Source organism: Canis aureus, chromosome 6 (genome assembly GCF_053574225.1).
Source record: "Canis aureus isolate CA01 chromosome 6, VMU_Caureus_v.1.0, whole genome shotgun sequence".
In the NCBI taxonomy this organism is placed as follows: Eukaryota; Metazoa; Chordata; class Mammalia; order Carnivora; family Canidae; genus Canis; species Canis aureus.
In genome coordinates this window covers 60,749,951-61,038,308 of record NC_135616.1, presented here as the reverse complement: position 1 = coordinate 61,038,308, position 288,358 = coordinate 60,749,951, and the positions used below count along the sequence as shown (strand labels likewise).

At 41.3% G+C, this 288,358-nt stretch overlaps 3 protein-coding genes across 13 annotated transcripts; all 3 read right to left on the bottom strand.

Annotated features, from left to right (window-relative positions):
- Positions 1-632: 632 nt before the first annotated feature.
- LOC144316562 (complement factor H-like) lies at positions 633-21,598 on the bottom strand. The gene is made up of 6 exons (XM_077902571.1): positions 21,545-21,598; positions 11,047-11,242; positions 7,444-7,626; positions 6,762-6,971; positions 1,344-1,526; positions 633-895 (listed from the first exon to the last, which is right to left on the bottom strand). Exons 1-6 carry the CDS (start codon positions 21,596-21,598, stop codon positions 699-701), a joined length of 1,023 nt encoding a protein of 340 aa, XP_077758697.1. The 3' UTR covers positions 633-698.
- Positions 21,599-82,900: 61,302 nt separating this feature from the next.
- LOC144316217 (protein FAM163A) lies at positions 82,901-161,360 on the bottom strand. 8 transcript variants are annotated; one of them, XR_013382068.1, is made up of 6 exons: positions 161,082-161,358; positions 90,939-91,021; positions 87,741-87,762; positions 86,690-86,804; positions 84,655-86,118; positions 82,901-83,056 (listed from the first exon to the last, which is right to left on the bottom strand). XR_013382068.1 is itself a non-coding variant. In XM_077901886.1 (6 exons), exons 5-6 carry the CDS (start codon positions 86,780-86,782, stop codon positions 85,720-85,722), a joined length of 492 nt encoding a protein of 163 aa, XP_077758012.1. In that variant the 5' UTR covers positions 86,783-86,804; positions 87,741-87,762; positions 88,584-88,617; positions 90,939-91,021; positions 161,075-161,360; the 3' UTR covers positions 82,901-85,719. The 8 variants fall into 8 exon arrangements, 6 of the variants coding, with proteins under 6 accessions (XP_077758012.1, XP_077758011.1, XP_077758013.1 ...); XR_013382069.1 differs by having other exon boundaries at positions 85,265-86,118; XM_077901886.1 differs by adding an exon at positions 88,584-88,617 and having other exon boundaries at positions 82,901-86,118; positions 161,075-161,360.
- A 14,328-nt stretch (positions 161,361-175,688) lies between these two features.
- Positions 175,689-285,535, bottom strand: TDRD5 (tudor domain containing 5). Of its 4 annotated transcripts, none has more exons than XM_077901879.1 (18): positions 285,400-285,535; positions 279,484-279,721; positions 278,323-278,730; positions 275,384-275,580; positions 253,130-253,213; positions 250,523-250,579; positions 240,798-240,951; positions 234,414-234,622; positions 233,119-233,339; positions 228,792-229,004; positions 228,208-228,274; positions 223,838-224,038; positions 223,131-223,289; positions 221,111-221,272; positions 210,933-211,115; positions 210,079-210,222; positions 202,996-203,206; positions 175,689-176,330 (listed from the first exon to the last, which is right to left on the bottom strand). In XM_077901879.1, exons 2-18 carry the CDS (start codon positions 279,713-279,715, stop codon positions 176,194-176,196), a joined length of 3,039 nt encoding a protein of 1,012 aa, XP_077758005.1. In that variant the 5' UTR covers positions 279,716-279,721; positions 285,400-285,535; the 3' UTR covers positions 175,689-176,193. The 4 variants fall into 4 exon arrangements, with proteins under 4 accessions (XP_077758005.1, XP_077758003.1, XP_077758004.1 ...); XM_077901877.1 differs by lacking the exon at positions 175,689-176,330 and adding an exon at positions 198,094-198,694 and having other exon boundaries at positions 285,400-285,534; XM_077901878.1 differs by lacking the exons at positions 175,689-176,330; positions 285,400-285,535 and adding exons at positions 198,094-198,694; positions 280,149-280,218.
- Between the last annotated feature and the right edge of the window lie 2,823 nt (positions 285,536-288,358).

The following is a 288,358-nucleotide window of genomic DNA, read 5'->3' as shown; positions in this document are numbered from 1 at the left end:
AGAATACTGTTCAGTATTAAGGAGTTAAATACCAGCTCTGACCACTAATATTTCTAACTATACTATTGTAAATATTCTATAGTACGCCTGTTGACCCTTGTTTGGTAAACATTTATTCAGTGTTCAAAGCATGGTGTGTGTGTGTGTGTGTGCATTTACATTTGATATCAAATTTTTTGTCACTTTTCATGTCATGACAGTTATGCAAGCAATTAGATTCTACTTTCTCTTTATGATTTGTTTTAATTTTTATGTGTGCTAGATAGTCATCTTGCAGGAATTCATGCATTTCATCATTTTTTGGTAAGTATATCTATTGATAGATAAGCAAAAGTAAGTGATAACTACTTATAACTCTTTTTTATTTATTCATGAGGGACATACTGAGAGAGACAGAGACATAGGCAGAAGGAAAGGAGGCTTACTGCGGGGAGCCTGATGCAGGACTGGATCCCAGGACCCCAAAATCATGACCTGAGCCAAAGGCATATGCTCAACCAACTGAGCCACTCAGGTGCCCCTAATGTGACACTTTTAAGAAGTGATTCATTTGTCTCTTATATTATAATTATACCTTCCATATAATATTAATACATATTCTAACATGGATAAAAAATAAACTGAGAATTGGATTAATAGTGAAAACTTCTGAATAAATGTACATATTTTAATTTTAGGACTACATTTTAACCACTGTTTTATCCACAAACAGGATACACCAGGTTCCCTTCCTGACAGCTTGCTCGGAATGTATACGCTGGTGTCTTTCTACTATATCCATACATACACAGAAATTCAACAATGTCCCCTATTTTTAAATAAAGTCGTTTTTCGTCAGTCCATCGTAACTGTATTTTATGTGTTCTCATGATTTCTTCTGATGTCACACAGGGGCCTGAAAGTACAAAAATAAACATAAAACATTAAGTAGTAAATAAATGTTTTCCCCAGAATTTTGGACTTTCAGATGGGATCTTCCACACTGGTTGAGGGCTTCATTCTCAAAATCTTTTCTATGCCAACTGATGGAAAAATCCATCATGTAGATGTAAATCATTTTAAACAATTAAGAATGTAAAGATGATGTATGTGTTTAGTCTCTGATAATTAAATGTTATAATCAAAGATTCATTATGTCAATTATCACATAAAGAGCTTTCATTAAAGACTATTTTGCTTCTTGAACAAGAATTTTTCAAATTTTATTTCCTCACATATTAATATTTGGTAGTCAAGCATTCAATAGAATGTATGTTAACCCATGAAAATTCTATTATAAATAGCAAAACCTCATATTCATTACACTGATTTTCCCAGGATCCATAAGAACATTAAATATTTACCCAAGCATTTTGGTGCTTCCGACCACTGTCCATTACTACATATTATATTTCTGTTTCCCCGAAGTGTATACAAGGCCTGGCATTGATACTCGACTGATGATCCTGGAGCATATACTGGTAATGGCAATGAAATGATTTCTCCATTGGCAATAGGTGGAGGGGGCCCACATTTTCTTTCAGACTCTAAAAGACATGATTAGATTTATTGAAAAGTCAAAGAAAAACAGGTTAAAATGAAACAATAAAAACATAGTACAATACTTAATATCAACACTTGTAATTTCTGCTGACATAAATGACTCACTAATGAAATTTTAATCACTTAAACAGAATCACACTTTTAAGCCCTTTTTATCCTACATGAAAGCACACAGAAAGCATTAACAAATATATCTGCTTCGCAGCACTGTGATATTAAAAATGTTTTTCTTAGTAAATAAATGCTGGATAGATGGATAGTTATTTCAAACAAAGAAACTTTCTTGTTATATACAACATACTGCAGTGTCTATTGGATCCCTAGTCGTTGTTTATTGATTTTCATTTTTATTATAAAATAAACATCAACTTCTTTAATAAAAGTCAAAAAATTACACATCTGTATAATGTGAAAGGGAACTGCTGGCTTCCTGTTCTGGACAAGATGAGGTACAAACATTTCTGCTTATTCCTTCTGCTAAGTATAACTAAAAATCCTAAACATATTGTAAAATCCAACATAAGAGACTATGAAAGATATAGATAAGTCAATCTTTCAAGGACCTCAGAATTCAAGGAATCACACTGCAGTGAGTTATCTGGGTTTTCATTTTGCCTTCTATGGATCCTGGACTAGGCACTGAAGAAGACTGCAATCCAAAAATAATACCAAGTTCAGGCAAAAATATATATATATATATCCCAAGAATTCCCTTTGTCTCTATTTCTTTTTAAGATTTTATTTATTTGAGAGAAAGAGAGCACAAGCAGGGTGAGAAGCAGGGTAGAAGCAGACTCCCTGCTGAGCAGAGAGCCTGACATGGGGCTCAATCCCAGGACTCAAAGATCATGATCTGAGCCAAAGGCAGCCACTTAACAGACTGAGTCACCTAGGTGCCCCTCCTTTTTATCTCTTTAGACAAAGACTTGGGAAAGGAGTAACCTAGCAAAACAAACATTTTTTACAATATTTCAGTTACTTCAGAAAAACATCATAGGAGAAACCTAAAACCACTTCTCTCCCCACCTTGATCCACAGGGGCCAGATGATGAACATGGACTTGTACCCTGCATGGCAGTAATGGGGACCTGATAAATAAAAGACTTCAGTAAAATCCAAAGTCTTAAAACACAATACCCAAAATGTCCAGAATATAACTGAAAATCATTCATCATACCAAGGACCAGAAATACCTAAAAAGGGAAAGAAAATCAACAGAAGACCACACTGAGATGACATAGATCTTGGAATTATTTGACAATGGTTTTTTAAAATCCTGTAGGAAATACAGAATTGAGAAATATAACAATAAAAAAAATTTTAGGGGGACACCTGGGTAGCTCAGCCATTGATCATCTGCCTTTGGCTCAGGTGTGATCCGGGATCCAGGATTGAGTCCCACATCAGGATCCCTACAGGGAGCCTGCTTCTCCCTCTGCCTGTGTCTCTGCCCCTCTCTCTCTCTCACTCTGTGTGTGTGTGTGTGTGTGTGTGTGTGTGTGTGTGTTTCTCATGAATAAATAAATAAAATCCTTTAAAAATGTTAAAAAAAATGTTTAGGGATGCCTGGGTGGCTCAGTGGTTGAGAGTCTGCCTTTGATCAGGTCATGATCCTGAAATCCTGGGATCGAGTCCTACACCGGGTTCCCTCAGGGAACCTGCTTATCCCTCTGACTATGTCTCTGCCTCTCTGTCTGTGTCTCTCATGAATAAATAAATAAAATTTTCTTTTTAAAAAAAAGATTTAAGCTTCTATGAAAATAAGAGTTTTATGGATTTTCCCCATGAGTTTAGTAAAATCAATATTACAAATCATATCAATTTATAAACCACAAGCAAATCATAATAAAAATATATTTGACATCAAATTTTGGCTTATAGTCATATATTTATGAAGGTAATTTTAGGCTCTTAAAAAAATAAACAGAGTAGATACTTCCTTAGAGAATAAATCAAGAATTAACACACTTATACTGTATAGTTGAAGGATGAAGATGATTTGTTGAGGATCCAAACAGGAGATATGGAAAAATAACAGAAAAACAAATACGTAATTTATAAAAATACTCTCCAATGACTTTTTTTTTTTTTTGGCAAATGCTTAAGGACACTGTAATGAGTATTATGTAATTCATCACTGAGATTCAGGTAGATGTAAAGTGCAATTAGCTATAGCTGTGGCCCCTAGAGTGTACATCAAATCCCTTGGGAATTATTAAGTCATTTTTAGATTGCATGACCCAGGTTTTTTGCTCAATAGGTCTGAATGAACCTGAGAATTTGCATTTGCATTTCTATCAATTTCTCAAAAGATGCTGGTGCTGCCATTCCAGAGATCACTTTGAGAATCACTGGGTAATAAGATTAAGCAGTGAGTATACAATCTCATTCCTTTATGCTAAGGCATAAAACGTCTTTGTTCTGGCCTAAAAAAAATCATCTATGTCCATTTTTTAATGATGCTAGAGGTAATTCTACATTTTATTCTTAAATACTTTAATAAATAGATTTCATTAAAGTACCTCTGCATATTGGCCTTCCTATCCAGTGGTTCTTAATACACTGTACAATATTGGATCCAATCCAATTGGTAATATTGTGAAAAAAATTTTAAGATTTTATTTATTTATTTGAGAGAGACAGGGAGAGAGCACAAGCAGGGGGAGGGACAGAGAGAGAAGCAGACTCCTCACTGGGCAGAGAGTTCAATGTGGGCCTGGATTCCAGGACCTTGGGATCATCACTTGAGCTGAAGGCAGATGCTTAACCAACTGAGCCACCCAGACAGCCTATTTTGGACATTTATAAATCACTTTTTCTCCTGATCTGTATGATTCCTTCTTTGAGCCTATGAGTATAGCGTCCTACTCATAGGTAAACTAGAACAATAAATTTCTGAAAGAAAAATAATAGGTATTTGTTTAGTAAATCTTTAAAAATACAGACTGGGGATCCCTGGGTGGCACAGCGGTTTGGCGCCTGCCTTTGGCCCAGGGCGCGATCCTGGAGACCCGGGATCGAATCCCACATCAGGCTCCCGGTGCATGGAGCCTGCTCCTCCCTCTGCCTGTGTCTCTGCCTCTCTCTCTCTCTCTGTGTGACTATCATAAATAAATAAAAATTTAAAAAAAAAGATATAAAAAAATAAAAATAAAAATAAAAATACAGACTGGCCAATAACTATAATCTAAAATAACAGGTACATATCAAACCAATGAATACTGTACAAAGTTTTTCTTATAACTTGAAAAAAATATGTTAGAAGTCTTGACTTAATTAAATTAAATGGTTCTTCTTGTTTTGTTTCCTCTTTAAGTTTTTAATTTAAATTCTAGTTAACATAAAGTGTAATATTGGTTTCAGGAGTAGAGTTTAGTGAATGGTTCTATGTCTGCCTGAAGTATAACAGAGTGATGGTGATATAAAAAGCCTAAAGAAATACGGACACATGTAATACTTGAGATCATACTTCTTACATTTGAATTCTTTTTTGTCCATATGAGCCATCTGCCTAATGCATGTATTTCTCATTTTGCTTCAAATCTGCTTCCTTTAATTATGTCAAATATCTTAGAAAATCATATATAAATAAGGAAGTAACTAACAGTAAATTGAGCCATGATGTGATTGAGGAGCCTTGATACAGGAACATAGAAGACTGAGAATGTGTATCAGAAGTTATCCTAAGTGCACATAAGATGACATGAAAGTGAAATAATTTGGTTCATGTTGCTAACCTTTTATTATTAGGGCTAATTCTCTACCAGAATCTAAAACTTTCCAGAGATACCAGTTAAAGTCTAGTATTACTGCCTAGCTTCATACTTGTACCATTTAGGCTCTGAACTAAGGATATTCATCAGCCTAGGGTAAAACTAAAGGCACTATATTTATGCATTCTGGTGGATGGGACCATTTTTCTCCTAAGTATTTTACAAATGCATGTCCATTAATCCCAAAACCCTCAGCACAGTTGTGACTTCTTACTCCATACTGGTAACTACCTAATATGTGAGGTATACTATCATGCATAATCAAATATGGTAGCTAACAAGGATGTCCTTTAAAAAAAATGAAAAAAATTACTCCATGGTTAACAAACTCTGAAATTTAATTTTATGTATTGGTTGTTATATTTTGTAGTTTTATTTAAAAAGAAATTATTGGGGTGCCTGGGTGGCTCAGTTGGTTAAGCCTCTGCTTTTGACTCAGGTCACAATTCCAGGGTCCTAGGATCAAGCCCCATATCAGGCTCCCTGCTCAGCGGGGAGCCTCCTCCCTCTCCCTCTGCTGCTCCCCCTGTTTGTGTTCTCATGCTCTCTCTCTCTCTGTCAAATAAACAAAATCTTTTAAAAGATAAAATAAAGGGGATCCCTGGGTGGCTCAGCGGTTTAGCGCCTGCCTTTGGCCCAGGGCGCCGTCCTGGAGTCCCGGGATCAAATCCCCCGACAGGCTCCCGGCATGGAGCCTGCTTCTCCCTCCACCTGTGTCTCTGCCTCTCTCTCTCTCTCTCATGAATAAATAAATAAAATCTTTTAAAAAAGATAAAATAAAAAGAGATGATTACATAGAAGCTATGATCATGTCACAGAAAAGACATACAAATGCTTCCTAAAACCAGTACTCTGGTTGTGTCCAGCTGCCACCTGAGCAAGAACTTGAAACTAGAAATGTCAATATATTCATGAAAGAGACTTTCAATGCTTCCCAAACCCATGATGAGTAATAAAAGGAAAATCATTGAGAATTAATTATCTTAAGAAAAATACCATACATTGTAAGAAATCAGAGGAGATATTGTAGGAAAAACAAGAATTTTTTTTAAAAACCTCCTGGCAAACCAAGCAATACAACTCACAAGAAGAGAATGTGAAAGGTAAACTTCTATGAATAGGTAGACTTAGTATACTTAATCATGTAGATTTAGTGTCACTACATTTCTAGTTTTAATTTTTTAAATACCATAATTAAAAGTGATTCTATAATGAACAATAAAATTAACAAAAATAGGACTGATTTGATAATGCAAAAAGTGGGTGTGGTAAAATACATAAAAATGATTTTAAATATTTAGATATAAAAAATAAATAAATAAATATTTAGATATAAGTGATTTTATATATTTAGAAACTTAAAGGATTCAGTCTCATGACTTTTATGACAATTGATTACATTTAATTGTATTGAAATTAGGATTTTACTTTGCATACTGTCCTCACCTACACACTGAGGTGGAGAACTCCATTTTCCCATGTAGCATGTTATCCCATCTTCTCCAGATATCCTAAAACCATCTTTGCAAATATAACTTAATTTAGTGCCATGTACATAAAGGCTGGAATTAAAGGTTTCTTCCCTTTCTTCTGAAGAATTAGATGCTCTCATGATTCCATGTTCTATATGAGGTGGTTGAGAACATGGAATCTTTTCTATATGAAGAATAGAGATCAAAGAGTCAAGCACAAATACAATGCTTACATGGAAAAGTACAATCAAATATCACTTGAGATTTTAAAATAAGGACAATTTAAACAAATGAAATCATTTAAAACTGAAATATTTGAAACTTGCAAGGATATACATCTCCATAATATGGATGCTACTAACGTAATGTCTTGTTCAATATACCCCTCATTCTTGTCTTGCTCATCATTAGGAGCAAAATAGGCATAAAAGGAAATTTTATCTCATGTCTACATAGGAACTCAAAGTTCTTGTCTGTGTTCATTTCACAGAAGCAGTGAAAGAATGCTGATTGATATTTGTACCTAGATTGTAATTCACTGTTTCAAGATAAAGTGGAATATAGAGAAAGGCTTCCTCTTGTTCAATTACAGAAAGCACATGGGAGTGTTAACTTCATTTGAAAGGACATCATAAAGCAAACACTGCATTATTGACCAACACAGCGTGGTATTGACTGCCATCTTCCACCTTTACACACAACTTCTTCTGAATCCTGAATTACATAATCTTCTTGACAGAGAATGGATATTTTTCCTCCATCCTGGTAATTCACTGTGGTTGTCATATCTTGAGCATTGGGAATCTGAGGTGGTGGTGGACATGACTGTGTTTGTAGCTCTAAAAATATTCAAATTAGATTTCTTGATTAAAAACCATAAGTTAAAAATATCAAAGGGATAATTAAACAGAAAACTCAAAGTGATGTAATCATAAATGATAAAATAATAAGGGCATGTTCTGGATTTAAATATGTGATACTCGGGCAGCCCAAGTGGCTCAGTGGTTTATCGCCACCTTCAACCCAGGGCCTGATCCTGGAGACCTGGGATCAGGTCCCACATCGGGCTCCCTGCATGGAGCCTGCTTCTCCCTCTACCTCTCTCTCCCCCCTCATAAATAAATAAATAAATAAATAAATAAATAAATAAATAAATAGAAATATTTAAACAAATATGTCATATTCTTCAGCTTGTACAGTATATCATGTTTGGCTTATTCTCATGGGTTTCTTTGTACTTTCCTCTTTTTACTCTTTCTGTGATCAATCTTGAATAGTTTATATAAAATCTCTTTTAATTCTTTCTAACCATTGGGATGTTCTAGCTGAATTACTCAGTATCAGGCATTAAATAAAGATTGATATCAAGATCTTTTTTACAGATATCCAGATGGGTTGGGACTGTATTAAAGCCTGAGTGGCTCAGGGGTTAAGTGTCTGCCTTAGCTCAGGGCATGATCTTAGGACCCCGGATCAAGTCCCACATTGGGCTCCTTGCAGGGAGCCTGCTTCTCCCTCTGCCTATGTCTCTGTCTCTCTCTGTGTGTGTCTCTCATGAATAAATAAATGAAATCTTAAAAAAAAAAATCTCAACTATCATAAGATAGTCTACCAAAGGAGGATCATTAGGCTACAGGAAGAGTTACATTTAGTTAATGATCAATTGATTTGATACAAATTCTTGACCCAGATAAGAATGAAATATGTTCACTAGTGACTTAATGCATTGCTTAAAATCCAAAGCTCCCCTGGAGGTACCATTTACTAGCTTGCCCATGCTGTGTAAAGATATTTAGACTAATGAACAGTTTAATGGATTAGACAGCCTGCCCTTAGTTACACAACCAGTGGGATATGAGACACCTGTCTGAACTCCCATAAAACTGACACCCCAGATATATCTGGGCAGTCAATAATTAGAAGGCAAAGTGGGTCGTGTTCAACTGAGAGAAGACTCTTGATGACTAGACCTGGAAACTTTTGGATCTCTCTACGATTTCTTGATTTTGCTTTCTCCTGTAACACCGTATCTTTATTTCATTAAAAGCTTTCTGTGAGAGGGAACTGGGTGGCTCAGAGGTTAAGCATCTGTCTTTGGCTCAGGGTATGATCTCGGTCTGGGGATTGAGTCCCGCATCGGGCTCCCTATGAGGAGCCTGCTTCTCCCTCTGTCTCTCTGTCTCTCTCTCTCTTGTTTCTCATGAATAAATAAATAAAATCTTTTTTTAAAAAAAGTTTTCTGTGAGCGGTACCTGGGTGGCTCAGTTGTTGAGTGTTTGCCTTTGGCTCAGGTCATGATCCTGGGGTCCTGGGATCAAATCCCACATCAGGCTCCCTACAGGGAGCCTGCTTCTGCCTCTGCCTATGTCTCTGTCTCTCTGTGTGTCTCTCATAAATAAACAAAATCATAAAAATATTTTTTAAAAAGTTTTCTGTGAGTATACACTTGGAAATCTTTTAAATCCTTTCAGTAGTCTATATTTTATATTCAATTCAGGGAAATATTTGAGTAAACTTCATTCATGCTACTATATTGCATCAAAAATATGTTTCCTTGGGGTACCTGAGTGACTCAGTCAGTTAAGCATCTGTCTTCAGCTTAAGTCATGACCCCAGGGTCCTGGGATCGAGCCCCAAGTCAGGCTCCCTGCTCATCAGGGAGTCTGCTTCTCTCCTTCTACCCCTTCCCCTTTTTAGTCCCCACCCCCCCCCCGCCCATGCTTTCGCTCTCTCTCAAATAAATAAATAAAATATTTTTAAAATATTTTTTGTTATATTTAAGTATCTTGGCAGATTTTTTTCAATGTATTCTCTTCTGTGTCTGATATTTAACCATTTTTTTGTCCTAATAATATAAACTTGTACTTCCACTTGATAAGTCTTGCCAGAGGTTAATGTATTTACCAAATTTCTCTAAAAGTTTTATTATTCTGTAAACCAGATGTTTATGCTTTTTTTAGCTTGTTATAACAATTTATGCTTTAATTGTTCATTCCTTCCAAGTTCTTTGGGTGCATGTTCTTTTCTCAATTCTAGATGGTAATTCCTATTGCTTTTATTATGCTCCTTGTTTAATAATGCATGGTTTAAAGCTATAGATAACTTTGCTTTTGCTGTATCCCATAGATTTCAATGTATACTATCAGTCATTTTATGGAAAGTATTTTCTGTTATTTCTAATATTAACTACCCATTTCATTTCTCTGAAATTTTTATGGAAGTGAAAAGATCAGAATAAGTAAACAATTTTGAATAGCAAGAACATAATTGAAGAATACAAATCAGACTTCAAGACTTATTGTAAAGCTATGGTTACCAAGGTAATGTGGCAGGAATAGAGATAGATAAATGGATACATGGGCTGATAGTCTAGAAATAGATCAATACTTACATAGGTGACAGATTTTGATGTCAAAGTCTTTTCCACACATATTGCTAGAACTTGTATCTATAGATACATTTTTAAATCAAACCCTCTTTTACATCAAACTCAAAAATATAAGATGGATGATATACCTAAATATAAATGCTACATCTATAAAGCTTCTAGAGTTAATATAGAGCATGTATGTATGCTTCATTGCATGCAAATATTTATTTCCTTTTTTTAAAAAAAACTAAAAATATGTTGAATTGTTGATAGTAGATTGGGTTTTTGTACTGGTATGACACTACTTTCCATGTATTCTAGGCTTGAGAAAATTGGTTAAAATATTGAGGATAGTGATATAAGGTATCCTACAGAGAAAGAAGAGAGATACGAAATGTGAAAAGTGGAAAACTGGAATAATGCCTGTACTATTCAATTGGAATTGGTAGCGTTTAATAGGATGCAGAGCTTTCAATATAGACACATAAATATATAGATGATTAGAGAGATACATGCATACAAACACGTGTAGATACATAAGTGGATATATAGATAGATACATAGATACACACTAATCAAAGGCATAAGTATAGGCATAGGCACATTTGTGTATAATAAAAGGACTTAAAAGCAATGATGTTCCAATAGTAATGAGTACACCTACTGCTCAGATGTTAACTTAAAGCCAAGTTTCTAGGTGGTTTGTTACATAGCTAATATACATGATACAATCAATATTTGGAAACAGCGTTTTGGTTATTTTTAAATTGTCTTCCAGATTGAAAATTATTTGTAATAACAAATAGCTGATTTTTTAAGACACAAAGATCATTCTTTTATAAGGTAGAAAGAAATCAAATAAATTCTTGAACACATTATAAAAAATTACCTGTGCAGGCTACTTCAGGATCCCATCTTCCATTGATGCAGATTGAGTGTTTGTACTCTGATCTTCCACTACATTTGTAACTTATGTTGGTGTTATGATCAAATTCAACCACCTCATAGCCAGATAACTGTGATAATTTACACTTCCCACTGTCATTTGTTGCTGTAAAATTAAAACATTCCCTTGAAAAAACTAACTTTAAAAATCAAAACAGCTACTACATTAAAAATAGCTATAGAGAGGGAGGGGCAAGGTGGCGGAAGAGTAGGGTCTCCAAATCACCTGTCTCCACCAAATTACCTAGAAGACCTTCAAATTATCCTGAAAATCTATGAATTCGGCCTGAGAATTAAAGAGAGACCAGCTGGAATGCAACAGTGAGAAGAGTTCGCGCTTCTATCAAGGTAGGAAGACGGGGAAAAAGAAAGAAAGAAACAAAGGCCTCCAAGGGGGAGGGGCCCCGCCAGGAGCCGGGCTGAGGCCGGGGCGAGTGTCCCCAGGACAGGAGAGCCCCGTCCCGGAGGAGCAGGAGCTGCACCGACCTTCCCGGGCGGAAAGGGGCTCGCAGGGAGGTGGAGCAGGACCCAGGAGGGAGGGGATGCCCTCGGGCTCCCTGGGACACTAACAGGCACCTGCGCCCCGGGAGAGTGTGCCGAGCTCCCTAAGGGCTGCAGCGCGCACGGCGGGACCCGGAGCAGCTCGGAGGGGCTCGGGCGGCGGCTCCCCGGAGGGGGCTGCGCGGCTGGAAGCGCGAATCCAACAGCGCAGGCCCCGGAGCACAGGGCGCCGGGACAGCCCAGGATCCCGCCTCCCCCGGGACAGGCAGAGGCCGGGAGGGCCCAGGACAGCGAGGACGCTCCTGCCCCAGCTGAGCAGATCAGCGGCCCCGCCCCGGAGCCTCCAGGCCCTGCAGACCGAGAGCTCCGGAGTTCCTGCGGGGGCTGAATCCAGGGCTCCAGAGCTGGCCCCGCCACTGGGGTTGTTCCTCCTGCGGCCTCACGGGGTAAACAACCCCCACTGAGCCCTGCACCAGCTCCCCCAAGTGCTAACACCTGAAAATCAGCACAACAGGCCCCTCCCCCAGAAGACCAGCTAGACGGACAAGTTCCAGGGGAAGCCAAGGGACTTAAAGTACACAGAATCAGAAGATACTCCCCCGTGGTTCTTTTTTTTTTCTTTTCTTTTCTTTTTTTTTTTTTTTTTTGTTTTGCTTTTTGATTTGTTTCCTTCCCCCACGCCCCTTTTTTCTCCTTTCTTTCTTTTTCTTTCTCTTTTTCTTCTTTTTTTTTCGTTTTTTTTCTTCCTTTTTTTTTTCTCTTTCTCTTTTCTTTCCTTCTTTCTCTCCTCTTTTTCTCCTTTTCCCAGTACAACTTGCTTTTGGCCACTCTGCACTGAGCAAAATGACTAGAAGGAAAACCTCACCTCAAAAGAAAGAATCAGAAACAGTCCTCTCTCCCACAGAGTTACAAAATCTGGATTACAATTCAATGTCAGAAAGCCAATTCAGAAGCACTATTATACAGCTACTGGTGGCTCTAGAAAAAAGCATAAAGGACTCAAGAGACTTCATGACTGCAGAATTTAGATCCAATCAGGCAGAAATTAAAAGTCAATTGAATGAGATGCAATCCAAACTAGAAGTCCTAACGACGAGGGTTAACGAGGTGGAAGAACGAGTGAGTGACAAGTTGATAGCAAGAGGGAAACTGAGGAAAAAAGAGACAAACAATTAAAAGACCATGAAGATAGAATAAGGGAAATAAACGACAGCCTGAGGAAGAAAAACCTACGTTTAATTGGGGTTCCCGAGGGCGCCGAAAGGGCCAGAGGGCCAGAATATGTATTTGAACAAATTCTAGCTGAAAACTTTCCTAATCTGGGAAGGGAAACAGGCATTCAGATCCAGGAAATAGAGAGATCCCCCCCTAAAATCAATAAAAACCGTTCAACACCTCAACATTTAATAGTGAAGCTTGCAAATTCCAAAGATAAAGAGAAGATCCTTAAAGCAGCAAGAGACAAGAAATCCCTGACTTTTATGGGGAGGAGTATTAGGGTAACAGCAGACCTCTCCACAGAGACCTGGCAGGCCAGAAAGGGCTGGCAGGATATATTCAGGGTCCTAAATGAGAAGAACATGCAACCAAGAATACTTTATCCAGCAAGGCTCTCATTCAAAATGGAAGGAGAGATAAAGAGCTTCCAAGACAGGCAGCAACTAAAAGAATATGTGACCTCCAAACCAGCTCTGCAAGAAATTTTAAGGGGAACTCTTAAAATTCCCCTTTAAGAAGAAGTTCAGTGGAACATTCCACAAAAACAAGGACTGAATAGTTATCATGATGACACTAAATTCATATCTCTCAATAGTAACTCTGAATATGAACGGGCTTAATGACCCCATCAAAAGGCGCAGGGTTTCAGACTGGATAAAAAAGCAGGATCCATCTATTGCTGTCTACAAGAGATTCATTTTAGACAGAAGGACACCTACAGCCTGAAAATAAAAGGTTGGAGAACCATTTACCATTCGAATGGTCCTCAAAAGAAAGCAGGGGTAGCCATCCTTCTATCAGATAAACTAAAATTTACCCCAAAGACTGTAGTGAGAGATGAAGAGGGACACTATATCATACTTAAAGGATCTATTCAACAAGAGGACTTAACAATCCTCAATATATATGCCCCGAATGTGGGAGCTGCCAAATATATAAATCAATTATTAACCAAAGTGAAGAAATACTTAGATAATAATACACTTATACTTGGTGACTTCAATCTAGCTCTTTCTATACTCGATAGGTCTTCTAAGCACAACATCTCCAAAGAAACGAGAGCTTTAAATGATACACTGGACCAGATGGATTTCACAGATATCTACAGAACTTTACATCCAAACTCAACTGAATACACATTCTTCTCAAGTGCACATGGAACTTTCTCCAGAATAGACCACATATTGGGTCACAAATCAGGTCTGAACCAATACCAAAAGATTGGGATCGTCCCCTGTATATTCTCAGACCATAATGCCTTGAAATTAGAACTAAATCACAACAAGAAGTTTGGAAGGACCTCAAACACGTGGAGGTTAAGGACCATCCTGCTAAAAGATGAAAGGGTCAACCAGGAAATTAAGGAAGAATTAAAAACATTCATGGAAACTAATGAGAATGAAGATACAACCATCCAAAATCTTTGGGATGCAGCAAAAGCAGTCCTAAGGGGGAAATACATCGCAATACAAGCATCCATTCAAAAACTGGAAAGAACTCAAATACAAAAGCTAACCTTACACATAAAGGAGCTAGAGAAAAAACAGCAAATAGATCCTACACCCAAGAGAAGAAGGGAGTTAATAAAGATTCGAGCAGAACTCAACGAAATCGAGACCAGAAGAACTGTGGAACAGATCAACAGAACCAGGAGTTGGTTCTTTGAAAGAATTAATAAGATAGATAAACCATTAGCCAGCCTTATTAAAAAGAAGAGAGAGAAGACTCAAATTAATAAAATCATGAATGAGAAAGGAGAGATCACTACCAACACCAAGGAAATACAAACGATTTTAAAAACATATTATGAACAGCTATATACCAATAAATTAGGCAATCTAGGAGAAATGGACGCATTCCTGGAAAGCCACAAACTACCAAAACTGGAACAGGAAAAAATAGAAAACCTGAACAGGCCAATAACCAGGGAGGAAATTGAAGCAGTCATCAAAAACCTCCCAAGACACAAGAGTCCAGGGCCAGATGGCTTCCCAGGGGAATTCTATCAAACGTTTAAAGAAGAAACCATACCTATTCTCCTAAAGCTGTTTGGAAAGATAGAAAGAGATGGAGTACTTCCAAATTCGTTCTACGAGGCCAGCATCACCTTAATTCCAAAACCAGACAAAGACCCCACCAAAAAGGAGAATTACAGACCAATATCCCAGATGAACATGGATGCAAAAATTCTCAACAAGATACTGGCCAATAGGATCCAACAATACATTAAGAAAATTATTCACCATGACCAAGTAGGATTTATCCCTGGGACACAAGGCTGGTTCAACACCCGTAAAACAATCAATGTGATTCATCATATCAGCAAGAGAAAAACCAAGAACCATATGATCCTCTCATTAGATGCAGAGAAAGCATTTGACAAAATACAGCATCCATTCCTGATCAAAACTCTTCAGAGTGTAGGGATAGAGGGAACATTCCTCGACATCTTAAAAGCCATCTATGAAAAGCCCACAGCAAATATCATTCTCAATGGGGAAGCACTGGGAGCCTTTCCCCTAAGATCAGGAACAAGACAGGGATGTCCACTCTCACCACTGCTGTTCAACATAGTACTGGAAGTCCTAGCCTCAGCAATCAGACAACAAAAAGACATTAAAGGCATTCAAATTGGCAAAGAAGAAGTCAAACTCTCCCTCTTCGCCGATGACATGATACTCTACATAAGAAAACCCAAAAGCCTCCACCCCAAGATTGCTAGAACTCATACAGCAATTCGGTAGCGTGGCAGGATACAAAATCAATGCCCAGAAATCAGTGGCATTTCTATACACTAACAATGAGACTGAAGAAAGAGAAATTAAGGAGTCAATCCCATTTACAATTGCACCCAAAAGCATAAGATACCTAGGAATAAACCTAACCAAAGAGGTAAAGGATCTATACCCTCAAAACTATAGAACACTTCTGAAAGAAATTGAGGAAGACACAAAGAAATGGAAAAATATTCCATGCTCATGGATTGGAAGAATTAATATTGTGAAAATGTCAATGTTACCCAGGGCAATTTACACGTTTAATGCAATCCCTATCAAAATACCATGGACTTTCTTCAGAGAGTTAGAACAAATTATTTTAAAATTTGTGTGGAATCAGAAAAGACCCCGAATAGCCAGGGGAATTTTAAAAAAGAAAAACCATATCTGGGGGCATCACAATGCCAGATTTCAGGTTGTACTACAAAGCTGTGGTCATCAAGACAGTGTGGTACTGGCACAAAAACAGACACATAGATCAGTGGAACAGAATAGAGAATCCAGAAGTGGACCCTGAACTTTATGGTCAACTAATATTCGATAAAGGAGGAAAGACTATCCACTGGAAGAAAGACAGTCTCTTCAATAAATGGTGCTGGGAAAATTGGACATCCACATGCAGAAGAATGAAACTAGACCACTCTCTTGCACCATACACAAAGATAAACTCAAAATGGATGAAAGATCTAAATGTGAGACAAGATTCCATCAAAATCCTAGAGAAGAACACAGGCAACACCCTTTTTGAACTCGGCCATAGTAACTTCTTGCAAGATACATCCACGAAGGCAAAAGAAACAAAAAGCAAAAATGAACTATTGGGACTTCATCAAGATAAGAAGCTTTTGCACAGCAAAGGATACAGTCAACAAAACTCAAAGACAACCTACAGAATGGGAGAAGATATTTGCAAATGACATATCAGATAAAGGGCTAGTTTCCAAGATCTATAAAGAACTTAAACTCAACACCAAAGAAACAAACAATCCAATCATGAAATGGGCAAAAGACATGAACAGAAATCTCACAGAGGAAGACATAGACATGGCCAACATGCACATGAGAAAATGCTCTGCATCACTTGCCATGAGGGAAATACAAATCAAAACCACAATGAGATACCACCTCACACCAGTGAGAATGGGGAAAATTAACAAGGCAGGAAACAACAAATGTTGGAGAGGATGCGGAGAAAAGGGAACCCTCTTACACTGTTGGTGGGAATGTGAACTGGTGCAGCCACTCTGGAAAACTGTGTGGAGGTTCCTCAAAGAGGTAAAAATATACCTGCCCTACGACCCAGCAATTGCACTGCTGGGGATTTACCCCAAAGATACAGATGCAGTGAAACGCAGGGACACCTGCACCCCGATGTTGATAGCAGCAATGTCCACAATAGCCAAACTGTGGAAGGAGCCTCGGTGTCCAACGAAAGATGAATGGATAAAGAAGATGTGGTTTATGTATACAATGGAATATTACTCAGCTATTAGAAATGACAAATACCCACCATTTGCTTCAACGTGGATGGAACTGGAGGGTATTATGCTGAGTGAAGTAAGTCAGTCGGTGAAGGACAAACATTATATGTTCTCATTTATTTGGGGAATATAAATAATAGTGAAAGGGAATATAAGGGAAGGGAGAAGAAATGTGTGGGAAATATCAGAAAGGGAGACAGAACGTAAAGACTGCTAACTCTGGGAAACGAACTAGGGTGGTGGAAGGGGAGAAGGGCGGGGGGTGGGAGTGAATGGGTGACGGGCACTGGGGGTTATTCTGTATGTTAGTAAATTGAACACCAATAAAAAATAAATTAAAAAAATAAATAAATAAAAATAAAAATAAAAATAAAAATAGCTATAGAGAGCTGGAACAAATAATCCCAAAACTTACATGGAACCAGAAAAGTCCCCAAATAACTAAAGGAATGTTGGAAAAGAAAAGAAAGCTGGTGGCATCACAATTCCAGACTTCAAGCTCTGTTACAAGGCTGTAATCATCAAGACAGCATGGCACTAGCACAAAAACAGAAGACACATGCAGAAGAATGAAACTGGACCATTTCCTTACACCATACAAAAACTCAAAATGGATGCAAGACCTAATTGTGAGACAGGAATCCATCAAAATCCTAGAGGAGAACACAGGCAGCAACCTCTTTGACCTCAGCTGCAGCAACTTCTTGCTAGACACATCTCCAAAAGCAAGGGAAACAAATGCAAGAATGAATTACTGGGACTTGATCAAGATAAAAAACTTTTGCAAAGCAAACAGTTGACAAAACCAAAGACAATGGACAGAATGGGAGAAGATATTTACAAATGTCTTGTCAGATAAAGGGCTAATATCCAAAATCTATAAAGAATTTATCAAACTCAACACCCAAAGAACAAATAATCCAATCGAGAAATGGGCAGACGACACAAACAGGCATTTCTTCAAAGAACACATACAAATGGCCAACAGACACATCAGAAAAAAACTCCACATCACTCAGTATCAGGGAAATACAAATCAAAACCACAATGAGATACCTCCCTCACACCAGTCAGAATGGCTAAAATTAACAATTCAGGAAATGACAGATGTTGGTGAGGATGTGGAGAAAGGGGAACCCTTGTATACTGCTGGTGGGAATACAAACTTGTGCAGTCACTCTGGAAAACACTATGGAGGTTCCTCAAAAAGTTGAAAATAGAGCTACCCTATGACCCAGCAATTGCACTACTAGGGACTTACCCCAAAGATACAAATGTAATGATTCGAAGGGGCACCTGCACCCCAATGTTTATAGCAGCGATGTCCACAATAGTCAAACTATGGAAAGAGCCCAGATGCCCATCAACAGATCAATGGGTAAAGAACATGTGTTACACACACACACACACACACACACACACACACACACTGGAATACTACTCAGCCATCAAAAAAATGAAACCTTACCATTTGCAACAATGTGAATGGAACTAGAAGGTATAATGCTAAGCAAAGTAAGTCAATTAGAGAGAGACAATTATCATATGATCTCACTTATGTGGAATTTAAGAAACAAAACAGAGGACCATAGAGGAAAGGAGGAAAAATAAAACAAGATGAAATCAAAGAGAAAGACAACTGTAAGAGACTCTTAAACATAGGAAACAAACTGAAGTTTGCTGGAAGAGACAGGGCTGAGGGGATGGGGTAACTAGAGGATCCTAAGCAAGCTCCATGCCCAGCTAGTGGCCTGATGCTGGGCTCAATCTCACAACCCTGAGATCATGACCTGAACTGAAATCAAGAGTCAGATGCTTAACCAAATGAGGCACCCAGGAGCCCTGAAGAGGCATATCTCCAAAGAAGACATACAGACAGCCAACAGATACATAAAAAGATGTTCAACATCCCTAATCATCAGGGAAATGCAAATCAAAACCACACAATGAGATAATACCTCACATCTGTGACTATTTTTTTTAATTTTTTTTTATTTATTTATGATAGTCACAGAGAGAGAGAGAAAGAGAGAGAGGCAGAGACATAGGCAGAGGGAGAAGCAGGCTCCATGCACCTGGAGCCCGATGTGGGATTCGATCCCGGGTCGCCAGGATCGCGCCCTGGGCCAAAGGCAGGCGCCAAACCGCTGCGCCACCCAGGGATCCCACATCTGTGACTTATCAAAAAAAACAAGAAATAACAATGTTGATGAGGATGTGGAGAAAAGGAATCCCTTGTGCACTGCTGGTGGAAATACAAATTGGTACAGCCACTTTGGAAAACTGTATGGAGGTTCCTAAAAAATAAAAAAAAAGAACTACAGTATGGTCTAGCAATTCTAAGTATTTACCTGAAATAATGAAAACACTAACTTGATAAGATGTATGCACCCCCCCTATTTACTGCAGCATTATTTACAATAGCCAAGATATAGAAGCAATCTAGATGTCCATCAACTCACGAATGGATAAAGAAGAGGTGGTATATAAATACAGTGGAATATTATTTAGCCGTAAAAAAACGATAAAATCTTATAACAACATAGATAGACCTTAAGGCATTATGATAAGGAAAATAAGTCAGACAGATAAATACCATATCATTTACTTATATGTGAAATCTAAAAAAAAAAAAAAAAAACCAAAAGCTAATGGATACAAAGAATAAATAGGTAAATACCAGAGATGGGGGTGCAGGTGGGTGAAATGGGTAAAGGGAGTCAAGATACAAACTTCCAGTTATAAAATAAATACGTCATGGGGATGTAATATACAGCATAATGACTATAGTTAACAGTACTTTGCTCTATAATTTTAAGTTACTAAGAAAGTAGATCTTGAGGGGTGCTTGGGTAGCTCAGTTGGTTAAGTGTCTGACTCTTGATTTCTGCTCAGGTCATTATCTCAGGATCATGAGCTCTAGCTCTGCCTTGGGCTCCATGCTGGACATAGAGCCTGCTCAAGATTGTCTCTCGCCCTCTCCCTCAGTCCCTCCCCCATTCCTGCTTGCATGCATGCTTTCTCTCTCTCTTTCAAAAAAAAAAAAAAAGTAGATCTTGAAAGTTAAAAAAAAGTAGATCTTGAAAGTTATCATCACAAGAAAATGAAATTCTGTAACTATGTATGGTAATGGATGCTAACTAGACTTACCACGATCATTTCACAGTGTATACAAATATCAAATCCTTACCTTGTACACCTAAAACTAACATAATACTGTTATGTCAACTATAAATATATATATAAATTAAAATACACCCAAAAAAGAAATTGATTGTTTAAAGGCATGAACTGTTTTCTGTATATACTCTAAGAATCTTTGAGAAGCTATTTTTTACCTGATCATCTTATAATCCAATAATATTATGATGCCATAATAATAAATTTTTGCTTGTTTCAATATGTTATGCATGGACCATAGAAGCTTTTCATATAGCTACCTATTTTAATAATTCAATAAAAATGGAGCCCTTTTAGAAGTGGATAGAATCTCTTTGTAGGTCTTTGCCAGTATCTGTTAATGGTTTAAAAAGCAGAGTCCAGTGAGGATGAACAGAGTGAAGTCAAAACAAACTAGAGGTCCAAGGCTTGGTCCTATTTTTAGAATTGTTCCAAAGTTCTGAAGAAGATAAAACAAGGTATTCTTCAAGGGAAGGTCATGGAAGGAAGATCTACAGTCAAGAGGACTGGTGGTGGTGGTTGTCATGTCCAATCCTTGAAAGGATTTCTTTATCAGAAGAAAATAAACACATGGAGAAGAATGAAAGAAAGAGTGGAGGTCAAAGTAAACATTGAGAGGGAAAAATTGAATTAAACCTAAGATAGTTGAAAAGGTTCTATTAAATTTAGTATAGGTAGAGGATTCACATTAAGAAGGCAAACTCACAGCAGGGGAAAGCAGCCACCAAAGCAGATGTTTTGGCATAAGTTATAATGAAAAGCTAAGAGTTGTCATACCTAAGACTACCTTGGGTTTTTCCCTCCATATGAGAGAAATGAGGTGAGATCATTTGGAGGGATAGAAGAACACAAAACTGAGGATTGGTCCTGGCAATCCCTTTGACAGGAATGTGTTTAGCAAAAATGGGTTCCTAAGCAACAAAATGTATTGATCTATTTAACAAACTTCTATCAAATATCTCCTGTGTCAGCAAGTCTTCTGAGTATTGGGTAGAAATCCCTGCTCTCATGGAGAAACTGAGTCTAAGCTCTAGCTTCTCCTGGGATTAATAAATGTCTAGAAATCAGATGAACAAATAAGACTGGACATCCAGGGCTCTCTCTGAACATAGAACCCAGAAAAACTCTTGGAAAAAAACTCATTAAAGGGAAAAGTGAAAGAGAGTCCCCAAGGTTCTCCATGTTGGGCCTTGAAGGAAGGGATGATTTTAGAGAATCAGAATTTTTTTTTCCTGGGCCACCTTCAGCTGCCTCCCTCGACTACTACTGACTGCCACCCACCCACCCTCCAGCACATGGACTTCTTTTTTGCTGCATTTGAAACAGGCTGAGGAATCATCGTTAGAAGCTTTGAGAGAGGCAAGACTCATATGGGAGTGGAGCAAATGGGTATTTTCTCAACTTCATTTCTTTGTTTCCCGGAGCCTGAAAGAAGAAAGAGTGCCATATAAAAACAAAAATGGTATTTATGCAAAGATAGTTATATTTTCCCGGTAATTAGGACTCATGTGTTAATTTTATATATATATATAAAATTATATATATATATAAATAAATATAAATAAATATAAATAAATATATATAAAAATAATAAAAAATAAAAAAAATAAATATAAATAAATATATATATATAAGTATATATATACACACACACACACACACACACACACACCTGCAAGTAAAATTTAGCTTCACACTTTTTTTTTAAGATTTTATTTATTTATTCATGACAGACACAGAGAGAGAGAGAGAGGCAGAGACACAGGCAGAGGGAAAAGCAGGCTCCATGCAGGAAGCCCGGTGTGGGACTTGATTCCCGGGTCTCCAGGATCACACCCCGGGGGCTGAAGGCGGCGCCAAACCACTGGGCCATCCGGGCTGCCCTAGCTTCACACTTAATAAACGATGTTAACATCAGGGACAGAAAGATTCCTAAATTCAATTGCTAGTTTATATTTTTCCTCTGCAGATACATATTGAACTATAAACCACAAATGTTTGAATTCTTTATAAGACCTGACATCTCCACAATCTCTAAATTTCAAAAATATTGTTAGGCTTGGGTATATCAAGAAATGCTATTCTCACCAACACACTGAGGAAGTTGGGTCCACTTTCCTCCAACACATGTAACTGATCTGTATCCAGTCAATGTAAATGTTTCTTTGCAATTGAACTCCAGCGAATCTCCATGGTGATAGGGAGAGGCAGAAGACCCAAGAGCATAGCCATAAGCAAGTCCAGGTGTATTTCCACATGTCCTGGCCTCTGTAAAAATTTCACAAAAACATGTTTATCTTTAAAATACAATTTATGTGGTTATATGAATACAAACAAAAAGTATTGATTTAATCAAGTGTGAAGATTCATGATTTTTATACATTACCAATACATAGAGGCAAGGTTGTCCATATTCCATCCACACACTGAATTTTATTAGGACCCTTCATCAAAAATCCAGGGTTGCAAACATAGTCCACCACTTCGTCGTGTTCATATTTTTCTTTCTTTGTTTCATTAACTGCTCCATTGGTGAGTTGAGGAGGTGTACCACACGATTTTACTAGCTCTACAGTAGAAATACTGTGTAAATTGTGGTAACAGTGTCTATTTTATAACTTAAAATCCACCAAAATGGAGAGATTTTTTCTTTAATCAATTTATTATTCATTACATAATTTATTATAGCATTCTTAAGCAACAAAAAAAATGTTTACAACAAATTCATTTCCCAGTTCTATTACTTATATTGAACTAGCCTATTAGAAGTACAGTCCAACCTTGAAAATACATTTCAATACATAAATCTGGCTAAAGATGTGCAAAACTGATAAACTGAAAATTAGAAAACATTATAAACTAAAGGCCCAAATAAAAGAAGAAATATAGATCCAAAGATTTGATACTGTTAAGATATCAATTTTCCCCGATGATTTATAGACCCAGTATTACCCCAATCAAAATCGCTGCAGGTTTTTTTGTAGAAATTGACAAATTGATTCTAATAGTCACATGGACATGCAAAGAACCTAGAATAGCTTAAAAAATGAAAAAGAAGAAAAGTTTGAAGGACTAACATGATGTGATTTCAATACTTATTACACAGCCACAATAATTAAGAAGCTGGGTTTGGGCATTAAGATTAATGGAAAAAAAAAAACCAGAATGGAGTTCAGAAATAGAATCACATCTATTATCAACAATTGATTTTTGACAAAGCTACAAAAGGCAATTCAGGGGGAAATTATTGTTTTTTTCTACAAATGATGTAGAACAATTGGATATACATATACAAATCAAATCAGAGCTGTGTAATATCTCATACTTATATCGCAGTTACAAAAATTAACTAAAAACACACCTAAATGTAAAACCTAAAACTTTAGAAAACATAAGAGAACATCTTTGTGACCCAATATTAGCAAAATGTCTTAGATGTGACACATAAAAAAATTAAACACACAAAAAAATATTTTCTAACTACCTTACAATCCTACAAACATAAGAAACTTCAAGGGTGTATTAAAAACCTCAGTAAAACCCTGATTTTAGTTTTGAAAGTGTAGTTCAGACAAATGGGAAAAGTAGCAAAAAAAATATATCTAATGATCTAGATATTCTAAAGATGTATTAAAACCAATTAGTAAATATGGCTGTACAAGTGTATTAATATTCATATTGCAGGCAACATTTCATCAAAAAAAAATTTTAAGTATCATCATTTGAGACAAGAGACAAGCACTTGATCAACATATTTTAACTCTGATTAAGCCATACATGTGTTTGAATTGACCAAAAGTTGCTTAATATTGTTTAGACACAATCAATGAAATGAATTTAGGCCCATGCTATTAAAAATGTCCAATACTAATGGCAGAATTATAGGCAAAAAGAAAAGTAACAAATATCTCTCCAGTGTCAGACACCCTATAAACACCTGTGGATACTTCCACCACATATTTCAGTAAACAATTGGAGGTTAATTTCTTAAATAAGGAAACCTGAAGTATCTACTACCCAGCACACGTCCTTCATGAGGTATATCTCCGGCTTAATGCATTCGGTTATAGATACACTGGAAGCCAACAGAAAATTAAGAGGGGGGAAAAAGGTTGCTATCCAAAATTCTAATTCTTACTTCAGCAATTGTAGGATAAACATTCACCTTTACATGTTGGAAAATTAGGGGACCATCCAAAGTAGTAACACTGAACTGAATCTGGTCCAACTCTTGTTAATCCTACTCTGCAGGAGAATTTCAACACATCTCCAACTTTATATTTGTCTTTCTTGGGTTCAACAATTAAGTATTTTTCTATTTGGGGAATCCTGCAGTTGCTTTCTAAAAAAAAAAAAAAGTAAAATTTAATTAGAATACATAATTAATAATTGCCAAAATCAATTTTACATGTGTCATGTAGTAATGAGGGGCAAGGTATTGCATATACAGACAGGCTTCAGAATCTATCTGAAGAATTTTTCTTCTTTGAAAGCTGTTACATATTAGATTTTATATACCCTCTAAATCCATACAGGATTCTGAGGAATAAGTAAGGCATTTAACAGCAATAAATGTGTCCTAAAAATTTATTTGTAAAGTCAGTGTCCCTATACTGGATCTGATTTTATCACTTACATTGATAAAATTTAATGTTATATTTTTTTATTCTCTCAAAAAAGAAAACCATTGTCTTACATTAAAAAAAAACTAGTGCTATAGTTTTTAAACTAAACACTTAAGTAAAAATTTGGCATTTTTTGTTTAATATAATTGGGGACCTAGAACTCTAAAGAGAAACATTCCTAATGTATTTTAGCTAGAGAAAAACTTAAAAAGCTTACACGATACTTTATAAGTGAAGAAATCAAACTGAAACACAAAACAAAATGAAGAAATGTGTTCAAATCCAGTCATATTCTAGTGTTGTGAATATTTATGCAATATACAACTTTCTATTCTTATTATACTATAATTATAGTAACTATTAATAAATTGTTCTGATTCAAATTAGAAAGGTGTAAAACTATTCCTTAAAATTTGTGATATTTGTGACATTGCTAAGTACCATCAAAAACTGAATTTTTCTTATTAGGAATCCTCCTATCTTGCTAATTAATTTATAAGATTAAAAACTGAAATTTAAAAATTACAATCATACTAAAAAGAGTATTCATACTATCTAGAAGTATTAACACATAATCATAAAATTAGATGTAAGATAACCATTTTTAAAAGTAAGGCCACAAAAAACAACTTTGCAAATTTGCTTTTGTTTTAATGTTGAGTTTTGGAGCTTAGATTAGAAAGTCACACTTGAGAACTTCAGGGATTCTCTCCTAAAATTCTATTCCAATCTTCTATGTAGCAATTCTTTTGTTTGTATCTTCGTTTATATACTTTGTGCTTATTTCATCTCATCAGGTTGTGAAAAATGCTGCCCTAATAACACCAAATAATAATAATAAATACAAATCTTAGCTATTGGCTATTTTCCAACTATTCTATTTATATAAAGATAATGACTATTTTTTTTAAGATTTTACTTATTTATTTGAGCAAGAGAGAGCACAAGCATGGGGAACAGCAGGCAGAGGGAAAAGCAGGCTCCCTACTGAGGGTGAGCTGAATGCAGGGCTTGATCCCAGGACCTAGGTACCCTGACCTGAACTGAAGGCAGATGCTTAATCAGCTGAGCCACCCAGGTACCCCAGATAATGACTTTTAAAATGTAATATAAAGAAGAGTTTGAATGGGCATACCCTGAATTAGAGATATCTGTCTTTATTCAAAAGTCAAAATCATAAATCCAGGCACTGATACTTGGAAATGCTAGTTCAAATTTTTTTAAGTGTACATTTAAGATTGCTGGAAATATGTTTGCTGGAAACATAATTCTTTTTTGTATTTTATTTATTTATTTACTTATTTATTTGAGTGAGAGAGCAGGGGGAGAAGCAGAGGGAGAGGTACTCTGAGCATGGAGCCCAACACAAGGTCAATCCCTACCATCCTGAGATGAGGACTCGAGCAGAAGTCAGACACTTAACCGACTAAGCCACCCAGGCACCCAACAATAATTCTTTGGAAATCTCTCCCCAAAGGAGAGAATGCCCAGGACAATAAACTCAGATATGAGCCAAACTTTGTGCAATTTTCTGCTACATGGTCAAGAGAAGTTATTTGAAACTAAACTGTCATTTGTTCATTCAACTTTTGGAGACCTTATCAGGCAGGTCAATCCCTACCAATGCGTTCACAAAGTCATAAGTTTTATCAAATCTGCAACAAAAGTCTTATTGGCCACATCAGTTTTTACCACTATCCCTGTCACCTCAGCTCCTACTCCATCCCATTTTTCTGACATGCAATGACATTGGAAAGACTTTGGGAATTATATATTCACGATTTTGAATTCTTTTTTAAAGAAGGCCCCTCAAAATTGTAAAAGCTTCTGATTTCATAAAACCTGACTCAGAAAAGAAATTCATGATCATCTTAAGAGCCTTCCTTTTTTAATTTTTTTTTTTATTCATTTATGATAGTCACAGAGAGAGAGCGAGAGAGAGAGGCAGAGAGAGAAGCAGGCTCCATGCACCGGGAGCCCGACGTGGGATTCGATCCCGGATCTCCAGGATCGCACCCTGGGCCAAAGGCAGGCGCCAAACCGCTGCACCACCCAGGGATCCCCGAGCCTTCCTTTTTAATTAAAATAAAATCCAATCTCTTCATGATGCACTGCTTGCCTACACTTCCAAGATAACTTACATCTCTCTCCCCCTGACAATCTAGACTCCAGGCGTTTTGATCTTTGGATTTTTTTAAACAGCTCAAGTTTTTTTTTCAGCTGTTGCACAGCCCTCATCTCTATTGTGAAGGCTTTTCAGCTTTTCTTTGTGCATATGCCATCCTATTAAAATAGAGCCCTCCATCCCCACTCTGCCATTTCCTAAGTTCTTGGCTTCTTTTGTTTCCTTGAACACAGTTGTGTATAAAATAGACTTAAAATGTTTTTTTATCATACAATTCATTATTTGGCTTAACTCACTGGGTTTTTTTTCATACTGGAATGAGAGCTCCCAAAAGGTAGAGCCATGTCTGTGAGTTTCACCATTCTCTCCTGGCCTTTTTCTAGCTCGTAAATAGGTGTTCATTGACAGCCTGAATTGATCAACTTTAACTAGGACCAAGACACTTGTAAGCAAGTCTATCTCATCCCAATAATAAACTCACTGTGTGCCCCTTTCTCAAAGTCTCCATTGTACACCTTTTCTATTTGGCTCCTGCTTCTCTCCAGCATGAGATTTACACATCTGTTTTCCTTCCTTCTTCCTGTTACAAAGTCAGAAGTGGCTGTGTTGCCAAGGAAACCTCGTACTTCCACAGAGCTCTGGTTCCCTTTCCCTCCACCCCCATAGGGAAATGTCTACCTCGCACATTCAGTCTCTATCATATCCTATTTAGCATTTGCTTGGCTCTAATGTCCTCCATCTTTAAAAAAAAAAAAAAGAATCTTCCCTTTGGCATATGATTTCCTGTGGCAATATTATGCACCTTCTATCCCACATGTTCACATGAACATCTTGAAAGAGTTATGACCACATGCTGTACTGAAGTTCTTAGTGATCATTTTTCTTCAGGAAACTCTGTTTAAGTTCTGCACCATGTATTCCTTCCATTGTTGGCCTCTACATAGCCAAATTTGTCATATTCAGTCTTCTAGAAAGACATATTGATTTATTTTGTCTACAACCAAAGCAACCTTTTGAAATATTAGAACAATCGTATATTGTACATTTTAAAGCATTTTATGGATAAAGAGGAATCAACAAAGCTTCGACTAGGCTTGGTATGTTGCCCTAAGACATGCTTAGCAAGTAGTGGAATTAGAATGAGAGCCCATCCAGGCTGACCCACAGGCTCCACCCTTAATCATTCTGGCGTATTTTCTCTTCCTTTAGTCATTTTCTTCTCTCCATATCTATGACAACATTCATTCCTACATTCTTTCCTCCCAATTTCCACATCCTCCTTTTTTTCTGTGGACTTTGCTACCTATTGCTCTTCTGTCGAACACTTAAATGTTAGAATGCTTCAGGGCTCAGTCCTGAGCTCTCTGTTCTTGTCATTCCATATACTTTTCCAATTTAATATAATTATTTTTTTAAAGATTTTATTTATTTATTCATGAGAGACAGAGAGAGACAGAGAGAGAGAGAGAGAGGCAGAGACACAGGCAGAGGGAGAAGCAGGCTCCTCACAGGCAGCCTGATGGGGGACTTCATCTCTGGACCCCAACGTGACACCCTGAGCCAAAGGCAGATGCTCAACTGCTAAGCCATCGAGGTGTCCTTGATATCATTATTTATATGGTGATAATCCCAAATGTATATCTCCTGGCTAGACCCATCTTACCAACTCTGTAGGTTACATATTCAACTTGTATTGTCTGCAACAGCTCAGCCATAATGTGTCCAAGTCAGAACTTGTGATATTCCTCCCAAAGTCCCCTCCTCCTGCCAGCATCATTTCACAGAAAGGCCCTGACATTTACCTGATTACTTGAAAAAAAAAATCAAATAAAACATGAATCCTTGTCGTCTTACTCTTTCTCACACACACAGTTAGTAATATTTTCTGTCCTTTCTACCACCAAAGTATACCCCAAATCTGTCCTCTGCTCTGCATCCACTCAGCCATCACTCCCATGCAATCCCCACCTTTCTCATCCTACAAAGACTCCTGAATTTTTTTCTTGCCTACCACAAGTATAGTGTACAAGAAGGGGGGGGGGGGGCAGAATAAAACAACTTTCAGAAGTTCAAATTTCAAATCAAATTTCCTTAAAGACTCTTTCATGGTTCTTTATTAATGATAAAGTTAATCTACATGCTGATGCCCTGATATAAACTAAATAATCTTTCCTTTGCCTCTTATCTAGCCTTGGCTCATAAAGTTCTCCCACATCTTGACTAGAATCCATTTACCCAGATATTTCCCAAATACTATTTTGTTGTCAAAGCTTTGCACATTCGGCATCCACTCATTTTCCCATACATTCAAGCTCTCTTTCTGATCCTGGACAGCTGTTTGGCAAATACCAAAGAGATTCATGCAATAGTCCACAGAACTTGTCAAAGTCAGAAAATAAAGAGCTCCTCGTGAGACCTGCAAAAATGAACTCTCAAGGTAGGAGGGGGAAAGCAGAAACTTGAGAGGAAAATAGCTGAGGAAGTTGAAAGAAACTAAACTGTTGGGATGCCTGGGCAGCTCAGTAGTTGAGCCTCTTCCTTCCGTGGGTCTAGGGTTAGAGTCCCTCATTGGGCTCCCCACGGGGAGTCTGCTTCTCCCTCTGCCTATATCTCTGCCTCTCTCTCTGTGTGTGTGTGTCTCTCATGAATAAATAAATAAAATCTTTAAAAAAAAAAGAAACTAAACTGTTATTAAGGAGATCTAAGTTTAAAATAATTTAAAAGCATTCATTTAGTAAACCAAAAATAATTATACTTTAATCACAGATCTGTGATGTACATGGCCCATCGGAAACATCACATTAATGTACTAATTAATAACACTAATTAATGTGTTAGAGATAGAGTATTCTCTCTGGGCTTCAGAACACCTTTTCTTCTCAGTTTACATTAAATCAGAAGCATTCACCTTGATTTTAATTATTGTGCCTTAGTATCTCCAGATAATTCAAAAATTTTTAAAAAGGAACAGATAGCATTTTTTAACTCACTTTTTCTTTTACAAGCCTTATTTCCAGATAACCGATAACTGCTAGTTGGGGAAAAAAGGTGTTGTTTGTTTGTTTTCAATTTAAGCATAGTTGACAACGGAGGTGTACAACATAATCATTCAACAATTACAGATTTTGTTAATTCTAAAAAAAAAAAAAAGAAGAAGAATACCTGATAAAAAGAGTACTTACCATAGCACATGGGAATATCAGACCAACCACTGTTACTACAGACTATAGAGCCCATGCTTCGTCCATGTCTGTTTTCATATCCATCATAGCATTCAAAGTCCAGCTGGTCATTGAGCTGAAACCTAGTGCCACGGCTTTTGAGTCTGGCGTTCACAAATACTGGCATATCACAAGTTTCTAATTCACAACAGAATTGAAGATTTTATTCATCATTTTAGTTCATAAACAACCTACCATAGTAAACCCCATCCCTAGAACAAAAAGCCTGATCAGTGAATTAAACACCACACAAAATTAATCGAAAACGACCCCTGATAAATTGTTGTCTTAAAATAGTTAGTAAAATGAAAACAATGTTTCTAGACAGCTTTTTTTTCTCATCACTAAAACCCTCTGAAAATTTATTTTAGGAACATTTTTCTCAATTGAATTATACTTACACATTATAGTATGCTAGTAATAAAAGAGGCCATTACAGTTTATAGTTCTTTCTAGAACACTGGAATAGCATTTTGTGGATTAAGATCCCAGACTTCTTAGTAGTTATAATATATATACCAGAGAAAAAAAATTAAATTAAAAAGATTGATGTGTTTATTATGTAAGACATTTTCTCTTCCATAACAAGAAATCTTAAAATGTAAAATTAATTACAATGAAATTAAATCACTCTACTAATACCTTTCACAAAGTTCAAATTTCAGTTCTGGAAGGAGGTAGGAGAGTTGTCAAAGCCAGAAACATGCTTATACTTGAATATTTGTTAAAATTCAAGTGTTTCTTGAAAGCAATACCTATGTGTCATTAGTGCTGCCTCTTGCTTTTTCTATTCTATAAATGTCATTTTAAATGCACGGGGAAAAAAGAATATTCATGAGCAATTTGTACATAAGAAAACTTGACCCAGAATCAGGAAGATGAACGGTGTAAGGATAGGATTATTTTACAAGTGGAATGAAAATGCTCTATGGTTATTTCCAGATGTGCCTAGAATCCCAATGCTAACCCCTGGCCATCATAAGCATGGGAGGTGGTACCTAGTGATTTATAATTTGCTGTACAAAATTCCCTTGGAGATACCCTGTACAAGCTTGTCTACATTTTGTAGGAATATATAGATTTGTGGCTTACACCTGGTTTAACTGGTCACACAAACTAGTTTTAAATATATAAGGACATATGAGACTTTTGTAAATTTGTGTATTAGCCTTCAAGAAAATGAGATGCCTTTCATATATCTTGGTGGTTTGGAACCAAAGGTGAAGAACGTCCTGAGGAAAGATACTGGATATCTATACCTGTAAGTGGTCAAATTTCCCTACTCTCCTGCCATGTCCTTAACCTTTACAAAGCCTAATGTAAATCTGTTAATCTTCTTAATCATCAGAAACTCTATATAATTGATGTAATAACCTATAGAACCTACAAAAATACTACCAAACTAATAGTTTGTTACCAAACATTAAGCAAGATCATGATAAAATGTCAATACATTAAATAAAGTTGTATTTTCATACAATAACGGGAAGTGGAAAATCAAAAATTTAAATTTGTAATAGTAGTAATAGAAAAAGCCTGTGCCACAAAAGGAAAGATTTAACAAAACATGTACATGACCTGTAGTGTGAAAATTAGATAACCTTCCTGAGAAAAATTATACAAGACCTAAGTAAATGGAGAGCTAAAACAAGTTCTTAAATTAGAGGACAAAATATTTTTACAATCAACTATCGGTAAAGTGATACACAGATTCACTGAATTCCAGTGAAAACCCTGGCAGGCTTTCTGTAGAAATTAACAGGGTAATACTAAAACTCAAAGAAAATGGAGAACAGCTAGAAAAGCCAAAAATACTTAAAAAATTACTGTATGAATTTTCTACTGCAGTTACAAAAAAAAATCCACATACTTACAGGCTTAAACAACTCTAATCTGCTTCTTAAAATTTTGTCAGTTCAAAATCTGATAGATATGTCACTGAATTAAATCAAGGTGTTACAGGACTGTGTTCCTTTCTTGAGGCTCCAAGGAAGAATCTGTTTATCTTTTCCAGCTTCTAGAGGCTTCTTGCATTTATTGGCTCATGGTGTCTTTCTCCATCTTTAAAGTCAGCAACTTCCTCCCTGATCCTTCTTCTTCTACCTCATCTGTCTCTGTCTCTCTTGCTCTCTCTCTGATTCTCCCCATCCCCCTCCTCTTTTCCATATGGTATGACCCTGAGCCCATTTAGAAAGTCAAGAATAACTTCTCCATTTCAAGGCCTTTAACATTTATGATATCTGAAATGTTCCTTTCTCCATGTAAGATACCATAATCACAAGTACCAGGAATTGGACATGGGCATTGTTGGGGAGGCCATTATTCTACCTTCCACAATTAAGAACAAATTGGAGCACTCACACTACAGTAAACCAAGGCAGGGCATCATGATATATGGATAAATATATAAATTTGTGGGAAAGAATAAAAAGTCCAGAAGTAGACAGAAACACATACACATCTATATTCAGTGGATTTCTGACAAATATGAAAAGTCACCCAGTTAGTAGAAGGATACCATTTCCAACAAATTGTGCTAAACAACTGAAAATCCATATGAGAAAAAAGATGAACCCTATTCCATATACAAAATACCTGGAAATCAATCATAGACATGAATGTAAAAGTACATATGTAAACTTTCCAGAAAAAAAAAGTGTGAAAAAACTTTGCAAAAGCTGGGAAAAAATGTCCTATGTAGAGCACAAAATAAATAATTTTAAAAATCTGTCAATTTGAATTTCATTGAAAGCTAAGCCCTATGTTCCTGGAAATAAAACTGTTAGAAACTTAAAAGATAAGACACAAATGTGAAAAAATATTTGCAAATCACATACTTGATAAAGGAATTGTTTCTCAAATATCAAAGTGTCTATTACAACTGAATTATAAGACAAACTACCTACTTCATTTGGGAACAAATTAAGTTTCACAGAAGGAAATATAACAATGGCAAAAAGCAGGTGAAAAGGTGTTCACCAACATTAGTCACCCAGCAAAGTAAAATTAAAGCAAAATGATATACCATAATATGTACATGATAGTGGTTAAAATTTAAAACCTGACCATCTTGTTTGTTAATAAAGATGAGAGTCAAAAAAAAAAAATGAGAGTCAACTGGAATTCTCATACGCTGCTCATGGGAAAGTAAAATGTTAGTTAACTTGAAATTCAGCATGGCAGCTTCTTACAGATTTAATTATGCACATAACCCAGCAATTTTCCTTTTAGGTATTCAACTGTTTTTCCTTTAAGTACTTATCATTTGGGTAAATATATGGTCATTCAAAGACTTTAAATTGAATGTTCACAATAACTCAATCATGAGTGCCTAAACCTGGAAAAAAATTGCCCAAATCTGGAAATACTCCAAAAGTCCATCCATATTAGAATTGATAAACAAATTATATCCATATAATGCTTTAGGAGTCCATGATGGAAAGAAATGAGCTACTGATACAAGAAACAGCACAGAAGAATGTCACAGACATTATGCTAAAATAAAGCAGCCAGATTTTAGAATCCATTTCTATGAAACCATTGATACACAACTGCAGAAAAGAAACGCTAATCTATATTAACAAGAATATCAGCTGCCTGGTGTGGTGTTACTGGGAAGACTGAATGGCAAGAGAAGAATAGAATGGGTCAGAAGATGGAAACTGTCTCTTGCTTGACTGGGTTTCTGGTTACATAGAGGTATGCGTTTGACAAATCATTGGCCTACACGCCAATATGTGTGAGTTCTATTGTATGTAATTCATACTGGCATAAAGATGATTTTTTTAAATGGACATTTGAAAACTAAACATGTAGTTGTCAAAAAAAAAATTGTAAGTGATTAAGTCACTAGCAGGAAAAAAAAGCCAAAACACTCTGTCTGAATAAAAAATAAAACATGAAAATATATGGAATTATGAGGAAAATGTTTCCAAGAAAAATCAAGCCAAATAACAAGAAACTCCAAACAAAAAGAACAAAAAAATGTTAAGAAATAAAAACAAAAATAGTGAGACAGGGAACCTGAAGGCCTTCATAAAAATCTGGTTTTTGTTCCTTTTCCTGCTTCTATTCTTGCTAGGTCCTGCACCCCCATGCCAATTTATACATAACTTGTCAAGCAAATAGCATATGTCCTCTTTGTAAGGGACAAGAAATTGATGACTTCTCTAAAGTAGATGAATCTAAGAAAGGACCAAGTGAAAATGACCCGATTGTGTTATCATATGCATATTTGAGACCACTGGTGCTAGACCTCTTGACGCCAAGGCCTCCTGGTTCCAAGGAATCATACTTGGACTCTCGTTTTTGTTCTAACCAGTTCCTGGAAGCCTGAGGAGATGCACAGTCCAGACCACCATCCTCGATTAAAAAAAAAAAAAACACAACCCCAGACCCCAAAAAATACAAGACTCATCTCCCAGACAATGTAACTGCTCTCTCCATATCTTCAGTAAACTCTGCTTTCACCTCCTGCTGGCTCATGTTTGACTTTCAACCTACACAAAGCCAAGGATCTTAGCTGGTCCTGTGGGACTTCTTCTGGGTCCCTGGACCCAGCCTGCCAGCTTCAACAGCACAAGGAATGAGTGATGTCAGCAAGATGATAGATAAAATATGCCTCACCATATCCACCCCAACAAGTTGACATCTATTTATAGACAAAAGTACCTTTGTGGGAGATGTGGGATCCAAGTAGGAGATCGTGAAACTCTAGTGCAGTCCAAGAACAAAAAGAGTTGTTTTAAGATAGGCCTGAAGCCACCTGGGTAGCTCAGTGGTTGAGCGTCTGCCTTTGGCTCAGGGCGTGATCTCAGAGTCCTGGGATCGAGTCCCGCATTGGGCTCTCCTACAGGGAGCATGCTTCTCCCTCTGCCTATGTCTCTGCCTCTCTCTCATGAATTAAAAAAATAAAATCTTTAAAAAAAAGAAGAAGACGGGCCTGCCCATGCCTGGCCCTAGACAGCCAATTTGCCAACTGTGGTCCTGACTAGAGACACAGAGACAGCTCCATAATCTGGAGAATTGGGCTACAGCCCCATTTGGCTTTTACTCTGTAACTAGCACCATACACTAAAGGACTTGGGAATGAGTCTCACCCACCCACATATATAGTAAGGTACACAGACCTTGGCTCTGCTGTATAGATCCTGAAATAGCCCATGAACTAGCACCAGCTCCTCTCAATCACAGTCTAGGAGCCCCTGGAGAACACTAATTTAAACAATTACCAATGGATAAGAGAGATTTTGTAGGAGTTCATGGCTCCTACAGTTCATGAGTCCAGCAGAGAAGTTCCAGCACACCACTCCAGCAAAAGATCCAAGATTGGTTGCTTCGAAGAGAGTCAATTTGGCTTTACCACTAATATTTCTCCCACAAGGTGTCATAGCCCAATGCCAAGAGAGGGATTCTCAGCACATGAAAGTGAGGGTGTTTGTGTGAACACAAGGCTTCCCAGCTGCAAAGGAGGTCCATTACTCTTTCTGCATCCAGAGTACTGATTCATGAGTTGTGTAGTTGGGGAGCAGTGAGTGGTTGAGAGAATAGCACGAGTACTTCAAATGAAATATATCAAACAAACCAGGGACTTTTTCTACTCTTCTACTTAGAGTCAAACCATATCTTCAAGTTTGAAGTGAAATTCTTATAGATAGCCTATAGTTGGGTCTTGTTTATGTGCCCACCCTGCCATTGTCAGCCTTTTTTTTAACATGTATTTATTTATTTGAGGGAGAGAGAGCACACACAAGCAAAGGGAAAGGGAGATTCCACAGACTCCCCAGCTGAGTATGGAGCCCAACTCAGGGATCAATTCCAGGACCCTGAGATCATGACCCAAGCCAAAGCCAAGAGTCAGCTACCCAACTGACTGAGCCAACCAGGTGCCCCTGTCAGTCTTTTAATTAAAGTATTTATACCATTTACATTTAAAGTAATTATTGTTATATTAAAACCTATGTCAGCCATTTTATTATTTGTTGTGTGTGTGTTTTCTGTTTCTCATTCCCATTTCCTTTTCTTGCCTTCCCTGTGGGTTTCTCCAACATTTTAAAACAATTTTGACATATCTATATTGTTGACTATACTTCTTTGTATAGTTTTAGTAGTAGTAGCCTAAGTATTAATATAGACATATATAGTTTATCACTCCCTCCTGGTATTGACACGTTATCAAGTAAAATGTAGAAACCTTACTTCACTTCCATTTGGCTTTCCATACATCTTAAACTTGGCATACAATGAATATGTCTTTTCTGTTTTCACTTACTGCATTATCACATTCAGTCAGGGAACAGAAACCAATCTAGCTATCTTTACCATTGAGAATTAAATATAGGTAATTAGTTGTAAAGGTGAGAAAAGTCTGCAAGATCAAATGGGAGGGTGAAATAGTTGGAGAACATAAAGAATAATAAGTATAATATCAAAGCAAAAGATTCTATTGTTTTCAAGATGGCTCCTAAAGCTTGCACCTGTTGCTCTGTTGTTGGAAAGAGTTTTGTAGTTAGTTCTGGGTCTAGTGAAGAACAAGGACAAACTAGCAGGACTTCCAAAGGTAGTATTCTCTCTGGATCACTCAATCTCCACTTGAATATATTGATTTATAACTACTGTTGATTTATAACTACTGCCACACTGATAAAGCCAGAATGATTTTCCTTGCTTCTGATTTCCTACTACTGCTCCTATAGGCAAAATTCAATAAAAACCAACAAAAAAGGAATAATGAGAAATTTAGTTTATATGCTCTCAATCTTAAGAGTATACAGCAGTGTATAGAAGTTTGGGTGTGGTGCTTGATGACATCAATGAAATAACGTGATCCACCACTGTTCATCACAATAACAGGAATGATAGTTCCACCTAACAAGATCAAATTTTCCTCCTTATACTGAAGATGCTTTTGTTCTCTTCCTATAAATGGGAGTCAAAACTTCCAAGAGTACATCCTCTGGATATTTGGTGATGTTGTTACCTTACTTTAGTCACAGTCCCACAGAGGTATCCTGTATCTTAAAAGCTAAATCATTTCCTTTCACCAAAGCATAACATCAAGAAAGAAAAAAGTTGAAAATACACAAATATACCTATAAGAATCAAAACAAAAATATAATGCTCTAGTCCTCATTAATTTATTGATTAGGCTGTGATTGATATTATAATTTTTCTCTACATCCCATTGTATCTTTCCTTCCTCTTCAGCCAGCATCCAAACTAGCCCAAGTCCTCTACCTGATGGGGTTAACCAAACTTCATTTCCAAATTGTCAGAGTCCATAGCAACCTTTCATTTAGTAGGTTGCTGATATTTTCTATTAAACTTTATTGATACACAGAGAAATGGAAAAGAGAAACCCCAGAGAATTTTCTGCAATCAAATATAATTTCCCCATTCTCATAATCATGTAGTAGGAAACAATAACTCTTTGGCAATTCAGTTAATATCCCAGCATGGGTACATAATTCACTCCTATGCCTGTTAGTTTAACGATATGAGAGGCCCAAGATAACAGAGTTGCCATCAACTTCCAGTAAAGGGAAATACTGATTTGGTCCCAGTGAAAGCACTGTAAATTATGATCTACCTTCTAAACTAGCAAAGTACAAAGTTGTAAGCCTGGAGAAAGAATGTTATTAGTGACTAAACATCTTAACAGATGCAGATATGGTGATAATTCAATATATTCTAACACACATACTTGGTCAAAAAAGAAAATACGACAAACAGAATTCTTGCAAGCACAAATAGAAGGAAATTTCTTTAAGCAAACAGCACAAAGCTTTTAAGATACTATGTAGCCAATATACCACAATCCCAATTTACTTGTACAATATTAATAGTGAGGCTGTGATTTATAATAATACCATGTTTAGTCTTTGTCCCCACATTTGAGCTCCTAAAATGCTTGGAATTTCCTAAGTGACCAGTGTAATAAAGGTGTCTTTAGTTATGTTAATGCAGCAACCTTTAGAAGGTTCCTTTGGTTGCCAAAGGAACCAGCCCTATCTTTAGAGTTGGAACTTGCAGTCCTACCCAGCTGACATCCAGGTAGGGGAGAGAGATTAGAAATTGGATCTACTGCTAATGGCCAATGATTGAAGCCTTACAAGAAATGATGAAAGGAGTTTCTCAAGTTATAAGAGTATCTTTCACAATAACAAGAAAACATAAAAATAAACAACACACTGTAAGATAAGTATAGTCAGATTCAAAATACTCTAAATCTGTAATATAGTGGTGTGTTAACCACTTAATTCTAATATAAAGGCTGAAAGACAAAAGAAATAAAAATAGGTATAACCAAAGAATTTAATGGAAACAGAAAATAAAAAGAAGTAAATTGTGACATGAAAAACATAATATTGGAAGGAAGTAAAGGGTAGAATTTTTATATACAATAGAAACTAAATTGTCATTAGCATAAAAGGGTTATATCTATACGATATTTGAAACAGGCTTCATGGTAACCACAGAGCAAAACCTAAGTAGATATACAAAAGATAAAGAAAGGGGATTTAAAAGATACCAAGATGAAAAATCATCATTCACAAAAAGAAAGACAATAAGAGAGGAAAAAGGATTAAAGGAACTGCAAAATACCCCCAATTAATAAGATAACATCAGTAAGTCCTTACCTATAATTACTTTTGATTAGAAAATTAATCCATTTATAGTTAAAGCAATATATCTTATAATATAATGTATAATATAAAGTAATCCATTTATAGTTAAAGGCATGAAGTGGCTGAAAGAAAACAAAATCAAAACCATAACTATATACTGCCTACAGAAGACCCATTTGAATTTTAAGAATACACACAGAATCAAAATGGAAAAAGATATTCTATGCAACTGAAGTACAAAATAAGCAAGTGTATCTATACTTATATCAGATAATACAGACTTTAAGTCAAAGGTACTACAAGAACAAAGCACGTCATCATTTAACAAGAATGAGGTCAACTCATCAAGAAGATATAAAATAGTAAATATACATGCACTCAACATTGTAGACCTAAATATAATAAGCATTACAAACAAATCTGAAAGGAGGTATACTCAAAGTATTAATAGTAGAGAACATTAATAGTGCATTATCAATGATGGATAGATAATCCAGATTGAAAGTCAACAAGAAAATAATGGACTTAAACTACCTTTTAGACCAGATGGGATCTATAAACAAACACTGAGCATTTTATCCAACAGCAACAGATTACACATTCTTAGCTCATATGCACATTCCACAGGAAAGGTCACAGGATAGAATGTAGGCTGTCATTTATAAGTATAGAAAACTACTTATGGCCTTTCATCCAAATCTTTTTTCTTTATTTGTCTCTTGTGGAAGGGACTGGTGTAAGTCTTTGATCTTCCAACTTTGACCTTTTAAATCAGCTTATCAAGTTCCTTTTAATAACCTTATTTTTATTTGAAATTACCTTTAAACTTAATAATTTACTAAAACATTCATAGCTTTGTGATGTTGTGCCTTCCTATTCCAGAATGGTATAAAATATGAATGTATTTAGGTCTTTTCGAATGCCTATTAATTGTTCTTCAATTGTATACTTTGAGGAAGTTTTTAGTCTTTGTGAGCTCTGTTTCTTGTAGATAACATGGTTATTATTGAATGTTCTTTTTTACATTTGGTGATATGAAACTTCACAAAACAATATTATATATTAGCTTAAAATTTGGAATGAACTTTATTGATGGTCTTCGGCTTCCTTTGCACTATTTTTAAATAATTTAATATTAAGATTTATTTTTTGAGCTTATTGAAATATAGCAGACAAATAACATTGTGTAAGTTTTCTTCTGAGACATAGCTTTTCTATCAACTAACATTTCTTTTGGTTTTATAAGTTGATTGCTTTGTGTATGATATATAAACAACTCCCATAGTGCTGTTTTAAAATGTAGGTATGCCTGGGTAGCTCAGTTGGTTTAGCTTCCAACTCTTAGTCTCAGCACATGAGATCTTGAAATAGTGACCAGGTGTTACTGGGTGGTGGTTACTCCAAGTGCTGGGGGGAATAAGGTGATTCATAATAATTATAAATTAATAAATATAACAATTATATATATAATCACCATAATAATCAGCTATAGATTTTTTTGGTAGGGATTCTAACTTTCATTTTGGCTAGTTGGCTTAAGGGAGGTTTTTTTTTTGTTTGGTTGGTTGGGTTTTTTTTTAAGATTTTATTTATTTATTCATGAGACAGAGAAAGAGAAGAGGCAGAGACATAGGCAGAGGGAGAAACAGGCTCCTCAAGGGGAGCCCAATGTGGGACTCCATCCCAGGACTCCAGGACCACACCCTGAACCAAAGGCAGATGCTCAACCACTGAGCCACCCAGGTGTTTCAGTTTAAGGGAGTTGACACATTATTAAAAGTTATCCACTTCATATTTTTAAAAATTGGAAATCAGCCATACAAATGACACAAACATGAGGAAAATGGTCATGAACCATGGATGACTGTGCATTTTTAATTTAAAATTCTGAGTTTTCATTAAAAAAAGAAAAGATATGGTTTTCTATTGCTATCCGACGAAGAACTAGGTTTCCTAAGAAATCTGCAATCATGAAACACCTACCAACCTGGAAAAAATAGTACTCACATCACTTTAAATGTATAGCTAGCTAGCTAACTAGCTAGCTAGCTAAATGAATGAATGAATGAATGAATGAATGAATGAATAATAAATAAATAAATAAATAAATAAATAAATAAATAAATAAATAAATAAATGTATAGCTGTTCTCAGAAGACAGTGAGTGAAATCTCCAAACACCAAATATAAAAGGAATAGTGAAAACATTGGCCTCACATAGACTTCCTCCTCATTAAATGGTTTTCTTTTCTAAGTGAAGGGCTGTGTGAGGCATGCCTGTGGTATTCCTTCCCTTTCCAGCCTCTACTGCAACACGAATGACAATATATTGCACGATAAAACCATGCTATTGAATACACAAGGATTTTTCAATCTACACAGAAGAGTGCTTCTACTACATGGGTTGCTTTCTCCCTTGGCATCTAAACATAGGTATAGCATAAATGAGCAGGGCATTTAGTCCAAAGGCCACTTCTAGAAAGAGTTCACTAGTCCCTAGAAGATTCATTTTCAGCTGAAATATCAGGTCAAGGTTTGTCCATGTTTCACATTTCCCTTGCATATCTATCTGCATATCCTCTTTCCTCTGTTATTTCAGAAATAGCCTTTCAATGCTAATTCTAATACAGTGTAGGGAACTAGACCATTTAACATATATTTGGGAATTAGGAGAAAAAAACAATCAAATAACACATCCACCCAGCTCCTCCGCAAGTACACTGCCAATAGAGCCCTCCCCATTGGTGAACTGGGGTACTTTGCACATTTAGGACTGGACAGGAGGCTTTGTTGTGTTGCTGTTCATTGTTGTTGATAATGAAGGAGATTTCCCAGATATAGACTTAAATAACACACAAACCCAACATGTAACAAATTATGAAAGGAATAACACATAGTGATGCATATTGCATTCATACCTGGTATTTAGTGAGGTACCACAAAGTTCGTTAGAGGTTTCATTTACAGTAACTTGGAAACAGAGGACCAGAGAATAAAATAAAATGACAGATTTTTTAAAAAATTTTGAAGAATTTATAATTTTAATAATAGAAATGATTTTTTTTTAATAGAAATGATTTTAAACTTTCTTTTATTTTCAACATTTGCCAACGATCTCAGAAAAATGAATTAAACCTTGTTGGCATTCCACAAGGAATTAAGAATATATTCTACTTTTTATTAAAAGAGATGTGCCTATTACCCAAGCTCATTTTCTTAAAATATTAAATTGATGGTAACATTAATGATGGTTAGCAGCTGTATTGAGGTATAATTGCAATACCTAATATTTAAATATTTAAAATTACTATACATATTTTAAAATGTATGATTTGATGAGGTTTGACTATAAATCCGTAAAACCATCATCATACATGAGATAATGAGGATATTCATCACGCCCCAAAGTTTCCTTGCATTATATGAGAATCCTAGATACATTTTGGAGTTATAAGCTAGTTTTTTGTAACATATTTTCTAGTTAAGTTTTCATGAACATACTTACCTCCATAATCAAAATTAAGTGGCCTTTCATGCTGTAGAACCCAGAAAACAGAAAATATATTTTTTATTTTAGTCTTCAGTGAATATGTAATAATTTTTACAAAAATGCATTCTTTATTACTAACAACACAGTCTATTTCTACCAGTCAATTCAATCAAAAATATACACACATTAAAGTAGATATATTTAAGAGGGAAGTGTTCAGATCTGCTTCACCTTACCTTGTCCATGAGAACAAGAAGCCCACAAGATGAGAATGACATTGATTAGTAACCACATGTTAGATATTTTCAATGGCATATTAACGCAATCTTCCAGTTGTGTTGTTTGGGGTTGCAAATCTGCTTCATTGGCAGTTATGGGTGTAACCCTGAATTCATAGTGCATTACAATGAAGCTAGTTAATTGTTGTCATCCAGTAAATAACAAAGTTCAAAGAGTTTTGCAAAATCTCTAAATAATTCCCATCAGTAGTTTCACAATACCTTCTTGCACTCAATATTGGATATGTACATGCTCAACTTCCTGTAGAACGAGAAATAGGTTCTGAAAAATAATATAAAACACTAATTTTTGAGAAGATAGTTCTGAAAGGTAGGTGAGCTTCTTCCCAGTCAGCTGAGTCATTTCTATGGTCTTGGGCTTAAGAAAACAATGGGGTTTTTTTTAAAAGATTTTACTTATTCATGAGAGACACACAGAGAGAGAGAGAGAGAGGCAGAGACACAGGCAGAGGGAGAAGCAGGGCCCATGCAGGGAGCACAACGAAGGACTCAATCTCGGGACCCCAGGACCACACCCTGGGCTGAAGGCAGGCGCTAAACCATTGAGCCACCCAGGGATCCCCTGATTTTTTTTAAATCACATAATATCTTAATATCTAGTACAAAGGTTAAAACAAATTTTTAGTATTTACATATTCAGTATGCTTTGAGCCACCTTTTATTTAGGGCCCAGTTTACTCTGAAACATAATGATTTCTCCTCTTTGGAAAAATATATAAATTTCTGCCTGATTATAGTCAATTTTTAGGATATCATCCTATACTATAAAAAATTGTTTTCAAACAGATAATTATAATCTAAAATATAATATTACTACAAAAGAGAAAATAAATCAGAAAACAATTCCAAGCACTAACCTACCCAATATCTTCTATTCCCCTGACAACTGATCTAGAAGGAACTCAACTGACTTGCCAGGGCTGGGTAAGGTGGGCTGATCAGAATATCACCCAGTAAGAGACCACTGGAAGCCCTGGTTGCTGGAGAAGCCTGACTCTACATCAGGCAGTAGTCCAAATGGGGACAGACTGTCATCAATTTATAGCTGCACCTCACGGTGATTTTCAGGGGATGGGCCCTGCCATTCTGGAGACTCTGGAGAAAGCCCTGCTGCCTAAGGCAGGATAAAAGGTTATATGCTGTGTGGGTGCATGCCCTGCAGTTCAGGGAAGCTTAGGATCAGGAACAGGGCACTGATCAGTACAGGTTGGATCCTTCCTAAGATGGGGCCCCAAAGGCTGACCAGGATATTATCTAAAAAGAGATGCCAGGGAGCCCTGGTTTCTGGAGAAGACTGAGACTCTGTCAAGCTGCAAGTTCAAATGGGCACTGACTATAGCAACTTAGCAGAAGCTGCCTCAAGGTGATTTCTAAGGGATGGGGACCAGCTATTACAGTACAATTGCATTGTTGGCAGTTACATAGGTGGTTGTGAGCCACCCCAGGCCTGAAGAACTAGAGGGCTGCACTGCTTAACCCCAGCCAAAGGGGTGCATACTGCACATGGGTGTTCAGAGCAGATCAGTAATAGCTGGGGATCAGAAACAGGCAAAGGAACAGACCAGGGAAGGCCGGTCACAGGAGCAGGATTACAGGGACCCAAGGCATTTGTCTTGTTCAAAACCCTAACTTACAGAATGGGCATATGTCTTCCAAAGGCAGGGCTCAAGATTGGGGTAATGCCTTCACAGGGCTGTGTTGAGAGGGCTGGTGAGGGTACCATATAATCAGGGACACCTGGGTGACCTAATTTCTGGAGGAGACCAAAACTGACTTTTCAACTCCCACTTGAGAGACAGCCAGTCATGCAGGACAGAGTATCAGTCCATTAGGAGACATCTTGGAGTCCTGGTTGCCTGTTCAACCCGGGAGCCATCAGGCTGCAGATCCACATGGACTCTGACTGTCTTTAATCTGGAGCTGGCCTCTCAAAATGATTTGGGGAAAGAGGTCTCCCTCCACATCTTCAGATCTGCAGTTGATTGGGGCAGGGTCAGAGCTCCACAGGCTCGAAGGGATGGGACTGCAGTTTACTAGCTTTCCAGTATATTGCCTGTTACTGTGCCCGCACCAGCAGTGCAGATCAAGGTAGCCAAGGACCTGGCCAGGGAAAGGGTGTAGAGAGGCTGGGTCACAGGAATGGGTTCTTGACCCATGGGATCTGCTTGATCCCAAGCCTTAACTTACACAAAAGGGCATATTCCTACTGAGAATAGGGCATATTTCTCCTACTGAGGTCCAGATTGGAGTCCTCTAAGCTGCCTCTCCAGGGCTGGGTTAAGCAAGCTGACTGTGGCAGCCTCCGGCCAATAAGGGACATGCTGAAGCCTCACTAGCCTGCCCACTGATACCTGGGATCCTAGCCAATGGTAAGTGTACATGAGCACGGACAGCAGCCAGTTAAAGGTCGGCATTCTAGAAGGACTTTCCTAGGAAGGGTTCTCTCCACCCTGAGGTCAGTCAGGTGCTGAAGGAATTAAAGAGAACAAAAACATGCATCCCTAAGATAAGACAGCCTTGAATTCTGATGCTATAGCAGTCCAACACACGCTTGATAGTGCTATGCGATGTTCCCTTGCAGCTTTATAAAAACTATCTCTATTTAGAAATATATTTGTCAAGAAAGTTAAATTGAGAGGTTTAAGAAGGTTAAGTTTTGGTCATTTGGTGATTGGATATGGTACCATGTTAATGAGTTCTTTGTGATGCTTATATATAAGTAATATCAGGAACACAGTGCTTTAAACTAGACATCAAACTATGGTGTAAAAGAACCAAAGGGAAAACACTCCCCAAAATTGACCAAATGTTTATGATTAAAATTAAAAGCGATGTAGAATCAAGGAGTGGATTGCAATTTTTGTGAACTTAGATCTGTACTGGGCATTAGGTCTAAGGACCTAATAGCGTGGGAGTGATTTGAGATTACAGAGTTGATTGATTTATACTGATTTGACCTGATTTCAAATAACCTCAAAAACAAAAACAAAACTGTTGTTTTTAGAATTAAAAAATGTTTTAAATTAAGCAATTACAATTTTTTTAATTTTAAAAATAAAACAATTAAAAAGTTGTTTTAATAAAAGAATGAACAAAAATAAATAAATAAAAAGTAAAAACAAAAGAATGAACCAAGTTGAGTCAGGACATCATCAGGGTTTACCAACAAAACCATATGAAGAGGCATCTATAGCAAGGGGCCGTTTAGTCTATATAGAGTGACAGTGCTGAGACTACCCCTATGATCCAAGAGTGCTGGGTCTGGGTAAGGCGACATTTTGCTGATCTAAGCTCTCTGAGTCCCGGCAGCAATTAGCTCCTACAGTGCTAACAGGGACTCTTTTACAGCTAGTGGAGAAAGCTATCCAACCAGCCCTCTAATAACATCTTCTGGCATAAACACCAGCACCATCGTTCCCTCCCAGTGTGCTCTAGAACACAGGACTCTTACTTTTGCAGCCACACTTCAGTTCTCAGTTGGCTAAACCATGTCTCCCAAACACCAACTCCTATAGAAGTACACATCAATTACATTTGGGGTTTACTCCTTCTCTCTTCCCTTGCCTGGACAATAGTGTGACTAATCTAACATTGTTTTGGAAGTATGTTGTTTCTTTATTGGCTAATTAAAAGACATTATCCTGTATGCTATTGGCTTGTGAAATTCTCATAGTGAGCCACTGTCAATACATCGTTGGCAAAGACAAATCAGTCTATGAACATTATTTCCTTGCGAAACACAACAGCCTTCGGACAAATATGTGCACTTGTACAGGTTAGGATTGGAAGCTAAGAGGCAGATTTCAGGAACCCCCACTAGCCTGCTCCTGTGACCTGGCCTTGCCCAACATTTGCCCTGTGTTAGGTCCCTAAGCTGTACCACCTGACATGAACAATCCATACCCTGTCAGTCACCCTTAGCCAGAGGCTTATGAACCAAGGGCCCATCCCTAACCCCCGGCATTTGCTTCAAGGGTAGAGGGAGCCCACCCCTGAACATCACTGTAATGCAGCCAATAAATGGGTATTAGCCAGGGATGCCTGGATGGCTCAGGGGTTGAGTGTCTGCCTTCAGCTCAGGGTGTGATCCTGGGGTCCAGGGATCGAGTCCCACATCGGGCTCCCCGTGGGGAGCCTGCCTCTCCCTCTGCCTATGTCTCTGCCTCACTCTCTGTGTCTCTCATGAATAAATAAATCAAATCTTTTTTAAAAAAATGAGTATTAGCCAGTCCCCATGTGGATTCACCATTTGCTTGGGCTCCCAGGTGTCTCTTATTGGAGGGTACCAAAGCCAGCCTGCCCAATCCAAATCTGGTAAATTAGTCCAGACTTCTCCAGCTCTGCCTTCAAAGAGAATATGCATATTTGTATAGTCAGGCCTTGGAATCAGGCAGATGCCAGGCACCTCCAATGGCGCCCCACCATGACTGGCCTCCCTGGACATGACCCTGCTCCAGGTCCCTGGCCACCCTGACCTACAAGTCTCATGCATGTCTAGTCTGCACTTTGTCAGCTGGTCTTTGGCTGCAGGAGCCCCGCAGGCCTGTGGAGGTTAAGGCCATTCTCAACTACCTGCTGAACCTCCAGGTTAAAGAGACCACCACCACCCTCACCCCTGCCAAGTATCTTTGAGGCAGCCGCTTTCTTTTCTTTTCTTTTCTTTTCTTTTCTTTTCTTTTCTTTTCTTTTCTTTTCTTTTTTTTAAATATTTTATTTATTTGAGAGTGAGTGAAAGTAAGAGAGCACAGGCAGGGGAAGTGGCAGAGGGAGAGGGAGAAGGGAGCTCCCAGCTGAGCAGGGAGCTCGATGTGGGGCTTGATCCCAGGACCCTGAAGCACAGGAGATTATTTTGATACAAATTCCTTGTTTTCTAGGCAGGTAACATTGAAAGGTAAGATAGCTTTTACAATCTGTTATCAAAAGCAGACCAGCAGGGCAGCCCCAGTGGCTCAGTGGTTTAGCGCCACCTTCAGCTGAGGGCCAGGTCCTGGAGACCTGGGATGGAGTCCCACGTCGGGCTCCCTGCATGGAGCCTGCTTCTCCCTCTGCCTGTGTCTCTGCCTCTCTCTCTCTCTCTGTGTGTCTATCATGAATAAATAAATAAAATTTAAAAAATTTTAAAAAAAAAGGAGACCAGTAGTTCATGAAAACTTTGTCTTTTTACCAAAGAGAAAACCCAATTTTAATTTTGCAGTATACTTTTGTTAACAAAATTCATCTACTTAATTAACTTTATTCCAGTCTTAGCCAGTCCTGACCAAACATAAAATTCCTTTTCAAAGATTTCATTTCCCCTAAGTCTTTTACAACTTTCTTTTTTACTTTCAGACTTGCCCTATATTTCCTCTTTTTTCCAGCCTCTCTTTAGGACAAAATTATTTCCTTTTCCTTGAACAAAAACACACTTCTGTTCTTCATACCTTTTTTAACCAAAAGCATACTTCCTAATTTTCTTGCATACAGGAATGTTTCCCTTATTGTTTCTACTAGCTTTGTTTATTTTTTTTTTTTTTTTTTTTTTTTTTTTTTCTACTAGCTTTGTTTAAACACACACACACACACGAAACATAGGCCCAGAATGGTGTCACTTAGACAAAGTTTCCAAACCAGGGCTTAAGGACTTTTTAAAAATTTTTTATTTATTTATGATAGTCACACAGAGAGAGAGAGAGAGAGGCAGAGACATAGGCAGAGGGAGAAGCAGGCTCCATGCACCGGAAGCCCGTCGTGGGATTCGATCCCAGGTCTCCAGGATCGCGCCCTGGGCCAACAAAGGCAGGCGCTAAACTGCTGGCCACCCAGGGATCCCCAAACCAGGGCTTAATACATAATCTAATTGCAGAAGGAGCCTTCCCCAGAAATGTAGTCTTAACATGGCAGTCAGGAGTCTTTCAGTAAGAATGGGTCCACCACCTGAGTCCTCTCCATCCCCCAGAGAAAAAATGAGGTAATCTCCATAAGATACCTTGCTTCTCCCTTTGGAAAGCAGCCTTACCTGGAACAATCCTTTCCATATATAAATAATTTTCTTGCCCCCACCCTCACTCTATAAAAACTTTCCATTTTGTACAACACCTTGGGGTATCACTCTACCTACTGGATGGGCTGTTACCCAATTCATAAATCATTTAATAAAGCCAGGTATATCTTCAAATTACTTGATGGAATTATGTTATTGAACGGCTTTAACCACATAATTAGAATTCTTAAGCCACAGAAATTTTAATTTCTAGTGAAATCTAATAAGCAACGGTGGGCAGTCCCGGTGGCTCAGCAGTTTAGCACCGCCTTCTGCCCAAGGCATGATCCTGGAGTCCTGGGATCGAGTCCCACGTCGTGCTCCCTGCATGGAGCCTGCTTCTTCCTCTGCCTGTGTGTGTGTATATGTGTCTCTCTCTCTCATAAATAAAAAATTAAAAAAAAAAAAAAAGCAATGGTGAGCCACTACCATTGGCCTGTTACACCAGCATTTTTAAAATGAACTTAGGAATACGTTTTGTAATTTCTAAAAACGTATGCATCTTTGTTTTTGTTTTGTTTTTAAATATCTTATTTATTTGTTCATGAGAGACACAGAGAGAGGCAGAGACATAGGCAGAGGGAGAAGCAGGCTCCAGGCAGGGAGCCTGATGTGGGACTCAATCCCAGGACCATGCCCTGAGCCAAAGGCAGATGCTCAACCCCTCCCAGGCATTCTAACATACGCCTCTTTGAAACTAAAATGTTCAGTTAACAAATGCTGAACTATCTACCCTAAGAAAATCTGGTTAATTTGATTGATTTGTGAGATTATTTTGTAGAAGTTGACCAATCACCAATAAGCAGGGACTGGAGCAAACCAGCAAGAATTCTCACAATTGCACAGAAGGGATCAAGACTGAACAAAAGTAACAAAAGTTACAAAAGTAACCTCCACACATTCTGAGATCTCCTCTGACCTACTCATCATGCTTACACGGTCATTTAGTGAACATGTGTCCCATGAAGAGCCAGGACTCCCGAATGCGCATGCTTTGAAAGGAGGCCCCCTCCTTTTTCCCCTACATCCCATCAGCCTACTCCATTCAAATGGAGTCTCTTCTGACTTCCTGACCCATTATTCTTAAATACACCCAACACCAACGCTTCGAGGAAGCAGATTTGAGAAGTTTTGTTCCATCTCTTTGCTTGGTACCTGCAACAAAACTTTTCTCAGTCGCAAAACTGCAAAACTGGTGCTGCGATGGCAACAGACCCTGCTCCAGGGACAAAATTGGTGACCAGGAAGAGGCTTTAAGTCCTCTCTGGATGTTTGCCCATTGGCTTGTCACCCCTTCACTGGACCAGAGGAATTCCCGGATGGGTCCAGAGATCCCCTGCACCCCACTCCCTCTGGCGGTGCCAACCTTTGGCACTTCAGTTTCATTTTTGTGATGGAGAAACAGTACTGAACCTGACTAGGAGTAAATCTTTTGGTGAGCTGTGCTGTGTCTGTGATGGGTTTTCCCCCTCTTTATTTGTGCCCTTCCCTTGGGGGCCATGGTTAACTTCAAAAGGAAGTTTTGGTCAGAACCCAAGAATCAGGGAAGACTTAGGGTCTCTGCTCATAGAAGTTCTCTTGCTTCTTGGATTCTTGGTCATATGTATCTACTTCTGCTAATGTTGTATAGAGTAATATCTTGGTTAAGATAAAGGAAGTAAATTAAAGCCTAGGCACAGGGAATACTAATTTGATCCCTTCATGCAGCAACATGGGATGTATACCTAAAAACTGGGCAATTTTTAATTGTGACCCCATGAAAGAGAAGAAGATGATATTTTTCTGTAATACTGCTTGACCACAGTACTCTTTAGACTCAGGGAAAAAAATGGCGTATGAATGGATCCTTGAGTTATAATGTCATCTTGCAACTACATTTGTTTTGTAGAGAAAACAAGAAGAGAAATGGAATGAAATACTCTTGTTTTGTTTTTTGTGTGTTGCTATACTAAAATAAGGCTGTGCAAAAGAAATATGAAATTTCAGTTCATCAAGAAGTGACATTTTAGTTCAACAATTTAGTTCAACTGTTTTACTGACTCTAATGAAAAGGAGAATTTATTGTTGACACATGCACACACTCTTACTGCTCCTCCAACTCCATACAGGGGGTCCTGCTGCTCCTCCACTGCCTTAGCCCCAGCCTCCGTCTCAGGATCCAGCTCCTCACATTTTCTAGGGTCAAAAATAAGAATGGTCTCTCTCTCCCACACCCAGCAGTGTACTCAATAAACAAGGAAGTCATCCCATCTCAGGTAGGGCAATTTGCTTTAAGGCACGTCCTTATTGGAGGTGTGGACATTTTGGGGCAATCAACCAGGTTTGATTTGTATCTAATCTCTGTTTCATCCCTGGACTTGTTTAACTGGAAAAATATGAGATGACCCTATAAGAGCGGAGAATTTTTTGGCCTCTATTTTTACTATCCATAATCTCACTTGGGCAAATATTCAAACCCTCCCACCCTCCTCACATCGGAGGAAAGTGGGGTGATCTCAGAAAAGACTCATGCTGAAGCTGATACTTGAGGAAGCCCCTAACAATCCACTGAGAGCCATTGCCGCCTTGGCCATACCAACAACCGACTCTAGATGGAGCCCTAAAGACGTGGGAGATAGAACATAATAGACTGCATATTTAAATGACTAAAGGAGGGAATCCCAAAACAAAGAAGCAAGGTTCAAGAGGTAAAGTAAAAACCTAATGAAGGTCTTTCAAAATTTTTGGAAGTTGTTTTTAAGGCCTATAGACAATACATGGACGTAGACCTAGAGGTCCCCAAGGATTTAGAAATGATAAATATGATCTTTATTGGTCAAAGTGCTCCAGATATTCAAAAGAAATTGCAAAAAGTAGAGGGAGCCCTGGGCATGTCTGTGTCTCATTTGGTTGAAATTGCCTTAAAAGTTTTCAAGGGCAGGGGATCCCTGGGTGGCTCAGTGGTTTAGCACCTGCCTTCGGCCCAGGGCGTGATCCTGGAGTCCCTGGATTGAGTCCCACATTGGGCTCCCTGCATGGAGTCGGCTTCCCTCTGCCTGTGTCTCTGCCTGCCTCTCTCTCTCTCTCTCTCTCTCTCTTTCTCTGTGTGTCTCTCATGAATAAATAAATACAATCTAAAAAAAAAAAAAAAGTTTTCAAGGGCAGAGATCAAGTTCAAGAAAGAAAAGAACAGAAGATGAAACAACAGGCTACTTTGGCTGGCGGCTGCTCCAGCCTCAGGATCACCTCATTCTCAGCCACAAGGAAGAGTTCCATCTAACTCTTAGGGGACACCCCACAGTGGACCTCACCAATGTGCCTATTGCAAGCAGGACAGACACTGGAAGAAAAAGAACACCCTCGCCTAAACCAAGCCACAGAAAAAGGTGAGCAGCCAGCAGTTCAACAGATGCCAGAGATCACTGATAGTGACCAGGAGTGAGCCTTGGCGCTCCTTTGGAGCTCACTAACCAGTCAAGATTTCCCCCACATGGAGCCCCATGTGACCATGTCAGTGGGAATCAAACTTATGGATCTTTTTTTCTTTTCTTTTTTTAGAGAGAGGTAGAGAGGGGGGTAAAAGGGAAGAGAGGGAATCTTAAGCAGGCTCCATGCCCAGAGCAGAGCACAAAGCAGGGTTCAATCTCATAACCCTGAGATCATGACCTGAGCCAAAAATCAAGAGTCAGTTGCTTAACTGACTGAACCATCCAGGTGCCCCAAACTCCTGGACTTTTTGATTGATTGTGGGGCTAGCTATTTGGTACTAAACATTTGGCTTTCCAAATTGTCTAAACAGTGTTAGTGACTGGAGTTTGGGGGAAAACCTTGGAAAAGTCATTTTTCCAACCCCTATACTGTCAAATGGGAAAAATACATCTGAAACACAGCTTTTTCTGTATTTGTCTGAAAGTCCCGTTCCACTGCTGGTCTATGCTCATGGAGCCATCTGGAAATAAAGAGGACTATTTATTGACCAGATTAAATACTAGAGTAACTCTTGCACCCAGCCAAATGGTAATCTAAGTTTTACCTGATCAGATTTACCCCCTCCAAGCAGTACTGTTGCAACAGACTATGAAGACTCTGGCTGAGATCCCAGAAGAGATTGGGCAAATGGGAGGCTGAGATGAGCAAAGATGGCAGTACTTATACATATTAAAGTCTGTTCCCAGTCAAATGTCTCAGACTTAAAAGAGTACCCATTGAAGAAGCATCTAGACAAGGTCTTCAACCCTTGTTGGCTGTGTTCCTTGAATATTGACCTCTTCTGCCCTTGCTGTTCTCCATATAATACCTCCAGTTTTGCCAATATGAAAGCCAGACACACGAGAATACTGCTTTGTCCAAGACTTAAGGGCAAGTAAGCAGACTGTAGAAGACATCCATCTAGTAGTGCCCAGTCCCTGCTTACCACTCTGTCCAGAGATCTTAGTTGGTTCAGTTTCAGACCTTCAAGATACATTTTTTTTGCAATCCTATGAGCCCCGATCCCTAAGATTTGTTCACTTTTGAATGGGAAGATGCCAATACCAGAGTCAAGGAACAATATTGCTCAAGTGATCTTCCCCTGGGACTTCAAGAAGTCTCCTACTATCTTTGATAAAAGCTTGACCAAGAATTTGAGAGACCTTCAGTTGGAAGGAGCTTTTCTCCAATATGTAGATGATATTCTGATAGGTACTAAGCCTAAAGAAACTTCAGATCAAAACACAATCTTGACTCTAAACCTCCTAGCCAAGCAAGGCTACAGGTCTAAGGAAAAAAAAAGCCCAAATTTCCAGCCATCCATCAGATAGCTGGGTTTTGAACTGTCACAGGGACAAAGGAGACTTTCCTCACAAGAGGAAAACACTAGTGAAGGCAGCAGTGTCCACCACTAGAAGACAGTTACATAGATTCTTGGGCATCTGCCATATCCAGATCTCCAGCTCTGGATTAATAGCCGAACCCCTTCATGAGGCTCTCAAAGGAGGAGATGGGGAATCCCTCAACTGGATTGGTAAATGCCATAAGACTTTCCAAGTAATCAAAGAAAAGTTATTCATAGCTCCTGCTCCAGTTCTTCTAGATATTAGAAAAACATTTGATTTGTTTCTTCATGAGAGACAAGGAATTAGTTCTGGGGTTCTAACCCAGAATCTGGGCAACATCAGGAGACCAGCTACCTACTTCTCAAAACAATTGAATGCAGTGATTAAGGGATGGCTATCTACTTGAGAGCTGTGGCTGTCACCTGTGATCTACTGCAAGAAAAAAGAGAAGTTCACACTGGGGCAGTCTACCACAGTGTGCACACCCAACCATGGGCACCCTTCTGAGAACAGAAAAGGGGTTACCTGCTCACATCAAGAAGACTGGGCAAGTATCAGGCCATCCTCTTAGACAACCCAAATGTTACATTAAAGGCAGTTTCAACTTTAAATCATACCACACTGCTTCCAGCCAGTACAGAGGAACCTATACATGACTGTATACAAATAATTGAACACGTTTATTCCAGTTGCCCTGACCTGATGGATGTGCTATTAGAACAGCCAGACCTCAAGGGTGGTCATTGATGAGAGCAGCTTCATGGATCAAGGACAATGTAAGTCTGATTATGCCATAGTGACTCACCAAGAGATACTGGAAGCAGACACCCTTCCACCAGGTACCTCTGCAGAGAAAGCAAAACTTAACAAGTGCTCTTCATCTAAGTAAGAATAAAAGTGACTATTTTTACTGACTCCAAATATGCTTTTTCAGTGGTCCATGCTCATGGAGCCATCAGGAAATAAAGAGGACTATTAACCGCAGGGAAAAAGGAGATTAAACATGCCAACGAAATCCTAGATTTGTTAGAAGCTGTTATGGAACCAAAAGTGGCCATTGTCCATTGTTCCAGTCATCATTTTGCCTGACTGCCTGAGGAAACAATCGAATAGATCAAGCCACGAATTGGCAGCTAGAACAAAGTTGCCTAAATTTTCAATGATGGCTTTAATCTCACACATAAACTTGACAAAATGTCACCCAAAATATTTCCCTTGATGATTTAGGAAGAGCTAATGAATGGGAATTTTGTTAGAGTCCCGATTGTTCTCAAGATGTTAATTATAAATACACCCCAAAAGGGTGGATTTATAATAAGCAGGGGAAAGTCCTCATCCCTGAACATCTTATGGAAGATGTCAAAAGTCACATTTATCAGATGGCCTATTACAGGAGAGATGCTAAAACTCCAGTGGATTCAAAAATTCATCATAGGACCAAACACACAGAGAACTATTCAAAAATAATTAAAAATATATATGTGCTAAAAACAAACCAAAGATGGAACCACCTTAAATAATATAAGGGGTCTGATCTAAAGGCACTGGACCAGGAGAAGACTGGCAGATTGGCAGATTGAGTTCACTATGATGCCAAGAGCAGCTGGAAACTTCCGGTATTTATTAGTGTTTATAGACACTTTTACTGACTGGGTAGAAACCTTTCCTTGCTGATCTCAAAAAGCTTCTGAGGTTGTTAAAGCTCTCTTAAAGGAAATATTTCCCAGGTTTGGGCTACCCATATTTATTCAAAGTGACAATGGAAGAGGTTTTACAGCAAAAATAACCCAAAAATGTCAGATGCCTTGAATATTCATTGGAAACTACACACTCCTTGGTGACCACAACCTACTGGCAAGACAGAGAAAAATGAATCATTAAAAATACCTCAGGTAAAATTTGTCAGGAAACTAATTTAACTTGAGATAAGACCTTCCTAATTGCCCTGCTCTGAGTAAGGATGGCCCCTAGAAGGAGGCTCCAACGGAATCCCTATGAAATATTATATAAGAGACCCTTAAAAAAGAGAGAGACCCTTCCTGTAATTTGAGCATATGAGCTCACCAGAAGGAACTCACATTAAGCAACTGAACACCATAAGGTATATAATCTTTGAGAGCTCTCAAACTACTATTATATGAGTTTGCTTCTAGCAGGTTATTGTATCCTACAGATGTTTCTCTCTACCACTCATTACCTGGAAATTGGGTCCTATTAAAGTCCTAAAGAAACAAGCACCTGGGAGATTAACTCCATCCCCACCGGGTGGGACCATACAAAGTCTTAATGGTAATGAACTATTCTGTTAAAAGATGTCAAGCCATGGATCTATCACTCTCAAATAAAGGTAGGTCCCTGAGGGTCATCAGACCCACCGTATCCCATCTGTTGGTATGCCACAGGGAGTGGAAACAATGCCATAGAAAAACCTACAGGGATCCCTGGGTGGCGCAGTGGTTTGGCGCCTGCCTTTGGCCCAGGGCGCGATCCTGGAGGCCGGGGATTGAATCCCACGTTGGGCTCCTGGTGCATGGAGCCTGCTTCTCCCTCTGCCTATGTCTCTGCCCCTTTCTCTCTCTCTCTCTCTCTCTCTGACTATCATAAATAAATAAATAAATAAATAAGTAAATAAATGAATGAATGAATGAATGAATGAATGAAAAACCTACCAATCCAGATGATCCAAATCTTACCTGGTTTCATACCTCAGATACTAATTTCTCCAAGTAGATCACTGAGACTTTGATAGACCTCCAAGTACTGTTTAGAAGGCAGGTCCCAAAGGAACAGAAATATAAGTAATGAATAATTTGCATGCTATTCTCATTACTTTGATTTAATTACTTTGGGTGCTCACATTAAAGTACAAACACGGATCCCTGGGTGGCGCAGCGGTTTGGCGCCTGCCTTTGGCCCAGGGCGAGATCCTGGAGACTCGGGATCGAATCCCACGTTGGGCTCCCGGTGCATGGAGGCTGCTTCTCCCTCTGCCTGTGTCTCTGCCTCTCTCGCTCCCTCTGTGTGACTATCATAAATAAAAATTAAAAAAAATAAAGTACAAACATACAGCTCTTTTCCTTCTTTGTCATATTTCCCGGTTGATTCTGACCCTCCCCCCACCAAGGCTGGGAAGATAATTCTATGATTAGGATTGCCCAGATTTTAGCTAATTCAAGAAATCTCTAAAGATTTTGGGCTTGTCACCTAAAACCTTATTTGGTTCATTATCATAGAGACTTCATGTTAATGCCGGTGACCAAATTTTTTAATTTTCCCAACTTCACCTTGATATATGTCCGGAACACCCAACCCCCTCGACCAAAAAAAAAAAAAACACCTATGCTATATGCTGGGGAATAATGTAAAGGCAAAAAGAGTTATAATCTTATTAGTTAATTATAAATATATAATATAATATTAATATAATTTATATAATTAATTATAAATATATAATGAATTTATAAAATTAATTTGCAAATGGGCAAAAGAAATTCACTTGTTTACTAAGATTTGGGTTATCTATGCTTTGCATTTCATTAACTGGGGACCTAATAATCAAATGTGCCTTCTGATGTTGCTCCTAAACAATCAAACATAGAATATTTTGGTCATACAGAACATACAGGTTAAGGTAAGTACCAGAAAGTATTTCCAACAAAATGCAAAATTGTTTCATTCCTCAAGCTCCTTTCCAGCAAGAAGTAGCCAGAGCACTTGTCACCCCCATCCCTCAAAATTGAGAAATGATCAAATGATAGGGACTGAAACCACCATGCCGAGTTAACAAATGCTTAGTAGTTTTACCTAAGAAAACTCAGGCTAACCTAGTTGATTTATGAGATCGTTTTGTTGAAGTTGACTGACCACCAAGAGCAGAGACGAGAGCATTCCAGAAAGAATTCTTGTAGTTGTACAGAAGGGATCAAGAATGAAGGAAAGTGATCCCTGAGATCATCCCGAGATCTCCCCCCACCTTAGGGGGGATACACTCCCATTTTATGATCGTGTGTTCCATGAAGAGACAGGGCTCCTGAATGCGGAAGCTCAGAAAGGATGCCTTCCCTTTTCCCTACATCCAATCAGTGTATTCCATTCAACCTACATACCTTGTGATATCCCTGACCCTTTATGCTTAAATACACCCAACCCCAACCCTTTGAGGAGGTGGATTTGAGAAATTTCCTGCCATCTTCTTATTTGGTGCTCTTGAATTAAACCTTTTTACTGCCACAAAACTGGTATCAATGTTTGGCTTTCTGCACATCCAGCAATGGACTCTTAATCTAGTAATGTCTTCAGAATACAATCTTTCAATAAGGCACCAGCGTGTTTACCAACAGACACAAATTTTATCCTAAGTTTCTCTGTAATAGAGAAACCAAAAGTGGATAAAGCTATATGTTTAGTAATTAGTATTTCATTATTTTATTTGGAAATGATCTAGATAGTCAATGAATTTAACTTAAGTCATCACTTAGCAAAACTTTAAAGTTTAGGACATCAAAAAAATTTTTGGAGCTTTTAAGTACATATACTATAAAATATAACTGTTGCTCAAAAGGTTATCTACAAACTCTTATTCTACTTATATCTAAAACATTTGCTCCCAACAATTAAGTTTAAATCACCCACAAAAACTTCATGAGACATTAAACAAAATTAGTTACATTCTAAGTCAGTTTTGTTGACAAATTTTGTAAGAGGGTTAGCCTGAAGTTATTTAATTTTAGGAAAATAGTGTTATATTTAATGCCTATAACTCTAAAGATGTATTTTAAACAAATAACCTTAAATTAGCTAATAGATTATTTTTCCCAGATCCTGTGAACCTGAAATATGTTTGGATTAGGTTTCTTTTTTTATTTTGGAGAACTTTTATGAATATGTAATTATATAAGCACTTAATTTTCTTTAAGCCAATGAAATAGAGCTCCTTTTATAAATTAATTATGGCAATACCATTTGGAAGTACAAAAATACCATATCTCTAGTATACATAGATACAAATACATATAAATAATCACAGAGATCTTATAGTTTCTGTTTTAAAATAATATACGGGCAGCCCTGGTGGCTCAGCGGTTTAGCGCCGCCTTCAGCCCGGGCTGTGATCCTGGAGTCCCGGGATGGAGTCTCACGTCCGGCTCCCTGCAAGGAGCCTGCTTCTGCCTCTGCCTGTGTCTGTCTCTCTCTCTCTCTGTTTGTCATGAACAAATAAATAAAATCTTTAAAAAAATTAAAAAATAAAACAATATACAATACACTAGTCAATAAATAACAGTTGGAATAAATTAAGTTTACTGGCTCAGATGGCTAAAGTATTTTATTATTTCTAGAGAAGAGTTTTAAGAAATTTTATTTGTCTCTGGAAGTAATCTTAAGGAGGCTGTGCTAGAGTTTGGGCACAAGAGCTCTTTTAGCTGTTTTTATTTTAAAAAGCTGCTTTCCCTTTTTGTGTTCTTCAGTCACAGGTGGTTGTGGGCTGTGTTTACATCTCAAAGGTGTGATAAAATTTATAACTTTAAGAGACAGAGAGAGAATGAAAGGGTTGTCTTTAGTTTAGGTGTAATTATTATTTACCTTTTTAAAGTACAGGCAATTTGTTCTAATATCCTGCTGTTTCCTAATATCTACAAATATTTTGATTTTTTTTTAAGATTTTTTTTTTATTCATGAGATACAGAGAGAGAGAGAGAGAGAGACAGACGCAGAGGGCAAAGCAGGCTCCATGCAGGGAGCCTGACATGGGACTGGATCCCAGGTCTCCAGGATCACACCCTGGGCTGAAGGGGGCGCTAAACCGCTGAGCCACCCAGGCTGCCCTACAAACATTTTGAGAGGAATAGGCAAGGTTTGGGGAGTTGGTAAAGATAGATGGATTTTAACTTGTTTCTAGAGTTACATGTCTGGTTTTATAGAGATCTTTAAGACAGAACTGGTTGTTTCTAATTCCCCATAGAACTGGACTACAGCTTGAATATTAAGGGATTGCCCCCCTTTTTTTTTTAAGATTTGTTTTATTTATGAGAGAGAGAGAACTTTTGTTAGATTCATTTCTTGGCTTTCAATATTTACATGAGTAATACATATACTTTGAACCCAGAGACTGGGTCAGAGCGCTCTTTATAAGTCAGGATAGGGAAAGGGAAGTTAAAATAGGCAGACTTTTGAGAAGGGGATTTTGAGAAGGGGGACTTATATTGGATATGGACAATAATTTTTGTCTGAAGTCTAATTTCTGTTCTTTCATTTTGTCAAGGGAGTCCAAGGCCAGCTGTTACACTAATAAGACATTTGAGAATGCTCATAAAGAGTGAGATTTTTTTCTCTCAAATACAGCCAACCTAAAGGAGCCATCATCTGGCCGTGATGAGTAGGATCATATTGATCTCAATAGTGACTCAAGCCAATAAGCCTTTCTATGGAATGGCCCAGAGGCAACTTTCCAGGCTTAGCCTTTGGCTACAAGAGGCATCCCTCGAGAGGACCTAGATGAGACAGTCCCCATGGCCCACAAATGTACTCTCCAAAATAGCCTAAGAAAACAAAAGTCTTTGTTGTACAGGTAGTAAAAATGATGTAGTGAAAACCATGTCTCTAGTCTCTCACAAAATGTGAGATGCCTCCAGGCAGTCATGCTAATCTAGGACACCAGGCGGGCACTACTGCAGTGAGACTTTTCCAACACTAATGAGCAATAAAGGTTAAGATGACAAAGGTCCCTAATTGGCAGTGACTTCAAACTCCTCCGAGGGCTGGCAGGGCCAAAGAGAGTATTGCTTGTAACTGTGTGTCTCTGAACCCCCAGTCAATTCAACTGGCCACCAAGTTGTACCAGGAGGCCAGGGAAGCCACCCTCCATATGGCAGAGACCAGAGAGACTATTATCACTGGTCACGAAGTAAAGGTTTTAGGACATTAAGCAAGATGAAAGGAAAAACCTCTTCTGGCTTTTACATAGGGGCCCACTGCAAAGTTTGTCTAACCGGACACTGATGTGATGAGAACTGTGTACGTACCAGTCTGTGAGGCTGGTTCGAACAACAGGCTGATAAGGCCAATGCCTGTGTTCCTTCTCTACGATAATTCCTTTAATGGCAAATGACACAGAAGACAAAGGCAAACAGTGACCATCTCTTGGAGGAAATGGGTCAAAGAGAAATTTACCAAATTTACCAGAGATGCTAAGCCCAAGTAACTAGTTCCACAAATATTTTCTCCTGCTAATCTACCTTTAGAAAGAGATAAAAAGGACGCCCTTCATTCTCATTCCATTAGACCCTGCGGTTAGAGAGCCAGGTGTGGACTCTCAAATTATGTCAGCTCTTCACCATCTGTCCCAGGATCTCAGCCGCAGCAGTGTCCAGCCAGGGAAGTTCATCCTGCTGACTCTGCCAGCTGCTGGGGAGGAAAAATACTCTTCCATCCTTCACGATTCTTCCAGCTGATCTAAGAACTAAATTGACATGAGAGTAATGGGGGGAAAAAAAAGTTTAACTCTGCATAGAGGCCCAACATCAGAACTGAGACCCAAAAAGAATGACCAAGGCAGCCAGCTTTTATGCTTTTTAGGCAAAGAAACAATAAGCCAGTGGGTAATAGTAAAAAAGAAAACTTATGTTTGGTGGCTTCAGTCAGTAAGGAATCCTAAAAAGAATTTGATCTGAGGCAATAGATCATTAAAAGTAACAAAGTTTGTTTGCACAGCCTTGTCGGCTCTGAGTTCCCTATCTCTGGTGATAAGAGTGTTTCTTCATATCCTGGTGCCGGGAAAGGTATCCCAACCCTTCATATGGGCAATTTATTTCCTGTTTTCAGGAGATAACATGGGGGTCTGTGTGTTCTCCTTGCACTGGCTGTTTCTTAGGTAACTTTTTTTTTAAAGATTTTATTTATTTATTCATGAGAGACACAGAGAGAGAGAGGCAGAGACATAGACAGAGAAGCAGGCTCCATGCAGGGAGCCTGATATGGGACTTGATCCCAGGTCTCCAGGATCACATCCTGGGCCGAAGGCAGACACCCAACTGCTGAGCCACCCAGGGATCCCATTTTTTTTCCTTAGGTAACTTTAATTCAAAATACTGAATATGCCAAAATGACATATTTGGGGGCAGATTGCCATTGGCCCCCACATGCACATTTGTGTAGGTTAAGGCTTGGTAAAAGCAGATACCATGAACCCCCAAGAGATCACTGTGAGAACTGGATTCTCCAGATATGGCTCAGTTTGGGTTCCTGATTTTCGAGATCTTCAGAGACCCACAAGTGTGCAGTACCTATGCATCCCCAACCAAATGCACAGTCTCCAGCATGGAGGGAGCCCAACCCCCCAAAACCGTTGTGAGGTGGCAGCTTTAAACTGGCCACACTCAGTTCCCATTTGGACTCACTGCCTGATGAGGTATGGGGTTAACCAGTAATCAAGGTTCCCAGGGGTCTGTTAATGAAAGCTATATCAGCCAATCCACCAAAACCAGCCCTGGCAAGGCAGCCCAGATTCTTTCAGCTCTGCTTTCACGGGGAATATGTGCATTTGTGGAGGTTAATGCTTGGAATTAGATGCCAAATATTCCCAAGAGCCCCACATCCTGTGACCCAGCCGCACCCAACGTTGCCCTATTACAGGTTCCTGGCTACCCAGACTTACATGGTTTGCATGTGTCAGGTACAGACCCATAAGCCAGCCTTGGGAAGTCCCAGCCCTCCAAGCCTAAGGAACTCGAGTCACCCTCCAACATATGCCTAATCTCTGGCATGGAAGGTCATGGTTGGAACTAGTGTTGGGTCATGGTGGTAGTTCCTCTTGGTTCCAAACTTGGCTGAGGTTCAGGCCTTTATTTGGGGTCCTCTGTTGCTGGCTTCTGTCCTCACTCATTTCTGAGGCGGGAATTCCACCTTTACTCACTTCAAGTGGAAAATTCAAGTTTCAGATTCTTGGCGAGTGCTCAAGTGTCATAATTAGCACCCCCACGGGAACTCCTGCAGGATTTGTGCTTATGGAATAATACAGCCCTTCTTACTATAGATATTTGCCCCATTACTCCTATTATTTATATTACTCGCATTTCCTGAGATGATCTAAGACTTCATTGGCCCAAATGGGTCACTTCTGGTATCCCAACATTAATTTACTTACATGCATGTCTGGAAAAGGGTTGTAAAACCAAACAAAATGAGTGGGAAGCTTACTTTGGCATCGGAGGCCTCAAAAAGAAACACTGAAAGTTTATTTCTCTTCAGGAAATTAATTCCAAACTTTTGGATCTAATTTGGATCTTTCTGAGAAGCTCTCAAAATTAGAAAAATCAGCCTAGGGGATCCCTGGGTGGCGCAGCGGTTTAGCACTGCCTTTGGCCCAGGGTGCGATCCTGGAGACCTGGGATCGAGTCCCACGTTGGGCTCCTGGTGCATGGAGCCTGCTTCTCCCTCTGCCTGTGTCTCTGCCTCTCTCTCTGTGTGACTATCATAAATAAATAAATAAACAAACAAACAAACAAACAAATAAATAAAAATCAGCCTATGCCTCTTCTATCTCCATCCTCAGAGTACACAATTTGGGTCCTCTTTGTTCACTCGTTCCTTCTTGGTTTCTTCAGCTCCAATGCATGTATTGGGTCAAGATTTTCTTGAAGCCCATCAGGCACACATCTCTTTTTCCCAAAAGTGGGAAATATTTTAAAATCCAGAATCACCAAATACCAACCTTTACGAGAATCTAGACACCCTAATATCTATCCCTAACTAGAACTCATCTTGCATTCTATTCCCAGGATGATTTGGTCAAAAAATGCCACCCATGCATTTATTCTGTACTGCCCATTAAAATCCAGATTGGCAAAAGAAAGCTTCTGCCCAACATCAAAAGATTCCCCTTAAGTTCTGAGGCAATCCAAGGAATTTAACCTAAAATTGAAGATTATTCACACACGAAAAATTAATTGTTCCCTGTACTAGTCACTGTAATACTCTCATCCTCCCAGTCCACAGGTCACATGGAAGGAGATGGAGATTTGTTCTGGATCTCAGGTCAAGTAATACTATTGTATTTTCTAAACAGGGCAAAAGAGCAGAAAATTTATTACCAAATGTAGGTTTAGCCACTTCTGATTTCTTATTATAGAGAAAGTAAAGATATGTGGGTCTCTTAGTAAGCATGTTTTATGCCACATTGAGAAAACGTGTTTCTAGAAATTATGAAATGTATTTATAAATTTGCCAGTCCACAATTGTTTACTTCTTAGTTTTCACTGGAAATTAAGGATTCTAAAGACTTAGAATTCTAATTAATATAAGTAAACATAAAACTACTAAAAGCAATTAGGATGAGAGAAAACAACTGTATATGAAAAGTATGCAAAGAAATAGGATGTGTGCTTTCTGTTCTGTAGTAAATCTGGTTATTTCAGAAAGGGAAAGAACAAGGAACACACAAAAGTAGATACAGAATGTTGTAGAAAATTTGTAGAAAAGGAATTTTATGTTGCATGGTCAAGGTGGCTGAGATTGAATGTATTTATAGGTTTTTAAACATGAACTCAATAGGGCACCTAGGTGGTTCAACTGCTTAAGCATCTGCCTTTGGCTCAGGTCATGATCCCAGAGGTCCTGGGATCAAGCCCCATGTCAGGCTCCCTGCTCAGCCTTCAGTCTTCTCCTTCTCTCTTCTCCCTTTCTCTCTGCCCCTCATTCCTGCTCTTGCTCGCTCGCTCTCAAAAAAATAAATAAATAAATAAAATCTTTTTTAAAAACTGAGCTCAATAGTGTACTGATTCCCAACTAGAACCTGGTTTTCTCTCTGTTAAAATTTTCTTAGAAATTGGCCTGTTCTTGATTTTTAAAAAGTTGTAAACAGGAGCACCTGAGTGGCTCATTAAGTTAAGTGTCTGACTCTTGATTTGGGCTTAAGTCATGGTCTCAGGCTCAGGATATGGAGCCCCGTGTTGGGCTCTACGCTCATAAGGGAATCTGCTTTAGATTCTTTCCCCTTCCTTCTATCTCTGCCCCACTCCCCACTTCCTCTCTCTCTCTCTTAAAAAAATAAAAATTGCAAACAAAATTCCATTACCGTTAGTGTAATCTGCCTGGGAAACAATGACTGTGGGTTTTTGTCTTTTTGTCTTTATCATATCTTTTATTACTTAGCAAAACTGCATCTTCTCTATTCAATCTATGTAATCTTCTGTGTTTATACGTGAAATCGTTTTTGTCACTTTAAGTAGACAATTAGGTATTTTCATAATTTTCTGCAATCCTATTTAGCCAAGCGTTTGAAACATTGATTTTTTTTAACACACTTCCCCAAATCAAATTCTAAATAAAGTCTTTTTGACCTGAAAGAAATCATGGATTTTTTTTTCCCCAGAGGGTCCCTGAAACATTCCAAAGGATCTATAAAACTAATTAGGCTTACTTGATACGATAAATTACATGGGAAGAATTGTTAAATAAGAAGTAATACTAAACTTTATGTTGTATTTACATAGGCATAGGTTAATGTAGGTGTTCCAAAAATTGTAGGACATTCCTATAATTCTGATATAAGTTCAATGAAAATCTGTTCTCCTTGTAGCAGGATGCCCAATGCACCTGGCCGCTGCTTCCTTTGGTCCACTGCTGATAAACGGAGACATACTTCAAATTTTCAAGAGCCTAACTCACAACCACAGAGAATAATCATACTGTAGTAGAATAGCCATGTTCGTAGGAGACAAAGACATCAACCATTACAGCGTTCAACCCAGATACATGGTTTATTGGAAAAGATAGCTCCTCAAAGACTCCTTTCAGCTTCATTGGAAGGACCATACCAGATATTGCTAACTAATCTCTACACTGCTAACTTAGAAGCTCATGGATTCATTTCTTATTTTAGGAAGGCTCCAACATCCAACTGGACTATTAAACCAACCAGAGACTTCAAACTGACTATATCCCAGAAAAAAAGCAGATGAGTCTGCTTTCCCGGGAGTCAGGAGGAGGCCAATACAATAATTTTTACATAACTGCCAAACACTTAGTGAAAACTACAAAACTCAGATCTTTGGACTACTGTTCTTTTGTGTAGGAATCCTTATGGATTTTTTGCTGTTTTATACTCAGTAGGATTTCTTCACCGGCGGTAGCCAGATCTCAAAGGTTCCCCTATACCTACTATTGTTCCCTGTCTTTACATTTATCAACACTGAATTTTTTGATCCTAGTAGTTTTTCTCCCTGCTCTATCTTCTCCCACACATGGAAGGAAAATGTGATTGTTCAAATGTCTCAGTCCCTAGCTTTATATGGGGATCTATTCAACTGTTGGATCTGCCATCATAACCCAGTTTTTGTTAAAAAAAAATTTGCAATAAATGAACTAATAGTGATGCCAGTCTCTAACTTTTCCAATGTTCCCAACTTTACTGTAACTTTAGACACAAAGCTTTGTGCTCTAGCTACTGAGCCCAAGTTTTCAGTCCCAAACTCCCATTCTATGCTTTCCCTTGAAAAAAGTACTATACAACAAACTACCCCCTTTTTTTCCTCTAAAAAGACCATTCAACTCCTGGAAGGTGTGTTTTCAGGCTCTTACTTTTATCTGAAATACAAATGCAGAGATCTATCTTTCCTGAAAAGAACTTGCCACTTTGTGACACTTTCTCATCCAACCATCTTCCCTTGGCCAGCCCTCCCCAAGCTCGCCAACTTAATGAAACTTGTGGGGAACTTCCTACCACTGATCCCAAGCTTGAACTCACTCCTCTTCATTGCCTGTCATTGAATCCAGAAATGCTGGCTTGCTTTGTTCATAAAGCCTACATTTTTGTGGATATGATCACTAATCTTGGGCCTATGAATGTTCTAACATCTGGGGAGACCTTGGTGGCACATGTTTTTGGGGACCATTTAACATCCCCTTTTAACTACTCTTAAAATGATTTCCTTAATCTCACTCAAGAAGAAAAAAGGGTCTCATCTGTAATAGATGATTGTCCTGATAAGGGCCCTTCCAAATTAGAAGACAACAGGTGTGGCCACAGCCAAGGCTATGACCTTCTTGCCAGATATTTCAGATCAGAAACCTTAGAGTCATAGGTTCATGGCTTGGAGTAGGAAGAGCAGACTTGGAAGTTATGATGAAAAGTCTTACCAGAATTCTTACCAGAGTAGCTCAAACCACTGCCAGAGCCATCACAGCCCAGAAAAGATTCTTAGATTCCCTAGCTTGGGTAGTCCTTCACAATAGGATGGCTTTGGATTATTTATTTGCAGCCTGAGAAGGAGACTGCACCACACCTAATACCTCTTGCTGTACTTGGGTAAACACCTCACAATAAGTAGTATTAGAAACCATCAGTCACTCAAACTAGCCAAACTTTTAAAGGCCTTTGAGCTTCACCCCAGGAGGTTTAAGTTTTCTGATATTTTTAGCTGGATTATTTAAATTTGTGCCCTACAATTTTCAAATTGCTTATCCTGCATATTTCCTATTGCTGCACTGCTACTCAAAGTGTCAATGATAGTTGCTCAAAGACTCAAAACCATTCATCAGATCTACCCTTTGACTAAGAGAAATGAGAACCTAATTGATGTCTAGACCTCATTTCTTCAAAACTCCTCGTTACTCAAATGTGGCCATAAGACTCTTACCTAGCACCTTATTGAATACTAAATATCAGCCACCCGTGAAATGTGTCCCCTCCCAAGAGATATGATAGACCAAGAGCAGACTATCAACCACTTAAGCAATGAACGGGAACTCCACCATCATGAAATGGATCACTGATGCTTTCCTGCCAGAAAGATCTCGATCAAAAGGGGGAAATGTGGAAAAAGAAATCCAACATGAAGTAAGCATTAAGAGAGTCACTAAAAAGGAGAGCCTATGCCCATCTCCTATTCAATTCTAAGAACACCATGAACTTTTGACTTTTGTCAATTGCAACTGGACCACTTCCGGGAATGTGCCCTTCTACTTTGGGCTGAAACAGAGATAATGTAACATCTGCTAGCTCAATAGCTAATCCTGTATTAGTCAGTTTAACTCCACCAGCACCAATCATAATTCTTTCAAAACAAGTTATGAAACCTCATGGTTTCTGCCTTTATAAGCCTGCACTCCTGGGCTCACAGTTTATAATCCACATGTTGGTCAACTCTGTATCTCTCAAGACTGCAAACCGTAAGGCCCCAAATAAACACTTTGGGTTTTACAGCCTTCAGGGTAGAGATAGCCCACACACCCAAAATCTTCCAAGGCTTCTTAAATTGGCCATTTTCAGTTTCCATTTGGACTGACTGCCTGAGAGAATCCCAAGCTTTTCCAGTAGCCCATGCTCCCAAGGTTTGCTTAAGAGATGATAGCCCAGCAATCTCACCCAGCACTGCCCCGGCAAGGCAGATCAGATTCCTCTGGCTCTGCCCTCAGGGCGAATATGTGTGTATGTGTAAGGTTAAGGCTTAGAATTAAAAGGATGCCAGGTAGCCCCAGGAGCTCCCTCCTGTGACCAGCCTCAGCTGACATCATCCTTTCTCAGGATCCTGGCTGCCTTGACCTGCCTTTCCCCCACCCCAACCTGTGCATACACAGTCCAAATCCTGTTAGCAGGGTGTGGGCTGCCAGGAGCACTTCGGAACCATTGAAATGTGGAATGTGGCAGGACCCCAATCACCAGAACGGCCTCAGGGTGTTGAGAGCCCACACCATGAAAATATTTCTGCATCTCCACTTGAAACTGGGGATTGCCAATCCCTCATTGGATTGGGTGCCTGGTGGTGTCCCAGGCTTCGCCAGCAATCAAGGCTTCCAAATGTCTCTTATCAAAGGGTCCCCTGACCATCCTGTGTGGCCCACCCTGACTAGACAGTTCTGGGTTCCCTCCAGCTCTGCCCTGGGGGAGAACATGCACATTTGTGTAGGTTAGTGCTCAGAAATTAGCCAGGTGCCCTGTGCCACCAACAGCCCGCCCCCTGGGGCCCTGGCTTCTCTGGACGTGTGCCCTACTGCAGGTCCCTGACTATGCTGAGCTGTGCAGCTCATGCATGCAGAGTACGTACCATGTCTTCCACTAAGTATAGCTGGGGCCCGGACTGGACCTCCCACACAGCCTCCTGGGTGGAGGGATCCTACTCCTGAAAATCTTTCTGAGGTGGCAGCTTTAAACAGGTGACAGTCCACATGAGGACTGGCTGCCTGCTGGCCTTTGGCTTCTCTAGCCACTGAGGCTCCCAAGTGTCTCTGACTGAAGGACCCCTGGCCAGTCTGCCAGGCTGCATGGATGCTGGCAAGGCCCTGTAATTTCCTCCTACTCTGTCTTCGGGGTGAAGATGGGCATCTGTAGCACTTGAGACCCCAAAGCACCCACTCCTGTGACCGGGCCTCTCTCTACCCTGCCCTGTTCCCGGTCTCATGCACCTCCCTATGCACCTTGCGCGCGTGCAGCCCACACCTCGTCAGCCCCCCGTGGTTTGCGGGAGCACTCCAGGCCTGTGGAGCTATGGAAGGCCCCCACCCCCAGAAGGCCTCGGGGTGAAGGAAGCCCACACCTTGGCAAAATACTTCTGAGGTGGCAAATTTAACTGGTGATAGTCAGTCCCCATGTGGACAGGCTGCCCGAGGGGATCCCGAGGTTCTCCAGCCATCAGGGCTCCCGGGGCCTCATGCAGGTAGGTACCAAAGCAGTCCAGCACCCTCCAGCTCCGCCTTCGGGGAATATGGACATTTGTGTAGGTAAGGTCTTGGGCTAGGCAGACGCTCTGTACCGCAGAGCCCACTCCCCTGAGCCCGCCTATCCAGACACCTGTCCTGTCCCAGGTCCCCCGTGACCCTTACCTGCCGGCTTGGACACGTGCAGTATGCACACTGTCAGCCCACCCAGGGCTGCTGGGGTCCTCCAGGCCTGTGGAGCTGAAGTGGGTTCGGAACCACCTGCATAGCCTTCTGGCTGGAGGGATCAAATTTCCGAAAATCTTTCTGAGGTGGCAGCTTGAAACTGGCAACAGTCTACATTTGCACTGGTTACATTTTGGGGTGCTCAGCATCTCCAGAAATCAAGACTCCCAGGTGTGTCTTATTGGCTTGGCCCAGCCAGTCCTCCGGATCACACGTTGGTAAGGGGCCTCTGCAATTACTCCCAGCTCAGCCTTGGGAGAATATGCACATTTGCGTGGGATTGGGCTTGAAATGAGGCAGATGCGGGGCCTTCCAATCGCCTGTTTCTACAGCTGCCTTTTCCCAAGTTCCTGGCTCCTTTGACCTGCACTTGTTGGCACATGAGCAGTCTATACTCTGTCAGCCAGCCTTTGGCTGCTGATGCATTTCAGGACTTTGGGGCTCAGGCTGGTCCCCAAAACCTGCAGAGCCTCCAAGGTAGAGATTGCCCACTCCCCCCGAAAATCTTTCTGATTTCAATCCCCAGTGGACAGGCTCCCTGGTGAGACCCCAAGCTTCTCCAGCAAGCAAGACTCCCAGGTGTCTGTTACAAAGGGTACTTTTGAGACAGGGAAAAAGGGACCCCACGAAAGAAAAAACTGTTTTTCCTCCCTTTGCTTTTTTTCCCCCCCGCTTCTCTTCTTACTGGGACCTGCACCCCCACCCTACACATGCTTCAGTGCATGTCTTCCTTGTATGGCACTAAGAGTTAATCATATCTTTGGAGTCTTCCAGCACAACAGATAATTTCTAAACCACTGGCCCTAGACATCTTGACGCCAGGACCCCTGGCTTCAAGGGATAAGTGACTTACGATAGACACCTGGACTTTGTCCTGGTCCAAACCAGTTCCCGGATGCCTGAGAGGACATGCACAGCTGACCCCAAAGATGAAATTCATGCTTCTTTCCTTTCTGAGTCTCCTGGACTTTCTGTATTGGCTCTCTTCATATCTTCAGTAAACTCTGCTTTCACCCTCCACTGGCTCACATTTGACTTCCCTCCCATGGGACACCGCCCCCACCCCTTCCTTGCCACTCTGTGTCTTTGGACTCAGCCTGCTGGCATCATTTTGACCATGCCATGCATCCCACACTAGTAACGTAGCCAAGTTTTCTACAGCTCTATCTTCAGGCGAATAGTCTCATTTATATAGGAAAGGCCTGCAACTAGGCAGGTACCAGGTACCCCTGGAGTCCTGGCTTTTGTGAACTGACCTCGCCCAACATTGCCCTGTCCCAGGTCCGGATAGCCTGAGCTATACAGCCTGCTGATGTGCAATATGCACCAGTAAGCTGGCCTTGGGCAGACCCAGTCCTGCAAACCCACATGACAGGCTGGGCACCCTGTGTAGCCTTTGGCATCTAGGGATCCCACCTTCTGAAAACTGCTCTGAGACAGCAGCTGCAAAGAGTGGCAATCAGCCCCCATGAGAGAACACCTGCTGGACCTCTGCCACAGTCAAGGCTCTCAGGTGTGTCCTATGGAAGGCTACCCTGGCCAGCCCTTCCATTGAGCCCTGATGAGGCACTCCAGATTCTTCCTCTCTGCCTTCCACAGGAATATGCACATTTGTGTAGGTGAGGGCTTGGAATTCACTCCTGGGAGCTCACCTCCCCAGACACTTGCCCTGTTTCGGCCCCCTGGCTCCCCTGAGCTGCATGACAGTATGTACCCCATCACCTGCCTTTGAGCAGTTGGGGGCCCTCCAGGACTGTGGAGGTAGGGCCTAGCCCCACCACAGGCACTGCCTACAGAATGGGGGTGAGCCCATCCACTGATGATTGCTCTGAGTCATTAGAAATGGACAACAGGGGACACCTAGGTGGCTCAGTGGTTGAGCGTCTGCCTTTGGCTCCACAGGGAGCCTGCTTCTCCCTCTGCCTAGTCTGCAGAACACCTGCATTCTCTGCCTCTCTCTGTATCTCTCATGAATAAATAAATAAAATCTTAAATTAAAAAAAGAAATGGGCAACAGTCAGTCCCCAGTGGATCAGCTACCAGATGGGGTCCTCGGCTTCTGGTACAACCGAGGCTCCCAGGGGTTTCTTACTGGAGGATACCACAACCAGCTTGCCCAGTTTAGCCCAATCTGTAAACCAACCAGTATCCTCTAATCTTTAATCCATAAAAATATAAGCTCGTCAGTGCCCTTCCTCCCAGTATTACCTGCAGTGTCTATTTTAGCTTGTTTGGGTTTCTTTAAAAATCCATAGATCAGTTCCTGTGCTGGGAAATGATCTCCCACTTTTTCTCATCGTTGCTCAGAAACAAAATTTATCCACAGCTAAGGAACACTTAACTGAACTAAAAAGCACATTTTGCATTTAAGAAGCAGTGGCCTGAGTCACATCACAACAGGGCAGAGTTACCGAGAAGATGTAAGGCTTGCCGCCATTGGCCCACAGCACTTGCAGCCCTCCTTCTCCCTGCCCCCAAACTGCCCCAACACTATCAACACAAAGCTCCAGGCAGCTGCTCACAGTTGATCAGATTAGAAGCGATTTAAATTTATTTCCCATCCCCCTGTCATAAAAGAAAGAAGCAACACACTGACTTCCAAACACAAGTGCAGTTTGCGTTTTTTTCTGCTTAAAGTAGAAATGGACTTTGCCAATATTAATGTCAAATTTCTTGGCATTCCCCCTTCTGCCTTATGCAACCGTGATTGCTTTTGCATTTTTTTCTTTCTTTCTTTTTCTTTTTTTAGATTTTCTGGTGGTTTATTTTGCAGCATTATATTTACAGTATAAACTAACGATTTATAATAATGTCTGCTCCACATGAGCTTTGACTATCATTTAAATATTCTAATGACTTTTGACTATTATTTAAACTGACCTATGAAATAAACGAACACCTGCATTCACATACGCATACATATACTTTGGCTACTGCACCCAATTACCAGGACCACAGGACAGGTGGGCATTATTTAAGAAAACCGGTAAATCACATCTGTTTCTTATGGATGTTGAAGAAGGTGCCTTATTCCATGGGTTGTCTTGTTTTACCAAAAAGAAATCTTTTTTTCTCAGTCGACTGATTCTTGATTAGTTCCAAAAAGAGCAAGCTTTCTAGAAGTGGCACATGTCATTAATGGTAGGACAGGAAGGGGCGCCTGGGTGCCTCAGTGGTTGGGTGTCTGCCTTCAGCTCAGGGAGTGATCCCGGCCGGGGTCCTGGGATCAAGTCCCACATCAGGCTCCCCGCATGGATCCCACTTCTCCCTCTGCCTGTGTCTCTCTGCCTCTCTCTCTGTGTCTGTCATGAATAAATAAAATCTTGGAAGAAAATGATAGGACAGGAAAATGCCCTCCTTCAGCACTAAGTCCAGGAGTCAAAGAATCCTGTGAGGCTCAGGTGGCCCTTGTGGCCACCAGGGAGGTGCCACAGCACAGCCACATGCCTAGAATCTGCTGGGCTCCTCATCCATCATTCTTCGGGTACTACTCCTCATTCACGGGGCTTTCTTGGGTAGGAGAGACACAGAGGTTATAAATGGGGCCCCAGGGATTGCTCCTGACCTGGGGTGTGCTGGCTGGGAATGTGTTCATCTTAAGTGTGGATACCATTCAGTTGTGTGTCCAGAGGAGGAGAGGCCAGAGTGTGTTAAGAATGTCTGCCTTAAACGAACAAAGGGTAGTGGAAGGGGGGGATGGGGTGACTGGGTGATGGGCACTGAGGAGGGCACTTGATGGGATGAGCACTGGGTGTTACACTATACGTTGGCAAATTGAACCTCAATTTTAAAAAAAGAAGACTGCCTTAGAATGTTGTCAAACCAGAATTAGCGAGCAGAATAGCCATCTCTGCCCCTCACCCACCCTTCTCCCAGCTTTCTGGCCGCACCATCTCTACCCAACTAAAAACAACAGATCTGTTGACATAATTTGTAGAATAGTCTTCTACCAAATCTGAATTCAATTTCAAAAATCTCAAAGAATATAAAGAATAGTGACAGGGAATAAAGGGGAAAGGAGAAAAAATGAGTGGGAAATATCAGAAAGGGAGACAGAACATAAGAGACTCCTAACTCTGGGAGACGAACTAGGGGTGGTGGAAGGGGAGGAGGGCGGGGGGTGGGGGTGAATGGGTGACAGGCACTGAGGGGGACACTTGACGGGATGAGCACTGGGTGTTATGCTATATGTTGGCAAATTGAACACCAATAAAAAATAAATTTATTTAAAAAAAATTTTTAATCTCAAAGATTCACTCCTGCAGTTTAGAAAAACAGGAACTCTCAGGAGTCGACATGTCTTAAAACGGGAGCTTTCGTAGAAATGGGCTACGAAGGATGAGATGAACGAGCCCGGAGGCAGAGCACCTGGGACGTGCTGATGGTCGTTCCCAACCTCTGCGGTAGGTTTGCGGCAACGTGATTTTTATTTATTTATTTTTTATTTATTTTGTGTGTGTGTGTGATTTTTTAATACCTAAACTCACCACTAGAGGATGCCACATAACTTCTCCGAAAACACTGGAACAGAAGGAGGCCTCCATATTGTGAAAACTGAATGAGGAGGAAGAGAGGTGATGCACCTAAGGTGGAAATTGTAATTTTAAATAGTATATAATACAGATGATGTCAAGTCTGAAGTTGCAAATAAGGTCATGGAATGGGTGATACAGAAGCTGACAAAGACTTTTTTTTTTTTTTTTTTTGGACAAAGACTCTTGACCAAACCTCCAGCATCCCCCAGAGGATGTCCCATCACCTCAGCCTGTCTTCAGCAAAAATCCCAGTGAGTGGGTTCAACCAGAACCCCCTCATCCCCGATGTGTTTTGTATCCACTGCCCTCCACCCTGCACCTTTCTATAGAGTCCTCTCCACCCCATTTGTAGTCAGTTGAGGCCTACCTCCCTCCTGCGCTGTAAAATCCCACCGCAGTTGGTCCCTATGCCTAGCACGAGGGTCCTGAACAAGGTCTTCTTTAGCATCCTTAATGAGCCTCACTGAACATTTTATTCTTTTCCTTTTAAGATTTTATTTATTTATTCATGAGAGACACAGAGAGAGAGAGGCAGAGACACAGGCAGAGGGAGAGGCAGGCTTCCTGCGGGGATCCCAAAGCAGGACTCGATCCCAGGCCCCCGAGGTCACAACCTGAGCCAAAGGCAGGTGCTCAACCACTGAGCCACCCAGGTGCCCCAACATTTTATTCTTTAACAAAGGAGTTTCATCATACTATGCTAAAAAAAGGATATTAGCTACTGAGTGACCCTTAACTCCTTTGTGAAAAGGAAACAGTGGGCAGATCCTGTTTTGTATCGGTGGCGGACACTCCTTACCGAGAAATCCAGCCACACGTATACGATTTTAGGACCTGCTGAGGCCCCCATACCCACAAACACTAAAAACAAGACACTTGTACAGTGTCTTTTTTGACCGGTAACCCAACACTTCCTAGGATCCCTAGTTTTCTATATCAATGCAAATCAATATTTGGGATGAAGCATTCATGTAGTAATGTCTTTCATTACCATGCTACCTGAGGTGCCATTTTAGGTTCTCACTTTGAGTTCACATCCCTCTAACCCTCTGTCACTCTGAGCATGTAACAAAAACAGACAAAATATTTCAAGGGAACTTTAAAAACACGAGCCAGGGCCCCTGGATGGTTGAACATCTACCTTTGGCTCAGGTCATGATCCTGGGGTGCTGGGATCCAGTCCTGCATCAGGCTCCCTGCAGGGAATCTGCTTCTCCCTCTGCCTGCGTCTCTGTGTCTCTCATGAATAAATATATAAATACTTTTTAAAAAAAATTATGAACAAGTGAAAACACAGGGCCAGGCTCAAAAACAAAAGAAGCATCTTTGGGGCACCTGGGTGGCTCAGTTGGTTAAGCATCCCACCCTGGTTTTGCCTCAGGTCATGGTCTCAGGGTCATAACGTGGGGCTCTGTGCTCAACAGGGAGTTTGCTTGAGATTCTCTCCCTCTCCTCCTGCCCCTCCACACCCCCCTCATGCTCACTCTCTCTCTCAAATAAATAAATAAATCTTTTTTTTTTTTAAAGAAGCATCTTTGAGGATCAGAAACAGAATAAAAACAAAGCGGTGAGGGGGGCCAAAGCCACATGGATGCTGCATCCAGTCAGGCAGGGGCTGCTGGTGCTTGGAACAAGAGAGCCCCCAGTGAGGCAGGCGAGTGTGGTTACATAAGCAAGACAGCTTGTTGGCAAGCCCTGTCGAAGTGGTATTGCTACCTGCAAAAATATTCAGTTATTATTTTGTTTCCAGCAGCCTTTTTAAAAAAATCTGGTGTGAAAGCCTCCCGTAAGCATGCTACAAGCCAGTTTCATAATCTCTTATATGTCATGTAGCTTATCTTTGGATGAACAAGGTGATTGTGAACCTGCGCCACCATCTTTCTGCTTCTAGATCGTAATTTTGTTACATGATGTGGGACTGAAATGACTCACCAGACACATTACTCAACAGTGTGAACACACGTCATGTGCTTCTGGTTACTGAATCCCCATGGTGGTTCCATCATCAGGGATAATTGCATGCCACTTTATCACTTTTCCATTCTCTATTTTTCTTCAATCAGATTTTCACCATATTGCTTCCTGACTGAGATCCAGAGATTTCTCAGAAAGCAGGAAAGACAGAAGCATAGAAGAATTCATGAATCTACCACGCCGTGAAAACCATTAATGGTTGTTTTCAAATGCCCCTTTGTACATGATGCTGAATATTATTTGATCATGGAAGTTAGCATTTATATTGCACTTCTTTTCTTCAGACTGTGTTCTTTATTATATCTGATTCATAGATGTGCTTATACATAATTTTGGAATTATTGCCTTCCCACGAAATTTTGACATCCTATTTTTAATGCATCCTTGCAAGCTGTGAAGAATTTCTAATAGGACTTTTAAAAAATACATGGCCTAAATAGAAATAAATATCTAAAAATTAAATGTGGTTTTAAATAATAGTATCCCAAATAATCATAGGAAGATTAGAATTAGGATATCTAATCTCTTACCTGCTTTATTTATATTTCTTCAGCTTTGAGATAATTAAGAAAATTGTATATATTTTAGGTGCATAAGGTGATGATTTGATGTATGTATACCGTGAAATGATTACCACACCTAAGTTAATTAACATATTCATCACCTTTCCTAGTTACCTTCTTTTTATGAGAATGCTTAAGGTCTACTCTCAGCAAATTTCAAGTACACAATACAGTGTTATTAACTCCAGTCACCATGCTGTACATTAAATCCCCAGAACTTATTCATCTTATAACTGCAAGTGTGTGTCCTTTGACCAACATATCTTTATTATTATTTATATTTTAATAAGTGGTGTTCATCTCAAAAAGAAGATAATATTATTTTCACAAAAATTTAAGACTCGTATCAACTGTCAATTTATTTCCCTAATAAGTTTTTTCGAGTACATAGAAATTTTCTGTACATTAAATTAGCAGCTTTCATAATGACAAGTTATTGTAACATTTTACTCATGATACTAATTATTTACTAAATTAAATGATTAAATGATAGATTTTTAAATCTATCACATAAGATGATTTTTATTCCAAGTTACACTATAGAGTTTGGGGGGGGGATTTAGATTTTATTTATTGAGATGCCTAGGTGGCTCAGTGGTGGAGTGTCTGCCTTTGGCCTAGGACATGATCCTGGAGTCCCAAGATCGAGTCCCGCATCGGGCTCCCTGCATGGAGCCTGATTCTCCCTCTGCCTGTGTCTCTGCCTCTCTCTCTCTCTCTCTCTGTGTGTGTGTGTCTCTCATGAATAAATAAATAGAATCAAAAAAAAAAAGAAAGAAAGAAAGAAAGAAAGAAAGAAAGAAAGAAAGAAAGAAAGAAAGAGAAAGAAAGAAAGAAAGGAAGAAAAAGAAAGAAAGAAAAAGCTGGGCATTTTTGTTTCCTTTCAGGCAGTTTCTATGGAGTGCATTGAGGTGGGAATAGATGTGATGGCTTCTGACAGATTTCTAGGCCTAGGACTCCATGAGCCTAATAGCCAGATCAAGTCTGAGAGCCTCTCTTCTTTCTTTTCTTGTCTCTTTAATTATTATCTATGTCTGCTTTCTCAAGGCTCTAGCCTTTCACCTAGCACACCCTCTCATATCTGCCCCCATCTCTGGTTGAATTTCCATCTGTCTTCACTGCCTACAATTCACCTTTGTATTAATAGTTTCTTGCCCCTAGTAACCTAGAACTCATCTGGTATGGACCAAATGCCCAAGTCCCCCCGAAATCCATATGTTGAAATTCAAACCCCCTATGTGATGGTTTTAGAGCATGGGGCCTTTAGGACATAGGTCATAGGACATAGGTCTCATAGGTCATGAGAGTGGAGGCTTCGTAAATGGGATAGTTTCTTTATAAAGAGACTCTGGAGAGCCCTCTTGTTCCTTCCCACCATGTGAGGACACAGTGAGGGGATGGCTGTCTATGAATTGGGAAGCAGGCTTCTCGCCAGACACCAAATCTCCTGATGTATTGACCTTGGACTTCCCGGCCTCTAGAACTGTGAAAAATAAATGTTGTTATTGAAGCCACACGGCCTGTGGTAATTAGTTATAGCCGTCTGAATTGATTTAGACACCCTGCTTGGCCATCTCTTCCTCTCTCTAAGCCAAGGACCGAATCTGGCAGGAAGAAGCCCTGGGGCTAGAATCAACATCCTAATATAATTATGCCATACCTGGCAGGCTGACGAACCCAGTGTCTCTGCTCCTGCTGCTCTGAGGACACCAGACTCTCCTGCCATGTGTCTTGGTCCAAGGCAAGCAAATACCTGGAAGGATTCTATCTTTAGAAATGTGTGTCTATTATCTGTCCTAGGGTATAAACCCCTTGCGGGCAGTGGTGCACTTTTCATTTATAGTCCTCTAACACCTAGAACAATGTTTAGCACCCGGTGTAGTTTCCCAACAAATGTTAGTTGAATGAACAGTTCTGCCTACATTAGCCCTACCCACAGTTTTTTTTTTTTTTTCAAAATCTGTCCGCTTTTGGCCTTCCCACATATTTCAGCTCACAAGCACTTCAGTTCACCCCTGGAGTAGGAGTTGGGTTGCATGGTTGAAGCTCTGGGCTCAGCCACAGAGGGAACCACAGAAGGATGGGTTTGAGCCACTTAACTGGATATATGTAACTTAACACAATATACAGATCCCTGAAAGTCACACCTGAGTCAAATTTCTGGCAATCAAATTATTTTGTCTTTACTGAAATGTTCTGACTTCGTTGGGTTGGACTTGGTGTCAGTTCTCAAGCTCTTTGGGAGCTTTCCGAGTGTAATTGGAAACCAGCCCCTGGACTCAGAGGGCAGGGAGAGATGGAAGGAGGAGGCAGTCACTGCAGGTCAGCAGGTGGCAGGTGTAATAAGCAGAGAACTTACATTCAAGGCTTACCATGGGGTGGGGTGTAGGGTGTATAGAGAGCCCTTAACTGAGTCCAGTCACGCATACTATCCAGAGGGTCTCAACACCACATTGCCATCTCAAGGCTCTGTCCTTGGGGCAGCCTCTGAGAGCTGGAAAAGTGGTAACCCACATTCCAAGAACAGGGAAGGGGGTGAGGAGCCTCTGAGTGCCACGGTCAGCTCATGGGTCAACAGGCAGTCATAGTCTCTCAATGACCTCCTCAATGCTTGAATAACCACTAAGTTCTTTACACTTTGGCTTCAAATTTCTTTGCCTAGAAGCTGCTAAGTAAAGAAACTGCAGAGAAAAGACGACATGAAATACTAAAATAAAATGAAGTGGTCACATCGTCAAAACCCCTCATTTTACAGATGGGGGATCTAAGGCACTCAGTGACCATCCATCAAAGGCCATGTGGTTGTCACTGCAAAACTGAGGCCAGACCCAAGATCCAGACCACAACCTCCCTAAATCCCTGCCATCGCCATGTCCTTCCATATATATAAAGCCCAGTATTCCATCTTCTCAAATGTTGCAAGGAAGAAAGGGCCACTCTTTCCTCCCTGAGCTCAAATTTTTCTAAGTCCTCGTAGATTTATGGTATTGTTCTATTTCATTCTCTCCCCTTCTGAATACAACTGTCTTTTTAAAAAAATATATTAAGAATGGTCTAGGAAAGGGTGAAATGCATCCTCCTTCCATCAGCAGACTTTGGCTGGCCACCAGCCATGCGCCCAGCACCGTGCCGGGTGCCGAGGCTCACGCAGTGGTGAATCTAGCCCTCCACGAACATTCTGCTCCTGAGGAGATAAAGGGCATGCCAAATATCAGTGCTCCAGCCTGGAATGCCACGGAGGGGTAGAGACAGGCCGTTTTGGTTATCCAGAAAAAGGGACACATTCCTGCCAGGGTTGGCAGAGATCACTGCAAGGGTTCAAAAATGTTGTGGAAATATTTCGTGGAAAAGGTTTGAAGGGAAGGTGAAATTTGCACTGGTGGAGGTGCATGTGCGGGCAGAGGTTGTCACAGGCAGAGGGAGAAGCAGGCTCCATGCACTGGGAGCCCAACGTGGGACTCAATCCCGGTCTCCAGGACTGTGCCCTGGGCCAAAGGCAGGCGCTAAACCGCTGTGCCACCCAGGGATCCCATTCCTGGTGTTTTTGTTGTCGTTTTACCTTTCCTTGTGCTGGAGACAGAGAGCACCCGTGCTTGGGGAGGTGTGCACGCAGAGGGAGAGGGAGAGGATCCCAAGCAGGCTCCTCGCTGAGCGGGAGCCCGCCACCGAGCAGCTCCATCTCATGACCCTGAAATTACGACTTAAGCCAAAATCAAGAATTTGATGTTTAACCAACTGAGCCCCCCGGCACCCCCCGTGGGAACCCTTTTCCGATCCTGATGCACAGGCATTTATGTTGAATCCCAGGGAGCTCATAACCCCCATGTGCATTCAAACAGATCAGGCTGGCTGAGTCCCTAGGGGGAGTGTGGTGATGCTAGTGTGCACCGGGTTTGCCCTCCTTCCCTGCCCCCTTCCCTCCCCTCTCTCTGGCTCGCGGCGCCCCTGCTGTGGCCGTGTGAGAAGCACGGAGGGACAGGTGGCTGCTCAGCGGAGCAGGCCCTGCACAGCCAAGTCTGCTGCCCAGAGGGCTACCAGGGCTGCCCTAGTGCACGGCTTCCACCCAGGGAGCTGGGAGTCGTCTGCCCGAGGCCTCTGCCATCCATCCAGTTGGCTGGCACAGCCCAGGCCCTGAGCATGCTGGCAGCCAAGGAAGGAGGCCAGGCCTCCAATCTTCCCACGGCCACCGCGGGGCTCCACTCACCTAGCCCTGCACCTTCCGGCTGCTTCATTCTCTCCACTGTCCAAATCCTCTTCCTTTTCATCCTAAAATGTGCTCCCTGCACAGGCCTCCCCAACCATTCCCCCAAGACAGCCCACAAAGCTACACTCCAACACACTTATCTTTGGAGCTTCCTTGAAGATGAGTCTTGCTTAGAAGAGTCCATCGTGGAAGAAGGGGAGTGAGGATCCCTCATCACCCTGCCCAGCTACTGGTTTGCTCAGCCCCAAACTGTTGGCAGGACAAGCAGGGGCCCCTCCCTGAAAGCTTTGTTTTCGTTCAAAGATAAAACATAGCTGTTAGAAATAATTCAAACATGAGTGGTCACGGAGTTTCTGTTTGAGGAGACAGAAAGCTTTAGAGATAGTGGCACAAGCTTGTGAAGGTGATTAATGCCACTGAATGGTATACCTCAAAATGGTTAAAATTGTAAATGTTATGTCATATATATTTTACCACCACAAAAAAAAACTGCAAAAAAATTATATGATATGAACCTCTGCAGGCTGCCAATTGCTTGCGGTCTCGACGATGCCTGGAACAGAAGGGGGCCTGGCAAGGGAGGAGGGGCTTCAGAAAGGCTCAGGGGAGAGGAGAGATAAGATAAAGGAGCCCAGAGGAGCCTTGCACCCTGAGGCCTGAGCAATCCCAGCTCAGGGCCCTGCTGCCTCCGGAATTCAGATTTGGGTCCACCTACAGACCCAACTAATGACAATGGTGACCCTGTGTGCTCACTTAGTTTTCATAGCAAGGGAATAAGGTCAGTGTTATGATTTCAGCTTTATAGATGAAGACCAGAAACTTGCCTAAAGCCACACAGTTAGTGGCCAAGCTGGGGCTCAGCGTCAAGTCTGATACCAAACTCCCCCCTCTAACCACCATTATGTGATTGGCGCACCTGCTGGGATGATAGATCACAGGGAGAAAGGAGCTCTTCCTTCCTCATAGCTGCTTACCCAGAATGACACAGCCGTGACTGGGGGTGGTCTGGAGGGTGCTGTGGCATGGGTACCCTGAGACACCTGGGAAGGAAGGCCCAGAAGCCTGAGGTGCAGGAGCATGTATTAGAAGCTAGGGTGCTACTGGTTTCTCCACAGAGGGAGACAGTAGGCAGGGGAGGGAGGGCCAGTGGGGCTGGGGGACTCAGGTGGAGGTGGCCAAACAGGGAGGAGAGAGGAGCAGCCCGGACCAGGCTGGGGAAGGAGGAGGAGGTGCTGGCTGTCGTTGTCGCTGTCATCTGCGACATGCCTAGGCCGGTGCCCGAGGTTCAGGGGTACGGGCCATTTCCACTCTGAGTACAGGGCTGGGGGCAGCTCCTGGTTATGCTTTTTCTTGCTGCTGTGCCGCCAGCAGACCTCGGCCTTAGATACTTACGGTTTGGTCCTCTTTTCCTGGAAATGATCGGGACCTCTGAGCAGCACTTGTAAACTTGAGTACAGAAACTGGGGAGGACTTGGCTTGAAGCTGGGTGAGTGTGCTGATGACAGAGATTCGCCTCAGGGTTTCTTTCCCAGAGGACATCGAGGGACAGAGCTGTGGCCAGCGGCCACCAGGGCTAAGGGTGCAGTTGGGCCCTATGGTGCTACCAGAGGGCCTGCAGGGGCAGAGCGTCTGAGGTCCGGGGCGAAGGCTGCCCACCGCCCACCCAGTTGCAGTCAGGGCTCACCGAGGCCCTGAGATGGACCGAGGGGGGTCTCCCTCTCTCTCAGACACGCCCATGGCCCCCCCCCCAGATCCTCCCTCATCTTCATCCTCCCCAGATGCTCCCTTTCACACACATTCCATTCCTCTCCTGGTTTGGCAGTCTCTGCCAGGGTCCGAACTGTCTCCTCTTCTGTCCCCTCCCAGCATGTAAGTGCTGGTGGTGTCACACTCTGCTCGGGGCTCCCCAGGCTTCAGAGGATTGGTGAGTTAACCCAGAACTATAGGTGGGGACCCCACAGGCCTGGAAAGTGGGGGTTGGGAGCAGGGCTGACGCCTGGGCTGCTCTCCGGTGAGGCTCCCCGTGGTGGGCTGGGCCACTTCCAGCGGAGGCCGCAGCCACTACACTTCACATCCCCCTTCCCAACAAACAACACGTCCTCCCTGGGGGTGAGGCAACAGGTGGGGCAGCAGGCAACACGGCAGACGGACCTGTTAGTTGGAAGCAGGAGGGGAGAAGCTGGTAGGTGTTGGTGTTGAAAACAGACATTCTGGGAAATAAAAAGGAGCATTCGCTCCTCAATCCATGCCCCACTGCCCCCTCTTTGGGTGAATAACAGAGGATTCAGTGGGATTTCTATTTCAAATTCCTCATTTATTTTGACATTCACTTGGTTGTGACTCCCAGTTATCAAAGATGCAGGACAGGACATCGGTTAGCAGGAGCAGTGAAGTGGAGGTGGAGACGAATTGGCGGAGGACAGGGTGTTCCCAGCCTCTCCTCTTCCTCCTGTGAGGGTGCAATTTGAAAAGTGTCCAGGGTGTCCCACAGTACAGACTCCACAGCTAAAAAGTGCAGCGCAGTTGAATGGGTGAGCTCCCTCTTCCGTAGGTAAGGCCCTCACAGAGACAGGGAGGCGGACAGGCAATCTGGAGACTGTGCCCTACACACCATGGGGGTGTGTAGGGGAGAGCCATGGCCCATCATCTCTCCAGTGCCCCAAACCCAGATCTCGATGTGTAGATTGACAAGATCTAGGCTAGGAAAGCTACAGGAGAGGGGACTAAGATGCCTTTCGCTAAGGGACCCCAATAGATCAGAGCAAGAAAGAAGCAGGTGATAGTTGACTGGGCCGTCTTGATTTCTGCAAAGGCAGGAGGAACAAGGACATTATGTCTTGGTGAGGAACAACAGCCTTTGCTGTGGAATTCCCGGGCAGCAAGGCACTGGGGCTGTTCATCAGGAGGCCACCGTGGCTGCCAGACCCAGCAGCTTATGTCTAGGGGGTGTGCTTGGCCCAATAAGGACTGGTGATGGGATGGAGGATGTTAAAGTTGCTGTCCTAAACTGGCCTCCCTGGATCAGGAGACAGATCTCATTACCCCCTGCCTGGAGCTGCCTCCTGGTACGAGGAAATGCTACCATTTGAGATCACCCAGGAGGAGAACCAGTGTTTGCTTTTCACTGACAATAAAAATCATTTTGCCTGCTAACCCTGTATTTCACGGTGGTCATTCAGCCCTCAACACACATTCCTGCACGCTGGATCAGGCAATTGGCAAGTGCATCTAGCCCCTGCCAGGATCGGGGCAAGGGAAAGGAGCACGGCTGGCAAATATTTTCAGGAAGTCCTGGCTGTGTGGAGCACTAATGGTCTCCTAGGGTCTGTCTGGGCAGGTGGCAGGTCTCATTTGCCTGGAGAAAATGGGGTCTCAGAGAAGTTAAATGACCAGTCCTAGAGCTAATGAGTGACCTCAGTGTGACCAGAGCCCAGGTCCTCTGATTCTTAACCCGGTGTGCCCTGATCACAGATGAGATGCAAGGTGACAAGTGCCCAATGAAACAAGGTGTGGTGAATTCTCTCCCTCCTCCCCTCTCTGCCGGCTGCACCTGGCCCTTCTCCAACGCGAAGTCATGATTTCAGCGCAGGGGCTAGCTCTTTCCCTGCCCGCCATCTGCAGAGGCTGTGACCCAGAAGTGGTGGGGGTTGGGCATGCCGTCAGAAAGGGGAGCAGCCACCCCTTACTGTAGAAGCAACTGGAAAATTCATCAGGTGCATTCCCTCAAATGGCATCAGGCCACAGCGGAGTTCTAAGTGGGAAGTGAGGGCTGGGCTCGGGCAATTAACAGGCCCTCGCTGGAGCCTGGGGTTTTGGGGGGTGCAGCGGAGGGAGGGCAGCAAGCATGGAATCCAGGAGTGGGGGCTGCTGACCCTGGTGGAATGAAGTTGTCCAGCTCTGGGAGGACATGGCTGGCTGCCCGAGTGGGACGCCGGGCCTCTAAAGGGGCGTACATGGCTTCAGTGCTATAGCATCGACCCCTGGGAGACTCTGCAGGCTTTCCCGTACCAGCCGGCTGGTTGCCATGGGATGAGCCACCTTAATCACCTTTCACTCATGCTGTCTGAAGGTCGGGTTTTCCTTTCTAGTTGATACATCAGAGACTCTTCCACTCTGCAGCTCCCAAAGCTGGCAAAGCCCCTGGTGTGTGATGCGTGTGGGTGGTGACAGGTGTGTGCACCCCTGAGAACACACACCCCCTCACAGCACTGCTCCCACACGTGCTGCTCAGGGTGGCAGACCGGGGCCCCAGAGACCATCAGCAAGAAGATCTTGTTTGCTGAGCTGCTCAAACTCAGTAACATAACTTGAACCAGGTTCTCTAGCAGAGGCAGCTGGTCCCAGAAGCAGAGAAAGAGGATTTGGGGCGGGGGGGCGGGGGGAGACAAGGCTGGGCATCACTTTTCAGTGCATTCCCCACAAATAACCTTATGTCACTGCCTCCCAAGTCCACTCACTGTGTCCCACGAGGAAGGGGAATGTAGTGTGTTCCAGAATCAACATCCCCATGGGAGCAGCTACAGGGACTGCTGTCCCCGTGATAACCAAATACCAAGCTGGATTGTGAACTGGGATTCGTTCTAGCAAGCAGGTCCCGAAGAGGTCCCCTTGACACCTTCCTCTCCCTTCTCAGGCTCTGCAGTGCCTTGCTTCTCACCTCTCCCCTCGCCCTAGGTCTCTATCCTTCTTCCATCCCCCACGGAGTCTGGGGGCCTCCAGCGCCTTTGCTTAGCTTTCCCTGATGTCCCTCCTCTCACAGGCCGGCGACGCTGGGGCGCTGGGGTGGGGGGCAAGGAAACCAAGAGGACTTGCGGTGGCGGGGCTGGAGCCTGTGGAGGAACGAACGTCCCAGCCCAGAAACAGGTGCCGCTGCCCGGGCATCCTGCCAGCGCCCCCGCACTCGGGCCACGGGGCCGGGCCCTGCTCTGGTTCCCCACGCACTCGCACTCGGCAGCTTGAATTCCCCTGTGGGGCAAGAAAAGCCAAAACAAACAAACAAACGCAAAACCCCAAATCCTGGCAGTCCTCGTGGGCTGTTGGACGGGTCACCTGCTGCCCGCACTGCTCCTGTCGGGACAGCAGCATTGGTCTGTGGAGGGGCCGGGGAGGGGGTCACACGTCTGTACTAATAGCCCTTGGATTGGTGAAGGCCTCGCGCCCAGAGCCCGGCCACGTCACCGGGTAACTCTGGGGCGCTGCCAACTTGAAGGGTGGCGGTCCCCCTTCCTTGTAGTAGGCAGGAGCGAAGGGGAGCCTCTCGCCTCCACCCCCGTTGGGTACCATGTCAGCCGTCCGTATGTAAAAGGGGGAGCTGTACGGGGAGCAGGTGGTGCAGTGGGCGGCCGCCACCCCGCACGGCTGGCCGCAGGGCTCGCTGGTGAGAGGCGCCAGGCCAACGCGGCCGTCCGGGGCTCGGGAGCTGCAGGCATTACAGGTGGGGTGTGCGGGCAGGTCGTGCTCCTCCTCCTCCTCGTCTGCATCTTCGGCTCTGCTCTTCTTGCAGCAGTAATACTGAGGGGAGAGTGCGGAGGGATGCCTGAGGGCTGGATGCTCCCCTTTGAGTGCGCAAAGGCACCTGCGCCCCTGACCCGCTGCAGAGAGCTATTTCGGGTCGGGACTACACCTTCACACCAGACACCCATGTCCCACCACTATTCCACCGGTATTCCCAGCCCTCCCAGACCAATACCTTCCCCTTTCCCTCGCCTCACTTCCTAGTGCATCGTCTCCAGGCTGTGGTTGACAGCAGCAGGGCAGCAGAGAGGAGGGACACACAGTCCTATTGAGGACAGGTGTGGGGCCGCTGGGAGCAGCTTTCCTAGCCTCCCCAGAGGAGGTGCCCTTCCCACCACTCCTGAAATCTCAGATATGCCAGAGACACAACACGATGACCCGATGTCTTCCCAGCATACCCTCTTGGGGTACCCCAAAGTGTGCAGACTGTGGGAGATGCACAGCTCCTTTCTGGTCACCCCCAACTCCCTCACATTCCAAGGCTTCGAGTGTTGTCCCCCTCGAAGTGGGCCTCCAGGTTCTGCCCCTAGAAGGGAGGGTGGTTTGCTGGTGGCCTCTGGGGACTGACCTGGAGCCTACAGTAGCACAGGACCGCGATGATGCAGAGGAGGATGACCGTAGCTAGGATTCCGCCAGTGATGACAACTGTTCCCGCTGTCATCCGCCCGATGCCCCATCAAACTCTGCAAAGATGTGTGCAGAGAGGTGAGGGGCAGCCACACCGGGCAGGCCTGGGGCAGGGAGGCCTCCTGGAACTTTCTACATGCTCGGAGGCAGGGAGGACCTAAAGGCAGCTGGAAGAGCAGGGCCAGGGGCCCTGAGACACAGGGGCTTCCTGAAGACAGAGGGTGGCTGAGGCCTGGGCCAGCCTACCCCGGAGGGAAAAGAGGAAGCAGAGCCCTAACAGAAGGCGGAACTCTGTTCTAGGCTTCTGTTGGGTTTGGAAGGTTCTTGCTGTCTTTCTCGAACTCTCCTCTCGGCCCCCCCGCCCTCACCCCGAGGCTCCAAGACACAAAGACAGCAGCTTCTTTTCCCAGGGGCTTCGTCTGTGGCATAGCTCTAAGCTCTCCTGGCTTGTGGGTTACTCCTCAAAACACCTTTTGGGAGAGTCATTAATTATCTCTGTCTCACACATGATGAACTCAGGCTTTGATCGGCTGGGCTGAGATCCTACGAAGCCTGGTTCACCCCAAAGGCCATGCTCTTGGCTGCCCGCCAGGGCACAAACAGCCCTTGATCAGGGGGTGGGGACGGGGTTTGAATCTTAAAAGTTCCACCTGGTTCTATCCTGGCTTAAACCCACACTCCTACTGGGGGCATCCCTGCTCTCTTTCCAGCTCTTGTGGAAAACTAGAGCAAGGTGAGGCCGCAGGGAGTGGGTGACAGGCAGCGTCCTGGCTCCTGGAAGGTGGTGGCAAGACTGGAGGATGGGTCCTGCTCACGGGGGTAAGGTTCTGGACATGAGGCCGTGTGGCCCCGGGCAGGTTCCCTTCCAGGCACTGAATCGGGACTTCCCAGCCCCCCGGGCACATGGGGACCAAGGCTGGATGGGCCAGGGCAGCAGGGTGGGTGGGGGGACTTGGCTTCTTGAGGAAGGAAGCACGACCATAAGCACTTACGTTCAGGAAAGGGAACGGTGACCTGAAAGACAAAAAAGGGGACAAGGATGTGGGAAGAAGAGTGTTACCCCTGAGAAAGGGTTGGATTACTCCCTAAGCCCCACCTTACCACCCCCAGTTTGCCTTCCCCACTGTGAGCTCTGTAGCTGCCGCTGATAAGCCCACACATACCCTCGAGAGGGTCTCCAGCTGTGCCTTGTGCTGTGGCCGACAGACATTGCACCTGAGTGTCCCTCTGGGGTGTCAGACTCTGGTATGACAGTTTAAGGCATCACTCTCTTTCCAAATGGGCACCCCCCACCTCTCTGTAATTGCTTCCCCCAGAGCCGCTGAGAGGTCCAGCAGGCTATTCATTACTCGAAGGGCAAGTGTGACTGGACCACAGCCTCTGTCCACTTTGGAAGTTGTGCACCCTGTGTACCCGGTGGAAGGGGCACCTTCACCCACATACCATCTGCCCCTCACCATCATCGTGCCCCCACCCAGCATGCTTTGCCTTGCCCCACTTGCCTGCATGCTCCCCACCAATTTTTCTTCCCTCCTCACCTGGCACTGCCCCCCACATGAATCCTCTGTCCATCAGGCAGGCCCAGTTCTTTTTTTTTTTTTAATTTTATTTATGTATTTGACAGAGAGAGAGCACAAGCGAGGGCAGTGGCTTAAGGAGAGGGAGAGGCAGACTCCCCACTGAGCGGGGAGCCCGATGGAGGGCTCGATCCCCAGACCCCGGGATCATGACCTGAGCCAAAGGCAGACACTTAATCGACTGAGCCACCCAGGCACCCAGGCAGGACCAGTTCTTAAGAAGCTTAGAGTCTAGTGATGAAAAGACACTTAACATACCTTATGATATGGCGTAAGACACACAGACCAGGGGCTGTGGGGACACAGAGGAAGAAGTAACTAACTAGTTGGGGAAGGTTCCCTGGAAGATGTTATGCTTGAGCTGGGTCCTAGAAGCTGAGTGGGGGTGTGCCCTGTAGGCAAGTAGGCAAGTGGAGAGGCCAGATGTGTGAAAGACCATGAGGCATCCAGGAACTATAAGGAATCTGGAAAGGCCGGGTAGGGTAGGCACCAAGTGGGGAGGCTGTAAGCCAGGTAAGGACTGGCATTTAACTCTGAGGGGTTAATTCCTCAGAATTAACCTGAGGGGCTGCTGCTAGCAGAGTGCATGAGCCCGCTCTCTCCACCTGTTTAGATCCTGCTCACCCTCCAGTGCTCAGAGAGACCTCCCTGACTCCCCCGTCATGGAGCGCTCTCTCTCTGGATTCCCACTGCAAGGCCTTTCCGTGGGCCACTTTCCAGACCTTATCTTTGCAGGATGCTTGTCAACTTTGACGTGGGAACACCTTGACTCCTCCAGTACATGAGAAGTCCTCTGGGATCAGGCGTTGGGTCCTGCAGGGCTTCCTACCCTGCGGCGTCATACAGAGCGCTGCTAGCAAGGGGTGCTGGAGGACGGGGCAGTGCTCCCGCGGGGCCTTCGCGGGCCTCACGCTTAGGACTCGGACCTACCACCAGGGGGCAGCAAGCTGCATCGCTCAGCTCCCATCCGGTCGGGGCGACCAGAGAGCATCCCGGCTCAAGTCCAATTTGACGGACTTTGCACAGATGTAGGGCGGGCCTTGCTTCGAGATTCGCTGGGTCTGGCTGGGGAGGAGGGTGGAGCTGAACCTCAGCCTTGGGAGGGAGAATTTATGTGCCCTCATTACAACCTGACTCCACTCTCCCCTGCCTGCCTGGCCTGCTCACCACGGAGGGTTGTTTGAGAGACAGAGAGGCCTGTGGAGTGACCTCAAGTTGAAGGCAGCAGTGACTCACTACCTCCAAGTCTTGGCCTCGCCCCCTGAGATGTTAGCCTGTTTTAGGATACAGGGAATTATGAAGCTATATAGGAACAGAACCCTCCCTCCTCCTGACCTCCCTGCCTGGCCTCCCCTCTTTGAGTACTATGAAACCGTGCAGCAGAGGTGGCCTGGAAATGGGGGAGCAGGGCAGTGCAGGCAGAGGCACAGATCTGAAGGCCCAGCTGAGGCCCAACTGTGCCATTTAGCAGCCACCCCATCTTGGAAACTGACCTCCTTTTGCACTTGGAAAAGATTAACAAAAAACTCAGCTTACAAGTACACTTGTGAGGAAAAAGTGAGGCTCATATATGCAAGGGCCCCTTAGAAACTCCTAAAAGATCCTTTAAACACAGTCATTCGAGGGGAAAAGGAAGGCCCAGACATTCTGTTTGTGGGCTTCAGTCTGACCTTATAATCATAAACCGAGAAGGCACGTGTAAAGGGCGTGCAAGAGGCCAGCCAGGTCCTAGCTGCTTTCCCTAAAAGAGACCCCATACTAATGGTACAATTTAGCATTTAAACTATATCCAGCGGCTCTGATTATTGCAGGTGGGTTCATTTTTCTCTTTGCAACCAGATGCAAACGATCACAATGACTGCCTGAATCTAAACAGCACTCTACCTTCTACAACGTGCTTCCATTTACATCCCCTCCTGTGATGGGCAGGCTCAAAGATGGCCCCACGAGCCCCGCCTTGCATGCTCCCCTTCCCTCGAGGGTGGATGCCATCTGTGACTTACTTCTAATCAACAGAACACAGCAGAGATGATGGGATGTCACCTCTGTGAATAGATTAGATAACATTCTGACTACTTGCTGGCTAGCCAACTCCTTCCCTTGCTGGTTTGGATGCAGCAAGTTGCCATGTTGGAAAATCCATGTGGCAAGGAACAGGGGGGTGGCCCCTGCCCCCCAGTCCAATGATCTAAATGGAACTGGACAATCACAGAAGTGAAATTGGAAGTGAGTCCTCCCCCAGTTGAGCTTCGAGATGAAGAAGCCCCAATGCACCTTGAATGCAGCCTGATGACAGACTCTTATAGCAAGTGTCTGAGTCAGGACCCAAGGGCCAGTGCCATGGAGTTTCCATCATCCAACTGCCTTCTGATGAGCTTCCTAAGGACAGGAGAAAGAGGTTCCCTCCCAGGGCCTAGCAGATGGGTTCAGTGGCAGCCAAGTCAGGGATCAAGGGCAGCCAAAGAAGTCAAACCTATTGCCAACTAAAGACTCCCAGGCCTGCCCTCTGTGACCAGAACTTTTTGGACCTCACTCCCCACCAACACGCCTCCCCACCCAGGGACCAGACACCTTCTCCTGCGGGGAGAGGGTCAGCCTACACCTCACACTTACGTGAGATAGTGAAGGCTCGGTCACGCAGGCTGTGCCTGAGCAGACAGAGGTTGGGGGTGCGTCATGGCCAAGGGCATCAATTCCTGCCAGAGAAGAGAGGGGAAGGTTAGTGAGAGCTTGAAGGGGAGGCCAAGAGGCCAGACAGACCCCCAAGACTATGAGGGGATGTCCCCCACAGGGCCTGTTTGTTGACAGGAACCTGGGGACAGCCCTGTAAGGCCACATCCTATCCTGTCTTTGTTTCCTTCCCTTGGTGCCAGTGGCTAGAACCCGCTGCCCAACGTGGTAGCAGGACAGTGGGCAAGAGCCTCTGCCGATTCTGGGAAGTGGGGTTCAGTGTGGACACAGGAGCCCAGCTCCCTCTCTCCCACTCCTCTGGAGAGTTCTGGCCAGTTCCCTGGCAAACGTGTTCCTGTTGCCTGCCTGGTTGATCCTTTTTTCTATGGCATCACACACCTCCTCCCCATTCCCTTCCCCATTCTTCCCTGGGCCTGTCCATATTCCCAGTACCCAGAGCCCACATTCCTTTCCCTTATGCCAAAATCCCGACTTCCCTCAGGACAGTGTGCCCACAGGACAGTCATGTGAGCGAGTTCACACCCATGTGGTGAGGGAGGAGGGGGAGGCAGGATCTTCCTGGGATATTTAAGAATCCAGTGTACGCTAATTACTGAGGGCGAAAATGAAATTCATTAAATATCCACTCAGCATTATTCCCAGGAGAGTCTGGACTCTAAACTGGGAAGAAGAGAATGGGGAGAGGAAGGATGCTCTCTGGTGATGCTTAGTTCTGCTCATTGTCCTGAGGGGGGGAAGGCCCCACTGGGTGTCTTTGTATGGGGGAGGGAACGCAACCAATAACTGGATGCAAGGAGCCAGCTTCCACACGATGGCGCGGAGGCCTCTGGGCTCTCTGCACAGCCAGAAGCTAGAGGTCAAAGGGCAGACATTAGTGTACCTCAAGGCCTGATGCTCATCTGAGTTCAGCAGGTCTCAGGAGCAGACCTCTGAGACAAGTTGAGAAGGCAGATGTTCACCTACAGAGTCAGCACAGCCCCGCCTTCACCTCCCTCCAGATCTAGGCCTTCATGCCCAGGGTGTTCTGGGCACTCGGGCCTTCTTCTCTCAAAGATGCTCTCACTCTCATTAAAATGGAAGTCATACAGAACATGAGAGACTCCTAACTCTGGGAAACGAACAAGGAGTGGTAGAAAGGGGGGGCGGGCAGGGGGTTAGGGTGACTGGGTGACGGGCACTGAGGGGAGCACTTGATGGGATGAGCACTGGGTGTTATACTATATGTTGGCACATTGAACTCCAATAAAAAAAATATACAAAAAAAAATGGAAGTCATTAGTGGCTAGTGTCAGTGTGGGACTCTGCTCAAGTCTTGACTGAGATGCCAACTGATAGAAACCAGAGGAGCGAAGGGAGTTTGGGACAGATCCCTCTTCCCCAGCCCTGTGCAGGGGAATATACGGGGGAACGTCAAAAAGTCTGTTTCAGGATCTAGGGAACTTTCCTCCGCTTTGAAAAATACAGATGGGTCATAAACTTGGTGAAGGTTTGGTGCGGAGGATTTCCTTGGCAAGAGTCGTTGCTGAGCCATGAACCCCTTACTCCCGCCCCCAGGAGGAGGGCGGAGGGACTGGCAGGGGCCGGCTATCCTGTGTCCTGTCCAGTAGGCCTACCTGGAGGCATGAGAAGAGCCTCGTCCCCTAGGCTGGAGCTGGACATTCAGACACCCAAAGGCTGAGCAAGGAGTCATAAGAGCTGCCTGGGACAGAGCCAGTGTGTTTGCCTGGGGTCCAGGAGCTGGTGGAGAGAGGGGGCCAGCAGGGAACCTCAAAAGAGCTCACAAAATTACATCCACAAAAGCAAAAGCCCCTTTGAAGCTTCCCCTGCTCCCTAACCAGTAAGAATTCCCCAGTTCAATCTGGCAGCTAGTGAAACAGCAGCTCTTGGGGGTGGTGGGAGGAAGGTGAGAGTTGGGGAAGTACAGACAGCAAAGGGACTTGGCCCACTGCCAAAGGTGCTTCCAGGCCGAAGCAGATCCCAAACAGCGCAATAACACGGTCGATTATTCAATTATTCCAATTTCCAAATTGAGACTGCAGCTATAGGTGAGAGGTACCACAGACTATCACCTGAGAGTGGGTGACAGGAAATGGGACTGGCCCAAGTCTTTGTCTAGGGGCAGGGGAGATTTCTTCCACTGAATACACTTTAAAGGGATGCTCAAAAGAAAAAAAAAAAAAAAGAAACTTGTCTGTTGAGCACAAATCATGCAATATGCTTATTTGACCTACTGGTTACTTATTTAAAAAAATGATCCGTGGAAATGGAAGGACTCTAAGAGATCTGGCCCAGTATTTATTTTCTAGATAAAGAAACCAAGTTCAGAGAGGACAAGTGACTGGCTTAACCACACACACAGCAAGATAGAGACAGAGAGACAGAGGCACCGGGTGGGGAGCCTGCTGGCCTCGGGCCAGGCCCCTGCCATCAGGCTGCTGTCTCTCCCGCACAGGAGAGAGCCAAGGTGTCTCCTGAAGTAGAGCCTTTCAAATTATCTTGATAGTAACAATCACCTGAGTCCCATGTTTTTGTTTTTGTTTTTTTAAAAAAAAACAGACCCCAGGGGCGCCTGGGTGGCTCAGTCGGTTAAGTGTCTACCTTCAGCTCAGATCAAGATCCAGGGGTCCTGGGATCGAGCCCTAAGCAGGTAGCCTGTTTCTTCCTCTCCTCCCCATTTATACTCTCTTGCTATCTCTCTCTCTCTCTCAGATAAATACAGAAAATAAAAAATAATAATAATAAAAAAGAGACTCCAGACCCACCAAGGCAGCATCTCCAGAGGAGGGGCCCAGGAATCTGCGTTTCTAACAGGTTTGAGTCTTCCCATCTGGCCCCTTTTAGGAGATGACGTAGGAATGAAAGTCTTTGGGAGGATTTCAGGCTGCAGGCAGCAGGGGAGGTAGGTGACCTTGCAGAGCCGGTGGCATCATCCGCAGCCCATAAGACAGGCTCTGGATTCGGTGTCCTTGTGGCAAGTGGGCCAGGAGGCAGGGGGAAGAGGGGAGTGCAGGGGACCACAGGTTCGTGGCAACCCCGGAGCCAACAAAGGGTCAGTGAGGGGGGATCTCAAAGGCCATTGGGCCCGTGGAGGCTGGTGGGGGAATGAAAGGCCACCCTGATAGGATGTCTTGGGAAGTGAGGGTCCCGGCTCCGCACAAGGCCAGGGGTCTGTGCCGTCCCCGAGGGGCCCCTGACCTCAGTGACTTCAGCTCCTAGAGGTGGGGTCCCCTCCTGGCTGCCTGAGCCCCGGCGGCCACAGCAAGGCAGCCACAGCTGGCAGCAGTACATGTAATCAACGCCCGGCTGCCCCCTGCTCCCCGCTCGGCCCCTTAGGAGCACAGGTTAATTGAGTGGGGCCTAAGCACCGCTGATCTCAATTTCTTCCGAGGCAATTAAGCCTTCTCCAATCAGGGGAGCCCTGGGTGGCTCAGCTGTTTAGCTCCTCCTGCCTTCAGCCCAGGGCATGATCCTGGAGTCCCAGGATCGAGTCCCACATCAGGCTCCCTACATGGGGCCTGCTTCTGCCTCTCTCTCTCTAATGAATAAATAAATAAAATATTTTTTTAAAAAGCCTTCTCCAATCATTAACTCATGAAATTGACACAGCAGGTTGGTGGCCCCGGAGAAAGGGAACGGGTTCTCTTCCCCATTGCGGGTCTTCCTAGACTGAGTCCTAGGCTTCCATTGTGCTGGTGGCTGTCACCAGGCCCAGATCCCCAGGGGGAGGGTGGGAGGAAGGCGGCCAGATCGGCGCCTCTGTCCCCAGCAGACAAACACAGCACAGAGACGCATGTGCTGCTTGAGAAGAGGTCTCCTTGGGGTACGAGAAATCCTTGCAAATCGTCAAGGGAAAAAAGGGAAACTTGATGTCCTACCAGGAGAGTGAAGCGATCACCCAAAGTCGCGATTTAACTGAGGAATACGAACTGTCCCCGTGGCAAGCTCTTATTTCACCCTGGTGGCACCGGCAAGAATCGGAAAGCCGGCTCGTGCCCAGGGTCGGAGCAGCCACCAAGGGAGAGACCCAGGGCCACCACGTCATATCAAGTCCGCACACAGCCCACAAGGTCTGCTCCTGAGTCTACATCCCCCAAACTTCTCAACGCGTCCATAAGGGGTCATGCGTGAAAGATGTTCATTGCTGTTTGTTCACAGTGGCGGGGAACTGGAAGCGAGCCCAGTGATCATCACTGGGGACAGGAGAGGTCAAGTCAGCTAGATGCCACCTCACAGGGTAATGCAACTGTTGAAAGCACGGGACAGGAGAGACCAGAGAAACAGCGGGAAATCTTAGCACAGCGCTAAGTGAAAAACAAACAAAAAGGCAAAACAGAGCAAGCTGTATAATACTGCCTACATAGATTTAAAATGCAAGCATACAGATCACCAATTCACATTTTCAAGAATACATACCAGAAAAATGGGTCACATTGTAGGTTAGAATGGCTGCCCTATGGGAGGAGAACGGGATGGGGAGCAGCGCAGAGAAAAGCATAGAAAGCCAGAGAGAGGCTTAGCACAGACCCACGGTAAGCAATAATGGGCTACGATCTGCGGAGTATGATTAACTTCCCCTTCTGCACCCGAGGTCCAATTTGAACAAAGAGAAAATAAAGCAAGGGGCTTTCACCACCTCCAGGAAGCCTTCCATGATGCATCTGATGTTGCACATTTTTGTTTAGCCTTCCTTTCTGTCCCCAGGTAACTACTGTTCATACACTGCTGTCCCGTGGATGTACTCTGCCTCCTTCGTTAGATTACAGACCATCTGAGGGCACAGACTGGGACTCCTGTGTCTTCATAAAGCTCCACTCCAGCTGCCAGGTGTTCCGCGCGATCTAGACACAGGAATGACCAGCTCTCAGGGGGAAGTTGCTTTGTGTGCAGAATGCGATCCCACCACACAGCCTTGCACTCTGGGCTCATCTGCTGAGATAGAGGGAGGAGCACTAGGCTAGGAGTACCACTCTGGGCTTACGTTCTATCTTCTATGCTCCCTTGGGTGACTTTGGACAATTAATAATCTTCTTGAGGTTCATCTGCAAAATGAAGGTAAATGACACACCTTTCTTTACATGGTAAGGATTATGGGAAGGGGGATGTAATTTTGAATTATGCTGCCTTTTGGGGAGAATGGGTGTTGTTCCAAGGGCTCAGGGTCCCCACATCCTTCTGTGCCACCAGCAAAAGAAAATACTTTCTTCTCACTTGTCCCTTGATAATATGGTCATGCCAAGATTTGGGACTAGACCTGGTAAGAGCTGGACCACTCGACACAACAGAATGAGAAGAGTTTAATGAGGTGTATGGTAGCAGGTGGACCAGAGAAGGTGGGATGAGAAAGAAAGGGGATCTAGAAAAATTGGCTGAGGCTGGGGGGGTCTTGGCCAGTTAAAAATCCCAGAAGTTAGCAAAAAGGGCTTTTAAGACCTGGGAGGTCTCTAAATTTTTTGTGTGGTCCTCTCAAACTGTTGGTAATTCACAAATGTGATATTTTTCTCATTTGTGGCAAGCGGATGAAGGGGCTGAACTCAGGCCTGGGTTTCTATTGGTGGAACACAAATGACACAAGAACTAATTCTGCAGACGGGGGTTTGAGCAGGTCCTACCTAGATCCCTAGAACACAAGACCCCAGCTCAGATAGGAGTTACGCATCAGGTAACTCATGTGAAAATACTTTGTCATTCCTCTTCCATTCTGGCCCTGACCTGCCTCTCAGATAAAATGTGTCCTAAGGTTCCTGATCATGACCTCGACTAGCATTCTGGCTGAGACCTTTGTGTCTCAACATGATACTCATGGAAAAACCTATGTCATTCCCCTCATTTATTCTTCAGCTGATAGTTGTTGAGCACAGTGGCTGGCATTGAGCTCCACTTTGGGAATATAAAAGTGAGGCAGAGCACCTCATGAAGCTCACAGGGGGGGACGCCTGGGTGGCTCAGTGGTTGAGCATCTGCCTTCAGCTCAGGGGGTGATCCCAAGGTCCTGGGATAGAGTCCTGCTTCGGGTTCCCCTCTTCCTATGTCTCTGCCTGTGTCTCTCATGAATAAATAAACAAAATCTGCAGAAGAAGAGAAGAAGAAGAAGAAGAAGAAGAAGAAGAAGAAGAAGAAGAAGAAGAAGAAGAAGGAGGAGGAGGAGGAGGAGGAGGAGGAGGAGGAGGAGGAGGAGGAGGAGGAGGAGGAGGAGGAGGAGGGGAAGGAGAAGAAGAAGAAAGAAGAAGAAGAAGAAGAAGAAGAAGAAGAAGAAGAAGAAGAAGAAGAAGCAGCAGCAGCTCAGGGAGTGGGAGAGAAGCAGGTCCCAGGACCCTCAGAGGGGCTCACTCTGCAGTCCCTGTCAGACTACTACAGGCTTGAGCCTGCAAATCCCCCGGAGCAGGGAGCCCTGCTTGTTCAGGGTTTGGGGTTATCAGTAAATGTTTGTTGCAGATAAATAGCAAAGTTGGTGGGGCGGGGGAGGGGGGCTGCTCTGCAGGGAGATGCAGATTGGCCCATCCCTGTTCCACCCCAGCTCTTCTGGGACCCCCACATTCCACGCTCTTTCCCAGCCTGACCATTTGCAGGAGGGAAGGCAGCACCATGGCCTGTGTCGTGGGAAGGGACTGGCTTTTCCTTTCCATGAGGTGCGTCATTCTGCACCACGGGCTCGGATTTCTCTCCATCTGTATTTGATGTCTACTGTTGTTTGGAAGGTGTTCTGAGATCCCCAGGCAGCAGGCTTCCAGCCCGATGACTGCTAAGCAGGCTTGTTAGGGAAGGCAGAGGTGTCCGTGGGGCTTATTTCTCCTCTCTAGCAAGATGTCAGTGGGCTGGAAGAGAGCCACATGACAACCCAGGCCATGCAATGGAGGGAGAGCTGGTTTTTTGAGGCCAGATGGCAACAAGGAGGGCCCGGCCTTGGAGCTGAAAAGGCAGCCAGAGGGAGCTAGCCTGTGAAGGGACCTGGTCAGGGACCCAGGTGTCAAAGCCGGGGAAGAGGGCGGGAGGCTGGCTCGAGCTTTCCTAGGGTGCCAGGAGTTGAAGGAGGGATAAAATTATACTGAGGGAAATTTAGACCGAATCCAAGATAAAGCGCACAGGACGTAAGCAAGTGTAACAGTGAAACTGGCCTGGGAGCATTCCAGGGCTGCACCAGTGTAGTCCGACTGGGCCGGACTGAGGGCAGGAGGAGGCTGGGACATCCCGGGGGGGTGGGGGGTGGACAACAAGGCAGCCTGTGGGCTTGGAGACCTTAAGACATGCAGCAGAATTTATTCAGTATCTTTAATCATTTCTGAGAAAACATTCTAAAATGGGCAAGAGAGGCAGGAGGAGGACTGTCAGAGGCATCCAGGAGCAGCTGATCAGGTGCGGGAGGCGGCAGGCCTTTGCTGGGGTGCTGGGGGTACAGTGCCCCATGGAGGCCCCGGGAGCCGAAAACCGAGGGCTTCGGCAGGGGCAGGCCCAGCACAGACACGGCAGGGCCTGCGAGAGGGCGGCGGAACCCGCAAGGAAGGCCTGCGACTAGCTGGGAACAGAACCGTCCCCACCCTGACTCGGTGAGCAGGAATAAGCCGCTCTCATCCAGACGTGTCTCATCCTCAAGGCCACGGCACACCATGGCTCTATGTTCTGGGTCTAGCATTTCTGAACTAATTTGGGGGTGTCTTTGTGAAGGACCAAGTTAAGCTCTTCTAAAAACTGACCTGCTTAACTATGGGAGTCCACGTAAAAGGAGGTAAACGAAGGAAACAGCATCTGTATCTGGATGAATCATATTTCCATCTGATTGACATACTCTGATTTTTCTTGTGATGGTTCTTTCAGCTAAATCTTTATCCCTTTGCACCTTGTAGATGGGACTGGGGAGGCTTTTACAGATGCTCTACTGCAGCTTCTAACTCTTCCCCCAGAGGCAGAGATTAAGGACGTTTCATCCACTGGCACCCAAGGGCTGAGGCAGGGGTGGGGTGGGGACTGTACGTGGTCAGCTTACCCATCGGGGAAGCCTCTAGAACAGGCTGATCCAGAGAAGCCAGGAAACAGGTTAAGAAAATTAGGAAGAGCAACTTTACACTTCTTCTGTGTAATAGGAAAATATGTTAACGTAGGATGTTTATGGGCTCTCTCCTCCTCTGCTTGCTGCTAACCTGTCTACCAGCTCATCTCCTGGAGTGCGCAGATTTGGGGTAAAAGAGAGGCTGGGAGGTCCCATGCTGTTGGCATTTATGTGAGCTAGAAAGCTCAGAATACTGACTAAATACACTTGGACAATGAGAGGAGAGGAGGAGAAACCCAAGAGCCAGAATGAAAAGCATTTGAAAGGCATTCTGGAAGGATGGAGAGAAGAGGAGGCTCAAGGTGGCCGCCATGTGCTTGAGATACTGGGAGAGATGGAGATGGGGAAAGAAGATATTTTGAGGTTTTTTATATATTATGAATACAATTTCTCCCACTGGGATCTTCCCAAAATGTGCAATCAAGATTTAAATTGCTTTCCAAATATGCTTTTTTTTTTTTTTTTTCCATACTGGATTTGAATTTCCTGGAATGAGACTCCTTGAAGAGACTGATACAATGGGGTAACTTTTTCTTTTCTGTTGTGGGTTATCATCATAAAGGAATATAACTTGTCTAAACAAAAATAATCAGTAGCAATTTAGTTAAATGAGTGCCACTTTAGGTAAAGTCAGAAAGCATTTATAAACCCAAAATTATGGAGATCCCTGGGTGGCTCAGCAGTTTAGCACCTGCCTTCGGCCCAGGGCATGATCCTGGAGACCTGGATCGACTCCTGCATTGGGCTCCCTGCATGAAGCCTGCTTCTCCCTCCCTCTGCCTGTGTCTCTGCCTCTCTCTGTCTGTGTGTCTCTCAGGAAGAAATAAATAAAATCTTTTAAAAAAAATTGTAAGCTTGCACATGCACGTGTGTGCACATGCTTGTTTCTGTAGAGGCAGAATGTAGCCTTCCTCAGATATCAGAGAGCTCTGTGACTTCAGAGAGGTTAAGGACCACTGAGTGAGATGATGTATAGAAAGGATGTAAAAGAGGAACGGCATGGCTAAGAAGATGGCAGTTCTAAAAATAAAAACAAAAATAGAAAGGAAGGAAGGAAGGAAGGAAGGGAGGGAGGGAGAGAGGGAGGGAGGGAGGGAAGGGAAGAGAAGAGAGGGAGGGAAAGAGGGAGGTTGGAAGGGAAAGAGGGAGGAAGGGAGGGAGACTCGTGTCTGGGGACCTGCAGGTAGAGTAAGAAGAATCATTAAATTTAAATCAGCTATGTGCGGTCAAGACAGAAGTCCTTTCCACAAGCAAATATAAGCCAAATGGAGGAGAAAATAAAAAGACACAAAGAAGTCAGGAATTTGGTAGGAAACATGGATGACAAACAACTCCTCAAAATGTCCCCAGCAGGTAACCCCTCTGGGACAAGCCCACTGACCCATGGCCAAGGCAGCAGCACACATCTGGCTCTCTGACTCTCTTTAACCCCCAAAGGGGACATTTTAAAAAGACCTCCTCCTATGTGAATGATCACGCCTTAATTTCATACATTTTCCTACTTGTTATTTTGTGCTTTTTAAAATCAATTTCTTTGAAAATTACCTATTAGGCAAGTTAATACTGACAGTGTCATAAATACTATAAATGTTTTTCCTAGTATGGACTCCATCTCCATGCAAAAGTTTAAAATTTTTAGGGAGCTAAATCTTTTATCACTTTTTCTTTCCTACTTTGCTTAGAAAGTTTTCTTGCACACAAGTTTATGTAAGGGGTTTCTCATTTTTTAAATCTAATTCTTCATCCAGCATGGATCTGGTTTTATACTCAAACGGTTTCAGTTTCAGTATTTTTTTTTTAGATAGAGAATCAATTTGTTATTGAGCCTAATTTTCTTAGAATTAAATTATCATCTTTCCACACATATTATATACATATTAATTTCAGATTTATTTTTTTTAAATTTATTTATTTATTTATGATAGTCACAGAGAGAGAGAGAGAGAGAGAGGCAGAGACACAGGCAGAGGGAGAAGCAGGCTCCATGCACCGGGAGCCCGACGTGGGATTCGATCCCGGGTCTCCAGGATCCGGCCCTGAGCCAAAGGCAGGCGCTAAACCGCTGCGCCACCCAGGGATCCCAGATTTATTTATATATAGATCTGTGAATCTGCTTTTCAGTTCTACTTACCTATTTACCTACAATTATTAATAAACCCTACTGTCTTTATTAAGTTGTCTCATAATAAATTTTAATAGCTGGTAAGACTATATTTCAACTTTTTACTGAAATGCAATATACACAGGATGCCTGGGTGGCTCAGCAGTTGGGCATCTGCCTTTGGCTCAGGGTGTGATCCCGGGATCTGGGATCGAGTCCCACATCAGGCTTCCTGTGGGGAGCCTGCTTCTTCTGCCTATGTCTCTGCCTCTCTCTCTGTGTGTCTCTCATGAATAAATAAATAAATATTTTAAAAAATAATCTTAAAAAAAGGAATGCAATATACAGAAAGTATACTAATAATAAACAAGCATCTTGATGAATCTTCCCACGTTGAACACACCCATTGTACCCTGCATCCTAGAAGGCTCCCCTGGAGCTTTGGCTTATGGATCTGCTTAAACCCCAGCAGAGCTCTGCTGGATGGCACGTGAGTACAGACTTTTCCATGGCCATTAGCTCCTCTTCTGTTAGCTCTTGGGCTACAGCTTCTTACTTGATGACTCAAAGCCTCATAATAGGAAGCCAAGGTGGGGAAAATTGTTGTGGTGGGACTATGATGAGAAAAGAAATGTGGGCTCTAGTTCTGGGGCTTTTCCACCAGAAGGGCACTAAACCATGTCATCTGTAAGTGAGCAAAAGGGAAAAGCTCCTGGAACCTGTACCCTCACCATGTCTTATCAACAGCAGGAAGAGCTAGCCCATTCCCCTTTCAGACTCTGCTATCCAGACTAGTGCAATGGGGAGGATCTGGACACAGTCCCCTTGAGAGGGCTATGGGCCGCAGGCGAGGGCAGGGGCTGCTGCCCCCTTCGCCCTTACAGAGAGCTGCCAGGGGAACACAGCCAGCCCCAAAGCAGAGCTGCTCTGGGTAACAATGTAAAATGAGTTCTCTCTTGTGGACAAGGGAATCTTTATGGGTGATGCCATGTTTAGAAAAACATTTTTCCTTCTTAATTTGGAGTTTAGACTGAACCGTCTCTGAGAACGATTTGACGTCGGAAGGTATTTGCTATGAGTGTGTGTGTGCATCCCAGTTCGAATCAACACTAACCCTCCGGAGAACTGCAGTAGGCATCTCTACCCACCGCACCACCTGAAGAGAGACAGACAGAGAGTGGACAGACAGGGAGGGCCAAAGCCCAACTCTGACTGCCCCGCCCCAAGTGCCCAATGGAATTACACTGACTAGCTCAGACTCTGTGAAGCAAACTGCTGGAATACTGTGTCCTTGCATTGCCACGGAGGGACAGGGGGACAGACCCTAAGATCACAGCCTGTGAGTCATGGACTGAAGAATGGTCCTCTCTCAGAAAGAGAGACAGAAAAGGAAAAAGTGGGAAAGAACGTTCTTTCTGTCCATTTAGATAACAGTATCAGACTGGCCATTTCTATTTCCTCCTCCTTGCAGAAGCCTCACTGCTAATTATTCCCAACTTGCCAATCAAATCTGTTACACACTCAAGCCTTGGGGAAGTTCAGAGGGATGAGCCACTAACGGCGAGGGTGCCTTCTTCTCCACCGCAGTTTCACGGAAGCTAATGTAGCAGAGGCAGCACAGCGTGAGAAGGCCAGCGACCCCAGAGTCCTGGGGGAAGAGCCAGCAAAGTGGAGCAGCTGAGAATGGCAGCGAGAGGAAGAGAAGGAGCATCCCATGAGGAAATGCTGATGCTAGTGGCTGCCTTGTGGCTGAATGTGGCCAACTTTCTTATTTTCTTAAATTTTCTGGAGCAGTTGTGGGGGTGGGGGAAGAAGGGAGAGGGAGAAAGACAACATCTGGCTAACAGATAAAAGAAGATGAGCTGAAAGCTGCCTGTCTGTAACTGTCACCCGTTCAAGCTGGTTGGCCCCCAATGGTCATTTATGATAGATTTGTCTCTCTTCAAAAGACAGCTTTCTCAACATCTCAAGACAGCAATGGCATACAAGGCCCTTCATGCTCAGTTAGCTGCTGGGACAGAGAAATCTCCAAATCTGGGACCTGGCCTTCCACATGGTAACATAGGGACTAGGGGTCCTCCCATTTAGTGACTCTGCCTGTAGCCGTCCAGACAGAGGAAGAGTGGGGGATCACTGCAGGAAGGGTTTGGTGGGCCAGACGGGGAAGTGGTGCACATCACTCCTACTCACATCCCATCATCAGGCCATGCCAAACCACATGGTAGGCTGGGAGGCATAAAGGGGCTATGTGCCCAGGAGGAAGGAGGAGCACAGTCCCTAACTTCCAGTCCATCCTTATTTCTTGGCATTATCTCTTTGTATTTTTGCTCCAATAATGCTACGTGTCATTTCCTAGGTAAGACATTCTCTGCTCTATATGGCAAATTTCTATTACCCCTTTAGGGATCAGCTCAAGAAGCCCCTCCCACCCCTCTTAGGCATTCCTTGACTCCTCTAGGCAGATGTAAGCACTTCCTCTTCTCTACATTATAGAAAGCTCCTTTGTAGCACTGGCATGATTTATAATTCATAATTTATCATTGTTTTTAATTATGAAAAAACCTGCCTCCTTTGCTAAACTGCCAGCCCAGTGCAAGCTGGAATAATGTTTCTATCTCTGTACCTGCTTAGCAGAGTGCCTAGAACAAAGAGGACTCGGTAAACACCCAGTGATTGAATGAACAGAAGAATCTCTCTTCCTGCTTTTCTTTTTCTTCAGGCTAAATGTTCTCATTTCCTTCTACTTTTCCCCAAGCAGCATGGCTTCCAGTTTTTCATCATCCTTGTCTCCATCTTTAGAATGAGCTCCAATTTGTCTACATCCATCAGAAGATGTGGAGCCACAGATCTGAGCAGGGCACTCTGGGTTTGAACTGATTGGGGCTGATTCACTGAGCTGACTTTGCCCCTTTGCTTGATAGTAAAATCCACAGCAGATTGGGGGGTAGGGCCCCAGCTATGGTCATAGACACTTCTTTCCTCTTGGAATACTTCCCTGCAGCCACGCACATCTACTATTCACCCAGGAATCATCCATTCTAACAACATTTTCAAGACCTTAGAGGAGGGATGTTAAGTTTGGATGTGTAAGGTATTGCTGGGTTATATGGGACTCTGAAAATTATGCCAGATGCTTCTATGTCCACAGATAGGGACAATCACTTTGCAGCAGATTTTCTTTCTTAGTAGGGGAATCACTCGAGTAGACATTTTTTGTCACATAAATACAAATGACTGGTGTGATGGATGGAGCACAACATCTATTCCATCCTCCTTCTTGCTTGTCTCATTGAAAGCCCAAGGCTGGAATGCTAAAAGTGACACTTTCCAGACTCCCTTATATCTAGGGTTCTGGACATGATTTAAGTGTGGCCAGTCAGATGCACTGGCATGAGATCGGGAAGTGGACGTAAAGCAGAAGCTGCTTTTCTGCTGCTCTGCTGGCAAATGGGGTTTTTGACATGGAGTTTTCTGGAGCAGAGTTGTCAGAGGTCTCAGTGTCTCTCGACAGGCAGCGCTAGTGGCATCCATTCTTTGTAATGCTGGATCTGTGTGGCTCTGGAACCAACAGCTGTGGTGGCAGCTTCTGGATCTCTGGATTACAGCTAAGGCTGTGTGCAGCTATAGCCAGCAACTACAGTCTCAGCTTCATGATCCCTCAGCTTCCTGACATGGTGCTATTGTTTCAAGAGTCACCTGTAGGGGCTCAGCCTAGATCCTGCACCTGAGATCTTCCAATGACTTATAAGCATTTAATACCCTGAATTAAATACACCTGTCTTGAAATAGCTGAAATTAAATAAACAAAAATAAAGACAACTAGAAGAAGAAAAATAATTTAAAAAAACAGGTAGAGTTACTTCTGTTTTTTGCAACCCAAACAACGAGCAGACATCCACTGACCACCAGGAAAGGTAACCCAAACCATTTGTGGCTTGATGAAAACTGTACCTCTCTTCTTGAGATCAGAGCTGAAAACTTAGGGAATGAATTTGTATAAGGGTCCCAAGATTCTTCTGAAAGAGCAAAAGCCAAGACTTTAACTCCTTCTCCCCAAGATTTAAAGTTAGGGAATCCTGTAGAATGGCCCTGATCAAGATATGCTGGAAATAAAGAACTGCAGGGGTGGGGTGGGGAGATGGGGTGGCAGTAGGCATCTGTGGAGGATTCAGGCTTAACAGTTGGGGGGGATTGCTGGTTCTAACATGTCACCTGGCTCAGGCCAGAAGCCTTTCCTTATCCAGTTGCCTTAGCATAATATGGGGCCTTGAGGAACCATGGCTGGATGGGACCCAAGAAATACTTAACTTGGGACCATGGCCTGTTCAGGGACCACCAAGTAGTGGACACATATGTCCACTAGACAATCCAGAAGTAGCATTAAGTAGTACATTATGTAGCATCAATCAATGCAAGTAGACTCACCAGAATTTCTAGTTTCTTTCTTGGTCTTGTACCTACAAACAGGAGTAGCCTTCCTCTGGGTTGAGTAAGACCCTTAAGGTTTGGAGGAAGAAGGTAAGAGAGTACTCAAGAGGCAGATATGGAACTTTCAGCCAATAAGAACATTTAAGGGTTGAGCAATTAATTAGAGAAAAGGGTGGATCATTCACGTTATAGGCACAGAAGAAAAACCTAACTACATTCCAAATTCAAACTTATGTATGAAAGAACTCAGAATATTAATGGAAGGTAAATAATAAGTTGGAAAAGTAACTATGATAATGTGAAAGCATACTTTGATGATAAAGGAATATATTAAGATCAAATGGGTAAATGACCAAAGCACAGAAATGGACAGTTTACAAAGGATGAAGTGAATTAATAGGCATATGTAGTAAAAGGATGAAGTGAATTAGTCCAATCTCACTAATAGTCAAAGAGTGCAAATTGTGACTTATTTCTTCCTTTTACTAAATTGGGGGACATTTTAATACCTAGTGCTGATTAGATTGGAGTTTAATACTCTATATTGCTGGATGAAAATTTATAAAACTCCATGGGAAAATATGTGGCAGTATTTATTTTAGAAATGTACATAACAAAGGCTTCTAGCTCTAAACAGCTGAGCAAAATCTATATTTATCTTTCCTACCTCCTAACATCTCATTGAAATAATAGAAGGCATATGAAAAAATAACCTTGGGACACCTGGGTAGCTCAGCGGTTGGGCAGCTGCCTTTGGCTCAGGTTGTGATCCCAGGATCCGGGATCTAGTCCCGCAGTGGGCTCCTGTGAAGAGCCTGCTTCTCCCTCTGCCTATGTCTCTGCCTCTCTCTGTGTGTCTCATGAATAAATAAATCTTTTTTAAAAAATAAAATAACCTTAGCAGTAGCACTGGGAAACCAGGACGGTGTGCCTCCAATTGGGAATTTCTGGATGAGATAAAGCTGATGGGAGCAGATTGATAGTGAACCCCAATAACCCATGACCCCCTAACAGATGGCAAAAAGGACATCCAAACCAAGTGGTTTTCCTACCAAAGCTCTGGACATAATCCCAATATCAGAGGCATTGGACCTTGGGAAAGAAGATGGCCTTAGACCTCAAAGTTGAGTCTTCAGACAAACTAGCTGAGCCGACCTCTCCCCCTACTGCCTGAGCTGATGAACTCGGGCATTCACCTGTGGGATAAAGCTCAAGTTTAAGGCTTTCTGAAGGAGTTATTTCACCACAAGAAACTCCTAGAATGGACACTAAAGTTAAACAAAGCAGTACGTCAGTGATCAGGAGAGATGGACAGCTCCCAAACCCAAAAGTCAATGAACTTATTGTTCATCTTCCTAGTAATCAAGGAATGTAAGTTGAAACAATAATGAGGTAGCACTATTTGCCCATCTGATTGGCTAAAATGTGAAAGGCCCCATGTTGTTGAAGGGGTTGGAGGGTATTGGCCCTTACATGCTCTCGTTGGTAGGATATAAACCAGCAGAGCCAATTTGAGGGCAATTTGGGAATATGTGCCAAAATTTGAAAGCTACATACACTTTGTCCCAACCAATTCTACTTCTAAGGAGCCCATCCCATGAAAATGCATATGTGCACAAATACAGGTACAAGTACATTCCCTGTAGTATACTTTGTAACTGCAAAAATTTGATAAATAGCTATCAGTAGAGGAAAAGTGAAATGGATTAAAGTTTTCCCATGGAGTTGTTAAAGAGAATTAGGGAGAGTAAGATTCTATTTGCATTAAAAGTTGGTGTATGAGGGCATCTGGGTGGCTCAGTCGGTTAAGCATCTGCCTTTGGCTCAGGTCCTGATCCCAGGGTCCTGGGATGGAGCCCCATGTTGGGCTCTCTGCTCAATGGGGAGTCTGCTTCTCCCTCTGTCCTTCCTCCAGCTCGTGCTCTCTCTCTTGCTCACTCTCTTTCAAATAAAAAAACAAAATCCTTTTTAAAAAAAAGTTGGTGTTTAAGATTAACACCTAAAAATGTTCATATTGTTTGACACAACATTCCAATTTCTGGAAATATATCCAGAAGGAAATGATCCAAAATAAAAAAAAAAAGCTAGAATCAGAGAAAAAGTTAACTGTAGTGTAATTTATAATTGAGGAAAAAATTGGAAATATGCTAAATAGTGACAAGGAAGTTACTTATTTATGCATAACACTCAAGGAAACCTTGTGTAGTTAATTGAGTTATAATTATGAACACTTTATCCTAACATGGAAAAGCATTTAAGAGGACAAACTTGGACATAAATTCATGTAAAATATGATCACAACCAGGCAAAACATAGAACATAAATGAAGAAAAGAATGGACTATACAGTATTGGGCTGGGGGCAGAAGTGATGTGTAAGTATTGTAGATTATTTTTTCTGTTTATTTTTCATTACTTTCTGTAATGCCATTTTATAATAAAGCCTTATGAATTCTTTTTTTGTTCTATAAATCCTCTTTAGATTAATTCTTACTTGTTTCTCAGTAATTCTAGTCATTCTGATGACCCTCTTCCTTACCCCCTTCCTACCACTTCTCATGTGCATGCTTCTCTTGGAAATTGCAGGATGATGTGTTACACATTTCCATACTGGGTATGGGAGGAAGAAGCCCAGGCCTTGGAGCTAGAGGGCTCAGGTTAGGTTCCTGGTCAGTGGAACTTTAGATAAATTACTGAAGTTCTTGAATTCCCATTTTCCATTTCCTTAGGTAAAGCTTTTCCTACTTACATGGTTACACCATTTTGTAAATATCCCTCTTTGGCATTTCTTTGTTACCCTGAGTTCACCTTCATGTAATATCTGTCTGAATTCCTTTCCAGATATAAACTCCTTTGATGCAGGGACCTGTCTTATTTTTTTTTTAAAGATTTTATTTATTTATTCATGATAGTCACACAGAGAGAAAGAGGGGCAGAGACACAGGCAGAGGGAGAAGCAGGCTCCATGCACCGGGAGCCCGACGTGGGATTCGATTCCGGATCTCCAGGATCGCGCCCTGGGCCAAAGGCAGGCGCCAAACCGCTGCGCCACCCAGGGATCCCGGACCTGTCTTATTTATCTTGTTTCTCCCACAGCATCTCGCAAAGGGCTCTGTGCATCATGGGCACTCATAAATCAAAGTGTCACATATAAAAGAACCATGGATAAGCCCTTCACAAAAGCAAGGGATTACTGTTCTTTAATTAAAATTTTTGCAGAATATGCTTTTTATTACAAATTATTCAATTTAGGGATACCTGGGTGGCTCAGCGGTTTAGTGCCTGCATTTGGCCCAGGCCATGATCCTGGAGTCCCGGGATCGAGTCCCACATCGGGTCCCTGCATGGAGCCTGCTTCCCCCTCTGCTTATGTCTCTGCCTCTCTCTCTCTCTCTCTTTCTGTATCTCTCATGAATAAATAAAATCTTTTTTAAAAATTATTCAATTTATTTAAATTAAAAATTTTTTTCACCCATTTCTCCCACTCCTCATCACTCATCTCTGGCAACTATAATCTGTTTTCCATTATCTAAATGCTTGTTTTAGAGAGTTTGCTTGTTAAGGTTTCACATATGAGACAATATTTGTCTTTCTCTGTCTTGTTTCACTTAGCATCATACACTCAAGGTCCATGTTGTTGCAAATGACAAGATTTCATTCTTTATATGGCTAAATAATATTTCCTTAAATATATACATGATTTCTTCACACATTCATCCATAAATGGACATTTAGGTGGTTTCCATATCTTGGCTATTGTAAATAGGTGGAGTGTACATGGGGGTGCTGATATCTTTTCAAGTTAGTTGAAAATTAACTAACTTGAAATTTCATCAGATTAACACCTAGAAGTGGAATTGCTGGATCACACAAAAATAGAACATAATAGTTCTATTTTTAACCTTTTGAGGATCCACTGTACTCTCTTCATAGTGGCTGCACCAGTTTACATTCCCACCAACAGTGCACAAAGGTTCCCTTTTCTCTACATCTTCACCAACACTTGCTATTTCTTGTCTTATTTGTAACAGCCATTCTAATAAGTGTGAGATGATATCTCATTGTGTTTTTGATCTGCATTTCCCTGATGATTAATGGTATCGCGCATCTTTTCATATACCTATTGGCCATATGTATATATTTTTCTTTAGAAAAATGTCCTTTTGGATGCTCTGCCCATTGGATCGTCTTTTTGCTATTGAGTTGTATGAGTTCTTTATATATTTTGGATATTAGCCCCTGATCAGATATATGATTTTAAATGTTTTCTCCCATTCAGTAGATTGCCTTCTCATTTTGTTGATGGTTTTCTCTGCTGTCAATAAGCTTTTTAATTTGATATAGTCCCGTGTGTTTTGCTTTTGTTATTTGTGCTTTTGGTGTCATATTAAAAAAAAATCATTTCCAAGACCTACGTCAAAGATCTTACTGTCTATGCTTTCTTCTAGGAGTTTGATGGTTTCAGGTCTTAAGTTCAAGTCTTTAATCCCTTCTGCGTTAATTTTTGTGTATGGTATAAGATAGTGGTCCAGTTTCATACTTTTGTGTATGGCTATCCAGTTCTCCCAAAACCATTTATTGAAGAGTCCCTATTGTGTATTCTTGGCTGCTTTGTCATATATTAATTGGCCATATGAATGGGTTTATTTCTGTGATCTCTATTCTGTTCCATTAATCAGTGTGTCTGGTTTTATACCAATGGCATAGTGTTTTAATTACTATAGTTTTATAATCTAATTTGAAATCAGGGAGTATAATGCCTCCAGCTTTGTTTTCTTTCTCAAGATTGCTTTAATTGTTTAAGGCCTTTGTTTCATACAAGTTCTAGGATCATTTGTTCTATTTCTATGAAAAATGCCATTGATATTTTGATAGATATTGCATTGAATCTCTATTGTTTTGGGTAGTATGAATATTTTAACAATACTAATTCCTCCAATTCATGAGCATGAATTCATGGACTATCTTTCCATTTGTTTCTGTCTTCAATTTCTTTCATTAATGTCTGGTGATTTTAAATGTACCATCTCCTTGGTTAAACTTGTTCCTAGGTATTTTATTCTTTTTAATGCTATTGCAAGTGGGATTGTTTTCTTAAGTTCTCTAACAGTTCACTATTAGCATATTGATTTTTATGTATTGATTTTATATCAAATTCTGCAAATATAAATGTATGTATTGATTTTATATAAATTCTGCAAATTTGCTGAATTTATTTATTAGTTGTAACAGTTTTTTGATGAATTCCTTAGGGTTTTATATATATATAAAATATCATGTTATCTGCAAACGGGGACAGTTTTACTCCTTCCTTTCCAATTTGTAGGACTTTTATTTCTTTTTCGTGCCTAAATGCTCTGGCTAGGACTTCCAATACAATGTTGAACCAAAGTGGCAAGAGTGAACACCCGTGTCTTGTTCCTAATCTTTGAGAAACAGCCTTCAGCTTTTCACCATTGAGTATGAAGTTAGGTGTGTGCTTTTCATATATGGTCTTTATTATGTTGAGGTATATTCCCTCTATTCCTGCATCGTAGATGGTTTTTTATCACAAATAAATGTTGAATTTTGTCAAATGCTTTTCTGGCATTTATTGAGATGATCCTATGATTTTTATCCTTTATTTTGCTAATGGATGTAAAAAATTGACTGATATGCAGAAATTGTTGAACAATCCTTGCATCCCTAGAATAAATCCCACTCAATCATTGTATATGATCCTTTTAATGTTTTATTGAATTTGGTTGCTAATATTTTGTTGGGAATTTTTACAACTATGTTCATCAGGGGATACCAGCCTGTAATTTTCTTCTCATGGCATCTTTGTCTGGTTTTGTTATCAAGGTAGTCTGTCCCATAAAATGAGTTGGGAAGAGCTCCCTCCTCTCCTATTTTTTGGAAGGTTGAAAGGAATTGGTCTTAAGTCTTCGTTGAATGTTTTCATTCAAATAATGAATTGACCAGTGAATTCGTTGGTAAATTTATTCTACAATTGGTAGAATTTATCAATGAAGTTGTCTGGCCCTATACTTTTTTTGGGGGGGAGGGGACTTTTGATTACTGGTTCAATCTCCTTACTAGTAATCAGTCTGTCCAGATTTTCAATTCTATCATGATTTGGTCTTGGCAGATAATAGGTTTCCAGGAATTTACTGATTTCTTGTTGGTTGTCCAATTTGTTGGTATAGAATTGCTCATAGTAGTCTCTTATCATCCTTTGTATTTCTGTGGTATCAGTTGTAATCTTTCATTTCTGATTTTTAAATTTGAGTCTCCTTTTTTCTTGGTGCATCTAGCTAAAAGTTTGTCAGTTTCACTTATTTTCTCAAAGAATTAGTTCCTAATTTCATTGATCTTTTCTATGTCTTTTTAGTCTCTGTCTCATTTATTTCTCCTGTAATCTTTGTTCCTTCTACTAATTTTGAGCTTCATTTGTTCTTTTTCTAGATCCTTGTGGTATAAAGTTAGGTTGTTTATTTGAGACTTTTCTTGTTTCTTGAGGTAGGCATTTATCACTATGAATTTTTCCCTTACAACTGCTTTTGCTGCATACTAAAGATTTTGATACGTTTCAATTTTCATTTGTATCAAGGTATTTTTTATTTCTCTTTGATTTCTATTTTGATGTGTTGACCGTTCAATAGCATGTTGTTTAATCTCTAAATATTTGTGGATTTTCCAGTTTTATTTGTGCAATTAACTTCTAGTTTTATACCCTTATGATTGGAAAAGATGCTTGCTATGATTTCAATCCTCCTAAATTTATTAAGACTTGTTTTTTACCTAAAATATGACCTGAGAAAATGTTTCATTTGCACTAGAGAAAAATGTATATTCTATTGCTTTCAGATGGAATGTTCTGTATTTATGTACTAAGTCCATCTACTTTAATGTATCATTTAAGGCCAATGTTTCCTTATTGATTTTCTGTCCAGATAATCTATCCATGGATATAAGTGGGATATTAAAGTCCCCTACTATTATTGTATTGCTGCCTATTTCCCTCCTTTTTTTTAAAAGATGTATTTATTTGAGAGAGTGAGGGCACAAGACAGGGGAGGGGCAGCGGGAGAAGAGAAGCAGACTCCCTACTGAGCACGGAGCCTGATGCAGGGCTCGATCCCAGGACCTGGATCCCCAGACACTTAACTGACTGAGTCACCTAGGCACCCTTCTCTCTTTAGATCTGTTAATATTTCTTAATACATTTAGGTGCTTCTATGTTGGATCCAAATATATTTACAAATGTTACATTCTCTTACTGGTTGACATTTTATCATTATGTCATGCCCTTCTCTGTCTCTTATTACAATCTTTATTTTAAAGTCTAGTTTATTTGATATAAGTATAGCTATTCCTGCTTTCTTTTGGTTTCCAGTTACATGGAATATCTTTTTCCATCCTTTCAGTTTCATTGTGTGTGCCCTTATTTTAATCTAAACTAGGTCTTTTATATACAGCATATATATGGGTCTTGTTTTTAAAATATATTCAGCCTCTCTATGTCTTTTGATTGGAGAATTTAGTCCATTTACATGTAAAGTAATTATTGATAGATACGTATTTATTGGCATGCTGTTAATTGCCTTCTGCTGTTTTTGTAGTTCCTCTTCATTTTTTTAAAATTAGAATTATCATTAATGATTTTTGGTCTACTAGGTTTTACCTCACCATTAGAACTTCTTAAAGCATGCCTATCCACCATCTGCAACAGAAATGCCCAGTATGCTAGTTTAAAATCCAGATCCCTAAGAACCCCTAAAGCTAATAAACCAGACTCTGTGACTAGCTCCTGGTAATATAAATTTTAAGTAGGATAGTTATACAATTTATTGCCCAAGTTGTGACATTTTTTTAGTACATTGTTAATAATTATGTTGTAATAGTTGTCATAAACCAGGACAGTCACCTTCATTTCAAGTACTTTATTTTGCCATGAAGTGTGAGAACCACTGACCAAGGTTCTAATCCTTTCATGGTGGGAACTAGGTGTCTTTTTTAAAAAGATTTTATTTATTCATGAGAGACACAATGAGAGAGAGAGAGACAGAGACAGAGACACACACAGAGGGAGAAGCAGGCTCCATGCAGGGATCCCAATGTGGGACTAGATCCCAGGACTCCAGGATCATACCCTGGGCTGAAGGCAGGCACTTAACCGTTGAACCACCCAGGCATCCCATGGGAACTAGGTGTCTTCCCTCCTTCAATTCTCTCATAAGCCACAACAAGGAAAAGGTCCTGAGCTGATGGGATGGATCAGCAGCTAAGGTACTGCCATTAGGCTGAGCAGAAGCAGAAGGTGGCCATGAATGTGAGAGCAAGGACAGCTGATGTCCTAGGTACATCCTAGTCCACAATGGCCTCCTCCTACCTTGAAGAATGCTGACTGTGGTCACCACAAATGAAGCTGACAGGACTAGTCCTGCTCCCCTCTTAAAGCACCAGGCTCTTTTCACCAAGATGACTGCAGTCACACAAATTATGCCCCACATAAAACAGTGAGAAGAACACCTGTGTTAAGTCAGACAGCCCAGGGCCAATACTAGCCACCTAGTGTGATGGGACTCTGCTATTTGCCGGATGTCCAGTGTGGCATCTGGCCTCCAGCTCCTGTGGCTAGGCTGTTGTTTCTTTCCTGAGGAAATTTCCTTATGTTCATTTTGCCTTTCCTTTTAATTTACAATCATAGGAAAATACCCAGTTCCATCAAAGCCAGTTCTGAGGACCTTGAGCCAAAGAGAGCTATGAAATTGCACCCGAGATACTAGTCTCTGACCTAGCTCACCAGAATCCCTTGAGATTTAATAAGACATCATCCAGAGCTGATGTTTTCATTGTCTTCTAATAAAACTAAGCCAGGACCCCACAGAATCTCTGCATGAGGATGTACGTGTACTTCTTCTCTTTTCTATGCCCCACACTTTCTTCACACACATACTTCTGTGTCCATGAGACAAGCCCATACATTACTATGTGAGTGCATGATGAGCCTTCCAATTTGTAGTGTAGTTTATAGACTCTTGGAATTTTGCAAAGAAAGCATAAACAGCTTTAAAATAAGCTTTTAATTATGCTACCACTAACAAAGTGGTTATGGTAATGTACATGACATATGTAGACCTTTGAATATCTCCTATCATTGGGGTATATAGAGAATGGATCATGCCCAGAGAGAGGCTGGTGAGACTCACAGCCAATCAGGTGAGCAATGGTTGGAGAACTCAATCTTGTTGAGTTCTGCCCAGAGAAGATGTTAGATAAAGACTGGGAAGAGAGGCTATGATAGCTTCTGTCTAATATCTGAAGACCTGTCACTTGAAAGGATTTGTTTTATCCTATATTTCTGTTTCATAAAACTCTGTGACTCCATCTTTCTTTTTCATGATATTCCCTTCCCCACTGCCTCCACCTCTCTCAAATTCTACTTCCTCTATAAAACCTTCCCGAGGCACAGCCAGTTGTCCCCTCCTTCAGGCTGCCAGCACCTATCACATTGTATTCTTTTTAAAAAATAGTATTATTTGTTTCATCCACTAGAGTTTGAGGCCCTTGAGGGCAGGAGGTGGAATATATATTTTTTTAAATTTCAGAACCTAATACAGAGTAGATCTTTCATGCATGTTTACATGAATAAATTATAGGAATAAATGATTCTTGGGGAGAAGTTTTTTCACATAAGAGCTCTGTGAGGTGGTGAGGATCATCATCACCTCCATTTTACTGAGGAGGTAACTGAGGCTCCAAGAGAATAGGTGACTCATCTAAGGTCATACAACTTGGAAGTGGTGTTGCAGACTGGTTCTCAAGTCTTCCTGTGTGAAATGCTAACCTCTTTCTGCCATGAGAAAAAAGTGCGAAAGCATGCAAGAAACAATAGGCAAGCAATTTATTGGCACTAATTGCATCCCTCCTTACTGGGACTGGGCCTTCTATTTATGACATCAGTTATGAGCAACCTCTTCTCAGAGATACGAAGATTGGTGGTTGCCAGCAGAGTGATAGGGAATGGACAAAATGGGTAAAGGGGTCAAAAGGTTCAAACGTCCAGTTATATAATAAATAAGTCACAGGGGTATAATGTACAGCATGGTGACTATAGTTAATAATGTTATATTGCAGGTTTGAAAATTGCTAAGAGAGTAGATTTTAAAAGTCCTCATCACAAGAAAAAATTTTCCTGCAGGAATGTTTTCAGCAGAATCATGGCCAGGCCTTGATGGAATTCTATTTTAAAAACCCCACCTAGGGGTGCTTAGGTGGTTAACTGTCCAACTCTTAATTTTGGCTCAGGTCATGATCTCAGGGTTGTGAAATCAAGCCCCACATTGGGCTCTGTGCTAGGCATGGACCCTGCTTAAGATTCTCTCTCTCCTTTTCCCTTTGCACCCCCTCCCCCACAATACTCTCACTCTCCCTAAAAAAATAAGTAAAAAATTTAAAAACTTTAAACTCTAAACAATAACATTAAAGTCACTGTTATTTTTTAAAATTTTCTAACCATGTGTAGTGATAGGTGTTAACTAGGTTTGTTATGGTGACTGTATATATCATTTCATGATATTTACAAATATCAGATCATTATGTTGTATACCTGAAACTAATATAATGTTAGATGTTAATTATAGCTCAGTTAAAAAGAGAGTGAATATTGTCTGCCATCACTACTTTTTTATTTTTTAAAGATTTTATTTCTTCATTCATGAGAGAAACAGAGAGAGAGAGAAAGAGGCAGAGACACAGGCAGAGGGAGAAGCAGGCTCCATGCAGGAAGCCAACGTGGGACTCGATCCCAGGTCTCCAGAATCATGCCCTGGGCTGAAGGCGGCTCTAAACCACTGAGCCACCTGGGCTGCCCATAACTATCTATTACTCACAACAATGGTTTGAAGTGGAACTTATTATTTCCATTTTACAGGTGAAGAAACTGAAGGTCAGAGAGATTAAGAAACTTGGCCAAAGTCACACATCTAGTAAGTGGGAGAGTCAGGACTTGGATCTTGGTCTCCAGAAGGCCAAAGTGAATTAACCTCTCCATTCTATTGCTCAATTCAATATTCAATTATTACTTCTAAATATTGTTTTGGGAACAGGAAGACCAACTTTGACTCAAAATAAAAGAGGACATGTTAACAGTGAGAAACTGCAGAGAAAAAGGGGAGGATTGAAGAGGAGGCAGTGAGGCCAGTGCCCATCACAAATGGAGGTGTTTAAGCATTTGGTGGGATGGATGGAGATGACTTCCATATATCCAAAGTCTTGTTCCTAATGTTTGTGGGTCCCAGGGCAAGATGAAAAATGAAGGCTGAAGACCATATGTCTAAATATTTAAAAGTTAAAAATCAAGCTAGCATCTGTGAAATTTAAAAAATGTTCTACCTTCCTACCTTGATAAATATACTTTTACGACACCTAGATGGTCAGCCAGGTTCCATTTTAGAATTTCAAGACCCTTTGGAGCTCCACGTTGAAATGTGGCAGCATGGTGATGGCTGGCCCAGTTGCCAGTCTGCTGCCCACCCTCCTCTTCTTTCTACCACAGACTTGGTCCTGTACCCATGAAGGGTCTCAAGTGCATGGAGTGTGGACACTCTGGTCTGAATGTCCAGGTTCCATCCACTGTCCCCAGATTTCTGCCTGTTGGCCACCCCACACAGAAATATGCATACTCACGGAAGAATAAATCAGGAAGAGGCCTACACAGGACCTGGGAGCAGCTCGGGGCTGTATAGTCTAGAAAGGTGGGCACAGGTGCATCCTCTTGACCCCACATACCTATCCTCACATATGGCCGGCATGGCCTGAGAAGAGCAGGGCAGGGGCCTCTCTTGCCTGGGTTGAAGAGCTACTTCCAACATGGAAGTTCTATGATGGTAAGTTCCTTGGGTTTTTCCTTCTTTTGAATGTTTCCATTATCTGAGTTTAAGAACAAAATCTTCCATGTGGGACAAAGATATCTAGGCTGGATGATTCCGAGCTGAGCTCCGGGCAGTTTTGCCAGGCTCTTAGACTTTGGGTGCAGTGGCCTAAAAAACAATATTGCTGCAGAAACCTAGACAAGATAACTGATGGAGACTCTAACCTATTTCCTTGTGTTTTCTGCTCATCTTCCTGGCCAGCTGCCTATACAATGTCGTTTATTTAAGAATGTTCTGGGATTTGGGGATTTTTTTTTTTTTTTTTGTCCTTTATCCCACAACCTTCTTCCCCTCTTGTCTCTCTTCATTCTCTGATGTTCCAAAGGCCACCATCCACTGTCCCCAGATTTCTGCCTGTTGGCCACCCCACACAGAAATATGCATACTCACGGAAGAATAAATCAGGAAGAGGCCTACACAGGACCTGGGAGCAGCTCGGGGCTGTATAGTCTAGAAAGGTGGGAGTTGCTTTCTCCCATCCCTGCAGTGGGCCTTCTCTGTAGCATATGTCTTAAACCAGAAATCCCAGTCTCAGTGAGGACTGACTGCTACCTGCCCAGATCACTGGAAGGATGAATTTGGTCTCTTACAGGTTACAAGAGCTACAGAGGCCAGGTCTGCCTTGCTCACCAAAGTAACTTCCTTTATCCCAGCTTACATCTGCAATTGGGTTGGAAGGGTTCTCAGTGCTGTGGTAAGAGTCTGAGCACCAGACCTCAGTTGAAATACTGGCTCCATTGCTTGTAACTTTTGTAATCATGAATAAATCATGTAAATCACTTTGGGCCTCAGTTTTCCATTTCTAAAATCTCCAAAAAGAAGATAATAATAGTAACTATGTTATAGGGCCATTAAGGAAAACTTAGAAAATTCACAAAATGCTCTTAATTTTGCAGTAGCCAGCACGTAACAGCTGCTCAAAAAAAAAAAAAAAGTCAGCTGTTATAATTCACACTTCCTACTTCTGTTGGCAGTATTCCTTCCACCCAAAGGATTGGAAACTTGGTATTCTTTCCTTGTCTCCTGCATTTTCTTAATCATTTGTCTCTTCCCTTCTATGCCTACTGCTACCAGTGAGTTAAGGGTCATATTTCAAATGGTTTGTTTCCTTCCTGCCAATCTCTTCTCCTTTCCATCTTTTCTGTCTGCTGCTGTATTTACCTTCCTAAATCATTCTTTGGACATGTTCCTTTTCTCTAAAATACTCTGGGATTCACTATCACTCACTGCATAAAACATAGTCTGGTCAGCTCAGCCCTCCAGAATGGAGTCCCAGTCCTATTGTTCTACCATTATTCTCCACCATCCAAACTATGAGTCTTCATTTCGAGCCAGATTGGTCTATGTGTGGATCCTAGCAGTCAGATGTGCTGGGTCCAGATCCAGTATGTGTCACTTATTAGTGTGTGATCCTGGACCCTTCACCACTTCTGAGCCTGTGTTTACACCTTGCAAAATGGGCATTATGATATGACTTTACTACTGAGGGACTTTACCTCTCTCCTAGGGTGGTTGTGTGGACCAACTAAAATAATGTGACAGCACTTTGTAACCTTAAGTCACTCTGCCAACATTAAATTTTCTGTGCTGAAGGCCTCATCCAGGATGCTGTTTGTCATTCTCTTTTAAGAGACACATCAAGGCAAACTTACTCCTGGTTGGATGATCAGATTCAGGACTTACCAATGTGCTCAAACGAGAAAAAGGAAAAGAAAAACAAAAGAGGACTACAGAAGAAAAGAGGGAAAAACCTGATCTCCTCTCCTGTGGACGCATTTGAAGATTTTGGGATGAAGTACTCAGAAATTTTTAATTATTTCAAATGGATTTGATGACCAACTAGAGCCAACTTTGGGCTTGTAGAAGGGGGCTGGGACAGTTATGTCCTCCAGGAGACCATGCCCTCTGTGTCAGCAAGGGGCTAGCAGATGGAGGCTGATGTGTGCTAAGTGAGGAGGCTATTTTAGGGAACAGGGGAAGATAGGAAGGGCCGTGCCCTGCTTACTATGCTGAGAGAGGGGCGGTTCCTTGGGCCAGGTGTGTACACCACCTGATGAGTGAAGGGAGCTAGAGGCTCAAACCTTATTTGGAGAACAATCACAGAGCCAGAAGGTGCTTGTTTGCAGACTTCTTGAGCCTCTTCACTTTGGGTGACATGTTCCTCCCAAAAGCTGCAACTCTGCAATTCAGTATTCTTGCACAGTGTCATACCCAATGCATAGTATGCAGCAGTTCCTTCCAATCTCACAAGATCAATAGAATGTTGGTCTTATTTTTCCCTTTCTAGAGATGGTGAAACTGAGGCTCAGAAATTTAACTTACTTGCCCAAACCCATACAACCAGTAGCAGGCAGGGCCAGCATCTCCACCCAAGTGTGTGTGCACCAAAGTCCCCACACCACATTAAATTTCTCTGGATTCAGCCCATTAGAGTTCTGTACTGATCATCACAGGCTTTGGCATATCCAAGAAGGCAGTAGGGTCAGTGGAAGAGCGGGTCTGGGCAAGAATAGGCTTTCTTCATGGGCCTCATATCAAAGAAGCCCCCACCCCCACCCCCAGAGAAGGCAAATGGGCTCTGAATGATTAACAAGTGCAGTCTGGCAATAACAGTCTTACTGAAAACCAGAGGAATATCATTTGCATTTACCAAGTACAGAAACCGGTGAGTGGGAAAGGAGGAGGATTATTAACTTTCAAAATGGTTTCCTTTATGTTTCTCTTGACTGGAGGAGAATCCTTTTTTGCCTTGACTGGTTGGCTGCTGGAGGACCAAGGAAACAGACACAGAAGTGTCAGAGCCTGAAGGTCAAAGCTGCTGCTGATTACACGCTGAGAGAAGTAGTCAGGTGGTGTTTGGCAAAATTACCTTTGCAGAGAAAATCCTGAGGAACATATCACTCATATTTGTGTAGCGTCTTACAGCTTACAAAGCCTACGTATTAACTCACTGTCTCCCAGACTCTCTGGAGGACACACCAACCGCAGTTCCCAAGCTGGCAGCAGCCCCTCTGGAGAGTTTCGGGGAGTTTCGCTACCATGCAGGGGCCCCAGATTCCACCCAGACCTTCAAATCAGAATCCCTGCAGGTGGGAAGCTGTCTGCTTAGATGCCCCTACGAGGCTTCCCATGGGGAGCTGGATTTGGGGACCACTGCTCTCAGCCTGGCCACCTGCCACCACCTCCCATGGCCTGTCAACTCGGCCCCGTCATGGCCCTGGGTCCCTTCCCTCTCAGTCCCTTCTCCACTCTGCCACCAGACTGAGTTCCCTGAAACACACCTGATCAGGTTGCTCCCTAACTCCCTCGGGCTGCCGCCTGGCACTTTGGGGCTAACTGTTGAGTGGCATGTCTAGGTCTTGCCCTCATCCCCCACCCAACTCCTCATGCAAAACTCCTGTGTGTGTGGAGATCCCTTGGTGGCTCAGCGGTTTGGCGCCTGCTTTGGCCCAGGGCACGATCCTGGAGTCCCGGGATCGAGTCCTGCATCGGGCTCCCCGCATGGAGCCTGCTTCTCCCTCCTCCTGTGTCTCTGCCTCTCTCTCTCTCTCTATGTCTATTATAAATGAATGAATGAATGAATCTTTAAAAAAAAACCTCCTCTGTGGAGGAGGCTTTCCTGATTTCACCCCAGGCCTGTGGCAGGTGCCAAGTATCTTCTATTAGCACCACTCCCGGGGTTATCTGGTTTTTGGTTACAGACCCATTTAACCACACAAGAATGTGAGGGAGGGAACTTCAGGGCAGGGTCTGTGTCTCGTCCATTGCTGTACCCCGCCTGCCTGGTCAGGGACCAGCACAAGGTACGGGCTATACACACAGCAACTGAACGAGTGAGTGAGTGAGTGAATGCACGCACACAGGCAGGTACCTCGGCTGTCCATTGTTCACTTTACATCAAGCAAGTTTCAAGAATAGATGTGTTTAGGGTGAGCTCTCCTTGCTCAAAGGGCTAATAGCGCAGCCAAATAGCTGAATGTATTTACTATAAATGAAGAGGAGCCTTGGCCTAAAGAGATTGTTTAGGAACTGGAAGGCAGCTTTGGACTTGACATCACTTGCTCCATGACCACTTAATGTTTTTTAAATAATCTCATTTCAAACATTATTAATAATACTGCTTTGTAAGTCAAAGGATGTCACGGTTCGCCTAATGGACTTTATCTAATTCGTGCTCCTGCATCCCCAAGGGTTGGGGAGGTCTTGCCCCCTTTGCCTGGCAGCATGCCTGGCATGGCCAAGATGCGGGCAGAGCTGGTGGCAGGGCTGGCGTAGAGCCCAGGCGCCCTGTGGCCCCAGCCAGCCAGCCCATTCCACCCCGGGACCCTTGAGAAAGCACCCTGAACCTGAGTCCTGAAACTCACACAGATGCATAAGGACACGAACAAGGACAGAGATGCCGGGCTCAGAAATGCCAGGGGCCAGATAGGTCATAGGTCACACTTGGAAATGCTCAGTATTTGGGGTCTGAAGTCTGAACGTAAATCCTGGTTCTCCTTGTGGCTTTGAGAAAGCTGCTCAGTCTCTGAACCTGGATATTTTCCTTTGTAAATAGGGGTAATACTTGTATCTCTCTTACTGGATTGTCTTGAGGATTAAGAGACCCAATTATGTCAAAGGGCTTAATCAGCAGTGAGGTGCTACATGCATGTGGCTGGTGAGACTGGGCTCCCTCATTCAGCCAAAGGCTTCGGTGGGGAGCACAAGAACCTAGCCCTGCACCCGAGCCCACATTCTAGCTCAGGCTCCTGTTCAGATGTGCACTGCCCTCTGCCCATGACTTCTCAGGCCTGTGGCTGAGCATAGTGGTGAGAGCCCTGGAGGCTCCCTCCTCTTTCAGGCTAATCAGGACAGGGACCCTTGAACCACCTTGTGCCTGGCTCTGGACACCCCCCCCCCCAAGGGAAACTGGGACTCCAGTGCTGTCACTGCCACCCTCCTGAGGGTAAGGAGATCAGAGGGGCCTATCCAAAGTGGGGGCAGGGGTGAGCCTACTTCAGGGTAAGCTCCTGGTGGTTCCGGGAGCCTTCTGTGACACAGGAGGAGGCATGAAGTGGCCATGTACTCTAAAACAACATGACGTCTTTTTTTTTTTAATCCAACAAACCAGTCAATATTGAAACACATGTATTGATGAGTCCATTTCTGCCAAGTGTGTAGGGGAATGTCCACAAGTATATACTAGGGCTGTGTAAGTAGGTTTTAACCTTTTCAGAAGATAATTTGGCAACACGTACCACTCTTAAAAATCAAAAGTCCAGCGATTCCACTTCACATATTTACCCCAAAGAAGTGGCTACGGCTATATGGAAACTTCAAGTCAATAATGTTCACTGCAGCATCCTATAGGAGTCTAGAAGTCTCCTAGACAATGTGGAAGCAACCGAAACGCTCAACAGCAGGGGAAAGTTACATACATCATGGTACATACAGAATACCATAAAAAAAATTACATAAATACTGCTGAGCTAGGAGGCTACACACCAGGATTGCTGAAGGACACCTCTTAAATATGTTTTTGTAAAGACAAACAAATATGTATCCATACAGCCTGGGTGGGAAACGCCTGAAATAATCTATACGAAAATGATAGATTTTTTTTTTTTAAAGAATGGGATTTGAGGTTATTATTTCCCCCATGTGCTTTTCAGTGTCTTCCAAGGTTTATACCCTGAACTCATACATATACCTTTTAGACATCCGGAAGAAATCATTGTCATGAGGAAAACCAAAACCAAACCTGGAGTCTGCCTTGGGGGCCGTAAGGCATACAGTCCCACCCAAAGCTTAGAATTCCCTAGTACATTCCATATGGCAGGCTGCAGGATGAAAACCCAGGGAATGCCTTTTCGAGCCCTGGCTGGATGTCCTCTCATTTTCTCACAGGAAAACCTCTGCTGGAAGACGTGGGTGTGGCGGAGAGAATGTGCCTCAGACTTCCACTCACAGTTTAGAAACGCCTGTATTTATAGCCTGTGCAGTGACCTTTCTAGCCGACCACAATTTATGGTTCCTTAATTGGTTTTCTTGAAACAAGCAGGGGTAAGTTATATCCCTGGCAAGGGAGGAACAAATCCCATCAGAGGCCAGGGTGAGGGGAGCGTGTGGAGGGGGGTGGGGGGATGGGGAAGATGGGGGGGATGGGTGGGGGGAGGAGGAGGAGGAGGAGGGGATGTGGATGAGGGGCAGTGGGAGAGGCTGGACCTGTTGTTTTCCACAGCCTGCCTGACACACTGAATTACGGTGCCTTTAATTGATCTGGTGCATCACAGCGAGGAGATGTTGGAGAAGCTGGACTCTAAGTGAATAATCTCTTGATGTTCTATATTTATTTGTCCTCCCGCAGTGACGTCTGTGGCCAATTTCTAAGGATGGGCAGCTTTTTTTTTTTTTCCACATTTGGGACCACCTGCCTGGTAGCCAGGCAACAGAAGAGTCCAGCTTACCTCATAGAACTGAAGGGACAGGAATGGAGAGGATTCAAATCACTCGTCAAGTCAGTAAATGAAATAATCACAAGGAAGGGCCTGGAAGGAAGGCCCTGAAGCCCCAGCATCTAGCTTGTATGCACTGCGATGAGTCTCAATTCTGGGCTATCTTCTACGTGCAAGAAATGAGATGCAGGATCTTTTTTCTTTCTCTGGCACAGAACAGGAATTCAGCAAATGTTAGTCTATTTTTTCTAATTTTGTGTTTCATATATGCAGGGTTTTTTTGCCTTTACAAGATGATAAGCCTCTCAAAGGATGACCCCAGGTCATGTTTTCTTTGGGTCTGAGGATACAGGGATTTTGGGCAATGCCAGACACAGAGCAGGAAGGGAACTGCCAATGGTTACACCAGAGGGACATCTTCGATGTGTCAGGCACTGGGTGAACTGCAAGTTTAGCTCATCCTCACAACAAATTCTATAATGTAGAATTGTCTTTATTCTCAGAGGAGACAAAAGTTTCTGAGAGATTACAGTTAAGTCACCCCACTAGGAAGCAACAGACAGCTGAGACATGAGTAAGGAGGATGGCTTTCCTGGCCCAAGGCGAGGACAGGGACAAGTGTAGCTATGTGTGGCCAGGACATTCTTGGAGAGCACCGGAGGCTCTAGAAGGCCTGGGGTTCTGGTGGGTATAGGACAGGCTTGTCTGCAAACAGCACCAACACTGAACTGACCTTCCAGCAACCCTCCAGCCAGTTCAGTGCAGAGCAGAGCCAGCCTCTAGCTCTTACGCAGCCGGGCCAGAGGAGGCAGGAAGCTCACTTGCACATTTCTCCTTAGGGACTTCTATTCCAACCAAATACCTCTCCAAGAGTGAAGACAGCTAGTGTTTGAGCAAACTCCAGAGCCAGGAGGTATAATCAGGAAAACGTTCCTTACAGCCACCCGGACTTGCCCATCAGAAAGTACAATTAGGTTTATGTTGTGCTCAACTGTAGGGAAAAAAATAAATGGAAAGTACAAAAAACTGCAAAGCACCATCCCACATACTGGTTGAGACTGAGGATCAGATTCTAGATTTGCTACTTAATATCTACGGGACCTTCCGCAAATTTTGAAACCTTTCCATGCCCTGTTTCCTCATATATAAAATTGGATTATCTTTTCCTACATCTTCTATTATTTCAGTGGAATGTTTGGGGATGGGAAAGATAGAAGGAGGCGTGGATCACAACCCTGTCACTGCCTCTAAACAGCCTGGTGGTTTCAAACAAGTTTCTCAACTTCTCTAGAGAACAGTTTGCTCCTCTGCAAAAGGAAGGTGTGGGTTCGGGACCCTTCAGGATGGTTCCGTGAGAGTGTTCTTCACTCCCCTGCCTCACGGGCTAGGCCTAGAACTGCCAGTTCTAGAAAGGGGAGGAGACAGGTCTCACTGTGTCCCTGCTGACCCAGGACGCAGCCTCCTGGACCCCTTTGCCCCCTTCTCGCCTCTGTCCCCCCAGCCCCCGCAAGAGGGCCCTCCTTCTCCCCTGCATGGTTGCTAATTCAATGAGTCCGGGTCTGTCGAATTAAGCCCACTGCTGCCCTTGCCAGATCTTCTAACAACCCTAATTGGAAAAACAGCCCCGGCCTCTGCGCATCAAAGCTGATTACATCTGGGAGCAGAGGGGCCTGGTCGCTGTCGGGGCTGCGCGCCCCACCCAGGCCCGTGAGCTCATCCCGCGGGTCCCTGGGGCTGTCTGGCAGGAGTCAGCCCGGGAGAGGCGCCTCCTCCACTGCCAGGAGAGCAGCTGGCCTCCCCAGCTCTGCTCTGCCGGCATAAACAAATGTGTGTCATCACAGTGAACTGGAAACGACTCGCTCTCCGAGCAAAAAGTCATTTTTCTCTACCCCGCATTCACTTTTCCCCTCCCCCATCCCAGAGGAACCTCAGGATCAGATGGCAGGTGAGGATTTACTCCAGGGAAAGGGTACACTTGCCTCAGGGAGCCATCCTGAGGGCCCACAGCCCAGCCTCCTGGATTCCCAGGGGCCCTGCTCCAGGGAACCCCCTCCTCAGGGGTCAGAACTGAGAGCATTTGGAGCATCTGTTAGGTGCCCATGCTGTGCTGCAGCTCCACGTGGGAGGAGGGAAAATGAAGAGAGGTGTAACTGCGTCTCCCCATTAAATCATTGGCCTTGAAAAATGTTTTTTGAGATAAAATTCACATCACATAAGATTCAAATTTTAACCATTTTCAAGTGCGCGGTTCATCGGTGTTTTAGAATACCCACGGTGTTGTGCAACCATCACTACTGACTCCAGAACACTTTCATCATCCCCAAAAGAAACCCTATACCCATCAGACAGTCACTGCCCACCCTCCCTCTCCCCAAGGCCCTGGACAACCACTAATCTACTTTCTATCCCAATTAACTCACTGGGTCTAAGACTCATCATGCATACCTGCTTTCCCCGCTTCCCATCTCTGCATTTTGTCGTGGCTAGGTACCAAGGGGCCTTGGCATGGAGCACATAGGGGGCTTTTACTTCTGAGATCTCACAGGACTTAAATGCTACAGGTTCCTGGGTTCTTGCCATGCGCTGTGACTGTCGAGTGCCCTCTGTCCCTGTATCTGCCATGCGCTGTGACTGTCGAGTGCTCTCTGTCCCTGTATCATCCAGATGCTGAGAACACTCCTGGTTCTTTGGGTTAAGTCTGGAATACAGCTTTGGTTTAACCTATATAATCAGGTAGTGTTAAACACTTAACTAGTGTTGATGTTGATAGCTTACATTGGCATGAAGAATAAAGCATTTTAAGCAAACACCAGAAACCAAACAAAGCCAGTGAATGCCAGCCGTGTGGGGCACAGGTGCCTCTGTAGGAGTCACACAACCTTTAGCGTGCATCAGAATCCCATGGAGGGCTTCTTAAAATGTATTGCTGGCCCCTGCCCCAGAGTTTCTGATTCAGCAGGTCTGGGTGGGGATTGAGAATGTGCATTTCTAACAAGTTCCCAGGTGATGCTGAAGCTGCTGGTCCAAGACCACACCTGAAGAACCACTGACAGAGTACATGCATGGTTACCACCCCTGTGTTGACTAATGGCCACAGCAAGGAAGACTGATCACCAGTCCCACACATTCGGCTTTGTTTATACATCACTTCTTCAAGCTGATTAAATTGAAGTCTTGTCTTGATCATAGTCATTGGTAAATAACACTGCTTGTACTTTCTTAAGTATCTTTTATGTTCAGAATTTTCCATTTCATACTAGGGAGCCCAGATCAGAAGTCCTTAATGTGCTTAATGTGCTTGCAAAGGGCATCATCAAATAGTAAATAATTTACCCATAGCATCAACACATATTCACATAGTCCTGGGCCTTTTAGGTTTATCATCTATAGGGTTCTCCTTTGAACATGTGTGTCATGGCCTGTATCACAATATTCACACAAACCTGCTTGGAGCTAGCTCACCATGTGCTTTGCTCCAGGGATGGGGCCAAGACCAGACTTTGAGTTATGCCCAGGCATCCTTCAGGGCATGTAGTCTTTGCAAAAACAACTATACCTCTTCCATAATAGTAATGCTCGTCAGAACACACACACACACAAACACACACACACACATATATGGCTCTATACAGTTTATATAGCATTTTTACATCACCTAATATAAAGCTCAAAGAGATCCTATGACATAAGATGGGATGGCATTATTATTCTATTTAACCCATAAATAAACTGAGACTCAGTCTACTGGGGTGATTTTCTCAAGATCCCCCAGCCACTGGTAAAGCCAGGCCTCTAACCAAGGCCATGGCCACATATCAGCACTTTATCATTCACATGGATTCCCAGAGTTAAAACCCCATCTGTCAATATGGAGGTCTTGGGACCTCCACTCAAAAACAACATAAATCTATTTATAATAGAATAGTAAAAACTAATGGGTGCAAATAAGTAGAAAATGTGAATGAATATTAGTATTCAGTTTTTAGTCTCAAATGCAACGAATGCAAGACCGTGTTCCCTGGAACATCTCAGTCTATTCATTTAGCTGAAATATCATCTCGTCACCGCCTGGGTTCCGTCTCTGAGACCCACTAACCAAGTCCCATTGGGGCTTTTAAGGCCTTTGGGAGGAAGCAACCTCTGTCTTAGCTAAGAGCCACTTACAGTCCCCAATCTCATTAGTTCTCATTAAAGTACCAGAGACTCAGGAACACTGATGGACCAGAGAGGCACTTGGGCTCTTCAGGGGCTGCTTTGCTACAAAGTAAAGGTGTGACCCTGACCCTGACCACTCAAGCCCATCCATCCATCCATCCACCTACTCACTCAGCCAGTCAGCCAGCCATCCAGCCTATCCATCCATCCACCCACCCATCCATCCATCCATCCACCCATCCTCTCTCTCTCTCCCTTCCTCATTCCCTCTTGCTCTCTCTCTTTCTCTCTCCCTCTGCCCCTAGGCCAACTCTCTCTTCAAAATGTCCAAATCCAAGCCCTTCTTTCTATTCCTGCTACCAATACCCTGGTTCAGAACTCTTGTAACCCCTTAAAGACTACTGCCAATGTAAAATATTTTAAATGCCGGGCAGCCCGGGTAGCTCAGCAGTTTAGCACCACCTTCAGCCCAGGGTGTGATCCTGGAGACCCGGGATCGAGTCCCATGTCAGGCTCCCTGCATGGAGCCTGCTTCTCCCTCTGCCTGTGTCTCTGCCTCCCTCCCTCTCTCTCTCTCTCTCTCTCATGAATAAAAAAATAAAATCTTTAAAAAATACTTTCAATTGCTTATTTGGATATAACCTTTATTGACTCCTTTCCTAATACAAACATTAGTAAAGATTTAAAAATACAAGGAAAATAAAAATCACCTGGATTCCTAATACCTAGGATAATCACTGTTAATTTTTTATATCATTTTTCAATATGTGAGTGTATATTGACAGCATTCAGTTTTGAAAGCTACTTTTTAAAATATGACTATGTTGCTCTTCTGCCTAAACCTTGTAAAGGCTCTTTCCACCTCTGGTAAACATTTGCTGCCCTCCTGGGTCAGGCTTATATCTCCTTTTGAGCCTCTTTCCCAAGCCCTGGGACTCTAGCTCTGAGCCTGAGATGCACAGCCATTAAGCATGTGCGTGGCTGGCTGGTCTGTTATGCCCCACAGCATTTGAAAGGACAGTGTCACTAGGTAGGGCTGGTGGTACCTGGCCCCACCACAAACTGCTTGACACCGAGAACCTAACACATACACTTACACATGTATACAGCCTTATATACATATGTTAACCGCATACGCCTGCAAACCTTTGAGTTTACAGCTTGTGGGTACACTGATCTATGTACCTTCCCCTACATTGGCCTATAAGCCTTTGCCCAAGAGGTTTCCTGTGCCTGGAATGGTATTATCTTTCCTACCACCTTGTCTGAAAACCCAGATCATATCTTCATTTTTTTCAGATCTCATGGTCAGAAAAATCTCTTCCTCCCATTTGCTCCTAAGGCATGTGATATTCCACTCCACTTATAGTCCCAACCACCATTTTTTATGTGCATGCTGTCTTCCTCACCCTCTGGAATTCCAAGTGGCCTAAGATCTTCCTTAGGTTGTCTTTTATTCTGAAAATGCTGTTCACAGTAAGTGTGGAGGGTAGGTTGAACCAAAACTGAAAATGAATGTATAAGGCCTTGGGACCACACACCTTCACCTGATCTGTCCTGGGCAGTATCTCCTTTCTGAGACCAGGGCCATCAGTGTGTGAGGAGGTTGCTCTGGCCAACTTGTGGTCTTATGTGGGCCAATTGGGATTCTGTACTCAAAGTTAACGGTGGGAGGGCATGTATATTCAAGACTGCCAAGAAGAGAAAATGATTGTTTATATTTTACCTCCACCCAAAGAGAATTTTAGGTGCTTCAGAAATACGTATCATTCAGTAGAATAAAAATTAAGTAGATAAAGACAGCAAGGGGTATCACATAGCAACATGTGGCCAGCCATAGGTGGTATTCAGAATTGCTGGATGTGGGCTGCAACTTTAACTCTGAGCTTCTTAGCAACCAAAGCAAAAAGGGAAATAGGATCAGTTAAAACGAATCCCAGTGTAAGAGGAGCTCAGTTTTTTGCTCCACTAAGTCTTGAGAGGAATATCCTTAAAGGGGGAGGCCAAGATCTACAGGAGAAAGTTGTCACTACACCATCACATATATTTTAAAAAACAGCTTCTCATTGATCTCCCCGGGCCGTCTGAGGACCTAAGACCCAAGAAAAATCTCTGAAAGAAAGTATACCCAAAAGTGGCAGCATTCAAATCTTCAGCCTGACAGGTGAGCCTGGCCTGGAGCTTAGGGCACATGGAGCAGGGGTTCTGATGGCTGCTGCTCCAAGCCCAGGGGGTTTGGGGAGCCGCCTCAGATCTTTGGGGGGGGGCATGGATGGGGTGGGGGTGGAGGCTGATCTCATGGCATTTCTGGCCTTCTCATCTGCCTCACCCAGAGCACTTCTGCTTCTCTGTGTTCTATCTTAGAGTTTGGGGTCAGCTGTTTGACAAAAGGGCTTTGCATCAAAAAACTGACATTTAAAAACCTGTCATGAGTAATATTTCTCCTCACTGAGCTTCTGATGAGCATTTGCCAGCAGAATCTAAATTCAGTTAAATTTTGGGGCAAAAAGTTAAAAGGGTTTCCGTTACTAGGTATACACTCAGCAGAATGAAAAGTAGGTACACAAATACATGTGCACACATGTCCTCAGAATCACTGTTCACAGTAGCCAAAAGGTGAAGGCAGCCCAAATGTTCATCAGTGGACGAACGGATAAAAAAATTATGGTGCGTATAAGTGTAGTGGAATACCATTCTGCCATAAAAAGGAATTACACACATGCTACAACATGGACAAACCTCAAAAACATTATGACAAGTGAAAAATAGCCAGACACAAAAGTTCACAAACCGCATGATTCCACCTATATGAAATTTCCAGAACAGGCAAATCCAGAGATACAGGACGCCGACTGGGGGACAACCTGCATAACGGGTATAGAGTTATGAAAACTAAACAGGAGCGATGGCACAGCACTGTAAATTTACAAAATCCCATTGAATCTCACACTTCAAAGCGGTTATTTTATGTTATGTGAATTTCATTTCAATAAATAAAACAGAAACCCTTGGAGAAGTGAGCTCACCAATGTTGTCCATGAAGGGTCATCTTGCCATCCGGCAGTGGAGGGAGCAGAGGGTGGAGCTGACGTTCTCATGGCAGTAGAAGAGCTTCGTGGGGGCCACACACATATACTCCCTCCCAGAGCAGAGCTGAGGGGCCCAGGGCCATAAGCGAACGATGGGGTCATTACAGGTCGCTTCTTTTCCCCGTGATTCCTGCCTCAGGTTTATACTGCCTTGATCTCTTCAGCCCACAGTGAGTGTTTCTAAAATGTGGACTGGTTGACTAGACCACAAGTAAGTGTCGGCCTCTGGACTTTGAATCCATGACTCACATAACCTCGTACGTGACTATTTCCCTAATGCCCCTGCCCCCCAACCCCATCAAGTCATTCAGCCTCATCCACTTCTGAATTTATAGCAAAGAATTATGAGAATAAATCTTTCCTCTCCAGGACCCCATGGGGTGTATATATATATACTGGTAGAATTAGGATTAACCTCCAGAGGGTTACTTCACAAAGTCAGGCTATTCTTTCCCGCTGGATTTATAGGTCAGCTTCAGCTATTTTTCTCAGGGCCCTCAAACTATTCCCTGGGTGTCATGTCCTCACCCAGAAGACAACACATTCTTTTATATTTTTATCCATCCATCCACTGAAATAGTATTGATTGAATAGTGAGCGTCTGTCACATGCCCGGCACTCGGCCAGGGAAGCAGTGGGGCCACAGTGAGGACGGACAGGCAGGACTCCGCTGACAGGGAACTAGACACCAGCCACAATTACAGGGTGCTGGGGCTCTGACGGGGAAATGCAGGGTGTTACGGGAACAGACAGGTCTAGGGGTTCAGGGAAGGTATCCCCAAACTTGAGGGTAGGAGTCAGTGAGCAGAAGGGCTCCTCCAGGACCTGGGAGTGGAAACAGGCTGCCCTAGCCGCCCTGACCACGACTTCGGCCCAGACTGAGTACAGGTCAGGCCATCTAACCCCACAGAGTTCCTGAGGGGGCGGGAAATCAGTAATGCCTCTACGGGCTCAGCCTACAAGTCACAGCTAAGTGCTTTCTCACAGGCTTTTCCACTCTGGCAACTTCTCTGCTCCACCTGGTCCTTGCCTACACCTCCCTATCACTCTTCCAAACCTCCCTTTATGTCATTGGGTACCATTCTCAGCTTTTAGGAGTTTATGGATCCCTTTGAGACTCTGACGTAAGCCATGGACACTCTTCCTGAAGAGAAAAGCACATACAGAATGGTACCTACAAGTTCAGAGAATTCATGGAGCCCCCAAGGCCACAGCTGAACCCCTCTGTGAGTTCATGGGTTCAACAGGCCCAGGAGGCCTGGCAGCCCCGGGCCCCACAATGTGCTTATCCCTGGGGCTGACCCCCCGGGCCCCACAACGTGCTTATCCCTGGGGCTGACCCCTGTGCCAGGGTGCCAGGCAAGCTTCCCTGCCCTCCTTCCACGCTGGCTCTGTGAGGCTGCCCTTACCTGACTCTCCACCCGCCCTCCAGGTCTGTGCGTACATCTTTCTGCCACTAAGCACCCCTCCCTGGTAGGGGGGTGGCCCTTGGGGCCCCAGGGCCTCCTTCACCCGCCCCCCTCAGTGCCTCCCTGAGCCCCTGGTAGGACAGCTCAGAAAGCTGCTAGGAGATGCCTCTGGGCAGGATTCTGGTTGAGCAGAAGCTCTTGACAGGCAGCTGAATTCCTTCCCATGGGGCCACGGTCAAGTTCAGCAGAGCTGCCCGGGGTGAGGAAGCAGCTGGTGCTGGGCGATGCCTTAAGGAAGGAGCACTGGAACACGGAGGAAGATGACAGGACAAAAATCTTTAAAGTTATTTTAAAATGTGCTTCAGTGCATCTTCCCCTCACCGCAGTCACTACAGCAACATATGGACAGAAACAGCCCCTGTCTGCTCAAGGTGCCTTTCCTTTGAGAAAGGGCCATTCTCATTCTCTTCTATCACACTCATTGCATTTTCATGGGGCGCCACACCCAGGAATCTTGGTGCTTTCTCAGTATGGAAACTTCTGGAGGGTAGAAAAATCTGTTTGATTGGCTCTATTCAGGACCCTGTAGGTGAAGAAGTAAATGCTCCATAAACACTGTTTACACCTTCAGGGCCTGCCCTCCGGAGGCTACTGTTTTAACAACAAACACTGACCTGCTGAAGGCGTTCAGGGTAAGCCAGCCCAAAATAGGCCACTCTGGTATATTGATTATTTTGAGCCAAAGGCACTTGGAAATCAGCAAGTGCATGGAGGGGCTTTCTCTGAACTCCTCTTAACTGCCTCAAGACAGATCATTCCACAGGACCTCAACTATCTAAATCCTCTTCCAGAGAGTTTCCTCAACCAGAAAGGATGGACTTATCACAGGAGAGGAAATTAGAAGTCCATACCACATGCAGATGAACTCTGTCACAAACTCTCATATCTTCCATCTATTCTTCTAAGGGTCCGTTCATCTTTCCTAAAAATCATTTCCTCTCCCTTAGGTTCCCCATTCTCCTTCTGCTTCACTATTAAGACCGTATAATCTCACTGCCTTCTGGGGTATTCACTTCTTCCCTTTGTGATGCCCCCATACACAGAATATTAAAAATTAATAAATTTGTATGACTTTTCTCTTATAATTCTGCCCCTTGTCAATTTATTTCATAAACCCAGTTATTGAACCAAGGACTACAGAAGGAGAGTCTTTCCAATGCTCAACATCACTCACCATCAGGGAAACACAAATCAAAACCACGATGAGATACCACCTGTCATAATTGCTAAAATTAACAAGTCAGGAAACAACAGATGTTGGCAAGGATGCAGAGAAAGGGGAACCCTCTTACACTACTGGTGGGAATGCAAACTCGTGCAGCCACTCTGGAAAACAGTATGGAGGTATGGAGGTTCCTTAAAAAGTTAAAAACAGAGCTACCCTATGACCTAGCAATTGCACTACTAGGTATTTATCAAAGGATACAAAAATACTGATTGGAAGGAGTATATACACCCTGATGTTTATAGCAGCATGATCAACAATAGCCAAGCTACGGAAACAGCCTGAGTGTCCATTGACTGATGAATGGATGAAGAAGATGTGGTATATATACAATGGAATATTACTCAGCCACCAAAAAGAATGAGATCTTGCCATTTGCAATGACATGGATGGAGCTAGACTGTATTATGCTAAATGAAACAAATCAGAGAAAGACAAATACCTTATGATTTCACTCATGTGGAATTTAGGAAACAAGACAGAGGAGCATATGAGGGGAAAAAAGAAAAGAAAAAGAAAGAGGGAAGCAAACCACAAGAGACTCTAATGATACAGAACAAACTGAGGGTCGATGAAGGGAGGTGGGTGGGGAATGGGCTAAACAGATAGGTATTAAGGAGGGTACTTGTTGGGGCACCTGGGTGGCTCAGTCAAGAGTCTGCCTTTGGCTCAGATCATGATCCCAGGGTCCTGGGATTGAATCTTGCATCAGGCTCCCTGCTCAGCAGGGAGTCTGCTTCTCTCTGTGTCCCCTCACCCCCATCACACTCGTGCTTTCTTTCTCTCAAATAACTAAATAAAATCTTAAAAAAAAAAAAGTAGGACACTTGTTATGATGACCTCTGGGTATTGTATATAAGTGATGAATCACTAAATTCTACTCCTGAAACCAGTATTACACTTTATGTCAACTAACTAGAATTTAAATAAGCACTTGGAGAGGGACGCCTGAGTGGCTCAGTGGTTGAACATCTGCCTTTGGCTGAGGATGGGATGCCAGGGTCCTGGGATCAAGTCCTGCATCAGGCTCCCCGCAGGGAGCCTGCTTCTCCCTCTGCCTGTGTCTCTGCCCCTCTCTGTGTCTCTCATGAATAAATAAATAAAATTAAAGGAAAAAAAAAAACTTGGAGAAATAAATAAAAGACCTAACAAAAAAATGAACAACAACAAAAAGACTGGAAAAAAAAAAAAAAAGTCTTTCCTCCCCTTCACTGGCAAGGTGTGGGCTGCTCAGGAGGTACCTTACTGCAGGATCTTAAAGTCTTAATTTGGCTAATAAACTGGTACTGTTTACAGTAGGACACTGGATTAGGTTTATTGTGGAGACCACTAGCTGTTTATAACATCCCCCTACCTTATTAGTAGCAGAACCTCAATTTTGTCTTTGTTCCTTCAACTTTTTTTTTTTTAATGTAGATTTTCATGCAGTTAGTTTGCAAGGAAATAATAGAGATCACATATACGCTTTACCCAGTTCTCCCTAATGGTAACATCTGGCAAAACTACAGCGCACCATCACACCAGGAAACCGACATTGACACAATCTGGGGACATGCAGAGCTCACCAGTTTTATCTGAATACATGTGTGTTTGCCTCCGTGTGGTTAGTTCTCTGCAACGTTAGCACATGCACAGATACGCGTGACCACCACCACAGTCAGGATACAGAACAGTTCCATGACCAGCATCCCTGGAGCTACCCTTTGGGGTTTTTTGTTGTTGTTGTTGTTGCTGTTTTTAAGATTTTATTTATTTATTCATGAGAGACAGAGAGAGAGAGAGAGAGAGAGAGGCACAGACACAGACAGGCAGAGGGAGAAGCAGGCTCCATGCAGGGAGCCCAACGTGGGACTCGATCCCAGGTCTCCAGGATCAGGCCCTGGGTGGAAGGCAGGCGCTAAACCGCTGAGCCACCAGGGATCCCCTGGAGCTACCCTTTGGCACTCTCATCACCTCCTGGTCTCCCCATGCTCCAACTCCTGGTGACTGTGCATCTGTTACTCATTTCTGCAAGCCTGCCACCTCGAGGATGTCATAGAAACAGAGTCATACGGGATGTAGCCTTTTGAGGGACCTCAACGTGCAGCTGGGCATTCTGGCACCCAGAACCAAACCTGCACTTCCCAGCTTCCCTCCAGTCTCGTGTGGCTCTGTGACCACAGTCTGACCAGCCAGACTTCAGTGCAAGTGTTACTTGGGTCTCTTGGGAAGGTTGCCTTAAAGCTTGGAAGCCACTCGACTGGAAGAGTCCTCCTTTCTGGCTCCTCTGCTGTTCCTCCTGGTCTGTGTTAGGATGTGTGATATTGTGATTTACAAGAAATGTAAATTTGGTCTTCATCCAGTTCCTGGCACTGAGCTCCTAAACCTTTAGGATTTCCTAATTCCTGAAAGCAGTAAAGGTGACTTTTGTTATGTTAATAGGGCAACTTCTGGAAAGCCTCTAGGTAGCCAAAGGATGGAGGCTGACTGCCAGGAGAACTAACCCTGGGATTAGAGGACTTGAACTTTCTGTCCAACTTCCTGGGAGAGGGGTTCCAGACAGACAAACATGTGGGGGTTGGGGAGAGTGGTGGGTTCAGAGGAGCCTGTGGGGGTTGGGGAGAGGGATGGGTTCAGAGGAGCCCTGGAAGCTCTGTGCCCTTCCCCCCACACCTTGCCCTATATATCTCTTCATCTGGCTGGCGATTCATATCCTTTAATATCCTTTGTAATAAATCAGTAGGCTGGTGAGTAAAACATTTTTCTGAATTCTGTGAGCTGCTCTAAAAAATTGATTGAACCCAAGGAGGGGTTCAATGGAGCAACCTCCAATCTACAAAAGCATAGGTGATAACGTGGACTTGCAACTGGCATCTGAAGTTGCAGGGAAGACAGTCTTGCAGGATTAAGCCCTTAACCTGCAGGATCTGATACCATCTGTGGGAAGATGTGATGGCTGGAGCACTAGCAGCTATCTTGATTCATGAGGAAACCTGATGATGAGAGGGTCATGTTAGGGGAGCTGAAACAGACAGCGAGGACCCTAGGTGCCTGAGGACACCACGGAGCTGCTACAGCAGCCCTGCACTGCCCATGGACAAACTTCTTTTAGGTGAGAAATAGATTTCTATCTTGTTAAGCCACTTTCTCAGTTGTTACACCCAGCCAAAACCAATCCCAAGTAAACTAAGTGTTTTAGGCTTTTAAGCAGAGGAGAAACTTGTTAAGTGGTGTGTTTTAGGGCAGCAGTCTTCCAGTTTTAGTATACAACAGAATCTCCCCACACAGATCTACCCAGCACGTCTGGAATGAGGCCTGAGAGTACACATTCCCAGGTGATGCTGAAGCTGCTGGTCCGGGGACCACGCCGTGAGAACCTCGAGGGTGAACAGTGGGCTGGAAGCATAAAGACTGGAAATAGGATCAAGGGCAGGAGAGAGGGGAACAAAGGGCTTCTCCTAAGCCAAGGATGGAGAAGAGGAGCCCAGAGAAGAGGGATGGGGGAACCTCAGGGACAGCGGAAGTGATGGGAGGGACAGGCTGACAGCTGTGAGCCAAGGAAGGTGCCACCGGTGGGAGGGACCGGAGAAGGGCGGTATTGCTATCAGAAAGAGCAGCTCTGGAGGGTCCCCATCCAGAGGGGAGAGGTGGGGCTCGGCCTTCTTTGGCAGAGCTGAAATACCGCATAAGAGTAGGAGAGGGGTTGGCCTGGAGACCGTGACCCGGGAGCCAAGAGGGGTCTCCCGGAGCAGCTGCAGAGATGGTGGAGAACAGAGTCTCAGCACAACTTACTTTCCAAGGCTGGGAAGGCGGGACGTGCCAGGACAGGAGTCAGAAAGTCCTGTGGACCGGGACGGAAGGCAGGTTGACGCGGAGCCAGGGAGCCTGAAGAGAGCATCCAGGAGAGAGGACGTGATCGGCATCCAGGCGGCACGGAGGCCAAGGACACCCCCGAGGATCTAGGACTCAGTGGCATGCACGGGGGCGGGGGGGGTGGCAGTGGGAGACTGTGGGGGCTGGGTGGATGGAGAGCTGATGATACGGGCAAGGAAAGGCAGGGAGAGCCAGGATGTGAGCTGAGAGGGTCACAGGGCCGGGCGGCTTTACCAGACGTGACATCCAAGCACCGGAGGGAAGAGGGGGCTGAGCAAAGATCCTAGAACGATGGGGGCAGTGACGGCACAGGGTCCCCAGGGAGGTAGGAGAGGATGAGGTGGCCTCGCCGGCCAGAGGGACGCTTCAGAGACGAGACAAGAGGATGAGAGAAGACAGGAGGCTCTGATGACAGGGACAGCGCCCTCGCAGAGGCTCTGATGACAGGGACAGCGCCCTCGCAGAAGTACCACCGCCAGGCCCAGACAGCAGGAATGAAGGCCGCTGGATTTTGAGCAGCTTAAGGGGCAGGCGGGGACCCCGGTGTCGGGCGAGGCTGGGGGGAGTGGACAGAGGTGAGGGGGCTGCAATCAGGGGACGCGCCCCTGGGCAGGAACCTCTACCGGGACTGGAGCCCCCGCAGGGCGGGGGGAGGTGGGTGACCAGCCCCCTGGAAGGGCAGGGCGGGAGCCGGGCCGAGGGGATGCCGCGTGAGTGCAGAGGGGGCTGAGATCACACGGAGAGCCAGCAGCCCCGGATCGGCGGCTGGTAATCAGCCCGGGGTGTCGGTGGGATGCCCGCCAGAGCACCCGGGGCCTGGCCTGCTTGGTGCAGGCTACACTGCTTTGTTTCTCCTAGTTTTCAAATCAAATGTATTCTGTAAATTCAAAAAAAAATATTTGCAGAGCAGCTATGGTCCGTGGGGGTAAGTGCACGGAGAGGGGGGGAGTTAGGGGATGAGCTGAGACGTGCCCTCGGTGAGTTCCCCGAAGGAGGCTGCAGGCAGGAGGGAGAGCACCAGGGCATCGGGAACAGCACGTGCAAAGGCCTGGAGACAGCGTGGTGTCGTGAGGACCTGAAAGAACTGCAGGGTGGCGGGGCACCGAGAGACAGGGCTACGGGGGGACAGACCGGAAGGGCAGCTAGAGTCAGGTCCCCAATGTCTCAGGGAGGCACCACTGACGTTAGGACTACCTCTGAGTCCAGAGGGAGGGCTTTTGGGTTTTTCTGGAGCAGGGCTCAGTGATACCATCTAGGCGAAGCAATTGGGGATGGGCAAATGGACGTAAATGAATGGACATTTGACTTCCCACGGTGGCCAAACATATGCAACTTATGATGCTGGGGACTGGGAACAGGACGGGCTGATGGAGAAGCTCCCTAGGTCCAAGCAGGAAGGCCCCACAGCCTTACCAGAGGGCTGCACACAGATGCCACCCCCACAGCCTGCAGGGCTTTTCGTGTGCTCATTTTTATGTTGCCCAGTGGTGGTGGGATTTTATTCTCTATAACATACAATTTGATCATGGCCCAAACTGTGCCTATTTCAGCAATAATCTGCTAAGTTCCTGGGAAGTGGACAAGTGTGGCCCTCTCCACATGTAAGATTTTCTTTTAATGTTTATGATTACAGACTTTTTATTATAGAAAACTGAAAACAGGGGATCCCTGGGTGGCTCAGCAGTTTAGTGCCTGCCTTTGGCCCAGGACATCATCCTGGAGATCGAGTCCCACATCGGGCTCCCTACATGGAGCCTGCTTCTCCCTCTGTGTCTTTTTTTTTTTTTTTTTTAAATCACGAGAGACTCTTTTTTTTTTTTTTTTTTATTTATGATAGTCACAGAGAGAGAAAGAGAGAGAGGCAGAGACATAGGCAGAGGGAGAAGCAGGCTCCATGCACCGGGAGCCCGATGTGGGATTCGATCCCGGGTCTCCAGGATCGCGCCCTGGGCCAAAGGCAGGCGCCAAACCGCTGCGCCACCCAGGGATCCCCTCCCTCTGTGTCTTTGCCTCCCCCGCCCCTCTCCCCCCCCCCCCTCTGTGTGTGTCTCTCATGAATAAATAAATAAAATCTTTAAAAAAAAAAAAAAAGAAAGAAAACTGAAAACATATACAAAAGTAGAGAGAATGGTATAATGAGCCCCAGGCTTGTTTCACCCAAACCTTCTACTGGTTATTTTGAAGTATATCCTAGATACCATACGTTTAATTTCATAAACACTGTAGTACACATTTTTAAAAGTAGTTCTTTTTAAAACAATATCATTAGCATACCTAGACAAATTAATACAGTCGTGTAATTTGATTTTTAAAAAATCCAGTGTCCATACACATAGAGCATTTGACCACACCAAAGCCAACACTGGACGTTCTCCTAGGCACGCAGGCACGAGGACCTGGATGGATGTCATCGTGTGCCTCTGCAGCCAGTAGAACTCAGGGAGGGCCTTCCCTGGTACACGCAGGTTGGAACAGAGGCCCCCACGTGCTGATGCCAGAATCCAAAAAACAACATAAAATCCTGAGCAAACACCCATCTGATTGGCTGTGTGGTCTTGGGCAAGTCACTTTCTGTGAGTGACTAGCTGCATAGAAAGGGATTTAAAAAACTGAGGAAGCAGCCCAAATGTCCATGGACAGATGAGTGAATAAAGAAAATGTACACACACACTGAAATCTCATGCAGCCTTATGAAGGGAAATCCTTCACCTGCCACAACGTGGATGAACCTCAGGGGCATGATGCAAAGCAAAATCAGCCAGCTGCAAAAGGGTGGATGCCGCATGACTCATTCACGTCAAGTATCTAAAGAAGTCCAAAATCACAGAAAGTAGAAAGGTGGTTGCCAAGGGCTGGGGGAAGGGAGGAGGTGAATTAGTGTTTGGCGGGTATAGAATTCAAGTGCTGCTGGGTGAGAAAGGTCTAGAGGTGTGTTGCACACTGGTGTAAAGATATTGAACCCCACTGAACTGTTACATGCAACAATGGTTAGGAGAATAAAGTTCACTTTATGCTTTTCACCACAATAAAAAAAAAAACACAAAAAAAATCTGTAGGAATTGGGGGGACATCATAAATTATGAGACCCCACTCTGATCCGTATTGGAGGTGCCTCAGAACACCTTTACGCTTCCTCAGAGAGGGGGGTGGGAGAGAAGCCGTGTCTGGAACATCCTCTACTTTTGCCTAATCCCCCCCCAAACAGAAGGCTGCTCCCCAGCAGCTGCAGGGAGGGGCACAGGAGGGCTTGGCAGGCTCTGTAAGGCACTTGTTGGGGGACAAGGGGTGGGGTTTCTCCAAGTTGGGGAAACAAAGGAAAACGGAAGCCTTTACCCAGGGCTGGGCCGTCCCCGGGGAACATTCTGGGAAGAAAGGAGAAAGCCCAGTTGGCCGGGAGCAGCCATGCGGGGGGATCCGAAGTGACAGGTACAAATGTGTAGTACACTGGGCAGACATGGGGGAGATTAAAAGTGCGCGGAGGCTGACAGCGGGCGTGGGGGGGACGGGGGGAGCTGGCACTACCGAGTCCCGACTCTTCCCAGGGCACCGGGGTCTGCAGAGTGCTTTTAGTGCACATTATCATAAAGCTATTTTTCAGATTAGCACAAGCCGGGCCTAAGGGAATCCAGGCAGCAGGCAGCAGGCTGAACTGGTGTCCAGCTCCGTCTCTCCTCCCTCGCCGGGAAGGCTCCTCTGGACTAGGCCAGAGAGCAGAGGACAGATTCACCCCACTGGATGCTAATACCATCTTGGTGCCTAACATGGTGTCTGCAGCAAGAGAGCTGGGAGAGAGAGGGCTGGCAGCAAGAGCTGCCATGCAAGGCCTTGGAAAAGGAATAAAGGTGCCTCAAATGTGAAGGGTCGCTGGTTATGCTCACTGGGGTCCTCAGATTATTTGGGAGAGTTGGGTCCCTCCATCACAACTGGAGGTGTAAGTGCCAGGTGGCTCGTAGAGGTCAGGCTCTGGGTGGCTGAGGAAGTACTGGATCCCTCCCTCTCAGGCATTGTCACTCTGGGGTAGTGTTGGTGGGGGCTGGAGGCCCAGCCACCCTGGGCAGGTGCAGGGGGCTTGGGTCTCTTCAGGCAGCTGTTCTGAACCTTTCTACAGTCACACTCAGGGCCCATCACCCTCTCCACGTGTGACTGGGCACTGGTGGGGCATTACACCCCTTCGTCTACCAGTCAAGAGAGCAGATCCGTGGACACAAGTGAGAAAGATAACGATTGAAGCTGGAAATCTTGAAGCAGCTCTGATATTTAAAACAAGCAAAAAGAGATTCCCAATCCTCATTTCCTTAATCATTCTTATTAACTACCTGCAACCATTGCTCACTACAGCTATCCACACCCGCTTAGGGTTTTGATGCCCTGTTGGCTTCCCCACTCACTGAGCTGCTCTCCTCAAACGCTTTGAGCATATCTAGGCAACCATCTCTCCCTACGCCCACCCCGGACTAATGCTCTCATCTTAGGAACTTCACATGGCCATGAACTTCACAGGCTTTTGCTCACACTCACACAGGCTGACACACAGTGTGACCATGCTCTCCCAGCGTGGTCCCCGGAGCCAACAGCTTCACCGGGGAGCTTATAAAGTTGTAAATGCAGGATCTTGGGCCTGATGAATCAGAATCCACCCTGAAGGAGACTAAACAAGATCCCCAGGTGATTCACGTGCATGTTCAACTCTGAGAGGTACTGCACTTAGATATCACAGCCCATACCTCTGGCAGCAGATATCCGATCAAAACAACCTCCACCAGCTGCACCCATTCCCGTTGTGGGGTGGGGTTGGGGGAGAGGGGAAGTGGAGTGAGGAGGAGTTGCTACATTTAAATTGGGGACACTGAGATGAACTCTAACAAGGCACCTGTGGTGCCTTGAGGCACTGTGGTCCTCAATTCTGAGGTCCTGTGATCTCCGGTTTGTTAACAGGCAGACCCTGACACAGCGATGACAACAGCTAACATTTACTGAGCCCTTATTAGGAGACAGGCACTGCTTTAAAAATCAAGGCGTTCTACATGTGCTGATTTCTATAATTTCACACAGCAACCTCTTGAGGCATACACTATGATTATGCCCATTTCCCAGGTAAGGCCACTGAGGCACCGACTGATTTGCTTCACACGTGGAATAGACACGGACGATTGCCATGTGAGACCACCTCCAGAATGGAGCTTGGGGAAACACTCTCCTCAGCCCTAGGAGCTTCCTTTGAAGCAGTGACATGCTTTCAGGGTAATTCCCTGTCTTGGTTTGCCCAGGACTGAGAGGGTTTCTTGGACATGAGACCTTCAGCACTAAAACTAGGACAGTTTTGGGTGAGTTGGTTATCTTCAAGTCCCCAAGACCAATACCTCACCTCCCAGAGAGGAACGACAGAAGGGAGAGAAAAGGAAAGGAAAGGAAATGTAATAGGAAATCCTCGAGATTGGAGAATTCAAGCACTGGAGCTGTGAATCCAAGTCTGGGCAGGCTGTTTCTATGTGGGGAACCCCACAGCCTGTCCACAGGACTCTAAACAAGGCACGATCTGCATCTATGGCTTGGTCTCCCTACTCCTCCAGTGGGTATACTCCTATCTGCTTTGCTCACTCCCCCATCCCTGCGGCCCAGGTGTCAGGAGATGAAACAGCAGCCTGTTGCGGGTGCGTGGGACAGCATCAATGTCCTGGGAAAAGAAAGGCAGATAAAAATACTGCCTTGTGTTTCCCTTGTCAAGGTCACCCCACACCCGCATGGGTGTCTCTCCATCAGCTCTATTTTCTGCAGTACTGCCAGCCAGTTCTGTGAATCTTGTTTCTTTTGAGCCCCTGGGAAAGTTGTTTGATTGGTTCAGGTTTCATTTAGCCTGAGAGCCATTTATGATTTCCATTATAGAATACAAAGAGCTCGCTCAGTATGTGTGGGTGTTTGTGTGTGTGTGTGAGAGAGAGAGATCTTTTAGAAATAATTTTTCAAAGTGGTTCCCCAATCCAAACTGGATGGGGCTGGTGAGGAAGCACCAGGGGCAAAGTCTGAGGGAGGCTCGAGAGAGGAAGGCGGACTCCTCCGCACACCTGCCTGAGGCCTCTGGGAAAGCATCTCTTCTCAGACAAGGACGGCAGCTGTCTTGAGGCCTTTGCAGAAGTCCACACATTGGGATTTCCCTGCCTTTTGGGGAAGGGGTGGTGGGGAGGGATTGGTCTGGCTCTCAGTTTCCACATCTGTAAAATGGAACCGGCCACAGCCTCCCACCAGAGATCACGAGCCTCCTCTGGGGCTGAGATGCAGGTCTCCCAAGTGCTCTGCCCTTTCTAAGACATCTTCTCCTACAGATCTTTACTGATTAACCTTGTTAGTCTTGGACTGGAGAATCACATGTTCATAGAGCAGGGGGAGGAGAGGAAAAAGCAGAATCCGTCCAATTGCCTCATTTCTCAGAAGAAGAAACTAGCCAGTCATGTGTTCTGGAGCCCCTTGGCTCCCAGGACTTTCCTAACTCAGTGGCATTGCTCTGTAATCCCACAGGCGCTGTGCATTCTCTTTCCAAGGAAACGGAACTCCTGGAAGCCCAGGAGCCCAACATATTGCCCGAAGCATTTCTCTTCTTGGCCCCCACAGTAGCCTGGACACAGTGGCCTTCATTCCTGCTGCCAGATGCCTAATGCAACAGAGATGGAGCGTGGAATCTGTGAGGTTTTTCTCTGCACAGCAAGGAAGATGAATAAGGAGATAAGAGAGGTGACCCAAAGCTTTCCTCCTCAGTCTCTACTTGCTGAGCCAATAACCAATCCCTGAGCAGCACACGTGGAGGAAAACAGCTCTTCATTTGACCACCTTGAAAAAATAAATAAATAAAGCAACTCTCTCACAAGCGGCCCGGGAAGGCTCGCTGTCTGGCCCCCTTGCTCCTCTGTCCACGAGAATAGAGCAAGTGCAGGCAAACTGCTAGGACACAGTAGGGCCTTGGTAACCAATGTGCAAATGAGCAGGGCAGACATCTGGCTCTGTGCATGGAACTCCACCAGGCTAGCCCCTCTCCTCCCCTGTGACAGCACTGCCTGACCCACATACCCAGCATGATCCCAGTTCTCTCCAGCACTCCAAAAATGACTCTCCTGAGGTTTACTCCCATTACAGCCATTGCTCATAACTCTTGGGTAAGCAACAGAAAGTACTACTAAATACTGGCCACATTCATTTGTAGCAACTGTCTATGTGATGGGTTTCTAATGTGATTATCTCTCTTTGCTTGTATGTGATTATATGGCCTTTCAGAAATCATTCTCTCTTGTTCGTCCGTCCATCCATCCATCCATCCAACAAGAGCCTTTGGCATCTACTCCATGCTGAGGAACTTCTAAGCCAAAACGAATGGGACATTTTCAGAGCTTTAAAATTCCCTGCCTTTAAGCAGTATCTGTCAAGCAGGGAGGTGCAGGCAGGGGTGGTATTCAGTGAAAAAACAGCTATGTTAACACCTAAGCTGTTGTTAACTAGTGATTTATCTCCTCTGGGCCTGTTTCAACAGTTCCAAACAGGGGACTGTTGGAAGAACTGTCCTGAAGTTTAAAGGGGAGAAGCAATATACAGTAACAGACTCCATGCTTGGCATGGAAAGAGTATTTGACAATTGCTAGGTTAAAGAAAGTGACCCAAGACCCGAGCATGCTCCTCCACACTCTATTCTCTGAACACCTCACCGACCCCAGTCAATATTCTTTCATGTTTATTTTGCTTCCTGGGACAGTGTGGTTTGGGCTTTAATCCTCCGGTGAGCCAGCCCTGTCTTTATTCTGACGGATGGGCCGCACCACTTTGAGAACATGATCTGTATCAAAGTCAGCTGGGAAGCTCCTGGAGCCCGCGGAGGACGGATACAGAAAGTCCTGTTAATAAATAAACACACAGACATCAAGGCTGTCTGCTGGCTGTCGTAGTAACAAGACTTTATGCCTTCCTGGCTCCTGTCATCTTCGGAACTGAATGCACTTAATGAATTTGTCCTGCTTGCAGTCCTCCTGGAGAAAGATCCTGCTGCATCTACGAAGAGCAGTCAGGGGAACCAGCCAGAGGTCGGGGACTCTTGGGAACACGGCCGACCAGACCTTGGGAGCAGCTTTGTACACAGTTTGCTTCTTATCATAAAAGTCATGATTGCGTATTAGGAAATTTTAAGAATAGGTACATCAAACACAAGCGATTAAAATCCCCTGTGACTCTGCCTACTTGGAGGTAAGTGTGCTAACACTCCGTCATCCTCCCCTACGCACGGCCGCACACACCTGTGCTCCCTGGATCTCGTGCACATGCCGTTGTATAATTTAAAAACAGTTGATGAATATTTTCTCATGTACAATGTTTCTCCATCGTTTGATGCGGCTGCTGGTTTGCTGGAGAAATTCCTTCTTCTTTTATACGGTTCAGTTGATATTCATTACTTTAACTGTTTCCTCTCTTTCGGATTTTCTTTCAGGACCTAGGGAGCAGCGTGAGCAAGGCAGGTAGAGCGTGGCCGTCTGTAAAAGTACCCGCCGCTTGATGCGCCGGAGGTGGAGTGGGAGGAGAACACCTGGGAGCTGCTGTGGGAAAACTGGGGGCGGGGGGTGGGGGGGTGACACGAGACAAAGGGAACACGCAGAAGCCTTCAGTGCTTCTCGACTTTGCAAGGACCCTCTGGTAGCCCGTGGAGTGGGGGCTGCCCTGCAGGAGAGGAGACCAGAGAGCCCACACCTCCATTCGCTCCTGTGGTCACCATATGGTCAGTTGCCCCCGGAGACCCAAAGGTTGCTCTTGCTGTCACGGTCTGGCCCCTGCGAGCCCCTCCAGCCTCTTCTCCCACCTGTCTCTGCCCTGGGTCTTCTGCTTCTGCCCTGTCGTGCTGTTCGCACTCTTTGGGCCTCTGCTGGGTGGTGGTAGGCCTGGCATGTTCCTTCTCCTCCACTTCACTTGATTACTTGATTTTTTTTATCAATCAGTTTAGGGTGCCTGGGTGGCACAGTGATTGAGCATCTGCCTTTGGCTCAGGTCCATGATCCTGGGATCAAGTCCCACATCAGGCTCCCTCCAGGGAGCCTGCTTCTCCCTCTACCTATGTCTCTGCCTCTACCTCTGTGTCTCTCATGAATAAATAAAGAAAATCTTTTTTTTTTTAATTGCTTTAGGTGTCACCTCGTCCAGGTCTCCCTGCCCTTCGCCCTCTCCCAGGCCGGATTAGCTCTCCCTCCACAGCTGCCACAGCTCCTCAGGCCTAGAGGGTCATGCACCTCTGCACTCTGCACTGTGTCTGCTGTCCCTACTTGACTTGGAGCTGCCCCGGTCAGTGTCTTACAAGGTGGGTGGGAGGCAGGCAATCAATAAATGCTACCGAAGAAAGTCAAGGTGGTCCGGGTACTAGTACTGCCAACCTGTGGATATGACCAAAATCTGTGAGACATCTCAAGCCAGGGGGGCAAATCTCAAATTGATCTAGGGCCCTCTGTCCCTACTAATGGGCTCCAGGCTACCCTCCGTCTCCTGCCTGGCTGCCACTCAGCAGATGGGTGATCTGCTTCAAACATCAATCTGTGCCTATCTCTTTCCTACTTACAACACGGCACAGATATCTGGATACTCTGAAACCAGCACTGTTGACGAGGCCCTACATAACCTAGCCCCTCCCTACCTGTCCAGGTTCCCCTTGCACCGCTCTTCCCTTTGATCTGCAGGCCTCGGCCAACGAGCCTTCCTTCTGTTCTTCAAATGGCCAAAGCCCTTTCTGGTGTTGGGAATCTTCTCTTGTCAGGCCTGTTCAGTCTGTCACACCTCACATGACAGGCTCCTCTTTATCCCAAAGGCTTCGGCTTCAGGCCTACTTCACTCAGGAGGCCTGGCTTCATAAATGAACCTAAAATAAGTCTCCTTTCATTCTCTATGATGGTACTTGCTCATTTTTTTTTTTCCAGAGCATCTTTATACTTAGTGATCCATTGTTTGAGAATACTTTTTATCCTCTCAGTGGGGGAGGGGGCATTTTGTCCCCCAAAGGGACATTCAGCAATGTCTAGATATATTTTTCCTGCGGTCGCAACAGGGGAGGGTGCTGCTGGCATCTAGTGTGTAGAAGCCAGGGATGCTTCTCAGGGCCCCACAACACACAGGACAGCCCCCCACAGCAAAGAACTGTCGACAGTGATTAGACTGAGAAATACTGCTCAAGACTGTGGGTCCCACAAAGCCAGGGACCTCACCTGCTTTGTTCACCATTTAATCTCCAGCACCCAGCTCAGTGTCTGACACACAGTGAGCCTCCAGATAGAGCTGGGTGGAAAAAAACAGAGGCGATGAGGAGTGTCATGAAAACTGTTTAACAACCAGTGGAGCACATTGCGACCAATCAGAACTGATGCCCACCCTAGCAGTGGAGCTGGCAGGAAGGGGTCCTTGCTGTGCCAGGCATCCTCCCCTTTAGTCATTAGACTGTGGGGCAGTCTGGATGTCTTAAGGGAGGGGCTGGAGCAGCCCCAGAGGTGGGGAACTCAAGGAACTCCAACAAGTGGCCATTCGCCATCTGAGAAGAAAGCACATAACTGAGGCCACCTCCATGGCCCTACCAACTCATACCTCTTTAAAATTGGTCCCAGACAGATGGATGTATGTACATAAGGCCAGGAACTCCGATGAGGTGGCGAATGAGGTAAGGAGAGGAAAGGGAGAAGGAAATATTTACGGTGTCTCTGGAGACAGAGAATCTCTGTGCCCCTCACATGCGCTCAAACTTGCTGAGTAAGGGGAGGTGAGAGGTAGGGTGGAAGCCTGAGCACATACGCAGATAGCGTGGAGGGAAAGGCTGACGGGGTGGGAGTGGAGCGTTAGCTTGCTTCTTCCTTCTGTTGGTCTTCTCCTAACCCACTAAAAGCCTGTTTCCAAGAAACTGCAGCTTGTTCTCCCCAAACATTGTAGTAAAATACCTTCATCTAGATTCTAAAGGATCCAGAAGATGGAGTTAGCATGTGCCTGCCAGTAGGGAAACATTGGGAGAGACAATCTGATTGAGGAAAGCTCTGAAATCCAAATAAGAATTCTGCCCGGAGCAGATCAGCATGTTCTCTGAGCACTGCTTTGTTAATAGAGACATGAGGGGGGGGGGGGGGAGTGCGGGGGGGAGCTACAAGAAGAGTCCTCACCTAGCCTACCTTTCCCCATGCCCTTCCAGTTACCAAGGTATCAAGAATCCAGTAACAGTAGCAACACCTAGGAGCCCATATCGGCCGGGGTTCAGAGATGCCTACAGCATGTTCCAGCACTTCTCGTTGGTTCTACCACCCGGTCTGAGGAGAGATGCTGCCCAGCAGCTGGGTGAAACAGCTCTGTTCACAGTCTGGAGGCTCGAGAGGACGCTGGCTTTAAACACCCACATACCCCTGAGATACACTCATCACCCGTAGGACTTGGTATGGATTTCATGCCACTGTCTCAAATTTAACATGCTCAGAAACACCCTGAGGGTGCTCCTCCAAATTCTCCCCCAAACCACTGTCCACACAATCACCACTGTTCAGTTGTCTTGGCTCAAAAACATTAAGCCTTTAATATACAACATTTCCGGTCCCCTCAGAGACTGTTCCATACCTTCGCCCTTCTTCTCATGCTCCCCATCGGACCCCCATCCTCTTCATACAACCTTGTCGACATCATGGAGGGTACTGACACCCACCAAGGGTGAACCTTGGTCTTCTTGGCCCCATCCCTAGCCCAACCCAAAGTCTTATCCAGGATTACACCAATGCTCATCCTCTTTCCTCTGTATCTAAATGCTGAAAACTTCTTCCCTCCTGGTCAGTCCATCCTCCTACCTGTGGTCCATATCCTACCTCTTCCCTCTCTTTCCAGTCTAGGCTCCATTGAATATTCTCCCTGAGTGTACTTTCTCACTTCGCCTTTTGGCTCTATCCCCTCAGCCCATGAACATGGTCGAGTTTCTTCCACTCCAAAAAACAACCCATTGCTTCTCCTCACATCCCCCTCCACCTGTTGTCCCAACTGTCTCTTTTCTCTTTCCCAACAAAGCTAGGAATATAAATCTACACTTGATGTCTCCACATCCTCACAATAATCACCCAAATATTGCTGCATTTCTCTGCCCTTCACAGCAAAACTCCTCGAATGTCTGTGTATACTTGCGTCTCTATTTTCTCGTAACTCATTCATTGTGAATTGACTGAAACTCCCAACCACTACTCTGAAATCACTTCTGACAAAGGTCTTCAATGACCTCCGTGTTGCCCCTCCCGAAGAATCTACCAAGGGCTACCGACACCTACTTGAAACTCTTTATCCCTTAACTTTCCATCTTAACCACTTGTAGTACTACCTCATCTGGTTCAACTCAGCCGGACCATTCCCTCAGAGACTGTCCCCTCCAGACCACTCCCCTCATAAACATGAGCCTTTGCCGAGATTCCTTCGCTGTCTCCCCACCCCATGCCTGCCTTAGGCCCTCACCTGTCCGTGGACGATGCCCACAGCTATGTCACTAGACTGAAATCTAGGTTTCAGACTTGTATCACTAAGTGGCTCCTAGACATTGCATACTTGGCTATCCCGCAGGAATCCTTAATTCGAATGGTCTCAAACAGACTTCATCATTTTACCTGCTCTTTCCCCAGCACTGTGGTGGGGAAAAGTGCTTTTCCTCCTCCTAATCAGTGGTACCATCATCCACCCAGTCCCTAAGCCCAGTAACTTGTGAGTCACTCCAGTCTCCTCCCTCCATCTCTCCCCTCAAATCCATTCAACCACCAAATCTTATCCACCTCATCCCTTTAATGTTTCTAGGGTATATCCCTTCTCTATCTTTCTATTACCATTGACTTCATTTGCCTCATCAACTGTTTGTTAAACATTGACACTTCGTACACTCAAATCAACAAAGGCAACTGAGTTCCACATCTGCCTCCACCTAAATAAGCCTGCAAACTCTCCATTTTCAAGTCAGAGCTCTTTACTGCCCCTCTGAGCCTCTCCTTCATTGTACTTCCCAGTCTCTCAGAATGGCGCCACCACTCCCCAGGCCTACCCACCCCCCATTCCAAACTCTGAAGGTCATTTTAGATTCCTTACTCTCTCTTCCATCCCTCCCAACTCTTGACTAGACAGTTGCATTCCCCCGTGTGTGCCCAACCACCTACCCCTTGAGCCAGACATAGTATTTATTGCCTCTTACTGTTCCCAGTGTATCAGTCTGGCGTTTCTATTTAGACTATGAGATCTTTGAAGGCATGAACCATGTGTGGTATATTTCTGATTCCTCCAATGTGCCCAGCACAGCACTGGCTAGAGTATGGCCAGCAGAGAAAAGTCAAAAATGAAACCCATCTGCCAAGAGAAGCCTGGTGCTAAACCGTCAGCCCCCTGAGGTGAATGGTGTTATGTGTGTCTAACTCCTTTGCCACACAGTGAAAGACATTCTTGGTATCAGCAAACCTCAGGAAAGAGGTTGGAAATGATTCTCTGGGAGGCCTGGGAAAGAGATTCCACCAAAGACACCACCACCATGGATTGTGGAGTCATCATGAGGACTCAGCCAATTTCTGAGGTCTTAAACCTGTGGGCACCCATTTGTAATGTTGTATGGTGTTCTCAAGTGGTACTCAGTGGCCCAACAGCTTGGAAATAGATTCCACCTGTTTTGTGGTGGCCATCTCACCTTGGAAATAAGCAACAGTTCAATCTTTTCATGAGTTTATTCCATCTTCTAGAATTAGAGTCTAGAGTGTTTCATTTCTGTTATTTTGCAAGAATCCTTATTCCTTTGAGGTCCATGATATTTGATTATTCTTCTGGTCTATCCTTAACCCCATCACTGTCTCTCCTTCACTCACTGAGGACTTTAGGAACTGTCTCCCTTTCATTTGAGGTTCTTCTATCATCCTAAAAGTCTCCATATGCAAAAGGATGGCCTCTCTAACACCTTCGCCTCTTATTTCCATGACTTCCATAATGTCAGCAGCTTTTAGTTTCATTTCACTCACCCACTAGCATGACCCTACCTTGGAATCATATCACTGATATTGTCCTCAGGTCAGTTTCATCTAGACCATCACCACTGTCTCCTGACCAATCCCTCTGCCACTGTCCAAAAATCTACAGTGGCTCTATATCTCCTATAGGTTCAAGTCCAGATCCCACAGCCAGCCTGCTGCCCAGTGTCTCACCTTGTCATCATCACCTGGCATTTTCTGTTCTGACATTACTGGGACCAAATGCAGTTTCCATTCCACTACCCGCCCCCTGCCTGCTCCAAACCATTTCCTGAGCTTCTTGGGCCTAACTGTGCCTTGAAGGCCCAGAAGATTTCCCTTCTTGTCTGCAAAGATGTTCCTTATCTATTTCCATTCTGGTCTACAAAGATGTTAATCTTGACATTCCAGCTCAAACACTACCTCACCAGGAAGCCTTCCCTGCCTAGTCTGGGCACTGCTAGGGGCTCTTTCTCCTGTGCTCCCCAGCATGTGATATAGTCATTACAACATTTATCTGATCAAATTAGTATCACAAGGACAGGAACGATTCTTATTCATCTTTGTATCTCAGCCCCAGGCGCAGGTCTGGCTCAAAGTTGGCTTTACTGGATGTTATAAAAGAAATGAAAGAGTAAGGTCCACAGATGTCCTGTCCTCTGTATATCAATGAGGTCAGAGGAGACTGGGCTCCTGAATTAATTGAACCTCTTCTCTTTTCACCCTGGCCCAGTGCCCTGTCCATATGCTTAACTCCCCTAATAGAATCTGCCCTGGCTCAGCACCACATACAAATAAATCCCTCAGCATTAAGAAGCAAAAGAGCTTCCAACTGTCTAGAGACTAAAGAAACTGGTGCTTCACAGATGGGAAGAGAGACAAGTGGTATATAGAGAGATGTCCATCTAATTTTTATGTACCAAATACCTGGGAGCATTGATGACTATTCCATACCAAAACCAGTTATGTGTTCAGCACTGTGCTAGCCACTGATGGTGAGAATAAAAGTTAAAACAGCAGCATACATTTGTTGATGACTTTCTATGTGCCAGGCACAACTCCATGGAGTCAGCATCATGGTGATTATTTCCGTTTTACAGATAAGAAAATGAGTTCAATGTCCTACAGCTAATAAATGCTCCAATAGTATCATCTCTCACTAGTTTCTTCACCCTATCTCTTCACCGTCCTCAGTACCCCCATTCTGAAATAAACTTCTTCCTCCACCCTGCCTCTCCTCTAGCTGCCCTTCTTTCTCTCCATCAGACAGCAACATCCTCATCTTCCACCACCTACCCTCATCTGCCCTCATCCTACCCTTCTTCTGTCCAGTTATCCCAAAGAATGGCCCCTCTTCTTCCCTCCACCTGCATGTTTGAGGCTGTCCACCCATTCTCCTAGGAACTTCCCATTATGAATTACCCTTCCTTGAACCAATTATTTCTCCATTCAAATGGAACCTTCCCATTGATGTTTAAAGGTGCTCAACCATCTCCCATTAAAACAGAACGAAATCACCCCATCTCTCCAACTATCACAGCCAAACCTTCGGAAAGACTTACTTATACATTCAGTGTCCACTTCCTCCTCCACCAACTAGTCTGACTCTTACCCGTCACATCCCTGAAGCTCTTGTTTAAATCACCCGTGATCTCTATGTTTCTGAAGCCAATGGACTTTTACTGGTCCTCACTGTAATGGACTTCTCAGCAGCCCCTATGCTTCCTCTTCTCTTATGCAGGAAACACTCTGCCCTTGGGTTTCATGACATTTCTCCCTCCTGGCTCTTCTCCTGTCTCTCTAGATCACCTTCTCTGCTTACTTTCTAGGCTCATCCTAACTCAAAGCTATCCCCAGGCCTTTCTCTTCCATGCCTATCCTTCCTCCCTAGGCAGCCCCATCTACACCATGGTTTCATTTACCCCTGGAAGTTGATAACTTATGGAGGTACATCTCCTGCCCAGACTTCTCCTCCAAACTCCTGCCTCTATTTCCCCCTGGCTTCTTGACCTCTCCACTTAGATGGTTCAAAGGCTCCTCAAGTACAACGTGCTGAGATTGAACTCATGTTTCCTGTCTCAGGGAATGGTGCCTCCATCCACTCTGACAAAGCTGGCAGCCTAGGGCTCATCCCCAATATTTCCCTCTCACCTCTCACATCCAAACCATCACTTCTTGTCCATTCTACCTTCTAAAGTTCTCAAATCTATCTACTTCTATCTATCCCCACAACTAATGTCCCAGTACAAACAAATATCTCCTGATTGGTCTCCCTAGATCTTCCCTTGGCCACCTCAAAATACCATCCATACTCTACAGTCATGGAGATCCTTCTGAAATGGGAAATCTGGCTGTGTCACTATCCTGCTTAAGGACTTCAGTGATTACCTGTTGCTTTAGAATCAACACCAGAGTCCCTACTGTGGCTGATAAGACTCCCTCTTGCCTCTCTCTCTCTCTCTCTCTCTCTCTCTCTCTCTTTTTTTTTTTTTTTTTTTGCTACCTCCTGCCTCTCTTGCTCGCCTCATATATTTCTCCCTCTCTTTCTCTGCATCCCAGTCCACTGGCCTTGGACACCTCAAAATGCCACGCCTGCTGTAGCCATGCCCCTCCCCCATTCCTGGAATACCCTTTCTCAGCTCCCAAACTGCCCTCACCTCCTGTGCTCCTACTCATTCTTCAGGTTCCAGCTGAACCATCATTTTCCCCAGGATGACTTCCCAGGTCCTTCCTGAGCAGCCTGGACCTCCTATTAAGCACCCTTATTATGCCATGGACCTCTACTTTATTGCTTTTATAAGTGTCACTTTACATTTACTTTGTGACAGATTTGTTTCCCCAAATGACTTCAAGCTCCATGAGCTGGGCTTTGACTGTTCTGGGTTTTTCCCCCTCCACACTGTATCCCCTGTGATATTCAGTAAATACTCGGCTGACATCATGAAAATGCAACGTAATCCTATCTAGCTCCTGCCCTCATTACTCTTCTGAAATTGCCCTTGCTAGAGTCATCAACAACCTTCACACTGCCAAAACTGTGTGCCCATGGATCTCTGGTGTCTACCAGCTGGACTGAGGGGTTCCTGGACTAGAAGAATCTTGGCAGTCGTTCCTTGATTCATAGAGAAAAAAAGTTCACTGACAGGATATCCTCAATTTAAAGCTTGTCTTTTGTAAAGTTTTCTTTCTCAAAACTTGGTTTCTGCTACTCTATGCCTGTGGTAGATTCTAGCAGAAGCAGCTCTCTGACTTAGTTCAAAACTACGTATTCAGCCATTTTAAAATTGTGTGGTATTCTCCAGAAAGCACCGTGGTTGCCATGGGCTTCACAACATGAACAAGTGTTTGAGACCCACTGGCCAAAGCCAAAGAAATATTTTTAGCCGTCTAATTTGTTCTCTTGGTGGTATCTGGTAGTGGTTATCAAGTTGTTTATTCGTTTTGGCAACCAGCATTTATTGAGCACATATTATGTCTTCCCACAGCCCTTCATTGCTATTTTTATGATGGCATTTGTCACCTTCTCCTGTGATCTCTCCACGTACTGCAAGCTCCTAGGGACTACAGGGACCATGGCTTTCTCTTTTTTCTCTCTCTCTCTCTCTCTCTCTCTCTCCCTAGCCAGCCCAGCACTTGGCCCAGGCACGTGGATCATCTTTGTTGCATGTAGGAATAAATGAACGAGTGAATACATGAGTGAATAAACAAAAGAACAAAATGCTGGGACACAACTTGAATCCCCTTCCTAGTGCTCTGCTGCCTCTCCGCTGGGAAGCTCATGGTCCTGCGGTGCTCTGATGCAACAGAAATGTCAACTGCATATACGGAAGCTACCATCCATTGTTATTTTAGCAAGTGAAATGAACCTGATATAAACACAATATAGCTTTATATTCTTGCACTTGTGGGAATCACTTCTAATATCTATCCATCATCAGGCCCTGTCGATTTTACCACCAAAAAAAAAAAAAAAAACCATAGTGATTACCTATTTTATGGGGATATAAACAGTTCTACTCTGTAAACACCTGAAAATGCCATGTATTGTGTCTGCGGCAGAACCTGAGTAAATAATATGATATTAATGTATCTTTAAACACCCCATATCCTACCAAAACCCATTCTCTTGGCCTCTTCTGCCCTTTCTCCGGAGCTTGTCCATCAAAATTGTACTTAACCTTCAAAGCCCAGCTCAAAACTCACTTCCCCCTCAAAAGTCCTTAACAGTCTCCTGGAATTACAGGGGCCAGCCCGGGGTTCACTTTAGCCCCCCTCCACGTGACGCAATGTCATCTGTAGCTCTACTTAGCAGTTACTACTTTGGCCTGCAGGGTCCTGCTGCTGAAGTGAGTGGTCCTCTCCCACACTGCCTTGTGCACAACTCAAGGCCGGTGACCATGCCTTGCTCATCTTCCTGTCTTCCCAGGACCTTCAACAATACTCACTTGCACTAATATTTTGCTATGCTACATAAACACCACATTTTTGTGTCATAAGGTGACTTTTTTTTTTAATAGTTCGGGGGCGGGGGGTACCTGGCTTTCCCTCTCATGGCTACTAGGTTCTAGCAGCCTTAGCAGAAAGGCCAGTCCAGCTTCTTGCTCTCACCCCCGTGGGCAAGAGCTGAACAGAGAAGCAGCAGCTGCCCTTGCTCGAGAATTCATTTGGGGAAAAATTCAAGCGGTTACTTTTTGAAGTGGAATGGGAGTCAGAGGTGAGCCCTAGCCAGTGAGCTGTGTGGGAGGAGAAAGGTTCACAGTGAGCCAGGCCCTTGGCTCTCAGACTGCTTTTTGCCAAACAGCAGAGAGACTCCCTGCACAGACCTGGGGCTTGGGGAGCCACCCTGCCCACCTTCTTCCTTGGGTACAGACACAGCGCCTCCCAAGCGTCTCCTTGCCACTAGTATCTGGGCCAAAGCAGAGACAACCCCTCCCTTTCCCCCCGCTCTGTCTCCGTGGAAGATCACACTCACAGTCCACGGAGTCCAGCCCTAACGTGCACGCAGAGACAGAAGCAGGAAAGATGGAAATCAAACAAAGAATGCTGACTGCTTTGTCCCTGAACTGTGCCTTGTACAAACCCATCCAGACTGCAAATATTCCAGCTCATCCATCAAAGTGTGTAACCCTCAGCCACATGCTGTTATAACCCAAACTGAGTCTCTGAGCACCTGGAATGCTCAGGTGCCCCCGCTGCAGGGCCGCTATGCCCAGAAGGAGAATCACTGGAGGACGAGCAGAAAGGTGCTGCTTGATGGCAAAGAGCCTGGGCTCTCACACATACCTGATCAGGAGATTAAGTGAGATGATATAGGCAGAGTGCTTAGCAGAGTACCTCGTGCTCCTCTGAAGGCTTCCCACCTAACAGTGCTGGAAGACCCCTTGCCATGGGGCTGGCACGAAGTCTTTCTTCTCCTGCTCTGCCATTCAACAGCCTGTCTTACCTGGAGGAGGGAAGGCAGGACCTGACACTTGCCCCCACGCCCTTCATGCACCCCCGGCAGCTTCCAGGGTGGGTGATCATCTGATCACGGGCAGAAGGGATTTCTGGTGGGGCTGTGGGGGGGGGGGGGGTTTGCTGAGCCAGGCCATCTGTGCTGACGGGAGGCACCTAAAGGGACGTTCTGGGACACGTTGATTGATGCCACCACAGCCGCATCAATAACCTTCCTTCCTCCTCTGGGACAATACAGCCCTAGACCCCAGCACAATTTTCAAAACTTTTCTTTCAAGTGTATCTCTCTTCCTCTCCTTTCTGAAGTCCAAATGTAACACCAGAAACAGACCTACTGCCCTCACTGATGTGCAGCCACACCTCTCCTCCCGCTCCCTTTCTTAAGGCTGTCCAGGCACTGACAGTGTCTCCTGTGTAGGGGAGTATCAGGGCAATAAAAAGGATAGTTTCTATTTCTTCATATTGTTTTCAAGCCTCAAGGGTCATATCTTGCCTTCCCAGCTGTCTAAAGGCACCTCTCCCTCCAGCTTTCCAAGCACGATCTGGGTAAGGAATTGTGGATGGCCCAGAGCCTATGGGCCCTGTGTGTTCTCAGGGCCCTTTGGCTTTTACACCACCTAATGGAACCTCTCAAGCAACCTGAGGGTGGGGGCATCACCCCACACTCTTCAGCTGGAGAAGAGTTTGAGGGAACCTATCAGGCACAGGGCAAGAAAAAAGGATTTTTTAAAATAGTTAACGTTTTCACACATTTCAAAACCAAAAGGGTACAGAAGGGTTTACAGGTCTACTCTCTCTGAAGGCAACAGATCTCACTAGATTTTTTTGTATCTAGTTATGTACATAGGAGCAAATATCTTGGAATTCTCTGCCTCCTCCTTCATAACATAAACAGTAGTATAATATAAACCCTCTGTGAACATTTTCCACTTAGCCATGTATCTTGGAAACCATTCCCTATCAGTTATAGAAAAATTTCCTAAGTCTTTTTTTTTTTTTTTTTTAATGAATGAATAGGACAATATTCAACTACCTGGAGGTACCACAAGATATTTAACAAGTCCCTCTTGGATGAGCACATAAACTGTTCTTTCGTAGCTCAAATGATGCTATACTGTACATCTGCCTTTGTGCCCATGGGTGAGTATAAGGGCAAGCTCAATTCCTAAAGATGGAACCACTGAGCCGGATGCTATGGGCACTTCTAATTTGGGTAGATGTTTCTAAAACACCCTGCAAAGAAGTTGTACCCTTTTACTCTTCCAACAGCAACATATGAAAGGGACTGTTTCTCCAGGACTTCATCAGCAGCTTGCCAATTTTTTTGATGTTTGCTAACTGAAAGGTAAATAAGAATGCCATTGCAGTTTGCACTTTACATATTAAAGAATCAATCCTTTGTGATTAAACCCGAGTCCTCAAGGGAACAGGAATGGAGCGCATGCAGTTTTACCAGGCCAGCACTTTCCCTAAGGCCTAACAGGGCCACATCATCTCTTGGACCTACAAATAACATGTTTATTCACAACGGCTCTGGATTTTCTGCTACCACATGTGTGTCTGTTCTTAACAGGAGGAGAGTGGCACTGTGGAAGGAGCAGGGACTTTGGAACTGGGCGTCCTGGCTTCACAGAACGGCTCTGTCACTCACTAGCTTTATGCTCTTAGCAAATTATTTAACGTCTCCCAAACTCAAGTCTCCTCACATGAAATATGGGGATAATAATATTGATTTTGCAAGGCCTTGTGTCTGGCACAGAGAAGGGACTTAATAAGTGGTAGCAGTTTTCATTAGTGTTAATGATCATCAGGTCAGATTCTAAACCTCAGGGCACTTTTCACAATTGATGAAACCTGGAATGGCCCAGCCAGGGCCAGTCTGTTAAGAGGCCAGCTAGGGGATTCCCAGGTTCTGCTCTGATCCACCCCCAGCCTCCTTCCAAAGTTATCGGGAGACATCACTAAAATCCCAGCCTGGGCCTCTGGGTGAGGGTGGGCTCCTCTATTGCCAGATGATGTTTGCACTCAGCCTGAAGCTTCTCTGGACTAACTAGAGCTCATTTCCAATTACAGATGGGCCCACTGGAGACAAAACAGAGATCCTCAAGCAAAGTATGAGAGACTTGCTCTCACCAGTACTGGAGCCCATTCTGCTTTTCCAGAGCAATTTTGGATAAGGTCAGTCAATGCAAATTTCAAGTTCTGGCAAGAATGCCCGTGATGCCCACAACTACAGATGCACACATCTATGCATGTGACACAGAGGCCCTGCCCCCACCCCCAAAGGATTTCAGATGCTTTTCTCATTCACACATGGTCCTCTCTCATTTCATCCCCCAGGTGGCAAAAATTATGGCCATGCTCCTCTGCAGGGGGTGGGCGGGGGGGGGGTGTTACTCTGAGGAGGGTGCAGCTGATTTGCCCAACATCACACCTGATCCACCCTGGGTGCCAACACGCCCCCCGATCTATATGCTGGTCTAGATCCTCGCAGGCACTGGAGCTGGGACCTCTGGAGAGAGGTCTGAGAACTTATCATTGCTCTCAGAGAATACACCTTTGCTCTTTCTTCCCCTTGATCCACCTCTGTCAGCTTAACCGGAGAGGCGCAGGAGCTGAATGTAATTCCAAGTACTTCATTAGAACCGAAAGGAAGCTGCTGCCCACCCTCCCCCCACCCCGCCCCCCGGGAAGACTCCAAATCCCAGCGAATCTCAGGCGGAGCGCACTTGTGAGACCTGGAGCCCGCCGCCCCCATCATGACTTGTCCCTCACACTGTATAAAACGTGGGCCTGGCTCGGCCACTGGAGGACAGGACAGGGCACAGATCCGACTGCGTAGACGCCAACTCCTGCCAGTGACACTGGACAGCCCGCCCCCCCCCCCCCCCAGCCCTGCGGGTGAGAATCCCCAGCTCCAACCCGGGACCACCCAGGCGGCCGGGCTGGGGGAGGGTCCGGGGCTCGGCGGCCCGGGCAGGGCGCGAGGGCGGGGCGGGGGCCGCCGGCGGTTGGATGCCTGCCCCCACGCCCTCCCGCCCGGCCCAACTTGCTAGAAAGAGCAAACTTCCCGGGCCCCACAATTCACCCAGAGAAAAGGAACGCCCAGGTGTGATGGGAACGCGCGGGAGGTGACCGTAGCCCAAGGGCACCGGCGGAGAAGCCAGATCCGCGCCCGCGCCCCCGCCCCCGCCCCGCTCGCGCCCCCCGAGGCCCCGCTCTGCCCTCCTCCCGCCGCCGAGCGGAGCTTCCGCGTGACGGGCGGCCCCGGCTGCCGGGGACCCGGACGCCCCGGCGGGGACGGCGACCCCGCGCCGCGAGCGCACCTCGCCCCCCACCCCCGCCGCGGTCAAACTTCGGCCCAACCGCGCCACACCGCGCCCAGGCTGCACGGCAGGTGCAGGGGCGCTCGGGGGAACCCGGACGCACCGCCCCCCCGCGCCCCCGCCCGCGCCCCGCGCCCCCGCCCCCCCGCGGAGCTCAGCCCGGCCCCGCTCACTCACGCGCGCCGGGCGGTCCGGCCGAGGGGGCAGCGTCGCGGGCCCGGGCCGCCTCATGCTCCGGGCGGGGGCGGGCGCCGGGGCGCAGCGGCCGTGTGCGCTCCGGCCAGGGGAAGGCGCTCGCCCAGCAGCCGCGGGCGGAGACAGGGACCCGGCAAGTCCGGCCCCGAGGCGGGGACGCCCCCCACCCCCTCGGGGCGCGCGGCTCCCGGCGCGGAGCGGGAGGGCCGAGCGCCGAGCCACGCGCAGCCCCGCACGGCCCCCGGGCTAAGGCGCCCTCGGAAGTGCGCCCCGGGCCGGCACTCGCCGCGCGGAGCCCGGCGCCCCGGGACCTCGGCCCGCCCCCTCCGCCCCCCGCCCCCCTCCGTGTCCTCCTTCCCGGAACCGGGGCTCGGGGAGCGCCCTGACCCGTTACCGCGGCCGAGCAGCTCCGCGCCGGCGGCTACTCCCGCGTCCTTCCGAGCGCCCCGGCCCGGGGCTGCCCGCGCGAGGCTCCTCGGCGTCCCCCGGCGCTCCGAGCACTGGCCCCGCACCGAGCCGAGAGCCTCATGGCCCCGCCAGGTGGCCCGGGCGGGGGGCAGGTACCGAGCCACCTGATTGGCGCCGCCCCAGTCCGGGAGAATCCCCGCCAGACAGGCTGCTCGACCGAGGGCGAAGCCAAGGCACACAGCGCGCGCCGCTGCCTGGCGCAGACCTGGCTCCGCTGCCTTTTCGCCTTAGAAATGTGAGCTCAGGGCAGCCCGGGTGGCGCAGCGGTTTAGCGCCGCCTGCAGCCCAGGGCGTGATCCTGGGGACCCGGGATCGAGTCCCACGTCGGGCTCCCTGCGTGGAGCCTGCTTCTCCCTCTGCCTCTCTCTCTCTCTCTGTTCTCATGAATGAATAAATAAATAAAATCTAAAAAGAAAAAAAGAAATGTAAGCCCAGGAGTCGAGTCCTAGGAATGCCTCACACAGGGAACTTCGAGAGCCCCAAGGCCAGCACGGAAAACCCTGCGAGAATGATAGTTTGAAGGACCAGGGTGTGTCGCTGCCCCCGACTTGGCCTGGAGAGCCTCCTGCAAGGCCCAGCGGGCTCCCTGTTTCCGGCCGGTCCCGGTCCCGGTCCCTGGCAGTCCCGGCACACCTGCATGGCCCCGCCGTCGAGGGCCACCGTCCTGCAGCGGGGCAGGGAGGGAGTAAATGAGTAATTAGAATTGTGACGGCGAGATCTAGCAGGAAAGGAGACGCAATGTCTCCTCCCCCAACGCGAGGAGAACCCGTTAACCGTGCTATTTCTTCTCTGAAATGACCGCCCTTTGATGTTTTCAAACGACAAGTTGCTTCTGTGCTGTACTCCCAAACGCCGATAAGTCCTGACATGAATCTGCTTGGAGAACAAGGTAGGGCGAGATGGAAGGAAACTCACTTTTTGGCATCTCCAAAGCATCTCTGTATGGAACTTTTGCCTGTTCCAGGTCTGTTCATTTTTTTCCCCGACCCTGCCCTCCAGGCTTGGGCTGAAGACAGGGGACGTGGGGTGGGGGGGATAATAGGGTCACCCAAATGAATGCTCACGGGGAGGTGGGGAGGTTGTTCTCCACATCAGATATGTTTTCCTCCTCATACTCTGGACAGTCTGGAGGACTCAAAGCAAATGTGAACACTGTATCAGTGTTTCAAGATGAGAGAAAGCAAAACATTGGTCCCTCAGCCCAGGTCCCGCTTGTAAAGGAGAGGAGTAAGAGACTTAGCACCTGGATGGAGCAACCTTTATTAATCCTAAAGCACTATTTAAAAAATAGGAATGTATCCAAAGGCAAGGTACCCACCTGATCCGTCCAGCAGGTTTACTGTTGCTTCCCATACTTCACGTTTTCCCTCTGTGGATTTTAAATTTTGACCTCAGATCTTCATGTGCTGCCTTTTCTCACACAAACCTCACACCTACATTCCTTCCTCCTATTACTTCTTCTCAAAGGCAAAACTGAAATGGGGAGAGATGTGTTATTTTGTTATACACAATTACACAGAGAAGTGAAGGCAGGTACAGCCTGACCCATCATCATAAACCAAACCTGTGTACTCAGCCAGGTCATTGACATCACCCCATAACTTGCCCCCATTCCTTTTCCTGAGCCCTTCCCTTCTGCCCTAAAGCAACAGCCATCCTGGCTTCACAGTAATCGCTTCCTTATGTATGCATGCCTAAACACTGTTGTTTAGTTTGCTTGTTATGTACTTTCTCTAAATGGCATGGATTTTTTTTGCATGTATCTGGCCTCTTTCACTTGGTCGTGTTTGTGAGGTCATCTATTTTTGTTGCATATAGTTGTAGTTGGGGCTATTACAAATCATACTCTAACCACATTCTTGTATATATCTCCCAGTGTCCAAACGAAAACTTTTCTTTAGAGTATGTACCTTGCAGGAGAATTGCTGGGCCATAGGGCATGCCTATATTTAACTTTATTAGATAATACCAATTTGTTTACCAAAGTGATCGTAAAATTTACACTCCTCCCCGTTGCTCCACATCCTTGCCAAGGCATAGTATTGTTAGACTTTTTTTTTAAGATTTTATTTATTCATGAGAGACACAGAGAGGCAGAAACCTAGGCAGAGGGAGAAGCAGGCTCCTTGTGGGGACCCCCATGTGGGACTTGATCCCAGGACCCTGGGATCACACCCTGAACCGAAGGCAGACAATCACAGAGCCATTCAGGCATCCCATATTGTTAGACTTACTAATTCTTCTCAATCTGGTGGATGCGTAATTATATCAAAATTGTGATCTTCATTTCATATCCCCAATTAGCAATAAGATGGTGCACCTTACGTGTGTTTAGAGCCTATTTGAATTTTCTGTTTTGTGAAGTGCCTATGCAAATCTTTACCCATTTTTCTACAGAGTTATCAGGGTTTTTTTCTTGTTGATCCATAAAGGTTCTTTGTATATTTTAGCTGTCTGCCTTTGTCAATTATATACTGCCGGTATCTTCTCCTCCTCACTAATCTTCATCTTTTGATCAGAAATTATTTTTTAAAACAGAATTTTCATTTTGAGATAATTGTAGATTCAAATGCAATTTTAAGACATAATGCAGGGACCCCAGGGACCCTTCACCCAGGTCTCCCCAATGCAAAACTGTATCACAACCAGAAGATTGACATTGCCACAGTCAAAATACAGAACATTTCTATTAGCACAAGAATCTCTTAGATTTCCTTTTAATAGCTACATCTACTTTCCTCCCGATCCCTAAACACTAGAAACCACTTGTCTGTCATTTCTAAAACTGTGTGATTTCAAGATTATTATATAAATGAAATAATACAGTATGTAATCTTTTGGATTTTTTTCCCCGCTCAGTGTAATTTGGGTGGGGGATTTATCCAGGTTTATTCATTGGATGGTATGGATGTACCATGACTTGTTTAACCATTCATTCACTCACTGAAAGACATCTGGGTTTTTTTTTTTTTCCAGTTTTGAGCTATTATGAATAAAGCTGCTATAAACGTTCGTGTGAGGGTTTTTATGTGAATGTAAGTTTTCATATATCTCTGGGATAAATGCTCAGAAGTACAATTGTTGGTTGTGCGATAGTTGCACACTTCATTTTTAAAAGAGATTGACAACCTGTTTTCCAGAGTTGCTGTGCCTTTTTGCATTCATACCTGCAGTGTAGGAGTTATCCAGTTTCTCTACATCCTTCCAAAGGCGGGAGTTTAGGCAATTGATTTGAGATCCTGTTTGCTTTTTCATATAAATGTTTCCAGGTATCAATTTCTCCCAAAACACTGCTTTCACTCTTTCACTGCATTCCATGAATTTAGGTACTTTCTGTTCTCATTTTCATCTGTCTCATATTTTCTAATTTTCCATGTGATTTCTTCCTGGAACCAATGGTTATGTGGGAATGGCTTTGCTGTCTAATTTCTTCATATTTGTGAATAAATTTCTCAAATGTCTTTCTTTTATTATCTAATTTTATTCCATTCTGATAAGAGAACATGTTCTCTATGATATCAAACCTTTATTTTTTTGAGGCTTATTTTATGGCCTAATATATAGTCTATCTTAGAGAATGTTGCATATGCACTAGAGAAAAGGGCTGTTGGTGGTGGAGTCTCTATAGATGTGTTTTTTATCTACTTGCTTTATAGCTATTCAAGTCTGCTATATCCTTGGAGATCTTCCATCTAGTAGTCCTATTCATTATCAAAAGTAGGATATTAAAGTTTCCAACTTTTGGGGTGCCTGGCTGGCTTAATCAGTAAAGCATGTGACTCTTGATCTCAGGTCCTGAGTTCAAGTCCCATGGTGAGTGTAGAGCTTACTTAAAAGTAATTTAAAAAGAAATTAGGGCAGCCCAGGTGGCTCAGCAGTTTAGCGCTGCCTTCAGCCCAGGGCTGAAGACCCTGGATTGAGTCCCATTTCGGGCTGCCTGCATGGAGCCTGCTTCTCCTTCTGCCTGTGTCTCTGTGTCTCTCATGAATAAATAAATAAAATCTTTAAAAAAATAAAAAGAAATTAAAGTCTCCAACTTTTGTTGTAGACTATTTTTTCCTTTGATTCTATCACTTTTTGCTTCACGTATATTTGAGCTATGACATTTTTCACATATGAAAGTGTAGGCAAAGCTTTTGGATTTTCATCACTAAGTATGATATAGAGTCCTGAGACCACCATGGTGTAAAAAAACCCTGGGTGAAAATTCATGTGGCAAAAGAGCATCACTTTGGCCACACACTAGGCATTGGAAGTGAATTACCAAATCCAGCCTACAGTCAAGTACAAGTGCTCCTCCACCTCCCATTCACTCTACCCTGGAGTATCAGTCTCTCAAGGCAAGAGTTGGTTTCCCAGCATCCATACCTTGGGTGAACCATGGGCTCCAACTTTTGACCTCTAATCAGAATTACCAAATGCCCCCCAATGGCCCCATATGTAAGGGTCATCAGTTTGAATTTCTATCTTCTCTTGAGGCTTAAAGCTAGTAGTTCCTTACGAACTTATTGGCTCTTTGATGCTTTTAAGACGGTTTTAAACATTTTCTCAAATCTTTTAATTACTTCAGCTTACCCTGCCCTTGTCAGAAGCAGAAATTCTCCAGTGTGCATTTGTTGTTTTAACCTGGAAGGATTTGTTTTGGGTGAAAATGCTGCCTTTTTGCTAAACATCAATAAGACTATCAATAAGAAAAAAGTAAATACCCATACTTTTGCACTCTTAGATGCATTCTAGTAAAGTAATATTTTTCTATTGACTTTCATTATAAAATCAAAGGACCATTCAGACAGGGACCACATCATTTAATAGGAATAAGATAAAATCCAGTCCTCTCCCTAGTCTCCCAGGCCACTGGAAGCATGTCCTCCTTATCTGAAGCAGCTATTCCTGTCTTTCCAAAGGAGTTTTAGCGTTGTCAGTATAATTGGGAAAAAACTACTTTTTATCTAAACCAGATTCTTCTGGTGGAAGCTTCCTGAGATATCAAAAAGGATTATTAGCTTAATTTCTTCTATATGACCAACTCCACCATCTGACTGACATTCAAACCACATAGTAAATCAGAGCTAGGGTTCAAGTTTTTCTTTTTAGAGATGTCAAGGACTATTTAATCAGTAATTAAGATCACAGCCTTCTCTAGAGAGGGCTGCATTATAAAGCCCAGCTCGGTGCTTTTCTCTTACATAGATCTACAATCCCTAACCTACAATTTGAAATTCACAAATTTCTGAAAGTCAGTTTAGAAAAGATCTCATTTGAGAACAAAACCAGATCTGACCTGATCTGATATGGGGGCAAAACTTAAGCTCTAGTGAGGTTATTTAAAGTCATTAGCTCATTGGTGCCAATATTTATTCATTTTGCTGTAAAAACATTGGTGTTTGCTGCTCCACTCTCTATTAGGGGTATGTGATGCTAATAGACAGGAAATGCACCAAATTACCTTTCTAAATTGGGAGGGGGAAAAAAATAAAATAAAATAAATTGGGAGGGGGGTTGATTTTCAAAAACTGTTCTCTATAAGGAAAGGGGAAGACTTCATTGCTCCTAGGATGTAAGGAACAAGGAGGAAAATAGACACACACTTGTGGCAAAGACTTTGCACTTTCCCACATCATTCCTTTCTGTGACCTTCTCCCCCAAAATCTTCAGCAAAGTTTCTAAACTGACAATATATGTTTTTGTGAGTGAATTTACAAGTGTATGGAAACAGGTGAAGATGGTTGGCTTTGTGCCTGTTTCAATGTAGGTCAGAAAAGAGGCAGCACATGTGGATATATGAGCTCAGAGAAATGTGGACAATTCTGAGCACTCTCAGAAGTTATGGGGGATAGAAGGAGGGGTCTCCTTTCACAAGGCCTTGGAATTGGGATTGTAGTAAGGTATAATTAATTACCTAAGGAAAGAGGACATGCTACTTCTGTGAAGATCTGAATTTTATCTTGCATTTACATTTACTCAGCTTTGCATTTTCTCCTGTATCTGTTTCCTGGTCTCCCTTATACAAGTGAAACATCTATCCTCTTTTGAGACAAAGTCTTTTATAGTCATTTCATGGGAATCAGAAATTATTGAATTCCTCTCACCTGCCCCAGTGGCCTGGCTGATGCATGAGATCACACAACCACTTTACAGCTAGTGCAGCTGTTTTCAAGATTGGCCGTGGTCAGCCTCTTCTCTTAGGAGGATACAAATATTACTCATTAAAACAATGTGCTGAAAAGCACTATAAGCATAGTGAAGTACTTTCTCATGATTGAATTAAATAATTGGAACAGCAAAATGAGAATTAAAGTACATGTGGCTGTATGAAGACAGTACCAATGCCCACACCCTAAATTTCCATCAGCACCACCGAGTTGTAGGGCACCTGTTTCCATATAAAGCAAACTTGACATTGAATTTCCATTCTGGCATGGGCCACCAGTAGATATGGGTGAATCAGTTTTTGACTAGAAATTCACAAAAGAGCTATGAGAAAATTCAGTAAATGAGCAAGGAGCAATTTCTTATTCAGATTTATAACCTCTGTAAGTGGTTCCTGCAACTTCTGTAAAATATTAAACTATAGGAGACTCATTTAAAGAAATGGAATTCATTGGCTTTTGGTCTGTTTTTAGTCACCTAAAACATTGGCAAGATACTAACTTATTTATCTTTCCCAACACAATTATACGTTTAGCAATTATTCACATCTTTGGGAGCTTCTCTATGGCCCATGAGAACTGGGATTGTTAGCCATTTAAACACATGGGAATAGAGTATGTAAGTCACTTACTCAAATTATACAAAAGATCTCAATAGACCTAGGAACTCACTGTTGGCACTAAAGTCTCTCTTTGCCATCAAATATGTGATACTTACTGGTCTTGTTCCTGATCTTAGAGTAACTTAGAGCTTTTCACCTTCGAGTATGAAGTTAGCTGTGAGCTTGTCATATACGTCCTTTATTTGAGGTACATTCCTTCTATAACTTATTTGTTGAGAGTTTCTATCATGAAAGGATGCTGATTTTGTCAAATGATTTCTATTAAAATGATCACATGATTTTTGTCTTTCATTTTGTTAACGTGATGTTCACATTTATTGCCTTATGTATGTTGAGCCATCCTTACATCCCACGGACCAATACAACTTAATCATGGTGTATGATGGGCAGCCCTGGTTGCTCAGAGGTTTAGCGCCACCTTTAGCCCAGGGTGTGATCCTGGAGTCCCGGGATCAAGTCCCACATCAGGCTCCCTGCATGGGGCCTGCTTCTGCCTCTGCCTGTGTCTCTGCCTCTCTCTCTCTGTGTCTCTCATGAAAAAATAAATAAAATCATGGTGTATGATGCTTTTAACATGCTGTTGAATTCTGCTTCTAGTATTTTGTTGAAGATTTCTGCAAGTATATTCATCAGGCATAATGGCCTATAGTTTTCTTTTCTTGTAGTGTCCTCGTCTGGCTTTGCTATCAGAATAATGCCAGCCTCAGGAACAAGACAAGGATGTCCATTCTCCCCTCTTCTATTCAACACAGTCCTGGAAGTTCTAGCCAGAACAAGTAGACTACAAAAAGAGATAAAGACATCCAAATTGGAAAGGAAGAAGTAAAACTGTCTCCATTTGCGATGACATGATATTATATAGAAAAACCTAAAGACTACATCAGAAAATTGATAGAACTAATAAATTTAGTGAAGTTGCAAGACACAAAATCAACATGCAAAAATCAGTAGCATTTCTGTATACAACAACAAACCATCAGAAAGAGAAGTGAAGAATACAGTCCCAGTTACAACAGCAACATCATCAAAAACAAAAAAAAAAATATTTAGAATTAAATTTAACAAGGAGGCAAAAGGTTCACACAATGGAATCCACAAGATACTGAAGAAAGAAATTGAAGAAGATGCAAATAAATGGAAAGATATCCCATGTTTACCAATTGGAAGGATTAATATTATTAAGATGTCTATACTACCCAAAGTGATCTACAGATTCAATGCAAGATCTATAAAAATTTGAATAGCATTTTCCTCAGAAATAGAAAAAAATACTAAATTCCAAAATTCATATGGAACCACAAAAAAAAAAAAAAAACAATAGCTCAAGAAATCTGGAAAAAGAACAAACCTGGAAGTATCATACAAACTATAGTAATCAAAACAACATGGTACTGGCATAAAAACAAAGACCTAGACTAAAAGAACAAATTTTAGAGCCCAGAAATAAATCCATGCATATATAATCTTTGACAACAGCTCCAAGAATATGCTATAGGGGGAAAGGACAGTCTCTTTAATAAATGATGTTGGGAGGATGCCTGGTTGGCTCAATGGTTGAGCATCTGCCTTGGGTTCAGGGCATGATCCTGGGGTCTGGGATGGAGTCCCACATCGGGCTCCCTGAGAGGAGCTGGCTTCTCCCTCTGCCTGTGTCTCTGCCTCTCTCTGTGTCTCTCATGAATAAATAAATAAAATATTTAAAAATTAATATATGGTGTTGGTAAAACTGTAAATCCACACGCAAAAGAATGATATCCAGGCCCTGTCTTATACTACTCACAAAAATTAACCAGAAATGGATTAAAGTCTAAAAGGTAAGACTTGAAATTGTGAAACTTCTAGAAGAAAATAGGAAAAAAGCTTCCTGACATTGGTCTTGGCAGTAATTTATTGGATATGTCACCAAAAGCATGAGCAGCAAAAGCAAAAAATAAGTGGAACTGCATGAAATTAAAGTCTCTGAACTGCAATGGAAACCATCAACAAAATGAGAAGGCAGCCTGCAAAACAGCAAACTAAATTTACAAACCATGTATCTGAGAAGGGGTTAATAACCAAAATATAAAAGGAACTTATATAACTCAATCACAAAAAAACAAATAAAACAAAAACAAAACAAAATCCCATTAAATATGGGCAAAAAACTTGAACAGACACTTTTCCAAAGAAGACATAGAAATGGACAGCAGGTACATGAAAATGTGCTAAACATCACTAGTCATCAGGGAAGTATAAATCAAAACTACACTGGGGTATCATCTCATATCTGTTAGGATAGCTTTTATCAAAAAGACAGGAAATAATAAGTGCTGGTGAAGATGTGGGAAAAAAGGGAGCCCTTGTGCAGTATTGGTGGGAATGTAAATTCGTGCAGCACTCTGGAAAACAGTATGGAGTTTCCTCAAAAAATTAAAGACAGAACTACCATACAATCAGCAATTCCACTTCTGAGTATATATTCAAAGGAAACAAAATAATTCTTTCAAAAGTTTCTATACTCCCATGTTCACAGCAGCATTATTCACAATATCCAAGTTATGGAAACAACTAAGTATCTCTCAACAGATGAGTGGATAAAGGAGATGTGATATATTATAATTATATATTCATATTCATATATTATATATTATATTCATATATAATTCATATGTTCGTATATATTCATATATAATATATGAATATTATTCAGCCATGAGAAAGAAGGAAATCCTGCCATTTGTTAAAACATAGATGGGGGCAGCTCGGGTGGTTCAGTGGTTTAGCACCACCTTCAGCCCAGGGTGTGATCCTGGGGACCCAGGATTGAGTCTCATGTCAGGCTCCCTGCATGGAGCCTGCTTCTCCCTCTGCCTGTGTCTCTGCCTCTCTCTCTGTGTGTCTCTCATAAATAAATAAATAAATAAATAAATAAATAAATAAATAAATAAATAAATAAATAATCTTAAAAAAAATAAAAAATAAAAACATAGGTGGGCCTTGGAAGATATTCTGCTAATAAGCCAAAGAAAGACAAATACTGCATGATACCACTTATAGTGAAATCTAAAAATGCTGAACTCAGAGTAGAATGGTGGTTACCATGGCTGAGGGGTAGTGGAAATGAGGAGATGCTAGTCAAAGGAGTACAAGTCTTCAGTTATAAGAAAACTAAGTTGAGGGATCTAAGGTATAGATAGCATGGTCACTCTAATGAATAGTACTGTATTGTATACTTAAATTGACTAAGAAAGTAGATCTGAAACATTCTCTCTCTAACACACACACACACACACAGATAACTCTGTGAAGTGATGGATATGTTCATTAACCTGATTGTGGTAATCATTTCACAAAGTACATCAAACCATCATCTGGTACATTTAAAAATATATACATGTGTATTTGTCATTTATACCTCCATGAAGCTGGAAAAAAAATAAAGGACAGCAACTTCAGAGCAACAACAACAAAAAAAAGGATACAGTATTTGCCCTCTGAAGAGACTTTTTATAGCATATTTGTAAGCAGGTGGATGGGCAGAAGGGAGGAGATGGTGTTCTAGCAATCAGCTAGAACATGAGGACAAAGGGAATGAGGGAACTGCATGAGGACAAAGGGAATCATGATGGCCCTTCTAAATACCGCAGTGGGGGCAATGCTTACTCTTGCTGTGGTGGCCCAAGTCCAGAGCATTGTTTATTTGGCCCAAGGTGGGCACCACTAGTCAATGTTTTCTTCATTTACCAGAAGTTATAGTTTAAAATCTACCATATAAATCTACTGTTGTCTCATATATCTTGCCTTATGAGCAAACTGCCCTAGTTCCTCTGGAAATTTGAGACTGCTCTCCTGCTGTTATCATTGCTGTCCCAGGAAGAGCCCTAAACCTCTGTACTTAGCTCAGTATTGCTCTCTGAGGCTTTCACATCAGATGTGATTTGCTCGTTGTCATCTGGACATTTACTGCGACTTCAGCCCCTCCTTTGCTACTTCACATCCAAGCTTACTTACATGTGTAGCTTTTCCTGGCTGGTGTATTTACCACCTAAGTCTGTATCCCCTCTCTCTTCCCAGGCCATTCTGTCTGAACTTGTTTCAACCCTCCAATGCCACGTGGATCTGTCCACTGACTGCCCATACAATACTGGGAGAAGTTTTACTTCAACTTAAATGAAGGAAGCACAACTACCCATTTCAAAAAATGAGCGTGTTGGATTTGTAGTACTAAAACTAATCATAGGCATTAAGATACAACTTCTTTTTTTAAAAATTTTTTTTTATTATTTATTCATGATAGTCATAGAGAGAGGAGAGAGAGGCAGAGACACAGGCAGAGGGAGAAGCGGGCCCCATGCCAGGAGCCCGACGTGGGACTCGATCCCGGGACTCCAGGATCGCGCCCGGGCCAAAGGCAGGCGCCAAACCGCTGAGCCACCCAGGGATCTCCAAGATACAACTTCTTTTGCAAATTCATTTTAATGCCAAATGACATAAAAAATAAATGAAAATTTCTAATTAAATAAGAAATAAATTAAAATTCTAAATTAAATACCTGATTCAGCAAATAAACTTCTTTGTAAACTTTGAGCTTTCCTCAAAGAAGCATTTACTTGAATAATTAACTGTGGGAACAACACAAGGATAAACACATAATCTTTCCATACCAACAACTATTTGAGTTTTATATTCTATTTTTTCACGCAATTTTTAAGATTTGCTGAATGCAAATTAGTGCTTTTTTACACTAAAGCTACACACACACACACACACACACACACACACACACACACGACTCTGGCTTTAGATCCAGCATAATAACTTGCAGACTTGGGCACTTCATATTTTCTGCTAATGACAACAAAAGTGTTCATTTCAGGTTGAGAAACAAACACCTCCATAGATTCTTCCTGTGGTATTGGTTTCTACTTTATATCAAACGCAAAGATATTGTCACCAGAGGCCTTTTCCTCCCCAGAAACTTGCTGCCAAGATCCCTGAGGCAAGAGTCCAAAAGTTGCTCTCACCCACTAAAGCCACATCAGAGGCCAGATTGTGAAGGCTGTCTGGCTGTAATACCTGTCACCCTGTGACCCCAGGACCGTTTGGAATGACTTCTACTATTTTGGTGGGAGTGGAGGCTCTAATCCTCCTCCAGCACTGTCCTACGTTCCCAGAGAGAGGAAGTCCATTTCTTTTCAAAGACAGGAAGGTTATAGAAGCTTAGTCTTGTTTCCTATTCTACTGTTTTCAAGTTGCCTTAAGGATGCCAGCACATGGCAATCTGAGGGCTTCCCTGATGGCAGTCAGGGCTTGCACATGGGAGAATAAATGCCCCTTGTGTGGAACGAAAGGTGACTGGGCTGTAAGGATGGTGAGTGAGGGCTCTTTGCAACATCCAACCTGTTTTTCGCCTTGTCTGCTGACCTCAAACACCATCGTCCTTATTCCAGCCAGGGCTGATGGGAGGCCAGGCCCCAAAGGTAGGAGGCTGATGTTCGAATCTCCTAATGGAGCTTGACAGCAGCCAGATTAAAAGCACAAGTGCAGCACCCAGTGCAGGAAAGCATATGCATCCTCTCTCTGCCGGTTCTACTGCTATCAGCAGCTTTTTTTTTTTTTTTTTTTTTTAGAGCGCTGAACCATAAGATAAATCTTTTCAGAGAAACAGAGGCTTTAAAAAAAGCACACTGATAAAAGGACTTTGGTGAGTGGGAAAAGAGGACAGAGGTAAACCTTGTTGTGAGATTTCTGGAGGCCAGGAGCTGGCTTGTCTGCAGAACGAATTCCTTTGAGGAAGCAGAGGGATCAGTGCGCAAAGGACATAATGACAGTGGCAGCGATGCTATGAGGCTAGCTTGGTTCATTTGTAAAACCAGGCCAACTTGGAAAGCAACTACTGACTTACTTTCTGAGTAGAGATGGCAATTGCTATAAGCAAGCAGGAACCTTCAGACTGGCCCAGCCACAAGACTTCTGTCCCCTGACTTCCTCTGTGCACGGCCTCCTGGGGCTACATTTCCACTTGGGCACTGAATCAATGCCTTGCCCGGTTGGTGAACTACTTCACCCTGAGATCCCTTGCCTTCCCAGTGAAACCCTAAGATCCTTGAGAGTGCAGCAATGCATGAAAACTAATTCAAATGCATTTACAGACTGTCTATACTATATACTCAGCTACAAGGAATTCAAAAATATTTAAGGAGTTCACCAAAAAATAAGACACATGCAAAGCAACTCCATGTCAATGCAAGGCGATGATTGAGTGACGTCACAAACACGTGGTGTTATACAATTAGTATACATCAGACTTCCTTGGGCAAGGAGATCATGCTAGAGAGATGACAGGGGAAGGCATGAAGAAGCTACAACGCCAAGAGGAGTAGCAGCTTCAGGATGCTGTCTTTCCTGGCAGGAGGAGAAGGGTCCAGTCTGACTCTCGTCATCTTGAACAGGAGAAGGAATGTTCTCCTCCTCCCAGAACAACAACTACCCAGCTAGGTACAAAACAGATGCGTTTACTGAAAATATGGAATTAACTGATTCTTTAGCAGGACCGACATGCTACACATAGGCCCATGTTTGGGAACCAATTTGGATCTAGTGCTTCAGTCCCTCAAGGCACCAGGTCCCAGGGATTTAGGGACGAACACCATCAGTCCTCTTTTCCTTCTGCTGAGGTAGTTTGTGTTGAGTGGAGGCTATCCAGATTGCATTGTCTTTTGATCCCTTAGGCTAATCTTTGGCCTTTTAAGTGCTCCTAAATAGTGACAACTGGGAGGCACGTGTCTGTTTGGCAGACATTTAGCAAACAAAAGACCAAAAGCGAACCAACCACAAACAAGCCAGCACCACCTCTCCCAAATTGTCACAAGAAAATATGGAAATATCAGAAAACCTGTCTGGAGACAATGAATTCCTGGGTGCTCTGGCATCTGTGCTACAATCAAGTTGAAGGTGGGACAGAGGCACAGAGAGAAGGAGAAAGATCACTCACTGACTGCAAGCTTTCAGGATGAAATGAGCAGTCATGAACCCCATCCTGCCAGCACCCTGACAGGCCATTAAAAACACAAAGCCTTTCCATTTACAATTCCTGGAAATGTATTTTATCCAGAGAGGCCAGAGATAACAATCATTCATAATTCTCTGAGTGACTATATATTCCCAGGACTCAAATAAGACAATTACATATTGAAAACATTTTTAGGAGAAAATGAACTTTGAACAGACATAGGAAAGATGAGGGATAGGAAATATACTAAGAATACCTATGTGCCCAATCTGTGCCAGGCACTGGGCTCAGCACTGCATAGGCACTGCTTCATTTAACTGGTGCAACAATGTTCCAGCTACTGTGCCATTTTCTCTGCTCCCAGCAAGCCTCCAGAGTGAGCTAACATTGTCGCCACTGTCTCATTTCCCATTCATTCTTTCACCCACTGTCAAGGTCACCAACCATCTTCACATTGGAAAGTCTAGTAAAAAAATATCACTACATCCTACTCCATACTTTACACTTCAGCAACATTTGACAGAGCTGACCATACTGTCATTGAGAGCCTCAAAGGCTGATTTTCTTAGATTATTTTTATTTTTCTTCTAGGATTTATCAGTAATCAAAGCTGTTTTGTCTCTCTCCACACTAAAATGTAGCTTAATAAGGACAGAGACTGTTTCATTCACTGCTCTATCCCCAGGACCTATAATAATGCCTGGTCCCATGCCCCTGGGATTAAAAAAAAAAAAAAAAATTAAGGGAAATGAATGGGCGGGGGGAGGGGGGAATTTTTCCATAGAACCTATTCGTTCTTTTAAGTTTTGTACAATCTGTATGTTATTGACTATAAAAATAATTGCACAAAATTCCCAAACACTGGATTTTATGGTAGGGGAAGTTAAAAGATCTGGAGAAGTAATTCATTTCATTCCTCTCCCTTGCCTTTTACAGGGCCCCACCCAACTGCCCTATATATTGTCTTAGAGGAAGAGAAGTAAAGACATATGGGACGCAATTTTTATGGTCACCGATAGTCAATTTTGTTTTCTTGCCATCTCACTCAAATCCAGATGTATTAGCAGTTGTTATACTGACACTGTCAGTAGTCACTTATGTATCTGAGAAAATGTTCTCTTTGGGACGACTGAAATTTTCATCAACCCTATAGTCCTGGGAAAGCATGCAGTGGGATTCCTTGATGTCAACTGTCCTTGGAAACTGGGACCAAGCTCAGGTTTTATTAAACCTGGCCCGGGTTTCTGGCCACAGATGCCAACTTCTCATCCATAATTAAGCAGCTGATAACTTTGCAGGGAAGAAAGGTGATTCGTGAGCCCAAGATAGCTTCAAGATGGTATATGCCCCTCTCTTCGCCAAATTGTCAGATATGGACTCTGTAGGTTTGGACCAAATGGTGGGAGTCAGCACTGAAATAAAGGAATTGTAAATTATGGAAACAGTTGAGGTACTCCACAGGGTTCATGTCACAAGTCATTCTTCTTTTTCTGGGACCCACTGTGTTTGGGACAACCCTAGAGAGTTTGTGTTCTAACACTTGCCAGGACAGATTGTGAGCAACAGAATTACATATATAATGCCATTTGGTGATGGAGACTTTCCATTTTCACTAGAATATATATTTACTTTTAGAGTTACCATTACCAATCTAAATTCTTTTTATTCCACAATTCCCCTAGTATTATTACGAAAGCTACTATTAGGGAAAGCTGTTCATTCCTAAAGATTCAGGGTCTCAGATACAAATTTATATAAAAGAATATAAATTACATTTATTGAGTAACTCCTATATGCCTAACATAGTTGAGATGTTGGCATAAATTTGAGAAATTAAGTATCAGTGACAGAGATACTATATAGATATTCCTCATGAAACAGGAGTGGTAGATAGCAATTGCTATCTGTAGAACAGAAACCTTGGTATAGAACCCAAATGACTTCCAATGAGAAGCATCTGGATTTCCTAATTCTGATTTCTAATGTTGCCCTCTAATAACTGGCAGTCTTCAACCTCTCCAGGAATATCTAAAATCCTAGTTTCAATCTTATTCATACTTTAGGGAGAGGTTGGGTTGGGCATGGAAACACTCAAGATTTACTAGAGACCCATTAAATCAAAAACTTCAAAGTGGACCAGCTGTCTGTATATTCTGAAAGTTCCACAGGTGATTATCACTCATGTCTCTGTTTAAGACCCATCACCATATAGCACTTTGTCCTAAGCCTCCTCTGGAGTTTGTGAAGTCAACGTCTCCTTGCTTGATCAGATACAAGCTTTTGCTATCAAAAGGCTGTTTTTTTAAATTATTATCATTCTTTCTTTACTGAGATGCAATTCATATGCTATAAAATTCACCCATTTTAAAGTGTACAATTCAGTGGTTTTTAATTTATTCATAAAATTGTGAAACCATTGTCACTACCTAATCCAGAATATTCTCATCATCCCAAAAAGAAACTCCATACCCATTAGCACTTTCTCTTTTCCCTACACCCCCTAACCATTGGCAGTCAATCTACTTTGTCTCTATGAATTTGTCTGTTCTAGAAATTTCATATAACCGAATCACACAATAATGTAGGCTTTTCTATCAGCCTTCTTTCACTTAGCATGTTTTCAAGGTTCGTCTATGTTGTAGTATGCATCACTACTCCATTCCCTTTTGTGGTTGAGTAACACTCCATTTTAAAAATAGACCACATTTTTTTAATTCATTCACCAGTTGTCATGAATTAGTGGGTTGTTTCCACTTTCATTGGCTACTGTGAATAATGCTCTATGAACATTCATGTCCAAGTCATGTCCATAACTTTTTCTCTTCAGTAAATAGTTAGGAGGTAAATTTCTAGGTCATAGCGTATTTATGTGTTTAGCCAGACTATTTTTCAAGGCAGCGGCATCATTTTTTATTCTCACCAGAAGTATATGAGGGTTCCAATTTCCACATCCTTACCAACACTTATTATATGTCTTTTTTATTATAGCCATGGTAGTGAGAGTGAAGTATTATATTGTGCTCTTGCCTTGCATTTCCCTGATAGCTAGTGATGTTTAGCACCATTTATGTGCTTATTGGCCACTTGTTTATCTTCCTAGGAGAAATATGTTAAGATCCTTGCCCATCTTAACTGGGCTATTTGTCTTTTTATTACTTATAAATTCTAGGTGCAAGTCCCTTATCATAGATACATTTACAAACATTTCCTCCCATTCTTTGGGCTATCTTTTCACTTTCCTGATACATCTTTTGGGGCACAAAAAATTAATTCTGATGAAAGCCAATTTGTCTACTTTTTAATAAAAATTTTATTCATTCATGAGATACATAGAGAGGCAGAGACAGGCAGAGGGAGAAGCAGGCTCCCTGTGGGGAGCTTGATGTGAGACTTGATCTCAGGACCCCAGAATCACCACCTGAGCCAAAGACAGACACTCAACCACTAAGCCACCCAGGTGTCCCTGTCTTTTTTCTTACATTGCTTATGTTTTTGGTGTCATATCCTAGAAACCATTTCTAAATCCAAGATCACTAAGATTTATACCTATATTTTCTTTTAACACTTTTATAGTTTCAGCTTTGACTCTTTTTGAGTTAATTTTATATATGATGCAAGCTAGAGTCCAACTTCATTCTTTTCCATGTGGCTATCCATTTGTCTTTCCATCATTTGTTAAAAAGATGATCCTTTCCCCATGTATCAACTTGGTACTATGTCAGAATCAATTGACCACAGATGTATGGGTTTATTTCTCGACTATCAATTTTATTCTCTATTCTATTCACTTATATGGCTATTCTATTCTAATATGGCTATGTCATACAATTTTTATTGCTGTAGATTGATAGTAAGTTTTGAAATCTGAAAGTGTGAATCCTCCAACTTTTTTTTCCATGTTGTTTTGGCCATTCTAAGTTCCTTATATTTACACATCAATTTTAGAATCAGCTTATCAATTTCTAAAAAAAAAAACTTTACCTCTCGATAAGAATTGCATTGATCAATTCAGGAATATTGACATCTTAACAATATTAAGTCCTCCAATCCATAAATATGGACTTTTTATTTAGATCTTAATTTTTTCAGCAACATTTTGTAGTTTTTAGTGTACACAAAGTCTTAGACTTCTTGTTAAATTTGTTCCTAAGTATTTTATTCTTTTGATGCTATTATAAATGGAATTATCTTAATTTCATTTTCAGATTATTCATTACTAGTATTTAGAAATACAATTGATTTTTCTATAGGAATCTTGTAACCTGAAATATGAATTTTTTCTTAGCTCTAATGGATTATGTGTGTATTAGGATTTTCATTTATATAAGATCATATTATATAGATTTTCTCTTTTCCGATCTGAATGCCTTTTATTTGTCTGATGTCTTGACTTGAACCCCTGCTCTAATGTTGAATAGAAGTGGCACAAGTGCACATCCATGTCTTGTTCCTGATCTTATGGCAAAAACTTTCAGTCCTTCACTATTAAGTACAATTTTACCAGTGGTTTTTTTGTCAAGGCCCTTTATCAACTGAGAAAGTTCTCTTCTATTGCTAGTTTATTGAGTGTTTCAATAATAAAAGTGTTGCCTTTTGTCAAATGTTTTTCTGCATCTATTGAGGTGATCATGTGGTTTCTTTGTATATCATTATCTTAGTGCTTGCCATTCTCCCTATTACTGTTTTCATACAAATTACATCTTTATACATTTTGTGTGCATCAACAGATTTATAATTAAAAATTTCTTTTAGAAGAAAAAGCCACCAAAAGTGTCTTTCATATTCACCTATGTAATTACCATTACCAGTGCTCTTAATTTCTTCATGTAGATTTGAGTTACTAATTCTTCATGTTAGCCTGAAGAACTCACTGTATTATTTCTTGCAGAACAAGTCTGCTACTAACAAGTTCTCTCAGTTTTTGTTTATTTTGAAATATCATAATTTCTCATTTATTCTTGAAGAATATTTTTGCTGGATATAGAATTCTTGGTTGGCAATCTATTTCTTTCAGCACTATGAATATGTCATCTTACCACCTTCTCGCCTCAAGAGGATGCCTTTTTTCCCAGATGGATTTAGGTCCTGGGCTCTTCAGTTGTCTCCTTCTCATTCTTAAATAACCATTTGGTATCCCTGCCCTCTCTAAGAAAATTGATATGCCTTTCCACTGCATGCCAAAGAAAATTCCAAATCTAGCAAAAGGTAATGATGCATTTTTTAAGAAAAGGAGCTTTGATTAGTTAAGTGATTCACTGAAATTGTGAAAATGGAAATTTGTTTCCAAAAGACTGAAAGGGAGATAACTATAGTTCAATATTCCTCCCATAAGACTTTTTCTTCTCACAGTGCTCTTCCTAGAAATATGGGGAAAGTCCCATGAACTCTCAGTATTTAAATACACATACAGTATTAGATATAGCTGGAGAGGACAAATGTCATTAGATATTGTTCTCTGAATAGACTCAAGAGACATAGATAAAAATATTGCTTGGGCTTTATTGTTGTCTCTGTTTTCATACAAATAGATGTGGAGACAAGACATGGAAAAGAGTTGCATTTTCTGATAAGATCTTTGGAGTGTTACCTTTTCAAAAGGAGGTAATCTGAACCTCTCTACCCTTATGCCCTCCTGTAGTCCTTCATTACTTCTACATGAATTATGGATTATTGCAAAAACCTCTTAACCAATAGTCCTGTTTCCAATCTTGCATCTTTCAGTCTGTGCTTCATATTTGCTCTCAAACTGATCTTTATAAAGTGCTTTGAAAGCCTTCAATTCATAAAAAAGAATGAAATCTTGCCATTTGCAATGATGTGGATGGAGCTAGATAATATCATGCTAAGCAAAATAAACAATCAGAGAAAGACAAATACCATATGATCCCACTCATCTGTGGAACTTAAGAAACAAATGACCATGGGGAGGGGGGGGAAGAAGCAAACCACGAAACAGACTCTTAACTATGGAGAACAAACTGATGGTTACAATAGAGCAGATGGGTGAAGGGATAGGTGAAATAGGAGATGGGGATTAAGGAGGGCACTTGTGATGAGAACCAGGTATTGTTATGGAAGTGTTGAATCACTAAATTTTACAGTTGAAGCTAATATTACACTGTATGCAGACTAGAATTTAAATGAAAACAAAACAAAAAACTTCCAATTGCCCTCAGAAATCACAATTCATTTGCATGGTTTGCAAGCCCATTTTCATTTTGCCTCATTTGGTCAGCATTATTTCTCCATTACCTTACCTGTACTCAATGATTCAGCCATATTGACTTACTCCAAGCTCCTTAAATACATGATGCCCTTGCCCCCCACATGTGCCTCTGCACATGCGGTCTCTGCTTGGTGCATACTCACTCTCCATCTTACTCATCTATACCTTTGTCTCTCGATTCAGGTGCAATTAATTATGTGAAGAAAAAATGAACTCCTTTAAAAATATCCACACACTAATTTAAAAATCACCCAGTTTAAATTTGTGTCTAAAGTTTTGGATTTTGCAATGGGCAAGCACAGTAGAAAGTATCCTAATCATGGTATTGCCTTACTTCCAGAAAGATATATGGTGATCTTCTGAAAGCCTCTCTCAATTGCCACATGCTACTATATAGTTCTGATGTGCCCAAATTAATCTTTGTGAATGCATATGCTTTCTCAGATTATTTTTAAATCAAAAGGAAAAACATATTAACATTCCCACAGATGGCCGTTAGCAGTGAAAAACTATTCCTATTAGTGTACATAGGTGACAGAACAATAGTTGAAATTGCTGCTTAGATGAAAGTGCTGAGTCTAGAGCATTAATGAATATCATTTCTTTTAGGATGGAAAAACAGAGGATAATGTAGCAATGAGGTTGGGTAATATCAATAAATTAAAAACCTATATTGAATAAACACAGTATACAGCATTTGCTTTTATAATGAGCTATTTGTTCTGCTCATACTTATCCATCAAAGTAGTTCTCAAAATTTTAAAAACTCGATTCTTAAAAAAACAGTGAGCTCATTTCAAAGTTTTATTGAACTCCTTAATGATAACACCAGCAGGACGTCAAAGGTATTTTCAAAGACCATGTGAAAATGAGGTCCTTATAATGAACGAAGAAAAAAAAGAAATAGTGAAATAATAAGTTAGTTTTGGTTAATGCTCCAAAGGACAAAAAAACATAACCCATGGAGTTATCCTCTTCATACTGGCAGAAAAGAAAATCACATTATAAATTTTACAGACTTGCAAAATGTTTAGACCATAATTAGTTATGCAAATAAAGGTTGGTAGGCTTATTAGAAAATGCTCTTAGCTTAACATGAAAGGTCCCATCTTTTAGACTCTACAAGTTTGGGGTAATTTTCCTTAAACTGATTTAACTTGTTTCTTTTCTCAGCCAACTGGAATGTATTTCCCAATGCCTCATTGCTTCCTTTTGTGCTTTTGAAGGATCTTTTAAGTGCTTTTGAAATACCTTCATGCACTGGAACTAGAGACAGGTGTATGACCTAACCCAGCTTAAGTGGCAACTTCTGAAAAAAAAAAAAAAAAAAATCCCTGCAGTATATACTGCCCTCTAGCTAGGCTGGGTCAAGCCTTCTATGCTGCCCAGGATCCCTGTATATGCTCTAGAGCACTTATCACATCCTATTATGGTTGTTTACCTGCAAGTTCTCTTCATCCTGTCCACCCTCTCACCAAACTGTGAAATCCTTAAATACAGTAATAATCTTTTGTCTTTAGCATCTAGCACAATGCCCAGAACACAGAAGATCCTCAGCAAATAAATGTTGACTACTAAAGGAGGTGAGGATTAGATATCCAGACATTTATTAACACTTGGTTTTAATGTCTCTTAAGACTGATTCCTTAGTTTAAAAATGGGTCCTCACGGGGATCCCTGGGTGGCGCAGTGGTTTGGCGCCTGCCTTTGGCCCAGGGCGTGATCCTGGAGACCCGGGATTGAATCCCACATCGGGCTCCTGGTGCATGGAGCCTGCTTCTCCCTCTGCCTATGTCTCTGCCTCTCTCTCTCACTGTGTGCCTATCATAAATAAATAAAATAAATTTTTTAAAAAATGGGTCCTCTGTGTTTGAAGGAGGTGGAGATTTAACACAGTGGAAAAAATCTAACAATCATCTTTCACTTTTGTGTTATACACTTTTTAGTAACATGACAAATTTAAATTTAAATAGCCAACATATACATCATTAGTTTAAGACATAGAGTTCAGCAATTCATCAGTTGCATATTATACCCAGGGCTCATCACATGTCCCCCCTTAATGCCTACCACCCAATTACTCAGCCTTTAAGTTTTGTTGACTCTTTCCTTTGCTGTGCAGAAACTTTTAATCTTGGTGAAGTCCCAGTAGTTCATTTTTGCTTTTGTTTGCCTTGCCTTTGGAGATGGGTCTAGAAAGAAGTTGCTGTAGCAGAGGTCACAGAGGTTGCTGCCTGTGTTCTCTAGGATTTTGATGGATTCCTGTCTCACTTGCATCCATTTTGAGTTGACCTTTGTGTATGGTGTAAAAAAATAGTCCAGTTTCGTTCTTCTACGTGTGGCTACCCAATTTTCCCAACACCATTTGTTGAAGGGACTGTAGTTTTTCATTGGATATTCTTTCCTGCTTTGTTGAAGATGAGTTGACCATAGAGTTGAGGGCCCATTTCTGGGTTCCCTATTCTGTTCCATTGATCTGTGTGTCTGTCTTTGTGCCAGTACTATTCTGTCTTGATGATTACAACTTTGTAATAGAGCTTGAAGTCTGGAATTGTGATGCCACTGGTTTTAGTTTTCTTTTTCAACATTCCTTTGGCTATTCGGGATCTTTTCTTGTTCCATACAAATATTAGGATTATTTGTCCCAGCTCTTGGAAAAAAGTTAATGGCATTTTGATAGGTATTGCACTGAATGTGTAGATTGTTCTGGGTAGCACTGGCATTCTAACAATATTTTTCCAATCCATGAGCATGGAATTTTTTTCCATTTCTTTGTCTTCCTCAATATCTTTTAATAAGTGTTCTGTAGTTTTTAGAGTACAGATTATTTACCTCTTTGGTTAGGTTTATTCCTAGGTATCTAATGGTTTTGGTGTAATTAAAAATGGAATCAATTCCTCAATTTCTCTTTCTTCTGTCTCATTGTTAGTGAATAGAAATGCAACTGATTTCTGTGCATTGATCTTATATCCTAGCATGTTGCTGAATTCCTGTATGAGTTCTAATAATTTGAGAGTAGTCTTTTGGGTTTTTGACATAAGGTATCATGCTATCTGCAAAGTGTGAAGTGTGAGAGTTTGACTTCTTCCATGCCAACTTGAATACCTTTTATTTCTTTTTGTTGCCTCATTACCGAAACTAGGACTTTTAAGTACTATGTTGAACAACATTGGTTAAAAGTAGACATCCCTGTCGTGTTCCTGACCTTAGGGGGAAAGCTCTCAGTATTTCCCCATTGAGGATGATATTTGCTGTGGGCTTTTTGTATAAGGCTTTATGATATTGAGGTATGTTCCCTCTACCCCTACACTGTGGAGATTTTTAATCAAGAAAGGATGCTGTATTTTGTCAAATCTGTTTTTATGCATCTATTGAGAGGATCATATGGTTCTTGTCCTTTCTTTTTTTAATACGATGTAAAATGCTGTTTTGACTTGCAAATGCTGAATGACCCTTGTAGCCCAGGAATAAATCCCACTTGGTCATGGTGAATAATCATTTTAATGTACTGTCGGACCCTATTGGCTAATATCTTGGTGAAGATTTTGGCATCTATGTTCATCAGGGATATTGGTCTGTAATTCTCCTTTTTGGTGCCATCCTTGTCTAGCTTTGGAATCAAGATAATGTTGGCCTCCTGGAATGAGTTTGGACATTTTCCTTCCATTTCAATTTTTTGAAACAGCTTCAGAAGAATAGGTATTTGTTCTTCTTTAAATGTTTGGTAGAATTCCCCTGGGAAGACTTTCAGCCCTGGACTGTTGTTTTTTGGGAGATTTTTTATTACTGCTTCAATTTCCTTGCTCGTTATGGGTCTGTTCAGGTTTTCTATTTCTTCCTGTTTCAGTTTTGGTAGTTCATAAGCTTCTAGGAATGCATCCATTTCTTCCAGATTGCCTCACTGCCTCACTGTTGGCATATCATGATGAAGAAATTTAACATCTTTTCATAGTTAAAATAATACTTCATGTCACCCTACATGAGTAAATTAGAAACGAGGAACTACTTACTCACTGACATTTGTCTGGAACAGGGGAGGATTGATTAAGAACTGAAAGTTGACTCAGCTGAGATGGGGGTCAATGGAATGTTTTCTCCTTGATAGAATTCTCAGGATTTTGGTTAATTTGAGAATTAACTCAATATCATATCACTTTGAAACATAGGATCTAAGAAGTGCCTATTTGGTCCTAGATACTTAGAGCTTCATTTCCTTCATTCATTTATCGCCTCTCCATAAAGCAGGCACTCCACAAAGGATTACTAGATAGTCAAGTTTTCTGGGAATTTTTTTTTAATTTTTATTTATGATAGTCACAGAGAGAGAGAGAGAGAGAGAGAGAGAGAGGCAGAGACATAGGCAGAGGGAGAAGCAGGCTCCATGCACCGGGAGCCCGACGTGGGATTCGATTCGGGGTCTCCAGGATCACGCCCTGGGCCAAAGGCAGGCACTAAACCGCTGTGCCACCCAGGGATCCCTGCAACTCAACTCTTATTTCCAGATTCCCACCTCATCAAGGTAATAGGAATAATATATGAACAATGTCAAAACAAGTTTAAAATATTTCCTCATAGAATATTATTACCAAGGAAGAGAAAGCATTATATTAAGCCAAAGATAAAGACTGATGGGAAAACCTTCAAGCTGTTGAAGCAAGTGCTCAGAGAGCAGATTCACTCCCTTGTTAACATACACTGTAAAGAAGAAAAGAGGGGCAGGGATGATTTAGTCAGGAGCATAGATTTCACTCTGACACTAATAGTTACTAAGAGTAATGGGTAAATTTGAGCCTAGTGGCTAAATCCTAACTCTAAGAACTAACTCTAAGAAGTGCACCCAGGGTCAGTGCTGCCAAGCTAGGGGGCTGGGCAGGGCACTCTAGCTGGTCATGGAACACACTGAGCAAAGTTAGAGAAGAAATGAAAATGAAAATGAGAGAATGCTCAATCAGAATGGCCCACTGCCAGTGTAACCAGGCTGGTTCAGCCTTAGAAGATCCGCCGGGTCCAGGCTTCCCTCCACATCCCTGGGCTGTCCTGGGAGGTGTCCTGAGTTCTACTTGACATCTGATCATTTTCTTTCAAGAGAGAAAGAACGAGTTCTTGCTACTGGCAAATAGTTGATCCCAAGGCCTGTTTTTTTTTCTTCCCCCTGTATGCCTGGTCGGTTGCACTAGGAAGCTATCTTCTTTTAGTAAAGGATGAGCTCTTTTAACAAATTTAATACCATGGAAACAGGAAGTTACACAGCCTGTGTCAAACAGACCCATCATCAATTTTCATTGAATTAGAAAATGAGAGCCCTCTCATCTAGTGACAGATACGTGCTGATGGTCCACCTAGAATGCAGGGGGGAAGAGAGAAAACTATCCTGCCCCCAAAGACACTTCTTTCCTCATCTTTCTAATTTATGCATTTGAACCATGTTACTACAACACTTCGGCGACTGTCCTAGATTTTTCTAGTCAGCAACTGCATATTAAGGCTGTCATTTCTCTACTCAATAATTCAGGATCATAATAGTTCAGAAATAAGGTAGGTTGAAAATTTATACAAAGCTATTGAGTAAACATTATTATCCTAGTTGTAATGATTTTTGCTCCTGGGATGTGGTAGAGGGCAACGATTTTCAGCAGCAAATCTGCTCTGTGCCCATGCGTACACTCACATATCCTCCCTCTCCTGCTCCACCTTCCTGTTGGCGTCATTCGAGACTGACGCCAACAGGCTTCCTGCGCTTGCTTTAATTTATCTGTGCAAGTTACCGCACCGGGGTCACAGAGAGGTTACAGTAGATGTTCTTCTCATTGCTCCTGCTTAATATTCGCTTGGCTTTTCTCTTGGGGGTTGTCAAAGGGGGAAAGAACCTAGGGGAAGATGATGGGATAGAAAGGGCACCTGGAAGCTTTCTTTGGAGAGGGGCAAATATGGCCAGTCAGGCCCTATCCCCTTTCATTTAATCAGACAGGCAGAAACCTCACTGTAAGGTCCTTCTAAGTAGGAGCTATCTCATTTATACTCGGATCCTTGGAGTTTTGCATAAGTATCAGCACATACAAAAGAAACAAGTTTTTTTGTTAAATAGAGGGCAATGTGGAGGGTCCAGGGACATGGTCAAGGCCCAGGCAGAGAGATGTGGACAATCCTGTGCCTTGATTCAGAATGCCCCCAGGACAAAAGGATGTTGCAGCTGGGATGTAAGTGCATTCTCCACCTCAGGCAATCATCTCTCCAGGCTCTACACTCTCAGGTTCTTCGAATATTTGTCCTAAGACAAGTTAAAAACAGAGGGGATATATATCATGCAAGGGAAAGAAACCTAGGCTTTTGAAATCATTCAACAAATACTTATCATACACTGTTGTTTTAGCCTCTCAGGATTCAATGAGCAAAGCATACAAAAACACTTGCCTAGGGACACCTGGGTGGCTCAGTGGTTGAGCATCTGCCTTCGGCAGGTCATGATCCCAGGGTCCTGGGATTGAGTCCCATGTCAGCCTCCATGTGGGAAGCCTGCTTCTCCCTCTGCCTATGTCTCTTTCTCATGAATAAATAAAATATTTTTTTAAAAAAGCACACTTGTGGGGAGTTTAATCCTCGTTGATCGAACAAACAATAAATAGAGAATAAAATGGTATATCTTATATTAGAAGTTAGGAGCTATGGGGAAAAAGAGGGTGATCAGGAGCAAGGGGATTAAGCAATAATTTTCAAAATGACTTCTGTGAGAAGATTCAGATAGTGGAAGGAGAAAAGCCAGACAAAGTCAAAGGTGGGGGCTGCCCGACTATACTCAAGGAAAGCATGGTCAGTGTGGGTGGAATGTAGTGAACAAGGGGGAGATTGTAAGAGATGAAGTCAGAGAGGCAATGGGGCATGTCATGTAAGGCCTTGTGAGTACTGTTGGCAGATTTAGCAACTAAAAACATAGATTCCCAGTTAATTTGAATTTCAGATCCATAATGAATATTTTAAAAGTACAATTATGTCCCAAATACTGCATGAGACATACTTATACTAAAAAACTGTTTATCTGAAATCCAAATTGAACTGGGCATCCTGCATTTTATCTAGCAACACCACCACTTGAATGCCATTGCAGGGACTCTGAGGCAAACTGGGGGCCCTTGGAGGGTCTTGGGCAGAAGAGGGATTCCAGTAGACTTAAAGAGTTTGAATGGTTCTCCCTGGCTGTTTTGTACAGAACAGAGGAACGAGCGATGTAGGGAGTGGGGGAGCTAGATGAAGTTGTTGAAGTAACCCAGGCTAAACACAATTCAGACCAGGTGGTAGGAGTGCGGGTGGTGGGAAGAGGTGCAACCCCAGATACATTTTTAAGGTGTAGCCAGTAGGATTTGCTGGCTCACTAGGTGCAGGGTATGAGAGAAAGAAGAATTGGTGATAACTCCAAGGATTTTGGTCTGCATAGGTAGACAGAAGGAGTTGCCACACTATTTTTACAGAAGGCTCTGGAGGTGGTGTGGTTTGGGGCACAAGTCGGGGGACATTTTGGACTGGCTAAGTTTGAAATGGCATTTGGGTATCTGAGCAGAAACGCCATGGAGGAATTTGAGTATGGAGCTCAGGAGAGAGCTCTCAGCTAAAGATATAAATATAAATATAAAATCTTTGGGATGTAGATGGTAACTAAAGCCATAAGCCTGGAGGAGCTCAACAAGAAAGTGAGGACTGCTGCCCTTCAGCATTGAGAGGTCAAGGTGAAGAGGAGGAGCCAGAAAAGGAGGTGTGTAGAACTGACCAACAAGGAAGAGGGAACCCTAGAGACTGTGATGTCCCTGAAGAAGAGGAGTGCCAAATGATACTGACAGGTTAGGCAAGGTGAGGACTGAGGGCTGACTACTGAATTCAGCTATGTGGAGATCACTGGATACCAGAACAGGAGCACTTCTGGCAGAATGGTGTGGGCAGAACTGGAGTGGGTTAAAGAGGGAATAGGAGAAGCACAGTGGAAGACAATATAGATAACTCTTTGGGGGAATCAGCCATATTTAGTTCCTGCAACTGACTAAATGTGATTTCATTTTCTGAGCTACAGGTTTCTCCTCTCATAAAAAAAAAAAAAAATAGAGAAGGATGCAGTGAAAATTAAATAAAATATGTAGAAGATACAACATAAAGTACTTAGTAATTTTATATTAAAATTATTATGACACAGTGTTAATTTCTGGCACAGTATAGTGAGATAGCCAACCTTTCAATGACTCAAGTTCCCTATCTGTAAAATGAGAGTAGTGCTGTTGTAATGATTAAATGAAATAATCTACATAAAGCACTTGAAACAGCTTATGGCACATTATATGAACACAATAAAGCTCTTACCATTCAAGCAATTCTCTTATGAATACTGGTCTACCCCTTTTGTAAAGGCGGTGCACCCAGAAGTGAAGAGGGTGAAGAACTTACAAAATAATCTCCTGTCTTGGGTAATAACATCCTTGTGCTAATGTGATCTAAACTCATTAACTTTTGATGGCAGCTGTCTCTGCTGCTTTGCGACGTGTAAAGCCCTCTACAAGTGACAGTTATTTTAACTGACTCAAGATCTCGTTGTAAGTTAAACCCACTCTCTACACCAGGGATCTTGCTTGTCTTCACTTGAAAGTGAAGTCACAAGGGCTAATGGTTGTTTTCCATCTCCCTGGAGGACCTGGAGAGCATACAGTCTTAAACACAGAATGTAGAATTCCTGCAGGCATTCTTAATCATTTCTGAGAATCTGAGTAGCCTTCCCCCAGAAAACACACACACACCCAAAATTTAATGCACTGGAATAAGAAAATCCCTTTATGTAAAGACTCACGATGTGCCTAAAGTATAAGAATTTTGCTTTCTTTTCCCTATAACAAACTTATAAACAGGTCAGAACCTGTCTGCTCTGGAGAATACAAAATAAAGATGGAAAGGTGATTTTTTTTTCTTAAAATTTTTTCAACAGAGCATGTTAGAATTAGTAGTTGTCACTTCTAAATATGAGTAGAGCCTTGTTGGTGTCTCCCCACTGCCTTCAAGGATAAAAAGGAGCCATGCAGCAGGAAAGTCTAAGCTGTGTAAGAGGCAGCTTTATGTAAGGCTAAATTGGAGAAATTTTAAACTGTGGGAAAGATGATCACCCTATGAGAATTATTCTAAGACCCTTATTCCCTCCACCTAAATTCACTTTGTCACTCAGCTTGTTTTATCAAGTAAAAAGAGAGGTTGGACTTCCAACTCAGCAATCCTACAGTGCTGTGTAAGAGTAAAGATTTGGCTCTGGGCTTGGCAAAAGAACGTCTGTCCTCGAGCGCCACCTGGCAGTGATGAGAGGGCAAAACTGACTCTGTAAAGTGCTTCATTTCACATTTCACTTTTAGAACAAAAAAAGTTTTGTTTTTTTAATCCAGTGTGCATTATTTCCTTCATCAACTTTACTCTGAGGAGCAATTCAAGTAGAGGAATCCTAGGTTCATAATCCCTAAATTAAAGTTGTTACAGGGTTTTCTCACAGTACTTCCGCTCCATTTCAGCAGCTGTTCCTGAAAGCTTAGCTGTGTGTCCACTCGAAGGAAAGCCTGAGCACTATCACAGACAAGCCCTCAGCCAAAGTCCTCTACTAACACCAGATCACCCTAACATTCCTGCCGACTCCTTCCAAGGACATCCGGAAATTCAGTTCTATTCAGATTTCACATCAAGGATCCAAGATAAAATGACTACTGTCCGGTTAGCAAACAATAAAGTGTTACCACTGGCTCCACCATTGTGTGTGTTGCTTCAACACTTCGCAGACTGCCGTAACATTTGGCTCTTCCTGAGAGAGGGGTAAGAAAGGCCACCACAATTCAAGTATGTGATTTAGTGGGAAAGTGCCACCATGGGATAGAAAAGAATATGACAATCAAATGAAGATCTGTGTGTGGGAAATAGGGAGTTGCTAATCAGTGAGGTTAAAGCTTCAATAACTCAAGATGGAGTTCTAGAGATCTGCTGTACATCCCTGGGCCTCTAGTAAATACTGTATTGTGTTCCCGAAAATATTTAGTGGATAAGCCTCATGTTGTATTATTACAATTTGATAAAATTTTTAAAAATCAGTTGCTGTAGGCTGTCATGCTGCTGCTTCAAGCACAGTAGTTCTCAACTTCTTATTCCCACACCAGTCTGTCTCAGTGGCCCCCTGCATCAGGTATGCCTGGGAGAAGGGAGGGGAGGCTGGACGCTGAGCTCCACTAGCGAGAGGCAAAAAGGCAAAGGAGATGGATGGCAGGGCTGAGTTGGTAGCCTGACTAGTCTGAAAAAGTGCTGTCCTCACTGGCAATCTGTTCCTCTAAACCACCCACCCCCCGCCTTGAGAATCACCATTCCAGAGGCAGGACATGCATCCAAGTGGTTTGTCCTAATCGGGACAGAGTTGACATTATCCTCTTGCACATTGGTTCGGAGCCCTTCCTGCTCATTGAGCCATAGGAGACCACTTAAATCAGGACCTTTGGGGGAAGATGTGATCCAAGCTGTGCAAGTTTTCGAACGTTCCTCGGGGTGATTAAGATACAAGGCCAGGCTTGCAAACTGCTGCCCTACCTGCTGCCTCGGTAATGCTTGGTCATGGTTAGTCGCCAGCATTTTATTCTTCAGTGGGAATCCATAATTTAACTTTTACCAGGGAACAAATTTAAAACTAGCAGTAGTTTCCCTGCTCATTTCTTTAGTTGCATTAATGTTTTTAAATCACATGTTCTCACACTACACTGAATTCAAAACAGAAAACATTACAACATTAATCTCCAAAGAATTAATGGCAGAAAAGTCACCAAAAAAACAAAAGGTAAGAGAGTTCTCTTGGTAAAGAGAACAGATTCTTGGGTTTCTTTCATTTCCCTTTGCCCCTGGAGTCATCGCTTTGGCAGGGTCCAGCACCACCACAGACCTGCCCCACCCTCCTTACAACTCAATTTAGCACCAAACTAGGTCCAGGAAAAGCAGTTTACGTCCAAACTAATATATAAATCCCTAAAGAGCACTTTTTTTTAAAAAAAGATTCTATTTATTTATTAATGAGAGACAGAGAGAGAGAGAGAGAGAGAGAGAGGCAGAGACACAGGCAGAGGGAACACATGCAAGGAACCCAACATGGGACTCATCCCAGGTCTCCAGGATCAGGCCTTGAGCTAAAGACAGCGCTAAACCGCCGAGCCACCAGGGCTGTCCATAAAGAGCACTTTTAAATGCATTTGTTTCATCACTGAAACTGGGTCTGTGGTGCTGAAAGATTTTCTGGAAAATGAACTGGGATGTCAGAGGTAGGCTTCCACGAATAAAGAACGATAAACTAAAAGGAGCCAGTTTGACAAATCAAACTTTTCTGCAAGGAGGCCACAGAGGTTGATTGCTGAGAAGCTGCAAGGATCAAACTGCCTTTTCTTTTTTGCCATTTTCTCTCACAAACCGAACCAGAAAAATAACTAAGTATGGTTTATGCAGAAAAATAACCTAGACAAAGTATGTGGTCATTCTACTCAGTTCTCTTACTTAGAGAACATGCTCTTTATTCAATTTTATGTAAAGTTTAAGTAGGATGTTTGTGTTTGATTAGACTCCTTCCAATAAAGCCCTCTGTATTATCGATATTCAGAACATAGCATTGTAGAAAAAAGATCAAGATTTCAATGAACCTTACTCATATCCTATTCTGTTTACTCATTCATCTAACTCAATAAAATTACTTACTGAACATCTACCCTATGCCAGAAAAGACATGAAGGTGGATTGGCCTAACACGATGGCAGTAGATTTACAGAAAAATAGGTGGGTTACTGAGATACTTAGGAGGTAGAATTTGACAGGATTTGATATGGATTGAATGTAGGGATGAAGGGCAGGGAGCAGTCAGGATGATTCTACTCCTAAATTTTTATCTGAAGCAACTAGCAGATGGTGTAGGGAACACTGGCAGCAGAGAAGGGCGATCCCTCGAAACTCCTGTTGAAGAAAGTGTAGGATATGTTTCAGGGGTCATAGAAATTAGGAAAAGAAAGGGTAAACTTTTGACTCTAGTCCATATCATACATGTTTAAGTTTCATCCTTCTAAGCAAAGGAGAAGACAGGCATCCATTAGGAAAGAGGAAGACAGGTATCATGAGGAAGAAATAGGGAACATCCTGTGGGGATACTTTGCTCAATAGTCAATATCCTGGTACACACACACAGTCTTACTTAGTTGACAAGTATTTTCCTCCAAAAGGTATCAGAAGATATTTTTCATCCAACCATATGAGTGACAATTGCAGAAAGAGGATACTTCTGTCAAGGAGTCATTTGTTGCAGTAAGAAATGAACCGAGGTGACTTTGGTTGCTAACTTATGGTCCCATGGAATGACAGATTAAGGATAAGGTTGTGCCAAACCACCTGAATGGCATTTGAGAAATCACCTGGAAATAATCTGCTCCAGGCAGAAGAGCTACTATAGCAAAGGCTCTGAATGTGGAATTGGGTGATCAAGCAAGCAGCTGAAAGAACACTGAATTACAGCTGCAAGTGGAGACCACGTTTGGCATTCAGTGCGTGGAAAGTCTCAGAAGAGAATTTAAACACTGGAACATGGCTTAGAAGGCTGTGACATGTTGCTATCAACAAGAGAAATAAAACAGGTCTAAAATGTGGCTGTCAGCTACTTAAGAAGTAGCTCTGGTGTGAATGAATTCCAACTGCATGGAATAAGAGTCTATCTACAACATAGCAAGGTTTACAAAGGTCAAGAATAAAAAGGACATGCCAAAAATGAGGACAAATATTTTAGCCAAGACAACTGTCAAATCTCTATTTGCACAACTATATAAGCAAATTTCGTATTTTAGTCAATTAAGTTCTTTGGGTCACATATTTAAGTGAAATTTTCATTCCTGCGGAATCATAACAGAAAGCTAGTTACAAAAAAACACCTAGACATTTTTTTCACAAAACAAATTCCAACTTCCCAAATATATAAAATAAATAAAAAACGCTGTTACAAACTCCAAAGATAAGCCAATCATTATTCCTTGATCTCAGTAACTTTCCATTAGTTCCATAACAAAAGTTAATAGAGCAGAGAAACAGTCCTAAGTTTGGTTTCCTCATCAAATTATCTAAATTGCACTGAGACATAATCAAGTAAACAATGTTTCTTATAAACATTTTTCCATAAATTAATATTTTTTAAAATTTTAACCAAAATATAAAACAAAGTTTATACCAAACAAAAAGTTAAAAGTATTTCCTGAGGGCAGACCCGTTGGCGCAGCGGTTTAGCGCCGCCTGCAGCCCAGGGTGTGATCCTGAAGACCCGGGATCAAGTCCCACATCGGGCTTCCTGCATGGGGCCTGCTTCTCCTTCTGCCTGTGTCTCTGCCTCTCTCTTCGCTCTCTCTCTGAATGAATAAATAAATAAATCTTTAAAAAAAAAAAAAAGTATTTCCTGAAAACTATGCTTATAACCAAGAAATTTTAGCGGTGAATAAATTCTGCACTCAAGTCTCAAGTGGGTCAAACACTCAATTTCATGTGAAAAGTGGCATACAAGTCAACTGGGATTCTAAATGTTAGAGAAAACCTTGATTGAGAAGTTAAAATAATTTGTCTACATAGTTAAAAATGGCAGAATTTAAAGTATTCTGGCTCCAGTAGGCTAATGACACTAAAAACTTCCTAGGTTTACTGGCAATTGACTAAATGAGACATATGATACCTAACTGTTAGGAGTACGGCTATCTTCAAAGAATCTAGACAGAGTTGCTATGCACCCTGGCTGGCATCTTGGAAAACATTAAGATCTGAATGGGCTACAGGATATTAAAAAGTTTTAAATGTCTTAGTGATGGCTCCTGCAAATTATGATTAATGCTGTCCATGACATTGTGTGTGTGTGTGTGTGTATATATATATATATATATATATATGATGAATTTAATTCTGAAAAGATATCAAAAGTTAGAAAAGTCTTGCCACCTGTGTATAAACGTCAGTAGGAAGCTTCAGAAGATGTTGGTTTCCCATCCCTTACTATGTCCCCCACCCTATTTAGACTCTTTGGCCACAGAATTGGCCCACTGTTATTTAAGCTAGCCACATTCCAGATGACAAGATCTTGTAAATCAATCTCTCTCCCCTCCCAACACCAGGGGTTTGTGCCCAGCTATCAGAACCACTATTCTTTTGGACTTACTTACCAAACTATGTCTTCTGGCATCAAATCATTTAAACTACATAAGACAGTTGCAATATTTTCCTGTAGATAGGGTGCTGAGTGAGGTCTCAGCAGATAGGGACTTTAAGGCCTGTGACCATGGACAAATCAGTCTTTCTAGGCTTCAAATTTCTTCATCTAAGGTCCCCCCTAGATCAGAACTCTGTAATTCTAAGTCCCCAGGTTAGAAAGAGTCTGTAGGTAGAAGCCTCTGGTTTTCGCCATGCCTTGTAATGGGCAACTGGCTTCTCAGATGTGTGAGAGTCAGAGGGTGGGTAACAGTCATAGCTGACTGCAGCTGGAAGAGCCTCTCTTTTGAAATCCCATGGTAGGTATTTAGATAGGAGACAGGTCTTTGCTATGAGCCACTGATTTAAAACCTGAGTGGCTGTCAGTAAAGCTACTCCCTCTTCCGTATCTAAAGAGTTTATAACCAGCATTTTCCTTTATGTTCTCATCCCCATTCCCTCTCACACACTCAAACTCCCACTTCCCAATCAACACTTCTTGGGGGAATTCTATTACTTCTAATGGATCCTTAACGACAAAAATATGGGGAGGGGGACAATTCCAAGTACAATATACATCAACCCATCTTTTTAGACAATAAAATATAGTTAACTTAACCCTAACCTACAGAGCATCTATGTATCTTTTTTTTTTTCTATCTTTTTAACACTTCTTATTGTTATTCCTGCCCATATACCTGAATCTATTTACTCAAGTTCAAATGATCTACACTTTTTGATGCTTTGGGCTATTTTAGTTAACTACCAAGCAAGACCCATCTATGGAAGAAGGCAGGAAAACACATAGCAGGATCAGCTGTCTTAGTCAAAGCCAAGTAGTCAAAATATGTACAAGCTTCTCAGAGGTTCATTCTTCACTCTGCTCACTCAGGAAGTTAACTATTAATATCTGAAGAGGCTTCATTCAAACTGTATTGACACTCATTAGTTTGAGATGCCTCTGTCTAAAATGATTCTCTATCTGGCCATTTGCAAATGGATAGGATTATGAAAGAGCCTTATTAGAACAGTGATTCCATAACCCCGCATCTAACTGGCAAAGTGTAAAATTAGTCTCTGTCAGGTTACCTGGCATTCGCAGAGTTCCTCCTGATAGCTCATGCTATTGACAGAGTTATGGTATGACCTACTAAATATGTAAATACTGCTTCTACCAAATTCACTTTGTCCCAAACCCAATGAGAGCCCATCTGGAGAAGTGAAGTATATTATTCAAACATGGTTTCTTCTTTAAAGGAAGAATTCGGGATGCCTGGGTGGCTCAGCAGTTGAGCATCTACCTTTGGCTCAGGGCATGATCCTGGTCCGGGGATGGAGTCCCCTGTCAGGCTCCCTGTGGGGAGTCTGCTTCTCTCTCTGCCTATGTCTCTGCCTCTCTCTCTGTCTCTCTCATGAATAAAAAATAAATCTTAAGAAAAAAAATAAAGGAAGAATTCTAAGAAGCATAATTCCAAAATGAATTTTCTTCTTTAAAAACAAATTGTAGATAATTACTTAAACCTACATGAAAAACAGAACTTTTCCAGGTTGTATCATGGTTGAGTATCATAAATGATATTTAACTGTCATATGATATTTAACTGTTCATTGGCCCTTCCTATAACTTTCCAACTGTCTTCTCCAATAAAGATGCCTGATATAAAATAAAAAACACCCAAATGGGAACCTGTTCCTTCTGCTGGGTCAACTATCAGTGATATTTCCAAATTACTTTTTTTTGGTCAATTAGAATATCATAATTCTTACATTGGAATTTAAGGTAAATCTGGATTTTTAAATTTTATTGCATTAAATATGTTTTCTTTAAGGTTTTTAAACCAAAAACTACCAGAATTTAGAAACTTCAGATTTAACTTGGTTTCATGATTGCTTAATACTAAGAAAGAAGTTTCAGCCAGTAATAGTCTAAATTTAAATGTACTTCCTATTTATTTTCATCTCATTCTCTTCCTTAGTGGACATTTTGCTGATTAAGTAGTTGAGAAAAGGACGAACTCCTTATTGTACAAAGAGCATAAATCAGGGCCAGCTCTGCCATGTAATCCTGACAGAGGAGACCTTAAAGGAGGGAGGGGCCCAGAAGGTGAGAATCAAGTTAGATGTAGCAAACAAGTAATTCACAGCTCTTTCTCAGATTTTACTTCTAAAAAATGCTTCTGTATTGGATTTCTTTAATTTGGGGATAAATCTGGTATATCACCACAAAGAATTTAAATTAGTACCACTTACATTCTTTAATTTCACCTTTCCAAAGGTCTCATTTGTTCTTGATGGTTCATACTTTGAGCTATACGGTGTTTCACATAATTTAACTTCAGAGAACACCATATCCTACAGACACTTAAACACTGACCCTCCTGGGAACTGTGAGGCCTAAAGAAATGGCACAGCCAAGTTTCAAGAACTAGTCTCTAGAATTTTGTTTTTAGCCACCAGGAAACTGCCTGTGCTGAAAAGACCACTTAATTTTTTTTAAATGTAAAAGTGTTTACATGACTAACGCTTCAGGATGTGGATTTTCTCACTGATCCTAGCATTTCAAAGAAATAATAATGGTAAGAATTGGAGCCCTGGATCATCTCTATAATATAGAAAATTTCAAATGAGAAAGAAAACGCAGCCTTACAATTCAGACATCCTTTTTCTGGAGATAACGATCTGAGATCATTTTTGTCTTGCTAAATATGCATCACAAAACATTAGTTTTTCAGTTTTCATTTATCAGTCATGATATGTACAAGAAAAACATTTATAGAAACACACACACACACAAAAACAATAAAAATAAAAACTCCTTTAAGCTACTACATTAAACTAAGGTGAAAAAAACTATGCAGAATAAGAAACATTGTCAATAAAAATTAAGACATTACATATCAATACTTACACAACAAAGTGGACTGTTAGCATAATAAAAGTTAACATATAGTCACACGGAAAAACAAAGGCATCAACTAAAAAAAAGTGTTTTGTCTCAAAACCTCCTCCTTGTTCAGGCCTTGGGAAATCACCAGGCCCTAAAGCACCTGGTTTATTTTCTCCCCTACTTCCTCCCTCATGCTTCCATCCTTTTCACACTGGGGTACCAGTGTAAGAGTCTCCTGGAGGTGGCTAACCGTGCAGCAGCTCCTAAGGCAGCAGTGGCTGTACTCCGAGGAATGTAGAGCTTCTGGGAAATTTGGTGCTCAGGAGACAAAATCAAAGAGAGCTGGTCCATGGCTCCATGACTCTTATCTTTGAATACTGTAATAGCATGGCTACTAGAGAAATCATTCTTTAGGCTCTCTGGAGAGCTCTCCACTGAAAAAGAAAGAAAACACAAGTCTTTTCAAGGGGTTCTCATGCTCATTGTCTTCACTTTCCCATTCTAGATCTTTACTAATTTGTGTGACAATCATCTTCTGTCAGATAGTGACATTCTTCTGTTATATAATTAGAGAGGTAAGACTCAGAAACCAGTCAACAAATGGAAAGGAAATGAGAATGGGGAACGGAGAGGAAATAAATCCTTGTCAGAATAAGGGGGGAATGTACTTATGAACCGAGAAGGGAAAATTTCTTTCTAGGACATCATAAAAATAAATAGGGTATAATTTCAATTCCAGGGAAGAGTCCTCTTTCTTTCCAGCAGTGACCACAATGGTGTCTCACAGGTGCTTTCTATTGTCACAGTGGTTTCAATTTTAGTCTGTACCAGTGTAAAAACAAAACTGACCAAGATGTTTGTAAGAAGTTCCAAAAGACAGTTATCAGCCATAAAATAAATTCCTTAGGAATTAGTTTTAACTAAGAAGAATCTTTTAAATGAAATAAATCTTGGAACTCCAATGCCAAAAATTCCAAATAACCAAGGAAGGGAATGCTGGGCATTGTCACACATGTACTCCAGACCAGTGCTACTGAAGCAACTGATCTGTTAACTCTTTTTTTACTTGCCTACAATGAGAGAAGAAGCTTTTGCCACCATCTAAGCAAACACACTGCTTCCTTCAAGAAAGTTCTGCATTAAAAAACAAAAAAACAAAAACACAGGAGCTACATAATGTGCTAATGTGTTGTCCATCAACACAAACATTTCGCAAACTGGCACCAGCATGATTACATTTGAAAAGTACTGCTCTAGACCTTAAAAACACAGATTTCAAAAAATCTAGAGAAAATACAGGCATAATCCTTTATGTTTATTCAGGATGTTTAAAATGTTTATTCATCTTTGCATTTTTAGTAACTAACATAGTAGCATGTGGTATATGTTCTGTACATTTGTGATGAATTACTACATTCAAGGAGAATTTGACAGGGTATTCCAAAAAGTAAAACTCTGATCATAAAGCTATAATTAATGCCCACTAGAGAGGAAAAGAACGAGTGAGTTCTAATAAAATAAGTGGTTTTACATAAAGATTTGGCAAGTTCAGATTTTAAAAGGTATAAATATATGAAAGCAAGGTATCATGATCAAAGAATTTAAAAGAGTAGCAAAACTGCTTCTAAATATGATGTTAATTCAACAGGGACTGAAAAACCATCTCTCCTATTTTAAACAACTGGAAAACTGAACAAAATGTATGGAACAGCAGCTTTCATACACTGAACAACAAGCATGCAAGACAGTAATCCCTAAGAGAAAGGAAACAAATGAAGTGAGACCTATGAGGGCCTTATTCATGGCTGAAAAATAGCTTCCAGGCTTCAGTACAAGAAGGGAGAATTCAAACTGCACCCGGAGATCTTACTGGGCTTAAAAGATAAGTCTAGAATTCATGGAGGCCAAGGTGTCTGGAATTTGTGGGAGGAAAGTACCAGAGAAGAGGCAGCTAGAAATCTAGCTAGAGAAGAACACGTGCAGTATCCTCTTTGACACTGGCCATAGCAAGTTCTTTCTAGATATGTCTACGGAGGCAAGGGAAACAAAAGCAAAAATATACTGGGACTTCAAAATAAAAAGCTTCTGCACATCAAAGGTGTAAACAATCAACAAACTAAAAGGCACCTTATGGAATGGGAGAAGATACTTGCAAATGACATCTCTGATAAAGGATGAAGTATCCAAAATGCATAAAGAACTTATACAACTCGGCACCCAAAAAAATGAATAATCCAATTAAAAAATGGGCAGAAGACATGAATAAACATTTTTCCAAAGAAGACATACAGATGGCCAATAGACATATGAAAAGACGCTCATTATCACTGATCATCAGGGAAATGTAAATCAAAACTACAATGTCATATCACCTCATACCCGTCAAAGTGGTTAAAATCAGTAATACATAAAACAACAGGTGTTGGCAAGGATATGAAGAAAGGGGAACCCTCTCACACTATTGGTGGAAATGCAATCTGCTGCAGCACTCTGGAAAACAGTATGGAGGTTCTTCAAAAAGTTAAAAATAGAACTACCCTATGATCCAGCAATTGTACTACTAGGTATTTATCCAAAGAATACAAAAATACTAACTCAAAAGGATACATGCACCCTGACGTTTATAGCAGCATTATCAACAATAGCCAAATTATGGAAACAGCCCAAGCGTCGTCCACGGACTGAAAGATGTGATGTGTAGTGTGTATGTATGTGTATACACATACACACACACACACGTGCGTACGCACACACACACACACACACACATATACAATGAAATATTACTCAGCCATAAGAAAAATGAAATCTTGCCTTTTGTGATGACATAGATGGAGCCAGACAGGATTATGTGACCTGAAATAAGTCAGCAGGAGAAAGATATGTACCATCTAATTTCACTCATGTGAAATTTGAGAAATAAAAACAAAGGAGCATAAGGAGAGAAAGAGATAAGCAAACCAAGAAACAGACTCTTTAGAAATGATGGTCACCAGAGGGAGGTGGGCGGGGGAATCGGTAAAACATGTGATAGGGATTGAGGAGTGCACTTGTGATGAACACTCTGGGTGACATACAGAAGAGCTGAATCACTAAATTGTAAACTGGAAACTCTCCATCTCCTTCTCCCCCTCCCTACTCATGCTCTCTCTCTCTCTCTCTCTCTCAAATAAATAAAACCTTTAAATAAATAAATAAATAAAAACTTGAAAGAAAAAAAAAACTGGTTACCAGAAGGTGGAGGGGGGATTAAATATGTGATGGGGAGGAAGGAGGGCACAAAACTGTATGATTTCAAGACATATAAAGCCACACTAATCAAGGCAGTGGTATATAAACATATAGAGACCATTAAAATATAATAGAAAGTCCAGAAATAGGCCCTCACATATACAGCCTACTAACTTTTGACAAAGCTATGAGGCAATTTAAAAAAGGATAGCCTTTTCAACAAAACTGAATATTTATATGCAATCAAAATAATCACTGATCCTTACATACCATAATATTAATGTACACAATAACTAAAAAATTAACAAATTGGATCACAGATATAACTTTAAGACCTAAAACTAAAAAAAAAAAAAAAAAAAAAAAAAAAAAAAAAAAAAGACCTAAAACTATAGAACTTTCACAAAAAAAAAAAGGTAAGAGCAAATCAGGTACTTGGGTTAGGAAATATTTCTAAACAGGACACACACAAAAAAAATCAGATTTCATCAAAATGAAAACTTATTCTTCCAAAGATGCTGTTAAAGAAGTCACACACTTGAAAATATTTGTGAGATACACACACACACAGAAATGTACATATCTGACAAAGCTTTTGTGTCCAGAATAAAGAATTTTTACAAATCAATGAAAAGATGGCAATCCAAAAAAGTGAGCATATACTTGATCATGCAACTCACTAAAGAATATCTATAGATTACATATAAGCACATGAAAAGATGGCTAACCTCACTGACAGAGAGAAATATAAATTAAAACCACAGTAAGATACCACTACACACATATGAGGATGGCAAAATTTTAGAAGATTGATAATACCATGTTGGCAAGGATATGGAGCAATCAGAACTTTCATATATTACTGGTGCGAATACAAAAAAAATGGAAGAGCCACTTTGGAAAACTGGCAGTTCTTAAAAAGTTAATCATGTAGTGATCATGTGACCAGCAATTCTACTTCTTGGTATGTACTAAGTATGTCTACACAAAGAGCTATATGTGAATGTTCACAGCTTTTTTTCATAATGGTTCAAATCTGTTTATAAGAACTTTTGACACTGGCAACAACATAAATGAATCTCTAAAACATCATGCTACGTGAAGAAGGTCAGACTTAAAAATTATATAATGTATGGTTCTCTATGAAATTCTAGAAAAGAGAAAGTAACATGCCCGAAACCAGTAAGCAAGGTGAGGGAATGACTGCAGAGAGATGCAAAGAACTGGTGGATTTGTTCTATGCCACAACCATGTGGTTACAAGACTAGCATACCTATGTCAAAACTCACAGAACCATACACTCAAAAACTGACAAATTCTACTGTATGTAACACTAACTCAACCAAACTGAAAGAAAAAAAAAAAAAAAAAGGAATGGAAAAATAGAAGGGAACAATTGACCCCAGAAATAGTGTAAGGACTTGAGACAAATGCTAAAGTCAGCAATTTTTTCAAGTTAGCAGCATGACAAACCACTGTATTTGTCAGTTATATGTTAACCTACCTGAACCAGAGTGTTTTTCTGGAGAATCAACTGCCGCAGGAGTTGTGCTGAGGGCTGCTGTGGACAGCTGCATTTGCTTCACCTGAGTCTGAATGCTACGAGGCTCAAACTGACTCCCTTCTGCTGACTGCTGTGACTCGACCAGAGAAATGTAGAACTCCTCCAACTTGGGCAATGTGGGAGAATCCGAAGAACTTTCTAAGTTTGGCTGCTGCAGTATGGAAAAAGTAGGGCAAAGCAGGTAAGGTAATTGTCAGTATAACAGGAAGAATGAACCCTGTTTGGGTTCATTAGTTATGTACAAGTATTTTTCATATCATACTTAATAAAACTACTCACTTTTAAGAACCTAGTTACTCTCTAGAAAAAAACAAGTCCTTTTCTAACTTAGTGACCATCAATTCAAGACACACTGACTGAATATGCATTATGAGCAAATATGGTAGTGAAAGCTGCCGCACAGAGCTGAGGAAGAGTGGTGGGAAATAGAAATGCAGGAAAACACAGTGCACACTCACTGTCAGCACACTACCAGGTTATCTGTACAGGTTTCTTCATTTAAATTTCAGCATGACCGCTCCAGCTTAGGGGTCAGGTCTTCCTTACTATGGTCCTTTCACCTAGCATGATGCTTTTCACAGGAGGCTGAGTTATCCAGTGTCAACCAGTAGGTGACAAAGCAGAGATGGGAACTCAGCCCAGTCCGTGTTCTCTCGGACCCACCTCAACACCTCCCTATAGGATAGAATCCCTGTCCCTAAGCTCACTGTCCTCAGGGAAATAGTGTATGTCCCACTGCCAGCCATGAATGGAGGCACTACCCTCAATCTGCAGTGTGCACACTAAGGAGAACACAAAGTAGTTAAAGGCAGGCTCCTCAGAAGATGAGACAAAATGGAGTATTAAGAACCAGGGTTTGAGAGAAAAAGAGGAACATCCCATATGGAGACTAAATTTGAAGTTAAGTGAACAGAATATCAAATTTTAACCATCAGATCCTATATCCTACCATACAGTCATTGCTGAAGTAGATACACTCCATGGTAACTTAGCATTTCTCTTCTGTGATGTTAGCTGGCATTACTATGACTAAGGCGAGCCCAATCCCATCCAGGCTGCCGACAGTCTGGGATCTGCCCTGAGTGAACTGAACCAGTAATTATACAAACAGAAAATGGAAGCTTTGAATGTCCTTCAGGCATATATGTAGTAGACATTTAGTATCAGTTGGCATTCCTTTTTTATTCCATAACAAAAAAATTCCTCATTTTCAAATATGGCTGGCATGAATGTGGTTTATATGGTTATGCAGTGTGCAAAGGGATATGTGTGTAGCCTTTCTTTTGACAGCAAAAATGAAACTCAAATTCCAAATAGTTATACTGGCCATACAATATACTACTTTAGGAAATCAAAGGTCCAGATTCCAATTTTTACTTGGTTTATGCAACTCATGCGTGCTTCAGTTATCCTCTGTAAGGTTATTCTCAGTCAGAATGAAGCTGAACATTAGTGAGTTCTTTCAATAAAGCTTCAAAGTTAGGTAAATATATTAATAGGATAAAGCTACAGAACTGAAAGATCACTATCTAAATAGGTCTTTGCTGATGGAAACACTGAAGCTCCAAAAGGTAACATGTACAAACCTATAGACTTTAGTCTGTGGTGAGGCTAAGGCCTTGACTTCACAGAACCCAGACCAAGTGTTTACGCCCTGCTATTTTCAGTAGTTTAACAAAAAATGAAATCAGAAACAAATTTTTAAGGCTATATCCTTTTTCTTCCCTCACTAATATGATTTTGAAGAAAGATGCATTGTCAGAACATATTTAAGATGCATTCTGATAGCTTCTTAATCGGGGGGGGGGGGGGGAAAACACAGGTGAATGCTCTCTAAATTTGTATGACATTCTGAAAGCAAGTGCCTGCAGTCAACTTGAGCACTTAATTGACAATCACGGTTCTTTCTCCAAAGAGTGTTCTCCAGCCTTGCTGCTCAAAGTGTGGTTTGCCATCCAGGAGTATCACCTGGGAGCTTGTTAGATATGCAGAACCTGTGTCCGCAGCCAAATTTGCTTAATCAGAATCTGCACTTTCACAAGATTCTAAGGGAATCTAGACACATTATAGTTTGAGAAGTATCATTCTACCAGATTTAGGTCTCTTTAGTTATGACTGCCTCCATCACAGTTATTTGAAAATACATCTTATGGAACTAGAGGTAAATGACTGACTTTCAAGAAACATGATTAACATATCCAATCAAAAGCATAGCCCCAAACCACAATAACACACAACTTCATACCCACTAGGATGGCTATGATTTTTTAAAAAATAGATCTAACAGTACCGGCAAGGACATAGACAAACTGGAACACTCTTATATGGCTGGTAGAAACGTCTATTTGGGAAAGTCTGGCAACTCCTCAAAACATTAAAGAGTTGCCATATGGCTTAGCAACTCTACTCCTAAGTATGTACCTTATAAAATTTAAAACATATGTTTACATAAAAACATGTATATGAATGGCACAGCAGCATTATTCATAATAGCAAGAAACTGAAAACAACTCAAACGTCCATCAGCTGACGAATGGATAAATAAAATGTGATCTCTCCATACAATAGATTATTCAGCCACAAAAAGAAATAAAGTACTGATACATGATCAACCCTGAGAATATTATGGTAGAAAGCAGACACAAAAGGTCACATACTCTATTGATTCCAGTAATATGCAATGTCCTTAAGAATAAGCAAATCGATGGAGACAGAATGTAGATGAGCAGTTGTCTGATAGTGTATCAACTCAGGGATACAGGGTTTCCTTGGGTGATAATGAAAATGTTCTACAATTGCTTTGTGGTGACAAATGCACAATAGGTTAGTGGACTAATGAATATACTAAAAGCCACTAAACTGTATGCCTTAAATGAGTAACTATATGGAATATGAATTATACCTTATAAAGCTGAGGAGACAGAGGATAGAGTCTGAGCCCCACCAAGGGTTTCAGCTGAGATTCCCAAAGGATTCTGTGTTAAGAGTAAGTAAGGACAAAAGGAAAATACAGCAATCCTAACAAAGCCTAAAACCAAACCTCAATACGTGTTATTAGACTGGCTGGTATTTGCCAGCCACAAGACAACTCAACCTGCCTTGGAGGAAGATAACTCATCCAGAGCCTCTACAATTTTTTATCCATAACGTCAAAAATTAAATTAAAAAAAAACCCATGAGGTATGCTTCCCATTTTCTCCTCCCCTCCAATAATGCTAAAAAAACAGGATCAAAGAACAAGATCAAATATGGGGTGGGGGGAGGGAGAACGTACCCAAAGATGATTCAGATACTGGCATTATCTGAATAAAAATGTAAAGTAATTATGATTAACATGATCAAGAATATAGAGAAAGTAACAAAAAAAATTGTGGAGAGTTTAAACAGAGAATTCAAATTTATTTTTAAAAAAATCAAATGGGCATTCTAGAACTGAAAAATGTTTGAAATTAAGAATTCAATGTGTGGCTGAGTGAAGTAAGTCAATCGGAGAAGGACAAACAGTGTATGTTCTCATTCATTTGGGGAATATAAATAATAGTGAAAGGGAATATAGGGGAAGGGAGAAGAAATGTGTGGGAAATATCAGTAAGAGAGACAGAACATAAAGACTCCTAACTCTGGGAAACGAACTAGGGGTGGTGGGAGAGGAGGAGGGCGGGGGGTGGGGGTGAATGGGTGACGGGCACTGAGGGGGACACTTGACGGGATGAGCACTGGGTGTTATTCTGTATGTTGGTAAATTGAACACCAATAAAAAATTAATTTATTAAAAAAAAAAGAATTCAATGTGTGGGTTTAGCAGCAGAATGGATCCCACAGATGACAGGATTAGTATTCTGGAAAAATCAATAGAAAATCTCCAAACTGAGACACAGGGGAAAGAAAGAAAAAAGAATGTAAACATGAGAAAAGAGCCCAACAGGCATGTGGGATTCGGCCAAAGTGCTGGCACGTGGATAACTGGAATGCCAACAGGAGGGCGATAATGAGGGAAAAGCAGTATTTGATTACATAAATAGGCCAGAATTTTCTAAAATTGATGAAGGGCATCAATCTTCTTCAATAAGCTCAGTGAACCACAAGCAGAATAAATTCAAAGGAAATTACATCTAGATATATCATTATCAAAGAGTTTAAAGCAAAAGACAGAAAAATCTTAAAAGAAGCCAGAGAAAAAAGACATCACTATCAATGGAGCAATGATGTGACAGCTGACAATTTAACCAAAGCCAGAACATAATAGTATGACACCTTCAAAGAGTTGAAAGAAAAAAATTGCCACCCTAAAATTCAACACTCAGGGAAAATATCCATCAAAAAGGAAGATTAAATTTAGCAACCTGCGAAAATAAAAAACATATTCCTGAACAGCCAATGGGCCAAAAAAGAAATTAAAAGGAAACTAGAAAATATCCTGAGACAAATGAAAACAGCATACCAAAAATCAGGGGAAACATCACAATGAGAACCAAGAAAGCACAAGTGGTGAGTCGGGGAGTGCAGGTGGGAAGTGTCAGAAGGAGCAACGAACCCTCTGATCAGGGAGCCAAGCATGGAGCTCCATCCCAGAACCCTGAGACCATGACCTGAGCAAATGTGGACAAAGGTATGTTTACAGCAGTAAATGCCTACATGAATAAAGAAGAATCACAAACAACTTAACTTTTTACCCTAAAGAATTAAAAAAGGGGGGGATGTCTGGGTGGCTCAGTCAGTTAAGCATCTGCCTTTGGCTCAGGTCATGGTCCCAGAGTCCTGGAATGGAGCTCCAGGTCTGGCCCCCTGCTCAGCAGGGCAGTCGGCTTCTCCCTCTGCCCTTCCCCTCCCACTCATGATCTCATGCATGCAATCTCTCCCCCTCTCTCTCTCTAATAAATAAATAAAACCTTTATATAAAAAAAAGAATTAAAAAAAGAACAAATTGAGGCCAAAGTTAGCAGAACATATGAAATAACAGAAATTAGGGTAAAAATAAATGAAATAGAGAATAGGGGGGAAAAAAACAATGAAACCAAGAGCTAGCTTTTTGAAGCTATAAATAAAATTTACAAACCTTTAGCTAGACTAATAAGGAGAATACTCAAATGTCAACAAAAATCAGTGGCATTTCAATATGCTAAAAATGAACTACTTGAAAAGGAAAAAAAAAAAAAAGTGGTGCCTGGCTGGCTCAGTTGGTAGAGCATGCAACTCTAGGGGCTGATCTCAAGGGTCGGTTGAGTTAGAGCCCCACATTGGGTGTAGATATTACCTGAAAAGGAAATTAAGAAAACAATCCCATTCACAATAGTATCAAAAAGAATAAAATACCAAGGAACAATTCAACTAAGGAGGTAAAATACCTGTACAGTGAAAACTATAAAACACTGATGGAAGAAGATATAAATAAATGCAAAGATATTCCATATTCATGGACTGGAAGAATATTAAAATTTCCATACTACCCAAAGTGATCAACAGTTTCAAAGCAATTCCTATCAAAATGACAATACCATTTTTTTACAAAAATAGAAAAACAATCCTAAAATTCATATGAAACCACAAAGAGCCAAAGCAATCTTAAAGAGGGAAAAAAGGAGGGATCACCCTTCCTGATTTCAAAATATACTAAAAAGTCACAGTAATAAAAAAACATTATAGGACTGGCATATAGCAGACATATAGACCAAAAGAATAAAATTGAGAGCCCAAAAATGAAAACACATACTCAGTCAACCGATCTTTGATAATAGTGCCAAGATTACACAATGGGGAAAGGACAGTCTCTTCAACACATGATGCTGGGAAAACTAGATATCCATAGGCAAATGAATGAAATTAGACCTTTATTTTACACTATACACAAAAACTGACCCAAAACGGATTAAAGACTTAAAAACCTGAGACCTGGAACTACAAATCTCCTAGAAGAAAATGTAGGAGAAAAGCTTTAGGATACTGGTTTTGGCAATAGTTTGTTGGCTATAAAACCAAAGGCATAAGCAACAAAAGCAAAAATAAACAAGTGGGATTGCATGAAACTAAAAACCTTCTGCACAGCAAAGGAAACAACACAACACAAATAACCACATATTATATGACATTTATATGAAATGCCCCAAATAGGCAAAACTAAAGAGACAGCAGGTTAGTAGTTGCCTAGGGCTGTGGGAGTATGGGAAAGGGGTGTGATTTCTAATGGGTACTGGGTTTTTTTCTGAAGTGTTGAGGTGTTATCCTAAAACTAAATCTATGCTGTTAAGCAACCTGCATTTCTGGAATAGAGTGTTCTATATAACACAGCATACTTTATCAATGCTTTCCTACAAAATAGGAGATACATCAATCAGAAAACTCACCTTCCACAAATCTGCTTTTCAACAAGTCTCCCAGCCTTGAGTCCTTTATTTTCAATGTGACACATGAAAATGCAGAGGCCTAGTGACTAGATTTCATGATTCACACAAATTGTCCTGCTGTTTTCAGGATGTTCATAATATATTTGAGAAACACAAAATAAATGGATTTTGTTCCAGGATTTGTGCTTTCTGCCACAGCAGTGTAAAAGAAAAAAGTAGACTAGATGATATCACAGATATTAGAGCTTTATATTTTTGGCTAAATTATATGAAAAGACCTGTTTACTGTATTTCTAACATAGAAATTTTATCAATCGTGCAATTCTAGGCTTAGGATTTTTTTTTTTTTTACATTTATTAATTCATGAGAGACAGAAAGAGAGGCAGAGACGCAGGCAGAGGGAGAAGCAGGCTTCCTGCAGGGAGCCAGATGCAGACTTGGTCCCAGCACTCTAGGATCACTTCCTGAGCCAAAGGTAGGCGCTCAACCACTGAGCCACCCAGGCATCCCCAAGATTTTCTTCTGAAGAGATACAGCTGATTGAAATTATTTTAAAAATCAACATACTTTTTGTGTATCTGTATTCCACCAAATAGGGATCATTAACCAGATTTCTACTTTCTAAAAATGAAAGAACTTCCTCATGAGATCTGTCACAGTAGCATTCATTAGACACTTAACCTTTTGACTCCTTGTTGTACCAATATTTTTTTCCTGCGCACTCAGTTCCTCTTGTTTTTGAACTTCTACTTTCATTCCATTCACAAGGCTTGAAGGTTGCCATGAATCATCCCATATATCTTTGGGTGCAGAAAAGCACCAATCCTATGGAGAAAAAATTGTAAGAATAAACTAAGATACAGTGCCACATGATACAAACAAAATAACTTGGGCAAGGTAAAGGTGAGGAGACAAAGCCGATTAATCAAGAAAAGGTGTTTATTAAGTTTCTGTATCAGTGTGACTCTTCCCCTTGTTTTATTGGGGATATTTACTCTCCAATATCCTGAATTCCTTGGAATACACAGATTCATTAAAACAAACACAACTCTGGTTTGTAGTATTTTCTTCAATACTATTTTCATGGCCAGATGATTTTTCATGATCATCTAAGTACTTAAATGGCACAAATAATAAGGAAGAACTATAGATATTTCTTATAATAACCAGTGGAAAATAAATTTTAAATAGGCCCAATGTTAGCTAATATTTTCAATGCAGAGATCCAGAGATTATATTACAAGACTAATGCAATAAAAATAAAATTAGGGAAAACTATTTATTTACATATCCTAAGGCCTAAGATTCCAATGACAAATCATTGGAACCTTAAGCAACCTAAAGTCCATGATTTATTCTCGGTTTCAACTTGTACTCATTCCTATCACTACCATCTTTGGGGGAAAAAAATGAATTCTTCTGAATTATCATTTGATAAATCCTTTTGAATTCCAGAGTGTATAGATTTCTTGAGGAAATTTACATTTCTATTTTCTTCAGTAATGATTTGCTTTCTGTTCTCCCCGGGATCTAACCTTCTGTGGCATTTCTTTACATGACAGATATGGTTTCTTTCCACCACGGCTGGATGTAAATAAGTGGGAGGGAGCATCGCCCCCTTTTCCCATCTTAGCCTGCAAAGGTAACCAGTTCTCATCCCAAACATCGTCACCAATAGTCACTGATTCCAGGCATGGCATTCCAATGGGGATCTCATCCTAGAATGTATCAGAAGATAAAGAAAAACTTTAATTTTCACAATTGCTGTATGAGTACATCTTAAAATTCTTTTCTTGACTCCAGGTAAAGATGGCAATTTGAATACACAATGTATTACTTTCCCTCTCTCTCTCTCTCTCTCCTGAAACATCACCAAAACGAACAGATTTAGATATAAGCTCATTGCTAAAGAGAACAGGAGAAAACACCCCCTACATTCTGGACACAGGAGCAGATAACTGACAACTTACTGAGCAGTCCTGAGAAAGTAGAATCCTGAGTTTATAGCAGGAAAAACTGAGAAGCAACCTGAATTTGTATCTCAGACACTATAGATGCTCAGGACTTGCTACTACAAGGTTTTTGGAAGTGAGAATGTAAAGTGGGGATGAAAACAAAAGCACTGAATCAAAGTCTGTGTAAAAAGCAGTTAGATCTCCAGATATCCCACCCGATTCCACAAACCCAGGAAACCACACCACTTTTTCCTGCTGGAAAACCAAAGGATCTTCTCAAGGGCAAAACTGAAGGTGGAGCAAGCATAATAAAAACAGAAGAAGTCAGTGAAAGTTTTTATACTGAATACCAAGACCTCTAGTTATGTTTTCAATAGCAGGATAGAGACAAGATTAAAGAATGCATGAACTTGAAGACAGATCCATAGAAACTATCCAGTCTGAACAACAAAGAGAAAAAATTTGGGAAAACAGGGGCAAAAACGGAGCCTTTGGGACAATACTAAAATATTTAACATTTGTTTCATGAGAGTTGCAAAAGGAGAAGCTTGCAGTGCAGAAACAGTATTTGAAGAAGTGTCTGAAAACTTCACAAATCTGATGAAAGACATAAACCTATAGATTCAAAAAGCTTAGCAAACCTCAAACAGGATAAATCCAGGATAAATAGATTTTAATCTACCTGCTAAAAACTAAAAACAAAGAAACCATCTTAAATGTAGCCACAGGAAAATGATATATCATTATAAAGGACAATTTCAATACTGCAGATTTTTCATTAGAAATTATGAAAGCCAAAAAAAAGTGAAATGAAATTTTTAAAGGCCTGAAAGAATTGGTAGCCCAAAATTCTGCATCTAGCAAAAATATCTTTCAAGAATGAAAATGAAGTAAATACACTCCTAATGAAGAAGACTAAAAAAAATTCATTGTCAGCAGACATATTCCCAAGGAATTGCTAAAGGAAGTCCTTTGTACAAAAAAAGGGGGGGTACTAGAAGGAAACTTAGAATATTAGAAATAAAGAGTAACAGAAGTGACAAATACCTGCATAAGTCTAATGGACTATTCTCCTGAATTATGATTGAAGGTAGAGAGCAAAAATATAACATTATAAATTCTCAATATATATAGCTGTTATACGTAAACAGCATAAAAGAGGTGGGAAGGGGAAAAATACCTACATGGTAGTAAGATATCTACATTCCACTTATGTCTACTGTGAAAAGTTAAAGACATATATTGTTATTCCTGGAGTAATCAGTAAAAAACACTATACAAGTAGATACAATAAAATATAAGTACACAGAAACAGACTACTAAAAAAAGAATATTAAATAAGAGAAAGAAAAGTATTAAAAAAGAATTCCAAAAGAAGGAAAAGAAAGGCAAAGGAATAAAAACAGAGGTAATAAATACAAACATAATAAAATGGTAGACCTATAATCAAAATATATCAATAATGATATTAAATGTAAAACATCTAAACATACTAAAATTCAGATATTCAGAATGGATTTTTAAAATGACCAAACTATATGCTGTCTCAAAAAACTAACCTCAAATATAATGATATAGATAGGTTATGGTTACAAGTAAAAGGATGGAAAAAGATATTCTACATCAAAAATAAAAAAAAATAAAGCTAGAATAGCTATACTGGTATCAGACAGCATAGGCATCAATGTAAAGAAAGTTACTATGGATAAAAAAAGACATTTCATACTGATAAAAGGGTCAGTTCATCAAGAAAATGAACCAATCCTAAATACACAGCACTTGACAATAAAGCTCCAAAATACATAAGGAAAAAACTGACAAGAATAAAGGAGATATAGACACAATCCAAGATTATAATTGACAACTTCAACACTCTTTTCAATAATCAGTAAACTAGCAGACAGCAAGGATATAAGAGAACTGAATGACATCACCAATCAACTGGATTTAATTGAGCTTTATAAAACACTCCATTCAACAGAAGCAGAACACACATTCTCTTAAAAGGCACATGGGACATTCCAAGAAAGACCACATCCTATGTCAACAAATCTTAACAAATTTTAAAAACTGAAAGCATACAAAGTATGTTCTCAGACAACAGAATTAAACTGTAAATAAGTAAGAGAAAGACAACAGGAAAATATCCAAACACTTGGGAACTGAACAAATAACACATTTCCTTTTTTTTTTTTAAATACTACAATTCTAAATAATCAATATTTATACAACCTATTGTTATATAACCCATATAGTAATAATTACAGGTTATATAATAATGAGTCAAAGATGACAGCTCCAAAGAAAACTGAAAATATTTGAACTGAATGAAAATACAATACAGTCAAACTTGTGAGACGTAGCGCAAGTGGTATTTAGAGGGTCAGAGCATGAAATGCTTATATTAGAAAAAAAGGAGGTTTCAAATCAGTAATCTAGGTTCCCATCTTAAGAAGGTAGAAAAAGAGGGCAGCCCGGGTGGCTCAGTGGTTTAGCACCTGCCTTTGACCCAGGGTGTGATTCTGGAGTTCTGGGATCGAGTCCCACATCGGGCTCCTGCATGGAACCTGCTTCTCCCTCTGCGTATGTCTCTGCCTCTCCCTCTCTGTCTCTCAAGAATAAATAAATAAAATCTTAAAAAAAAAAAAAGAAAGTAGAAAAAGAAATCAAAACAAACCCACAGAAAGCAAAAACATAAGAGCAACAAACAACACTGACCAAAACAATGAACCTGAAAACAGAAAAATAGATAAAATAATCAAGGACAAAAGATGATTGGGAAAAAAATTGAATAAAACTGATAAACGTCTAGTAAGATTGACAAAAAAGAAGACACAAATTACCAATATTAGAAATGAAAGAGGGAATCATCGCTGCAGGATAATAAAGGAATACTATGGACAACTCTATGTAGACCTATAGAATTGACAAATGAAATTAACCAATTCCTCAAAAATCATAAAATACCAAAACTAAACCAGGATGAAACACTCACCCTTAGTATAATCTTTTATCTATTAAAGCAACTGACTTATAGTTTAAATTCTTCTCAGAAAGAAATCCACTGAATTAATCAGACAATTCCAGACAATTCCACTGAAGTAATCTAAGAACCATTTAAAGAATTAACCTCCACCTAGCCACAAAAAAGAAACTGATTTTATATAATCTCTTCCAGAAAATAAAAAGGAACACTTCTTTCTAGATCCTTTTATGAAAATAGTATCACCCTGATACTACAGCTATACAAGACAGTAACAAAAACAAAAAATTTTAAAAAGCCACAGTCTACTATCTTTCATGAACTGAGATGCAAAATCCTCAATAAAATATTAGTAAGTGGAATATAACGTATAAAAGAATTATACACCATGACCAAGTGGTGTTATTCTAAATACACAAAGTTGGTTTGACACTTAAACTCAGTTATGCTGAGTGAAATAAGTCAATCGGAGAAGGACAAACATTATATGGTCTAATTCATTTGGGGAATATAAATAATAGTGAAAGGGAACAGAAGGGAAGGGAGAAGAAATGGGTAGGAAATATCAGAAAGGGAGACAGAACATGAAGACTCCTAACTCTGAGAAACGAACTAGGGGTGATGGAAGGGGAGGAGGGCAGGGGGTGGGGGTGAATGGGTGATGGGCACTGAGGGGGGCACTTGATGGGATGAGCACTGGGTGTTATTCTGTATGTTGGCAAATTGAACACCAATAAAAAATAAATTTATTATTAAAGAAAATAATAGGGGATCCCTGGGTGGCGCAGCAGTTTGGCGCCTGCCTTTGGCCCAGGGCGCGATCCTGGGGACCCGGGATCGAATCCCACATCGGGCTCTCGGTGCATGGAGCCTGCTTCTCCCTCTGCCTGTGTCTCTGCCTCTCTCTCTCTCTCTCTCTCTCTCTTTCTGTGTATGACTATCATAAATAAAAAATAAATAAATAAAATAATAAATTTTAAAAAATAAATAAAAAAAATAAAACTCAGTCAAGGGACACCTGGGTGGCTCAGTGGTTGAGCGTCTACCTCCAGCTCAGGGCATGATCCCAGGATCCTGGGATCAAGTCCTACATCGGGCTCCCCACAGGGAGTCTGCTTCTCCCTCTGCCTATGTCTCTGCCTCTCTGTCTCCCATGAATAAATAAATAAAATCTTTAAAAAAAAAGCTATCAGTGTAATCTACTATATGAACAATCTAAAGAAGAAAAATCATATGATTATATCAATGAAAAAGCATTTGATAAAATTCAACACCCACTTGTGAGAAAAACTCTTAGAAAAATAGGAATAGAGGGGAATTTTCTCATCTTGATTGAAAAAAAAAAAAAAACCCAAAAAACTTTAACATTATGCTTAATGCTTTTTGCCCCCAAATCAGGAATAAGGCAACTTTGTCTCTCACCACTCCTATTCAAAGTCTAGCCATGGCAAGAAGGCAATAAATGGAAACAAAAGGAACACAGACCAGAAAGGGAGAAACAAAACTGCTCTACTTGCAGATGACATGACTGCCTATGTAAAAAAGCCAAAAGAGTCTACAAAAAATCCAAGTAAGCAAGGTCACAGTATACAAGATTGGTACATAAAAATCAAATGCATTTCTACATACCAGCAATGAGCATGCAAAATTGAAATTTAAAACACAAAACCATTTATAATCATTCCAAATAATATGAAATAATTAGGTATATACTTAAAATATGTATAGGGCCTATATACTGAAAATTGCAAAATACTGATATAAGGAATCAAAGAAGATCTAAATAAATGTAGAAACATGTTTGTACTACTGTAAAACTGTACATAGTAAAGATGTCAATTCTCCCCAATCAGCAATAAGTTTAATGTAATTCCTATCAAAATCCCAGCAAGGTATTTTGTAGAAACAACTTATTCTAAAATTTATATGGAAAGGTACAGACCCTATAATAGATAAAATAATCTTGATAAAGAAAAATAAAGTGAGGGATCCCTGGGTGGCACAGCGATTTGGCGCCTGCCTTTGGCCCAGGGCGCAATCCTGGAGACCCGGGATCGAATCCCACGTCGGGCTCCCGGTGCTTCTCCCTCTGCCTCTCTCTCTCTCTCTCTGTGTGTGACTATCATAAATAAATTTTTAAAAATTTTAAAAAAAACTTTAAAAAAAAAAGAAAAAAATAAAGTGAGAAGAATCATTTTAGCAGATATTAAACCATACTATATAGCTTAAGTAATCAAGTAGTATTGGTAGAGGGAAAGACAGATGGATCTATGAAACAGAACAGAGCTCAGAAGGACACCTGGGTGGCTCAGCTGTTGAGCGTCCACCTTTGATTCACGGTGTGATCCCGGCGTCTGGAATCAAGTCCTACATCGGGCTCCTGCAGAGAGCCTGCTTCTCCTCTGCCTATGTCTTTCTCACTCTGTCTCTCATGAATAAATAAATAAAATCTTTAAAGAAAAAAAAAAAATAAGAACAGAGCCCAGAAAATAGACCCATGCAAATACCCTCAACTGACTTTTTACAAAGACATAAATAATTCAATGGAGAAAGGTAGTCTTTTAAACAAATGTTGTTAGAACAACTGGATATTATATTTTATATAATATTATAAATATAATAATATAATATTTTATATTTTATATAAAAATTAACTCCAAGTTGAGAGATTTCTAAACTAGCTATAGAGTTCTCAGTCTTGACACCAAAACCACAATCCGTCAAAAGAAAATCTGATAAGAAGAAAAACCAAACTGGAAGAATTACAATTCCAGGTTTCAAGACATACCACAAAGCTATGGTAATCAAAACAGTATGGTACTGACATAAAAATAGGCATATAAATCAATGGAATAGAATAGGAAACTCAGAAATAAACCCACATTTATATGGCCAATTAATCTTTGACAAAGGAGGAATGAATATGCAATGGGAAAAAAACAGCCTCTTCAAGAAATGGTGTTGGAAAACTAAATGGCTACATGCAAAAAGAATGAAACTGGATCACTTACATCATACACAATAATAAATTCAAATGGATTAAAGCTCTAAATGTGAGACCTGAAACTAAATATTCTAGAAGAGAGCAGAAATAAATTCAAAATGGATCAAAGACCTAAATGTGAGACAGGAATCCATCAAAATCCTAGAGGGGAACACAGGCAGCAACCTCTTTGACCTTCACCCTGTCTCATTAGATAAAGTTTTAGTATCCAAAGTCTACAAAGAACATATCAAACTCAATGCCCAAACATAAATAATCCAGTCAAGGACAGCCTGGGTGGCTCAGCAGTTTATGCAATCCTGGAGACCCGGGATCGAATCCCACGTCGGGCTCCCGGTGCATGGAGCCTGCTTCTCCCTCTGCCTGTGTCTCTGCCCCCCCCCCCGTGTGTGTGTGTGTGTGTGTGTGTGTGTGTGTGTGTGTGTGTCTCATGAATAAATAAAATCTTTTAAAATAAATGAATAAATAGATAATCCAGTTAAGAAATGGGCAGAAGACATGAACAGACATTTCTCCAAAGACGACACAAATGGCTAAAAAGAAGTGAAAAAAATGCTCAACGTCACTCATCATCAAGGAAATACAAATCAAAATCACAAGGAGATACCACTTCACACTTGTCAGAATGGCTAAAGTTAACAACTCAGAAGACAACAGATGTTGATGAGGATGCAGAGAAAGGGAAATCCTCTTGCAATGTTGGTGGGAACACAAACTAGTGCAGCCACTCTGGAAAACTGAATGGAGTATGGAGATTCTTCAAAAAGCTAAAAGCAGAATGACCCTATGACCCAGCAATTGCACTATAAGAATATCAAAATAGTGATTCAATGGGGCACATGCACCCCAATGTTTATAGCTGCACTGTCAACAACAGCCAAATTATGGAAAGAGCCCAAAAGTCCATCAACTGATGGAGGAAGAAGATGGAATATTACTCAGAATGAAATCTTGCCAATTGCAATAACATGGCTGGAACTAGAGTGTGTTATACTAACTGAAATAAGTCAGAGAAAGACAAATACCATATGATTTCACTCATACGTAGAATTTAAGAAACAAAATATAGGAACATAGGAAAAATACATAGGAAAAACAAAATAAGATGAAAACAGAGGGACCCCTGAATGGCTCAGTGGTTGAGCGTTTGTCTTCAGCTCAGGGCATGATCCCCTTCCTGTGAGGAGCCTTGTCTCCCTCTGCAAAGTTGAGGCAGCCCCGGTGGCGCAGCGGTTTAGCGCCGCCTGCAGCCTGGGGTGTGATCCTGGGGACCCGGGATCGAGTCCCACATCGGGCTTCCTGTGTGGAGCCTGCTTCTCCTTCTCCCTGTGCTTTGCCTCTCTCTCTCTCTGGGCCTCTCATGAATAAATAAATAAAAAAGAATAAAAAAATAAAAAAAAAAAAAACAAAGTTGAGGGTTGCTGGAGGGGAGGTGGGTAAGGGGATGGGCTAAATGGGTGATGGGCATTAAGAAGGGCACTTGTGATGAACACTGGGTGTTATATGTAAGTAATGAATCACTAAATTCTATTCCTAAAACTAATACCACTCTATATGTTAACTAAATTGAATTTACATAAAACTTTGGAAGTAAAAAAACATTAAAAACAAGTTTGAAAAAGAATAAAGTAAGAAGAATCATACTACCTCATTTTAAGAGGTATTATAAAGCTACAGTAATCAAAACAGGGTTGTATTTTTGAAGAAACAGGTAGATTAATGGAGAATACAGAAATAGACACACAGAAATATAGACAACTGATTTTTGGCAAGTCTACAAAGGCTGTTCAGTGGAGAAAGCACTGACTTTTCAACAAATGATGCTAAAACAACTGGACATCATAGGCAACAAAATGAACACTGACCTAAACCTCACATCTTATACTAAAATTAACTCAAGATATCTTGACACTGAAAACACTACATTAAAAAAAACTGATACATTGGAATTTCTCAAAATTAAAAATTTTTGCTATCTGAAAAACACTATTAAAAGAATATAATACATACTACACATTGGAGAATCCATTTGAAAAATCACATATCTGAATCACATATCTGATAAAGCACTAGTATTCAGAATATCTAAATCTACTAGCAAGAAAACAAACACCACAACCAGAAAATGGGCAATGGGCAAAAGATCTGGACATTTCCCAAAGAAGTCTGTATATGGATGGCAAATAAACACTGTTGTTGTTCAACAACAGTCATTAGGGAAATGCAAATTAAAAATCACACTATGACACTACTACATATTTATCTGAATGGCTAAAAATAAAAATTATTGATAATACCTAGTGCTGCCAAGATAAGAAACAACTAGAACAGTTTGGCATGCACTTACATTATTCCTGATCATGTTTATACAGAAATCTGTACATGAATATTTATAGAGGCTCTATTCATAATTACTCAAGATTGGAAACAAACCAAGTATCCTTCAATGGGTGAGAATGGATATACAAATATGGTACATCCATACAATATAAACTACTATTCAACCATCAAAAGGGACATACTATTGACATACACAACAATTTGGATAATTCCCAAAGATACTATACTGAATTAAAGAAGCAAGCCTCAAAAAAAAAATTTAAAAAATAAGGAACCTAGTCTCAAAAAGTTACATACTCTATGATTCCACTTATATGACGCTCCTGAAAAGTTAAGTGTCTACTGGTAGAAAACAGGTCAATGGTTGCTGAGAGCTGAGGATGTGGGAAGACTGTGATTACAGAGGAGTAGCACCAGGCAGGTTTTTCATATGATGTTGCCATCCTGATTACAATGATGGTTACACAAATCTATGCATGTATTAAACTGATAAGACAAATACATGAGAAGAAAGTCAAATTACTCTACGTTAATTTATTTTTTAAAAAAGGAAATACTAACACTAGAGAAAATTAAACTCATTCAGGAAGGGAAAAGTTGCCACAGCATACTATTTGACTGTCAACAGCATGTACAGTCATAATAATGTAAATATTGAATGGTCATCTAGTGGAAAGGGTGATACAATGACATTAGTAAGATAGGAGACCAGGGTGCAGAAATGATACATTTGTGTGTGGTGGGGTGAAAGGATGAAAGAGAAGTAAATCTTTCAAAGAGGGATGTAGAACTGAAAACTCAGGAAATAACAATCTAAACATGGTATTTAATTAAAGAAACAGAAGTAAATCCCAAAAGCAACAGCTAAAAAAGAGACGAAATTGGTTGCTCTTGGGGCACCTGGTGGCTCAATGGCTGAGTATCTGCCTTTGGCACAGGTTGTGATCTGGGGACCCAGTCCTATATCGGGTTCCCTGCAGGGAGCCTGCTTCTCCCTCTGCTTAGGTCTCTGCCTCTCTCTGTCTCTCATGAATAAAATCTTAAAAAAAAAAAAAGGGAAATGTTTGTAAATACAAAATGCAGAGGAAAGGGTTATGGGACACTCTAAACTATATGTACATAATTCCTGTTGGATTCTCTTTATATTGTATCTCAGTACTAGTTTCTAATCACTGTATAATTCTTGAAGACTGCCCAAAGCAACAAGATAGAAACTTAACACATCAAAGCCAGATAATGCCTTTCCTTTTTTGTGATCAAGGATATGTTGCTTCAACTTTGGTGTTGGTGACTGTTAAAGAGAAAATGTAATTCATCTGTGAAAGATGCTCTGAAGGTACTGAGAGCAGAAATGAAAGAGCTATTTTACTCTAGTCCCCCTCACTTAAGAATTAGATTAATTACATTTTCAAACAACTTTCCTTCTCCTACCTCATTTTCTTCCTTCAGATCCTTTAGTTCTGGGATGAACCACTGTGAGTCTTCTTCACAGTTGTTATCTTGGGTTTTCAAAGAACTGAATTCAGAATCCTTTAATGGCTCCTTTAACTCAGATTTAAGGTGACTGAAAGCCTTTGCATCATTAGTATCTTGCTAGTAGATATGAAAGAAAAATTATTTTATTTTCTGTACTAGTGCTGTTTCTAAAATCTGCATGCCTAAACATCTGGGAGGAATTTTTCACTATGGTTCATACGAAAGCTACATTATTTTCTAACTTTATCCATGACCCTACATCTTCCTATCCTGCTAAACTAGATCAGCCAAAAAACATTTACAAAGCACACATTATGAGATGTATACAGGGTAACTCTGTGAATCGAAAGATGAATGCAACAGGTCCTTACTCTAAAGGAACTCAAAATGTAACAGGAAGATACACAATCAGATAATCACTGTACAATCTTCAGTGTAGAGCCATCACAGAAATAGGACCAAAATATTATTGGAGAAGATGCCTTAAGAAGATACATTGAAGGAAAAAAAAAAAAGAAGATACATTGAAGGAAGTAATACAACCTGTTACGATGCTTAAAAGAAGAGTAGGAATTATAGGGAATGAGGTATACAGAGGTAGGGAGTGGGTGGGTATGTGGGGTGTGTGTGTATATAGCACATGGATACAGGCTGAGGTGGGACACAAGAACTTTAAGTCTTATCCTTTTACAGGAAAGATGGCCTTATTTCATTTTTGAGGCTGAACTATGATTATTTGAATACATCACCACAGTGATGAAAGAATACTCTAAAAATTGTAAAGGTTGTATTCAATTCACTACTTAAGTATCAGGAAATATAACTGTTCCATCAATCAAGTAATAATTATTAAGAAAAATTCAGGCTTCAGGAAGATCTATGGACCCAAGAAGCCTAATTAATTTTAATATAAACTAGAAATCTACCATTCTTATACTATTTCAAACATGCAACAGTAAACATTTGTACCTATTTTTCAGAACAGGTTAATCTCCCAGTGGTCAAACTGGCCTCCTTTTTTATCTAATAGTTAATAAATGTCTAACTAAGAACATAAGATCATCTCTACAATTTTATTTTACAAGTCAGATATATAAAACATATTTAAGCAAGATAGTATTTTCAAATTTTATTCAATGAAAATAAAAAGCCTTGCTGGGCCCAAAACCACTTTGGCTCTCAACCAAACACATCCTATATTCATCCTGTATTAGCTCAGTACTTGTTGTCATGAGGAATATAAGACTCAGAGGACATGTTTACTTATTCGTTCAAAAATCATTTAAGTTCTTACTTTGTGCTTCATTTTACTTCAATCTAAAACAGGAATACAAAAGTACCAACCCAGTAAAGTGATCATAAAGATTAAATTAGTACATGAGAGTGCTTAGAACAGTCTCTCCCATGTAGTGCAAGTTCAATAAATGCTACTGCTGTTAATTTTTTAAAATTTTTATGACTACTACTGTTGGCTGGAATAAAATACAATAGTAATAGTAGTAGTGATAATAACATTGTTATTAACCATGAGTGGGCATCACTAAAAGGTTTACAGAGAAAGTAAGAAATGGAAACACTAGAAGAATCTGAGGCATGCAGAGGGAAGAAGAACAGCATTCGGGTTAGCCTTGATGAAGTCACAACCGCACCAAGGCAGTAATGGAATTTAGCGTATGTGAGAAATTGTATAGGAGAAAGCATGAATGCAGCAAAGATTTAAACTAGCAAATAATGAGAGGCAAAATACTGTTAAGATCATTGCATAAAGTTCCCAAACTTTCTTAGGTTTGGAAAGCCTCAGTTTCCACACCTGTTAAATAAGGATAATTGCAGTAACTATATGACAAGGTTCTATGAGGATTAAATAATAGATTATGCTTACAATGCTTTTTATAATGTCTGTCACATAATAAGTATCCATTAAATGTTAATAATAATAAAAATAATTATAATAATATTTACAAAAACCTCTTACCAGGGTAGGTAATTCATTCTCCTTTGACTGTGGACTTATCTCTCGGTCTTCATTAAAATAGTGCTGCTGGGAAGGACAACCCAGTTCTGTCAAGACCACATCTTCTGGCCCTGCACTGGATTTAGTATATAAAGCTAAAGGGTTGAGTTCTCTGAAACCCTGCAATTAATACAAGGAAGGGTTTAATTAGAGAAAAAGTGAAAAAGTTAGCACTAGCACTTCATAATTTTCAAATGTTGTAGAAATGTATTATTTTCTAAAATTTAACAGTTAAAAAATTTCAAATCTGAAACTAATGATAACTGAGTTTAAATTAAAGAAATTAAAAAATTTTAAATTACATATTGAAAAATTTTCCTAGGCACAAAAATTATCAACATCAATATTAACAGCGATGTAGACATCACTATGAATACTTGCAAAATAAGAGTGTTGTCTTTTCTAGGAAGACCTCAAATAAATAATTTGAGGTAAGATAGAATCCTCAAATCAATTATTTAAAATAAAAGTATTCACATTATAATCAGCCAAAGGTAGTTTTTTGGGGTCATTTAAAAATTAAGAGTGTTTCTGTATAAAGAAGGCAGGCATCTCACAGATACCTCTAAGATTAAAGGATCTATCAAATAATCTTATTAAATTATCTTACACCTTGAAGTGTTGAAAGTAAATAAAACATATTACAAAACACATCCAGACTGCTCCACCTTAGAAGGGACATTTTCTCGGCATACAATAGCATGGCCCTCTGTTCTCAAGACATGATGGAAATAGACATCTTCATTTGAGGATGTATCACACAGAAAAATGTTAAGGATTCCATCTACATATTCATCCACTACCCCCACTAATGGCTTCAAACCACACAACTTCTGGAATTGTATAATAGCTCTGGATGTCCAATGTTCCTGAAATATAATCAAGATATGAGATTGAGATGATAAATTCAAACATGAATTATAGTAACCATACACAAAAATAAATTCCTGATGAACTAGAGATTTTAGTGGAAAAATAAAACCATAAAAGTACTAAAATAAACCACTACAAGATATTTATGATTTGGGAATAAGAAAAGTCATAATAAAGGGAAAATTATGACAAATGTGATTATGCTGAAAATTTTATTATTTATTTGGTGGAAAACTTTCATTTTCAGAAATGATTAAGTTAAATTATTGGACTAACCCTCCCATAGAAACTACTAAAATTCTAAATAAAATATTTTTTATTATGTCCAAAAGCATGAAAGAACTGTCAAGAGAGTAACGAATCATCAGGACTGAATTAAAGGGAAAGTGAGAATTATTTTGCCTTCAAAGGGAAAAGAAACGAGACTTCACAAGGATTCACAGTTCAATTTTCACATCACGTGACATTACACAAATCCTCAAGTTGTTCATTTTAAACACATATACCCATTAACATGGGTCCCGACTGGTAGTATTCCTAGGTACCTGGCAGAAGCAAATGCAAATCTCTCTAGAGGTAGGCAATCTCAGCCCATTATTCAAAAATTCTTACAAACAATTTTTCAAAGACAATGAACAGTATTTAGGCAAAGATAAAAGGCATACCAAGAAATAATCACAAGTAAAAACAAAGAAAAAAAAATAAACCTTCAGAAACTTTAGATATTTGATTTTTAGACAATTATAAAGCAACTAAACTTACTACACTTAAAATAAAATAAAATAAAATAAAAAAAGAGATGAACTTGAAAGTTTCCACAGATCGGCATCTATAAAAATTCATCTAGCAAAATCACAAAGAGAGCTTTTAGAAAGTAAAGATACAATAACCAAAACTTAAAACCTAAAAGATTGATTCAGTAGCAGATTAGATATAAAGAGTAAATCAGTAAAGTGGAAGATAATCTGGAAAAAAATACCCAGAATGCAATATGGAAAGACAGAAATACGTAAAATACAGAAGAGTTTTTAAAATATGGAAGATTAAATTGAGAAAGTTTAACATACTTTTAATTGTGTTCCCAGAAAGAGATGCAGAAAGAGAGAGGAATATAAATATGAATAATGGGGAAAAGACTATAATAACTGAAGAGATGATGGCTGGGAATTTGCCAGATTTAATAAAAAGTAACAAAGCACAGAAAAAGGGAGTTCAATGAACCACAAAGTAGGATAAATAAGAATAAATCCACACATAAACATACTAAAACTGAAGACATAGGCAACAAACAGGAAATGCTAAAAACAGCTACAGACAAAAAGGACACTGCCTTCAAAGGAACATCCATCAGCCTGATGGCTGACTTCTCCAACAAGGTAAGGGAGAAGGGAAGCCACTAGAATATCTTCAGGGCACTAAATACATTCCCTGTCAACCTAAAATTCTCTACCTAGTGAATGTACCTTCTAAAAACAAATGCAAAATTACGTTTCCAGGTAAGCATAACACTCACAAAATGAAATCTTTAAAGAATACAATGCAAATAAAAGGAAAACCTTCCCAAGGCACTTGAGTGGTGAGAATGAAGAGCAAAGAAATGGAGAAATACATGACTAAATCTAAATGAACATTATTTAATGTGGTCAATCCCTTGAGGGGTTTAAAACAGTAACAATTATACAACAAAAATAGATCAGAAGAGGAGGTTAAAGAAGAAAGTATTCTAATGTCCTCACATGGTTACATACATATGGGTTGTATTTCCTAAAGTAACCCTAAAATAGGATAGTGTGTTACTTAGTAGAATGATTAGAAGACTTTTCAAAATAATGCATGCAACGTGAGAAAGAAAAAGAATAGGTAAACCGGTGATGTTTTATCAGGGCCACTAGGTTCTCCCAGGGCCGGCAGAGTTTAGTAGTAGTCTAGGGATTTGGGCAGACTGCAGTCGCTGATTTTGAAACACCTACTGTGGCTCCCTCCCGTCAAGGATTTCTCCCTTAACTCCTAGAGATTCCGCCATTCCCAGAAAAATGTCCTCTAACTCTTCAAGCCAGCAAGGCTATAGATGGGGGAGCGATCCCCGATAGAAACTGAAAATTTCCTGATCTTACCCTGCCAGCTTGACTTCCAAGGGTAGATTTCTGCTTTTCTGTTGCTTTGGATTTTGCCTATGGGAATATTAGTCCCACCATGTTACTCTTTTGTTACTCTGCCATTACCAAATGCATTAACTACTTTTGAAACCAGAAAAAAAAAGTGAGATTCATTAGTTTAGTCAAAGATCTTTATTAAGCACCTAACATGACACAACCATTGATCTAGGCACTAGAGAAACAGTGAACAGATAATGTTCCCCATCTTAGAAGCTTACATTGTGAATTTGAACAATTAAGATAATACCAGGTAGTATTATAAAGATAAATAGCAATGAATGACTGAAGTAGAAGTGTGCACTGTAAATCGGCTGGTCAAGGAAGCCCTTCTTGGTAAATAATATTTGGGCTTAAATTCTGAATGACAAAAGGGGCCAACCAGGAGAATTCTTTGAAGAAGCTATTCCAATGAACAGAGTGGGCAAAAGCCCTAAGGTCAGAAGCATTTCAGGAAGGAAATAAGAAAACAAAAAGAGAAACAAAACTGGAAGCCATCCGGCTAATATGAGAATAATGAACACTGGCTCCAAGTGGGTCACAAAGCTAAGCTTCCTGATGGAAATAGTAAAGAGAAACCTAGTCAAGGCTAAAATGCACCCTAAAAAACAATCCTGAATACAAACTTGCACAAAAATGATAACCGCATAAAGTATTTACATACTGAAAAATCAGAACAGATTGAATGTCTAATAAAGGGATAATTAATCTATGATATACATTAACCTAACATTACTATGACTATTAAAATTGAGAACTACGGTAACATATAAATTTATGCTATAATAATGCTGAGTTAAGAATATAAAATAATAAAAAAAATAAAAAAAAAATGAAAAACAAAAACAAAAAAAAAGAATATAAAATAATACTATTTTATGTAATCCTGAGAACCCTACGAAAACTCTGACCCTCAACATCAAATAAACCAAACTAAAAGAAATACATCTAATTTCTAAATTGAAAGTGTTTGAAAGGTAGAACATATTTCTTTTTCTTTCCTCCATTCTGTGTTTTTCAGATAAAATTTTTAAAGGATTAATCCATATATGTGTAAGCAACTGGTAAATTAAACAGACAAATGTAGTGCAAAAAGTGTGTATGGCATATATAATTAAGAGTTCTGGGGTCCCTGGGTGACTCAGTCGGTTCAGCATCTGCCTTCAGCTCAGGTCATGATCTCAGAGTCTTGGGATGAAACCCCATGTCCAGGGTCCCTGCTCAGTAGGGAGTCTGCTTCTCCTTCTCCCTCTACCCCTGCCCCCTGCTCATGCTCCCTTTCTCACTCTTGCTCTCTCAAATAAATAAAATCTTCAAAAAAAGAGAGAGAATTCTGAGAGAAAAACACAAAGTTAGGTGTATGATAATCATAACTACTTAGACAAATATACCTATATGGATGAAAATGCCTCCTGCTTCATCCCACTCCAATGATCTTGCACAGTTATGTTACTAGACAATTCTTTAAAAAACATATAACTGAGTACGGTGGTTCCCTAGGTACATCCTTTAATTGCTCCCCAGCATCTAAAGGACAATGCCCAGACTCCTGAACACGGATACGGATCCCCACCTCAGGGTCCTGTCCATTTCTCTCGTATCACTTGCCATCCACCAACTCCAGCTCATTTACTGCCATGGAAACAAAGAGAGCCATCAAATTTGAGATGTTTTATGTTACCCTCCCTTTAGCTGAAACATCTTTTTTTTTGTCTAGTTATAGTCCTAATCTTCTTTCAGAGAATTCCACTCCAATACCACCTCTACCACAGGGTCATCCCTTACTACCGTGAATAGAGAAGTACACTCCTCCTCTTGCACCTCCAGCACACATTATAAATATCTCTACCTCAAATATGACACAGACAGTGATTTCTGTCTTCATGTCTATCTCCCAGACTATTCACAACGATTTCTTTTAGGGCTTATTCCACATTTTATTTTTGTATCCTGAGATCCTAGAACTGTTCTCAGCATCAAATGTTTGCTGATCAAATGGAGAACAAACATACCTCTACTGGTCTCACCCAAGCCAAAGAACACGGGATAGCCTGAGCTGGAAGCTTTGTGTAGCACCACCTGCAAGAGATAATCAAATACACAAATATTTAATGATATTTTAAAACTGTATTTTATAGACTCTCTAATCCATTCTTGATTTTAGCTATTCATATCACTTCAGAGTATTTTATTCATGCATTTTTAAGTTAATGTCTTATACTTTAAAGCAATCTAAGGAACAAAATTTTTAAACATAACAGCCTTTGAAAGCTATGTAATTAAAGTAAAGGGAGGAATAGACCAATCTTCATGCTATATAAATGCAACTTTTAGCATGACCCCAAAAATCATTTTCTTAATAAGAGATTGGAATTTAGTCTCATGGTCCCTTCAGATTCACAGTCATGTGAAAGAAGACAGGCAATTATAAGACCCCTGTGAAACTAAGTGACCATATACCAAGTCCATCTGCACTAAGAACAAAGAGGGATGCAAGGGAAGAGGCAAGAGAAAAGGAAGAGCAATCCTAACTCCATGTAGCTTCAGCAGGAGGTATCAAAAGTTAAGAATAATTTATTAAGATTTGTTAACTCACTTGAGAAACCTCAGGGAAGACTTCTGAACAGTTCCAATATTTCCAAAGTCTGGGTAGAATACTTCAACTTCCTGTTTCCCAAGCACTCGGTGGATAATGACCCGATACCACCACTTATCCTCAGAAATCCTTACACAACAGAGATGTCCTGGTTGGATAAAATACTCGGGCATGGCATATCGATCAGAAACAAGCTGGTTAGAATAGCAGCGCCTACAGAATTCCATAATACAGGGAATTACACAGGGGACAAAAATATCAAGATCATTTTTACTGATGTAACAAGAGCAAGAAAGTCTTGGCAAAAAGGAAAAAAAAATCCCCACTTTTTCTGATTTGTTAATGCTTACTAAGACTAATTAATTTTACTTTCCTCTTTCTTATCCCAATCTCTTCTCTTCAACAACAATCCTCTTCAAATAGAAGTTATACACTCATTTAAACTCATACTCTCTGAACAAAATGTAATCCAACTTTATTCCTCAGCATTTCCTAAAATGGGTGTTTTTAAAACATCAATGGTCTGTTCATTCCCAACTCCAATAGCCTGTCTCCCCGGGTTTTGATATACTTGCTTTCTCTGTAGCATGACCTCTGACCCCATCCTCTTTCCATCTCTATCCTAGTTTCTAAGACATTGGCTCTGTAATTGCCTTAAAAGTTTGGGTTCTCTGGGCTCTTCTTTTTAGGAAGTATATAGAAAGTATAAAACAACAAAAACTTAGGCTTTGGAGCCAATGACATGCACTTAAATCCTGACTCCCATCATTTACTAGCTGTGTAACTTTTTTTTTTTTTTTTCAGTTTACTTGCTGAGCACAGAGAGGATAATAAAACCTTATTTCAAATATGTGAATGTATGGCAGAGAGCCCAAATACAGTAAGCACTCCTTAAATATTATTATTCTTACTGTATACAGCACCATCTCGCCCATTTTCATATCTTATGAAAAGATAAACTGGTGATTCTCCATCTCAATCTTTAGACCCTGAATTGCTTCTGACTTTACAGATGTTAGTTGTCCCCAATTTTCATTTTCCTTGCTTCTTCCCCTAGTAATAGAATCCCAAACTTTAACTGAGCCATTCAGATTTCCCAGGCTCCCTTGCATCTAGATGTGAATAATACGTTCTGGGCAATGAAATGTGAAAAAAAAAAAAGTAAAGTGCATTATTAGTATGGTAAAATTTATGTGTATTCTACCACAATTTAGAAAAGTGTAGAATTTGAAAGTATATTTCAAAGAAAATGGCATGCCTCCAACCTCCTACACTCTTCTCTTTCTCCTTCCCACCGGCTGGAATGAGGGCCTGGTAGATGTAGTAGCAGTCTACATCCTGGACCATGTGGATGGGGCAACACACTGTCTGGGATAGCAAGGCAGGAAACACTTGCATCCCTAACACCATGAAGCTACCCTATCAGTCTGCATTGCTTAAATATGGACTATTATGGGAAGAAATCAATTTTTATCTTCTTTATCCTACTAGGGCTAAAGTTATGTCTTTGTAACAGTGGCTACACCTAATCCTAACTAATATTGTCCACTCAACATTGTCAATTTACCTCATAGTCACCTTAGAAGCACCAGGTGCAAAATTCTAACCCAGCTCAAATCTACCCAATCTCTAAACACGAGTTTCATACTCTCCCTTTCTGGCTTATCCTTCTCAACCCCATTCTTGTCACCAAGACCTGACAACTGTACTTTCTGAAATTCTCTACAATTTCTCTCTTCCTTTCCACTCTCAGTCTCTTACCAAGACTAGCAGAGTAAGGATGCCCTTCTGTTCACTCCATCCATCTTCCACCCTGCAACTAGAGTTATCCTAAAATACAAATCTGCTGATGCCCCTACTTTCTTAAAATCTTCAGAAAGGCTCCTGTCTACAGAATAAGCCAGAATTTCTTCCCATGGTGTTCAGACTCCAGGTCTTCTCCAGTATTCCAGTTTCACATTCAGTCACTGTCCACCCAGCCTTATGCAGTGGTGACATCACTCCCCTATTTCTTGCTCCCAGAGCATAATGCCCGTTGTTAATGCTGGCCTTGGTGCCAGGGATTGGGCCTGTACATACCTACCCACACCTTCTTGACTGGCAAATTCTTGTTTTTTAAGCCTAGCTCAAGTATCTCCTTTGTAAAGCTTTCGTCCACCTCGCCCAGGCAGAATTACCACCTCATGCAATATCCCTCATATCCCCTATCTTCCCAGATAATCGTGGTGTTCACAAAGGCAGAGACCATGTCTGTCTTCTCCTTCTACCACTCATGCCTCAACATCCCAAGCACACAGCAGATATGGTATTAATAGTAATAGCAGCCAACATCTGAACTAGACTCGGTTCTAAGTACTTCAACCTTCACAAGTGAGGAGGTAGGTACTACGACTATCTTTACTTTGGAAATAAGGAGACTATGCTTAGAGAGTTAAAATAACTTCAAAGTCACAGAGCAGTAAGCGTGCTTTAAAACATGTACTAAATATTATAGGCATGCTGCAATGGAATATGTGATAATATTTTTACTAAGTGATTATGTGACTTACATTATGCCAGGTGTTCTTGGATGAGAGATGAGTACATAATAAGGGAAAATTAGATTAAAAAATGGAATTTTCTTGAAGAGGTACATAATAAATACTCTTATATGTGACACCAATGTAAAAATCAATTATTATTATTTATTTACTGTTCATAAATAAATCTAAAATAATGTACACACTGTGTACATTTTACATGATGTTTACTAAGAAAGGACATTTTTCAGCAGAGAAAACAGATTGGCGTAGTTGTTCTCCAAATCCCTGGGACCCTAATGCTCTTTCAAAAAATCCCTAAGATCAAAGGTATTTTAATATTTCAGTATCATTGTGAAAAATAGTTATCTGCCCTTTTCACTGTGGTAACATTTGCAATGATGGTATAAAAGGTGCCCTGACCAAATCAAGGCAATAGCACCAAACTTTACTAGTAGTCATTTATAAGTCACTGCCATGTACTCACAATAAAATAAAATTTTTAAAAAGTAGACAATGGCATTTAAGAATATTCTTGATAAAGTAATAAAAATTAAGCTTATTAAATCTCAATCACTGAACAATATTCTCCGTGACAAAAATGGAAGTACCATACACATAAAACACTTCTCAAGTTGTCTTAAGGAAAAGCACTTATGCATTTGAGTTGTGCATTGAACTAGTTGCTTTTTTAGTGTGGAACATTTTTACTTGGAAAATAAACTAGCCATTGTTTTCATGGAATACCATTTTTGCTTGAAAGGACCATTATCAAGCTATGTTTATTCAGACTTAGGTATCTGACACACAATTTTCTAAAAAATGAAGTGAGCCTGTCACTTCAAGGAAAACACTGACAGTATTTGTCATTAATGATGAAACTCAAGGCTTCTGGGTGAAAATTAAGATTTTGGACATGTTGCATCTACCACTATGAGTGTGACAGTTCCCTAATATGTAATACTTTCTGATGAGTTTAGTGGTGACATTAATAAATGCTGAAGATCTACATAACTCAGCAAACCAGTATTTTCCAAATTACCAATGCATGTTTTAATATTATTAATGGAGTAAAAGATCCTTTCAGGGCCAGTTACATTTATCCCACACTGAGAAGAGCCTTATGTTTGCTTTAACATCCTGTTATTACTGTCTTGAAATTCTTAATTTTTAAACTTGGCACTTTGCATTGTAATTTTGTACAGGAGCCTGCAGTTGCATAGCCAGTCCTGGATCCATTCAAAGTGCAAACGAAAACCAATGGATTTTAACACAGTAGGGTATGAAAAGTTCAAATTCCACATTACAACTAATCTTTAAAAAACTACCATTTGCCAAGTTTTGGAATGTTCACAAATTTTCTGAAAATATTAAAGAAGATTCACAATTTTCTGAAAAAGCAATTAAAACACTCCTTTTCCCAATTATGTATCAGTGTGAGGGCAGATGTTTTCATATACTTTAACCAAAACAATGTAGCTCAAGAGATTATAGACCAAAGCAAATACTAAAATCAAACTTCCTTCTATTAAGACAGATATTGAAGAGATCTGCAAAAACATAAAACAATGCCACTATTCCAATTTCTGGAAAATAGTAGCTCTTTTTCATAGAACTACATTATTTATATTCATACAAATGGACTTATCTTATTTTTTAAAATATTTAAATGTTACGCTTTAATTTCTAAGATAAATATCAATAAACAAAAAGTTCCTGAGTCCTTAAAAGTCCTAAACCAAAATGTTTAGAACTATTGATTTAGAATGAGATATATGAAAAATACACTGAAATCAACAGACTCCTACCGCATCTCAATCATCATGTCTTCAAGTAACTCTGATGAATCTCTGCTATAGATTCGGATGTAGAATTGACTAGGAGAGATGATATACTCCACAAAGACTCCCACAAGGGTACTGGTATCTAATGGTGGCAGTCTGCATAATTTCTTGTCCCGTACAGCATCTGGTGGGATATCATGATTTGCCATTGCCAGGTTGAGCTCTGATTTGTTAACACCTACTTGCTACAAGTTAAAACGGAAAAGAAACCGCTATAAATCTCTGAGTGGCATTTCAAACTAATGACATTTCTCAAAGTATATTTCATGAGTCATCTCTATCAGAATCACCTGGGAAATTATAAAAATGAAGCCTCTTAGGCTTTAGCCCAGACAGATTTAAAATACCTGGAAGTGGAGCCTCCAATTATGCATTTAAAAAAACCTCCCTAGGCAATCCTCATGTATATCAATATATGAAAACTACTGCCTTATGATATTAAAAGTATGCTATACAGCTGCCCCATACAAAATTGAAAATATGGTACTTAAAATATTCAGGCTGAGCCAAGACAGTCATCCTACCCACCCATACCAACAAAGGTAGCTTTAGATAACAGATTAAAATTCACACTAGTCTTCCAATCAAAAAGGGTTTCTCAAACATCCTCATTCTAAAATATACTATTTTCCTGTAGGCCTTTCTCTTGTCCTCTAGAAAATGTGCAGTAGGCTCTTCAAACCAAGGTTTTCCTTCCTTTCCAGGCATAGATGGTAGAAGAAAAGAAGAGTAAGCAATTAATTCTTTAATAACAGCAAAATAAACAACAGGAGATGAAAACGCAAAGAGGAAGAATTGTGTGGAAATGTAATGAAGAAAAAATAAAAACACCCTGTAACTGCAGACAGGTGCAAGGGCAATTTGCAGCAGGTGTTGAGACATGTAACTAAAGCAAATATCCTCCATTCTTCCCTCTGAAGCCCTTGAGGGTTTTCCAGCCTATATTTTAAAGAACACGGACCAAGCATTGGCTATAATCTCTTGAGAAACCTGGCAAATCTTTAAAGCCATCTGAAAACTTTAAAATGAGATCGGAAAGAAAGTTAGTAATACAAAAGATTGAAAACCAGAATAAAATAAGGCAACTTCAGAGCAAAGCTTTGCTCTTTTCTAAGAAATCATATATCTAGAAATAAGACTTTCCTAAAATAAAAAAAAAAAACTTTCCTAAAATAGAATTTTGGTTTAAAGAAATATTCAATCAGTTACTTTCCATAATGCTGAATCTCCAATGTACAAAGTCTGTAAACCTTACTTACCAGCTGTAAAGGCTTTACCACCAGATTAGGCTTCTTGCAAATCTTCTGTTCTGGTTCCCTATGGTTTTTAGGAAGACAATCCCATGCAGTCTCCTTGACAGCAGCAGTAGACAGTGAATTTCTAGGGGGACTGGAGACACAAGCTTTGACGTCTATTTTCTTATCTGATTGAACTAAACATGAATTTCTGATTGATGAAACATCTCCATCTGAAATAATCAATAGAGCAGCCTGTGGATAGCTATTACAATAATTTGTGTAACTATTACTAAGGACATTCTATCACCCAGGCACTGGGCAAATAAGGAGAGACATGAACCCATCTCTGCGGACCTTTCAGTATGGAGAGATAAAAGGAAGTTCTAGATGGGAACACATCTTAAATTATTATTTTTTTTTTTTACATCTTAAATTATTTATGTTGGCAGGGAGAGGGTAAGTCTGGTAAGGATCCTTGAACTTTAATTAAAAGTTTCATTTTGGGGGCAGCCTGGGTGGCTCAGTGGTTTAGCGCAGTCTTCAGCCCAGGGCATGATCCTGGGGACCCAGGATTGAGTCCCATGCCAGGCTCCCTGCATGGAGCCTGCTTCTCCCTCTGCCTATGTCTCTGCCTCTCTCTCATGAATAAATAAATAAAAATCTTAAAGAGCTTCATTTTTCAACATTCTTGTTCAACGTTAGCAGTGAATGTGCATTGCTGCTAAATGTACAATGTATTTGACTACTTAATATTCCACAATACAATGCCTTAATTTTTAGGGAATTATCAAATCAATCACATAACTTGTTCAAATCTCATGTGTATGATGATTGTAAGAGTTTGACATATTAAAACAGACCCCAGGGCAGCCTGGGTGGCTTAGCAGTTTAACGCTGCCTTCAGCCCAGGGTGTGATCTTGGAGACCCAGTATCAAGTCCCAAGTCAGGCTCCCTGCATGGAGCTGGCTTCTCCCTCTGCTTGTGTCTCTGCCTCTCTGTCTCTCATGAATAAATAAATAAAATCTTTTATAAATAAATAGATAAATAAATAAATAAACAAACAAACAAACAAACCAGACCCCAGATAGACCTAAAACCATAGTGGCTCCTAAAGAAAAACTAATAAAAATGCACCAAGATATAGGTACAAGGATATTTATCATTGTATCTTACATAGTAAAAAAAAAAATACACTCAACATGTCAATAGAAGACTGATTAAGACTGATTCAGTGAATATAGTCACATAAAAGAATTCTTTGTATTTAAGAAAAGATGTATTGTATCTTGTATTCTTGTATTTAAGAAAGATGAAATAAACTTATGCTGATATAGACCATCCATAATATATGAAGTATAAAAAGCAAGAGCTTACACAATATTTGTATGATACTATTATAATGCAAGAAAATTATACATATGATAGCTATGTTATATACAAGAGGTCCAAAAAAGACCCATTAAAACAATTCCTAGTTACCCTCTACATTGTTGGAATGTTTAAACTAGTAATATTGCTTTTATAATTTTTGAAAAATCTAGCTATGCTTACATAAATGTTGAAAAGCTCTGGAAAACTATAAAAATTCTAACAGCGTTTTGGAGGAGGGGAGTAAAGTGATGGTAAATGTTTACTTCCAACTTTCCACTCATCTGTGGTATTTTTCAGAATAGTATTAAATACTCACTAAATGAGTATTTATGAGTATTAAGTACTCATAAAATGAATATTATTTTAATATTCAGAAAAATAAGCAGGGTGCCTCGGTGGCACCCTGTTAAGCATCTGTCTTCCGCTCAGGTCATGATCCCAGGGTCTGAGATCAAGCTCCACATCGGGCTCCCGTGGGAGTCTGCTTCTCCCTCTCCTCCCTGTCTGTGCACTCTATTGCTATCTCTTTCACTATCTCTGTTTCTCTCTTTCCCTGTCTCCCTCTCTCAAATAGCTGAATAAAATCTTTTTTAAAAAATCAGCAAAGATGCATTTATCTTTTGGGAAAAAAATTTGCTATCCATCAAAACCACCTGTAGAAGCTTATAAAAATACAAGTACAGTTGATCTGTAAACAATGCAGGGGTTAGCAACATCAACCCTCCCCCTATGCAATCAAAAATCTGCATGTAACTTTTGATTCCCCAAAAGCTTAGCTACCAATAGACTACTGATGACCAGAAGCCCTACTGATAACATAAGCAGTTGATTAACATATATTTTGTATGTCATATGTATTATATACTGTATTCTTCTAATAAAGCCAGAGAAAAAATTTTTTAAAATCCCAAGGAAGAGAAATTACATTTACAGTACTATACTGATCTTAACAAAAATAATCCATATGTAAGTGGAACTATCCAATTCAAACCTATGTTGTTCAAGGGTCAACTATACCATATTAGGGCAGCCCCAGTGGTGCAGCAGTTTAGTGCCGCCTGAAGCCCAGGGTGTGATCCTGGAGCCCGGATTCGAGTCCCACATCGGGCTCCTTGCATGGAGCCTGCTTCTCCCTCTGTCTGCCTGTGTGTGTGTGTGTGTGTGTGTGTGTGTGTGTGTGTGTCTCATGAATAAATAAATAAAATCTTAAAAAAAATTAAAAAAAAACTATACCTTATCCTACTATAATTTAGCATGACCCCTGAGTCAACAGAGGAAAAAGTACATGGAATGTCTCTGTATTAGTTCTTAATAACTGTATATAAATCTACAATACTTTCAAAAATTTCAAAAGAAAAAAACTGAAGTCTGAAGAAAAACACAAAAAACAAAATCAAGTATCCTAAATGCAATGTGGTATTCTAGAGTGGATCTAGAAACAGAACAATTGTGGGAAAACCGGCAAAACCAAAATAAAATCTAGAGTTTAGTTAATAGCAATGTACTACAATTAATTTCTTAGTTTTGATAAATGTAACATGGGAACATAAGATGTTACTATTAGAGGAAATGAAGAACATTCTAGAGAATGGGAAAGGAATTCTATAATATCTCTGTAGCTTTTCTGTAAATCTAAAGTTATCCAAAAATAAAAAGTTTGTTTAAAAATAAGTACAGGGATGCCTGGGTGGCTCAGCGGTTGGGCACTTCCCTTCGGCCTGGGGCGTGATCCTGGGGTCCGGGATCAAGTCCCGTGTCGGGCTCCCTACATGGAGCCTGCTTCTCCCTCTGCCTGTGTCTCTGCCTGCCTCTCTCTCTCTCATGAATAAATAAAATATTTTTAAAAAATAAAATAAAAATAAGTACAAGTGCTAGGTCCCAATGCACACCCATTTATTCCAAATATCCATGTATTTCTAAAAAGTTTTTGAAGCACATCCAAAGTTAACAACTACTGATCTGGTGCTTCTCTATCAGATCACTATTTTAGAAAACTGATTTCTTCAGTTACCCAAGAATCTGGATAATGAAATATATTTTTAAAAATTCAGATGATCTATGAGTCACCTGTGTGGCTCAGTCAGTTAAACTTGGCTTTCGGTCAGGTCATGATCTCAGGATTGTGGGATCAAGTCCAATGTCAGGCTCTGCACTCAGCAGGGAGTCTAGTCTGCTCCCTCTCTCCCTTTGCCCCACCTCCCACAGGTACATGCCCTCTCTCCTTCTCTCACTCTGTTTCTCAAATAAATAATTTTTAAAATTCAGATGGTCTTCATTAATGATATAGGTTACACTTATGGCCAACAAATGCCACCAAAAAGGTCTACAAATACAGAAGTGTTTTCAAGGTTAAAAACCATATGGTCATTTCAAAAGATTCAGAAAAAACTTTTGACAAAATTCAACATCTGTTCATGATAAACTCTCAAGAAAGTAGATACAGAGGGAACATAATATGATAAAGGCCATACATGACAAACACACAGCTAACATCATACTCAGTGAAAAACAAAGCTTTTCCTCTCTAGAACAAGACAAAGATGTCCATTATTGCCATTTTTATGCAACACAGTACTGGAAGCACTAGCTACAGCAATCAGAAAATAAATAAATAAATAAAAAGTATCCAAATTGGTAAGGAAGAAATGAAACTGTCACTATTTGCAGATGACATGATACTATATACAGGACATCTTAAAAATTCCACCAAAAACCTATTAGGACTAATAAATGAATTCACTAAATGGATGGATGCAAAATCAATATACAGAAGTCTGTTGCATTTCTGTACACTAATAATGAAGTATCTGAGAGAAATTAGGAAAACAATCCCACTTATAATTGCACCATAAAGAACAAAAACACCTAGGAAAACTATAAAAGATCAATGAAAGAAATTAAAGATGACGCAAATTAAAAGATACACCATGCTCATGGATTAGAAGAACCAATATTGTTAAAATGTTCACAGTACCCAAAAAGTGTACGGATTCAATCCAATTCCTATCAAAATACTGATAGTATTTTTAAAGATTTATTTATTTGAGGACTGGAAAGTGGGAGAGAGAGAGAGAGAGAGAGAGAATGGGCCAGAGGGGGAGGGAGAAAGAGAACCCCCGCAAGCAGACTCCCCGCTGAGTGTGGAGCCATACACAGGGCTCGATCTCACAACCCTGAAATCATGACCTGAGCCAAAACCAACAGCTGGATGCTCAACCAAATGTGCTACCCAGATGCCCCAATACCAACAGTATTTTTCATAGAACTAAATAACCCTAAAATTTATGTGGAACCACAAAAGATCCTGAATAGCCAAAGCAATCTCAAAAAAGAACAAAGCCAGAAGTATCACAATCCCAGATTTCAAGACATTCTACAAAGCTATGGTAATCAAAACAGTATGGTACTGGCACAAAAATAGACACATAGACCAATAGAACAGAAAGCCCAGATAAACCCATGCTTATATGTTCAATTAATGACAAAGGAGGCAAGAATATACGACAGGGAAAAGACAGTCTCTTCAATAAACTGGACTATTTATACCACGCACAAAAGTAAATTCAAAATAGATTAAAGATCTGTGAAACCTGAAAACATAAAGGTCCTAAAAGAAAACACAGGCAGTAATCTCTTGGACATCAGCCTTTCCAACATTTTTCTAGATGTGTCTCCTCCAGCAAGGGAAATGAAAGCACAAATAAACTACTGGGGCTACATCAAACTAAAAAGCTTTTGTACAACAAAGGAAACCAAAATGTAAAGGTAACATACTGAATGGAAGAATATATTTGCAAATGACAAGTCCAATAAGGGGTTCGTATCCAAAATATATCAAGAACTTCTACAACTCAATACCAAATAAAACAATCCAAATAAAAATGGGCAGAAAATCTGAAGACATTTTTTGAAAGAAGACATACAGTTGACCAACAGACACATAAAAGAAACAACATTGTTAATCATCAGGGAAATGCAAAATCAAAATCACAGTGAGACATCACCTTATACCTATCAGAATGGCTAGTATCAAGACAAGAAATACACCAAGTGTGGCAGGATGTAGAGAAAAGGGAATCTTTGTGCACTGTTGGTGTGAATGTAAGTTAGTGCAACCATTGTGGAAAACACTGCAACGTTTCCTTAAAAAATCATTAAAAATAAAAATGACATGTGATCCAGTAATTCCACTACTGGGTATTTACCCAAAGAATATGAAAACACTAACTCAAAAAGATATATGCACTCCTATGCTTACTGCAGTATTATTTACAATAGCCAAGTTATGGAAGCAACCTAAGTGTCTATCCACAGATAAAGTCCTAGTATATATACAATGGATTATTACTCAGCTATAAAAAGAAACTAAATCTTGCCATCTGTGACAACATGGATAAATCTAGAGGATATGATGCTAACTAAAATAAGAGTAAGACAAATACCATATGATTTCACTTCTAGATGGAATCTAAAAAAACAAAACAAATAAAATGGAAAACAATTATAAATACAAAGAACTGGTAGTTGTCAGGGGAGGGTAGTGGGGGGATAGGCAAAATAGGTGTAGAGTATTAAGAGGTACAAACCTCCAGTTATAATATAAGTTACAGGGCACCTGGGTGGCTCAGTCAGTTAAGTATCTGCCTTCGGCTCAGTTCATGATCCTAGGATCCTGGAATGGAGCCTGATGTTGGGCTCCCTGCTCAGCAGGGAATCTACTTCTCCCTCTCCCTCTGCCCCTCCCGTTGCTCCTGCTCTCTCTCTTTCTCTCTCAAATTAAAATATTTTTTAAAAAATAATAAAAATAAATAAGTTACAGGGATAGAAAATACAGCAAAGGGAATACAGTCAATAATATTGTAATAGCATTATATGGTGACAGTAACTACACTTACCATGATGAGAACAGCATAATGTATGGAACTGTCAAATCATTATGTTGTACATCTGAAATTCACGTAATTGTATGTCAACTATACTTCACTTTAAAAAAAAAAAAAATCAGGTTTGCATCATATTGTGATTCAACTCACCAGATGCTAGTGGCTTCATATTAGCATCAAAAACCAGTAAGTCTTGTTCTCCTTCCCTGAACTCAACACGAAGAATGTCGCTAAGAGCTCCAACAAGTTCTGTCACATTTAAGAAACCCAATTGTTTTGGTGAAAGTTGCTCTTTAAACATTATCTGTCACACATGCACAAAGAAAACCAGAAATAACATTTAAAAACATTAGATAAAAAGAATATAACATATACAGATGCCCTTACGGACAATGTCTTGGTTTGGACTTAGTCAAACTAAATTTGTAAGGGTCAGCAGACTCATCTATTACAGTAATACAAACAGAGAAACCTACAATCCTTCACCATAAAACTTCCAGGCCAGTTTCAAATTCCTTTTAAAGTACATAGTAAACTGAAGTGAAAATTAAGGTGCCTTTTTACCTCTCATTTTTAATAATTCTTGATTATAAAGCAAAAGTCTTTTTAAAAAATGAATGCACAAAAACCGAGTCATATTAAAATTTGATTTTCTCTATTTTCAGAGGAAGTATTCACTACCACTTTCAATATATAATAAAGTAATACTAATTTAAAACATTTCCTTAAAATTTTATGATTTCATCCTAGAAGTTGAGCTTAATAAGCAGGTGTCATTGTATCTCCTACAGCATTGTTTGATTTTCTTGCATTGGAAAATAAGAAAAATACCAAAAATAAAAAAATATATATGTATGGAATATATACAAAATATGTTTGAACTGTGAAGTGAATTGGAAGTTTGCCCTTGAAAGACCCCCCATTAAAATGTTCAAGTTCTTAAACTTTTGTCTCCCTACCCAAGCTAAAGCAGTTGAGCTAATCATAATTATTTTTCTGTTCCTCCAGCTAGCATAGGAAATAAACTCTTGCTCTGACTTAATCATCTTGGAGACATTGACAGAACACTGAAGGCCAACACTCTAGAAGAACTAACTCCCAACAGAGGATGAGACTGCTGTATACCTTCTTGTTCACAGACACTATGAGACTCAACTTATGACTTTCTCCCAAGAAAAACAGGGACCCAGCACTAGCCCAGTCATGGTTTTAAAGGTCATTAATACCACAACTATAGCGAATCATGAGTATCCTAAGAAAGGTTTAATAGAAGAAAGGGGAAGGGTGATGGTGAATGAAACTTGTATCTCTACTTTGCACATTACATATTATGACTTCTTTTCATTTTATGTTTATTAGTCTCTTCAATGGTTTCTTTATCGTCTCTGTAAGCGTCTAGTACCATGAATATGCAAGTCAGTCAAACACAAAACTAGGTTGGGATGGATTTTTATTAACTTTTTAATACAAGATATTTAGGAGTTTCAAAAAAGTATACAGCAAAACCTAAGTCTCTGACCCACCCTTAACCCTTAGTGGTCCAGAAGAGCATGTCCCTGGAGGGGACATGAGAGTTTACTATCATTTGTGCTTTGTCATATTAATCACTCACATACTTGCGTCTGCAAAATGTTCAGATCTTTTTGCAATTTTTTTTTAATGGAGTTGTCTGGCTTTCTGTAATGGAGCTACAGAAGGTGCTTTACATACTCTAGATTTGTCTTTTTTTAGATGTGCAGTTGTAAATATTTCTTCCCAGTTTATGATCTACTTATTAGTTTTCTTTAAAGATTTTTTTAAAGGGATCCCCCTGCCTATTAATTTTTAAGGCTCCTAAACAGAATTTTAATAAAGTCTCATTATCAATTTTCTTTTAAACAATTATTGCTTTCCATGTCCTAAGAAAGTCTTATCTGTTCCCAGATCATGAACATGTGTTTTCTTCTAGATGCTCTAATTTTTAACTTTTTCATTTGGGTCTATGATACAACTCCAATTAACTGATGTACATGGTATGATGTTGGGGTTGAGTTCATTTCTTTCCTTTATGGATATCTAGTTGTCTCAGCATCATTTGCTGAACAGATTTTCCTCTCTCCCATTTAATTCCTTTGGCATCTCTTTCAAAAATCACTTGAGTGCACTGCAAGGATCTCTTCATGTATGCTCCTCTATGATAAATTCATGAGTTTTTCAATATTTACAAATAGCCTGCAGGAATTATGAGGACGAATGTAATGAATCTAGAGCATATTTACAATATTTAGACTTCTCACCCATGAGTATGCTATAGCTAAGTCCTCTTGCATTTATTTCTCTCAGTAGTTTTCAGGACAGATAGATGTCTTATGTTTCTTTTTCATCTTATTTTCTAGTTATTTAAGTTGACATTATTGTAAATAGACATTTCCAAATTTCATTTTCCAACTGTTTTCTGCTTTTATATGGAAAAGTAATAGGTAATAGGTTTTCAAATATTAACCTGTATCTTTGGTCTTGTAAATTCACTTGCTAGTTTCAGTAGCTTTTTCACAGATTCCTTAATAAATTCTACATAGACAATCATGCTTTCTGCAAACACAGTTTTACCTCTCCTTTCAGGTTCAATCTGTGTCTTTTAAGGAATTTGTCCATTTCATCTAAGTTGTCAAATGACTGGCACATTTGTTTGATATTCCCTTTTTGACATTTTAGTATCTGTAGGATCTATAATGACAAAAATCTTTCTTTCATGATATTGCAATTTGTGTCCAAGTATCCACTGGTTCATCAATTTTGGTGAACTTTCAAAGAAACATTTGGCTTTAATTTTCTCTTAATTGCTAATTTATTGATTTCTATCCCTAGCTTTATCATTTTATTCCTTCTACTTATTTTGGGTTTACCTTGCTCTTCTTTTTCTAGCCTGTTTAAGGTAAACCTCTTGGTCAATGATGATTTTTTTTTAATCTTTCTTCTTTTCTAATTTAGGCATTTCAGAGCTATAAATTTTCCTGTGAGGACTGCTTTGGCTGCATCTCACAGATTTTGATATGTTGTACTTTCATCAAAATTTAGTTGGAAATATTTTCTAATTTCCCCAATAATTTAGAAAAACATTTTAATTTCCAAATTATCTGAAAATTCTTAAATAATTTGATTTATAATTCCTTCTTAATCAGAAAAAATACTCTAAGATTTCAATATTCTGAAATTTGTCAAGACTTAATACTATAGCCAACTATATGCTGTATGTTGGCAAATGTCCCACATTTACTTGAACAGAAAGTGTATTCTGCAGCTGTTGAGTCTAGTGTTCTATAAAATAGATCAAGATGGTAGAGAGGGTGGTTCAGATTTTCTATGTCCTTACTTTTTTTACTATCATATAAATTGCTGGAAAAAGAAAATCTGTTTGTGGAATTCATTCCTTTGTCAATTTTATATAATTTATTTTAAAATATTAGGTAAATATATATTTGACTTGTGTCTTAAGGTCCTTTATCCTTATGAAATGGCCCTCTGAATATACACTCTGCTTTGAACTCTGCTTTATCTGATTTTATAAATCGACTCAGTTCTTTTATGCTTATTACTTCATGTACTTACTTCATGTCTTATTCGTCTTTTACTTTCAGTCTATCTTTATATTTACAGTGCATTTCTTGTTCATGGCAGCTAGTTGCATCTTGCCTTTTCATCCTGTATCAAAATTTCATTAATTCCGCTATTTAATCCACTTACATTTATAAAATAAATATAACTGGATTTGTGGCTATCATTTTGCTAAAATTTTTTTGCTATATATTTTTGTGGAACTCAAACTCACAACCCTAAGATCAAGACCTGAGTTGAGATAAAGAGTCAGACACTTAACTGAACCACCCAAGCACCCCCACCATTTTTCTATTTAACACCTTTTTTAAAAAAATTATTTATTCATGAGAGACAGAGAGAGAGAGAGGTAGAGACACAGGCAGAGGAAGAAGCAGTCTCCATGCAGGGAGCCTGATGTGGGACTTGATCCCAGGACTCCAGGATCATACCCTGGGCCAAAGGCACACACTAAACCACTGAGCCACCCAGGAATTCCCTATCTAACACCTTTTGATCCCATCTGTATTGTTTCTCTTAAACTTTGTTCCTTCATTGTCTTTCAAGCAAGACAGTTGAACAGTAAACCCTATCTTCCTTTGGGTTTACTGAACATTTTTATATAATTCTATTTTAATTTATCTGCTGACTTTATACCTGCAACTCTGCATTTTTATGGCTGTTTTATACATCATTAACTTTTCAGTATTACTGTAACACCTCACATAAAATATAAAGAACTTTGCAACCTATGGCTCCATATACTCCACTCATGCTATGATTTTCATGTAAATTACATCTACATCATTGACATGATACAAACTCAATTATACATGTTATAATTTTTGCTTTAAGTAGTCATATATTTGATAGAAAAAGTCTTTTACATATACCCATTTACCATTTCCTGCGCTCTTCAAGTCTTCCTGCAGATTTGAGTACAAAACTAGTATCATTTTATTCAGCCTGAAGAATGTTCTTTAGAATTTCTTACATTAAGCTGCTTACTATTAATTTGCAGTTATCATTTGAAAATGTCTTTATTTTACTTTTATTCTCAAAAGATACTATCACTAGATATAAAATTTGGCCTAACATTATTTTCCCTTTGAGTATTTTAACAATATCCTTCTACTGTCATCTAGTCATAATTGTTTCTAGTGAGAAATCAGCCATCACTTGTATCAGTGTTCTTCTCTACATATTTGTCTGGCAGCTTTCTGGGTTTTCCCTGAAAATCATTTTCATCTGGCTGCTTTCAGAATTTTCTAATTATATTTGGTTTTCTACAGAATGACTATGATGTGCCATGTAAGGTTCTCTTTGTACTCACTGTGTGGGGATACTTAGGTTTCTTAAATCTGTAAACTTCTTTCACAAAATCTGGAATATTTCCAGCCATTTTAAAAAATATCTTCCAATTTTCTCTCCTTTCTTTCTCTCCTCACCAATTACACATATGTTAGACCACTTGGTATTGTCTCACCAGTCTCTCAAACTCTGTTTTTTATCTTTATTTTCTCTGTTCTTCAGATTGAATCATTTTTATTGATCCATCTTCAAGTTCACTGGTGCTTTCTTCTGTCAGTTCCAATTTGTTAAGATACTACAGTGAATTTTTCTAGAAAGTCATTTGGATTTTATAGTTTTTATAGTTTTATAGTTTTTCTCCACTAAGGTTATCTGTTCTTTCAGTATGAACACATATTCCTTTATATCCTTTAACAGGACTTTTGCTAACTTCAACATCACCATATTTCTAACAATTACTTTTTCTTTTTCACCAAGGATATTTTGTTTCTTAATATATCTAGTAATTTGCTTTGTATCCTGGACATCATGTCACCAAGACTTTGGAATTGTTCATATTCCTTTTAGGACTATTGTTTTTTGCTTTGGTTTAGCAGGGAATTAATTTGACTGAACTTAATTCTGCCTCTCTGTAATAATCGACAGCTAAAATATATTCTGTTCTTTTAGCCTTACTAGGCTACTTCAAGCATGCTGCAACCATGTGCAGTTCAACTGTCAACCAGAGATTTGGGCAGAATTTATGTGTAGAATTTGCTGCTCCTTCTCCATAGCTCTCTCTCCATCCTAAAATTTTTCCCCTCATTTTTCAGTTGCTTCCATAGTTCTAAATACTACCCTCTGGTTCTTCAAACCAGTAAAAATTTCTGATTTTTGCTCAAGTCCAAAACTCCAAATGGATGGGGCCTGCCATCAGGTCAAAATCCAGGCCTAAAAGGTACTATTCCCTCTTCCAGGTGCTGAATCCTGTCCGGTTTCTGTATACATTTACATATTGACCTAGGGCCTTCAGACAGTGGTTTTTAATACTATATCTGGAATTGATAATACTTATCTTCAATACTGTTCCAATATAAGCTACTCAGAAATAATACATCCCAATTTATTTGTATGCCTGAGTTTCTCACTAGATTTCAAAAAACCTTACAGACAGGGATGTTTCCAACCTAGATCCCCAATGCCTCCTTCACTTCCTTTTGATTTTCAAAATGTTCCTCATATTTACCTTTTTTTTTTTTTTTAAGGCATTATCTGTTGTATTTTTTGTTCTTGTCATCCTTTGTAGTTTAGTTTTCATTTTGGAAATGATTTTTTTCTTTTGTTTCTAATTCTGTCCAGTCTATTATCACCTTATTTCCAATTTATGTTATTTCAGATGTAAGTTGTTCTTTCATGTTTTGTATCACTTTCTTAATATATCTCTTTGAAAAAGTAGGCTTCAGTTTTGATCTGTATTAGGGACATGTATTTCTGACATGCTTTGATGATCTACAGATTTATTATTATTCTCCTTATTCTCTTTTTTTTCTTAACACAATGAAAAAGTTTGGCCCTGATCCTCTTTGTTGCATATTTTACGTGCAACTCATTTTCCTAATTTGTAGAATATCATTCTGGATGGCTTTTCTGCATCAGACCTCCTTCTACTATTTTCATATATTGTTAAAAAAAAAAACATATAGTACAGCCTTAGGACAGCCATGGTAGAAGTTCCTCAAAAAATTAAAAGTAGGGATGCCTAGGTGGCTCAGTGGTTGAGCATCTGCCTTCGGCTCAGGGCATGATCCCAGAGTCCTGGGATCAGTCCCACATCAGGCTCCCCAAAGGGACTCTCCTTCTCCCTTTGCCTATGTCTCTGCCTCTGTGTCTCTCATGAATAAATAAAATCTTTAAAAAATAAAAATAGAAATACCATATGATACAGCAATTCCACTATTAGGTATTTACCGAAAGAAAATGAAACCACGAATTTATTTATGTACCCCTATTTTTATTGCCACATTATTTACAAGATATGTAACCAACCCAAGTGCCCATCAGTAGACGAATGGATAAGGAAGATATGGTAACACACACACACACAGGAATACTATGCAGCTATAAAAAAAAAGATGGGATCTTGCCATCTGCAACAACATGGACAGACCTAGAGGGTATTATGCTAAGTGGGTAAGTCAGACTAAGAAAGACAAATACCATGCAACTTCACTCATATGTGGAATCTAAAAAATCTAAAAAAAAAAAAAGAAAAGAAAAGAAAAAATGAATAAATGAACCAAAAGCAGAATCAGATTTATAAACACAGAGGGTATTATGCTAAGTGGGTAAGTCAGACTAAGAAAGACAAATACCATGCAACTTCACTCATATGTGGAATCTAAAAAATCTAAAAAAAAAAAAAAAAGAAAAGAAAAGAAAAAATGAATAAATGAACCAAAAGCAGAATCAGATTTATAAACACAGTAACAAATTGATGGTTGCCAGTGGGGAGAGGATGGACAATGGGTGAAGGGGAGTGGGAGATACAGGCTTCCAGTTATGGAATGAATAAGTCATAGGAATAAAGGCACAGCATAAGGAATATAGTCAATGATATTGTAATAGTGTTGTATGGTGACAGATGGTAGCTACACTTGTGAAAATAGCATCATATTTAAACATGTCAAGTTGCTATGGAGTAAGCCTAAAATTAATGTAACATGGTTTACTCAAATTTAAAAATAAAAATATATATTATAGTAGCTTGTTTTTGAAACGTCCTGGCTCTCTTCCCTTAATTCTACTTGTATCTGGACCCTTCTTTTTCTATGGTCCTTGTCCTGCTCAATTTTTCCTTCATGTCTGGTCCTATCTAGAAGGGAGCCCTAGCCTGTCCATTTTAAGAATTCACAGGGGCTATAATGCTCCAGCCTGATTCAAGCCTTACCATGAAACATTCTCTATTAGATATATAAAAATATTATCTATCCAGTTTCAGCTGTTGTTTTCGGAATGGCTTGCTGTTCTGTCTAGTGAATTATCTGATAGCTATTTTGTCATTTTTGTTCCCAGATCCATCAGAAATTGGCTCCCTCCCTTCCCTTCCCTCTGTTTTTTCCTGACACAAACACTGGTTACATGAGGGAGGACCTTGTGGCTGCTGGTAATTATTCCCCACACAAGAAAATACATTACCCAATTTTGTTGTAGATATTATCAGCCAATTTTTGATTTTGCTATCTAGTTTCTCTGTCTTTATGTAAGGTCTCAGTAAAGCCAAAAAACTATGCTGCCACTGCACTATCTTCCCTTTAATTAGCAATATGACAAGGCATCTTGACAAAATGACAGATTCTTGACCAGGTATTTCAAGAGGGCAAATCATACAGGTAGCTTTATACCACACTGGATAAATAAAAAGTTAAGCAAGTGTTTTAATAAGTTAGAATAAAAGTTGAATCTATATTACTATATGTCTCCAATCATGAAGTTGAATTCCTGCCTAAGTCTGTTTACTAAGAAAAGCAAAAAGCTTTCCTGTAATATTAAAAGGTTTTAATTTCTCCAAGATTGCAGAATTGTAACCTTAACACCATGAACTACATTTGAATGTGGTATAAAACTATTCACTTTGAGTTGTGAACCTAGCATAAGAGATTGATCTTACCCATAAATTTTGTGGTAACGAAGTCATATTCTATTACGCACAGACTTTATTCTGGAATTTCATTATTAGGTAAGTTAACCAGCTCGTTAATCAAAAGAACATCAAAACCCCTTGTTTTGAGTCTATGTGAAAAATATTTGTGGCACTGAAAGATTCTTTAAAAAAAAAAAAAAGTGAACATCAGCTTACTCTGTCCCTATCCAAGGGACCATATGACACCTTCTTCCAGTCTTTCTTCTAAAAATTAATATTTATTGAACAATTACTATGTGACAGGCACTATTTTAAGTATTTCCTTTTTAAGTCATTAAAACCTCACAAAACTCTCTAAGTAATACTATCCTAACTTTATATATCATTTATAAGCTAGCACATAGAAGTTAATGTATCTTAACCATTATGCTGTAGTATCTCACAATATCTGTGTTTGTATCTGCAACTGTATGACAGTTTTCATGGCACAGAAGATTTAAGATTCTGAAGCCAGACTGCCTGGGGTTCAAATCCTGACTCTACCCTTTATTGACTATCTGACCTTTAGGTAAGTTACTTCTCTGTGCCTTAGCTTGTTGTGAAAATCAAATTATTTACATTATGAAAGACATTCAGAACAGAGCCTACCACAGAGCTAACACATACATAGGTCTTACTATTTTTTAAAAACTGGATATACGATAGCATCTAAATTACCATTCTACAACTTGACTTTTATTTTTTTTTACAACTTGATTTTTTCACTAAACAGATGATGATCCATGTTGCAAATAAATCTAGTTCATTTATCTACTATGTATTATTCTACCATAAACGTCAACCTCAATTTATTTATCCACTCTATTACTGACAGTCATTAAATCTGTTTCCAGTTTTTTACTACGCTGCCAGGGGTACATGTCTTATGCAGATCTCCCTGTGCACATGTGTATGAATTGCTCTAAAGTATACATGTAGAAGTGGAAATGCTGGACCACTGGGTGTGCTTCTCTTCAGCTCTACTTGATACTGCCAAAATGCTCTCCAACGGAGTTTTGTCCCACAAGCAGTGGATGACATACTGTTTCCCCACACCCCCAGTAACATTTGGTATTGTCAGACCTTAAAAATAACTTTTATTCTAACAATATTAACATTAAGTGGTAAAGATATCCTTCCTACGTATAATGAAGCACTTATAAAGGACCATATTCTTAACTCTTTTAGTAAAGAAAATGATGCCAAAATGCAAAACAAAATGTTGAAGTTCTAGAGCACAGACTTGGAGGATCCAAGGAGAACCAACAAAATTTCTATCCATCAAAGAAGCAGAAGGTATAAAACCATGATTGATGAAAAAGAAAATACTCACCTCAAATTCTCTGAGCAGTTTAGAAATAAGCAAACCTTCTGGAAACTTGGATACAACCTAATAAAAAATAAAATATACTATAAATAGACATCATTAGGATGCTGCCTAACAAAATATCAAAATAAAACAGTATAAACTTAAATGTAACAAAGGTAAAAAAAATATTACCAAGTGAATGAATTAAAAGTCACTATGTTTTTTTAGATCAGTTTCCAGTTTTAAAAAAGGATGTAACAAAAAAAGGCAATGACTTCCAACATTTCCAGAGTTGAGGAATCATTCTTGGACAATATTACAATGCCACAGTTCTCCAAAAATTCCTACAATTCTTTAATATATTTAGCTTTATATCACATAAATATCCTATGGCATAATTTCAAGTATTTTAAAGATTTTTAAGTAATCTCTACACTCAATGTGGGGGTGAACTCAGAACCCCAAGATTAAGAGTCACGTGTTCTATTGACTGAGCCAGCCAGGCCCTCCTCAAGCATTTTAAATGGTAGAAAAGAAATAAAATGGATACTATAGAAAACTTTGCAAAATACAGTTAAGCAAAGGAAAACTTATGTAATTGTCACCCATGTGCACATAAAAATACCTATATTTAATATAAAAATTAATATATTTATATTTAATTATATTTAATATAAAAAATTTAATATATTTAATTTAAAATGAAATTTATTTTATTTAATATTTAATATATTATTTTAATATAAAATATATTTATATTTAATATTTAATATATTTTATTTAATATAAAAATAAGGCCTTCATTTTTTTTAAGGTCATTGTTTCTATCGTAAGTTTTTTTATTATCATGCCATAAACAAGTTTGTATGTCAATAAATATGGATCAACAAGAGTTTGATATAGAGTTTTCAAATTATTTGATATATTTAAATCAAATATATCAAGGATGTACTTGATCCTCTATTTGTGGCTGAGTCCTGTGTTTTATCATTACAAATATAATTATTTTCATATTTGCATCTTGCACACTTGTCCAATTATGTTAGGAAAAGTTCCTAAAAGCAGAATTATTCTATCCCAATAAAGTATAAAAATATTTTCACTGTCCTAGATTTTTCCAAATACTATGTTTCATTAAAAAGTCTAAATCAAAAAAAAAAAAGTCTAAATCAAGCTTCAGAAAAATATAAAAATGATTCCATATTCTGTGACCAGAGATAGCTGTTGCTGCTTTTCATAAATCATCCTTTCAGAAACCTCTTTATGTAGACACACATTATATATGATTTTACATGAAAGGACAATACTAAACATGCTATTATATAAAACCTGTTCTTCAAGTCCAAAATAAGTCAAGGAGATACTTCCAAGTAAATTAATTGAGATAAACATAGACTTTCTTATGAGCTGCATGATTCTACCTAGTTTGGGTAGTTAATTTAACCAATCCTTTACCAATGAATGCTTAATTTTTCTTTAACTTTTTGTTACCATAAAAAAAAATCATACTGAATATCCTTAAATAATCATTGGATACATGGTCAAATGTCCAAACAAAAAAATAGGGCTTGAATGTACTATGGTTTTTGCATTTCTCCCAGTAAAACTACAACATCTGAAATGGAGTAATATAAAGTGGTAAGAGTAATAGTAGCACTCTGATCATTCAAATAAGAGGAGCTCCCACCAAAATTTTAAGCATACACACCTGTTAGCCCGATACATTAACAGCCAAAGAGCTTCCACAAATTAACAAGGGAAAACAACATATTAGGTCAAAGACATGAACAGGCGATTCATGTAAGAAATATAAATGGGGGACACCTGGGTGGCTCAGTGGTTGAGCGTCTGTCTTTAGCCCAGGGCGTGATCACAGGGTTCTGGGATCGAGTCCCACATTCCCTGTGAGGAGCCTGCATCTCCCTCTGCCTAGGTCTCTGGCCTCTCTCTCATGAATAAACAAATGAAATCTTTAAAAAGAAAAAGAAATATAAATGGTTACTAAGCATATGAAAAGATGCTCAATGTAAAAATCAAGAGATGTAAATTAAATTATTACACAGCAACATTTCACCATTGGTGGGAGTTTAAATTTGTTCAAGCCTTTTAGAGGGCAATTTAGTATTAAAGACAAAAACTAAATTATTCAGTGCCTTTGGCAAGTCCACTTTTACATACATGTTCAAGGACATTAACTGTAGCATTTTTTAATAGCCAAAGCTAGAAACAACCCCAATGTAATCAATCACAGATCTCATAAATGAAAGAGCTTTGGCAGAGTGGAATGCCATGTAATGTTTACAATAATATTTGACATACATATATATGAAACGGATACTGGAAAAATCTTGAATTGTTTGCTAACGATGATTTATTGGGGTAAAGGGAAGAAAAAAGAAAGACAGCATTTATGGAAGAATTCCATTTTCTAAATAATTTTGAGAACATTAAAAATTATTAGAAGGGTGTAATTTTTTTTCTGATCTTAAAAGAATAGCCACTCCATTTGCAATATATTTGGAAAGATCAGGTTTAAGTATAAAATACATACTTATAGGCAAAGTAAATTTAACCACAAATGAGATTTAAATGATCATTCCTGTTCATTTCCCAGAAACAAAAAATACTTACAAATCTTAATTTATGTTTTAGTTCTGGATTGATAGTCCCTCCAGGTCCAATTTGTGAAATAACTGATTTGAATGTGTTCTCCAACTATGAAAGAAGAAAAAAAAATTCAAGTTATAATCCAAAAAGAAAAAGATCAAAGATAAATCTGAATATGTATGTAAAAGGAAACATCTACCACAGGAAACGTATTTCAATCAAATGGGTCAAATATTGTTAACAGGCACTGTAACATCTCATACCATATAAAATACATTTAGAGTAGATGGAATCTATAAAACTAAACACTCTGCAATTTTCCAGGTAATTAACATTCTCTGAAACAATGAGATTCTATTGAAACTCAATTTTTCAATCTCTTATTCTTACCCAGAAAGGACTTTTGTTACTAATTTTCTTCTGCTTATAAAAATTCAATGTGTGTTAAATACATGCTTAGTGAACGCCAAGTACAAACAAGGGACTGGGCGGTGGTAGGTCCTGGGAAGCAGAAAAGAATGTGAGCCAGGGCAGGACAGAAAAGCTCTCTGTTGTAACAAGAAAGAAGGGAGAAAGAAGAAGGAGGGATGCAGGACATGAGATCAGACAGAAGGTGGAGTGACTACCTGATGGTTTCAATATTCTGAGTTCAGCAGCAAGGCCCACTCCTAAAAGTTAGAGGGAAAGGGGAGAGATTTCGGGGAGGTGAGAAGTAGAAAAACAGAGGTGAGGAAATGATGGAAGAGTATCCAAATGTAACAGGCAGGGAGTAAAGACAGGAGAGGCCTGAGCTAAGACAACAGAGGTCTAAAGATTTGAGTTGAGACAAGCCAATGCCATAGAGGCCCAATAAGGGAGCAGATGAGGAACATGAATATTTGGAGAAATAAGCTGGAAGCACAGGTATTTATGGTCAGAGAAGCACGGAGCAGAGGCAGACAGCCCATGCCCTGTGAACTGCCATGGTACAGCAGGTCTAAACTGAATGAAAGACCACAGAGTTATGTTTAAAGACAGTAAGTAGGTAAGAAAAATAGATGTTAGAAAAGACACAAAGGTATAAAGGAAAACACACATTACCTAAAATCCTATCACATAGACAGAATCATTAATATTTTTTTAAATCTCTCTTCCGGTTGTCACTTGGTCTGTCATTATGTACAGACTGTATAACCTCTTAGCTCTCAGTTTCTTTATCTGGAAAACGAAGACAATTTCAATATTTTGTAAGAGTGACACGAAAAGGAGATGAGGAGGGGGAGATTAGATTCTTAGGATTATATCACTAACTTTCACAAAAAGCCTCAGTCCTGGGGCTGATGTTCTTCATACTCCTTCTGCATCTACCATGAGAGCTCGCCAAGCTCTCCCAGTGAACAGTAAGAGATTCTTTATATCCCATGCTCGCCTCAGGAGAGGGGTCAATACAACTCCTGGGAATTTCACTGTGCTATGTATTTCAGGGGACCCCCCCAAAAAAAAATGGTCACCTCAGTGTCATACCTCTCACGCCACTGAAGTAGGGAATTGAGATAAATGAATAAACTGCAGGGATACCTGGATGGCTCAGCGGTTGAGCCACTGCCTTCTGTTCAGAAATCCCACATCAGGCTCCCTGTGAACAGCCTGCTTCTCCCTCTATGTCTCTGCCTCTTTGTCTCTCATGAATAAATAAAAATCTTTTTAAAAAATGCATAAATTGCTATAACCTACGGCTGACTCTGAGCATCACTGAAGAGAAACAGGACCTATTATTATCTCACTTCAGATGACACTGAGGATCAATGAAGTACAGAAGGACCTATTATCACATTAGGTTATAAATACAGGGAAGGGCCCTGAAGAGTGGTGGAGAAGACAGTGAAGCTAGAAGGAACTTCATGAGCACAGGAAAAATATAATCTGCCTGAAGCCAATAAGGAAGTGGAGGAAGAGAATCCTGAAGAAAGAAGAAGGAAGTACCACAGAATACCTCAGGTGCCAAATGAGCAAATTTTACTGGTTATGTAGACAACACCTCAGATTTTTAGCAAGGGAGAGACATTATCAGAATTTTAATCTGGAGCAGAAAATGATATTAGAGGGATGGACAACCAACTGGGAGCCCACTGGAGAGGAGTCTTCCCTCAGGTGCTAGGACTAAGGAATAAGACTGGAAAGAGGGGACAGGGTAAAGGTGGAACGTGGGTCCAGAGAAATGAGGAAAGAACACAGTACAGGCAGGCGAGGGAACAGCTGATTCAATAGGGATGAATAAGAGACCAAGGGAAACAGCCTCAAAAACAGCAAGTTCCAGGAGGAAAGCTAAAGGACCTCGGAACACAGAGTAGGTTTTTGCTCATTTTTAACAAATTCCAAAAGTTTGGGAAACGGAGCTAAATGACAAGATGAGAATTACAAATGTGATTTTTCTCCCTGGAGCAAGGGCCAAAGTTGGCCCACCGTCTTTGTACTGCCCATAAGCTTGCAACAGTCTCAACATGTTTAAATAGTTGAGGGAAAAAAATTAAAAGAGTAACATCTCATGACACATGAAAATTAAATGATATTCAAATTTCAGTATTCATATATGAAGCTTTACTGGAACACAGCTGCACTCACATTTACAAACTATCTACATAGTTGTGTTTCACACTACAAGGGCAGAGTCCAGTGTTTACAACAGAGACCATGTGGACCTCAAGCCTCAAATATTTACCATGTGACCCTTTAGAGAAAACAGTTACCAGGCCTGGGCTTAAGATGCCACAATGATGGGCTCTTAGCTAGGAACAGAATGCTTCTCAAGAAGAAAAAAAAATATTTTTTTGCCTCAGGCTAGATCACTAAATTAAGCTGACTTTAATCTGAATGGGGCAGGAGAGATTTCTTAAAGTCCAGCTAATCTTGGGGATATCTATAATTGGAGGGCAGAAGTTCTAATGAGGGGGAAGGACAGTACGAAAGGACAGTAATCAGTGATTGACATGAGGAAATAATCAAGAGGGGACCCTGACTTCAATAATTCTTCAGTCTCAGATACCTGCACAAACACAAAGAATGGATAATAAATCAAGTGAACAAAACATATTATAGGGGCATAAACAGAGATGGAAAGTGATGGGTTAAAAAATACCATACTCAGAGAAGAGTCAGAGAAGAGCTTTGAATCAAAAGATTCACTCCTCTAAAAAATTGACAAAAACAAATTGGCAATTGATAAATAGTAATATTAAGCAATAAAAACATCAAGCTTAACCTCTAATAAACAGACATTACTCAGAAATAGTTACATGCCTAGCAAATTGGAAAATTATTTTTACAATAATGCCCATTTATTCATTCAACAAAAATATTCTGAACACGTACTATTGTGCTTCACAATGGATATACAGTGGTAAGTAAACCAGATATGGTCACTGCCCTGGAACTTGGTAATGTGGGAAGACAGATATAATAATGATAAATATATAATTTCAAATATGAAAAATAATAATTGCAATTATGATAAATGCCATGAAAAGACCCACAGAGAGTCATGAAAGGATAATATGCCTGAAGGCATCAGGAAAGCAATGGGAGATCTAACAGACTGGGTTGGTAGGAAGGAGAGGTCATCTATACTGTGTATTACCAAAGGCACAAGGAAAGAAGCACACTCTACACACACCTTATCTGAGTGTTAACTGAAACAACTTTCACGGAGGACAACCTAACTACATAAAAGCACATTCTTTTTGATGCAGTGATTGTTGCTCTAGAAATTTTTCCTGTGAAGTAATGAAAATATATGCAAACTTGAGCAAGAGTTTTATCACAAGGTTATTTTTAATAAACCCCAGAAACAGTCTTAATGCCTAACTAAAGTTACAAGTTAAATTATATTGCACCCTACTGCCATTAAAAGTTATGTTATGGAGCACCTAGGTGGCTTAGTGGTTGAGCGTCCGACTTTGGCTCAGGGCGTAATTCCAGGTGCTGGGATCGAGTCCCACGTCAGGCTCCACACAGGGAGCCTGCTCTCCCTCTGCCTATATCTCTGCTTCTCTCCATGTCTCTCATGAATAAATAAAATCTTTTAAAAAATAATGTTGCATTACAATATTTAATAATGTGGGATGTTGGGATCCCTGGGTGGCGCAGCGGTTTGGCGCCTGTCTTTGCCCCAGGGCGTGATCCCGGGGACCCGGGATCGAGTCCCACATCGGGCTCCCGGTGCATGGAGCCTGCTTCTCTCTCTGCCTGTGTGTGTCTCTGCCTCTCTCTCTCACTGTGTGCCTATCATAAATAAATTAAAAAAAAAATTATAAAAAAAAATAATGTGGGATGTTCACGATTTATATTTGTGACTAAAAAAAACAGGTCACAAACCTGGACCAGAATGATTTTATTTTTATTTAAAAAAGTGGTAGGAGCATCTGGGTTGCACAGTGGGTTAAGCGTCTGCCTTTGGCTCAGGTCATGATCCCACAGTCCTGAGATCAAGCCCCACATTGGGCTCCCTCTCCCTCTGCCTCTGCCTATTGCTCCCCCTGCTTGTACAGTCTCTGTCAAATAAAGTTTTTTTAAAAAAGTCACTTAGAATAATACTTGCTAGCTCCATTCATGTCATTACAAATGGCAAGATTTCATTCTTTTTTATGGTTGAGTAATATTACATAGTATATATGTATACCACATCTTCTTTATCCATTCATCAGTTAATGGACACTTGGGCTGTTTCCATAATTTGGCTATTGTATTTTTTTTTCATAATTTGGCTATTGTATTAATGCTGCTATGAACATCAGGATGCATATATCCCTTTCAAAATAAGTCAGAAAGACAAATACCATATGATTTTACTCATATGTGGAATTTAAGAAACAAAACAAATGAGCAAAGGGTGGGGGAAGAGGCAAACCAAGAAACAGACTCTTAACTATACAGAACTGATAGTTACCAGAGGGGACGGGGGCAGGGGGATGGGTGAAATAGGTGATGAAGAATAAGGCAGGCACTTGTGATGAGCACTGAGTGTTGTATAGAAGTGTGGCATCACTATATTGTACACCCGAAACTAATATTACACTGTATGTTAGCTAGCTGGAATTTAAATAAAAGACTTAAAGAAGAAAAAAAAGTCAACTTTTTTGGCTGATAAAACTATAGATAATTTTTATTTTCTTCTGTGCTTTCCTGTATTTCAAATCTTCCACAATCAATCTTTTTTATTACTTTTGTAATAAGAAAGTTTCAAAAAACAGACACCTGGGTGATATTTAGAAACATGAAAGGGTGGAAGCTTTTTGGAAAGAAGATGCATGAAGCTAAAAGCAGAAAGGAACAGAAGTGACATCTTAGAGGAAAATACTAAAGACCTTTGGCCATATGGTAAAACATAAATACATTTCTGATAAAGATCACAAAACTGGCACAGACACACATAGAAGCCAAGTTTTCAACTGCTTAAATATTTGATAGGTACCTCATCTGACAAAAAGCCAGCCACTACAGAATGTGACTTGCCATACTAAAAATTTCATCAAAACTCACAAGAAAACCGGTAAGGAACAGCTACTTTTAGTTGGTCAGAGAACACAACTTCCAGAGAACTGCATTACTGAACCCATCAAACAGCTTCTGCTGACAGTGACTGTTTAACATACCCAGGTGCTGGACGAGGATACTCTTAAAAGACAGCTGAGCCAGGTCATCAAGTGAAATAAAAAAGCATCCTCCCTTATATGCAATATCAAGTATCATCTAATTCACATAAAACTAACAATTGTTTGGCTGTAGGTGCAAACTAACACACAGCTCTGATTTTTAAATTCATTTAGGACCATACTTTCTTTTATAATTCCAAGTTTACCTACTTTAAACCTCATGCTGAATTTCACAATGATGCTTTCTAATGTGTAAGATAGGAGCAGGGTAGGATGGGGTACTCTTAGATAATATGAAGGCTACAGAATCTACAGCTCCCTAATTACCTTGACCAAACATTCTTATTGGCAATGACCTATTAATGGAAGCAAAGTAACACCACAATTATATGTGATCTGGGACTACACAGACAGGACAGCAGAGGCTTCATTCACTAGAAATATAGCTAATTCATATTCATCCACCCACATTCCCATTCTCATGTAAACTTCCTCAGTCAATATAAAGGATATTTAAGAGAATGTGGTAAAATGATTATTCATATCTTACAAAACAGAGTTTAAATTGTTCTAACCATTTGTTTTGTGAAACAAAGCACAACAATATGCAGAGTGGTATACTAGCAACCAAGCATGGCTCTTTCTCTTAGAGGTGAAAGGTGGGAAAAAAAAAAAAAAAAAAGAGGTGAAAGGTGAAAAAATACTAATACTCATCTTACAAAGGAGAAATTTATTTTTCTTTTAAATAATGTGTCTTTACTACAAAATAGCATATGTCCACTGTAAAAAAACATAAAATACAGATCAAAAAGTCTGTAAATTTATAATTTAAATTTGTTATAGATCTTTTTCTACACTCTTAAGTACATATGCCTGGAGAATTTTGAGTAGGACCACATAGCAAACAGATCTGTAATTTTGAGGAAACGGCAAGTTGAACATTTATAAATAGGATTATGAAGGATCTAGTAATTACATGGAATCTGTCCTGCTAGCAAATTAAAATACATAGTTTAGGAATTAGAGTCCACTCTTTGGAACAAGATTCAAAGAACTCCAATGGCAAAAACTTCAACCAGAAGTGAACTGTGATTAGACTGCATCTATAGGGAATTCTTGGAGCTACAAAATAGAAGGTAAAACTCAGAAAAGAGTATGTACATCCCTCTCACCCTCTCTTGGAGCCAAGCTGAGCAAAGGTCCTAAACCACACATTTAATATCGCCTGGCTCTGGTAGTTACAGATGGCAAGTAAGCATATCAAAAGATATTCAACATCATATGTCATTAGGGAACTGTAGATTAAAACAATGAGGTAACACTCACTATGTATGTATTAGGCCAAAATCCAAACAGTGACACCACCAAATGCAGGTGAGGATGCTGAACAACAGGAATTCTCATACACTGCTGTTGGGAATGCAGATGGTACAGCCACTTTGGAGGAGTTTGGTGGTTTCTTCCAAAAGCACTTCCTCTTATTGTATGATCTGGCCATTATGCCTCTTGGTATTTACTCTAAGGAGCTGAAAACTTATGTCCACACAAAAACCTATACATGGATGTTTATAGAAGCTTTATTCACAATTGCCAAAATTTGGATGCAACCAAGATTTCCTTCAGTAAGTATCTCAGTAAAATTATAAGGAATGAAATCAGATTGTGTTCTCTCAACACAATGGGATTAAATTAGAATTCAATAGCATTTCTGAAAAATCCTCAAATGCTTGGATATTAAACAACACACTTCCAAGTAATCCTCCAAGACAGAAAAAAAACACACAGGAAGTTAGAAAAGATTTTAGACTGAATGAAAATGAGAATGTAAAATATCAAAATTTGTGAGATCCAGCTAAGGCAGCACTTAGAAGAAATTTACAGCCTTAAATTTTTACATTAGAAAAGAAAAACCAAAATCAATGGCCAAGAGCAAGAACAGAAAATTAACCAAGTAGAAAGAAGTATCTAATAAAGATAAGCACAGAAATAAATGAAATAGGAAACATAAATACCAATAAAGCCAAAGGCTGATTCTTTGACAAGTAACTGGATAAATTTTTAACTAACAGAAATTCTTTCCAAAAAAAAGAAAAACTTCCAAACTCATTTCAAGAGGCCTGTATTACCGTGATTCCAAAACCAGATAAAAGATTACAAGAAAATTGCAGAATATGTTCTAAAAACATAAACACAAAAATCCTAAACAAGATATTAGCAAATTAAATCCACAATATGTAAAACATAATACATGGTGACTAAGTGAGGTTCACCTAGCATTATAAAATGGGCTTAAAAAAAAAAAATAGGGGGATCCCTGGGTGGCGCAGCGGTTTGGCGCCTGCCTTTGGCCCAGGGCGTGATCCTGGAGACCCGGGATGGAGTCCCACGTCGGGCTCCCGGTGCATGGAGCCTGCTTCTCCCTCTGCCTGTGTCTCTGCCTCTCTCTCTCTCTCTCTCTCTCTCTCTGTGACTATCATAAATAAATAAAAATTAAAAAAAAAAAATAGGGATCCCTGGGTGGCGCAGCGGTTTAGCGCCTGCCTTTGGCCCAGGTCGCGATCCTGGAGACGGGGATCGAATCCCACATCGGGCTCTCGGTGCATGGAGCCTGCTTCTCCCTCTGCCTGTGTCTCTGCCTCTCTCTCTCTCTTTGTGACTATCATAAATAAATAAAAATTTAAAAAAAAGAAAAATAAATAAAATAAAATAAATAAAAATTAAAAAATTAAAAGTTAAAAATTAAAAAAAATAAAAAATAAAATGGGCTTAATATTTTAAAAGTCAATGTAATTTATGATATAAATAGATTAGAAAAGAAAATCCCTATAGAATTCTGACTCCAATTACAACATGTATGTGAGTTTTATCCCATACTCAAGCAATTCTCCAACATCAGCTGGGTATCCCGTACTTCCAAGTCTGACTCCATTTACCTGGCAATACATCAGATTCCACATATCAAGGGCCAAGTCCATATATGAAGGGCTCCCATCGTAATTCCAAGTCCAGGTTGTTACCTGTGCTTCTGATCAAGTTACTATAAATCAGAGGTTCCCATTGTCCCCTCCTTGGGTTCAAATGATTTGCTAGAGCAGCTCACTGAACTCAGAAACATTTTGCTTAGGAGATTACTGATTGATTATAAAACAATAGAACTCTACACCCACAAAAATGAACTCAAAATGGATTAAAATTTGAACATAAGACCTAAAACCATAAAACCCCTAAAAGAAAACATAGATGGTAGGCTCCTTCACATCATTTTGGCAGTGATTTTTTTGGATTTGACACCAAAAGAAAAGGTATCAAAAACAAACAAATGGAATTACATCAAATTAAAAAGCTTCTGCACAGCAAAGGAAACCATCAAAAAGTAACCTACTTAATAAGAGAAAAAAAACTACAAATCAAAAAGGTATCTGTACTCCCCATGTTCACCACAGCATTATTTATAATAGCCACAACATGGAGACCACCTAAGCATCCATCAGTGGATAAGTGGCAAAATAATATGGTACAAACACACATACATACACTTACAAATACATACACACACGGAATATTATTCATCCATAAAAAAAAGAAAGAAATCTTGCCATTTGTGACAACATGGATGGACTCTTAGGGCATTATGCTAATGAAAATAAGTCAGAGAAAGACAACCACTGTATGATCTCTTATATGTAGAATCTAAAAAAACAAACAATAACAAAAACTTGAGCTCAGAGATAGAAGAACAGATGGGTGGTATCTGGAGACAGGAGTTTGGGAGTGAGTGAAATAGGTGGAGAGGATCAAAAGGTACAAAATTCCAGTTATAAAAATCCTGGGGGCAGGGAGGCTCCTGGGGGGCTCAGTCACTGAGCAGGGAGCCTTTAGCTCCGGTGATGATCCCAGGGTCCTGGGATCATGCCCAACGTTTGGCTCCTTGTTCACCAGAGAGCCTGTTTCTCCCTTCCCTCTCCCTATAGCTCCCCCTGCTTATGCTAATAAATCTTTTTATACCTTAAAAAAAAAAAGTCCTGAGAATACAATGTACAGCATGGCAACTATATTTAATACTGTATATATTAATATATGATTTTATATAACATGTATTATATAATTAATAAGTTATATAAGGGTTAATATAGTATTAATACTGTATTGTAAAACTGAAAATTGCTAAGAGTAAATCTTAAAAGTTCTCATCACAAGAAAAAGAAATTTTAACTGTGTAGTGATGGATGTTAAGCAGACCTATGATCATTTCACATTATATACATATTGAAGCATCATGCTAAATATCTGAAATTTAAAAAAATAAAAAATATCTGAAATTAATATGTTAATTATATCTCAATTTTTAAAAAATCAATAATTTTTTTTAAAAGATATAACTCAGAAACAGTCAGATGAAGGAGATGTATACAGTCAGGTATGTGGGAAAAGGCACAGGGCTCCACACCCTCACTAGGGATGCCTCTCTACCCCCCACCCCCTCCAAATCTCTACTAGTCACTGGCCTAGAAGCTCTTCAAATCCAACACTTTTGGTTTTTTTTTTTTTATCTATTTTTTTTAATTTTTATTTATTTATGATAGTCAGAGAGAGAGAGAGAGAGGCAGAGACACAGGCAGAGGGAGAAGCAGGCTCCATGCACTGGGAGCCTGATATGGGACTCGATCCCGGGTCTCCAGGATTGCGCCCTGGGCCAAAGGCAGGCGCCAAACCGCTGCGCCACCCAGGGATCCCCACTTTTGGGTTTTTATGGAGGTTTTGCTCCAAAAGCACAACAAACTGACTCACTGGCCCCGGTGAATGAATTCAATATCCAGCCCCTTTCCTCTCCCCCAGGAGGTTGAGAGTAGGACTGAAAAGTTCTAACCCTCTAATCACATTGTTGGCTCTGACTGGCAACTGGCTCCCATACTTAGGTACTTTCGAAAAATCACTTCATTAACAAATAAAACACACCTTTGTAGCTCTCATCACTTTAAAAATTCCAAGCATTTTAGGAGCTTTGTGGCAAAAAAGAGAAAGAGAATATATTTTGTATATAGTAAATCACAATATCAATATCACATCCTATAATCATCTTAATGGATGGAGAGTATTTCCACATATATCCATTGAAAAAATTCTCAGAATAGAGGAACAGAAGGGAATTTCCTCAACCTGGTTTCTGGCATTTATGAAAATGGTACAGTTAAAACCATAGTTAATGATTAAAGACTGAATGTTTTCCATTATAATCAGGAACGAGGCAAGAATTCCCACTCTCACCACTTTTTTAAATAAATTTATTTTTTATTGGTGTTCAATTTACCAACATACAGAATAACACCCAGTGCTCATCCCGTCAAGTACCCCCCTCAGTGCCCGTCACCCATTCACCCCACCCCCCGCCCTCCTCCCCTTCCACCACCCCTAGTTCATTTCCCAGAGTTAGGAGTCTTTATGTTCTGTCTCCCTTTCTGATATTTCCCACACATTTCTTCTCCCTTCCCTTATATTCCCTTTCACTATTATTTATATTCCCCAAATGAATGAGAACATATAATGTTTGTCCTTCTCCGATTGTCTTACTTCACTCAGCATAATACCCTCCAGTTCCATCCACGTTGAAGCAAATGGTGGGTATTTGCCGTTTCTAATGGCTGAGTAATATTCCATTGTATACATATACCACATCTTCTTTATCCACTCATCTTTCGATGGACACCGAGGCTCCTTCCACAGTTTGGCTATTGTGGACATTGCTGCTAGAAACATCGGGTGCAGGTGTCCCTGCGTTTCATTGCATCTGTATCTTTGGGGTAAATCCCCAGCAGTGCAATTGCTGGGTCGTAGGGCAGGTCTATTTTTAACTCTTTGAGGAACCTCCACACAGTTTTCCAGAGTGGCTGCACCATTTCACATTCCCACCAACAGTGCAAGAGGGTTCCCTTTTCTCCACATCCTCTCCAACATTTGTGGTTTCCTGCCTTGTTAATTTTCCCCATTCTCACTGGTGTGAGGTGGTATCTCATTGTGGTTTTGATTTGTATTTCCCTCATGGCAAGTGATGCAGAGCATTTTCTCATGTGCATGTTGGCCATGTCTATGTCTTCCTCTGTGAGATTTCTCTTCATGTCTTTTGCCCATTTCATGATTGGATTGTTTGGTTCTTTGGTGTTGAGTTTAATAAGTTCTTTATAGATCTTGGAAACTAGCCCTTTATCTGATACGTCATTTGCAAATATCTTCTCCCATTCTGTAGGCTGTCTTAGTTTTGTTGACTGTATCCTTTGCTGTGCAAAAGCTTCGTATCTTGATGAAGTCCCAATAGTTCATTTTTGCTTTTGTTTCTTTTGCCTTCGTGGATGTATCTTGCAAGAAGTTACTGTGGCTGAGTTCAAACAGGGTGTTGCCTGTGTTCTCCTCTAGGATTTTGATGGAATCTTGTCTCACATTTAGATCTTTCATCCATTTTGAGTTTATCTTTGTGTATGGTGAAAGAGAGTGGTCTAGTTTCATTCTTCTGCATGTGGATGTCCAATTTTCCCAGCACCACTTATTAAAGAGACTGTCTTTCTTCCAATGGATGGTCTTTCCTCCTTTATTGAATATTAGTTGACCATAAAGTTCAGGGTCCACTTCTGGGTTCTCTATTCTGTTCCATTGATCTATGTGTCTGTTTTTGTGCCAGTACCACACTGTCTTGATGACCACAGCTTTGTAGTACAACCTGAAATCTGGCATTGTGATGCCCCCAGATACGGTTTTCTTTTTTAAAATTCCCCTGGCTATTCGGGGTCTTTTCTGATTCCACACAAATCTTAAAATAATTCGTTCTAACTCTCTGAAGAAAGTCCATGGTATTTTGATAGGGATTGCATTAAGCGTGTACATTGCCCTGGGTAACATTGACATTTTCACAATATTAATTCTGCCAATCCATGAGCATGGAATATTTTTCCATCTCTTTGTGTCTTCCTCAATTTCTTTCAGAAGTGTTCTATAGTTTTGAGGGTATAGATCCTTTACCTCTTTGGTTAGGTTTATTCCTAGGTATCTTATGCTTTTGGGTGCAATTGTAAATGGGATTGACTCCTTAATTTCTCTTTCTTCAGTCTCATTGTTAGTGTATAGAAATGCCACTGACTTCTGGGCATTGATTTTGTATCCTGCCACGCTACCGAATTGCTGTATGAGTTCTAGCAATCTTGGGGTGGAGGCTTTTGGGTTTTCTTATGTAGAGTATCATGTCATCGGCGAAGAGGGAGAGTTTGACTTCTTCTTTGCCAATTTGAATGCCTTTAATGTCTTTTTGTTGTCTGATGGCTGAGGCTAGGACTTCCAGTACTATGTTGAATAGCAGTGGTGAGAGTGGACATCCCTGTCTTGTTCCTGATCTTAGGGGAAAGGCTCCCAGTGCTTCCCCATTGAGAATGATATTTGCTGCCACTCTCACGACTTCTATGCATTATTATACTAGACGGCCTGCCTTTCTAAGAAGGAAAAAAAAAAAAGCATATAGATTGAAAAGGAAGTAAAATTGTCTACTCCTAGATGGTATGATGGTCTATGCAGAAACCCCCCCACACACACACACAAAAAGAAAAGCAAATCCCAACTCTGGGGTACCTGGGTGGCTCAGGTGGTTAAGCATCTGACTCTTGATTTTCTGGCTCAGGTCATGATCTCAGGGTTCTGGGATCAACCCCCTCCCCCAATCACATCAGGCTCCACGTTCAGCCTGAAGATTTCTCTCCCCTCTCTATGCCCCTCCCCACCACCGTTCTCTCACACACTCTTCTCTAATAAATAATCTTTAAAAAAAAAAATCCCAACTCCACAAAAGAGCTACTAGAATGATTTGAACTACAGAAACGAATTTATCAAGTACCTTGATTCAAGGTTACAAGATACAACGTCAATCTACAAAAAAATCCAATTGATTGTCTATATACTAGCAACATTAACTAGAAAATAAAATACCCATATGAAAAATGTGGGGATAAAGTTTAACAGAAGATATGCAGGCCTTGGGTATTTAAACTATAAAAGAGTACTGAAACATTAAAGACATAACTGGAGAAATATACTATGCTCATGGATCAGCAGGTTCAATATTGCTAAGATAACAATTCTCCCCAAATTTATCTATAGGTCCAATGTAATTCTAATGAAAATCACAAGAGGCATATTTATTTTTGGTAGAAATTAACAATCAAATTAAATTTATATGAAAATGCAAAGAACCTAGAATAGTAAAGCAATCTGAAAAAGAGCAAAGTTGTAAGACTTAACTATATAATTTTAAGATGTTATAAAGCTAGAGTAATCAAGATAGTGTGGTACTGCCAAAAGCACATGTAAATCAGTGGACCAGAAACAGAAAGTCCTGAAACCTACACATATGAGAGGTCAATAGATTTGAAAGAGGTGCCAAAGTAATAAGGTAGTTAGCAAGGAAAACAGTGTTTTTCAAAAAAGAGTGCTAGAGGCATTAGCTATTCATTGCAAAAAACTTTGATCGATATTGGTACCTTATATAAAAATTAACTTGAAATGGATAGAACTAAAAATTAAAATCATAAAACTGCTAGAAGAAAACACAGAACATTTTTGTGACCTTATATTCAACAAAGATTACATAGGCAAGAATCAAAAGAAAAATATAAATAAATTAGATTTCATCACAATTAATGGCTTCTGCTTCACTCAAAACAGAACTAAGGAAATGAGGTAAGTACAGACCAGGAGAAAGCATTTGCAAAACATGTCTCTGGTAAAGGACTTGTACCTATTCATATATAATTCTTCCATATCAACACAAATCTCAATTTTTAAGAATGAGCAAAGGATATAAAGAGACACTTTAATGAAGATTAACAAATGGCAAACATGCATATGAAAAGATGCCCAACATTATTCATCATTAGAGAAATTCCAATTAAAATCATAATGAAATACCACTACAAACCCAAATGATTAGTATTTTTTAAATTGACAATATTAAATGTTAACAAAGATGCAGCTAAAACTCTCATACGTAGCTCATGAGGATGTAAAACCATACAGCCATTTAAGAAGCCAGTTTGGCAATTTCTTATAAAGGCAAACATACACTTACTGAATGACCCAACAATCCTACTTCTAGGTGTTTACCCAAGAGAAATGAACTCTACAGTCATACAAAGTGTAGGCAAATGTTCACAGTAGATTTACATAAATATCCCAAACAGGAAATAACCCAAATATCATGTAAGGGGAATAGATAACAAATTGAGGCATATCAATACCATGGAATGACAAAGTAACTACTGATGCTTTCTGATGAATCTCAAAAGCATTGTGCTAAGTTAAAGAAGCTAGACACAAAGGCTATATGCTATTTAATTCTATTTAGATGAAACTCTTAAAAAGTCAAACTTACAAAAAGCAGTGGTTTTTATGTCTGTGGCTATAGCTAGGAAGAGACCGACTACAAAGCAGCATAATGGAACTTTTTGAGAATATGGAAATGGTCAGCATCTTGATTTTGATGGTGATTTCCTGACTGGCTATACTGTGAAAACTCAAACTATACATTTTAAATGGATAAATTTTACTGTACATAAATTGTTACCAAAGCTAATTTTTTTTAGTTCTAGAGGAAAGGCACTTTTATGTCTTGAATTTAATTTCCATGTGCTTATGCCGAGCTCTACTTAAATTGTCATCTTGCATGGATTGAGGAGGAAAATGGTAGAGGAGTAAGGGACCCTACTTTCATCTGGTCCCTGGAATTTTCAGCTAGGTAGCTATCAAATCATACTGAACACCTGTGAACTCAACCGGAGATCTAAGAAAAGAATTGCTGCAATTATATAAAGAGAAAAGTGGCCACTTTTTGCAAAGTAGAAAGTGCAGAGAAGAGAATCTGAGGTGATATATTAGAAGATAAGCCCTTGGGCGGGGGGGGGAGTAGTTGGCTACCAGAAAGTGATACAGCAGCAGAGCACAAAATGGAACTTTTAGAAATCTGCTCTAGTGGGGAACGTTCCTGCCTGAAAGGTGCTCAGAGGGCAAAATCCTAGGTGAGACAGTGTGGTCTCAGGATGCCCGGGGTCAGAGAAAGAACACAGGTGCCTGCCTGTAGCAGAGTTCCCAAGCATCAGAGCGGGGAAGCCAGCTGCAATCAGCAAGCCCAGGAGTGGGCTTTCAGCTCAGAATTGCCATAAACCACAAATTGTGGCATGAATGGGCAACTGCTCTGTGAGCAGGGGCCCAGCAAGAGGCAGAACCGTGGGGAGACCCCCTCCTTGCCCTGGGAGGAGCAGTGGGGATGCATGCTGCAGGAAGTCTATAAAGTTTGGAGATTGGAAACAGGGTCACTTGCCTGAGATAAAAATGCTCAGTCACAGGCAGGGTGAACACGGAGTACAGACAGAAACCAGGGAGACAAGAGTAACTGATCACTTTTCCTGAGAGCGCACTGAAGAGTGGGGGCACAAACTTTCATCTCCAGGGCTAGAGATGGGGGTCCATTTTCATTTCTACCCCCCTCCCCCAAGTGGTACAGAAAGCCTTTAGGGAACAAATGCCACATAGAGCAACCTGAGGCAGTTTACACTGAGCCCTGCCCCACCCCACCCCTCTGGGGGCAAGGGCGGTACAATCCTGACCTGGCCAAAGATACTTGAGAATCAGTACAACAGGCCCTAACCCCAGAAGACCAGGAGGAACATCTGGCTAATACCAAGTTTACTGGTCACACACAACTGCAAAACTCCAGTGCTAGAGTAAAATGGTATATAGAATTCAGGGGGGTTTATTTTCATGATCTTTGTTCTCTCATTCATCTCTTCTTCTCCAGACAGAATGACAAAATGGAAAAACTCATCCCAGAAAAGAGAACAAGAGGCAGTACTAACTGCCAGGGACTTAATCAGTATGGCTATAACTAAGATGTCCGAGCTAGAATTTTTATTTATTTTTTATTTTTTTTAAAGATTTTATTTATTTATTCATGATAGTCACACAAAGAGAGAGAGAGAGAGAGAGAGAGAAAGAGAGGCAGAGACACAGGCAGAGGGAGAAGCAGGCTCCATGCAGGGAGCCCGACGTGGGATTCGATCCCGGGTCTCCAGGATCGTGCCCTGGGCCAAAGGCAGGCGCCAAACCATTGCGCCACCCAGGGATCCCTAGAATTTTTAATAATGATTATAAAGATACTAGCTGGGTTTGAAAAAAGCATAGGAGACATTAGAGAATCTCTTTCTGGAGAAATACAAGAACTAAAATCTAAGCAGGTCGAAATCAAAAAAGGTTTTACTGAGATGCAATCAAAATGGAGGCTCTAGGAACACCTGGGTGGCTCAGCGGTTGAGTGTCTGTCTGCCTTTGGCTCAGGCTGTGATCCTGGGGTCCTGGGATCGAGTCCCACAGGGGATTCCCTGTGGGAAGCCTGCTTCTCCCTCTGCCTATGTCTCTGCCTCTCTGTGTCGCTGATGAAAAATAAAATCTTTAAAAAAAAAAATGGCTCTAACTGCTAGGATAAACAAAGAAGAATGAATCAGTGATATACAAGATAAGACAGAGAACCATGAAACTGAGAAAAAGAGATAAACTACTAGATCATGAGGGGAGAATTCAAGAGATAAGTGATACTATAAAGTGGAACAATATTAGAATAATTAGGGTCCCAGAGAAAGAGGAAAGAAAGGGGTAGGGAGCATAAGGTGTATAAGAGCAAATTGTGGCAGAGAACTTCCCAAATCTGAAGAAGGAAATAGCCATTGAAGTCCAGGAAGCACAGAGAACCTCCCTCAAAAATCAATAAAAATAGGTTAACACCTCAACGTAATAGTGAAGCTTACAAATTTCAGAGACAAAGAGAAAATCCTTAAAGCAGCTTGAGGGGCAAGAGGTCCTTAACCTACAAAGGAAGAAAGAGATGGCTGGCAGCAGGCCTATTCAGAGAGACCTGGCAGGCCAGAAAGGACTGGCATGATACATTCAGGGTTCTAAATGAGAAAAATACGCAACCAAGAAAACTTTATCCAGTAAGGTTGTCATTTTGAGTAGGAGGAGAGATAAAGAGCTTTCAGGACAATCAGAAACTAAAAGAATTTGTGATCACTAAACCAGCCCCTGCAAGAAATATTAAAGAGGATCCTTTAAGTGAAAAGAGCCCAAAAGCAATATGGACCAGAAAGCAACAAAAACAATAAACAGAAACAGTGACTTTACAGGTAATACAATGGTACTAAATTAAATTCATATCTTTCAATAGTTACTCTGAATGTAAATGAGCTAAATGCTCCAATCGAAAGACACAGGGTATCAGATAAAAAAGCAAGACCCACTGATCTGCTCTGTCTAGAAGAGACTCATTTTAGATCTAAAGATAGCACCAGATTGAAAGTGAAGGGGTAGAGAACCATTTATCATGCTAACGGACATCAAAAGAAATCTGGAAGAAATGGATGGATTCCTAGAAACTTACAAAATACTAGAACTAAAACAGAAAGAAATAAAAAACCTGACAGACCCATAACCAGCAAGGAAATTGAAGCAGTAATCAAAATCTCCCAATAAACAAGAGCGCAGGGCCCAATGTCCTCCCAGGGGAATTCTATCAAACATTTAAAGAATTAATATCTATTCTTTTAAAGCTGTTTCAAAAAATAGAAACAGCTGCATGAGGCCAGCATACCTTGATCCCAAAACTAGACAAAGATCCCACCAAAATGAAGAATTACAGACCAATATCCCTGATGAACACAGATACAAAATTCTCATCAAGATACTAGCCAATAGGATCCAACAGTACATTAAAAGGATTATTTACCACAACCAAGTGGGATTTATTCCTGGGCTGCAAGGATGGCTCAACATCTACAAATCATTGTGATATATTATATTAATAAAAGAAAGGACAAGAACCCTATGGCCCTCTCAATAGATGCAGAAAAATGCATTTGACAAAGTATAGCATCCCTTCTTAAAATTCTCCACAGTGTAGGCATAGAGGGAACACCCCTCAATATCATAAAAGCCATCTACAAAAACTCCACGGCAAACATTCTCAATGGGGAAAAACTGAGAGCTTTTACCCTAAGGTCAGGAACACAACAGGGATGCCCACTCTTACCACTGTTGTTCAACATAGTACTAAAGGTCCTAGCCTCAGCAAACAGCAAAAAGAAATAAAAGGTATCAGAATAGGTAGAGAAGTCCTCAGATTATCACTCTTCACAGAAGACATGATACTTTATGTGGAAAAACCCAAAAGACTCCCCCCAAAACTGCTAGAACTCAGACAGGAATTCAGCAACATGACAGGATATAAAATTAATGCACAGAAATCAGTTGCATTTCTATACACTAACAATGAGACAGAAGAAGGAGAAATGAAGGGATGCCTGGGTGATTCAGTCAGCTAAATGTCTACCTTCAGCTCAGGTTATAATCCCAAGGTCCTGGGATCAAGACCACATTGGGCTCCCTGCTCAGTGGGGAACCTGCTTCCATCCTCTCCCTTTCCTTCTCCCTCTGCTGCTCTGTCTCTCTAATAATTAAAATCTTTTTTAAAAAGAGAGAGAAATTAAGCAATCAATCCCATTTACAACTGTACCAAAAACCAGAAGATACCTAGGAATAATCCTAACCAAGGAGGTAAAGGATCTGTATTCTGAAAAATACAGAACACTCATGAAACACATTGAGGAAGACATACACAAAAAAAAAAATGGAAAAACATTCCATGTTCATGGACTGGAAGAATATTGTTAAAATGTCTATGCTTCCCAGAGCAATCTACATATTCAATGCAATCCCTATCAAAGTATCATCAACTTTTTTCACAGAGCTGGAACAAACAATCCTAAAATTTCTTTGGAACCAGAAAAGACCCTGAATAGCCAAAGTAATGTTGAAAAAGAAAACCAAAGCTGTGGCATAACAATTCCAGACTTTAAACTCTATTACAAGGCTGTAATTATCAAGACAGTATGGTACTGGCACAAAAATAGACACATAGATCAATGGAACAGAATATAGAACCCATAAACAGACCCTCAACTCTATCATCAACTAATCTTCAACAAAGCAGGCAAGAATATCCATAAGAAAAAAAGACAGTCTCTTCAACAAATAGTGTTGGGAAAATTGGACAGCCACATGCAGAAGAATGAAACTGGACCATTTTCTTACACCATACCCAAAAATAAACTCAAAATGGATGCAAGACCTAAATGTGAGACAGGAATACATTAAAATCATAGGGGAGAACACAGGCAGCAACCTCTGCGACCTTGGCTGTAGCAACTTCTTGCTAGACACCTCTCCAAAGACAAGGGAAACAAAGGCAAAAATTGATTACCAGGACCTCATCAAGATAAAAAGCTTTTGCATAACAAAGGAAACAATCCACAAAACAAAAAAACCACCAACTGAATAGGAGTAGATATTTACAAATGTTTTATCAGATAAAGGGCTAGTATCCAAAAAGCTATAAAGAATTTATCAAACTCAACACCCAAAGAATAATCCAATCAAGAAATGGGAAGACATGAACAGACATTTCTCCAAAGAAGACATACAAATGGCCAACAGACACATGATAAAATGCTCAACATCATCGGGCATCAGGGAAACACAAATCAAAACTACAATGAGATACCCACCTCACACCAGTCAGATGGGTAAAATTAACAAATCAGGAAATGACAGATGTTGGCAAGGATGCGGAGAAAGGGGAATCCTTTTACACTGTTGGTGGGAACACAAACTGGTACAGCTACTCCGGAAAACAGTATGGAGGTTCCTCAAAAAGTTAAAAATAAAGGGTGCCTGGATGGCTTAATCAGTTAAGCATCTGCCTTCAGCTCAGGTCATGATCCAGGGTCCTGGGATCAAGTCCTGCCTCGGGCTCCCTGCTCAGAGAGCCTGCTTTTCCCTTTCCTTCTCCCTCTCCCTGCCACTTCCCCTGCTTGTATGCATTCTGTCAAATAAATATATATAATCTTTAAATTAAAAAAAAAAAAAGTTAAAAATAGAGCTACCCTATGACCCAGCAATTACACTTCTAGGTATACAAATGTAGTGATCCAAAGGGGCACCTGAACTCCAATGATGATAGCAGCAATGTCCACAGTAGCCAAACTACAGAAAGAGCCCAGATGTCTATCAACAGATGAATGGATAAAGATGTGATATATTCTCATTCTCTCTCTCTCTCTCTCTCACACACACACACACACACACACACGAACACACACAGGAATATTACTCAGCCATCAAAAAATGAAAGCTTGCCACTTGCAATGATGTGGATGGAACTAGAAGATACTTTGAAAAGTAAAATAAGTCAATTGGAAAAAGATAATTATATGATTTTACTCATACATGGAATTTGAGAAACAAAACAGCATAGAGGAACATAGAGGAAGGAATGGAAAAATAAAACAAGACATAATCAGAGAGGAAGACAAACTAAGAAACTGAACCATAGGAAACAAATTGAGGGATGCTGGAGGGGACAGAGTGGGGGAATGGGGTAACTGGATGATGGGCATTAAGGAAGGCGCTTGATGTAATGAGCACTGAGTGTTATATAAGACTGATGAATCACTGAACTCTACCTCTGAAATAATACACATTATACATGTTAATTGAATTTAAATAAAATATAATTTTTAAAAATGAAAAAAGTTGCTATCTTGCTAATTTAATGAGCTTTTGTTGGTTATATTCTAGTAGCTTTTATTTCAAAAATCCTTCATTGTATACATAATCAAAAAAAAAAAAAATACCAGCACTGCAGTGCTCAGGGCCAACCATTCAAGTAACGATATTCATGAGTTAAAGTTGCAAATACACTTTCAGGATTTTGGTGAGAAGCTGGAACTAGAGAGAGATTTGGGGGTCATCTGCAGAAAATACAAGTATCCCTCGCTTTTCAAAAGTTCACACTATGCCACTTTGTTTTTATGAAGGATATTGGGTTAGTTCTTGTTTTTGCTAACCCAAAGAATCAAAAGAGGATTTTCACTTTTAGCAAAAAAAAAAAAAAAACAAAAAAAACAAAAAAAAACAAAAAAAAAAAGGCCAAAAGTGAAAACAGCATCCAGCATTTGTTTTTCAGTGAGTAGTTATAGAGGCAGTGTGAGCCTGAGCAAGAATGGCACTGCCAACCTCCTCCTGCAAGAACTATATTGAGCATCAAACCGCCATAGCTTTCAACTGTGCTTTATCTCCACAATTAGCAAGATGTGTACTTAAGGTATCAGAAAAACCATTAGCAAGATATGTCATAAGGTATCAGAAAAGCCCACTAGAGATTATTTTGAAGGTCTGGGTATGCTCAAAATGTTTTCCATATAAATTAATGGTAATTGCTTCTTTGCTTTGTTTACACCATTTCAACTTTGACAGGTTTCAGAGGAACACTACTTTCAAACAGGAGGGGAAACCTATTGTAGAAATCATATGAATTGATAAAACTGCTCTTTTCTCACTGCCACCTCTTATTAGCTAATAATCCCCAAAACCATAGAAAATGCTGAAGTTAAATCTGAAATGACTTGAATTTTAAAAGATGAGCTTTTCCATCAGATCTAAGTAATAAAAAAAAAAAAAAAACACTGAATTTAAACACATTTTTGGTGTATTTATATCCCCAAATCAGATAACTTACCTGGTTTAATTTTTCAGTGTGATTCAGCCTTGAAGTCTCTACTACATTTGACTTAAAAGTCTTTTCTGCATTCAATATTTGCTTTGGTGGTTCCATGTTTGAAGTAGGTTGTGAAAAGCAAGCCTTTGCAACTGGGGAGCCTGTGGAGTATGAGCCTTGTTGTTTCATTCTAAAAGGCTGGGTAAACATTTTACCTCCTTTTGTGAATAAAAAGAAAAGCAGAGAAAAGTTATCACAATTTCTACTTTATTTTCTGGTAGTTATTTTTTTTTTAATTTTTTTCAATTTTTATTTATTTATGATAGAGAGAGAGAGAGAGAGAGAGAGAGGCAGAGACATAGGCAGACGGATAAGCAGGCTCCATGCACCGGGAGCCCGATGTGGGATTCGATCCCGGGTCTCCAGGATCATGCCCTGGGCCAAAGGCAGGCGCCAAACCGCTGTGCCACCCAGGGATCCCTATTTTCTGGTAGTTATATAAAGAGGCTACTGTGACCTAACTGTCCTCAACTTGGAAATAACTAAGGAAAGTATGCTTATATTTTCATATTGTCAAATAAAATTTACATACAATGGGAAAAAGGAGTCAGCTATAGAAGAAAACCATGAGGCTCATAAGTATGTTACTGAAAAGGTTGGGGCTACCTAAAAACTCCACTTAAGGCCACCTGAGTATAATTAGAGGCAAGTTTCAATAGGTAAAAACCCAAAAAGCTGTATCCTGCTTAGGAGGCCACAAAGTCTCTGAATAAGGAGTCTGCTTAAAACTATGTTCTCAGGGCTCCTGGTAGCTCAGTCGGTTGATCTCAGGGTCCTAGATTGAGTCCCATGTCAGGCTCACTGCTCAGCAGCAAGTCCACTTGTTCCTCTGTCCCTCCCTTCGCTTGTGCTCTCACATACTCTCTCAAATAAATAAAATCTTAAAACTATGCTTCTCAAACCAAACAATCACCTAGTAGTATGGGGGCAGGGAAGGAGGAATAAAACAGCTATAAAATAAAGGATTTTCTGGAGTACAGATTTTCTTTCTTCAAGATTTGTAGGGAGGGAATTAGCACTGGAGAGATATATGCTGATGTACAACACGAACAATTTATCATTAGACTTCATTACAGCCTAGTTCTTTACCGTAAGATCAAGCTCACTCACACACAAAATTGTTTCCAATATATCCTGATGACAGGAAGAAGGGTCTCCAGGTGGGAAATATGAGCAATCCGGTCACTAAGAAGGAATATCACTTCCCCCATTCAGTAAGTTGGCAAACTGCTTTCTACAGGTCAACTTCTTGAAAGTTTAACAGCATGATGAGTTTGTGTCCCTAAGTTTGAGCAACTCAAGAATATTGGCTGTATTGATGGTCCAGGGCTCAACTCAAAACACTCACTGGCCCCTGCAGTCTTCCCTGACCAGAACATGTAAACACTGTAGGTATCTTCATCAAATTATACTTCCTATATCACAGTTTAAGTACTGGTTTCTACACTTAGGACTTTCTCATGGTTTCATCTACATTAATCTAAATTCAGATTTTAGGGAAAAAGTAAAATCACTGAAAAGGCATAGAAATTCCCCCCAAACAGACTCAGTGTATAGATTCTGTACTGTCAAGGGTCTAGGAAGGCACTATACAAATGATCACATTGGTCTTTTGGGTCTTTGAGAGAGACAGTGATTCAGGAATGAAAGGTACAGCATAGAGAATACAGTCAATGGTATGGTAACAACCTCGCAGCTACACTGTCTGTGGTGAGCACAGCTTAAGTACAAAGTTGTCAAATCACTGTTGCTCACCTGAAACTAAAGTAATGTTGCAGGTCAACTGTACTTCCATAAACATATATATAAAAACCAAAAACAAGAGGGACAATGATTGGGTAAGAAAAGTACTGGATGAGGAGCACCTGGGTGGCTCAGCAGGCTAAGCTCAGGTCATGAGCCTGAAGCTGAGCTCCCTGCTCAGCAGGGAGCCTGCTTCTCCCACTCCAGCTCCCCTTGCTTGTGCTCTCTCACTTGCTCTCTTTCAAATAAAATCTTTTAAAAAAAAATTTTAAAAAGGGACGCCTGGGTAGCTCAGCAGCTGAGCATCTGCCTTCGGCTCAGGACACGATCCCAGAGTTCCGGAATCGAGTCCCACATCGGGCTCCTGCATGGAGCCTGCTTCTCCTCCCTCTGCCTATGTCTCTCCCTCTGTGTCTCAGATGAATAAATAAATAAATAAAATCTTTAAAAAATAAATTTTAAAAATTAAAAAGAAAAGCACCGGATGAACAGTATTAAGAGCTGAGTATCTAACCGTGGCTGTAATATTTTTCTAGCATGTGACTTTGGAAAAGTCATTTAACTTTCCTGAGCTTTCTTGTCCTTATCTCTAAGATTGGGTTATTCACCCTTCTATGGTGTAGCAATGAGAAACCAAGGTCAAATGCTAATTAAGGTGGTTATCACTACACTATATAAATTATTTCAGTGATCTTTTCAGATACCAAAGATCTGCGTCAGCAAAAATCAGATGGCAAATGCTACTGACTAGTATAATTTTGTAAACTCTTCATTTTCCACATTATATCTTTACACACATAGGACTCATATTCATTTACAGTGTTTCAGAAAAAGCAGATCTTGTAAGATCTTGTAAGATATAGTAAGCTACCACTTACTATAACCTTATTAAACGCCAGGCACTTTTCAGACGTCATCTCAGGTAATCCTCAACACAGCTACAAGAGACAAGTATTATTATTCCTATTCTAAAGAGGAAGAAACTAAGCCTTGGACGTTTTAAGTAACCTGTGCAAGATGACTCAGCCAGCAAGTCGGAGAGCCAGGATGCAACTTCAACAAACTCTGGGAGCTTGGGCATTACGTACTTCTACTGCTGCCATGACTGCTCAAAAACTGCTAACCCACAATACAGTAACTAACACTAACATGCTTACCTGCTGGCCATCCTCTCTGCTTTTCCTCTGATATGCTCCTCTTTAGCATCAACAAAGAGCCTGCTCTGGTCTGCTCTACAGAAATGACATCCGAGGCAGCATTAAGCACTTCAAACATAGAGAGGAATCCATACTGCACGTACTGGAATGAACGTCCAAATCGTCTGGCAAATGCCTTCTCAAAATCAGAAAGGAGAACGGGAGATAACGCCAAGAGGTCTTTCAACTCACTCTTCACAACTGCTGGAAGAATGGGGGGCACCCTTCCTCGGTAAGGTACTCGCCGACGGGAGCTCGACCCAGAGCAAACACTGGGCCTTCCCTTCTGCATGGAGTTTCGAACCTTATGGCTGCTCCTCTGTTTTGCCACTAAATTTGCTATTCCTTTGGTGGATTCATCTGGAATGGCTAAGGAGGTGTGAAAAAAGAAATCCTATTTAGGTGAAAATGTAACTCCTTCCTTTATCCTTTGCATCTGTGGTTACAGAGACAATTTTTAACTCTCTTAAGGAGCTGTGTATCTAGGTAGCATGAAAAATGTGAACCCTTGGTTCCTTCATTTCTTGTAGTTTCCATAACCACTGGTTAGCTCCTCTACCAGAGGATGTGGACAAAAAGATAAAGCACAATATTTAGCATCACTGCTGACCGCTGTAATATCTGAATCTCTCAAGATGAACTTCCCTGCAATGTTTTGTGACCCATGAAATTCAAAACAGGAGTTCATGTTTTCCCCATTGTTATGCTTCTCACAATTTAGGACGGTGATATCCTGAAATTGTATGTAAAAGTGTAGTTTTTGCGAATGCACCTTTTTCTGGGGAAAGATTTCTTGATTTTGCTATAGCTTTCACTCTGCCCACAACCTCAAAAGTAACCATGAACCCTCCCCACCCCTCTCAAAATATTTTAAAATCCTCTCCCTGGGATGCAGAATCGCTAATGTGCAGGATAGCTGCTACAACAGTTCCAAGTTTTTAATTCCGGTCAGTAAAGACCAGGGCCATATTGGTTTCAGGGGTACAAACTAATGATCCAACTATTCCATACGTCACCCTGTGCTCACCACGAGCGCATCCCTTAATCCCCATCACCTACTTATTTGCTAGGATGATGCCTTACTGCGTGTTCTTGCTCGAAGACCTTAAATCCTAAGCTTACCTCTCAGTATTATAGTACCATCCCCACAGGGAGAGACAGTGACCACGTCAGGCATGTCCAACACCAGCTCCATAGTGGACCGATAGCCAAGGATTCGGAGTGGCAAGTGGTTGCCAACCATCAAAAGGTACTCCTTTTCCAGCTGCTGCGGGGTCAAACCGTCTTTGGTGGAAATGAGAAGCGACCTTATTTCTTTTCTCAGGCATTCCTGTACGCGCTCCTGCTCGGACATTGCACCCTACCAGACAGATGCAAGATAGAAACGTTGGTCATGAGAAAAGCAGGCCCGTCCAAGCTGTGTGTTGGGGCGGGGCGGGGGGGGGGGAGCTAGAAGGATCAACAGCGGACTACTAGCAACAACCAAAAGGCGACTTCTAAAGCCGATAAAGCTGAAGCAAAATCGTGACAATTCACACTCTGCATCATCAAGCCGCGCTGACGGCCCTGCCCCCGGCTAGTGGGTTTGGAAGTCCACGTTCCGGGCCCGGTTTCTGTCGTTCGTGCGCTTGCTCCTGAGGCACGGACAAGGGCTTGCGGGGGGTAGCAGCCGACCCCGCCAACCTCGCCCCGGCCCGCCCCCGCGACCAGGCCTGCGGCGGCCGCGCCCCCACCCACGTCCACCAGCCCCTCCGAGCTCCGCCCGGGGGCCCCGCCGCGCCCGCGACCTCTCTCCCCGGGGGCCCGAGCGCCGTGGGGGGCTCTGCCGCCCGCCGCCCCGAGGGCCGTCCACGCCGCGGGCTGGCCGGCGGTGGAGCGCGCCCCTCACCCGTGTCGCCCTCGGGCGCGGGCGGGCGCGGGCGCGGGGTTGCCGTTGGGGCGCGGGGAGTCGAGGCGCTCTCCCGCCCGCTCTCCCGCCCGCTCTCCCGCCCGCCGGGGACCAGCAGCGCCGCGGCGCCCCCGCGCCTGCGCACCAGGGCCCGAGGGCGGCCGGCGAGCGGCGCGGCGCCGCGTTCCAGCCCCGAGGGCGCGCGGCCGGTGGGACGGTTGGCGGGGGGCGGGGGGCGTGCGGGGCTCCCGGCGCCGACCTCCTCCGACGTGACTGGGAGTCGGGAGGTGGGGCTGCGGCTCCACAAGGTCCCTGGTCACCTCGCCGGCCGGCGGGCGGGGGCGGGGCCGGGGCCGGGGGCGCCCTAGGGGCCGGCAGGTGCGCGGAGGGGGAGGGGGCCCCGAGGTTCTGAACCTGGGCGTGCCTCCCAACCACCTGCGGAGCTTATTTAAGCGGGGAGGGGGGGCGGGGATGACACCCAGGTCCGATCAGCGGAGACTGATGGCGCAAGCCTGACGCTGCTGTCGGCGCGGTGGAGAACCCCTCCAGAGCCAGAGCGCCTTGAGCTCCCGGAGTGCAGCGGGTGGGGCGCCGAGAGCTTCTGGAATGAGGGGGAAGAAGCTTCCAGGTGCCACTGCAAGCAAACTGAGCTGGGAAACCGAAGACAATGGATTTGAAGAAATAGCCTGGGGATGTGTTAACTGGATAGGTGGAACGAGCCACGTGTATAAAGTCCTTGAAAACCAGAAAAGCAGTTTAAGAGGTACAGAAAAAGAGGCACGACATAATGACCTCAAAATGTCCAATCGAATTAAAGAAACACGACAAACCAAAACATAACAGAGGAATTCGAATTACAAATTACAAAGAAAACCTGTGCACACACATGAATTTTATTTCCCATCTAAAATTCGACGTTAATCGTTAATCCAAAAAAGCTCCGGGAACAAAATGTTCCATCAGCGAGCCAGTTACATTGAGGAATCCCTGAAAGACAAATAATAGATTTATGGCCTTGTTTATAGCAGAAGAGACACGGCAACAAAAAAGGAAGATGATGAGACGTGAAAAATGGATCCAGACGTTCCAACATCCGAATGACATGTCATAAAAGCGACAGAAAGAATGGTGGTGGGGTTTGGGGAGTCTAAAAAGAAGGCAAGTGTCCCAGATGTGAAGAAAAACAGTTTCAGGTTAATAAGGCCCACTGAGTCCTTAGATTAACTAAAGAAAAATGATCCCATCCTCTAGACATAGCCTAGAAGAATGGGAATCAAGTGCAGTTAAAGACAAGACTTTGTCAGACATGTAAGCTTCAGAAAGCTTATCTCACTAACTTGAGAATGACTCCTGTGAAGTGAACAATGAATTGAAAAAACATCCCAGGGATCCCTGGGTGGCTCAGCGGTTTAGCACCTGCCTTTGACCCAGGGCGTGATCCTGGAGACCCGGGATCGAATCCCACGTCGGGCTCCCGGTGCATGGAGCCTGCTTCTCCCTCTGCCTGTGTCTCTGCCTCTCTCTCTCTGTGTGTGACTATCATAAATAAATAAAAATTTAAAAAAAAAAGAAAAAAAAATCCCAGATTCTCATCCCCAATTATTTGAGATAACAACTACCACATATTGAGCACTTAACTTGATGCTCTTCACAAAGAGTATCTAATTTTATTCCCAGTTATTCTTAGAGAAATATAATTATGATCCCCACTTTAAAGAAACGATATACAGACATGAACAGAGATAATAAAGAGTGGTAGTCTGTGGTATTCATGTAGAGAAAGAAAAATAGACCAATGGACAGGAAAGAGAACTTAGAAACAGGCTGCCCTCTACTTTTGAGGTACCTGGTATATGACAGAAGCAGCATTTCAAGATACTAGGTAAATGATGGAGTATTCAGCAAATGACACTGGGGAAATATGCTCTCTGTATGAAAATAAAATTAGATCCTTACTTACACCACATGAAAAAACATTTTCCAAGTGGGCTAAAGAACTAATTGTGAAAAGTAAACTTTATACTTTCGGAAATAAACATAGATGATATTTTTAATGAATTCATTGTTAGGGATAACAAGTTCCTAAACAAGATGCATAAGCACAAACTGTGAAAAGAGAAGGATCGACTACACTAATTTAAAATTAAATACTTCTGCCAAATAAAGAGTGGTAGGCAATAAAAACAGAACGCTTATGACTGAATCTAGAAAGGTATTGGTGCATAATGTGAAAAAAAAAAGAGATCTTTAAAAAGATATTCTGGAGCTAAATCCCAGATCAATAACTCCAAACCAAGTGTCAGGGGCTGTTTGAGTTACTCAGGTAAGGAGATCCCATTAAAGAGTAGCGGCAATTAGAGCCATCGCTGGCTTGGGTTTACAATAATGCACTGCCCTCTGTGGTGGCTAATCTGGGAAGTGAATGGGAATGAGGTGGGAACAATCACACCAGCATCTTCCATGCCTTTGAGGATGACACTCGCCTCTGCAATTCTCCAGGTATATGGTAATGCTTTTGATGTATTATTTAGCCCTCCAATTGCCATTTCCAACCAGAAATAACCCTCGCTTAATGAGTGAATGTGCCAACATAAGAATTGTCAGTTGCTGAGATTCCTATTCCAGTTATTCACTTGGCAAGTAGGGTACATAACCACAGCATGAACTCACAGTCCCACCAGCCCTATCCCAAGGTGAACCTGGCCTGGAATTCATCACCCAACCCCTACAAGCTCAGAATGTTAATGGCAAACAGTGACATTTTTGGTCCCAGAAATTAGCGTCGGTTTAGAACTAGCAAGTGATAGTCACTGAAAAAAGAAAATGTCCTTTTCTTCAGAGCAGTTATCCTAAAAGGATCACGAGGCCTTTGGGGAAAAGCTGGGACAAAAGTTTGGGAGGCTTAGGGACAGTGTCTTGGCAGCATCCTTAAGAATATCTGGGCTAGGGATCCCTGGGTGACGCAGCGGTTTAGCGCCTGCCTTTGGCCCAGGGCGCGATCCTGGAGACCCGAGATCGAGTCCCACATCAGGCTCCCGGTGCATGGAGCCTGCTTCTCCCTCTGCCTATGTCTCTGCCTCTCTCTCTCTCTCTCTCTCTCTGTGACTATCATAAATAAAAATAAAAATTAAAAATATCTGGGCTACACCCAAGAGGCTCTGAATCCAGGATCTGATTTAGTTCTGGGAATAGGGTGACAAGCCCTGTCTCTCACTCGTGAGATGCCTCTGCTTCCCAGACCTGGAGTTGTGTTTTGTTGGTTTGCTTTTGTTGTTACACAAAACAGAAAGACTTAGTGGGTTGTTTGTTGAGTTCATTCCTTGGAATCCTGCCATTAATTAAGCACAAGCAGACAGTTCTGTGAGTTAGACGAATGTATTTTCCACCTGCTGCCTATGATGATGCTCAGTTAATTCTGGTAATTAGCTGGCTCCAGCTGGCCACCTCCTAGCCCGGCTTGCATCTGGGGGTGTGTTTCAATTGCAGCTGCTCCTACAGTATTGCTGTCTTAGAAAACAGCCAGGAAAGAGTTTTTGTGTGTGTGGTTGTTTTTTTTAAGCTTCTGCAGCTTGAATATTGCCTTGTGACAGGAATGAGAGGATCTGTAGATAAACAGGGAGTGGGTGAACCAAAGTTCATGACAGAACCAATATAGCATTCCTGCCTCCCAAATTTTTTTAACATTATGCCCAATTTGGGAACATTTGATGCCACTATTGTGTTCTACTTCCCACAGCAATTAGTCCAACCTTGACCAGCCCTCCTACACTTTTTATCCACTCCTGCTTCACCACTAGAAAATGACTTTGCTTGGACTCCCAGAGAACATGAAGCCTTTCGTGTATGAACCCCCTCAACTCCAATCCAAGCCTCTAAAACAGCCCTGGCTCTCATCTTTCCCCCTGGTCTCAGCAGGTGAGGGGCTGCCTTACCCATCCAGTCCACTCCTGAGTCTATCCCCCAAGTCCTCTAGGACCATAACCTTTGGCTAGGATTACCCAGTCCTGTATATTCAACATCTCCTTGTGGACTCCTTTCCTATCACAAAAAAACTATGCTCTAATTTTTTTTTATCTTACACAACACAGACACAGGGAGTGGGAGACAGAAAATTCTTTTGACCTGTATACCTCTGTAGCCATTCCTGCATGGCCAAATCCTTGAATAAACAGTCCACACGCATTTTTCCCCCACTTTTTCAACCACCATTCACTAAGCAAGGAGCCTGCTACTCTGCACAGCTTTAAGTTACTTTTACCAAAATCGTCAATAACAAATCTCATAATTGACAAATCTTAAAGATTTGTCAGTCTTTCCATCTTAGATTATCTCTGATGTTTACTCTTGGTGTCCTCTCCTTTGGTGAAAATCTCTCCTCAGTGGGTTGCTATGCTGCTGCACCAGGTTTGGCTTCCTGCTTTCTGCTCTATATCCTATTCTGATATTAAATGCCCACATACCCACAGTCTCTCCTTGTTCCTTCTCCTTTTTATTGTTCCCCTTCTGCCCGAGTGACCTTTATCACTCATGTTTTCAGCTTCGGCTGCTGCCTTCCAAAAAAGCACGTTGATATAAGCAACAAGTATCCTTCAGTTTACCAAGGACAAGCAAAAGCAGACAAATATATAACGTCAAGTAATAATAATTGCTCTTAAGAAAAATAAACCAAGGTAAGGGAGTGAGAAGGGGCTGCTTTACAGCGAGTATTTAGAAAACACTTTTGGTTAATCTCTATGACTGAGGTTTTCAAGGTGTGATTCCAGAGCAACGGCATAACCTGAGAACCTGTTAGCCATGCCAAATCTCAGGCCCCAGCCCAGACCTGTTGAATCAGAAACGGTGGCGGGGGAGCGTTGGGAGGCCAGCAAGGTGCTAACAAGCCCTCCAGGTGATTCTGATGCATGCTAAGGTGAGAACCGCCACTCCGGGGCAGTTTCCCACCCCACGTGCCACGGATACGTTACAGATGTGAAGTCTAATACTGATTTTCCCAGGCCACGAGGGCAGCTTCAGGGCTCATGGGGAAAACAGGAGCTGGGTGCCTCGGGCCCGAAGGAGCCTCCACCCAGCTTGTCGGAGGCAACCAAGTGGGGTCAGCTGCCACGCCCGCAGGCCCCCAGGTATTAATGTACGGGCCCTTCAACACTCACTGACAGGCTCCGGGGGCTGGTGCTGAAGGATCTACTGCTTCAGGGCCGCCCTGTGGCTGAGGACCTGAGGATGAAGGTCCCTGGGAGGGCCCCAAAAGAGGCTGCGCGGCGCGAGGGGCGGGGCCGGGAGGCGGGGCGGGGCTGGGGGCGGGGCCGGGGGCGGGGCCGGGGCTCCACCCCGCACTCCTGCAGCTTCCACTCCAGCTGCGGCTGGCTGGGCGGTGCTTACTGCTCCCCAAAGTTCCCTCGTTTGCCGGAAATGTTCCTGACCAAAGAGGCAGACTGGATTTGAAATGCCTTCGCATCATCACAAGAAATGTCAAAATTTCCTTTGTTGATGAAGGCAAAGATACTGGATTCTTTGACTTGTGTAAATTTGTAAGTGGTCGTAAAAATGGCTTTAAAAACTTTTTAAGCATTTCACCATGTATACTGAATTACTGCGTTGTACCCGTCAAATATATACATAATCTTTGTCAACTATACCTCAAAGCTGGAAAATAAATAAAAACTTGAAAAGCGGCCTACTCTTGGTTTTGGCTCAGGTCACCATCTCAGGGATCAGGAGATCAAGCCCACTTGGAGGTTGGTGCTCAGCAGGGAGTCGGCTCCAAGATTCTCGCCCTCTGCCCCTCCCCCACTCATGCAGGCTGGGCCCTCTCTCTCCCCCTCTCAAATAAATAAATCTTTTTTAAATATTGCGCGAACACATTTCTCACCAATGGTAACAAATGTTTTAAAAAAGTTAAACGTTTTTATTAGAAATTTTATGTCACCATTTCAAACGATTTATATTTGTGGAAGCAAGCTCATGAATATTTTTTCTCATTTAATGTGTACTTTAGGGGCACCTGGGTGGCTCAGTTGGTAGACGAGGAACTCTTGGTTGCCACTCAGGTCATGATCTCAGGGTGGTAAGATCCAGCCCAGCATCCAGCTCTGTGCTCAGCTGGGAGTCTGAGATTCTCTCTCTCTCTCCCTCTACCCCTCTCTCTCTAGTCTCTAAAAATAAATACATCTTTTAAAAAAATAAAGTGTACTTGGGGCCCCTGGGTGGCTCAGTCAGTCCAGCATCTGACTCTTGATTTCAGCTGAGGTCATGATCTCAGGGTCCTGAGTTGGAGCCCCACATCGGGCTCTGTGCTCAGCACCGAGTCTGCTGGAGATTCTCTCTCTCTCCCTCTCCCTCTGCTCCTGCCCCTCATTGACATGCATGTGAACATGCTTTTTTTCTTTCTGTCAAATAAAATCTTAAAAAAAAATAAAGTGTACTTTTGAGATATATTTAACAATAACATTGGTTTCAGGTGTACAACATAATGATTCAACACTTGTATATATTGCAAATGAGCTCCACAATAAGTCTTATATAGTTAGCATCCATTCCCATACATAGTTCAAAAAAATACTTTTCTTGAAATGAGGACTTTTAAGATTTACTCTCTGATGCAATATAATACTATTAATTACAGTCACCATGCTATACTAGACATCCATAATTTATTTATTCTATAACCAGAAGTTTATAACTTTTATCCCCTCACCCATTTCAAGATTCTTTTTTAAAACTAAAAATATTTTAGGGGATCCCTGGGTGGCGCAGCGGTTTGGCGCCTGCCTTTGGCCCAGGGCACGATCCTGGAGACCCGGGATCAAATCCCACGTCGGGCTCCCGGTGCATGGAGCCTGCTTCTCCCTCTGCCTGTGTCTCTGCCTCTCTCTCTCTCTGTGTGTGACTATCATAAATAAATAAAAAATTTTAAAAAAATAAATAAAATAAAAATATTTTATTAGTATACAAACCTCCTGATATTGAATCCCTAATACTTTGCATTTTTATTTTCATCACAATTATATATCAAAGATATAATTTTATCACCAAGTCCTTTATAGAGACCTTTCATTTGCCCCAGGATGCTAGTCAAACACTATCTTTTCTGTTTGCCATAATGGGCAAAGATTGGAAGCACTGCCCTAGGTTCTCAATATCGCTCTCACCCTCCCTCCCTTTTCTCTCTTTCCTTCCCCCACCGCCCCCTCCAACACTGAAACAAAGTAATATACAGAATAGTATCCTCACCAGAAATAGGAAATGAATCATGTGATGGGAATAAATTCTAATTGAAATATTATGCTTACGATCACTTTTCCATGTGCTCTGTTCTCTTTCACTGGCTCTCTATCTTCCCTCCCAGTTGGCAATCAGGAATACCTCCTGATTTGGGATAGAAGATTAACCTACAATCGAGGAACAGCCTTATCCCAGAAAGGCCAAGTGGGCACTATGATGGAGCTTGAGGTAAGGAAGTATGAAGTGGTTAGCTGGGGCCAGCTCTGCTCTTGACTATAAGTCAAAATCTAAGGACACAGAGCCTAGGATCAAGCCATCTGACTTTTATTTTTCTGATCAACTTGTTAAGTCCTAAAGGAAAGAGCCAAGAGGACCTTCAGTGCTTACAAAGCATCTAACTCAACTGGTCAAGTAGAAGACCTAGCCAGTTAGGGGTTAGGGCCCAAAGTTCAAGCCAGCAACAGAGCACATTGGTTGGAAAGTCTATGCTCATGTGTCTCAAGGACCCAGCAGAGGAGGCTGCTGCCAGTCAGCCATGGTGAAAGATGAGGATCTTGGTCACCATCTGTCCTGAGCTTCAACTCTAAATATTCGAGTGTCTCCTGTGCATTTTCAGTCAGATATGCTATGGACACTGCTAGCTCAATATGTCTGACACTGAACTTACTGTCCCTACCTACCTTTAAACAAAAGTTCTTCCTTCCCTTGATCCCCTCAGTTAGACATCAGCCCCACTCACCCAGTTACTTTAACCAGAGAGTATTAGGAGTCACCACATTGTCATCGAAACATAACCCATATCTCCCCTCTCCCCTGGATTATTGGAAGAGTCTCCTCACCAGTCTCTCTACCTCCATCCCCTGCCCATTTCAATTCACCTTCAATCTT

What these genes read in the sequence shown, in the direction of transcription:
- LOC144316217 (XM_077901886.1), bottom strand. Translation starts at nt 86,782, where the DNA reads ATGACAGCGGGAACAGTTGTCATCACTGGCGGAATCCTAGCTACGGTC. An exon ending in TGTGCTACTGTAGGCTCCAG is followed by an intron (nt 86,119 to 86,689) that starts GTCAGTCCCCAG and finishes CTCTCCCCTCAG; the next exon opens with TATTACTGCTGCAAGAAGAG.
- TDRD5 (XM_077901877.1), bottom strand. Translation starts at nt 279,715, where the DNA reads ATGTCCGAGCAGGAGCGCGTACAGGAATGCCTGAGAAAAGAAATAAGG. An exon ending in GACATGATGATTGAGATGCG is followed by an intron (nt 229,005 to 233,118) that starts GTAGGAGTCTGT and finishes GGAATTCTGTAG; the next exon opens with GCGCTGCTATTCTAACCAGC. An exon ending in AGAATGAATTACCTACCCTG is followed by an intron (nt 221,273 to 223,130) that starts GTAAGAGGTTTT and finishes CATATCTACTAG; the next exon opens with CAAGATACTAATGATGCAAA.
- LOC144316562 (XM_077902571.1), bottom strand. Translation starts at nt 21,598, where the DNA reads ATGATTCCTCAGCCTGTTTCAAATGCAGCAAAAAAGAAGTCCATGTGC. An exon ending in AGAAGTCCATGTGCTGGAGG is followed by an intron (nt 11,243 to 21,544) that starts GTGGGTGGGTGG and finishes TGATTTTTAAAG; the next exon opens with TTAGTTTTTTCAAGGGAATG. An exon ending in TCCTGAAGTAGCCTGCACAG is followed by an intron (nt 7,627 to 11,046) that starts GTAATTTTTTAT and finishes GAATATTTTTAG; the next exon opens with AGCTACAAACACAGTCATGT.